Source organism: Mustela erminea, chromosome 10 (assembly GCF_009829155.1).
Source record: "Mustela erminea isolate mMusErm1 chromosome 10, mMusErm1.Pri, whole genome shotgun sequence".
NCBI lineage: Eukaryota > Metazoa > Chordata > Mammalia > Carnivora > Mustelidae > Mustela > Mustela erminea.
Genome location: NC_045623.1, coordinates 96000356 through 96227741, shown reverse-complemented (window position 1 = coordinate 96227741; position 227386 = coordinate 96000356). Strand labels below are relative to the sequence as shown.

The 227386-nt window shown below is 52.9% G+C and overlaps 6 protein-coding genes across 17 annotated transcripts; 2 read left to right on the top strand and 4 right to left on the bottom strand.

Annotated features, from left to right (window-relative positions):
• Positions 1-5271: 5271 nt before the first annotated feature.
• On the bottom strand, positions 5272-31025 carry EMC1 (ER membrane protein complex subunit 1). Of its 7 annotated transcripts, none has more exons than XM_032361753.1 (24): positions 30852-31024; positions 27335-27459; positions 26587-26652; positions 26263-26356; positions 25300-25428; positions 23892-24018; positions 22996-23145; positions 22513-22680; positions 21758-21829; positions 21337-21399; positions 20391-20513; positions 19551-19647; positions 19098-19217; positions 18493-18501; positions 17343-17542; positions 17033-17182; positions 15890-16051; positions 15425-15544; positions 13049-13186; positions 9465-9638; positions 8476-8686; positions 8030-8114; positions 6850-6979; positions 5272-6691 (listed from the first exon to the last, which is right to left on the bottom strand). In XM_032361753.1, the coding sequence occupies exons 1-24, from the start codon at positions 30947-30949 to the stop codon at positions 6512-6514; spliced, it is 2991 nt and encodes a 996-aa protein (XP_032217644.1). In that variant the 5' UTR covers positions 30950-31024; the 3' UTR covers positions 5272-6511. The 7 variants fall into 7 exon arrangements, with proteins under 7 accessions (XP_032217644.1, XP_032217642.1, XP_032217643.1 ...); XM_032361751.1 differs by having other exon boundaries at positions 19098-19220; positions 30852-31022; XM_032361752.1 differs by having other exon boundaries at positions 19098-19220; positions 21337-21396; positions 30852-31020.
• Positions 31026-31168: 143 nt separating this feature from the next.
• On the top strand, positions 31169-37715 carry MRTO4 (MRT4 homolog, ribosome maturation factor). 2 transcript variants are annotated; one of them, XM_032361765.1, is made up of 8 exons: positions 31169-31273; positions 34170-34228; positions 35460-35563; positions 36197-36278; positions 36457-36524; positions 36772-36923; positions 37319-37395; positions 37511-37715. In XM_032361765.1, the coding sequence occupies exons 1-8, from the start codon at positions 31246-31248 to the stop codon at positions 37658-37660; spliced, it is 720 nt and encodes a 239-aa protein (XP_032217656.1). In that variant the 5' UTR covers positions 31169-31245; the 3' UTR covers positions 37661-37715. The 2 variants fall into 2 exon arrangements, with proteins under 2 accessions (XP_032217656.1, XP_032217657.1); XM_032361766.1 differs by lacking the exon at positions 31169-31273 and having other exon boundaries at positions 34196-34228; positions 35437-35563.
• Positions 37716-38559: 844 nt separating this feature from the next.
• On the bottom strand, positions 38560-45463 carry LOC116601096 (aflatoxin B1 aldehyde reductase member 2-like; the record flags this gene model as incomplete). The annotated part of the gene is given in 8 exon segments (XM_032361767.1): positions 38560-38825; positions 39590-39723; positions 41277-41375; positions 41612-41708; positions 42413-42517; positions 42672-42719; positions 42722-42867; positions 45325-45463. Coding segments are annotated over 8 exon segments (930 nt in total), but the record flags the coding sequence as incomplete, so codon positions are not given.
• A 13416-nt stretch (positions 45464-58879) lies between these two features.
• On the bottom strand, positions 58880-68950 carry AKR7A2 (aldo-keto reductase family 7 member A2). Its single transcript, XM_032361761.1, has 7 exons — positions 68578-68950; positions 65433-65620; positions 65172-65276; positions 61557-61653; positions 61218-61317; positions 60470-60599; positions 58880-59312 (listed from the first exon to the last, which is right to left on the bottom strand). The coding sequence occupies exons 1-7, from the start codon at positions 68918-68920 to the stop codon at positions 59151-59153; spliced, it is 1125 nt and encodes a 374-aa protein (XP_032217652.1). The 5' UTR covers positions 68921-68950; the 3' UTR covers positions 58880-59150.
• Positions 68951-69152: 202 nt separating this feature from the next.
• SLC66A1 (solute carrier family 66 member 1) lies at positions 69153-84056 on the top strand. 3 transcript variants are annotated; one of them, XM_032361758.1, is made up of 9 exons: positions 69175-69233; positions 70490-70607; positions 73112-73299; positions 80497-80626; positions 80894-80981; positions 81553-81695; positions 81822-81914; positions 82400-82585; positions 83192-84056. In XM_032361758.1, exons 3-9 carry the CDS (start codon positions 73136-73138, stop codon positions 83261-83263), a joined length of 876 nt encoding a protein of 291 aa, XP_032217649.1. In that variant the 5' UTR covers positions 69175-69233; positions 70490-70607; positions 73112-73135; the 3' UTR covers positions 83264-84056. The 3 variants fall into 3 exon arrangements, with proteins under 3 accessions (XP_032217651.1, XP_032217649.1, XP_032217650.1); XM_032361760.1 differs by lacking the exon at positions 70490-70607 and having other exon boundaries at positions 69153-69233; XM_032361759.1 differs by lacking the exons at positions 70490-70607; positions 73112-73299 and having other exon boundaries at positions 69180-69233.
• Positions 84057-90098: 6042 nt separating this feature from the next.
• Positions 90099-215638, bottom strand: CAPZB (capping actin protein of muscle Z-line subunit beta). Of its 3 annotated transcripts, none has more exons than XM_032361764.1 (10): positions 215331-215638; positions 156664-156753; positions 128451-128572; positions 123170-123283; positions 106938-107079; positions 106541-106657; positions 95133-95198; positions 94375-94451; positions 93095-93207; positions 90099-90357 (listed from the first exon to the last, which is right to left on the bottom strand). In XM_032361764.1, the coding sequence occupies exons 1-9, from the start codon at positions 215331-215333 to the stop codon at positions 93105-93107; spliced, it is 834 nt and encodes a 277-aa protein (XP_032217655.1). In that variant the 5' UTR covers positions 215334-215638; the 3' UTR covers positions 90099-90357; positions 93095-93104. The 3 variants fall into 3 exon arrangements, with proteins under 3 accessions (XP_032217655.1, XP_032217653.1, XP_032217654.1); XM_032361762.1 differs by lacking the exon at positions 215331-215638 and adding an exon at positions 214055-214169; XM_032361763.1 differs by lacking the exons at positions 93095-93207; positions 215331-215638 and adding an exon at positions 214055-214167.
• Positions 215639-227386: the final 11748 nt, after the last annotated feature.

Below are 227386 nucleotides of genomic sequence, written 5' to 3'. Positions count from 1 at the left end.
CACAGGTATTAACTCCCAGGGGCAACAGAGATCAGTCTGTTCTCCAGCTTTTACAAAGTTACAAGAACCAACAGTGCATATTTTATGGAAACTCCTAATGCAAAACAGCTACAAACGGAGAGCTGCTCCTTTTTGGTAACTCATTCTGAAGGGAGATTTTCTTTTTTCTTTAACTTCAAGAATATAAGGAATTAGGGACACCCCAGTGGCTCAATCAGTAGGGTGTCTGCCTTCCACCTGGGTCATGATCCCAGAGTCCTGGGATCGAGCCCTGTGTCAGGCTCTGCAGTGAGCCTGCTTCTCCCTCTGCTTGTGCTCACACTCTCTCTCTCCCTCTCTGACAAATAAATAAATAAACAAAATCTTTTTTTTTTTTTAATAATATAAGGAGGGGCGCCTGGGCGGCTCAATGGGTTAAAGCCTCTGCCTTCAGCTCGGGTTATGATCCCAGCGTCCCGGGATCGAGCCCCACATCGGGCTCTCTGCTCAGCGGGGAGCCTCTTCCTCCTTTCTCTGCCTGCCTCTCTGCCTACTTGTGATCTCCATCTGTCAAATAAATAAAATCTTTAAAATATATATATATATATTTTAAAGATTTTATGATTTTATGATTTAAGATTTTATGATTTTAAAGATATATGGAAATAGATCAGAAGCCTAATTCAATTTAGTAATAGTATAGTCATCTGTAATCCACAAGTATTGATTATTTTTCTCATAATACTGCATCTTATATGGTATGAATTTAAAACAAAGAAGAAAATATGCCTTGCAACCTTCTTGCAATTCTGGCAATTGTACAAGGACTAGAATAGAATGTCAGTTTTACAGAATAGCAGCAAGCAAGACTTACAGGAAACTGAGGGAGAAAAGAGCACAATTGAAATTACTAAAAGTATAATAAGGTGAACATCCAAATTTGCAACGCTCTTCAGTACCAGCCAATGTGAATTAATTAATTAAAAGCTTGACTGGCAAACTTCTACCAAATGAAGCTTAGATAGATAACACTAATTCAGCTTAACCCAAATAATTTATATGAGGTCGCAAATGTATCAGATGAGTTTTGTTTTAGGGGCCCCTGGGAGTCTCAGTTGGTCAAGCTAGGTACTTTTGATTTCAGCTCAGGTCACGCTCTCAGGGTCCTGGGATGGAGCCCCATGTAGAGGTCTGCACTCAGCATGGAGTCAGCTTGTCTTCTGTCCCTCTGCTCCTCCCCCTGCTCACTCTCTTTCTAAAAGATTTTATTGATTGGGGCGCCTGGGTGGCTCACTGGGTTAAAGCCTCTGCGTTTGGCTCAGGTCATGATCCCAGGGTCCTGAAATCGAGCCTGGCATCGGACTCTCTGCTCAGCAGGGAGCCTGCTTCCCCATCTCTCTTTCTCTGCCTGCCTCTCTGCCTACTTGTGATCTCTGTCAAATAAATACATAAAATCTTAAAAAAATAAAATAAAAAGATTTTATGTATTTATTTATTTGAGAGCGAGAGCAAGAGCAGAGGGAGAGGCAGCAGGAAACGGAGAAGCAGACTCCCCACTGAGCAGGGAGCCAGCCTGGGGCTCCATTCTAGGACCCTGAGATCATGACCTGAGCCAGAGGCAGGTGCTTAACTGACTGAGCCACTCAGGCACCCCAATAAATAAAGTCTTAAAAGAAAAAGTTTTGTTTTGTAAAATGACTTTTGTTTTCCTCAGACCCTCTGTTGCCATTGTTTAGGAATTACAGTCAGCAAATTTTGGACCACCAGGTTTAGAGATAGGGAGAAGTATAAAGCAAATGTGGAAAAACATTTAACATTTGGAGAATCTGAGTGGAGGGTATCTGAGAATTCTTTGTACTACTCTTGCAACATACTCTAAGTCTGAAATTACATCAAATTAAAAAGTTTAAAAAACCAGTTTGTAATTACTTTGCTTTATGACTCAAACATGATTCAAACATGATTTGAATGGAATGACATCTGTGACAGGCACTTAGCAGAAGGAAAGTAGTGTACTTAAAAGTCTAGAAAAAGGGGTGCCTGGGTGGCCCAGTGGGTTGGGCCTCTACCTTCAGCTCAGGTCATGATCTCAGGGTCCTGGGATCGAGCCCCGAATCGGCTCTCTGCTCAGCAGAGAGCCTGCTTCCTCCTCTCTCTCTGCCTGCCTCTCTGCCTACTTGTGATCTCTGTCTGTCAAGTAAATAAATAAAAATCTTCAAAAAAATTCTAGAAAGTGGAGTCAAATGATAGTACTGTATCCTTTAGCACTGTTAGGAGACAGGATGGGAGCTGTCTTGGTCAGCAGACGTGAACGTTCTGGTCTCTTAGCAGAAGCATGCCTATCCTAAAAACCATGTGTTGCTATCAAATCTTCTATTCTAGTCCAGAATAACCAAACAAGCTTATAATGGCATCTTAATTTCTTATACAGGCTTTTTATAGGATGTGCATTCCAACTACCAGATGTAAGTGTTCTCCTTTTCAGAACTATCGTCTTCATTATCATCTGTAAACTGGCATTCTGGCGTGTCAGTCTTCTAATCTGGATTATTATATGACAGCACATGGAATATACATCACCAAAACTGTAAAGAACAGTGGCAATTACGAGTAAATGTGCCCTTGAAATGCTCATTTTTAGTTGGCTTTATTGACTTTCACTCATTCTGATTGTATGTGACATGATGGTAGATGAAGAATGCTTCTGTATAAATCTGTGACTATTTTGTAAAGACACCCTCCTACATGTCTTCAGTCTGCATACTGGGAAAGGTACTTTCTCAGTGTCATGGATCAGAAATTTACATAAGACTCAGTGCTGGGGAAAAAATGGTTTCTTGGTTGGAGGTCAGTCTCAAGGGCAGTAGTGCCTTAAGAGGAGGCGGGTGCGCACACATCCTTTACGTTATTATAAATCTTTACTGGAATGATGGTCTAAATAATACAAAAGAGACTTGCCTGAAAGAGCATTCGATTGATCTCATAAAAATCTCTAATGGAATAACACTTAAGAATTTCAACCTTGTGACCCTAAGAGAAAGTGTTTAGGAAATCCATATTGCTAATATGGAAAGCTCTCCGTAATACATTAAGTGATAAAATCAAGTTGCAGAATATTATGGGATCTGGAGAGATATATGACAGGTTGTTCAGTGGTAACCTCAGGGAAAGAGAATGGGGAAGGTTTTGAAGTAGAGTGTCATCTTACTGCTTTGGGCATAATTTTTTTTTTCTTAAATAGTCTTTTTAAATAAAGCACTTGGAAACCAAATTTTGATGAGGGAACAGAAGGCTAGCTGAGGACAAAGTACAAGTTGACCCCCTGCAACCTCCCCCACTACCCGCCCCCCGCTCCTGGGTGGGATTTGTGTGACCCTCCTCCAGGAAATTTCCAACTATCTTAATGCTTTGCTAGAGGGAAAAACAAATTTAGCTTGATAATAACAAGGCTCAGCCGGGAGCCTGATTCACCCCCTCCCCTCTCTCTGCCTGCCTGTCTGCCTACTTGTGATCTCTGTCTGTCAAATAAATCAATAAAATCTTAAAAAAAAAAAAAAAAATCTTAAAAAAAAATAAAAAATAAAAAGATGACCTAAATCCTTTCTGGAACAAAGTATGACAGAAAAAAATACTCAGTTCCTGAAGTATGTGTTTGAGACTATTTAAAGATTTTATTTATCTTTAATAAATAATATTATAAATAAAATAAATAATAATGAGCCACCCAGGTGTCCAGCTCCCCACACTCTTAATAGTGCTCCCACTGCTCCCAACAAATAGTTCCCCAAGTGGTTACACCTCCTTCATAGAAGAAGCCTTAGGGCATTTGTCCCTAGTTTTTAAAATTTCTACGGTGCCATTGGTGACTTAGAAATTGTATTTACAGGCGCCTGGGTGGCTCAGTGGGTTAAGCCTCTGCCTTTGGCTCAGGTCATGATCTCAGGGTCCTGGGATCGAGTCCCACGTCGGGCTCTCTGCTCAGTGGGGAGCCTGCTTCCCCCTCTCTCTCCACCTGCCTCTCTGCATACTTGTGATCTCTCTCTGTCAAATAAATAAATAGAATATTTAAAAAAAAAAATGGTAATGATTAAAGCCCAAACCTGGGGTTTTTTACGAAAAGGCAGGTAGCTTCCCTCTGCTCAGCTTGCTCTTCGGATTCTGGCGCATACGTAGGCAAATGAAAACCAGCAGCCAGCAGACTGGGGGGCTGCGCCAACGGGGCCCACAGCGGGTGGGCTGCCAATGACGTAGCCTGCTCGTACTTCTGTAGGGCGGTGGGGATTCCAGCTGGGCGTCCTCAAAACTAGGCCAGGATCTTTTCTTTTTTTTTTTTTAAAGATTTATTTATTTATTTATTTGACAGAGAGAAATCACAAGTAGATGGAGAGGCAGGCAGAGAGAGAGAGAGAGAGGGAAGCAGGCTCCCCGCTGAGCAGAGAGCCCGATGCGGGACTCGATCCCAGGACCCTGAGATCATGACCTGAGCCGAAGGCAGCGGCTTAACCCACTGAGCCACCCAGGCGCCCGGCCAGGATCTTTTCTAACTTGTACGTATTCCCTTCTCCCAGGACACTTTAGAGAAACCATGCTCTGAGTCAGGATGAATCGATGCCTGTTCTTTCTGGAGATACTTAAATGCTCATTCAGATCCACTTCACAATTTAATTACTCAAGTAAAATGACTCCCATTTTTCTTCCTCCCACTAGCATCATCTACCAGCAGCATATGACTACAAAAAGATCTCGAATTTTGTTTTTAAATAACTCAACTCTTGGGGTGCCTGGGTGGCTCAGTTGGTTAAGTGGCTGCCTTCCGCTCACGTCATGATCTCAAGGTCCTGGGATCAAGTCCCTCGCCAGGCTCCCCACTCAACAGGGAGTCTGCTTGTCCCTCCCCCAATGCCCCTCCCCTGCCTCAAATAAATAAAATCTTTTTTTTTTTTAAGATTTTATTTATTTATTTGACAGAGATCACGAGTAGGCAGAGAGGCAGGCAGAGAGACAGGTGGGGGAAGCAGGCTCCCCGCCGAGCAAAGAGTCCGATGCGGAACTCGATCCCAGGACCCTGAGATCATGACCTGAGCTGAAGGCAGAGGCTTTAACCCACTGAGTCACCCAGGCGCCCAAGTAAATAAAATCTTAACAATAATAATAATAAATAACATGACTCTTGTGTGATTAAATTGGAACGTTTCCCTATTAAAATACACTGTGTGTCTGCACAGCTTTCGGCCCCATCTAACGCAGAAATCACGTCCATATCCCACGCCAGAAAGAAGGACTGGCCATTCGTTCCATTCCTCATCCACTTTATTCAGACACCTGAGTGAAGCACTCCTCCCCACAACGCTAGAGACGGTCTCCTCCGCACACGTCATCCTTCACGGGAAAGAAAAACGCCATCGTTCCCGAGATCCAGGCACAAAGGAAACTTTTAGGACTTTTTCCATTTGTCAGAGACGACAGCTCAGCCGACAGGCAAGGCTTCATCCACCACATGCCAGTTTCCTATGCCCACCCCGCCCACCCCGCTTTTAAAGCTGCAAAGGTTGCAGCAGTAACATTTAAAATCTACCCACTTTAGGAGGAATGTGGTGACACACTCATGAATTTGTATCTAAAAATAAAAAATAAATAATGAGGTTCTCAAACAGGACGGCTGGCTCTGACTAGGTCAGCGAAGGACGAGGCCAGCCTGGGGGTGAACTGAGAGGTTAGGAGGTACCGTGAAACAGGTGGAGTCTCTCCTCCCTTGAAATCTCTTGCAGTTTCAGGCAATTCAGTAGTATTAAGGCGGCCTCGGCTCGGACACACCTTAGGCGCAAAGCATGGGCAATGACCGACAAAGTAGGACACTATGTCACACCTGACTTGTGATAAACAGCAACAAGGACTGCATGGCCCCACCGGATGACTGACAGCCTCCAAACCAGAGGCTTGAATTTTGATGCCATATCTAGATTCCTCAGCTCTTGGGAGAGAATCCCTGAGAGGCTGGATCCGTCTTTAAGCCTCAACTAAGCACAGATCTTCTTCCTCCCAACTTGAAAGAGTAAAAGCACCTATGAGGCGAAGTTACCAGTAAGAGCTCCCGCCTGACTGGGAAGCACGAGGCAGGGAAACGGTCAGAAGGATTTCTACGTAAGCCTGGGAAACACAAAAGGTGAACCAAAATCTACAGAAGCAGGCCTCCCGAAAGAGAAAAATCTGTCGGGGGGACTTGGCAAAGAAACAACATTCATGGACAGGAAATGGAGGGAAGCAGGGTGATGGCCTTCGGACTGTGAGGGCGAGTCCGCAGAGAGGCTTCGAGATCCCTGGCTGAGAGAGCTCAGCCTCCACCAGCCGCTGACGCTGCAGCAGACGCATCCCAAAAGGAGTCTCCATGAGAGTCCAGCTTCTTCCCCACGACTCAGCTGAGGAGAGCACCCGACCCGCGTCCCCGCCTGGGCCGCCGCACCGCAGCTGGAGCTCCCCGCCTGGCCCCTGCTGCCCCCGGCTCTCTGCTCTCTGGCGCTGGGGTCCTGCGCCCTTACCGCCAGGCCCGATTCAGGAGCTTCACCTGTGCCAGCCTCTTGGTGATCATGGTGGCAAACACCAGGCCGAAGAGGACGCTGCTGATCAGCACGTAGTCATAGTCGTCCTTCAGGACGTCAAACTGCTTGGATGGGTAGACTCGAGTTTGGTAAATGTCCAAACCATAGGCCACAACCTGGAAGGCAGAGGGAACGAGAAATACATGAGACAGGCGGCCAGTGGTCCACCAGGACCTCGAGCTCTGGACAGAAAGGATATGGAATTTCATCAGCTGCTTCCCGAGCATGAACTGAAGAGCCGCTGCTGCGCACGGTGGCGGGCGGCCCCACTCACCAGGCAAGTGGACTCCAGGCCTGAGGGAGCTGTGTAGATGCCTCGCATTCGAGAAACTGTCTGGTTGTAGTTAATGAATCGCTCTGCGTGTATCTGCACGTCTGGGGAATATGGGATCAGGTTCTCCTCCCTGCAAAACATCAGCCAGGACCGGCATTCAAGACCGCGGCAAGGGGACCTCTCGGCTGCCCTTTCTGAGCCCCAGGAGCTTTCCAGGCCACGTATCTAGCCTCGAATCTTCCTTCAAGGTCTACTTGCATCAAGTAGTTAAAAATGTGGCAGCTGAATGTCAGCAGGGGCTCCAAGAAAGAAACCTGGGTAGAGGGGAGACCCTGTTCTAAATCGAATGACAGCCAGTGCTTCACACCAGAGGAGGTCAGGGCCAGTCTAACCCACACGTGCAGCCTCTTGACTCAGAGAGCCTCGGTCCACGTTCCTCAGAAAAGCCTAGGCTCACCCCATGGGCTAACCACACTCCCCCTTTCCTCCTGTGCAAACACAGATCTGCTCTCTTCCCACACTGCTCAGTTCCCCACACCCCTAAGTGAACAGAATTCGGGATGAAGGCGAGAAAATATGCAAATGATGGCTGACAATACAGAACTGAATGCTAATGGTGACAAGCTATTCCCCACGTGACCCAGCCCTGTTAGCTCCCCAAACTCACCGCCTCCCATGCCCCCACCCCACTGGCTGCTGCAGCCAGCGTGGCCTCCTCCCTGCCTCTGGCTCGCCAGCCACGGTCTCAGGGCACGGGCACAGCCCTCCCCTGCCTGGGAAGCCCTCCCCCAGACAGCCACAGGCTGGCTTCTGACCACCTCCAAGTCTTCACTCTGCAGTCACCTTCCCAGCCAGGCACCCCAAGCCACACTCTCAAGTTACACCCCCTCATAATGCCCTACCCCACCCTTCCGTACATAGGCCTGGTCCCATCTTAATTTCTTCTCTGTAGCATATATAAACACGTGACACGGTATTATTTCTCTTGCTTATCTTACGTAACACCCATCCCATTCCCCCACCAGCATGTTATCTCCACGAAGGGAGAGGTCTTCATCAGACTTGCTCCTGCTCTGCCCCCAGCACAGCAAGACAGCACGCGGCAGGCTGAGGACCAGGCATCATCAACAGGTCACGTTCCTGAGGGTCGGAGGCTCCGGTACTCCTGCAAGCGTCTCACCTGCTTTGCTCTGTTGGGATCTCTGGACGCCGGGGATCCAGCAAGGCCTTAGGAAGGGAAAGAATGGCTCCGGAAGGCAGCCCAACTGCGGAGAAACAGGTGCGGTCATGGGAGCCGAGCCCATACGACGCTCTACACTCAAGGTGAGGCTGCTTAAGATTCGCTCTCCCTCCTCCCTTGCCCTCTCCCCACCGCCCTCCGTCTTATGCACATGCGCTCTCTCCCAAACAAACAGAAAGGAGAGAAATGAGAGTCCTGTCAATCTCTTATAGGTGGCCAAGCTAGACTAAGGAACTTTTCCTGCGACAATAAAGCCCTCCTCTCTAGCCTCCCCTAGTGGTCAAACAGGGCTGTGCCCGTGATGCGCGTCCAGCTGCGATTCTCCTCGGTGTGGTGCCCTACAGAAACCAAAACCGTCACCCTGAGACCCTCCCCTGGTCACTCACTAAGCAGGTGCCGGCTGGTGATGCCCCGCTCGGTGATGGTGGCTTCCATGGCGCTGATGGAGGAAGGGAAGATGTAGGACTGCTGGAGGACCTGGGGCAGCTGGGGGCGGTCCAGGGAACTGAAGGCAGTGGCGTTGTACTGCTCAGTGCCCTCGTAGAGCTCCAGCGCCGTAAACTCATTGCGCCGGGCCTTGGTGTTCCAGTACTGGTACTGGAGAGAGGAGGGGGACAGCTGGGGACTAAGCTGCCACTTGGGCTGGAAAGGGGGATGACGCAAGAAGGCACCTCTCTTTCCATGCATGAGCTACACGTCCAGGAAGGAAAGAAACCACCCAGCTACCAAGTTTACTAACTTTCAGGGTACTTTTATCTAGCTTTAGGCAAAGTTCACCATAAGACAAAGGAGTTCTCAAGAGACTCAGAAGTCAGAATAACAATAGCTAGGGTCTGAGTGCTACTCAGGTGGCAAGCGTTATTCCAACCCAGACCAGGAAACACTCTCCTAGCCCTCCTTCATGAGTGATGCGACACAGGGAGCTCAATAATCACTTCAAGGTCGCACAGTCAAGGGGCGCCTGTGTGGCTCAGTGGTTAAGCATCTGTCTTCAGCTCAGGTCATGATCCTCAGGTGCTGGGATCCAGCCCCGCAGCGGGCTCCCTGCTCAGTGGGGAGTCCCCTCCTCCCTCTCCCACTCCCCCTGCTTGCGTTCCCTCTCTCGCTGTCTCTCTCTCTGTCAAATAAAATATTTAAAAAAAAATTTTAAAAGGTCACACAGTCAAGAAAGGGAAGGGCTGCCATGAGCCCGAGGCCATCTAATTCCTGAGCCAAATTCCCTAAACAGCACCTCAGCTGCCATCCAGGGGTTTGGATTCTATAGAAACACAAAGAGGCCACCAGTTTCTGGAACAAGAGGCACTGAAAGGATTCGAGACATAGGTCTTGGCTGGGTCGTGAACCTGACTGACACCCACACGTCTGGCGCTCTTACCACCACCCAGTTCTCTGCGTGCACGATGTGGACAGGGCCCTTGGCCTTCCTCTGCACGGAGGAGTGGATGACGCGCCCAGTGACGCCATCGACGAGGAAGATGCCCACGAAGGTGCGCTCGTGGTGCGTGTCTGTGCTCTCCGTCACCACAGCCAGCAGGTTGGGGTTCAGGCTCTGGGGAGGAGAGAAGAGTTCCTCCAGAACCGTGATGGCCAATCACAAGCCCTGCCGTGCGGGAGCCCTGGGTGGAAAGGCCACCCAGAAGCCTGCTGGCGGGCAGAGCAATCGGGCTTCCTGGCCGGAGGAACTCACTACCAGAGCTTGTCATCATGGCCCCTGGTTAGGGTTCCCGGGTGCCCTGTGCCACATCAGGTGCTCCGCCCACATCACCCCCCCAGAATCCCACAAACCACCTCGAAATGGAGCTATTGTCACCTGTACGCAGTCGGTGAGAGAAGGCTGCAGGCCACAATGCAACTTGCTCAAGTCACAGACACAGCAAATGGTTAACTTGAGATACAGTCCAGCCTGTCCACTCCCTGACCTAAGCCACTGCTCCCCCAGTGCGGTTTCTCTACACCGGGGCCCGCCCTACGCCTGAACCAACAGACAAGTCTCAGTCCTCTTCTCACCCGACCTGCTAGAACAATGGGACACAGGTGATCGCCCCTTCTCAACACACTGTCTCAGGGTGCCTGGGTGGTTCAGCGGGTTAAGCATCTGCCTTCAGCTCAGGTCATGATCCCAGGGTCCTGGGATCAAGCCCCGCTTCGGGCTCCCTGCTCGGCGGGGAGCCTGCTTCCACCTCTCTCTGCCTGCCTCTCTGCCTGCCTGTGATCTCTGTCTGTCCAATAAATAAAAAAAATCTTGAAAAAAACCACTTTCTCCACTTGGCATTCAGGACGCACGGCCCCAGTTTTCCTCCACCCCGCTGGCTGCTCCTTGTCAGTCTACTCTGCAGGCTCCTCATCTCCCCGGTCTCCTGAACATTGTCTACACTCGCTCTTGTGGTCACGCCACCCAGGGGTGCTGGCAATGGCCAAGGTTACACACCCACACTACACTTTCCCTGAACCCCACACTCTAAAGGGCTGTCATCTCAGTATCTCTTCTTAAATGTCCCAACTCAAACCTGACATGCCCCAAAGAGTATCCCGTCCTGCCCCTGCCTAAAGCCTGTTCCCCGCAGGCCTCCCCACGTGTCAGGTTTGAGACCCAGGACCTCTGACTCTTTCTTGACTCCCTTCTCTCTCTCCGGCACAGACCAAACACCCCACCCACCAGCATATCCTCCTGGCTCTACCTTCAGAACGCCCTGGAATCTGGTCCCTCCTCCCCACCCCCAACCCCAATCAAGCCACCACCACGTCGCCAGGCTTACTGCAACAGCAGGTCTGCCTGCTGTCTCCCTTGGTCCTCTGGGCGAGCCCTTAACCTCGGTCGCTTAGGTCACACCCGTGCTCCCAACTTCCCACCGGCACTCCAGCTCACTCAACATCAAGGCCGGGGTGGTGGCCTCATGACATGTCCTGCCACCCTCTGACCTCAGCAGCCTGAACTCTCCCCGCTCACCGCACTCCAGTCATACTGTCCCCCTTGCTGTTTCTGGAACCCTCCAGGTCCACTCCAGCCTTCCTGTCCAGAAGGCTGTTCCCCTGATGTCACACACTATCCTTCTTCCTTGCTGAGGTGTCACTGTTACGGTGAGATCCTCCTTAACCTATTCTAACTTGCACACCCTTCCAATCCCAACTTCACCCCCCTTCTCGGCTTTGTTCTTCAATAGAACTAGCTGCCCTCTGATACGCTTTACATTTATCGGTGTACTTGCTTTCTGGTCTCTCCTAAATACAGTTAGAGCCTCAATTTTGTCTATTTTGTTCACGGATATATCTCAGAGTCTAAAAGAGTGTCTGACATCCTGCTAGCAACCCCACCACCTCTCCCCCAAAAAAGTACAGCTTCCCCTCTGTGGTGTTCCTTCTAAACGCGCAACCATGGTCTAACCACAAGAAAAACATCAGACAAACCAAAATTCTCTACAAAACACCTGCCTCGTACTCTTCAAATCTATCAAGGTAACGAAAAACTAAACAGGGGGCGCCTGGGTGGCTCAGTGGGTTAAAGCCTCTGCCTTCGGCTCAGGTCATGATCCCAGGGTTCTGGGATCGAGCCCCTCATCGGGCTCTCTGCTCAGCGGGAGCCTGCTTCCCTTCCTCTCTCTTTGCGTGCCTCTCTGCCTGCTTGTGATCTCTGACTGTCTAATAAATAAATAAAATCTTTAAAAAAACAAAAAACTAAACAGACCAGAGGAGACTTAGAGAAACGTGGCAAGTCTGTGGAGCGTGGGGCTCGGGGTTGGGCCTGCAGCAGAAAGGGACCTTAGCAGGACAACCGGTGAAACTCTGAGAAAGTCTGGAGTCAACAGTCTTATACCAATGCTGGTTTCTTAGTTCAGACAGATGCACCACAGACCCCAGGGGAAACCAGGTAAGGTGCACATGCGAATTCAATGTACCATCTTTGCAGCTTTCCTGTAAATCTAAAATTAGGCCAAAACAAAAAGAAGCTTATTGAAAAAAAAAAAAAAGAAAAGAAAAAACTAAAAAGCGTGTGTGATGAGTATAAATCCAAAAAAGCCCTACTTTAGAACTACTAATTAAGCCCTAGTTAGAACTACTTAGAAAAATACAAGTACTCTTCGTAAATTCTAACTCATAAATGTAAAATTACATAAAGAATACACTTTTTCTAGCACAATCAAGCGTACTCTAGAATTTGTATTATTTTGGCCGTTCTGACTGACTAAAGCAAATTGACTGCAGCCGAAGTCAGCCGTCCCTAAAGATTTCTAATCAGGAGCGGTAATAAGGTTAACCATGAGAGACTGGCACTGTTCTAACCATGTTACGTGTTGTTATGTGTTACCACTAATCTTCACGACAATCCTATAATGTAGGTGCTCTTAGCCCCATTATATTCTTAAAAATAGACATTTGGGAAGCCTCCGCAAACTACCCACGAAGAGCAGCCAGCGTGGGGCAGAGCCAGGTGTGAACCCGGACAGTCCAGCCCACACCCCGTGAAGCTGCTCCCCCGTCAGCTGCCTTGGCTGCACTCTGGGCTGCATCACGCCTCCTCCTCCAACTCAGCCCGCACTCTGCGGAGGGGGCCACTGATGACCACGCATCGCTACAAGGCTGCCTTCTCTCCCAACAGTTTGGCAGCCCACTAGCCACCTCTCTGTCTCTCTCCTTCACCACTAACTAGTGTGGATCACAGAGACGGAGTTTCTACTGGATCAATGAAGGCTTAAGCCCCCAGCATCCTACCAGCACTACCATGAACAGCAAGAGCTAGCATCTACCGGTAGCAGCCATAGGCCAGGTACTATGCTAGAAGTGAGTGTCACGCAATCATCATGACAGCCCTACAAAGGAGGCACTTGTCAGACTCATTTGACAGACAAGAAATGAAAGCTCAAAGGAATGAAACGACTCCCTCAAGATCAAGTAGCTATCAAACCCTAGAGCCAGAATCCAAACCCTTGCCCTTCTGCCCGGGAGCAGACCGCAGAACCGTACCTTATAGAGCACGCTGCGGTCCCCCATCACGCGGCCCTGGGAATGAACGTGCTCGCTGCTGCGCTTCCCCTTCACCTTGACGATGCGCTGCACTTCTGGGGGAATAGTCAGCTCCCAACTCGGCTCAGTGGTAAGATCCTAGGGCCGGGGCAAGAGAGCCAGCACTTATGATGTGGAGGATACACTGAGTCCTGTGACAGCTATAGGCAGAGACATCCCACATTCCTTTATTTGGGGCCTTTGTGCCCAAAGAAACAGAGATCAGAGCTCCTAGGGAAACAGCAGTAAGGATCTAGTTTGTGCAGATGTTTTGGATCTCTGTTTGATTAGGCAAGACAGTAAAGCCAGTAAGAAAGGAGAGGAATGTTCAGTGGTATCCCATTGTTTATCTGAGTAGGAAATATCCAAGGAAAGTTTACCACTTACTACTACTAACTATGGCTCCAATATCTGAGCTTAGCAGTAAATCACTAAACTGCCAGGGACCTTGAAACATTATAGGAGATGTTCTTCATAGTCAAAGAAAACCAATTCACAAAGTTTTACAGTTAAATATATTATGTTTTTAAAGATGTATTTGTTTAAGAGAGAGAGCATGGAAGCATGCATGAGCTGGAGGGGCAGAGGGAGAGAATCTCAAGCAGACTCCACACTGCATGGAGCCGGGTGCGGGGCTGGACCTCATGACCCTGAGATCATGACCTGAACCAAAACTGAGAGTCAGACACTTGATGGACAGAGCCACCCAGGCACCCCGCAGTTAAAGAAGTTATTATCCATCCACACTGTGTATACACAGAGCTTTGTGTCCTCTGTCTTCCCTTGGCCACTGTTTCTTCCCATGTCCTCAGGACTCGACCAATCGTGATACCCGAGAGCTTGCTCCCCCAACCATGAAGAGCCATCTCTTTCAAGGCCCCTTTATAATAACTTGAGGGGACAATTTTTTTCACCCACAGGGGTAATGAACATGTTTTCTGGGGAGACCATAGACAAGAAAACAGGGCGAGGGACGTCATGGGCCCAAGATCACGAAGTTAATAAATCATAGAGCCCGGCTTCCCATCCGGGCAGCTGGGTCCAAGCTCCTAAGCTCTATGTTGCACTGCAAAAGGCCCTGCGGGACAGGATGGAGGGCCGCTGGTGAGTACATGACCCAGATCCCTCCTGTCAGCAGGCCTGCTAATGAGGCCAAGGCCAGCCGCCCCCCCGTGAACCTCAGAGCTGGCCCTCGGGGCCGTTGTCTATCAGTCTTTGCTAGCACTGGACTCAAGTACGTCAGCAGAGGAGAAAATCAGCCCCATTTTTAAAAATCAGATTCAGGGGCACCTGGGTGGCTTAGTGGGTTAAGCCTCTGCCTTTGGCTCAGGTCATGATCTCAGGTCCTGGGATCAAGCCCCACATCGGGCTCTCTGCTCAGCGGGGAGCCTGCTTCCCCCATCTCTCTGCCTGTCTCTCTGCCTACTGTTGGTCTCTGTCAAATAAATAAAATCTTTAAAAAAAAAATCAGATTCAAAGCACACATTCTAACAAGAGTGGGTCAGTAACGGCATCTTCATACAGAAAGTACAACTCTACTCAACCTCCGTTCCACCTCCCACCCTCTCAAGAATGGACAACAACACTCCTTCTCTCTGCTAGAGAAAAGGAAAGTGGATTAAAAAATCCATGGGTTGCAGGGCGGTGAGGGCGGGTGGGCTGGGTGGGAGGGCGCCTGGGTGGCTCCGTTACTTAAACAGCTGGCTCTTGATTTCGGGATCGAGCCCCACATGGGGCTCCATGCTCAGCAAGGAGTCTGCTTAAGGATTCTCTCCTCCTCCTTCTCCCTCTGCCCCTCCCACTGCTCACATGCTCTCTCTTTCCCCCTCTCTGAAATAAATACATCTTTTATTTATTTATTTATTTATTTATTTATTTATTTATTTTAAAGATTTTATTTATTTATTTGACAGAGAGAAATCACAAGTAGATGGAGAGGCAGGCAGAGAGAGAGAGAGGGAAGCAGGCTCCCCGCCGAGCAGAGAGCCCGATGCGGGCCTCGATCCCAGGACCCTGAGATCATGACCTGAGCCGAAGGCAGCAGCTTAACCCACTGAGCCACCCAGGCGCCCTAAATACATCTTTTAAAAAAAGAAAAAAAAAACCCTCCATGGGGGCAAAAATTTTATCTCCTGGGCATTACTCTTTTCACAGTACCTAGAATCTTGTCTGCCATATAGCAGCTGATCAATATGAAAAGGCCTACGAATCAGACATTAGGACTGTGCTGAGCCACATTTTCAACAAAATGAATAGCATAATCCACTTCTTAGCCAAATAGCCAAGAAACACTTATACCCTCCCATGGAAGGTCCCACCAGGGGGTGCCCTCCCTACCTTTCGAAGTCGATATCCACACAGCCGTCCCTGTTCTGCATCCACCAAATAGAAAAAGATGGAAGGAGCGAGCTCATGTAGCTGTCGCAAGACATTCCGAGTGGCTGGGAACGCCGTGACCTTGAAAACCCCAGAGAGCCCAAAACAGTTAAAGGAAAAGGGTGCTCTGTACAGTTTCCCAAGATTCATTAAAGTTTGCCATCAAAAAGCCTTAAAAATAACACAATCAATTTTAAAAGAATTAAAGCCCACTGAACCCAAACAGAGCTTAAATCTTCTTTTGCTAAGAGCCTGAGTTTCCACAGGTGCAGGGAAGGAAAAGCCATTGGGTGGCTCAGAGATGCCCTTCTAGCCCACACTCGCGTTGACTGCCAAGTCCCAGCTCTGGCCGCAAGCTGCCACGGGGACCGCCCTCCCCACACCGGACCCCACCCGGTACTCGCCAGCCACGCTCAAGTCTCCTACCTTATACTCATCATCGATCAACAGCAGCACCTTGGCGTAGTCCTGATCCATGGTGGGGAGAAGCAGAGACTGCAGGATGGGGCGCTTCGGCACTGGGGGAGCCACCTGACTCCACTTGCCGAAGATGGGATTGAAGACGTACAGAGAACTCATCCCCGATTCCTGAGACGGACAAGCCAATGGTCAGACCAGCGGCAGGAAAAGGATGCAATGCTAAGGGCAGAACTGGAGAGCTAGGACTTCAGCTCAACTGTGACACATTCCCAGGACCGTTCTGTGTGGATGCCCTATTTGTGCAGAATAAAGTTTTGCGTGAAGGTAAACTGAGGCTAACGTGTCAGGAGGGAAACGGTCGAACTGCCCCCGTGGCCGAGCACGGGACATGCTGAGGAAGAAACAGAATGGTCAAGTACCAATTCACTAACCTCAGGCAGCCATTCCAGTGGTGCCTACCAAGCCTAGAAAGTGCCCTTTCTCCTTTTTAAAGATTTTACTTTTATTATCTGAGAGCGAGTGAGAGAGACAAAGACTAAGCAGGGGGAGAGGCAGAGGCACTGGGAGAAGCAAACTTCCTGCTGAGCAGGAAGCCCAATGTGGGGCTCGATCCCAGGACCCTGGGATTCATGACCTGAACCGAAGGCAGAGGCTTTAACCCACTGAGCCATGCAGACGACCCTAAGGTTTTATTTTTATTATTTATTTGAGAGAGAATGAGTGAGACAGCTCAAGCAGCGAAAGGGGCAGAGAGAGAAGGAGAGAAACTACTTCTTTCTAATGACACTAGAGTGAATCCACAAAAATCCAGCTAATTCTGGGAGGCAGAAATAAGTAGCTTTGTGTCCTGCTCTCCCTCATCTAAAGAGAAAGCAGCCGCTCAGCTGCTAACAGCGGCCTGTGTGTGGGAAGGAGGAGGGCTGGCTCGCTCTGGGTCTGCTGACATCACACCTCCTCCAGCGTCAACCCCCATCAGTCCTGGATGGGTCCTGGATGCGTCTTCCATTCCAACAGCTGGAACAAACAGAGCTCTAGCCCCTGACCACCTGTCCCTAGCCCTCCCAGAATTTCAAAGGCCCAGAAGAAATTCAACTTACAAAACACGGAAAAGCCACACCCCCTCTGGCTCAGAGCCGAGGACAGCCTCACCTTGTCCTTTACCAGCAGGGTGCACTGTGGGGGGTGGGGGAAATGGGCCGTCGTCCTCTGGACCATCAGTTTAAAGGAGGAATCTGGCTTGACGCTGGGGAGATACTGTTTCCACAGGATGGTGCCAGAGCTGCTCTCAATGCCAAAAAGCTGCAAGATAAACAAGCACCTAACTCACTACTAGGAAGACAAACCGAAGAGCTGACTCTCTCCTTGGAAATCAGCACCAGTACTAGCCCCTACCAAAGGCTTTTTGCTTCTCACACACGGAAAGTCAGAAGGTTTGGTACCTGGGGCTTAAAGCCCTCACCTTGCCCGAGGCCGTTACCATCACCATCATCTTCTGGAGGTTAAATTCATCTCTGGCCAGGGTGTCAATGTTGATCTCATTCTTAATCTGACTTCGGGGCTTCCTAGCGTCGTAAAACATCTTCCAGAGGTGGGAGGTCCACGCCTGCAGCAGGATGAGCTGGGACGACAGGCGTTTCAGGAACATCCCCAGCAGGCCGTCTGGTGTCAAGGAGAACGTACCAGAACTGAGGCTCACCCCTCATCAGACTAGGTGCTTCCAGCAAGGAGCTTTTTCTAACGAGGGGTCTCTCCTGCTCCTGCGGAGCACTCAAGTCACGACATGCCAGGCGGGGATCCCGAAGGGCGGTCCTTTAACTGAAGCTACCACTCTCGCCCTCGGGTATAGCCATGCAGGAACTCCAAAACCTATTTTCCTGGCTCCCAGTACGCCCACCTCCTGGCCTCTTGGAAGAGGAGACCAGGAGGTCAGGGATCAGCCATGCTGAGCATGTCTTCACCACAGCCTGCATCCAGAATGGCCAGAAGGAGGTTTCCAGGTGTCATGACAAAACCAGAAGGGGGGAGAGTGTGGGTGTGAAGAGGTAAGTGTGCCATGGACAGGCATTTCCCTTACCCATGGTTCGACTCCCACCCTGACTATTAAACCGACACCCGACAGTCCTACTTGCCTCCAACCCCCAAACCCTGTCAAGGAGGCCACCACCCTCAAGTCTCCCCCACGGGGTCAATGTGGCAGCACGAGTACAGAGCCTGGTCTCTGAGTCTGGCAGCCTGGACTCGAACACCGGCTCTACTGCTGACTAGCTGGGTGACCCAGCTCATGTACATAATCTCTGGCCTCCAGTTCCTCGTGCGTAAGATCGCGTGTAGTCCAAGGGCCACGTGACCTACACACGTGACTTCACACCATGCGGGGTCCACGGTGAGTGCTCACTTAAAAAAAAGTAGTGCCTTTGCGCATCCTACTTCCAAGCAACCTCAGCTAAAGGAATAGAAGTGAGGGGCAAACGGAACAAGCCACAGGCCCAGCGGTCCATGCACACACAGTATGTACTTCAAGGATGCGGGTCAGAAAAAACAAACAATTAACCAAAAGCTAGCCACGTGGACAGGCAACGGGCAACAAGGCAGCAGGAAGCAGATTTTACCTTGAATTGCTGGATCCGGGCAGCAGAAATAAACAGTAAAGTCAAATTAATCCTCGGCTCAGAAAACCCGCAATGCCTACCGGGGTGCGCGGCCCAGAGGAGGCCCTCAGTCAACGTGGCCGCGGAGCAAGGTGGAGGGATGGGAGCAAGAGGCCGAGGCAGGACCGACCAGAGCGCAGTGAACCGAGTCCATCCTGGGGCATGGGACTGGCGGGCTCCAGAGCGCACCGCGGGCCACCACAACCCCATCAACCCAGTCACGCCTCTCCAGAAAGATGCAGCTGGTGCCTGGCGGACAAGGCGTGACACAGTGCCTGGCAAATCTGAGGAACTGAGGCAATGGCAGCTATGACTATACTAAGTGAAGACCGAGAGGGGTTCCCAAGTGGCTCCTTTCAGAGAAAAGAACGGTTACGTAAGCCACACGGCCATGAGGGCCCCGGAAACTGGTCGCAGAGCAAGTTGCACGCACATGGGCAAAAATGACTGTGCCCAGGAAGCCGGGGGTGCCGTGAGCCAGCATCTCCTGCGGTCTAACTAGCAGACCCCTTCCCAGAGCAGTGCCCCCCAGCCACGGCGCTGTTCGCAGCGTGCTCCGTGCGTACCTGCCTTCTTGCCGAATTCTCCTTCCAGCTCGGCCTGGGCGCCCGTCAGGGGCAGATCCACCATCTCCAAGCACACCACCTCTGCCAGCGACTCCTCCCGGGCCCACAGCACCACCTTCCCTGCTACAGAAACCCCGGTTATGAAAGCCACGCCTGCCTCCCCCATCGCCTGAAGGCTCTTCTCCATGGTTCGGGGATTCCAGACGCTCTCGTGTCAGGCCGAGAGCAGCAGCGCACAGGGTGGCATGCAACAGTTCAGGTAAGGGAAGGTCCAGATTTCACCTTAGAATGCTAAGGGATTGTTCAAAAGCAGAGCAAAATATGGCTCTACAAACTATTCAGGCTACACTCCACTGGAATCTTTCTCAGAAGCCAGTCCACAGACCCCCAAATACAGTCTGACTAGAAATCTGGGCAGGCCTAACAAAAACGGGCTGACTGAGGTGCGCTCACCCAGCTGCTGCAGGAAGAGTAGCAGGTGGTCCTCTGTCTGCACCAGGGCCCGGTAGCCCACCGAGTCGTCCTTCTTCAAGAACACCTGGATGTAGAGCTGTAAGCAGAGCCCGGGCCCCCACAGTCAGCCAGAACCCAAATGTCTCTGCATGCTGGACCCCCCCAAACTCAAGGCATCAGAAGTGGAAAAAGGGCCAGGACTCGGGGTGATTCGCTGTCCAGGCAACACGGCGTCCCCCCCAGACCCTAAGGAGGGAACGTGAACGCATCAGAGCCAGCGCTGCGCCGCCAGGCCGCGGTTCAGACCTCTCCAAGGGGCGGCCTCAGAGTTTCCCGGGCACCGCGTCCGTCCCTCATGCTCCAGTCACTCCCCACGGAGCGAGCAGAAGGCCAAGGTGAGAGCTTCCGTTTTGGAGATACAGAAGCTCCAGCCCAGAGAGGCTGAGAACACCCTGAATGCACAGCGGCCACGCAGGCGCCAACCACGAGCACATGCTGGGGCACCAGCGACGTCTTATGGGCTCGTGACTCTGGACACGGCTCGGGATCTCACAAGGCCCAGTTTCGTCGGTAAAACGAGGGCAGTAATAAGCACTTCACAAGGTTGGTGAGACAGGTGAGTCAATTCGGGCGTAAATGCTGAGCACTGTGCCCGGCACGCTCACCACTTACCATAAACGCTACCTGCTTTGACTATTAGTCACGGGGCCTTATAACAAGGCAGCTCCTCAGGAAGAACTAGAGCCTGTGTCCAGAGAGCCCTAACCCCAACCCAAGGCTGTGGCCCGGCCTGTGCTGAGAAGCCCCCGGACGGAGCCTGATGCAAAGGCTCTGACTCACCCGCTCTGGCCGAGTGCCATTCTGTTCCAGACTGAAGGTGATGGTGGTGTCAAGCAGCCGCCGACCTGTCTCCACTAAGTAGAGGTTAATGGTGTAGGTCTGGTTGAAGCAGGTCAGCGAGTCCTACGGGGACAGATGACAGGGGTCAACAGAGAGATCCCCCAAAGCCAAGTCCCACAGAGGAAATCCAAGAATTGGGGTTAATGCCCTAGAGAAGGTCCAGGCCAAGAAAGGAAATATATGCAAAGGAAAATAAAAGGAAAAAAGAGGCACCCGGGTGGCTCAGTTCGTCAGCGACTGCCTTCAGCTCAGGTCATGATCCTGGAGTCCCGGGATCAAGTCCCATATCGGGCTCCCTGCTCAGCAGGGATTCTGTTTCTCCCTCTGACCCTCCCCTTCTCATCCTCTCTCTCTCTCTCTCTCATTTTCTCTCTCAAATAAATAAATTGAAAAGTCTAAAAAAAAAATTTTTTTTGAAGGAAATAGAAAGCTAAATTGCAAGGCAGAAATGAGGTATCCGAGTAAATACACAGAGTAACAACCATGATACTTGTTGCAGAAGGAAGTCAGTACGATGCAGCAGACTTCCCCAAGAGAGGGAAGACCCCCACGAGGAAATCACAAAGCTCTTCAGGAGAACTCAAGAGATGGAAGACACAGCAGAAGCCCCACCCCGGGGCCCATGCTCTGCTCCAGTGCAACCACACAGATCGCCATTCAGCAATACCAGCCGGAGGCCCAGAAGACACGGGGAACGGAGCCGGAAGAGAAAGTGGTTAAGAACAGATTCTAGAGATTCTACTTCCGAGTTCCCAACTACAAAGGATCCAGACAAGCACGATTTACAGCATGCGGCAAACCCTGCCAGGGTTGAACGCTCTAGGAGACCTGCTCCCAGCCTCTCTGGAGGCCTAGGTCTGGCACACTGCCCAATGCCACACCGTACCTGAGCCCTGGGCTTCTCTGGGAAGCTCCCCAGGGACCCGTCTTCAGAACTGCTCGGTTTCTGCTGGGGAAAAGAGAGGACAGATGAGAACATTTAACCCACAGGGTTATTCCCCAGTCACCGAACTGAAGGTCTCCCTTCTGTGTCATCTTAGCACCCAGGAGAAAACAAAGGTCCCTCCTCACTCCTGCTCACAGAGCCTACGGAGCTCTTAACAGCCACAGAAGGAAGTGGGGCTGTACTATTGGGCTCCCACTCCCGGGGACAGGGTCACACAAAGCACTACAGAGCAAGTGAGAACTTACTTCTCAATAGCTTCCTGCCCCCGGGTTCAAACTGCCCCGATGTTTGGCTCTCGGGGCTCCTGGGAGACATAAGGAAGGAGAACCCCCAAGTGCCGGCTGGTATCCTTGATACGCACCGTTTCACCGCGACAGGTCACGACTGCAGCCACCGTCTTCTCTCCAGTGGTGGCAAAGCTCACTAGGGCAGCCTGGGAAGAAAGCAAAGTGTCAGTTCCTAAATGGGGCCTATACCACTCATCAGCCTTACAGAGGAGCATCTCTCCAGGGACGTCCCTTGGCCTTGGAGCTGAAAGTGCTCCTGACTTTGAAGCACAGCAGCCAGGGCACCTGAGAACAGAGGGAGGCCTCAGAGGCATCCAGAGCTGAAAACAGGCCTTTCCCCTACCCCCAACACAGGCACCCGCCAGCCCTAAATTTCACAACGTTCTTAGTATCTATAGGGAAGCTCAAATGAGTGCCCCCACTCTCCTGTGGACTCAGAACAAGGTGCCAGTTTGACCCTAAATATCCTTTGGAACTCTCAGAAAAACAAAAAGATTCCATTTCTGCTCTAAAGTGAACCCATCTTGGGACGCTTGGGTGGCTCAGTGGGTTAAGCCTCTGCCTTCAGCTCAGGTCATGATCTTGGGGTCCTGGGACTGAGCCCCACGTCAGGCTCTCTGTTCAGCAGGGAGCCTGCTTCCCCCCTCTCTCTCTGCCTACTTGCAATCTCTCTCTCTCTCTCTGTCAGATAAATAAATAAAAAATCTTTTAAAAACAAATAAATAAATAAAGCAAACCCATCTCAAACCACACACAGAAGAGAAGCCTGGATCCAGAGCAAACACTGACAGATCCTCCTGACTCCTAGCACCGCGCTGCCTGCAGTCACCTGTGGGAAGTCTTTGAGCAGACTCAGGGCTCCATGATGGTAGTGCAGCAGAGCATAGTGGCTTGGGGACAACTGCAGGAAGAACTGGGCCCGAGAAGGATCCACTGGGTTAGGCTGCGTGGGCAGGACCCGGGGCTGGAAACCACTTGCAAATTCTAAGTCAAGGGACTGAAGGGCAAGAAAAAAAGAGGATTAGGGCTACAAGCAGGCAAGTCACTGGTCCACTGATCCATCCCAGGCCTCCTTCCTCTGCCCCACTTTGCCAGGGGAAGTAACCAGGCCATGGCATGTAGCTCCAGAAGCTCCCATTCAGGTTCTCTAAAGAGAAGAGTGGCCCATTGCTCCTTATACCAGTCCAGCCAGAAGCCTAACCTCCCAACAACTACCGAGGCTCAGGAAGAAAGCCGTGTCACTGGGAGAAAACCTTTTTCTAAGTAGCAAAGGCAAGGCCTCGGGCCAGGGAGCAGCAGTGCCACCTCTTACCTGCAGCGGGATCTGTCTCAACTCCCACTCTGTCTCCAGGGCCAGGGTCTGCAGGGACCGTGAGCTCGGGTCAGGGCACACCAAGACAGCCTCATCCACCACACCACAGGCTCCAGTGAGACTCTGAAGCCAGGGGGTTGACACCCTAACCTATAGGACAGACATTGTAGCGGGACGTTGGTGAGAATGTTTACATTTTCCTCTCCACTCATCAGCAAGGTCACAGGGGCTAAGATCGAAGGTTCTTCGTGGCTGGTTCCAAAGGACTTCTTCCGGGTGCCTGGGTGGCTCAGTTGGTTAAGCAGCTGCCTTCGGCTCAGGTCATGATCCCAGGGTCCTGGGATCAAGCCCAACATCGGGCTCCCTGCCCAGTGGAGAGCCTGCTTCTCCCTCCCCTTCTGCCTACTGCTCTGCCTACTTGTGCTCTCTATCTTTCTGTCAAATAGATAAATAAAATCTTGGAAAGAAAGAAAAAAGGACTTCTTCCCACCCCTTCCAACTTCCCAAGGGCTCCCAAACTGGAGAAAATCAGGATCTGGAAAAACATACCAGGTCATCTTTAAGACCCAATATTTCAGATAAGTGTTTCTTTCCCATATTTGTCATACGTGGTTTCCTATTAACAACTACACAGAAGTACCTCCTAAGAAACTTGCAGGCAATGAGAAAAAACTTATGTAACTTCCCATCCACCCCAGGAGAGCACCATGCATGAATGTGAGGGCTTTAAACAAACGCTCGATGGGAGAAAGCAGCCTCCAAGTAAGCAGAATCAGGGACCAGGAATGGCTTCTGCATCTGCCCAGCCAAGTTCCCTGGTCCCTGAGGCAAAGGCGGGCTCCATCTATTCCCCTTCACAATCCACACGGCGCCTCATGCCAGACGCCTGGCCATACCTGCTGAACAATCTCTCCATCTTCCACGTTAAACTTGACGATGTTCACGTGGCTGAAGGGAACAACTCCGAGGGCCCATACCACCCCAGACCCGTAGGAATACGTCATCTGGTAATGGATGCTGTCACTAAGAGAGGGAAGACAAAGCAAGGAGCAACAGCTTCAGCCACAGGTCAGGCCCGCCCTCAGGGGTCCTCTTGTCACAACCTAGCAGGCCCCAAGTAGGATTTGTTTGACTCCCAGTTTTTTTTGTTTTTTGTTTTTTTAATAGTCACCAACATTTAAAACTGAGACTTAACATGTAAAAATCAGATTTCTTTTTTTTTTTTTTTAAGATTTTATTAATTTATTTGACAGACAGAGATCACAAGTAGGCAGAGAGGCAGGCAGAGAGAGAGAGAGAGGAGGAAGCAGGCTCTCCGCTGAGCAGAGAGAGCCCGATGTGGGGCTCGATCCCAGGACCCTGGGATCATGACCCGAGCCGAAGGCAGAGGCTTTAACCCACTGAGCCACCCAGGCGCCCCTAAAAATCAGATCTCTAACTCTTCTTAAAAAGGAGGAGCAGCAAAGCTCGGCATGCCTAAAGGGTGCCAATCGGCTAAGTAAGGCTGCCCCCTGGAGGTAAGCCAGGCACACTGCAGCTGCCAGAAATCCCCACGGGGCCTGTTTTGCTCAGGGGTGCCGTGCACTTGGCCACATCTGAATTTGAGTTTTTACACCCTGAAAATGGCCACAAGTCTGAGCAAATCTTTCCCTTTCTTCCCTCTGTCCTGATCCTTCCCATATTCAATGCTTTCCATGACTAAGACCTCTGGAAACCATCTCAAACCCTGGGCTCTTTTTACTTTTTTTTTCCTTTAATTTATTATTATTATTTTTTATAAACATATAATGTATTATTAGCCCCAGGGGTACAGGTCTGTGAACCGCCAGGATTACACACTTCACAGCACTCACCATAGCACATACGCTCCCCAATGTCCATAACCCCACCCCCCTATACCAACCCCCGCTCCCCCCAGCAACCCTCAGTTTGTTTTGTGAGATTAAGAATCACTTATAGTTTGTCACCCTGGGCTCTTTTTGAGTTGTTCTGATTCATAACATGAACGAAAGGCTCAGTCTGACGTGAAGTGAAGTCAAAAAGCCCAGAGTGCTACAACTGTGAGTGAGGAGCCACTCCCCTTGTTGGGCTGTGTCTAATGCCCAGTTTAAGAATTTCCTCCGCACTATAAACGAAATGCCAGAAGGAGTACAGCCTGTGAGTACAGGCCTACACCCAGTGAGCCCAACATACGATGCCAACATTAAGGGGAGGCTGAGTCAGAACACTTCCAACCCTCGGAGAAAGAGGAGCTTGTAGAGAGCAGAACAAGGCGGCTGTCACCCCGTGGGCAGGTGGCCTTACCTTTCAGGGAGGTGTTCCACCCACTTTAGGTGCCCGCTGGAGAGATGATGCAGGGCAAGAGTGGTCTTCTTCAGGACCGCAATGTACCGCACTGAGTCCTGCAGGCCTACCAGCCCGAGTGCCTGGAAACTGAGCATGGGAACAGGGGTGAGAACAGCCTGACACCCCCAAGGTCTCAAACTAGAGCAGAGAATCTGGAACGCCACCACTATAGCTTGATAGGTAAGAAAACAGGCCTTGGGGTCAAATGCATCAGGGTCCTAATACCGGCTCTGCTTCTGGTGAGCTGGCTTGAGAGGCTGTGCTCTCAACCCCTTGGCTCTGCTGCTTCCCTCAAGCCCCGTGAATCTCCTCAGGGTTGTTCCCTCCCTCCGCTAGGACTTCCCAGCAAGCAGGCCAACCCTCCTCCATGGTATCCTTCACCCTGGACTGTCATCACAGGCTATGTGCCTGCCTCCCCCAGCTGACCATGAGTTTCTGGACAACAGAAACTTTCTCAGGGTCACGTATGTGTTCCCACGGCCTGGTGGGGGGGGCACCAGGTGTTAACCATGTAACCATCAGAAGCAGAGTCCACTACTGCAACCAGCTCTGTGATCGCAGCAACCCAGCAAAGATACAGCAACCTGAGCTGTTCTCTCAACATAAAATTAAAATGCTAAAAAGTTCATATCACATTCCTATACCTAGGACATTGCAGAGTTCTCACATCACGGTAAGATTAGGAGCGGCAATCAAGTGCAAGGATGCATACTGCACCTAACACGTGCTCAATAAACACTGGCAGAGTCACCACGTGTTCCGTGACCTCAACTCATCAAAACGCATGGCGTTTGACGTTTGGGCTCTTCGGTGGCCCCTGAGGAAAAACGTCAAAAGACCCTGCATTGCTGTCCATGCAGACCTGTGTTCCAGCAAAGCCTTGAGGCAAGCCTAGATGAAATAGAGCTTCTTGCCCTCTACCTGCCACTGTCCAAGGTAATCTCCCAGTTCAGGCCCCCAATGTTAGTCTCCCAGGAACGCATGATCCGGCCTCCATTGGACACAGTGATTGCATCTGGAAGAGAAAAGACCACGGTGAAGTCATCTCCCCAACTGGCACTCTGTGGCCTCCTCTGATGGTCAAGGAGCAATGGCCGCACCGCTGAGGTACAGATGTAAATAGAAGTTACTTGCAATACCTGTCCTTTCCTTTTGGGGACAACCCTCTCCTCTCCTTTCCCTAACAGACCCTGTATGGGGAGATGAAGCCAACACCATGATAAAGACCAAGTAGGACTCGCTTACCCTGTCCGTACAGCAGCATGGCGTCCACAGCCCCTTCTGCCGTGCCCTTGTCAACATGGCGCCACACTGAGAGACAGGAGAGTGAGACGTTACTATGAACTGGACAGAGGTATCCAAGAAGACAGGTAGGAGAGACTGGAAGAGGTCTTTGTTTGCACAGTGGTATCTAATTTTATTTCAAGGGAGAGAAGGATTACAGCTAACCAGCAATGATCCACTCACTCACTGGGTAATGAGGGGAGGAAGGTTTGAGAGGAGCCATTCCTGTCCCAGTCTGAACTCCTCACTTCCCATACTCCCTACCACCCCAAACATATAAATGAAGGACAAAATTAACAGAATCTCTATGATTCACAAGAAAAATGGTGATCGTAAATCTTATTTCCATAATTTTGGTCCCCAAAAACATCCACAAAAGCAGCATAAGTAACTTAAACGGGGCATCCAAATCTTTACAGCAGAATAGAAAACAGAAATAGAAAAATATTTCAAAATAACATCTTAACCTAAGAACTGTCAGGACTCAGCCTGAGGGTCTAAACTAAAAACACCAGTTATAGGAAAACAGTTCCTGTTCAAAGACAACACAACTGCAAAACAAGGATCAGAATTCAGTAAGAGACATCTTTCAGCCAACCTGCCCCGAACACGTAAGCAGCCAAGAAGACTACACAAGCCACAGTCCATTCTGGATTCACTATGGTCAGTCATTCCATCCCAAGATAAGCGCCCCACACAGGTCACTCACAGATCTCTCCGGTTCGAGAATTTAATGCTGCAATCACGTTCTTCTCTGTAGCCACAACCAGTTTCTTGGATCCAGGGGAAAATTCCAAGGAGGCAAACTTGAGCTTCCCGACATACTGCTGTCTCCTGAGGAAGAGAGGACAGGGAAATGTGAGAATGTGAGGGGCCCAAATCGTCACTGCACAAAACGTCGTGGGAAAAGACCACTGCACCAACACACAATGTTATCACCAAACTACCTATCTTAGGACATGTGAGGAATGTCTGTTAATGAGGAGATTTGACCAAAAGCAAGATTTCTATGCAACATAGTCAGAAGGCAAGGGAACAAGAAGAGAGAATACACCTAAGAGATAAGAAGCATAAGCCTTACTTTTCTTTTTTTTTTAAAGATTTTATGTATTTATTTATTTGCGAGAGAAAGAAAAAGTGAGCAGGGGGAGGGGTAGAGAGAGATGAACAAGCAGACTCCGGGCTGAGTGCAGAGCTCAACACGGGGCTCCACCCCAGGACCCAGAGATCATGACCTGAGCTGAAGACAGACGCTTAACTGACTGAGCCACCCGGGCGCCCCCACAAGTCTTACTTCTAAATGCAAGCACATATTATCTCAAATGCCACCCAAAAGAACACCTGGCCTAAATCCTACTGGAACAAACATTAGTCCTCTCTGTATTCATTAATAGTGGGACTGTTACGTGAGAGAAGAGACACAAAGCCTAATGTCCACAAACACACAATCCAACTGCCCTTCTGTTTTCATGGACCCCTGGAGAAAAAAAATCACGCAAATTTTCCAATAAAACTGGGTTAGGCTTCTGTTTTCTACAGTCTTTTCTTTTCTTTTCTTTTCTTTTCTTTTCTTTATTTGACAGAGAGAGAGAGATCACAAGTTGGCAGAGAGGTAGGCAGAGAGAAAGAGGGGGAAGCAGGTTCCCTGCCGAGCAGAGAGCCCAATGCGGGGCTCGATCCCAAGACCCTGAGATCATGACCTGAGCCGAAGGCAGAGGCTTAACCCACTGAGGCACCCAGGTGCCCCTCTACAGCCTTTTTGAGCCCACTGCATGTTCAGGATCCATTTGACTCATTACTCATACTTTCATTGGAATATATCCCATCACTTTCAGTGCCCTTCTCTAAGCATAAAGGGAATATAATTAGCTTTGCATGGCACACTACCAAGTACACAGGAGTTGCTTGCACATTGCTGTTAAGGAAAAAGTACTCTCAACTCCAGCAAACTAAACACATGTGGCATTTACACAAAATTTCTCTTGTGATATTGTTTGGTCTGATTAAAAAAGGGGGGGGCTCCTGGGTGGCTCAGTGGGTTAAAGCCTCTGCCTTCAGCTCAGGTTATGGTCCCAGGGTCCTGGGATCGAGCCCCGCATCGGGCTCTCTGCTTGGCAGGGAGCATGCTTCTCCCTCTCTCTCTGCCTGCCTCTCTGCCTACTTGTGATCTTTGACTGTCAAGTAAATAAATAAAATCTTTAAAAAAAAAAAAAAGGGAAAAAACTAAGCAGAGAGTAGAGAATAGGCTTATATGACATTCAACAGTTTCTATCTGTATTTTCGCACACTTAATTCATGCTATATCCACTGAACACTAAGAAATGCATAAGACGAATGTTATTACTTTATTTTACAAGGAAAAATTATCACTCTCGTTTTACAGGTAAGTAAACTAAGGTCTGGTGGAGTCAAGTAATTACGGTCAGAAATAGAAAACAAGACTAAGACCTTCTGACTCCAAGTCTCATACTCTCTTTTAAAATATTGTTATCTTTCATCGCGACTGTAAAAGTAATGCCTGCTTGGGGTGCTTGGGTGGCTCAGTAAATTAAGCAGCCGACTCCTGATTTGAGCTCAGGTCATGATCTCAGGGTTGTAAGATCAAGCCCTGTGTCACTTAGCATGGAACCTGCTTAGGATTCTCTCTCTCTCTGTCCCTCTCCCTTTGTCCCTTCCCTGCTTGCGTTCTCAAACAAAAAAAAAGGAATGGGGCGCCTGGGTGGCTCAGTGAGTGGGTTAAGCCTCTGCCTTCGGCTCGGGTCATGATCTCAGGGTCCTGGGATCAAGTCCTGCGTCAGGCTCTCTTCTTGATGGGGAGCCTGCTTCCTCTTCTCTCTCTCTCTGCCTGGCTCTCTGCCTACTTGTGATCTCTGTCAAATAAATAAATAAATTCTTTTAAAAAAAAAAAAGGGAAGAAGAATTAAAGTAGTCCCTACTCATTGTAGAAAATATGAAAAATACATAAAAGTATTTTTTAAAATTTAAAATGCCTAAAATACCACCACCATAAAAATTTTGTAATGATTCAGGATATTTCCTTGTTTGTTTTTCTATTTGTAAATTATATATACCTAGTATTCTGCTAAGTTGGAGTCATACCACATAGGCATATAGACTGTATATGTGTAATATGCATGTTACATTGTGAGCATTTGCCTAATTAAAAATATGGCTTATGCTGCATTTATCACACTGTCTATCACATACATATCCATCTGCCCCCACTAGACTGAGCTCCTTCTTATCTATCCACAACACCTAGAACAACTGCTGGCCTACTACAGGCAAGCAACAAATATGTGAATCAATGTATATGACACAGAAAACACTTCACAGAGGAGGAGGTACCTGAGCTAGGCTCTGAAGAATAAACTGTTCTCTGAAAAATAAAAACAATGGGTAACAGTAACTGTACTCAATGAGCCAGACATAGTGCGAACTTAAAAGAATGATCTCATTCATCCTTACAAGTGCTGTAGGGAATAATGAACCATTAATAAACCCACTTTACAGATAAAGAAACCATGGCACAGAGTGGTTAAGTCACCTTCCCAAGTCACACAAACCCTAAGTGCCAAAATTTAGCCTCCAACGAGAGTACACCTTAATTGCAGGGTCTTAAGGAAGGGGGCGGTAGAGAGGAAAAACTGAGTACGTGAATTAAATAACCGGCATCTCTATGAATGGCACCTCCCGGCAGATGTGAGACTTCCTGGCCTTGTTCTAGGCCCAGGGCCGAGCTGGGCTGAAAGAGGAGAAATGGTACAAGTTTTAGGACCCAGGGTAAGACCCAAACTCCTGTTCACATACCCAAGAGATGCCAATTCGAGGAAGAACGAGAGTTCACTGAGGGGCTGTCGACCCCGACACCCAGCAGATCAGAAACCTGACAGTCACAGAAACAGGCCCTGACGGAAAGAAGGAACAGTGACCTCTGGCCAGAACCCCAAGCATGCTTGAATGCCAGGGCCCGCTTCACGAACCCGCAACCTGTCACATAGAGACTGGCTTAGGAGCGCCCCTGACGCTTCATTTAATGCCCTGTTGTGGTACCTTAAAACTCTTTAACTTTTGAACCCGGGGTCCCACATTTTCATTTTGCAATGGGCCCCACAAGCTCTGCAGCCGGTTCTGCTGCCTGTCACCCCGTCCTCCCTGTAGCAGGCACAAGGCTGGTACTGAGAAAAAACCCACACATTTCCCGAACAGGCCCCACACGCACGCACCAATCGAACTTGCCCACTTGGTCTTCGTAGACTGCTGCCGCAAGGACAAGCAGCGCAGCCCAAAGCCAGAACCGAAGAGCCGCCACCGACGCCGCCATGTTGGGAGCCTGGGCCGGCCCACCGCCGGCCCGTCATGCACCCGGCCTCAAGCTCCGCCTCCGCAGACCATAGAGGTGGGATCTCACGAGAAGCCCTCGCCGGGGAGCTCTGGACTCGGAGGCCCCCCAGCGGGCTGGGAGTCGCCCTGGAGACGGCCGGGCGGGGAGAGGCGGGCTTCGGCGCGGATTGGATCAGGCACCCACGGGGGCAGCCTCGAAGGGCCGTCCCAGAAGCCCCCGCGCCGCCGGGGTCCTAGCAGTCAGCACCGCCTTTCGCCGCATGTGCCTGCAACGCGATGCCCAAATCCAAGCGCGACAAGAAAGGTGAGCGAAGGGGCTTCGAGACCCGGTGGGCAGCTCGGCCGGCAGGCTGCCCGCTTCGGTGGGGGCTTGTGGGATACCGAGTGAGATGCCGGGGCGTCCGCGAGAAGTCCGCGGGCTCTCTGCGAACTGCGAGACGGCTTCGCGGCCGCAGGCGCACCGGAGGGGGTTGGAGCCTGGTCCGGTCAGGGGAGCAGAGAGTTCCGGGCCTCGGTTGCCCTTCCAAAGCTTACTGGGCCGGAAAACAGCTTCTGAGCACCCAGGCTGTGCCCGATCTCGCCTTGGCCCATCTTTCCCACCTCAGCCCCTCTTTCTCAGCTGTCTGCGCTCCCTCCACTGTGGCCGCCTTTCCTTTAGGACAGGCTTAGTCCCGGCTCTGGTCCTTTCGCTTGCAGTGTTTCTGCCTGGCATGCTTATGCTTAGATCTTCCTGTGGTTGGGTCTGTCTCAGTTGCCAGTTCATAAGGCGCTTCGTAAGAGACCATTCCTGAATGCCTTTACTGTGTGGTAGTGTCTCTCTCGCCTAGACTCTTGCTAGTAGTCACTGAACAGATATTTAGGGACCTGGCACCGTAGGCGGTGGCGGTGGGGGGAGGATACAGCAGTTACAGCAAGGAAAGTCTAGAGCTTAATGTTTTAGTCATGGAGAAAATACCCGCCCCCAAACACCAGAAGTCGAATCAAGTCAGATCATAATGAGTTTCATGGACTAAAAGTGAGATAAAGAAGTGGTGTTATTGGGGCGCCTGGGTGGCTCAGTGGGTTAAAGCCTCTGCCTTCGGCTCAGCTCATGATCCCAGGGCCCTGGCATCTAGGCCCGCATGGGGCCCTCTGCTCAGCCGGGAGCCTGCTTCCCCTTCCCTCTCTGCCTGCCTCTCTGCCTACTTGTGACCTCTGTCTGTCAAACAAATAAATACAATCTTTTAAAAAAAAAAAGGAAGAAGAAGAAGAAGTGGTGTTATTTAGTTTAGTGCAACCAGAGAAGGTATCTGATGAGTTGACAAATAAGCAGAAACCTAAAGAAAGGAAGCGCACCATCCGTGGAGTTACCCCAGACCAAAGTGTTCCGAGGAGAGGGAAGATAAAGTGCAAAGGGGCTGTAATGAGAGCACCTTTGACGTGTTCTGGGACAAGAAGCCAGTGTGGCTGGAGCAGAGTATGCAAAGAAGGGGGAGTGGTCTGGGCTTTATAAACCTTCCCAAGGACTTGGCTTTCACACCCAGGTGCAATGGGTAGATATCCGAGAGTTTGAGCAGAGAGGTAACGTGGTTTAACTTTTCTTTTCTTTTCTTTTCTTTTTTTTTAAAGGTTTTATTTACCTGCAGGGCGCTTCATTGGCTCATTTATTAAGTGTCTGCCTTCAGCTCAGGTCATGATCCCAGGATCCTGGAATTGAGCCCTGAATCAGGCTCCTGCTTCTCCCTCGCCCATTCCCCCTGCTTGTGTAAGATACTACTTATTTGAGAGAGAGAGCACGAGCAGGGGGAGGAGCAGGGGTGAGAAGGACAAGCAGACTCCATGCTGGGCAGGGAGCCAGACACAGGGCTCAATCCCAGGACCCTGAGATCATGACCTGAGCCAAAGTCAGACGCTTACCTGACTGACCCCCAACATGGTTTAACTTTTAGGAGATCACCCTAGGGGCAGCTGGACAGCTCAGTCAGTTGAGTGTCAGACTCTTGGTAATGGCTCAGGTCATGATCTTAGGATCCTTGGATTGAGTCCCACTTCAGGATCTGTGCTGGGGGTGGAGCCTGCTTAAGAGTCTCTCTCCGTGGGGCGCCTGGGTGGCTCAGTGGGTTAAGCCTCTGCCTTTGGCTTGGGTCATGATCTCAGTGTCCTGGGATCGAGCCCCACATTGAGCTGTCTGCTCAGTAGGGAACCTGCCCGCCCCCCCACCCCCGCCTGCCTCTCTGCCTACTTGTGGTCTCTTTCTTTCTCTGTCAAATAAATTAAAAAGAAATATCTTCTTTAAAATTTTTAAAAAATAGTCTCTCTCCCTTTTATCTGTTCCTGCCCCCACCTCTCCCACTCTGAAAAATTTTTTTAAAAATCACCTTAGTTGTCTTGTTGATAATAGACTAGGGAAGGTGGGGAGAGAAGGCAGAGTTGGAAGGAAGGAGGCCCGCAGTAATCCGAGAGAGGGGACGCCCGCGTTGTCCACAGTTGTAGCAGTGGAAGTGGTGGGAAACGGACAAGGACATTTTGTTTCCCCTCCCGTGCTGCCCTTGCCCTGACTAGTGAGATTACCATTCCGTATATGTTCCTCGTGAGTGCCAGGCAGGATGAGTAAGAACAGACCCGTGACTGGGGGGCTACATGGCTTTGCATCCGAAGGTCTGTTAAATGTTTGTGGATTGATTGGGTTCTGTAGAGGAAGCTCTGGTGAGGTCTGGCAAATGGGTAAGAGGAAATTGAGTCCCAGCATTGGGTAGAGGTGCTTGCCCTCCTCAGAGGCACTGCTTTATCTGTGAATCCAAACTGTGAAACAGTTTGTGGCAGAGGATATAGACTCCCCAGATTCATTATTCCACAGCTGAGGCCACCAAAGGTTTTCTCTGTGCACTATGATGGAGAGCAGAAAGGGACCCGAGGGAGCCAGCCACTGAAAGCACTCCCAAGAACAGGAACGAGCCCTGCCCCCATACCTCAGTAGGGATTTTAGTTTAGCCTAAGAGGGGCGCAGGAACACCTGGTTTGTCTGAGTAATAGGAAATACGTCAGGGGAGCCCCAGGCTCAGGAACACTAGAGAAGGCGCTCTGAGGACCCTGGGAAGACACAGCCTTGCCTTGCCTCACACTGGCTTGGTCCAGCTGAGCTACCGAAGGGGAGGTAGAAACGAGCCTGCAAGGCCTCTGGCTTCGTCTCTCACCCCCTCTCTTTTTCTTCTTTGTATCAGTTTCCTTAACCAAAACTGCCAAGAAAGGCTTAGAACTGAAACAGAACCTGATAGAAGAGGTAAGAGCTCATTCTTTTTCTTGTTCCAGACTTTGTATTTGGTTTATAAAGGTGGCTAGAGAGCTGACAGGGAAACCGCTGTTTTTAAAAGAAAGAAAGAAAGAAAGGGAGAGAGAGAGAAAGAAAGAAAGAAAGAAAGAAAGAAAAAAAAAACCGCCACCATGAGGTGCTGGTTCCGTCCTTTTTCCTCCAGCGGCAGCACCAATAAAAACTCGCATAGTGGGGCGCCTGGGTGGCTCAGTGGGTTCAGCCTCTGCCTTCAGCTCGGGTCATGATCCCAGGGTCCTGGGATCGAGCCCTGCATCAGGCTCTCTGTTGGGCAGGGAGACTGCTTCCCTTCCTCTATCTGCCTGCCTCTCTGCCTACTTGTGATCTCTGTCAAATAAATAAATAAAATCTTAAAAAAAAAAAAGCCTCGCATAGTAACGGTTTCCAGCTTTGACAGAGCTGTGCACCCCACGAAGTACTCCATGTGCTGTCCCGCTCCATCATTTCAGGGTTCCTGGAAGGAGTTCGAGCTCTTTCGCAGCTAGGTCACGGCCGCTTAGAGAGCTTTGGTGGCCTGGCCAGTGTCAAAAAGCTGTGGAGTTATACGGGGCACCTGGCTGGCTCAGTTGGTAGAGCGTGGGGTTCTTGGTCTGGGGGTCCTAAGTTCAAGTCCCACATAAAGTAGAGCTTACTTTAAAAAAATAATAGTACGGGTTATCAGATGTGAGTGGGTACAGCAGCCCACTGTCCACACTGCTGCAGGCTGGGTGAGAGGGGAGCCTCCTCCAGCACAGTAATGCCTTTTCCTTGAGACCATGTCTTCATGGCTGCAGCCAGCAGTGTGGGCAGAGCAGGGCGGATGAGCCCCCTCCCCGTCAGTAAAGAATGAGGATTTATATATTTTCATTTGTCGAGCGTTCCAAGCATGGCTCTTCCTGGGTTGTCAGTTAATGGGGAAAGCAAAGAGATCCGTTCCACTACTGGCTGCAGATAAGTCAGAAACCTGAAGGCCAGGGGGGCGCAGCTTACCTGCACCTTGAGATCACACCTGCTTTGCCACAGGGGAGCCCTTGGAGTGCGTGATCTTGGCTTCAGTAACAGAAGTAAGGAGGAAACAACCAGATTAGATGCCTCCAGCTCTGAACTTCCACAGCCGTTAGGGACCTAGACCAGACTCTTCCCCATCTGAGGTCCAACCTGTGCTGCCCCTTGAACTCCAGAACCCCATTGAATTGTCCCATAGCTTCGGAAATGTGTGGACACGTACAAGTACCTTTTCCTCTTCTCCGTGGCCAACATGAGGAACAGCAAGCTGAAGGACATCCGGAGCGCCTGGAAGCACAGCCGGTGAGCAGGCCTTCCTGTGCAGAGGAGCCCGGGTGCTCTCAAGCACAGGGGTGGTTACTGACCCTTGGTACCGCGGTCACACAGATACCACCGTAATGAGGACAAAGCATCACACCTTCCAGAGGCATTTTTTAACTATTAAACTGTTCTTGCATTGAGCTCCTTGGGGGCAGGATTCGGTAGTTCTCAGGAAATGTTTGAGCAATAATCCCTCAGGAGAAGGGGCTCCCTTACCCCTGGAGTCTGGGCCCTTCAGGAACATCCCATCAGTTTTAGAGTGTCCGCGTGTACTCGAAATCCACACAGTGACCCTAGAGCAGGCTGTGTGAGCCGCCTGTCCTTGGGCTGCGCCTGTGATGGTACAAGTAAGGACTGTTGCGGACCGGTGAATGTGCCTCTTCCATACATCCAGATTGGGGGGCCTAGGGGGTCACGTAATGCTCACAGGGGGCCAGTAGATGAAATACTGTGAATGTTGGGGATCTGTAGGCACGGAAGATGTAGGAACCTCTGGCCAAGCCTCCTGCTGCAGAAGAGCCTGGGCCTGAGGTCAGGCTCCCAGGGACTGAGCAGGTCTGCACCTAATGGTGGGGAGGAGGGAGCACTTCCTTCACAGACCTCTTTTCTCTCTAGGATGTTCTTTGGCAAAAACAAGGTGATGATGGTGGCCTTGGGTCGAAGCCCAGCTGACGAGTACAAAGACAACCTACATCAGGTGAGTTTCTGGCCGTCTCACTGGTGGAGGGATCGGGGAGGGCGTAAAGCTTGGTTTATAGCTTAAAGCTCAGGCCTCCTTTAATCCCCAGACCCAGAGTAGTGACACCAACCAAAAATATTTGCAGGTTTTGCCAGATGTCTAATGGGACTGGGCCAACCCTCCTTTTGTTCTGTAGGTCAGCAAGAAGTTGAGGGGTGAGGTCGGTCTCCTTTTCACCAACCGCACCAAGGAGGAAGTGAACGAGTAAGTGTTTTTGAGGACTAGCAGGGAAGGAGTAATCTGGGTACATTGTACGATACGGAGGTATCGAGTAAAAACGGGTTCCCGGAACACCACTCCTGAGTCCTGGTTCTCTGCAGCACCGCGCTCCAGGCGGACTGCCGGTGAGCAGCCCACACGGGCGGGGAGGCGAGGCCAGGGGAGCCTGACTTCATGCTCCGCGGCTGGGCCAGTCAGGAACCTTCCCTCCTGCCACTTGTCTTTTTCTGAGGTGGTTTACGAAATACGCGGAAATGGACTTCGCTCGAGCCGGAAACAAAGCAACTTTCACTGTGACCCTGGACCCAGGGCCCCTGGAGCAGTTCCCCCACTCCATGGAGCCGCAGCTGAGGCAGCTGGGCCTGCCCACCGCCCTCAAGAGAGGTAGGGGGACATCCCTGGAGCTGAAGGTTCCCAGCTTAGCTGCCGGGAGCAGAAGCTCCCACACCCGACAGACCCACTCTGGCCTCTGTGGCTGAGCGGCTTCTTTCTGCCAGCCTCTGTTTTCTCACGTCCGAGCGAGAGTAGACAGTAACTCGCAGCCAGAACACAGCAGCTGAGGGACTTGAGGGAGGCTGTCATGTATGTCTCCCTCCCCAAAGGGAGAGGGAGGGTCCCCGCAGACCCTCCTGGGCAGCTGAGCACTTGCAGCTTTAGCCTGAGTCTGCTGGGGGGGACAGGGGGCCCTAACCAGCTCCCTCCCAGCTCTGGGCAGCAGGCAGAGAGCTGTGCACGAGCCTCTGTGCAGAAGTCACCGTGTGAGGTCCCTTTCTCTGTAGGTGTGGTGACCCTGCTGTCCGACCACGAGGTGTGCAAGGAGGGCGATGTGCTGACCCCAGAGCAGGCCCGCGTGCTGGTGAGTGCCCCCCACCCCTCCGCCCAGCCACAGTCTGTGCGCTGTAGCCCCGGGGACCCCCTCACGTCACCCTTGCTCCTCCTGACCATTGGTTCCTTTTATGTGTCCCTTACAGAAGCTTTTCGGGTATGCGATGGCTGAATTCAAGGTCACCATCAAATACATGTGGGATGCACAGTCCGGAAGTTTCCAGCAGATGGGAGATGACTTGCCCGAGAGTGCGTCCGAATCAGCAGAAGAATCAGAGGGGGAGGGCGACGGCTGACGGACGCTTGACCGGACTGTGGGACCGCCGTCCCGCCGGCCGAACGCAGGGAGGGCACGGGACCGCCGTCCCACCGGCCGAACAGCAGGGAGGGCACGAGGGATGGACTGCTTTTTTGTAAACAATAAAACTGTCTGCGGGGGGCTCCTGTGGACAGCAGAGAGGACTTTTTCTAGGAAAAAAGGCCTTCGCTTTGAGCTTTTGTTTGGATTCCCTGGGTGCCTTTCGTTAACTTGGAGCCAGCTTCCAGCATGGCCTCCCACATGATGGCTGGGGACCTCCTGCATGATGGCTGGGGACATGGGGGCCACTACCGGAGCTAGGGCTTCTCTATTCTGGCCCTTGTGCCCCTCCTGGAAACGGGTTTGTCAAGGAGTAGAGGAACCCTGGCTACTCTTCCTACCTCTTTCTTTCTCTCCCTCCATCCCCCACCCCATCCCGAACCAGGGCCAGGGGTCTAATGACAAGGCAGGACACTTTCGCTAAGAGTAAAGCCACTGCTGAAACCCAGAGCAGATATGAAAACTGTTCCACAGCATTCTGGGAACTTTTATTCTTGGGAGTGACTCAGTGGTAGTTTTTGCCCAAGTTGTTCTTTGTGAAAGGAGCTCAGAATGAGAGAAAACCTTCAGGGCACCCAGCTCTCCTTCTCTTAGTGAGGGCCACTGCCAGCTGCCACATCCGGAGGGAGGCCAGGAAGCCTGTGCTCCTGCCCCCTCCCCGCAAGCCCTTGGGAAGGATGAGCCCAAGGCTGCAGGCAGAGCTGGTGGGTGGTTGGGTCTAGCACCTTCTCTGTCCAGGCAGGACCCCCCTACATGGATCACAGCCCAGCCTTCTCACGTGAAGGCAGCTAGGAGCACTGCAGCCCTGGAGGAAATAAACAGCTCGTGAATGGGGACTGGAGAACAGCACAGGCCAAATAAAGCCGTTTAAGGCCCAGGGTGAGAAGGTCAAAGAGTGACAGAGGGAGGAGGCCCTCTGCCATCTCAAGTCAGGACTGGCCCTAGCGGAAGTAGTTGGGACATTCGTGGGCGACCAGGTGCCAGGCTCGGTCGAAGGCCTGCACCATGGCCGGCTCCAGGGGCCCTTCCTCGGTTGCAGCCAAGTTCTGTGCCAGCTGCTCCACGCTGGACATGCCCAGGATGACCACGTCCCCGTGGGCGCCCTGCAAGCAGAGACAGCCAGCTGTGACTCCTGCCACATGCCCTCCCTTCCCACCCTGCCCCTGCCGGGACCAGGCTCAGATGTCTACTTATACCCTACGTTATTCCAGAATTTATATGGCCTTCAAATAGCTTGAAAGCCCAGCCTCTACAGACTCCCCAGCGGGCAACGGTGAGTGCAGAGCCACTCCCCTGTGCCCTTCCGCAGCTGGGTGAACCTGGGGTAGTCACTTGACGGCCCCAAACTGCAAACATCCTTAATTTTACAGGAATTAAAATTTTGTGTAGTATTTGCATCAGGCCCGGCCCTGAACAGCTGTGGAAAAGGGAGCCCTCAGAAGTAGATCATGCTGGGGCCGGAGGAAGGTGTGGGTGAAGCATAGGACAGCAGAGAGGGGAGCCCTGCCGGGCACAGAGCCCAACTCAGCAAGTGTGCGGCCTGGTGCGGAACAAAGGCTAGTGGTTAAAAAAATGTAAGTTTTTCAGAGTCCACTTGGTGCTGGTGCCCTGTCAGGTGTAGCTGCGGGGCCCTAAGCGCCTCTGAAATTGCTTCCTTATCTGGGAAGTTGGAATAACCACGCTTCATAGGGCCAGGGCTGTTCCTAACGGGGCACTGAATGAAACTTCTGCAGGGAATTAGCATGGGGAAATACCAGAAGAAAAGGCGTCCTCTCAGACTATCGAGTAATTGTGTAGCCCTCTCCCTTCCATGTTCTCCTTGGCCCCACCACGGGGAAAAGCCGCTCCTCTGGGACGGCCGGCTCACCTGCAGCAGCCGGGAGTGGTGGTGCAGCCACCGGAGGGCGGCCGAGGTCATGCTGGGGGCGCTGCTGCCATACGCAGCCTGCAGGGGCTTCTCCACCAGGGCGATGGCCTCAAAGTGCTGCTTCTTCCAGAAGCTGGGCAGGGGGCACAGGAGGTACAGCAGTCAGTACTATGAGGTCTCTCCAGGGCAGATGTCCCACCCCGGTCCCTGAGGCCCCCCGGTGCCGGCGTCCTCTGAGAATGCAGGTGGATTTCAAGCCCCTCACCCGCATTTTGAGTCCAGTGAGGGGGGTCGAGGGGATGCAGTGGGCGAGATGCTTGCAATTCTCACGCTCACCACATGTGAACAACCAGGCCCCCGAGATCAGGACCCAGGAACAGCCAAAGCACCACACCAGCGTGCCTCCTGTTACTGGACCCGCAACAAATCCTGGCTGAAGCCACCTGCCTCCATCTCTCCTGCCGGCTCAGGGAGGACAGCGGATGCCCCAGGCTAGCCCCTTGCAGTGCAAAATGTAAAAGAGATAATGGACCTGATGGCACAAGCCTTGTAAACTATGAAGAATGGTCAAGGTCAAAACCATCAGACCTCCATTCTCCAGGGTGAAGGCAGGCCCCGGTGGTAAGAAATTGAGAATACTGCTTGGGGCAATGGTTCCCAAACCTGGACGCCTGGCCAGGAAGATCAGAAATTGTGGAAGGGATGGGGTGCCGGATTAGGACTGAAATCACAGCAGCGCACGCGAGGTGATCCAAACAGACACCCACAGACACTACCCTGCTTTAAAATGTCCTTGGCCATTTCAACAAGACTAACATTGGAGACTTGCACAAAACTTGCTTCTCGCCCTCCTCCCAGGGCAGGGCGTGGAACAAGGCAAATAAATTACACACAGAAATTAACTGTGGAGACTCGCCCTCTATAAACAGGTTAGAAGCTTGCCAGGGAGTGGAGGACATCTAAATCTGAAAAAGGAGGGGCGCCGGCTGGCTCAGCTGGAAGAGCCTGTGACTGCATCTCGGGGTTGTGAGTTCCAGCTCCACACTGGGTGGAGATAAGTACAACTTTTTAAAAAATAAAGTTGATAAATGAATAGTGATAAAGTGTGCACTTTGGAGAGCTCGCAGGAGAGCCCAGAGGGAAAGAGCCAGAAGAGTTTAAATCATCACCTCTGACTGTACAACTTGGCAAGAGGTTGCTTTGAGCCACGGGCCCGTATTGTTCTGATAGCATTTCTACATTTTAGAACGTGGAGAAGGAGAGAAGGCTGATTCCAACAGCTGTTCAGCTGTAACTGTAGACACTGAGAACAGTGTCCCCGCCAAGAGTTTACATAACTTAGATCCTTTGCCTGACGGGAAGGGTCAGCTTTCCAGAGTCCTGATCCAAGGGTACCCCCTCCCATGCCCCCAAGTGCCCAGGGGGTGAGCGCTTCCCCGGAAAGACTCGTGGAGCTCTGAGAAGGCCCAGGGATCCTCATTCCCAACCCAGGCCCCTAAACATTCTCCAGAGACACACAATACTCAGGGTGTGGGGATGTTGGTAAAGCCCTTGGGAAAGCAGGGACCTAAGTCTGAGCACCAAGAGGAGGCGCTGGCTCTCAGAAAACAGCCCCAGAAGCCCCCTATTTCAGACTAAGAGGACCTATACCACCTCTTGCCCCAAGGCAGCCCATCCCCGGCTCATCGATTCCTGTAGGTCTCAGCCCAGTTATTCCCGAAGAAGCGGCCCACGGGCTGATTCCCGTCCTTGTCCTCATACTTGTACTTGCCGGTCAGCAGGCCCCCTGCGGGGAGACCACCATCAGAGCCATGGGCCCACCCTGCTCCCAGAGGCTGTTCTGGACTGGTGGGGGTGTTGGGGAGAACCCAGGAGGGATGGAGGACACAGCCCAGCCTCTCTTCAAAGCCCTCCCTGCTTCCCAGACCCTGGGCCGGGCACCATCTGTGTCAGCAAGAGGCAGAGATGGGCCAGGAATGGCCTCCCACCCCAGGGGGAGCCTGCCCACCGAGCAGCCCCTACCAGCCAAAGGGCTGTAGGCGTAGAACCTCAGTCCGAAGTGCCTGAGGCAGAGGAAGAGCTCCGTTTCCACCTGCCGGGTGGTAGTGTTGTACATTCCCTGTGGGTAGAAGGGCCAGCTGCAGTGTGTACACATTTCAGAGGAAGGGACCCCAAATCTTCCCTTGCAGAGCCTGCAGTTCAGACCCTAACAATCCCAGGACTTGAACAATCAGCATATCCTTAGTGGAAAAGAACATTCATTCATTCAGCCAACATCTCTGAGCACCAGCCATGGGCTGGACATGAAATTTCCATCCACGCACCAACCGGACAAGTCCCCTGCCCTGAGAGCTTTAATAGCAAGGTAGAGCATCAACAGGTATCATCAAGAAAAGAGGCAATCAGAGTCCACTAGTAAGCTCTGGGAGCACTGTCTGGCACCAAGTAGGGGTATAAGCATTTGCTGAATGAATGAGGAGGGTAGAGCCTGAGATCGATCGATCTCAGGCTCCTCTGGGGCATCAGGAAAGGCTTCCAGGGGACGAGCCCACCAAGTGAGCTCTGAGCACTCACCCCTTCCTGGGAGAAGGGGAAGGCTGCTCCAGGCTCAGGCCCACAGCCAGGGAGCAGGAAGGAAGGGCCTGAGAAGCAAGTGTGGGCAGGAAGGAGAAGCCAGGCGAGGAGCTTGCACGTCATCCCCACGGCCCCTGGGAGCCATCCACAGGCTGCCATGGAGAGGGCACAGGAGGCAGTGGGAGGGGCCAGGAGAACCACGCATCAGCAGCAGCCCCGCAGACAGGCCCCCGCGGCCCGGGCCCTCACCTGGTACACAGTGGGCAGGATCCAGCCGTTGTTCCTGCAGAGGGTGCAGATCTCGGCCACCTCCCAGGAGGCATAGTTGGAGAGGCCAAGCTCCACGAACTTGCCCTGCAGGGGAGAGACCTCGGTCAGAACCCACTGCGGCCCAGGACACTGCAAAGGGGAGACGGGGGTGGGGACCCTGGGAGTGGGTTCTGTCCCTGGCTCTGCTCTGGGATGACCCTGGTGCCTCCACTCTCCTGAAGGCTGAGGCTGGCCTCACCTCCTGGTGCAGCTGGTGGCAGGCACACAGCGTCTCCTCCACGTGGGTGTCTGGGTGTCGTGGTCTGGCAGGTGCAGGTAAAAGAGGTCTACCTGGGGGCACTGCAGCCGCCTCAGGGATGTCTCCAGCTGGGCGCGGAGACTGTCAGGCTTCAGTGAATTCTCACCCAGTTGTTTGGCCTTGGTGGCGATTTTCACTTTGGTGGGGGGTGTGAAATGAGAGTGCAAGCCAGTTAACCAAACACTGAAAAAAGTCTAGAGTAATGACTTAGAGAAAGACCTGGGTTGGTATCCCAGCTCTGCCACTACTAGCTCTGTGACCTTGACCAAGTTACTCACCCTCTCTGAACCTCAGTCCTCTCAACTATAAATTGGTAGTGCTGTTGGTACCTATTTTGTGGGCTGGTCCCAAGGATTGCTCAGAACTTGAATGGACGTGTTCATTATCATCATTGCTAAGGTCATCACTATGATGGACTATTTACCCAGCACCAATGACTGGCAGACCCAACAGCCAATCACTGCCCTCGAGGACACACTGTCTTTGCTGCATTACAATAAGTGAGGCAGGGATATGCACCAGGTGCTGGCAGAGCCGGGGACATAGAGGCAGAAGGCCCCCCGCAAGCTCAGGAAAGGCTTTCTTTGGAATCCGAATCTTGGGCTCTGGGAGGAAGTCACAGGCTGCCAGTCCGGGAAGGGTGGGAAGTTCATCCCCGAGGGCGAGGACAAGGGCAAAAGACCATTGGAAAAGAACATGGTGCGAGATGAACCATGCCTGCAGTTCCAGGGATCCAGGGCACCAGGTTCAGGGGGTACACAAGGCAAGAGAAGGGCCACAGACCCAATGCGAAGGGCCTTGAGAGCACCCCGTGAAATCGGGCCCTCCCTGCACTCTTGGCCCTTGGCAAGTCACCTGGCTCCTTGAGACTTAGGAGCAGGCTGGAGGACGGCTCACTTGGAATTGTTCCCGTTCCTCCGTCTCTTCTTCACGTGAATCAAACTTCGGATCTGAGGTTTAAGGACTTTGACCCCACCAGCTCTGACCAGAAGGAGGGGAGCGAAGGAGGGAAAAAGACATTGAGAAATAAGACCCAGAGTGGTCAGAGAAGCAGCCGGTGATCTAGAAAGGGCAGGCACTGAGACGCAGGCATATATTGTCTTATTGTTCCAGACCCTGTGTGCTGTGAATCACAGAAGACAAGCAAGACTCTAGCAGAGGAGAGAGAAGAGCCCCGGGGGGGGGGGGGGGCGGACAGAGAGCCGGTGCTAGTGACACTAGGATTACTACTCCAGACTGTAACAGTAACAGCCAACATTGCTGACTCTAGGAACCTGCTAGGTACAACCGAAGCTTCTCAAATGGCATCAGACTCGTGGTGGAGGTTCGCCTGCCCTTATACAATCCCTCCACTTAGCTGCATCTGTCTGCTCCAACACCTGCGCCTTGCCAAATCTCTCTGCCTTGGCACACCCACTGCCCACGCCCACAGCGCTAACAGCCTGCCCTCCTGGCAAACTAACCAGTTCTTCAATGTCTAACATTCCCTCTTCTGAGGTTTCTTCACTGGCCCCTCCAGAAGTGCACCCTCTTCCCGGCTTCCCCAGCCTTCTCTAGAGTTAGAGCTCCGCGGAGTGGCTTCATGTCAATTTCCCTGCGGTGGACCTCAGAGGCCAGCCCAGAGGGCAGTTAGATACCCCACCGCCCCCACCCCCCGACCCCGCCCACTGAGCTCCTGCGGCACCCAGGCGCTGCCACCCTCGTGAAGCTTGAGGCCCTGCCCACCGAGCATGACACCCGGAGCCCCACAGAGCAAAGTCTAGGACCCAGAGCTAGGAGGAAGCAGATCCCCACACAGGTTCCGAAGTCTGATCCGGGGCTGTGCATGGTAACGCCAAGACAGTATGGGCACGGTTCCAGCACATCAGGTCCGCATGGGGCACTTGAGAGGGGCAGGAATGGAGGTAGGGGCTGCACAGCACCAGATTCCAACGCTTTCAGGGCCCCCTAGAAGACCTAACCAAGTCGTTCCAGACTGGACCTGGGGTGGCACGTTGCAGAGGGAGGGTCCTGGGCTACCTTCTGGGAAGGGAAAAGGAGAGGAAAGGAAGGTCAGGACAAATCATTGTCGGGCTGTCTGGAGTGACACGTGCACGGGGCCTGAGGAGCAGGGGGTCCACAGGGCTGCGGGGAGGCCGGTGGCCTGAAGGGGCCGAAGCCGTCAGTCCTGCCCGCGGCCGAGAGCCCAAGGGTCTCTGCGGTGAGCGGGAAGCACTAACCAGTGCGACCCCAGCGCCGCTTTAAGGAGGGGCTTCGGGCCCCGCCCACAGGGGCTGGGGGCGGAGCGCCGAGGGGCGGGGCAGTGTGCGCACCTCCCCCTTCGCCCTACTCTCCCTCCCCACCCGAACCCCGCTGCGCGCACGCCCCTCGCCGGACTTCGGGGACCCTGCGCTTGCCTGGCAGGTGAGCTGGGGCTCGGCCGCAGGTCAGGAGGGTGCTCCAGTGCGAGGGTTACGAGCGAGCCCCAAAGCTGAGTACTGGGACTCCAGGGGCCTCGCGGCCACGCCTCCCATCTCCCTCGGCCTCGCCCTGAACCGTCCCGGGGTCCCGGGATCGGATCGTCCCGGCGTCGTCCCAGGGACTGCTTTCCTACCTGAAATGAAGCCTTGGTTGGGACGGAGGCGGGGGCAGGGGGGCGGCGGTGCTCGGGCTGTCCCGCCGCCCTGCGGTCCCAGAGGCGACTCTGTGCTTCTCCGATAGAACTTGCCGAAGGCTCCAGCCCGCGTCCCAGTGGAATGCCAGGGTCAAGTTTGAAAACAAAGAACCGTCAACTTGGAACACGTATACCCACGCGAAAATACCGTTCAAGGGTCCTGGGATCAAGACTTGCATTGGGCTCCCTGCTCAGCAAGGGAGCCTGTTTCCCCCTCTCTCTCTGCCTCCCTCTCTGCCTACTTGTGATCTCTGTCAAATAAATAAATAAAATCTTTTTAAAAATTTTTTAAAAAAGAAAATACCGTTCAAACGTGAAGGCAAAATAAAGACTTTGCTCAGACAAGCGGAGGTGTAGAATTCAGAGTAGCAAACTTTCGTTCTGCTCCAAGTCTTTTTAGACGGAAGGAAATTTGAATTTACAAATTCAAAAAAGGGAAGCGCTGGGGTGGTCAAGGTGGAGAAATATAGAACACTTTCATTTTCAACCATTGTTTTTAGTCTATTTATTTAAGTAATTTCTACACCGAAGGCGGGGCTGAATTCACAACTCAGACATCCGGAGTCACACGCTCTTCCGACTGAGCCAGGGAGGTGCCCCCATCTTTGACCTTTTAAAAAGATCATTGCGTTTTTATAAAGTTAAACGTAAATTTACCAGGGTGACTGAGTGGTTCAGTGGGTTAAACCTCTGCCTTCAACTCAGGTCATGATCCCAGGGTCCTGGGATGGAGCCCCGCATCGGGCTCTCTGCTCAGCGGGGAGCCTGCTTTCCCCCCTCTCTTCTGCCTGCCTCTCTGCCTACTTGTGATCTCTATCAAATAAATAAAATTAAAAAAAAAAAACATAAGTTTACTATCGGTCTCAGCAAAAACCTATGTTCACAGGAAAACCTGTTCTTTGTAATAGACAAAATTATTTGTAATAGACAAAAATTGAAAACACCCGAAATGTCCCTCAATGGCAGAATGGATACTGTGCTATATTCATACAGTGGAATGAAGAGATCAGCGGAGTCACAAGGATGAATCTCATCTGCCGAGCTGCATACTGTAGGATTCTACATTCCTGCAGTGTAGACATTGCCGGACATTCCTGCAAAGACAGTACTAGAGAGACGGAAATCTAAGCAGTCATTACCAGGGGTTGCTGGTAGGAGGAGAGAAGGACCACTTAGAGTCTGGGGGAGTGAGGGAGCTGTCCGACATCTTAATTGTGCTGGTGCTTCCATAACTGTATGCCTTTGTCAAAACTTTCAGAATTGTATCCTTGGGCCACCTGGCTGCCTCAGTCTGGAGAGCATGTGACTGTTGATCAGGGTCCTGAGTTTGAATCTCACATTGGGGGTAGAGATTACTTAAATAAATAAATAAATAAATAAATAAAACTTTAAAAAGAAGAAAGAACTGTACCCTTAAAAGGGTGAACTAGTGGGCGCCTGGGTGGCTCAGTGGGTTAAGCCGCTGCCTTCGGCTCAGGTCATGATCTCAGGGTCCTGGGATCGAGTCCCGCATCGGGCTCTCTGCTCAGCAGGGAGCCTGCTTCCCTCTCTCTCTCTCTCTGCCTGCCTCTCCATCTACTTGTGATCTCTCTCTGTCAAATAAATAAATAAAATCTTTAAAAAAAAAAAAGGGTGAACTAGCATATAAATTATATATTAGTAGGAACATAAAAAAAGATACTGTTCAAAGAAAAAAAATAACAATGTATTATTTATAATGCAAAGGAAGAAGTTTACTACAAAGTTAGAAGTAAAATACATGAAAACAATAGCACACTGGGCACCTGGGTGGCTTAGTAGGAGCATCTCCCTTTGGCTTAGGTCAGGATCCCAGGGTCCTGGGATCGAGCCCTATATCAGGCTCCTTGCTCAGCTCTGCCCTCTGCTTCACCTGATTGTGCACTCACACTCTCTCTCTTTCTCTGTGACAAATAAATAAAATCTTAAAAAAAAAAAAAAAAGAAAACAATAGCACAGGAAATGGAATGAAAGGCAGTATACTGTTTTAAGTACAAGTGACCTGGTGTACTATGATTAGAAGGCAGATTGTGATAAGTTAAAAATGTAAATCATAAACCTTAGAACACCACTGAAACAATAAAACGAAGAGGAGTGGCTAAGAGGGCAATAGTAGAGGTAAACCCAAATCATAAAAACATACTGAATTAAGCCAAAAGAAGGCCAATAAATATGAAGAAAAGGAAAAGGAACCGATGAAACAAACAGAAAACAAATAGCAAGGTAGGTTTAAGCCCGATCACATCAATAATTACATTAAATACAAATGATATAAATGTTTTCATGAAATAAGCCAGAGATCGTCAGATTGGCTCAAAAAGCAAAACCCAACTATATAGGAAGTAATGAAAAACTGACTGAAATATACAAATAGAAATAGGTTAAAAGTAAAAAGATGGAAAAAGACATACCTTGGGGCGCCTGGGTGGCTCAGTGGGTTAAAGCCTCTGCCTTCAGCTCAGGTCATGATCCCAGGGGGTCCTTGCTCAGTGGGGAGCCTGCTTTTCCCTCCCCTTACTTGTGTTCTCTCTCAGTCTCTCTCTTTCTGACAAATTAAACAAATAATAATCTTTTTAAAAAAATAAAATAATAAAATAAATAAGGGCAAAGAAGTCAGTTAATTAAAGGGACCTAACAATCCTAAGTGTGTATGCATTTAATATTAGAACATCAAAATACATGAAACGAATTGTTATAATTAAAGAAGAAATAGATAAATATGCAATTACAGTTGGAGATTTCCATACTCCTCTCAGTAACTGTAAGCAGTAATTAATCATAATTGACAGAAATTCAGGAAAGAGGGGCACCTGGCTGGGTCAGTGGGTTAAGTCTCTGCCTTCAGCTCAGGTCATGATCTCAGGGTCCTGGAATCGAGCCCCACATCGGGATCTCTGCTTGGTAGGGAGCCTGCTTCCCCCTTCTCTTCGCCTGCCTCTCTGCCTACTTCTTATCTCTGTCTGTCAAATAAATAAATAAATAAAATCTTTAAAAGATAAAAAAAAAAAATTCAGTAAAGACATAAAAGACTTGAACAACACTATTAACTGACTTAAAATAATTAATAGTGAACCCAAAAAGAGAATATTTATTCTCTTCAAGTCCCCATTCACCAAGATATGCCCTTTTGGGGTTCATAAAACAAGTCTTAATAAAAGGATTCAAGCCATAAAAGTATCTCTCTGACTATAATGAAAGTAAACTAGAAGTCAATAACAGAATGATTTGTTTCGGGGGAAAAAAATCTCTAAGTCTTTAGCACTTAAATACCACTTCTAAACAATCCATGGACCAACGAAGTAATTGCCAGGGCAATTAGAATATATTTTGAACCAAATGAAAGTAGAAATATGATGTATCAAATTTTCTGAGATATAAAGTAAAACTAAGAGGGAAATTTATAGTAACATAAGGACATATTATAAAAGAAGAAATTTCTCAAATCAATGATCTAAGCTTCCACTTTAAGAGGGCACCTGGGTGGCTCAGATGGTTAAGCATCTGCCTTCAGCTCGGGTCGTGATCTTGGGGCACTGGAATCGAGCCCACATTGAGAATCCTTGCTCATTGGGGAGTCTAATTCTCCCTCTCCTTCTCCTACTATCTCTGTTTGTGCTCTCTCACTGTCTCTGTCAAATAAATAAATAAAATCTTTAAAAAAAGAAAAAGAAAAAGAAAAGAAACCAGAGAAACAAGAACCAATTAAACCTAAAGTTAGGACAGAAATAATATAGCTAAAAGCCAAAATAAATGGCATGTGAAACAAAATAAAAAAACAAAAACAAAACCTGAAGAAAGTTCTTTGACAAGATTAATAATATTAGTAAACTTCTAGCTAGACTGATCAGGAATAAAAGATACATATTACCTTCATCAGAAACAGAAGAAGAGACGTTGGGGCATCTGGGTGGCTCAGTGGGTTAAAGCCTTTGCCTTAGGCTTAGGTCATGATCCCGGGATTCTGGGATCGAGCCCCGTGTTGGGCTCTCTGTTCAGTGGGGAGCCTGCTTCTCCCTCTCTTTGCCTGCCTCTCTGCCTACTTGTGATCTCTGTCTGTCAAATAAATAAATAAAATCTTTAAAAAAAAAAAAAAGAAGAAGAGACATCACTACAAATTTTACAATGAGATTGTAACACACAAAGAAAGCTGCACAGTCATGCTAGGTCACACATAAATGACCAATTGAATTACAATTTACCCTATAGTAGACATTTGAACTAGCCTATCACCTTGGTCAGAATTGGTGCCCAAAAGGCAGGGCCCACACTCCTTGGTAGCTAGGGAGACAGTATGTGCGCTCTACTGATTGGATGTCTCCACCTGACCCAACTCATCCCTGTATTTAGGCTGTTATTTCCACCTGACCTGACCCACCCTTGTGTTTGGGCTTTGTTACCTGGGACTGGTTTCCCGGACTTGCTTTTAAGTAAGTTCCCGGGGGGGGGGGGGGGGGGGGGGGGGGGGGGCGGGGGGCAGCATCAATTTAAGTTTTACTGCATAAACAACAAAATGGCTGTTCAACCAAGGTGGGGCCACTCTGGCTAAATTGGCCCTTACAATAGCCATTAACCTGAGCAATGAGTGAGGGTTTCTCTTGCATCTATTAGGAAGAACAGTCAGATAGAGTCAAGAGTCCCCTTCATCTGGGAGGGCCTGTTTCCTCCAGCAACCTGGGTTTCCTTGGAGGAGGCCTTTTTAGAGAATGAGCATCTGTATGTCAGGAGGTAGTTTTACGAGCCAAACATGTTCTGCAAGAGGCCCTTAGGTTTGGGTCCTGATTTAGAGCCCTGAAAGGCTGGATGGACCTAGGGTACTAATATTTACCCTGTTTCCTGCAGAGAGATCTGACAGATCCCACGGAGGCCGGCAGTGTTACAGGAGATCAGTCCTTTCCTATGTTTTGCAAACTGAATTGTTTCCACTGGGTTAAAAAAGCATCCCAAGTCCCTGGGGAGTGAAGAAGCCTACAGAGGCCACGTTCCCAGAAAAGTAAAGAAGGTCCATTACCAAAATCCCCTGACTCTGGGATGGGGTCCCAAGCAGCCTTTGTCAGTGTTTCTGTGTGTCAAAAGCGACCAGAGGTGTCCCTCAAACAAAAAAATCGCCATCCTGCCTCACCACAAAGACATTCCTGCCATAAAAGTCCCCATAGGAGGGATGCTGGTGGCCCTCCGTTTCCCCATCGCATCCTAGGCTACAGATGGGTGCCTGATGAAGGGACAGAAACATGTGCCATGCTGTCTTATGCCCTGGAAACCAGGTTACCCCCTACCATTTTTAACTCATGGAGAACATTAAGAGAGTTTTACAAGGGAAATTACCCAATTTTGTAATTCAACTAGTTACTAGAGAACAGTGATGGAAAGCAGTAAAGATAGAAATCCACCATGGTTCTAAGCAACATTCCAACACACGTGGTCCTTACAGCCAACTTCCCTAGAAAATGGTTCCCAGCTCGGCTTTAGTTCAATTGGGTCCTGGTTTTGGCCAGCTCCCAGTGGAGGTCCTGTGGCCAGAAGTGGCTAGACCAGGGATGTAAAGGGTTGACATTAGATCAATCAGGAGGAAACCTCACATGTTGTCTTAAGATTGGAACCATCCTGGTGACTTAGTTGGCTGTCCTGTGCCCAAGGCTGATGACTCTGTATAAGGACAGGAGTAAAGAGAGAGCATCGAGTTTCATTCGAGTTTACATCCCAGCCAGGGTACTAACTTCCAGCCGAAAGGCAGGCTTTCTCCTCCCCGCAGAGTAGCCACAGGCTAGAGGGTTGTGGCCTGAGCAGTCGGCATGAAAGTGTCCCAATAAGACCATACTCCTTGAAGAGCTCCCGAAATGAGAGAAAAGGATGAGGAGAGAAAGTACCCACCAAGTTCGCATTGAAGTTCAGAGTCCGGATGAAAAGACTCAAAGCCTCACATTTGGGCACCATGTGGTGTGGTTTTGGAATATAGGTGAGGTTCGGTGCAGTGAGGTCCAGAACTGATGACCAAGGAAGAATTCTTGAGACGTCTTTGGTGCAAAATGGTGGTTTTATTAAAGCACGGGGACAGGACCCGGGGGGGGGGGCAGAAAGAGCTGTTGTCCCAGAGTTGTGAGGGGTGGCTGACTATATACTGTGGGGTTGGGGAAGGTAAGGGAAAAGGGAAGTTTTCAAAAGAATTCTCGTAGGCTAGGGAGGATCTACAAGATACTGGAGGCCTTGCCATTGTCAAGTCAAGGTTGGTTTCCCCTCCAGGAAAGCCATAATGCTAAGGGAGTTGGGAGCTTTGGAGCACCTGGGTGGTTTAGTCAGTTAAGTGTCTGCCTTCAGCTTGGCTCATGATCCCAGGGTTCTGGGATCGAGCCCCGTGTCGGGCTCCCTACTCAGTGGAGAGTCTGTTTCTCCCTCTTTCCTTCCCCCTGCTTGTGCTCTCTTACTCTCTCTCTCTCTCTCTCTCTCTCTCAAATAAATAAATAAATAAATAAAAGACAGTTGGGAGATTCCTGGAAGAATGTCACACACATCCCACCTGTGGGGTTGGGGGGAGTGGTGGTTGAAGGCTTAGTCTGTGCATTGTCCTGAGCTAGCCTTCTGTTTCCTCATCAAAGCAACGAGGGTCGAGCCCCCTGATGTGAACTAATGTCCTAATAAAAAGTGCGGGAGACTAGCGCTCTCTCTCCGCCGGGTGAGGGTGGACAGCAAACAGGCAGCTGCCTCTACAACACGAAGAGAGTGCTCACAGACACTGAATACACCGCTGGCTCTTGATCTTGGATACTTCAGCCTCCAAAAACTGTGAGAAACAAATATTTGTTGTTTTAAGCCCCCCAGTCTGTGGTGTTTTGTTACAGCAGCCAGGAGAGACTAAGACAGTCGGCATGAGCGTCTTGAAATGATCGCCATTGTCTGGAGATGATGACTGACCTTGGGCAAAGTAGAAAGTCCAGCTGATTATTTTTTTTTTAAAGATTTATTTATTTATGAGAGAGAGAGAGGGACAGAGAGAGAACACAAATGACAGGAGGGGCAGAAGGAGAGAATCTTCAAGTAGATTCCCCACCAAACATGGGCCCAATCTCAGGACTCATGAGACCATGACCAAAGCTGAAACCAAGAGTCGGACACTTACCTGACTGAGCCACCTGGGTGACCCCAAAAGGTCCATTTTCTTAGCACTATGACACTTCACTTTTTAAAATTTTTTAAAAGGATTATATTTATTTATATGTCAGAGAGAGAGGTCACAAGTAGGCGGGGGGGGGGCAGGCTTCCCGCCGAGCAGAGAGCCAGATTCGGGGCTCGATCCCAGGACCCTGAGATCATGACCTGAGCCAAAGGCAGAGGCTTAACCCACTGAGCCACCCAGGCACCCCGACACAGAACTTTTGATCTAGATTAAATAACTGTCCTTCTCAATTACATGTGCTCAGTTGTCATTCCAAGTTTCCTTAGGCATGTCAGGAGTCAAGCAGTAGCTGTTGGTGTGTTGGTATCAATAACAGAAACACTTCACAAATAGAAACTAATGCCAGTTTTCTATCAGTGCCAGACACTTCGAATAGAAAATCAGTTAATTCCAATAATCATTCAACTTTTCTTCTGTCCACTTCATGCAATCAAAGTAAAGCTCTTGGAAGTTCATCTTTTAGTTTTATTTTATCTTATTGATTTGAGAAAGTGCACAAGCAGGGGAAGCAGCAGGCAGAGAGAGAGGGAGAAACAGGCTCCCTCCGAGCAGGGAACCTGATGAAGACCTTGATCCCAGGACCCTGGGATGATGACCTGAGCTTAACTGACTGAGCCACCCAGGTGCCCCTCTTGGAAGTTCATCTTGTCAAAGATAAAACATGTGGGACTCTTGTGAATTAAATTAATTAATTAATTAAGTAGGCTCCACGCCCAACGTGGGACTTGAGCTCACAACCCTGAGATCAAGATCTGAGCAGAGATCATGAATCAGACATATATTTATTTATTTATTTATTTATTTATTTTAATATTTTACTTATTTGTCAGAGAGAGGGAGAGAGAGTGAGCACAGGCAGACAGAATGGCAGGCAGAGGCAGAGGGAGAAGCAGGCTCCCTGCCGAGCAAGGAGCCCGATGTGGGACTCGATCCCAGGACGCTGGGATCATGACCTGAGCTAAAGTCAGCTGCTTAACCAACTGAGCCACCCAGGCGTCCCTATTTATTTATTTATAAAATATTTTATTTACTTATTTGACAGAGAGAACAAGCTGCAGGAGCATCAGGCAGAAGGAGAGGGAGAAGCAAGCTCTCTGCTGAGCAGGGAGCCTGATGTCGGGCTCCATCCCAGCCTCTGGCATCATGACTTGAGTCGAAGGCAGACACTTAACCCACTGAGCCACCCAGGCGCCCCAAGAGTTGGACGTTTGACTGAGCTACCCAAGTGCCCTGTAAAGGCTATGTTAAATTCAATTACTAAGTTCAGCATCAAAGATGGAAGTGTTTTTGCAATGAGCACACACAAATTCTTTTTTTTTTTTTAAAGATTTTATTTATTTATTCGACAGAGAGAGATCACAAGCAGGCAGAGAGAGAGGAGGAAGCAGGCTCGCGGCTGAGCAGAGAGCCCGATGCGGGGCTCGATCCCAGGACCCTGGGATCATGACCTGAGCCGAAGGCAGCGGCTTAACCCACTGAGCCACCCAGGCGCCCCGAGCACACACAAATTCTAATGCACCATGGTGTCACGTTAAAAATAGTCCTGGGGCACCTGGGTGGTTCCGTTGGTTAAGCATCTGCCTTGGCTCAGGTCATGATCCCAGGGCCCCGGGATGGAGCACCACATAGGGCTCCTCATTCAGCAGGGAGTCTGTTTGTCCCTCTGTCCCTCTTCCTGTTCATGCTCCCTCTCTCTCAAATACATGAAAAATAAAATCTTTTTAAAAAAATTGTCCTGTTAAATTAAAAATCAATGGAATACGAATGTACTTTATCATATGTAGTATGGAGCCTTGCATTCCCCCCTTCCTCATGGTTTCTGAAAGGTATTCAGAATGCAAATTTGAGCCACTGATAATATTCACCCCCACATTCGACACTGGTGATGCTGACAAGCAGACCAGAATGGGACGTGAGCAAGTATGTCAGCACAGATGCCCCCCGTCCAGCCTCTAGCTTCAGTAGATGCCTTTCTGCCATGTTAATTCGAGTACACAAAATCTGTTCCACGTCATTCTCCAGTCTTTCATACACCACAGACCAGTTTCCTTAGTTTGAAGTTTTTTTTTTAAAAAGATTTTATTTATTTGACAGAGAGAGATCACAAGTAGGCGAAGGCAGGCAGAGAGAGTGGGAAGCAGGCTCCCTGCTGAGCGGAGAGCCCGATGTGGGACTCGATCCCAGGACCCTGAGATCATGACCTGAGCTGAAGGTAGAGACTTAACACACTGAGCCACCCAGGCACCCTGAAGTTAAGTTTGTGCTGTTTTCCAGAATTCTCTTCCTCTGTCTTTTAAAAAAGCTCATTAGATACGAAATGGCTGAATTCCAGTAACCATGAAACCTGTGTGAGATCCACTATCTCAGAGTTCTAACAGATGAAACATGACCTAGAGGACGCATCCCAAAAAGGGCTACTCGGGACTGAAGGTCTCCTGGCCAGTCCAAAGGCACATCTTCTTGACTTGACCACTCAGGACTATTGCTCCCCGTGACAGAGGTTGACTTCCAAAGACGACCATTTGTTCTCTCACATCCTCCTTTACAACATAACGTTGACGCTCACCCCATGAGCCAAGAGTGCTGCTGTGGATTTTCCAAAGATGGGACATATCGAGCGTTACGGCTTCCACCTGGTTTTCTTGGGATGCTTGCCCTCAGAAGCTAGCTCCACACTTTGAGGAAGTCCAGGCTACATAGAGGCATCACACATGAGTCTACGCTTGACCACAGCAGCTGGCATTCCTGCTGGAGATCACCTTCAATGCCAGACGTGTGGGTGCATTGGACTTCAGGTGATGCCATCTCTGGCTTTAAGGTCCCTTCTCAGACAATGGGGAGCAGATGAGCATTCCCCACTGAGACATAATTCGCACATTACATGAAGCATCCAAGTCAATGGTTTTTAGGGTATTTGGAGTTGTACAACCATCAGAGTTGTAGAGTTTTCCATCACTCCCCACGAGATTAGCCACCATTCGCAGCCACTCTCCATTTCCTCCAGTGCCCTTCCAGCCCTGGGCAACCGCTAATCCACTTTCTGTCTCTAGTCGATTTGCCTGTTCCAGACGTTTCATGTAAACCAAAGCATCAACTAGGTCTTCTATGACTGGTTTCTCCCACATAGCATTGTTTCCAAAGCTCGTCCAGACGGTAGATGCTTCTCTACTTCATTCTTTCTTATTGCTATTCCACCGTATGGATAGGCCACGTTTTACTTCTCTATTTGTCAGCAGATGGATTGGGCTGCTGCCACTTTTTGGCTATTGCTACGATGAACATCTGTGTACAAATTTTTGTGTGTTTTCCTTTCTCTTGGGTGTGTACCTGAGGATGGAATTGCTGGGTCATATGGTAACTCTAGGTCTTATCTTTTGAGGAACTGCCACACTGCTTTCCAGAGTGCCTGCACCATTTTACATTCCCACGAGCAGTGTGGGAGATTTCAAATTCTCCACATCCTTGTCAACACTTGTTACTGTCTTTTTCACTTTAACCATCCTGGTGGCATGTAAAGTGGTATCACTGTGGTTTTGATTTACTTTCTTTAGTGGATAATGATGTTGAACAGCTTTTCATGTGTTTATTGGCCCTGTGTCTATTTTCTTCAGAGAAAGGTTTATTCAGATACTCTTTGCCTGTTTCTTAAATTGGGTTTTCTTGAGATTATTTATTTATTTATTTGACAGAGATCACAAGTGGGTAGAAAGAGGGGGAAGCAGGCTCCCTGTTGAGCAGAGAGCCCAATGCAGGGCTTGATCCCAGGACCCTGAGATCATGCCCTGAGCTGAAGGCAGAAGCTTAACCCACTGAGCCACCCAGGTGCCCCTTAAATTGGGTTTTCTATCTTTCACCATTGAGTTGTAAGAGTTTTTAATATATTGTAGGTAGAAGTTTCTTATGAGATATGTGATTTGCAAAATATTTTCCCCATTCTGTAGATCACTTTTTCACTTTTTAAAAAAGATTTTATTTATTTGTCAGAGAGAGAGAGAGCACAAGCAGTGGGAGAAGCAAGCTCCCCACCAAACAAGGAGCCCAATGTGGGACTCAATCCTAGGACCCTGGCATCAGGACCTAAGCTGAAGGTAGATGCTTAACTGACTGAACCACCCAGGCACCCCCCACCTTTTCACTTTTTTTTTTTTTAAAGATTTTATTTATTTATTTGACAGACAGAAATCACAAGTAGGCAGAGAGGCAGATAGAGAGAGAGAGGGGGAAGCAGGCTCCCTACTGAGCAGAAAGCCCGATGTGGAACTCAATCCCAGGACCCTGAGATCATGACCTGAGCCGAAGGCAGAGGCTTTAAACCACTGAGCCACAGAGGCGCCCCGCCTTTTCACTTTCTTGATGGTATCCGTTAAAGCACACATATTTTATTTTATTTTATTTTATTTTAAAGATTTTATTTATTTATTTGACAGACAGAGATCACAAGTAGGCAGAGAGGCAGGCAGAGAGAGAGAGAGAGGGAAGCAGGCTTCCTGCGGAGCAAGGATCCCGATGCGGGGCTCGATCCCAGGACCCTGAGATCATGACCCGAGCCGAAGGCAGCAGCCCAAACCACTGAGCCACCCAGGCGCCCCAAAGCACACATATTTTAAAATTTGATAATGTCTAATTCTTTTTTGTCTTCTGTTGCTGGTGCTTTTGCTGTCATCAAAGAAATCATTGTCCAACCCAAGGTCATGAAGATTACTCCTGTATTTTCAGAGCTTTACAGTTTTAGCTTTTACATTAGGTCTACCATCCTCGAGTTCATCTTGTGTGAGTGTGGATGGTGTGAGGAAGGGGATCAACTTCATTCTCTTGCATGGGGATATCCAGTTGTCCCAGCTTTGCTTGTTGAAAACTGTTCTTTTCCTATTGAATTGTCTTGACACATTTCTCTAAAATCAACTGAAAGTACTATATGTACTTACTTCTGGACTCTGGGTTCTATTTCATTGATCTTTATGTCTACCCTCATGCCACTACCACACTGCCCTTATTACTGTAGCTTTTGGTAAGTTTTGAAATAAAAAATCAGAGAACTCAGTCCTCTTCTTCAAGATTATATCTATTCTGTGTCCCTTGAATTTCCATATGAATTTTAGGATTTGTTTATGAATTTGTTTAAAAAAAAAAGATAAAACAAAAAACCAGTTGGACTTTTGATAGGGATTGCACTGAATCTTTAATCTAAATTTGGGGATTCTGTCATTTTAAGCAATTTGGTTTTAGGAGAGCTAATTGTACAACGGTACCGATATCCCACCCTGCTGAGGGCATTTTATTGTGGATGAGGACAAGGGAGGGTGACTGTTTTGTAGAGAATACAATTTTGTCTGCAAGGTGTCTCCCTCTAGACAGCAAATGGGACATTTGCTAGAAGAAAAGAGTGCTGCTGATTGGTGCTTTGGTCTGGCATTTCCAAGCTGAACCCCCTTCCTCACTTCCAGATAAGCAAGCTCCAAGTACTGACTTCGGCAGCTTGGCCCACACCCCAGCCTCCCACCCAGGGCTAGACGGATTTTTCTGCACTGGGAAGCAACCATCAGATCTGGGATTTTTCTTCCCCAGTGTCGGGTGCCCCTGTTTGGAGTAGGGGGTTTGCCAAAGGAAATGGGGACCCTAGCTGCCCGTGCCACACTCCACCTCCAACAGCAGGTGACCCAGGGAAAGGCTGAGAGTCCAATGGACAAGAGGGAGACAGGAATCTCTCACCAGGACAAGAGTAAAGCCGCTGCTGAAATGGAGAGTCTGTTAAAAATGTCACGCTGCGGGGCTCCTGGGTGGCTCAGTGGGTTAAGCCGCTGCCTTCGGCTCAGGTCACGATCTCAGGGTCCTGGGATCGAGTCCCGCATCGGGCTCTCTGCTTGGCGGGGAGCCTGCTTCCCTCTCTCTCTCTCTGCCTGCCTCTCTCTCCATCTACTTGTGGTCTCTGTCAAATAAATAAATAAAATCTTTAAAAAAAAAAAAATGTCACGCTGTATCTCAGGAGGTGCCAGGAGAAGCTTAGGAGGTTTTGGCCCCAGGGATTCTAGTTCTAAGTGCCTCTATTTCCTGAGGTGATTCTGAATAAGAAAAAGTACACTTCAGGGTGCACAGCCTGCTTGTCTGCCCCTGTGCACAGCTGAGCGAGGGCCACCTCAGCCCTGCTGTTGACAGCTCAGGCTGGACTCAGGACAGAAGGTGGGAGAGAGCCTCCTGAGGGCAGCGTGTGCTCTACGCTGGCCCTCGGAGACTCCAGCTCATGGTTCTGCCCTGATGGCAGGAAGCCCCCAGGTAGCAGGAAAACAGGCGGCAGACAGTAAAGGAGACAGGTTTGTGGGGTTTCCTTGGGGCCTAGGCCACAGCCTGGGCAAATGCCTGCTTTATTCAGACAGGAACTGCCCAAGCGGACCACAGCCCCAGCCTTTAGACTGGGAAGCGAAGGCAACTGGGAGCCGGGAGAGGGATCTAGAAAAATACTGCATCAAGTCAGACAATCAAAAAAGACCATGTTAAATCAACTTAAGGCAGACTGGTCAGGATTGAGGATAGAAGAAGTGATGGAAAAGAGAGAAACCTTTGGCAGCTTGAGTCGGGACTGGCCCTAGCGGAAGTAGTTGGGACATTCGTGGGCGACCAGGTGCCAGGCTCGGTCGAAGGCCTGCACCACGGCCGGCTCCAGGGGCCCTTCCTCGGTCGCAGCCAAGTTCTGTGCCAGCTGCTCCACGCTGGACATGCCCAGGATGACCGCGTCCCCGTGGGCGCCCTGCAAGGGGAGACAGCCAGCTGTGACTCCACCCACATGCCCGCCCTCCCCGCCCTGCCCCTGCCGGCCCCGGGCGCAGATGTTTAGTCACACTGAATAGAGTTCCATAAGGAGCCTGACGCGCTCAGTGATATTTACGATGTGACCCCAAACCCCGCTGTCTCTCCGCTCATCCTCAGACAGACCTGGGCTCAGACCCCAGCTCGGCCACTCAGCTGGTACCCCGGGCTCAGTCATTCCGCCTCTCAGTGACTTGGTCTTTTCTATTCTATCCTCAGCGAGGTTATAGGGAAGAGAAAGGCCAGGCACTGAGCCCCGTTTTGTGGGAAACTACTCTAGGCACTACTCTAGGCACGTCAAACGCTGTACGTCAGGCTGATGCAGGAGAAGGGTTTTAGCCAAACAGAGACAGGGAGCTCCAACTCCCACCAAAGAGTGCGTGAGGATAATGAGGTTGGAGATGTTTTCTACCCCCTGCACAGCGGTGTGAACCCATTTTCTCATCTGTAACACTGAGGGAATGGCACTTCATAGGGCCAGAAGAGTAACTAAGTACACGCATGTGAAGCCCTCATCCGGGGCCTGGCGCTCAGATAGCAGCTCAGGACAGCGGAACAGCTGCTCCCCAGCGCTCTCACCGGGAAAAACTGCTTAGGTGGGGCTCCTGGCTGGCTCCTTCCAGGCAGCATATGACTCTCGGTCTCAGGGTTGTGAGTTCGAGCCCCACACTGGGGGTGATTACTTAAAAATAAAATCTTAAAACAAACAAACAAACAAACAAAACAAAAAACGGGCTCCATGCCCAACATGGGGCTTGACCTCACAACCCTGAGATCAAGAATCACATGCCGGGACACCTGGGTGGCTCAATCAAGTGTCTGCCTTTAGCTCAGGACATGATCCTGGGATCTAGTCCCGCATCGTGGGGTGGAGGGGGGGGTCCCCTGCTCAGCCTGCTTCTCCTTCTTCCCCTCCCTCCTGCTCGTGCTCATGCTCTCTCTCTGATAAATAACTAAATAAAGTCTTTTTACATGCTTCACTAACTGAACCAGCCAGGCGCCCCCAAATCAAATCCTGGGGGGCAAAAAAAAAAGAACACATGACTTAGAAATGACCTACAGGTAATTCTGGCTCTGCCACAGGCGCAGCTGGCTCACCTGCAGCCGGGAGTGGTGGTACAGCCACCGGAGGGCGGCCGAGGTCATGCTGGGGGCGCTGCTGCCGTACGCGGCCTGTAGGGCCTTCTCCACCAAGGCGATGGCCTCAAAATGATGCTCCTTCCAGAAGCTGGGCAGGTGAAGGGGGTGGCACAAGGGTTAATAACCTGAGGTCACACTAGATATAGCCACAAAGCCAAGCACAGCAGCCGTCTGTACCCAACACCACGGAGAGGGGGGCTCAGTGCTCTTCCAGCAGCGGGCTGGCTTGATGGGGCAGCAGAGCCACTGGGCACAGGAGGCAGCTACAGGGGCCTCACCAAACACCTCAAAGACATCTTTAGTCTCTTCATGAGTTCTTCAGAACTGCCTGCCCTTACTTTACCTGGTGAAGCAAAAATAACTAGTATGGGGGGGTGGAGGGGTGGGGGCAGGCCTCAGTCCCAGGCCTCCTAAGCATGGATCCAGGGCTCCCTCTTTCCTTCCTGGCAAGGGGTAAGCAGTCCTCAAGGAAGTGCTTGGCCTTGGAAGACCCAGTATAAGACCTAGGGGTCGACATTTGCTCACAGAGCTCCCAAGAAAACAAGAAACCCAGCAGAGTTTGGTAATTTCTGCAGAAATCAAGAGACATGGGTCCAGACAACAGGGAAGACTTGGAAGCCCCAGGAAAACCTCCTAGAATTTCTCCAAGTCAGATAAAGGGGACCCTGCACCCCACCCATCCTGATGTAGCCCATCCCCGGCTCACCGATTTCTGTAGGTCTCAGCCCAGTTATTCCCGAAGAAGCGGCCCACGGGCTGTTTCCCGTCCTTGTCCTCATACTTGTACTTGCCGGTCAGCAGGCCCCCTGCGGGGAGACCACCATCAGAGCCATGGGCCCACCCTGCTCCCAGAGGATGTTCTGGACTGGTAAGAGTGTTGGGGAGAACCCAGGAAGGATGGAGGCCACGGCCCAGCCTCTCTTCAAAGCCCTCCCTGCCTCCCAGACCCTGGGCCGGGCACCTCCCGTGTCAGCAAGAGGCAGAGACAGGCCAGGAATGGCCCCCCACCCCAGGGGGAGCCTGCCCCCCCCACAGCAGCCCCTACCAGCCAAAGGGTTGTAGGTGTAGAACCTCAGTCCGAAGTGCCTGAGGCAGGGGAAGAGCTCCGTTTCCACCTGCCGGGTGGTAGCGTTGTACATTCCCTGTGGGTAGGAGGTCACTAGTGTCAAGGGAAGGAACTCCGCAGCCTTTTTTTTTTTTTTAATTTAAATTCGATTAACTTCTAATGTATTACTCATTTCAGAGGTAGAGGTCAGTGACTCACCAGTCTTATATAACACCCAGTGCTCTCGACACCACAAGCCTTCCTTCATGCCCATCCCCCAGTTACCCTGCCCCCTGACCCCTATAACCCTGTTTATCTCCTGGGATTAAGAGTCTCTCATGGTTCTCCATCTCTGATTTTGTCCTGTTTTATTTTTTCCTATCTTTCCCTATGATCCTTGTTTTCTTAAATTCCACATGAGTGAGGTGATAGGAAATGTCTTTCTCTGATCTATTTCACTTAGCAAAATATCCTCTAGTCCATCCACTTTGTTGCAAATGGCAAGATTCCATTTTTTTTTCAATGGCTGCATAGTATTCCATTGTATATACATCACATCTTCCTTATCCATTCATCTGTTGATGGACATCTGGGCACGTGCCCCTTTGGATCACTACATTTGTATCTTTTTTTTAAAGATTTTATTTGACAGACAGAGATCACAAGTAGGCAGAGAGGCAGGCAGAGAGAGAGGGAGGCAGGCTCCCCGCTGAGCAGAGAGTCCGATGCAGGCCTCGATCCCAGGACTCTGGGATCATGACCTGAGCTGAAGGCAGAGGCTTTAACCCACTGAGCCACCCAGGTGCCCCACTACATTTGTATCTGTAGGGTAAATACCCAGTAGTGCTATTGCTGGGTCGTAGGGTAGCTCTATTTTCAACTTTTTTTTTTTAATTTTTAAATTTATTTGAAAGACAGAGATCACAGTAGGCAGAGAGGGAGGCAGGGACAAAGAGAGAGGAGGAAGCAGGCTCCCGGCTGAGCAGAGAGCCCGATGTGGGGGGCTCGATCCCAGGACCCTGGGATCATGACCCGAGCCGAAGGCAGAGGCTTAACCCACTGAGCCACCCAGGCACCCCTATTTTCAACTTTTTGAGGAAGCTCCATGTTGTTTTCCAGAGTGGCTGCACCAGCTTGCATTCCCATCAACAGTGTAGGAGGGTTCCCCTTTCTCCGCATCCTCACCTACACCTATCATTTCCTGACTTGTTAATTTTAGCCAATCTGACTGGTGTGAGGTGGTATCTCACTGTGGTTTTGATTTGTATTTCTCTGATGGCGAGTGATGGGGAACACGTTTTCATGTGCTGTTGGCCATCTGGATGTCTTCTTTGCAGAAATGTCTGCTCCTGTCTCCTGCCCATTTCTTTTTCTTTTTTTTTTTTTTTTAAAGATTTTATTTATTTACTTGAGAGAGAGAGACAGTGAGAGAGAGCATGAACGATGAGAAGGTCAGAGGGAGAAGCAAACTCCCCATGGAGCTGGGAGCCCGATGCGGGACTCGATCCCGAGACTCCAGGATCATGACCTGAGCCGAAGGCAGTCGTCCAACCAACTGAGCCACCCAGGCGTCCCGTCCTGCCCATTTCTTGATTGGATTATTTGTTCTTTGGGTGTTGAGTTTGATAAGCTCTTTATAGATTTTGGATATTAGCCCTTTATCTGCTAAGACATTTGCAAATATCTTCTCCTATTCTGTCAGTTGCCTTTTGGTTTTGCTGTTTCCTTTGCTGTGCTAAAGCTTTTTATCTTGACAAAGTCCCAATGGTTCATTTCTGCCTTTGTTTCCCTTGCCTTTGGAGACAGTGTCTACAAAGAAGTTGCTGTGGCCAGGGTCACAGAGGTTGCTGCCTGTGTTCTCCTCTAGGATTTGGATAGATTCCTATTTCACATTTGGGTCTTTTATCCATTTGGAGTCTATTTTTGTGTGTGGTGTAAAGAAACGGTCTAGTTTCATTCTTCTGCATGTGGCTATCCTTTTATTTATTTTTTTAAAGATTTATTTATTGGGGCACCTGGGTGGCTCAGTTGGTTAAGCAGCTGCCTTTGGCTCAGGTCATGATCGCAGGGTCCTGGGATCAAGTCCTGCATCGGGTTCCTTGCTCAGCAGGGAGCCTGCTTCTCCCAGTTTGTGCTCTCTCTCTGACAAATAAATAAATAAAATCTTAAAAAAAAAAGATTTATCTATTTATTAGAGAGAAAGAGAGCACATATGTGAGCAGGAGGGTGAAGGGCACAGGGAGAGGGAGAAACTCAAGCAGACTTCATGCTGAGCACGGACCTTAATGTCACAACCCCAAAATCAGACCTGAGTCAAAACCAGGAGTTAGGGTACCTGGGTGGCTCAGGGGGTTAAGCCTCTGCCTTCGGCTCAGTTCATGATCTCAGGGTCCTGGAATTGAGCCCTGCATCGGGCTCCCTGCTCAGTAGGGAGTCTGCTTCCCCCTCTCTCTCCCCCTGCCTCTCTGCCTACTTATGATCTCTCTCACTCTGTCAAATAAATAAATAAAATCTTAAATAAAAAAAATAGGGAGCACCTGGGTGGCTCAGTGGGTTAAAGCCTCTGCCTTCGGCTCAGGTCATGATCCCGGGGTCCTGGGATCGAGCCCCACATTGGGCTCTCTGCTTGGCGGGGAGCCTGCTCCCCCCGCCCCTGCCTGCCTCTCTGCCTACTTGTGATCTTGGTCTGTCAAATAAATAAAATCTTAAATAAAATAAAAAAAAAAGGAGGAGCTCTTGCCTTTTGTCACGATAGGGAAGGACCTAGAGTATGCTAAGAGAAATAAGCCAAAGAAAGAAAAATACTGCATGGTTTAACTTACACGTGGAATCTAAAAACAAAACAAATGAAAAAACAAAAAAGCAGAAACAGACCCATATACACAGAGAACAAACTGCCAGTTGCCGGGAGGAAGGAGTTGGGGGTTGGGCCAAAAGGGAGGACGGGCAGTGGGAGGTACAGGTTTCCAGTTACAGATGGAGTCAGGCGCAGGGATGAAAGGTGGAGCAGAGGGACCAGAGAAGACGGCATCGGCATCGGTATCGTAACAGCCTGCATGTTGACCTACGGTGGCCATGCTTGTGGGGAGCAGAGCATCGCACAGACTAATATGTCACACACCTGAAACTAATATAACACTGTGTCACTATACTTCAGTCACAGATAAACCCGCACGGAAAGAAGACAGCCGATCACGAGAGAGGAGGGTTCTGTGATCACAGCAGGGGCTCAAAAATCCTCGCTGGATGCATGACGTTTGGGTACTGGAGGCTCCTCTGGGGCATCGGGAAAGGCTTCCAGGGGACGAGCCCGCTAAGTGAGCCCTGAGCACTCACCCCTTCCCGGGAGAAGGGGAAGGCTGCTCCAGGCTCAGGCCCACAGCCAGGGAGCAGGAAGGAAGGGCCCGAGCAGCACCTGCGGGCAGGAAGGGGAGCCAGGCCCAGAGCCAGCAGCTGCCTGCTGGCCAAGCCGAGGAGCTCGCACGTCATGCCCACGGCCCCTGGGAGCCATCCACAGGCTGCCATGGAGAGGGCACAGGAGGCAGTGGGAGGGGCCAGGAGAACCACGCATCAGCAGCAGCCCCGCAGACAGGCCCCCGCGGCCCAGGCCCTCACCTGGTACACAGTGGGCAGGATCCAGCCGTTGTTCCTGCAGAGGGTGCAGATCTCGGCCACCTCCCAGGAGGCATAGTTGGAGAGGCCAAGCTCCACGAACTTGCCCTGCAGGGGAGAGACCTCGGTCAGAACCCACTGCGGCCCAGGACACTGCAAAGGGGAGACGGGGGTGGGGACCCTGGGAGTGGGTTCTGTCCCTGGCTCTGCTCTGGGATGACCCTGGTGCCTCCACTCTCCTGGAGGCTCGGGGGCTGGCCTCACCTCCTGGTGCAGCTGGTGGCAGGCACGCAGCGTCTCCTCCACGGGGGTGTCGTGGTCTGGGGCGTGTAGGTAGAAGAGGTCTACCCGGGGGCACTGCAGCCGTTTCAGGGACGTCTCCAGCTGGGCCCGGACACTGTCAGGCTTCAGCGACTTCCCTTCCCAGGGATTGGCCTTGGTAGCGATTTTCACTTTGAGGGGAGTGTGCAATGGTTAGGAGGCTTATTAGGTGACCCTGTCTAAATTATTTCAGTTCTCTGAGCCTCAGTTCTCTCATCTGTAAAATGGGGGTATAGCAACAGAACTGTCCTCACAGGGAGATCATGAGCATTAAATAGGTAAGTTCTCAATGTCCACTGCTGTTACAATCACTAGTAGTAGTCACTGAGCCAGGGCTTGCTGGGAGACACACCTGCTCCCTCCACTCAAGGAGCTCACAGACTAAAGGTGAAGTTGTAAGGTATGCACAACAGAGGAAGGCCCCCAGTGTTAAAGAAGCCCAGAACAGAGGGTGTGGCCATCTTGGGAAGACCAGGGAAGGCACCCTATGGGGATGACCTGGGAGTTGAGTCTCTAAGAATGAGACCCCGCCAACAGGGAAGGGTAGGAAGCATATTCCCGAGCCTGGGAAGATAGGCAGAGTCAGAAAGGCACACACACAGTACATGAGGCCCATCTCTGCAATTTGGAGTTTTAAGAGTGTCGACTCCAGGCCTGGGCTGGGAACAGGGGACAAGAGAAGGGTGGCAGACCTAACTGCTAAACGCTTTTCTCAAATCCCATCAACCAAAGTCAGCTATGTTTACTGTGTGTGTGTTCAGGAGGGAACTTGAGGGGGCAGGCCTGGGAACAGGGAGGCAAGAGGCCGCAGCGAGAATTCTGCTAAGAGGCAGCAGCCCCCGAGGGCGCCTCGGGCACACAGATCCACCTGAGAGACAGGTACAATGTCAAAGGAGCAGAAGCTGGGCTCCCTCCCCTGCCTCTTCTGACTCAGAGAAGCGTGTGCATGCGCACGACCCACCCACAGCCCCCATGAGAAGGAAACCGTGTTCTGCCAAGCAAGCGGCTCATTTTGTCAGGACTGTGCACTTTTCACAGGCCGCAAAGGCAACTCAGCAGGTCAGAGGGGAGGCACATGACCCCTTGGGATGCGGGAAAGAACCAGTCCCACGGCTTCTTGTGCACACTTTCTCCATGTCCCCACAGTTCTCAAATCCTCTGCACTCTGGGTGTGAACTTTGCCTCCAGTCCAACCTGTGGACTTTGGCTCAGTCCGCAGAGAGGGCTGGAGGAGAAAAACCGAGTCAGAAACAAAATCTCCATTATTCAGGAGGGGGCAGCTGGGTTCACTAGAAAGCATGGGTCTGACAGCTTCCTCCACATCTACCAAGCTCCAAATCTGAGGAGGACCCAGAAGTGGGTTCTGCACAAGAGCCGGGAGGGGCGGAAAGGAAGAAGCAGAGGATGGTAGTAACAGTGAACATTTACTGGGCCCACAGATGTGGGAGACAAAAGGCAAAAGAAAAAATTAAATTTCCTGACATGCCCTTAAAACAGGCAGAGGGACATGCCTCTAGGAACTCAGTTGCCTCGATGCTAATACTTTGCTAAAGGCAAGAGGTAATCTTAGTCTGACCACTTCCCTCCTTTCTCCAGGATCCTGTAAGCCTACTTTAACATATAAAAATTCCTTTAGAAACTTCTCCTTTATCTCTACCCCCGCAAGACATGTCGGTAATGATCCTTCAGGCATCTGACCGACCGATACACATCTGAAGGGCCTCGTGACTGAGTTTTTACTAACGGTAATAAATGAACTTTTCCTTTTTTTTTTTTTTTTTTTTAAGATTTATTTTATTTATTTTAGGGGGAAGAAACTGAGGGAGGAGAGAATCTTAAACAGAATCCGCACTGAGCACAGAGTCCAACATGAGAGCTCAAGGAACCAACCGACTTAACCAACTGTGCCACCCAGGTGCCCCATGACCTCTTCCCAGCAATAGCTATCCCCCTCAAGGTCCTGGAAACCTTGTTTCCAAAATACCCTGGGGGCTTGTGCTGTCCCAAACACCTTCCCAACTTGAAAGAATATAATCAGTCACCCATCACAGCCCCAGTGATATTCTTTCTGCGCACCAGGCCTGTCCCGGGCTTTGATAAAAGCATCGTTTTGCATGGAAGAAGTCTCAAGAATCACAAGAATTCTTTCCTTGCCGTTGGCTCCAAACCCCCTTTTCCTATATTGCTACCACGTGCCAGGCATTTCCAAGGGCATCAGGCTAATGAGGGACAGTCCCTGTCCTGCACTGATATCCTCCACTCAAGCTGCACCTGGGTACTGGCCGTCCCTGCACGTACCAGAGGCTGCATTTCCAAACCTGGTCTGCATAGCCCTGCCCTCAGCTTTGATGCAGCTGTCTCCCATTCTCTTCGCAGCGAACTACTGTTGGTTCTTTAAGGCCCAGCTCCAGTGTTCTCTGAACCTTCTCTCAGGCCTCTTCCTGATCCCTTAATCCCTCCAAAGTGTTTCCTCTTCCCGGCTTCAAGCTTCCTCCTTAAACTCTAAGCTCCCTGCGGGTGGGGTGGACCCACTCTCCCTCTTAGAGCCCCATAACAAACCTCCCCACTCCATACCACCCTGATCCCCTAGCTCGTTCGTGACCTAGTTGCAGGTCCCTCTGGGAGCCAGGTACTGCCAGCTGAACAGAGCAAAGTCTACGGACTGATGAAAGGCCAGGATGAGAAGAGGGTACTCAGGGAGCCATGGGGAGAGGGGCGATTTGGGGGCACCTGACAGGGTTGGAGGGGGTACTGCATAGCTCTGGGGACCGCTGCCGCAGAGAGGTGCCCCAAGAAGCAAGGCGGGGAGGAAACGAAGGACTAGACCAGCCTCGCGGTAAGACTAGGGGGCGGGGGGCGGTTCCTGACTGCAACTCCCAGAGGAAAGAGAAGGGGAGGGAAAGGAGGTCAGGACAAAGATCTGTCTGGCTGTCCGGGGCGACACGTGCATGGGGCCTGAGGAGCAGGTGGGAGGGGTCCGCGGGGCACTCAGCGCCCCGCAGGGGCCGAAACCGTTGGTCGTGACGGCGGCCAGGCCACGGCTGGGGTCGGGTGGGCGCCGCACCGTGCAGGGGGAGATAGGGGTTACCTCTGCAGTCGCCGCCGCCCAGCCCGAGGCCCAGGCCGCCCAGAATGCTCTCGGACTGGCCGTCGCAGTACATGAAGGCCGTGTCCAGCTCTGTGTGGCCGCGCTCCAAGAAGGCGCGCACGGCCGCGGCGCTGGCGGGCACGTCCATGCGGCGCCCCATCTCCATGGTGCCCAGCACGGTGGCGGGCCGGACCGGGGCCCCGGAAGCGGCTCGCGGCGGCGACAGCGGCCGGGACATGGTGGTGGCGGCCGTAGCTGCAGTGGCGCGAAGCTCGGGCGCCGGGGAACCACGGGTGCAGCGCACCGCTGCCCCGGCCACTGCTCGAGACAAGGCGCTTAGCATGAGGTCTGCGCATGCGCCCTGGGGCGCCTCAAGTCCCGCCCACCCGGCCGGGAGGGTGGAGCCGGGAGGCGAGGAGAGAGCAAGGACTGGCCGCTAGCCGCCCCACCGCGCACGCTCGGTTCGCTCCCGCCGCATTCACCGCCCCCAGGGACTGTCCGCCCTGCGCGCGGCGGAGGAGGCGGAGCCACGTGTCACAGGGACGGGGGCGGGACGGGGGCGGGACGGGGGCGGGACGGGGCGGGGCTTCGGGTCAGCTGACCCAGGCGGCGCAGGCAGAGCCCAGAAGCCGGGACCCGCGGCGGAACTTGACACGGTGAGTCGGAATTGAGGTTGGGGGCAAGCCTGAAGGCGCGGGTCGGGACTCTGGGGCGTCGCGGCCACATCTTTCCAACTACTTCTTACAGCCCCTGGACTGTTTTGGGGCTTCTGTCCCCTCCTTGCGGCGCGAGATCCGCAGACGAGGCTCTGGGCCGGGATTAGCTGGACCCTCAGAGGCATACGTCCCCCTCCTGAGCATGGTCTCGGACCAGCCTGGCCAGGGTTTGGGGGGTCTGGGTCCTCTTTTCACCTCCTGGTTCCGGCGGACGGGCCCCATCGTTTCCGACGGCTTTGTTTTCCCCAGGGCAGGCAGGGGAGGGGGCCTCGCGGCGTTTGAGCGCTGACCCCAGCAGCTGCCCTGTCATTATCCCTGCCAAACAGGTGGCCCGCGCTGGTCTTAGTCACCAGGTGGCCAAGGACTCGGAGGCCTGGAGGGGGTGGGCCGCCAGTGGGGACTCCCCTCCCCTCCACCTACGCGGTGGTTTTACAGGGATCCCAGATTGCTCTCCCCTGCTCAGGCCTGGGACGAGTTGGGAAGTGTGTACGTGGGGAGGCTGGGTTTGAAAGTGTTGGGACTGGCGCCCGTCTTGTCCCTGCAACCCTTAACCAAAGGCTGGTTTGCCCCATGGTCTCAGGGAAGGTGGTGGGGGGACATGGTACAACCAAAGCAGAGTAATACCCATCCCTGGCTATTCTTACTGAGTGTTTACTCTCTGCCAGGCTCCATTCTAATCCCTTGGCCTGGATCCTGTCATTTAATTCTGCGGTCGGCCTAGGAGGTGGGTACATAGGTTATCCCCCCATTGTATAGACTGGAATTCTGAGGCTGTCACTTGCCCTGGAATTCTATGCTGTGGGCATTAAGCAGGTCAGTTCCCTAGTGCTCTCTCCTCAAACTTCGGTCATCTGAGCTCACAGCTAGTTTGTTTGTTTCCTTCCTTCCTTCCCTCTCTGTCCCTCTTTCTCTGTCCCTCTCCTTCCTTTTCCTGTCTGTCTCCCTCTTTCTCTGTCTCCTCTCTCTTCCTCAGCACTGTCTGAACCTTTACTGTGCAGCTGGTCTTGCTGGCCCTGAGAGTCAGTCATGGCTAGGGTGAAGGGAGGGGTGTGGACTTGAGGAGCCGGAGTAGCTGAGGACTGTGATAAGCATTTTTCAGCTTTGTGAAGGGGGAGGGAAGAGGTGACAGGTGTCTTCCAGCCAGCCTTTGCAAGGCATCTTTGAGATGGCATGTTAGAACTGTGTCTCCTTACCAGGACTTCCAGGGGGAGGACACTCCTAAGGGAAAAGACCACATGTGCAGAAGCCTGGAGGCCTGCTGCTTCCCTGGGAAGCTATCACGGGAAGCATCTCCCTGACTCATCTTGGGATCCGGTAGGAGAGCTTAGGTATGGCCCGAGATGCCTTCTCCAGTGTAGGTTTTCCCAAAGCATGGCCAAGTGCATCAGAATCAGCTGGGGTTGCCTTTTTTTTTTTAAGGGTTTACTTTTAAGCAATCTCTGTACCCAACATGGGGCTTGAACTCACAACCCTGAGATCAAGAGTTGCACGGTCTACGAGATAAGCCAGTCAGGCGCCCCTGGGGTTGCTTCTTAAACCCAAAGGCTGTGATCTGAAGTCCAGAGGCACTGAGCCTGAATTCTGGGCACGGGCCCTCTGTGGTTCCAAGGCGCCCACCCCTGCTGTGGTCCTTGTCAAATCTCTGGATGCAGTCAAACTTTGTTGCAACCCTGTACATCCATCCTCACAGTGCTGTCTGACCAGGAGGTGGGCCCATTCCCAGAACCCAGGCCTGGGGCCAGGCTGACTCTCTAGCTGGGTCAGGACCTCCAGATGATGGGCCCTGTGTGCAGCTGCCCCCAGAGGGCAGCCCCTTCTGGTTGGGATTCAAGCGTGTCTCAGTGTCCGCAGCTGTGCTTATGCCCTGTGCGAGATCAGGGAGCACCTGCCCTGTGCTCTGGGCCCTGTGAGCCAAGCTACAATCATCTAGATACCCCCTTCCCTCACTGGGCAGGCGTTGCCTTCATTTCCTCCCTCACCTGGTGGAAAGGGAGTGAGAGCGTGGCCACAGGGTGTTCGAGCTCCTGGTCTCTCATCCTCACGACACCCCCCTGCATGGCTTGGTCAGGCCTGGGGCTGAGAGTCTTCCTTACCTGCATTTCATCTCTACCACCAACCCCAAGGAGCCAGTGTCATCACTCCCACTTCACAGACAGGCTCAAACAGGTTCCTCACTCGGGCAGGGCGACCCAACCGTACCTGGAAAATGGGGACAGTCTCCCCCAGCTCGCGGGAAAGTTAGGAGGGTGTCAGTGTATTACAGTGGGGAGAGGGAGCAGCACACTCAGAATCTGTAAAAAAGGGCGTTGGGGGGTGACCGGGGGACAAAAGAACTTGTTTTTTTTTTTTTTTTTTAAGATTTTAATTATTTATTGACAGAGAGCATGAGCACACAAGCAGGGGGAGCAGCAGGCAGAGGGAGAAACGGAAGGTAGCTGGAGAGGATCCCAGGCCGGCCAGTAAAGCCTCTGAGCATGGGACACACACACACACACACACACACACACACACACACACAGGGGAAGCCTGCCTTCTGGCTGCTGGGGCGCTTGGACAGTCAGCCAGACCACAGGCTGGGGAGGGGGGTCCTACCACATCCAGGTACAGAAGCGCCTGAGGCAGCATGGCACGGTGGCTAGGAGTCGGGGTTTGGGGCCCATCCTGGGTTTGGCTCCTGCCTCTGCCGCTTCCTGGCTGGGTGCAAGTCACTTCCCTGGTTCCTTGGATATATTTGGAGCTCCCCCGCCCCCTTCATGCCCCTTCAGGGCAAAATGAGTAAAATGCCCACAAGGTATTTAGCCCAGGGCTGGTGAAGAGCTTCGTAATCAGGAGCTGTGGTGAGTCTCGCCTGGTGGAGATGGCGCCGTCTGGCTCCGCTTTCTGTCCCTTCTCTGGGACTGTCACACAGACAGTGAGTGCTATAGTCACTGTGCAGGCTGCCAGGGCATCGGGAGGGGGACTTTCCTGCCTGCCCTGCAACCAGCCACTTTGGGCTTTGAACGGGGAAGTGGCCCTGGTCTCCTCGGCAGCAGGTACCCTATCCCGCCCACGCTGCTCCTGGAGAATTTTGCTTGAGTGCCAGCCACCTGTGCAAGCCCTGGACCCACCTGGCTCTTATTCTCCATCTGCCTTCTCTGACCCTCTGTAGGTGACAGTCCTACTTTCTTTTCTTTCTTTTTAAAATTTTTAAAAATTTATTTATTTATTTATTTGACAGAGAGACACAGTGAGAGAGGGAACACAAGTAAGGGAAAGTGGGAACTGAGCAGGGAGCCCGATGTGGGGCTTGATCCCAGGACCCTGGGGTCATGACCTGAGCCGAAGGCAGACACTAAATGACTGAGCCACCCAGGTACCCCAGTCCTACTTTCAGTGAGAAAATACTTAATGGGGGCTGGTCTCTATAGATGTAATTTACAGAACAAGAGATCAGAAACAATGTAAACATTGGAGAGTTGTAACAAAGTGATGCTGTGCGTTCATTGTCTGAATTCATATAAGGGGCAGGACTTGACAGAGACACTGTGAGGACCCCTTTTACAGATGAGGGAACTGAGGCACAGGGAGACTGAGGCATTTGCCCAGAGTCGCAGCACTGACCAGTGCTAAAACTGGCATTTGGACACCCTTGTCCCTGACCGCTGATCTAGCACTGTCCCCGCACAGGTGGTGTGTGTACTTGAAGCTGATTGTGCCCTCGGGTTCAGAGGCTCAGTCTGTGCCGGGCAATGAAACTGGGGGTGGGCGTTGCTGGAGGTGGCGCTGACAGGATCCAGACCTGCCGAGGCTAAAGGCCCCCCGTCTTTCTCCCTGTACAGTCCTCCCCACGTCCTGCAGCAGCCATGGTCTGGAAGAAACTGGGCCCCGGCAACTTCTCCGACTGCCCCAATGGCTCCCGCCGGTGGATATGGGACGTGTTCGGCGAATGCGCCCAGGACGGCTGGGATGAGGCCAGTGTGGGCCTGGGCTTGATCTCGATTGTCTGTTTTGCAGCATCCACCTTCCCGTGAGTGGTGGCAGGGGGGGCGGGAACAGGACAGGGGAGCGGGTTGGGGCCATGGCTTCAGGCACTGCCTGGAGGAGGGGTCTGTCCAACCTGCCTTGGGCCTCTCCAGACTCAAGGCCAAACGAGCTCCTTCCTCCACTCCCACTCACTGATTTCCAGCACACCCTGGAGGACCCTGCCCTGAAGCCCGGCCTAGGCCCCACCTTGTGCTGGCCAAGGCCAACACACAGGTGACAGTAACAGTATTAACCCTTGCTGTTTGTTCAGTGCACGCTACATACCTCAGTTCTGAGCACTTGTCATGTTTTTACCTCGTTTAAGCCTCATAACCGTGTAACTGTCTTTACTTAGGAGGGAACGGAAAGCCAGAGAGGCTAAGTCACTTGCTCTAGGTTGTACTGCTAAGAGAGGAAGCAGGGGGTGGGAGGGCTGCCATGCCTTGTCCTGTGACAGTCTGGTGATGGGTGGGCGAGCGTGATGACAAGAGAGTGTGACCACTTTTGTGACTGAGGAACAGGGACACGCTGTGACCTGGGGGAGTCACTTTGCTGCTCTGTACCTCAGCTTGCTCATCTGTAAAATGGGCACGGTGTTGCTGACCTCCCAGGCTTGCCGTGACGACGGCACGAAGGACCTGGGGCCTTTGCACCATGTGGGCACAGTCCTGTGGCTGGTTGGAGGGGGTGGGCATTAGGGGCCCGGGGAGAAGGCAGGTCGAAGAGGTCACCGAGGACACTGTGCTGTGAGGCTTCTCCACTGTTAGGAAATGGGCGCTTTATCCTGAGGGAGAAAGATAAGGCTTTAATCAGGAGCTCAGCATTTTCTAAAAATGGCTTTATGGAGAGATAGTCCACATACCATAGAATTAGTCCATTTACATGTATAATTCAGTGTTTTTAGTGTATCCGCAGAGTTGTATAACCAATGCCAAAATTCGTTTTAGAATACTTCCATCGCCCTAAAAAGAAACCCCCAAAGAAATGAGTCATCCCTGATTTCGCCCGGAGCTCCTAGCCCTGGGCAACTACCCCTCTTGCTGTAGATTTGCCGACTCTGGACATTTCCTGTAAATGGAATCAGAGAGCATGTGAAAGTCCAGCTTCTTCCCCTTAACAGAACCTCTTCAAGACTTTCCTGTGCAGTCGCTGTAATGTTCCCCGTGCGACAGGCCACCATTTACTCAGTCGGTCGCTGATAGATGTGGCTTTGTCTCTACTGTGAACATTCCTGTGCAAGTTTCTGTGGGCACATATGTTTTGACTTCTCTTGGGTATATGCTTACGTAGTGAAATTGCTGGGTCATGGGGTAATGCTATGTTTAATCTTTCAAAGATGTTTAAAAAAACGTTGTTAAGTCCGGTTTCATGACTTGGCCTAGCCCTAGTGATGTCATTTGGGGCCTCTGGTTTTCTTTTTTCCTTTTTCTTTTTTAATGTGTTCAAGGAGCACGTTTATTTATTTATTTTTTATTATGATCTTTTTAGATTTTATTTATTTATTTATTTGAGAGAGACAGGAGAAAGAGGGAGCATAAACACGGGGAGCTTCAGAAGGAAGAAGCAGACTCTCCCCTGAGCAGGGAGCCCCGTGCGGGACTTAATTCCAGGACCATGGGATCATGACCTGAGGTGAAGGCAGATGCTTCACCGACTGAGCCCCCCAGGCACCCCTGGTTTTCTATGTATGTGTGTGTGTGTGCATGCATATATATATATATTTTTTTTTAAGATTTTTTTTTTTGAGATTTTATTTATTTATTTGACAGAAATCACAAGTAGGCAGAGAGAGAGGAGGAAGCAGGCTCCCTGCAGAGCAGAGAGCCTGATGCGGGGCTCGATCCCAGGACGCTGGGATCATGACCCAACCAAAGGCAGAGGCTTTAACCCGCTGAGCCACCCAGGCGCCCCTTTATTTTATTTTTTTTAAGTAATCTTTACATCCAACGTGGGACTCGAACTCACAACTCCGAGATCAAGAGTCTCGTGCTCCACAGACTCTGCCAGCCAGCCTGGTGCCTTCTGTGGTTTTCTTTCTAACAGGGAACCGTCAGACCGGTTTTCAAAGCGGCTTCACCATTTCCATTCCCTTGCGTGTGAGGTTCCAGTGCGTCCATATCCTCATCGAGGTGTACTTTCTGTCTTTTTTTATTATACTTTATTTATTTATTTGACAGAGATCACAAGTAGGCAAAGAGGCAGGTGGGGGGGGGAGCAGGCTCCCCACTGAGCAGAGAGCCCCATGCTGGGCTTGATCCCAGGACCCTGAGACCATGACCTGAGCTAAAGGCAGAGGCTTAACCCATTGAGCCACCCAGGTGCCCTATTTTTTGTTTTTTTTAAGATTTTACTTATTTATTTGACAGCGAGAGAGCACAAGCAGGGGCAACAGTACAGGGAGAGGGAGAAGCAGGCTCCCAGTTGAGCCAGGAGCCCCATGTGGGGCTCGATCCTAGGACCCTAGGATCAGGACCTGAGCTGAAGGCAGAGCCTTAACCATCTGAGCCACCCAGGCGCCCCCATTTGTCTATTTTTCAATTGGATTATTTGCCCTTTTGTTGTTAAATTGTAAGAGTTCTTTTTTTTTTTTTTTAAGATTTTATTTATTTATTTACGAGAGAGAGCACACGAATGGTGGGGAAGGGCAGAGGGAGAGGGAGAAGCAGGCCCCCAGCTGAGCAAGGAGCCTGATGTGGGGCTCCATCCCAGGACCCCGAGATCATGACCTGAGCTGAAGGCAAACCCTGAACCGACTGAGCCACCCAGGTGTCCTCAGTTGCAAGCGTTCCTTATGTATTCTGGATACAACAGCGTCATGATTTGCAAGTATTTTCTCCCATTCTCTGGTTCTCTTTTCGCTTTCTTGATTGCGTCCTCGGAAGCACAGAAGTTCTGCATTTGGATGATGTCCCGCTTATCTCTTTTTATCTTTTTTGCTTGTGCTTTTGGTGTCATATCTAAAAAAACATCGTTGCCTTATCCAAGTGACAGAGATTTACCCTGATTGTAACCGGGGCACAGGGGCAGAAGAGCATCTGGCTCTGGCGGGGAGGCGGGTAGCCAGGTCCAGTTCAGCCACTCGCCGCCGACCAAATCCAACGGCAGAGACGCGAGTGGTAGTAGAGCGAGAAAGCGGTTTATCTCTGTGAGGCCAACACCAGGAGACCCACAAGCTGGCACAGACTGTCTCGCAAGTGCTGACAGTCCTTCCAGAATTATATAAGGATTATATAAGGAAAGTTGGGGACGATGGCCGGTCGGTAACATGTAGTGGGGCGGTGAAGTCTGGTCGGTCATGGTCATGGGCTCAGTCACTCCAGATCTCCCGGACACAGGACGGTCCTGGTTGCTTGAGCCGGTAGTTCCACTTCCCTTCCTGGGATCCTTTGCCCACGGGGTCTTCTGCCTGAGTTAAGGAATAAACTAGAAAGAAGAACTTTATCAATTAGAAAGTTCGAGGTCAAGGAGCAGCTGGGTGGTTCACTCAGGTAAGCCTCCGACTCTAGAATTTGACTCAAGTCTTGATGTCACGGTGGTGAGGTCAAGCCCTGTGCTGGGTGTGAAGTCTACTTAAAAATCAAGTATAGAAAGTTTGAGGTCAGAGTGGGGCTAGTCAAGCCCTCTTGCGTTATCTTTTCCTCGAACAGTTTTATAGATTGACCTGATTTTGATGCTAGTGCCCATATGTATTTTTTCCCACACCGCCACACAGTGAACGCCATTCAGACACTGTATGCCCTGGGTCAGCATCAGATCCCACAGGCAAAGGGCTCAGTCCCACAGGACTGCCCCTCCTCCTTCAGAGGTCAGTCACAAGTTCAGGTTGTCACCTCTGCTTCTGACAGGTGTGGACCGGCTATAGACTGGAGGTCCCAACAAAGCCCCTGCTTGGGTTTGATTAATTTGCTGGAGCAGCTCATGGAAGTCAGAGAAACTTGACTCAGTAGAGCACTGGTGTTTTACGAAGGGATACAAGGAAGAGCCAGATGGGAGAGATGCACGGGGCAGAGGATGCGGGGGGGGGGGGGCGCGCCAGGAGCTTCCGGTTCCTCTCCCGGGGCGCCACTCTCCCCGAGCACGTTCACTGACCCAGAAGCTCTCTGAACCTATCCATTCGAGTTCTTCTGGAGGCTTCGCTGCACAGGAATGATGGATGACATCATTGGCCAGTGGTGATTGAACTCCGTCTCCGGCCCCTCTCCGCTCCCCGGAGGTCAGGGGAATGGGACTGAAAGTTCCAAAGGTTTCATCACATCATGGCAGCCAGCCCGCATCTTTAGGGCACACTGAGGCTTTCCAAAAGTCACCTCATTAACTAACAAATGCACCTTTATTGCTCAAATCACTTAGGAAATTCCAAGAGTTTTAGGAACTCTCTGCCAGGGATGGAGTAAAAACCAAATATATTCTTTTCTTTCTTCTCTTTTCTCTTTTTTTTTTCTTTTTCCTTTTCTTTTCCCTTTTCTTTCTTTCCTTTTCCTTTCTTTCAGCAGAGCGAGAGGGAGAGAGAGAATCGTAAGCAGCTCCAAGCCCAGCATGGAGCCCAAAGTGGGGCTCCATCTCAGAACCCTGAGATCATGACCTGAGCCAAAATCAAGTCTCTGATACTTAACCGACAAAATCCCGCTGACTAAATTTGAAGATACAGTCTGTGTTATCAAGCCGTTAAGGAATTGGGCAGCATCCCGTCTAGCAAACAGAGATGTTCCCGAGAGTTTTATAAAATGGAAGGTTTTATAGGAAAGAGGCTGGGCACGAAATGACTGAGGGAGGAAGGATTATATCAGGCAAGTTCACTTTCCTGCAGGGGGTCTTAGTGGATGATCTCATCTTCCTTTGTGGGGGATGGAGAGGGCCCGTGTGATAGATGTCCCAGTACCCGGTGTTTCAAAGACGTTCTTTTCTCCATGGAGTTACCCTACTACCTCATTGTGGACTTGACATTTTCTTTGAATTAGCTTGTTCCCGGTGCCATAGTAGGTATGTTGCAAGTAAACAAAACAGACGCTTTCCTTGCCTTTGCAGAGTTTCCAATCCAGCCATCCTTAAAAGGCCGTGTGGGAGTCACAGGGAAGGACTGGAGGGCCAGGAAGCGAGATTTGAGGCAGGAAGGCCAAACCGCATGTCCGAGAAGGGGCTTTAAGGGCCACAGGCTACACCTTCATTAGGGGCCTCCCTGGTGCCAGACCTGAGCTGGACACTCTTCTTGCCCTCAGGAGGCTTGAGTCCAGGAGAGACTAGGATGTCCCGTGGTACCAAGGAGGAAGTAGGGGACACTGGCGAGCTTGTGTCAAGGCAGGCCTGGGGGAGGAAGTGAGATTTCCTGAGCCATGGAAGACAAAGGGGAAGAGGAGGGGGGAGACTGGCTGCTGGTGAGTCTGGAGAAAGGGAAATAGGTCCCCCTTGGGGGCGGCAGCAGGGGGACAGCTGGCCCTGGGGGCTCCCCGGAAGAGCAGCGGGAAGCTCGAAATGATTGCAGCCAGCCGGGGGCTTTAGAAAGATCCTTGAGAAGGATGACAGATTCAGGGGGAACCAAGCTTGGGTAGGACACAGAGGCACGCAGACTGGGTCGGGGCGGGGGGGAGTGGGGGCGGGAGGGTGTCCACGGGAGGAGGAGGAGGAAGAAGCTTGGCCATGGAAGGACCAGGGCCATACCCGGCATTCTCAGTTTCTGACTTGGGTCTTGGGGAAGATGAAGTGCCATTTAGTCCCCCTTTAATTAAATACACACAGACGAGGGATGCCTGGGTGGCTCTGTCGGGTAAACAGCTGACTCTTAGTTTCGGCTCAGGTCATGTCAGGCCTGGAGCTCAGCCCCTGCTTGGGATTCTCTCCCTCTGCCACGCCCTTCTTGTGCTCTAGCTCGCTCTCTCTCCAATAAATAAATACATCTTTTTTTTTTTTTAAGATTTTATTTATTTATTTGACAGAGAGAGATCACAAGCAGGCAGAGAGGTAAGCAGAGAGAGGAGGAAGCAGGCTCCCTGCTAGGCAGAGAGCCCGATGCGGGGCTCGATCCCAGGACCCTGAGATCATGACCTGAGCCGAAGGCAGTGACTTAACCCACTGAGCCACCCAGGTGCCCCAATAAATACATCTTTATAAAAAAATTTAAAAAGATTTCTTTCTCTCCCTCTGCCTTTCCCTGCTCTCTAATATATGTATATATGTGTGTGTGTGTGTGTATTATATATATATTATATATATATTATATATATTTATATATAATAAATACACACAGAGGGTTAAACAGAAAAAGAGTAAATGGCAGTTGCATAGAGGTGCAGAGTGACTGGAGAGGGAGGGCTCAGGGTCTGGCTGTAATCCTGGCTTCCAGCCTCTGTGTGCCCTGAGTCTCCCTGCCCCAGGAGGAGCATCGGGACTAGACCTGCCCTGGGTGGGGGGGGGTAGTCTGCAGGACTGAAGGAGTTCATAGTCAGACCTCTGCCTGAAACCCTTTAACACCTGTTGTCAGCCTGGAGCTCGTGCTGACACTTGGCCTTTGAGAAAAACCACCAGGGGTGCCTGGGTGGCTCAATGGGTTAAAACCTCTACCTTCAGCTCGGGTCATGATCCCAGGGTCCTGGGATCGAGCCCTGCATTGGGCTCTCTGCTTAGCAGGGAGCCTGCTTCCCCCTCTCTCTCTGCCTGCCTCTCTGCCTACTTGTGATCTTTGTCTGTCAAATAAATAAATACAATCTTAAAAAAACAACCAAAATACAAACTACCAGGTTATCCAAAGCCCTGAGGTAAAACTCAGGCCATCGCCCAGCCCGGCCACATTGTCCTTTGAAGGCCACAGGCTGTGGTTTGGCCCATCTTATCATCAGCCACTCCTGAAGATAGGGCAGCGCCAGGCCATGGGTCCCTGCCACAGCCACCCCCCTTCCCCTCCATGGAAGAAAGAATGCAGGGTCCCTGTGACGCGTCTCAGGGCCTGACACAAAACGCCAGGTCCCTGCTGGGAGACTCTAGGGTGCTCTGGAGGGGAGTCTCAGGAATGCTATGGATGCTTCTGGAAAGATGCGGCTGCCGCTGAGTTCCCTGGTTGGAAGAGAATCTGCGGGTGAGAATCCCCAAGGGGCACCGAGAGGCTCCCGCAGCTCCCCCTGCCAGCAGGATGGGCTCACAGGTGACGTCCCTGCCTCCCTGGCCCGGGCCCCCTCCTGCCCTGAGCCTGCGTTTCCTTCCTTGGCCGCAGCCAGTACATCAAAGCCTGCAGGACGGGCAACATGGACCAGGCACTGTCTCTGTGGTTCCTTTTGGGCTGGATTGGAGGGGATTCCTGCAACCTCATCGGCTCCTTCCTCGCTGACCAGCTGCCCCTGCAGGTGGGTCTGACGCGGGGCTGGGGCGGGGCAGGGCAGCCGCCTGGGACAACCATGGCAGAGGGAGGACCCCACCCGGGGCCAAACCAGAGCCCTCCCTTGAGCTCCGAGTCCCACTCTGCCCTGATGAGGAGCGCCGGCCACCTCTCCTCCCTCCGTCCAGGCCGGGCTCTCTGCTGCGGGCTAGACAGAGGAGGAGACAGAAGGTCCGAGAGGTGAAATAGGCCGGTTGGCCCCACAGCCGCTGACGGGCTCCCACTCCTCTTGCAGACCTACACGGCGGTGTACTACGTGCTGGCGGACCTGGTGATGCTGTCCCTCTACTTTCACTACAAGTTTAAGAAGCGTCCCTCTCTGCGTGCGTGTGGGGCGTGGGGCAATGGGAGGGGCCGGGGGCGCGGGAGGAAGTGGGCTTCCCATTGCGCAGTGATCAGCGCAGCAACAGGCCTTATCTGCAAGCCGGTGTCCCAGAGCGCAGAGAGCGAGGCTGGAGGATGGCTCGTGCATCCGGGCGCGACCACAGGGACCTCCCTCCTCTTGAGGCTCATTCCACAAATGGGGCTTCAACTGCTCCTCCGTACCTGGCCCTGGGCTTGGAGCTAAGGAGACGAGGACGAGGACACCGGTCTCAGCTGCCCTTGAGGATTGAGAGGGGGCGGGAGTGGAGGGCAGATGGAGGCGCTTGGGGGTGGGGCTGTCTCACGAGCATTTCTGCTCTGCGTGATCCTCTCCTGCCCTTGTGTCTCCTTTACGACTCGAGGAGAAGGGTGCTACTACACCCATCCTACAGAGGAGGCATTAAAGCTCAGAGAGGTTGGGTTACTTGCCCGGAGTCACACAGCCACGGAAGGGCAAGGCCAGGACTCAAGTCGTGCCCGGTTTGCTGCCTCTGCTACCTGACCTCGGCTTCCCCCACGTCTCCTGTCCAGTGTCTACCCCCATCAATTCTGCGCTGCTGTTCATCTTGGGGATGGCGTGTGCTGCCCCACTGCTGAGGACCACAGGCCCTGTGGCCGCCCGGAGGGAGGTCTTCCAGGGTCGGACGCTCCTGTCAGTGGAGCCGGGCAGTAAGGTGAGGTGTGGGTCAGTGACGGTGGAGTGCGGCCGGGGGGGGCCGGCGGGCTGGGGGGTACTGGCTCGTCCCCAGGGCACTGTCCTCTGGCCCCGCCCGGGCCCTGAGCGGCGCCTGCCCTCTCAGCCCTTCACTCAGCAGGAGATCATCGGCTTCGTCATCGGCTCAGTCTCCAGCGTGCTCTACCTGCTTTCCCGGCTGCCTCAGATCCGCACCAACGTGAGCCTGGGGCCGGGGCAGGGGGTCCTCCAGGTCAAGGGGTGGGGTCATGGTGCGGAAGGTCTGGGGTCAAACTCGCCGTTGGCTTGGGCAAGTGAATCCAGTTCTCCAGGCCTCAGTTTCGGCCTCTGTGAAGTGGGCACAGGTGAGGCCGGTCTCGAGGGGCACAGGTGCCCTGTGTGTGTCTCAGAGAATCAGGAGTCCGGTGAGGAGGCAGAGGCTCAGCCGACAGTCCTGAGAGGAGGGGAGAAAGGGGCGTGCTGGGGCCGGGGAGGCTGGCGGGGCAGTGAGGGGTGCTGGGGCAGGAGAGGCGGCCGTCGGCGGGGCCCTGGGCAGGGGGCGGCCGGTCTCCATGGACCCGGGACAGGTTGTGGGCATGCTCGCTGGGCACACGATGAGAAACGTGCCCAGACCCTGCTCAGTGGGACGGGGCAGCGTGGCAGGAGCCCCATCCCAGGCCTCTCGTCCTTGCCCCCCACCCCCAGTTCCTGAGGAAGTCCACGCAGGGTGTCTCCTACTCGCTGTTCGCCTTGGTGATGCTGGGGAACACGCTGTACGGGCTGAGTGTGCTGCTCAAAAACCCGGAGGTGGGCGAGAGTGAGGGCAGCTATGTGCTGCATCACCTGCCCTGGCTCGTGGGCAGCTTGGGCGTGCTGCTGCTCGACACTGTTGTATCCTTTGCGGTGGGGACGGAGGTTGCGGGGTGGGTGGGGTGGGGGCAGGGGAGGAGGCGGACATAGCATAGCTGCAGGCGGCTTCAGCACCCACCCACCCAGCACCCGTCCATCCGCCCGCCCATCCATCCAGAGTGAACCTCCACGGGCCCAGCACCCCGCTAGGCGCCAGATCCTGCAGTGAGCAAGAACCGAGTGGCCCAGGAAGCTCCCGGCTCGGGGCGGTGGTGGTCCGCACACACTTCACCGCGGTGGTGCTGGGCACTGCAGGGAAACCTGCCTGGTGTCACCCCAGGGGCTGTCTTAGTTTAGAAGCTCAGCCAGGGACCCTGCAGTGCCGTTTGAACCGCCTGGAGTCAGGCAAAGGCAAAGGGAGGGATGCTTCCGACTCGGCCTATGCCAAGGCCCTGAAGAATCTGGGGAAATCAGTCCCTCCAGGCCAGAGGAGTACAAGCTGGACCCTGGAGGAAGCTGTCCCGGAGCCTCAAGGGAGGGGGCTGTAGCTTGAGACCTTGGCCTCTCAGGGAGGGCTGGGGTGAGAGGGAGGGAAGAGCGTGGCCGTCTTAGCCTCTGCTCCGTTTGGCCTTGACGTTGGCCCCCCAGATCTCCATACAGTTCCTGATATACAGGGACACGGCCACCTCCTCGGAGCGCCAGCCCCTCCTCCCCAGTTGACCCGGACCCAGGCCAAGCCCAGGACAACGGGGATCTCCAGACGCTGCTCCCAAGAAGGGACAAGTGCGGGCAGACATGGTGCTGCTGACCCTGGAGTGGGCCGTGCAGGCAGCCGGGGGTGCCTTAAGGGCCCGGCCCAGGCACCTCCCCCACCTCCGGAACCTGCTGGGTGACTCTTCCAGGAACCCTGACTGATGGACTCTTCAGGGGGCAGGGAGTGGGGAACGAGGGCGGTGCCGGGGCTCGTCCCCCCCGAGACACACCCCTAGAATCTGAGACTGCTGTCCCTGGGAGCCCCCACGGGGGCTGCAGCTGAGACCTCGGCTCCTCCAAAGGCAGTGGGCGCCCCCCGACTCCCCTCCTTCCGTCTGCCCACGCACACACACACACACACACACACACACCCCTGGAGCGGGTGTGGTTGTCGCCAGTGTCCCCGGGACTGTCGTGTTGACCGCAGACAGCGCAGTAAACGGCCCCTCCCAGCGAGGCATCTTTCTGGTGCTCCTTCCCCGAGGTGCTGCGGTCTGGGCTGCGCTGGGCAGCCGCGGTGCACAGGGATCCGGGCCCCAGCTTCCAGGTCCCAGGTGGGGGTCTAGAGGCTGAGATATGGCAGAGCCAAACAGGAGCAGACTGTCCCGCCTCCAGGGGACCTCGGGTTCCGGGACCTGGTTCTCTTTAACAGAATCCACACCCGTGGCTGAGGATCCAGCAGCGAGAATGACGGGGTCCCAGCCCCTCAGTGCTCAGGAAGCAGCAGGGGAAAAAAAAAAAAGTTAAGGTTCAGATCTTGGTTCTGCCTCTTAGCTTCTCTGTGCCTCAGTTACCTCATCTGTGAAATGGGTATAATTAGCAGAAGTTAGTCCCAAAGTCTGGCATGTAGTAAGCGTACCATAAAGGTTAGCTTTGGTAATTTTCAGTTGGAGGACAGGCACTTGCAGATCTCCCTGCAGATCAGAGACCTTCCTGGAGGAGGGTGACATGCAGGAGATCACGTGTGTGTGTGCGCGCGCGCACGTGCACGCGTGCGTGATAGGCAGAAGGATGGAGGTGCAGCAGCAGTGGGAAGGGAGGAGAGGAGGACAGGGCTCAGGCCTGAGCTCTGGTCCTGGACCCCAACCTCACTCTGTCTCCCAGACCCCGTTCTGAGTCCACTTACTGGCCATGCGTCTTTGGGTGCCTAAAGGCTGGTCAGGGAGAGAAGCTGTGGCTCTTCTGCCCGAGGGACAGGAAGGAGCTCACGGGGGTGGGGGGTGGGGGAGGCCCGCAGGCCAGTTTGGTGCCACATAGATTGGCAGAGAGTATCCTCCACCAGGCCCGGCTGTGCTGGGCATCTGCGAGGGGGGCGACCGGGCTCTGGTCCTTGTCAGGGAGCGAAGATGGTCGCCCGAGCCTGGGGGTGAGGGCTTTGACCAGAAGATACAAAGTGCCATCAGAATGAGGAGACTCCGTGGAGAAGGCTTCTCGGAGGAGGGGCCCTGGGGTCAATCCTGAAGATGGAGGGGAGTCAGGAAGGGGGAAGGGTGTGCCCAGGTGTGGAGCTGGGGCCGCTGGAAAGCCAGGCTGGGTCGTGGAGCAGGGGCCGGGGCAGTGGCGTACAGCAGGTCGGGGAAAAGAAGGCAGGAATTGGGGTCTGGGGAGACCTCAGAGCTGCCTCTGAGGTTCAGGTGGGCAGTGAGGCCAAGTTGGGCCAGTCTGCCCTGTGCCTGTCCTGGGTCGTGCCTGCGGAGCCCTGTGTGTACCCCGGCACCGGGCCGGTCTTTGATGAGTGCTGCTTGTATGCTGGGCGGGGTGATATGGGGTCGGTGCAATTAGGATGGCCAGTTTCCAGATGGAAAACAGGCTTCGAGGGATCAAGCAGCTTGCTCACGGCGGAGCAGCTTTTCGAACCCCATTCTGTCCCTCATCCCACACCTGCCCGGGACTAGGGCTCTCGGAGTCCCCTCCCTGGCTAGGGGTCCAGAGGGCAGGGCTGTGGGCTACACAGCCTCTCCTTCTGGGCAGCCCAACTTTGGGGGCTTAGGCTCCCTTCCTCCTTCCTGGAGCCCCCAGGCCCTCCCAGGCGAAGCTGCCCCCAGGCGCCAGCTGGCTCTCGCTTGGGCCTTCTTGGGGCACCCTCGCCAGCCAGCTTCTGGCTCCCCCTGGGGCCAGGACCTTGCTTGGTGTGTTACCGGGGACTCCCTCACCATAGCGGTGAGCACCCCAAGTGCGGGCCTCAGTCAGAGCCGCCTGAGAGAGAGGACGGGCCACAGCCCTGCCTGGAGGACCTTGCCTCGTGCAGGTGGCCTCCTCACTTCCTCCCGGGAAGCCCCGGTCTGTGAGCCATAGCTCTTGCTTTTCTGCCATGCCCAGTCGGCGCTGAGCCACGGTTCTTCCTCCCAAAGGAGGCCCGGGTCTGATGGCTGTGGCCCAGGCAGTACCCTGTCCGACAGAGGAGGGAGTGCTGGTGGTGGAGTGTTTAGGCTCCAGCGCCTGCCGCCGCCACCATCACCACCAGGCAAGGGGCGGGTACAGGATGGCGACATGAGTGTCGCTGGTGCCCGGACCCCCCCAGCTTCCTCCGGCAGCTCCCCCACACGGACGGGGCCAGGTGGGCAGGCCTGGGTGGGGAGCCCCGGGAGACTTCCCTTCTCCCCCCGGGGTGCACACCTCTTAGCTCGCTGCAGGTAGGGGGTGGCCGGGAGGGGTGAGCGCTCCCACCTAACGCGCAGGCTTGGCGGCGTTCTGCTTCCGGGTTTCAGGCCAGACTCAGCCAGGAGGGGCACCACCCTTGTCACTTGTCGGTTGTCCTTGTCTGGGAGGGAGTCTCTCTCTGGACACTCAGGGGGAGCAGGAGGCTGGACCAGTCACCCCAAAAGAGCCCTCGCTTGGCTCTTGACTCTCCCTTGAATGAGATGCCGTGTGTGCAAAGGCCTCTCACAGCGCCTGGTCCCCGTGTCCCCCCGAATCCTGGCGGGGACAGGAAGAGCTGGCAGGCAGGTAGCAGTCTCCTAGGAAGCAGAAGGGCCCAGCGTGCCATGCTCAGCATGTGGCCCCAGGCCCTTCCAGCCCAGGGTTCTTCAGTGAAACTTAATAGGCTTTTTTAAGCCACAATTTGGACATGGCCTTGAGTCCCAAAGCTGAGAAAGGGGAGCAACCTGCAGCTCACTGCCCTGTTCACCTCTTCTGCTGTTGGACTTGGCTTTCACGGGGGGAGAAGGGAAGTCTCCCGGGGCTCCCTTTCACTGCTGAATGGAGGGACCGCAGAGGCCGCTAGGTAGACAGCCAGGTGCTGACTTCTGTGACCACCTGGCCCACCTGCCTCCCTTGAGCTCGCTGACCGGATCCAGAGGAGGGTTAGCCCCACGGTGGGGGGGAGGGGATTGCCCTCTGCTGTGGGTTAACTCCACACACCTGAGTACTACTGCTCAGTCCCCCAGCCCCGTGACAGCCCGAGGACACAGCCACCCAAGGGGATCTCTGCGCAGCACACGGAAGTGCTCTGGGAAGACCAGTTTTTTATCAGTACTTCCCCACACCCAACAGTGTGGGCAGACGTCTGTCCTGCTCACCCAGCCCACAGTAGGTGCTCAGTAAATGTCTGAGTGAATGCCCGAAACAACGTCCGTCAGGGAGCCTCCATCTGGTGAAGGTACCAGGCATGGAACCCACGATCGCGGAACTCCTGAGTGTGTGCCCTCGACGTGGGGCGAGAGCGTGCTGTAGGAGCTCTGTCTCAAGACCACTATTTGAGAAAGGATCAAGTCAGCGATGACTAAATTTGCATGGGAAGTTATGGGTATAGATATATTACATCTTGCAACATTTCTGCTCACTTGTAGTCATTGCAGATGACCCAGACGCCCAATATGCATGAGGAACTGTCAATGGTTTCATTCCCTGGGCGGGTCGAAGATCCGTTGTATGCGACAGGCTCTTCCTTCTAGGAAGCACTAACGGAGCATTTACTTTGAAAAGTTGCACAAAGTGGGCCGCTGGCTCGGTCGTGGAGCTTGTGACTCCATCTTGGGGTTGGGGGACCTGGGTGGCTGTCAGTGAAGCGTCTGCCTTTGGCTCAGGTCATGATCCCAGGGTCGTGGGATGGAGCCTTGAGACCCTTATGTTGGGCTCCCTGCTCAGAGGGGAGCCTGCTTCTCCTCTGCCTCCCCACTCTATCTCTGTTGCACTCTCTCTAATAAATGAAATCTTAAAAGAAAAAGTTGCATAAAAAGTAGAGAACAGTGGTAGGAGAGTCTATGAAGTGATTAAAAAAAATTATTTATTTGACAGAGTAGGGGGAGCAGGAGAGGGAGAAGCACACTCCCCACTGGGCAGGGAGCCCGATGCAGGACTCCATCCCAAGACCCTGGGATCATGACCTGAGCCGAAGGCAGATGCTTTAACCCACTGAGCCACCCAGGCGCCCCTGTGATAGGTAAATTTTAACATTTATTTAACTTACTGTTTGGAATGAGACATACTTTATTTTTAAAAAATTGGAAGCCAAATAAAATCTTTAAAAAAAAAAAAAGGGGCACCTGGGTGGCTCAGTGGGTTAAAGCCTCTGCCTTCGGCTCAGGTCATGATCTCAGAGTTCTGGCATCGAGCCCCGCATCAGGCTCTCTGCTCAGCGGGAAGCCTGCTTCCTCCTCTCTCTCTCTGCCTACTTGTGATCTTTGTCTGTCAAATAAATAAATAAAATCTTAAAAAAAAAAAAAAATTTGAAGCCTTGGGCGCCTGGGGGTGCTCAGCTGGTGAAGCAGCCAGCTCTGGGTTTCAGCTCCGGTCATGATCTTGGGGTCATGTGATCGAGCCCCCTGCGCCGGGCTCCTGGCTTAGCGTGGAGTCTGCTTGCCCCGCCCACCCTCTGCTCCTCCCTCTCCCCGGCTCACATTCTCTCTCTCAAATGAAATCAAATCTTTTTTTTTTTTTTTAAAAGATTTTGTTTATTTGACAGAGATCACAGTAGACAGAGAGGCAGGCAGAGAGGGAAGCAGGCTCCCTGCTGAGCAGAAAGCCCCATGTGGGACTCGATCCCAGGACCCTGAGATCATGACCTGAGCCGAAGGCAGAGGCTTTAACCCACTGAGCCACCCAGGCGCCCTGAAATCAAATCTTTAAAAAGTTTTGCAGCTTTTGCTGTAGATGCTTCATCACCAAGAGAACAGGAGGAAAAGCTGGTCTTCTCTTGGAATTCTAAAACAGGCAGGAGGGGCCAGTCAGGGATAGTGGGGCCAGCGGGGGTGGAGTGCACATCCCGCCCCCCTACCCCGCTTCCTGTGAAGTGGGGGTAGACGTGTCAGCCCCTTGGGCATGTGGTTGGGGGGGGTCAGCGCCCATGCCAGCCCCCAGGAGCCCTTTCTCCTTAGGGTTCGCTGGTGGCCAGGAGCAGAAGCCCACCTGTTGAGCGAGAACGCCTGCCGCAGAGGGTGCATGGGGCTCCCTGCGGAGAGGGAAAGGGAGCCCGTGGCATCTGGAAAGACAGAGGCCAAGTCTGCGCCAGGGATCCTGCGAGCAGGAAACCCTCCCTGTGGGAATGAAGCTCAGAGTCTGTCCGGCGAGAGCTCCCTGGTTTGGGCAGGGGTCACATCGCAGCAGGTAGCACCAGAGGCCCAGCGCACGGTGCCCGCTCCCCGCAGCGGTGGAGGTGCCACACAGTGTCTCCTTAGTCCAGGATGCGAATGAATGACAGTTTGGACACAGCGAATCTTGGAACAGGGTCCCAGAAGGCCCTCTGCGAGGGCTCCAAGGGGCTGACTTGTGGACACTGTGGGGAGGGGTGGAAGGGCCTTGGACAGCCCAGCTTGTCCCCTGAGGCCTCATGCTCTTGAGGCCACCACCCGTCCAGGGGTGCCAACTGGGTGCAGGCTTCACCCCAGAGCCAGGGTGTGAGCCCTCCGGACCGGCTGCACGGCCGCCTGCTGTCAGCGCGGAGAGCAGGGACAGTCCCTGCTGGCTGCAAGGACGGGTTGGGGCATGCAGGCGTCCCACACGCCCAGGGTGTTTGCAGAAATGAGGGGTCTGGGGAGTCCACACCCAGAGTGACAGAATGACGTGGGGATGCCCAGGTCTTCCGGGGCACGTGGCGCTGGAGCAGGACTTGGGGAGCTGAGCGGCAGCCCCGGGTTCCGGAAGGGGCCTTCTTGTCCCCGCTCACAGCGCAGGTCCCGCCGCCGTGGTGTGGGTCCCACCTGCATCTGCCCGGCTCCCGCCTGGGGCCACGGATGCTTGCAAAGGGAGGCGGGTGAGAAAGAACACGAGGCCAGTGCTAACTGCGTCCCAGTTTCTGTTTGTTTATTTTTTTGTTTTTTTTTTCTTTCTTTTTTTTTTTAAGTATGGAAGCTCAAGTATAAGATGTAGATTTTTTTTAAGCTTTACAAAAAAACAAAATAAAACAAAAAACTCCTTTTGCATTCCGTAAAAATTGAAAGAAAGCACCTGGCCAGAAGAGCGGACAGTCAGCAGGCCCCACCCCCGCACCCCCACCACGTGGTCTCCGTGGGACAGGGTTCAAGTCCGTGCAGGACAAAGCGGAGGGCCACCCCCTTTCTCCCGGAGCTGTCCCCTGTCCCCCAGCCCCAACCCCAAGCTACTCCCAAACACACGTGGAATCAGATTTCCAGTTTTTCTTCTCTCTTTCACACACCACAGTTAGTTCATAAAATTTTTTTGTTTTACATTTTTTACACCAATGTAACAAAAAGGTGGGAAGGAAGGGGAGGTGGACAGTATTTTATGCCTATAAATGGGTGGGGGGCAGGTGGGGGGGCTGGGGCGAACAAAAACACACGGTCTCTGCAGAAACACGGAGAGTTCTGACAGCAAAACGTGGTGGGAAGGAGGCCTCAGAGACGGAGGGTGTTGACTGGGCTTTATTCTCGGGGGGAGACGGCGCCGTGCGGTCGGTGAAGCCGGTGTTACATGACCTGGTGGGGAGGCGCGGGGCGAGGAAGGGAGCAGAAGACGAGTTCTCTAAGAAAGGAAACTAACGAGCGTGTGGCGCGTCCTGGTAGCCCGGAGCCGAGCTCTAACACTGCTGCTTTCTCTTCAAGGCCTCCACCAGGTCGTTCTTAAGAGCTTCTTGCTTTGATTTGTCTGCGAAAGTCTGCACAGACCTGCCAGGGAGGAAAGGAGTCCATCAGGTCGTGTACTGGGCAGGGGCGGCAGCGACGGCCAGGGCGCTGCAGTGCTGGGGCCGGGCTGGGCCCCACGGTGGGTGGTGCCGGAGAGGGGCTGAGGGCCACAGTGCCCCAGACACGCACCACCCCCCACCGGCCCCTCACCAGGCCCCGCAGGGGAGGTGCACAGCCCACCTGGACGGCTGCTCACCTCTGCAACAGGCTGGGGCGGGGGGCGCCCACTGGAGCCACCAGCACCCTATTCACTTCTCTGGGTGCAGGTCCCAAAGTCAGCCTGAAGCAGAAGGTGGCTCCTGGGCTTCCCCCTCATCACATCCCTGCCTGGTAGAGGCAGCCCTCTGCTCACCACCCCCACGTGCAGGGGGGCAGAGGTTCACCCACTGAACATTTGAGACCTTCTGGACAGCTGAGCAGACTGGGTTCACGTCCAGGGGGGCTCCTGTAGGGCAGGCACCATCAACTTGAACTCGGCCAAGAAACTCCCCTGGCCTGGATTTCCAGAGGCAGTATGGGACTGAGCTAAGGGGCCCTGGGTCACCGCCACCAAATCCAGGATTCGTGGGGACAGGCTGACGTGCGTGCACTCGACGTGGCTGCTCACACTCTTCCGCAAAGCGAGCAGCCGCCCAGCTCCGCGGGGCCGGACAGTCCGCGCAGCGCTTCCCACACAGCCTCCTTTTCCTCTTACGGCGTCCTGGGTGGGGGGGTCTTCCTGGTGTCCCCAGTTCACAGATGAGGACACGAAGGCTTCGGGAAACGCCCCCTGATGACGCCCTGAATGGTCACTCTGTCCAAATGACCCTTCATGTCGACAAACCAAGCACTGACTCGACTACTCATGAACTTTCCAACAGTTCCGCAGCAGCAGACAAGAGGGGTCTGGCGGGAAAAGTGCGGACATCAGGCCCCTCAGGAATCCCAGGCTCCGTGTGCGCTGGCCATGAGGAGGGGTGGGAAGGAGGGGCCAAAAAACAATCCTCAACGTCCCCGAATGGGTCAAGTAGTGCCGAGGAGAGGATCATCCCCAGCTCAGTCCTGGCTACTCCCTCCCGGACACGCACCGGAAGTGGCCTCCCCACGCTCCCAGGGGGCATAGGCAAGACCATCCCCGCGCCGCTAGAAACTCTCACGAGTGCTGTCATTTTTTAACATTTCTGAACACCTGTCCTGGTGGCCCCTGGCTCTACGGTGGCAAAGGAAGGGTCGGCACCAGCCCTGGCAGTCCACTTCGTGCTTCAGGAAAAGCCCCCCGCGGGAGGCCGTGGCAACTCGCTCAGCATCCTGGCTGGCGCAGGTGCTGCCTCTTCTGGAGGGAGAAGCCAAGCAGAGCTGTGCCCAGCCCTCAACCCCCACCAGGGAGAAAGTTCCAGAGTTAGAACCAGAGTGAGAATCAGGTAAGAGACGGGAGACCGGGCTTAGAATGGCTTGGAGGTGTAAGGACCGAGAACTCATTTAGGGGACAGAGCTTGGAAAGGTCACTGCTAAGCCACATCAAACCAGTGTGGGAAGTACACGTCCCGGACCCCTGGAGTGCCAGCTGCCCACTACTGCAGGGGCAGGTTTATGCCAGAAAGCCTCCAGTGGTGGCCACGGGACTGACCAAGGGCAGGGATCTAGAAGACTTTAGAAGCACCTCCCCGCCAACGCGGCAGGGCTGGGAAGAAAACTGCACTACCGTGGCGTGCCTCAAAAGGGAGGTTTTCTCTTGCTGTGACAGGAATGTCATGGTCCCGGTGTGAGGCCAGACGGACATGCGGAAGTCCCACGAATGCAGAGTAGCCTTGCCGCCCGGTTCCATAAATGGTGCTACCCCACCCCCTGACCCACTGGAAATCCTGCTGAGCCTCTTCTGGCTCAGGCCCCCAGGGGCCAGTCCCTGGGCAGAAATCCCCTAGCCCTGCGCTCTGCAGCCCTGCCCTACAGGCTTTCCAAGCCCCTCCTGGGACTCCGATGGCTTTCAGACACCTGTATCTGTCCAAGCTTAAGTTGTGGTTCTCGGCTGTCCTCAACAAGCAAGACTATTTCCCTTTCGTCAGTGTGAGGCGTTTATGAGGACGGCCGCAGCGTGTTAGGCACAGGTTACGCGGGTCCAAGCTCCAGCAGCAGCCGCTCTGGGGGTGGGGTGGAGGGTGGAGGGGTGCAGCAAGCCCAGCCGGGGGGTTTCAACCTCTGCTCTGTGCTCTCTCCTCAGGCTCAGGGCCATACGCCCCTTTCAAAAGTCGTGGCCGCCCACATTCCACTTCCCACCAAGAAGGCTTCTATGGCCTCTGGGACGCTGGGTGGGGAAGCCCGAGACCCTGGGCGCACAGACTGTGGGCTCGGGGAGACTGTCCTGGGGCAGTGGCCTCGCAGAAGGCTGGGCACACAGCCCTGCTCTGTGGCCAACCCAAGTGGTGTAGACAAGTAGCTTCTGCTGGAGAAGCAGGGTTAATCCCCAGACTGGGCTTCTTCCAGAGCCAGAGCCCAAACCCCCTCTCTGCCCCAAACCCAGCCCTGCCTAGAGTGCAAGACACACACAGCACACACGTGGCGCGGGTCTGTGTTACATGGGGCCGCATCGGCACATTAACGTGGCTGCCCACGGCCGGGAGCCAACACACAGGGTGTTAGTGGTGGTTTAAGGGACCGCGTGGCCACAGCTGGTCCGGGGGCGGCGGCGGGCTAGTGAGTCCTGTTTAGTGGGGCAGGTGCTCACGCCTCTCAGGCAGGGTACCTGTGACGGCTTAGTTATCAGGCTGGATGTGGATCTGGCGCTGGGTCAGCACTTGGGAAAGCTCCCTCTGCAGCTGCTGAAACTTGGGGTGGTCGGGGATTACGTCAACAGATCTACAGAGAGTGGTCAGAGGTGAGTGCGGTGGGGTGGCGGGACACACCGAGGAGCAGGTGGCTGCTGGAGACGCGGGGCCAGAGCGGTGTCGTCACAGCCCCCTGCGCACGGAGGGGAGCCGCAGAGCCCGATGCTGAAGGTACTCATGCCCACCCCCCACTGCGGGGAGTGGGCTCCTGGAGGATGGCGCGCTGGCCCCCACGTGACCACAGGACAGCGATGCCGCAAGAGCGGGGGAGGGAAACCTACCAGGGGCCAGACCGCATGTCCCCGCTGGCAGGTGGGAAACTGGAAAGATGCCAATGCAGAGGGGGCTCCTCGCTATTTTAAACTCTAATGAGAAGGAGACTAGAAATTTGTCTCCTGGGGGAATTTGCAAATCAAGGCAGCCCCCTGAACGGCTCCCTACCTCCGCTTTTGGCCCAAAAGGAGAGACTGACACAGGGAAACAGGCTCGGGCCGGGGCGGGGGGGGGTGCTGGATGCTGAGGGCAGCGCACCAGACCTTGGCCTCACACCGTGGTGGGGCAGACGCTATCCCATCTGACCCCTGCGGCAGGCCTGCCTCTCTGACTGCATGAGCGTCCTGGAGAGGAGACCTGTCTGAGCTCTTCGCTTTTCCACTCGGGCGAACGGCGCTCATCCCACCGCCACCAAACCTGTCTCCCCCCGCCCCTCGCCGGAAGGGGCTCTGGCCTTCTGCTCTGTCCACCCCGTGGACTCTGAAGACCCAGAAAGCCCTTCTCAGCCTTCACTTGGGCCAACGCTACAGAACCGAGGGCACAGGATGGGTGGGGAGGGGCAGCTGGGGACCAGGCTGCTCAGGGGGCTGCAATCCCTCACGCGTGGGGAGGTCCAGGCAGATGCCGCAGATGGGACTGGCCCGGCAGGGGACTGAGGGGTGACTCCAGGCACGAGGGCACCAGTGGCTGTCCAAGTGAGAGTCCCCAGAAAACAGAAACAGCAGGGTAGGAACCAGCGTCTACGTACGAGGTGTCTGACCTTTCCGAATCTGCATTAACGACCCCACGGGGTGGGGGCACCAATGAGGTGCCAGGGGCGCCAATGAGGAACCTGAGGCCCAGTGCCACGTGACTACCACATTGAACACCTGGAACTCTAATCCACCTTTTTTGGTTCCGAAGCTTATGCTTTGGGGTACGTTACCTCAGCCCATTGACGATGTCCTTTGTTTTTCCAAAGTAAATCTCATTCAGCGTACTTCTGATTTTATTTTCCATATCCTGGGAAGGGATGCCAGTCAGACAGGATGGCAAACAGCAGGCTGAGGCCCATTACCCTACCCCCCCCACCCCCACCGCCCACCCTTGCAGTCCCCACTGCGACCACAGGGGGGAGGCACAGGACCACGCCAAAGCCAGGTGAGCCAGCCCCCCAGAGGCCGAGGACCGCCCCCACCAATTTGCATGCTGAGTGCTTCCTAGGCTTCAGGCACCAGGAAGCCAATACTCAGGGGCTGGAGGCCAATGCTGACCGCGATGGGAGCCGGTCTAAACCACATCACCATGCCCCAAGTCCCCTCCCCAACCAATTTCGGGCACATTTCTGTGTGGCCCAAGCACACCACCCCTTCTTCCACAGAGCGTGGCCAAGGTAAGGCAAAGGCCACTGCAATCTGAGCCCATGGCCTTGGAGTGCAGACTTCCAGAAGCAGGAGGGGGTTCCTTGCGCGGGCAGGAGAGGGGGTGGCTAACGAGCAGAGCCCTGTTTGCGTGCCCATCAGAAGGCTCAGAGCATGAGCCCAGGGCAACAGCAAAACCCGAGAAGCACGACAAAGGTGACAGGCGCTGTGGGCTGCCACAGGGCTGGAAGCAGTCAGGCAGAAGGCCAGCAGGCCGCACCCAGGCCTCGGCGGCAGCACGGCCCACACTGCAGGAGTGACCCAAGCCCCGAGGCCCACTCACCTCTACCAGGCGTCCGATATTGGCTATGTGCGGGGAGCAGTCGCTCACGGTCTCATCTTTCTCCATCTGCCAAAGAGAAGAGCATTCCTCCACGTCAGAGGGCCGGGCACTCCCTGCAAAGGGCAGCCTCTGCCTCCAGCACCATGCGCTCTGGGGGTGTACCAAGAGCCAGCTGCTCCTGCTGCCAGCCGTAGTGCTGGCTGGGGGAGGTACAAGGCCACCTTTCCAGCTGGGCCCCAAGCACGCGGGACTGCCGCTTTAGGGCCTAAACAGCTCAGCCGGCAGAGACCCAGAGGTCCCACCCTGGCAGAGGGTCTTCTGCTGCTGCCCTGCTGGGAGCATGATGACCCTCCCAGTCCCAGGGCCGCTGCACGGAGGGCACAAGGGACCATGCTGGCAGGGGACTGGCTAGGGATGCAGGGGAGCTTTCACCACGCCTCCACTGCCCTGCGATGGCGGCTTCAAAGGGAGGGTCCAGCAGCCGGAGAGAGTGGGGGGGCGGGTTGGGGGGACTGAGGCTCAGCTAGGAGGTGCCGCAGGCAGTGAGGGCCGAACCGAGGCCAGAGTCTTCTTACTGCACAGTCTGCCGGGCTGGCTGTGGGCCCGGGAGCGGCTGGAAGAGAAGAATCTGAACCCAGATGCCTAGACTGGGACCGAGTGGGACCCAGCAAGCCGAGTCTCGGGCAGGGTTTGGTCTGACCCAATAATCGTAACTATTAAAGTTCTGGTAAAGTTTTACTGAAAGTACTAATAGGAGGCAGCAGGTGGGGCGGGGGGAGAGGGACAGGATCCCTGAACTGTGTCCTTATGCAGGAGGTGCGGGACCCCCCACCTCTCCCTCTGCATCAGCCTTATTTCCCTCACGGGACAGGTCGCTCCCTTAGGGACAGGTTCCCCTGTCGACACCTCGAGGGGCGCCCAGGAGAGCGGTGAGCACATGAATGCTCAGTTACAGAACGGAACTGTCGTTGAAATAAAACACTGACGCTGAAATAGGTCATCTCGAGACAGGACAAAGAGCTAGGAACAGTGGTGTCGGGATGGCCAGAGCTCGGAAGGGCTTCGGACACGTGGAGAGTGCATGGCCGAGCTGGGCCAGTGAACGGGCTTCAGAGGCTGGAGACCCTGGCGGCTGCTCGGGGAGTGTGGCCGAGGCTCAGAGCCTCAAGGCTTTGCTGCTGCGGCTCACCTGTCTTGACTTCTCTTCTCCATTAGGGAGAATGATCATCAGGCCAAAAATGGTAGAAAAGACCCAGTTAAGAGTAAGATGAGGCCCCAAATGGGCGAGCAGATGACAGGAGAGACCCAAGTCACTCTCACTAATGAGGTCCGCAGGGCTGGACACGTCCAATTCCACGGAGCCGTCAGCCATCCCTGAAAAAGGACCGCGCGCCCAGGAGGGGCCGAACGCCCGAGGAGGGCGGAGGCTGATCCCGCTTCCACGAAATGAGGAAGACGAGAGTCAGAACTTAACCCTGGGTCCGACGGTCTGACTCACACAAGTTCTGATGGGACTGTTCAGACTCATCTGTCAGCACATCTAAAATCGGCTATCGCTAATCTAGGAATCCACATGGGCTCATCGTGGACAAGTCCCACAAGAAGCCCCAATTTCCTATTCTGATGGGGATGCTGGGTGCAGAGAACTCCTCTAGGGGATCAGACCACTAGCAGGTTCCCACCTAGTCCCCCGTGGCCATGGCTGGGATACCAGGTCCCCAGGGCGGCCTCTTTGCTGTCCCTTTGCTGTCCTGCAGGCTTCCTTCCTGGCCCTGAGCCAGCCTGCCTGCGTGGGACCTGGAGAAGGCACAGCCGTGAGCCTTCTCAGCATCCTGGTGACTGCAGCGAGGGTCCAAGTCAGAGCCCAGGAATGTGGGCTACCATGGAGCATGGCCAAGCACAGAGTCGCCTGTTCTACTCAGTCTCTAGAAGAACTCTGTTCTCAACCCAAGGACATGGAAGCTCAAAGGGGTCATCTGCCCGGGTCACAGCACATTTGCTCTTCCTGCCTCAGCGGGCTGAGGGGAGTGTGAATCGCTCTCTTGGGCTCAGACATGACTCCCACCAAGTAAAAAATGGGAACCGAGTCCTGCGAAGACACTCATTGTTCTGAAGGGCTCGCAAGCGTGTAAACCACGTGCTGTGCGGCCACAATGTTGGGGAAAGGACTGGTGCCGGGGCCCGGTCGGGGGTGGCGTCCCACTACGATGCTGCAGCAGCGGGCTCCAGCCCTCAGGAAGTACCGGCCTGGCACAGCCACGCCTGCAGGGCCGGACTCAGTTTAGAGGCCGGGCTGGAAGAGACCCACGGGCAAAGCTTCAAAGGTCCGAACACCCTGACCTCAAGAAATGGGCAAGAATGGGCCATGTGCCCTGCCTCCGCGCCCCTGGACCAGTGATCCTGGGGAGTCTTGACCCTCAGAGACTACCTGAGTCCCTACCAAACAGCAGTGAGAGCTCCTGAACTCAGAAGCGACAGCTACTCCCCATCACTTCAGGTCTCCGAAATCCCCCACCCTGGGCCATCCCACGGGACCTGCCGGAACACATGCCCTTAGCCAAACCCTGCCGTTGAGACAGGCGCAGTGCGCACGCTGGACAAAGGCTGGCGCACGCTCGGGAGGAAGGATGGTGCTCCATCTACCCACTTTATTTATTTATTTATTTATTTATTTATTTATAAAAAAGATTCTATTTATTTATTTGACAGATAGAGATCACAAATAGGCAGAGAGGCAGGCAGAGTGGGGGGTGGGGGAAGCAGGCTCCCCGCCGAGCAGAGAACCCGATGTGGGGCCTGATCCCAGGACCCTGAGACCATGCCCCGAGCCGAAGGCAGAGGCTCAACCCACTGAGCCACCCAGGCGCCCCTTCATCTACCCACTTTTAAAAGGGATTTCTGGCCACCAGGAGTAGGAGTAGTTGGGAGTAGGTGCTTTTCCCCACTCCCGCCTTGGAAATGGTTCCTGTGCCCAGATTGAGGGCAGCTCAGAGAGCTGCTCCTCTGGGCAGGGAGAAGCCTGGGGGGTGGGACCCAGACAAATCATGTGCTCCCCCGATGAGACGTCCCGCACCTTCCCCAGCTCAGCGCGGGGGGCAGGATCTGGGCAATCTCAGGGAAGCGATGAGCCTCTGAGCTCACAGGGGCCCACTTTGTTTTTCATTCATTTTTTAAACATTTATTTGAAAAAGAGAAAGCGTGCACACACGTGAGTGGAAGGGGCAGAGGCAGAGGGAGTGAGAATCCTAAGCAGACCCTGCACTGAGTGCAGAGCCTGACATGGGGCTCAATCCCACGACCCCGAGATCACTGCCTGAACCGAGTCGGACACCTAACTGACTACGCCAACCAGGTCCCCACTGAGGGCCCCATTTTAAATGAGGATTCCACAGCCCAAAGGGAGGCCCAGGCTGCTGGCAAAGGGGCCCGGGCCATCAGGGTAGGTCAAGTCACATCAGCCATTCAACCTCTTGGCTATCGTCTCTGTGCTCCAGAATCAACCTTCCAATGAATTGACGTGGCGAAACCACTCATCGCCTGAAGGTAGAAAGGTCTGGGGTGGGTGTGGGGATGGATGGGGGAAAGGTAAGGACACCTGGTTTCCTCTGGGAGCAGATGGACTCTCTGGGAGGGAAGCAGGGGTCTCTAAACTCGAGGCAGGGGGTCTGAACCCAAGGCAAGACTTGGCAGGGACCAGGGAAGGGAAGGAAGACGTGGGCTGGGGTGCGGGCTGAGGCCTTGGCACACACTGACGTTTCCATGGCGCCCTCCCAGGCACCCCTGCTGACTCCCTCCACACCTGGTCAGGACCAGCCTGCTGGAAACGCTGACCCACCAAAAATAGGCCTATTTTTGCAATGCATATATTATTACATCCTTATAAAAGTGGCTGCCAGAGAAAAACATTTTTATGTGCTGTGGCTGCACAGATGTTCCACAAGGTGGTTCCAACCACGTCTGAAGTCAGAGCCCAGCCCGCCTGTCCCCATCAAGCACCTCCCTCTCCTTCTCTCTGTGGCCCGGAGACAGGAAGGACATGGCAAGTGTTTGGAAAGCAGGCCGTCTTCCTCAGAAGGGGGGCACGGTCCCTCCCCTGGCTCTGCAGAGCTTCCCAGCAGGCACGGCCCAGAGGGTGGGGGAAGCCAGCCCCGGCGCCATGGCTCCCACTCTGGAGCCCAAGGGCTGAGGGCCTCGGCCTGCCTAGGCCTCTGCTTTCTGCTGAAGGAGGAACTACTCGCACGACGCTGAGGACGGGGCCTGGCGGGACGGCAGCTCCATTCCTGGGGCTCCTCCTGTCCTGTCCTCTTGGTTACTGACCTGCGCTCTAGGAAGAGCTGGCCTGGGGGCCAGGACTTAGCCTGCTGTCAAGTTGAAGACAGTGGTCAGACAGCCTCTCAAGGAAGGTTCAGTTTGCCCAGTCCAGGGAAATTTTAACTGAGCCTAAAACTACATATATTCTAGAAGACGAGAAAGTCTCTGCTTGTGAGGCACGGGGAAGCAGCACAAGCAGCTCTGATTGAGCGCAGACCAGGAGTCCAAGCCGACCTTCTTCTCTGCGACTGTCTCCGAATAGGCATCATTAGCCTGACGGTGAAAATGCAGAGTTTCGGAGAAGGGAAGTGGACGGTCCAGGTCACACAGCTGGGAAGGGGCCGGCTAGCACTGAACCACGTCTCGGCAATTCTGAAACTTGTTTTCTTGCACAAGACCTCTCTGCTCACACCCATGTACATCCTTTACCGGAAAAATCAAAGACAAACCACAATCCAGGGCTTGGAAATTCCGAACAGTAACCATCCCTGCCTCAGCCCCCTGCCTCCCCCGCAGGGCCCCCCTCTTCGCATCTCCAGTGCCTTCCTCTCCGGCCTGGCTGTTCCTAGAAGGCTCTCGGCCTTCATCCCTGCGCAGGCCACCCCCTGGCACACAAGGAGCCGGCTGCAGCTGTGCCTCCCCCAGCAGGACTGCACTCCCTGGGCCTAGGCCCGGCTCCCCCACATCCGGAAGAGGGCCGTGGGCCTCCTCCCCACACCAGAACGTGCCGCCCGGGCTGGCCAAACCGAGCGCCAAGCTCGAGTCAAAGAGCATTTCCCGGCCATGACACACGGGCAGGTGGCCCTGCGGGAGTCTCTCTGTCACGGGGAGAGTACACTGGAGCAGGCAGAGAGAGCGTACAGCCGGCCAAGGACTGGCCTGATCCCTCAACTCGACAGAACATTCCACCTTCGTTTCTAAATATTTAGAATCTGAAAAAAATATCAAACGAACATCTGCAGGGCCCATCCCCAAATCGGAAGTCTCGGGTCTCCTTCCAGAGATCTACGGCCTTTGCCGCCTTCCCGCGTCTCCAGCTGTCACACAGGAGAAGTGACCTCTCAGCGCAACTTCCTTTTCAGCATGTTGGTACTTGGCCTGCAACATCTGTTACTTGCTCCACAGCCTTCCCACTGGGGCCGGCGGGGCATGGCGCCAACGGGCACCTTCCGCCCTCCTCCCGCGGAAGGACTGCAGGATTTGGCTGTGAGGCGCTCCCACAAAGACCGCTGCGCCCCCTTCCTCCCCAGCCGCCCCGGCCGCACAGATCTGCCCAAACACCTCAGTTACCTGCCTTCCAGCTGACATCCCTAAGGGAGACGTCGCTACGTAGGGGTGGAGGGAAGAAAGGGCCAAAGGGGTGGTGATGGGTGAGTGTGCTGAGGGTGCACAGGCCGGGATGCACCCGGTCGGAGCCCCCGGGGATGCCGCTGCAGCCTGGGGGTCACAACCAGAGGGGACATGTGGCTCAATTCCCAGGTCACTGTTAAATTTACGAGAATTTACTTAAAAGATTTGACAGAACACAAACAGGGGGCGCAGCAGGCAGAGGGAGAGGGAGAAACAGGCTCACTCACTGCTGGACAAGGAGCCCGATGCTGGGCTCGATCCCAGGACCCTGGGATCATGACGTAAGCTGAAGGCAGATGCTTAACTGAGCCGCCCAGGTGCCCTAAATTTACCAACAATTTAGAGAAAGCTCTCCGTGTCCGACCCTACACTCACAGCCACCTCATGAGATGGGAAAGGGCCAGGGACAAAGCCTCCGAAGCGGAAGTGGCAGAGGGACAGCTGGGGAGACTGGGGTGTGGGGAAGAGGGAAGTGGAGGGAACAGCCCAGGGGGCCTCTGCGGAGCAGTGCTCCTGACCATGGCCAGGCCGGCTCACAGGGTCGGTGCCTGCTGGCGTGGGTCCTTCCTTCCAGACACACGCGAGGCAGCTGTGTGCAGCTGTGCTGAGGCCTACCTGCCAGAGGGAGAGCCCGGGTCTGGTCGCTGCGAGCACTGCTCAATGGGACGAGCTCAAATGAGGAAGCCACCTCTGATCCCACCGCTCACACGGTGGAGGACCACCCACGCCATGCCCGCCCTACCTCAAAATGTCTCTTGCCCTGTCCCCTCCCCTCCTTGAGGCCAACACCAGCTCATGTATCGACCTCCTGGCTACAGGCTTGTCCCCTCCAGCCCTCCCGGGCCGCCTCCATCTGGCCCGAGTCACCTTGCTCCTGGAGGACTATAACAGTTCCCTCCCCCTGCCAACTTCCCCCCATGACACCCCAAAGAGCCATTTTCGGAAAACAGAAATCTAATCAGATTGTTCAACTGACTAAACATCTTTCTTTTTTAAAGATTTATTTATTTATTTGACACAGAGAGAGACAGCGAGAGAGGAACACAAGCAGAGGGAGAGGGAGAAGCAGGCTCCCCACTGAGCAGGGAGCCTGATGCAGGACTCAATCCCAGGATCCTGGGATCACGACCTGAGCTGAAGGCAGAGGCTTAACGACTGAGCCACCCAGGCGTCCCCTGACTAAACATCTTAGGAAGCCCCAGCACTACTGGTGGTGAGCGTGGTCTCATGTGGCCAACTTACCTCCAAAAGAAAAATCGACTTTACTGAAAGTGCAGTGGAGGAGGAACCCCGAGGCTGGGGTTGCTGTCCCCAGCGAGGCCGGTCCCTCCACAAGACCCCCCAACTCGGGGTATCTGTTCCCAGGGCCTGGCTGGCGACTGGAGGTGGAGAGGTGCCCGTGGGGGTGGGGCGTCCTGGCCCCACTGAGCGGACCGCCCCGCGCACTTCTGTGCAAACCTCCAGTCACCTACCAAATGCCAGGCATGGGACAAAGAGCAGAACAATGTAGTGTGGTGGGAAGAAGCCCAATTTTTTTTTCCTAGACAGACAAATCTGGGTTCAAATTGTGGCTCTGCCTCCAAGTGAATAAATCACCATGAGGAGATCACTTCAGGGCTCAAATGCTGGTCTCCTCACTGTCACAGGGGAAAGGCAATACTACTTTGCTTACGTCAAAGCACGGAGACCTCCCCCTGCCCCATGCATGTTCACACACTGCCACCGCTCTGCTCACTTGCCTGGAAGCCCTTTGTCTCCCATCCAAAGTAACCAGACATTTCCCCAAGGTGCACCTGGGACACATGGTTAATCCCACAACTCGCACTGCCCATCTGCCCCGAAGCCCTACATCATTAACCGAGACCGGCCTCCCCCGCCGCTGCCCTGCCTCTCCTCTCACAGCTACGGACCTTGGAAAGCAGCCCAGTACCAATGCACCTCAGATGAGTTACGGGACTGGTCGTCAGGATCATGAGACAAGCATGAATTTCCTCATCAAAGCCCAAGAGCACCAGGTGGTCCAAACAGGCCCACGGGGCTCGGCAGGAGGTGCTGCTCCCGGCGAGCCGGATGTGACCCTGGCCGTGGGCTGGTGGCTCTGACTGAAACTACCAGGAAGTATTTGTCCAGGTCTCCGTCAACTGATGGAACTGTAAATAGTTGGGAACACTAAGTGGGGCAGAAAGCCATCTCTGGATATGGATTTAGAATTTCCCACTGGGGCCCAGGTAGCAGGGTGTGGGGGAGGCGGGCGGTGGTAGAGCTCGTGGCCTGGGGGCTCGGCTGCCCTCCCCGGCCAGTGGTTCCTGGAAGCCAAGGGCCTGTGTCCACACAGAATGATGGGATCTGCCCCAGTGAGCACCAGCCTTGGATCCGGGAGGAGTGGGGACAGCCCTGCATGGGGGGCCAGTGACAGGGACCCCCGAGATCCCTGGTGGTTCCGGGCCACTCTGACTCAGCAGAAGCAGTGGAGGCTTCGCACAGAGAGTCCAAGGCTCCGACGGGCACCCCAGGCTCGTGGACAAAACACCTGCTCTGCGCTCGTTGAATGCATGCCACGTCCCAGGACTAGGCTACAGACCCGCAGAGTCACCAGATTCATCCTTTTCACCATCTACTCTATCAAATACAGGTGTTAAAAGTACTGAGTTTTTATCTCATTTAAACAGCTCATGGGGTGCCTAGGTGGCTCAGTGGGTTAAGCCTCTGCTTCTGCTCAGGTCATGATCTCAGGGTCCGGGGATCGAGCCCCGCATCGGGCTCTCTGCTCAGCAAGGAGCATGCTCTCTGTGCCTGCCTCTCTGCCTACTCGTGATCTCTGTCAAATAAATAACTCAAATCTTAAAAAAAGAAAAAGAGAAAAAAGGGATCTGCTCAGGGTGCCTGAGTGGCTCAGTCGGTTAGGTGTCTGCCTTCAGCTTGGGTCTTGATCCCGGGGTTCTGGGATGGAGCCCCTTGTTGGGCTTCCTGCTCAGCAGGGAGTCTGCTTCTCTCTCTGCCTCTGCCCCTCCCCCTGCTTGTGCTCTCTCTCTGTCAAATAAATAAGTATACTCTTAAAAATAAAAAGGTATCTGCTGTCCAAAGGAACCACAGTGAGGTCATACACTACTGGCCCGGGGAGCCTCCCCTGGAGGGTGCTCTCCAGGGCACGGTGCTGCGGCCACGACACCAGATGTTCCTGGGTCTGTGCCTTCTCCTCCCTTCCCACGGAGACACTACAACGTGCGGCATGAGCACCAGGCAAAGGCTACCCCTTGGGACCGGGCAGTCAGGGCTCCTACATGCAGACACGTAGGAGCATCTGAAAGGCACCTGAACCAGAAGGTAAGAGGAGTCTGCTCTGGGGGAACCAGCTCGTAGCTCACTTGAGACATACGTGGAGGGGACACCTTGGACACGGGGTAGTAAGGACACCGAAGCAGAAGACTGGTGAGAGGCACGTGGGAACGGGGACATCCCGACCCGTAAGAAATACACACATCCATTCAGATGAGCAAAACACACTCCTCACGTTTACTGGTCTCAGTCCACAGTTCCTGGCTCATGGCTCCCCAAATCTCTGGAATCTCCTGAGCTACCTTGGGACCATCTTCTGCCGGCCTCCTGGTTTCTGTTCCTGAAGTCACTCAAGAGCCACCCAGGTGCCCAGGGGATCTTGTTACTCACAATGAGCCCTTTCCCATGGGGTGCCTGGGTGGCTCAGTGGGTTAAGCCTCTGCCTTCAGCTCAGGTCACAATCCCAGGATCCTGAGATCGAGCCCTGCATCGGGCTCTCTGCTCAGCAGGGAGCCTGCTTCCCCCCTCTCTGCCTACTTGTAATTTCTGTCAAATTAAAAAAAAAAAAAAAAAATCCTCTTTCCCATAATGACTGGGCTTGTGTTAACGAGGTGATTTTGGAAAGCACCTCAAAATGGGGGCTGGAGGCCCAAGGAACTCTCAGTACCCCCAATTTCCAGGCAGGGGAGAAGAGGGCTTCAAAGAACATTTCCCAGTGCCACCATGCTGAGCCCCAAGCTCCACTCCGAGAGGACAGAAACTCCTTTAAGACCTCACCCGATGCATCCCCTCAAAGGCGGCTGATTTGTCTCCTCTGCTCCCTCTGTCAGGCCGCACCCATCTAACGAGTCCACGGGGTTCCCGAGTCGCTGTGGGCCACTCCAACAAAGTAATCGAACTCTGTCGGGGGGCATCTGTCGGGGGGCAGTCTTGTGGGGCTGAGCCCTTCCCCTGTGGGATCTGATGCCCACTTCAGGCGGACAGTGTTGGAGGAAGCCGAACTGCAGGCCACCCCGCCAGTGCACAGAGAACTGTGGGGGTGGGGACCCACGCTCCGCCCGCGGTGGGATGGGGTGCGGAGCCTGAAAGAGGTGTGTTGGTTGTCAATGTGCACAGAGATTACCTAGAAAATGTAACATTTAGATCCCAGGCTGGGGGGTCAGGGTAGGGCCCAAGATGCCTGCGTGTCCAACGAGCTATCTGGTGCTGCTGACGCTGGTCTGGGACCGGGCTGCAGGCGGACAGGCAGGCATCCTCAGGCTGCCAGGGAAGAAGGCTGGCAGACTCGGCTTGCCTGTCGGCAACTGGCACGCAGGGGGCGGGGGAGGGGGGTGGCCTGCGACTAAGGTAGCATCTTCTTGCGGGGAAGGAGCTCGAGGGGCCTGACAGCAACCTGCTCTCACCGACACACAAGTGCTCTGGGCAGTGTCGCTGGCCAGGCCGGGAGTGCAGCAGGTGGGGGCTGGCGCTCGGCTCTGCCGGGCGGGAGGCCAAGGTGCCCCCCAAGGCTTGCTGCGTCCCAGCCGCGACAGGGCACCTGTGGGAAGGCCTGCAGACCCGCTTACGTGGGTCCTCAGCTCGGACTTCAGCCCTTTGGCTCCTTTCTGGAGACACTGGCTACGATGCCCCTGCAGCCTGCCGCCCACCCCCACTGGCGAGAGAATGCCAGTCAGTTTTCTGTACAAAGCACCCCCACGGGTGCCCGGCGCCCGCTGCCGGCCCACAGCGTCCCCCTGCTGGCGAGAAGCAGCTGGATTTGACTACAGGCAACCGCCCCCTTTTCCATCGATACCAACCCTAGCAGCCACACAACCTGCCCTCTGGCTGGACGGCTTCGTGCCCCTCAGCCTCAGGAGCAGATTCTGTGGGGACGCCAGGGTCGCTCAGTCATGATCCCAGGGTCCTGGGTTGGAGGCCTGCTGGCTCCCTGCTCAGTGGGGAGCCTGCTTCTCTCTCTCCCGGCCACTCCCCCTGCTTGTGCACACGCACTCTCTCTCACAAATACGTAAAATATTAAAAAAAAAAAGGGGGGGGGGAATGATTCTTTGGTGGATACAAGTAACTGAAGCCAGGGAGACATTTCTGGGCTTAGGGCAGACCGAATTTTGAAAGAGAAGCTCTTTCCTCAGGGACAGCCCGGGGCTCACCGCAACGCTCCTGGCGTCCTGGCGTCCTAGGCCCAGTCACACCACAGAAACCCTGAATTCCTCAGTTGGCTGAACTGCCTTATTTCCATTTTTGCTTAATGGCAGGGTTTCACTTCTGTCACTTGCAACTAAGGGTCCGCACCGGAGGGATCTAAGTCACAGCAGTTCATTCATTCTACCTTATCAGGAGTCCATCCTAACTGTCCCAGGAACATTTTAATTTTAATTTTAAATACCTTGACCCAAAGGTAAAAGCCATCAGGACCGGATCTCTGACTCTGTGGAGATCTTGTCGGACACAGAGGCTGCCCCTGGCGCCCCTACCTGTCTGGTAAGGCTGCCTCCGAGGTTCATGGTGCCGGAGCCGGATTTGTTGGTCTGCAGCCAGAGCATCACGGTGGAGGTCAGCTTGTAATGGGCGGTGCGACCGCTGGATTTCTCCTGTGGGAGGAGACAGGTCAGAACCCCAGGGTTGAGCCTGAGCTGGGGTCATTCTCCCATGTCCTTTCCTTGGATGTGGGGTCACAGCACGACCTTATAAAACCGGGGCTGGTCTCTAAAGGGACCAATCTGCAACCACAGGGTCTTTATCGTTAGTGACCACTGCAATCCCGATTTATCTTAATTGAACTGGCTCTGGGGCATTCTAGGAGTGACCGGGGTTTACGTATCACAGCATCCTCCCACTGCTTCAAGAGACAGGTCCCGCCGGAGAGTGTACCTGCACTTCTACCACGTGGATGGAATCCCAGCAGCCCTTGATCTTCTTGGATCCGTCTCCAGCCTTCTTTATGAGAATCACTCCAGCAAAGCCGTGATCCAGATCCCAGAGGTAGACAGATGAGACGCCGCCTTCAAAATACCTGCGGGAAACAGGCCCACGTGCCCATGAGACGCCAAGCCAGTCAGATTACAGATCAGCCCAGGGGTTCATTCGGCAAAGCTTCTCCTGAATGTCTGGAAGGAAGGCCCCTCCTTCCCTCCCTGTGATGGTTCTGGGCCGGACTCTTGTGCATGTCCTGAGTACCTGCTGGTTGGGGGCAGGGGTACCGGAAAGACCAGGGGCTCAGGATGAACTCGAGTTCGAGCTCTGCTGCTAAATCGAGCTTTGCAGTCTTGGGCAAGCTTACAAAACTTCTCTGGCTTCACGTTCCTTCCAGAGGAAGGACCCAGCAACGTGTGTGACATGGGACAGACACTCGGGTCTGTTACTGTTACCTCCCGGGGGGTCACTGCTACCTCCCGGGATGGCTATTTCACAGGGGGATAAAGGGGAAAAAACCCAGAGTAGCACACTCCTCCCCACCCCGAACCCCCCCAACCCTCCCCACCTCCCTCCAAGCCCCCGCTGCCTGGGTTTTTGTTGGTCTTTTGGAGCTGGAAATGAAGAGCTGAGCTTAGGGCAGAGCTCCATACTCAGGTCTGAGTCGACACGGAAAAACTCCTAAGAACAAACACAAGAAAAGGCCAGAGGAGAAAGGAAATCAGGCCAGGGTCCCAAATCCAAGAGACTCCAGGCGACAGCATGGCAGGGCCGGGCTGCCGGGGGCGGAGGTGGGTCACCAGCTGCCGTATGGGGCCTCAAACTCCGCCGACGACCAACCGGAACGCTGGAAAACACGTGTCTCTGTGGCCTGGCATGTTTTTTACCAGCGCGTCTATGGCCTCTCTGACCCCAATTAACCTCAGCATCCACAGTGTGGCAGGCACGCTGGGCCCCGCCAGGAGGGCGCTATCGCGTGTGAGCGCAGGCTCAGACATGGAGGAGCCGGGCCGGCAGCACGCGTGTGACAGCAAGCAGGGGCTGTGTGTGGGGGGGTGCGGCACGGGCCCCCCACTACCAGCCACGGCCGCACCTTCCCCAGCCACCAACTCTTTATTAAGTGCTCCCAGGGACCAACCATCTGAACTGGGCCTTCATTTCATTATGAAATAAGAATGGTAATACCTACTTTATAGGACTCTTGAGATACAAAAAAAATAGGAAAGTAAATAATCTGACCAAAGACTGTTATTGATTTTAGTAACAAAAATAAGTACTAAAAATAAACAGGTCCGTGAATTCTCAATAAAGCTGTTCCATAATAAAAATATACATGATTAACGCTAACATTTCGAGAATGTGGGTGAAGAGTACACAAGAATTCTTTGTAACAATCAGAGCAAAGGAAGCGTCTTTCCCCGTGAGAACCACAGCCTCCTGCTGAGCCGTAAGGGGCCACGGGGCCAACCCACCGCAGGGCCCATGACGGCCCAAAGGCTGCACACGAGGTCTGCTCCCCTGCCCACTGGGATTCCAGCCCGCCGTGGCCACCACATCCTGTCCCTGCCTCTCTGTCCCCACAGGCTCCATGGTGATTAAGCTGTCCAATAAGATTCACCCCACTGCCTACCCTCACAGCCCCGGTCACCCTGGGAGGTGGGGCTGGCGCAGTGGATGCCCGGTGAGTGGGCCTGCTGGACAGACGCACAGAGGACCAGCCCCAGGCCAGTGCGACGCAGAGCACACACACAATGGGCGGGTGGACGTAACAGAACTCAGAGATCCAAGTTCCCTAGGAGTCACACCAGCACCACTGAGGGAAGAGCAGCCCAGCTAACATGATCCCAGTCCTGCCGGACACAGAGGGCTGCTCCAGCACTCGGATTCCTCCTTGGTGGGCTTGTAGGGAGAGCAGCCCCACATCAAAAGGGAAGCAACAGCTCTAAATCTGCAGCTTCTCTCATGCTGGTCTGAAGGAAGGGCCAATAATCCCTTCTTGCTGCTGGCCATCCAGGAGTAAAGGCGGACACCCAGTGGTCGTGCTCCCCCTTCGGCTCCCCACAGCGTGTGCCCTGATCCCCATGACCAGAGAGCGGCACTGGTCTTGTCTAAGGCCCCACGCCCTCTGTGTGCCAGGATACCAGGGAAAGCAGGCCAGGCTGCCCCAGAAGGGAGCCCAGAGAGACTCTGGGGGCCCAAGAGCCCCTGATGATGTCCCTGGAGAGCTGCTCCAAAGCGCTAGGCAGCTGCAGTCCATCCCCTCTGTCCTGTCCCTTAGATTTATTTTCTTCCGGAAAATGAACAACCGCATTATATTTTATAAGGTGGAACTGGCCGTTTCCACTCCAACGCCCCACCCAGTGGCCCGGCTCCCACTCCGGGCAGCTTCTCCCTGGCATCCTCAGCTTCCTCTGTGGGCCACAGTGACCGGACCCAAGGTGCCAAGATGCTGCAGACCAGGAGGGCAAAATGCAAACTTAACTCTGACCTCTGCTGCTCTTCTTTTCTCCAAAACTAAGCAATTCATGGCAAGGACATTCTAAAACAGGGAGACTGAAAAACTAGCCCAGAACACCATACACCAACTTATCCCATAAATCTCGTTTTCCCAAATCCCCTTCCAGTCTTTGTCCGGATGCCTCACTTCTACGAAACGACAAGCAGAGCCACGGTGCCGTGTTGAGTTCAGCCTCTGCGCTTGGCAGGGACTCGTTAGCGCTTCTCCGGGGAGCCACACGATCTCGGTAATTGTTTTTCGCAGCTGAGGTCGCATTCCACCAGCTAGTACCCTAATTTACAGTAGATCGGATCTGCCACAGAGGAATGGCAGCCGAGTCGGAGGCGATGCTGTCGTCCTGGCTTGGAATCTACTTCCTCTCCCGTCGTCAGGGTGTTCCTCAGCGGGGTGAGGCGGGCGTGCTGAGACCAGGGATCCGCAGGCAGGGCCCCAACACCGCAACAATTCAACAACGGACCTGCATTCCATTCACCAAAAGGCATCTCCAGAGACCAGGGCAGCAGCAAGTCTCAACCTGATGCTCCAAGACAAAGGGAGCACAGGACTGTGCCACGAGGAAGGGCCGGTTCGGGGTCTCCCAGAAACACCAGCCTCTCTGGCAAGTGCCATCAGGGCCGTGGTGAGGCTGGTGGCAGGGTGACTGCAGGGCATACAGACAGCCCCCCATTACATGGTTTACGGCTCTGCTCTGCGAGTGAAGCATTAATTAAAGAGGGACCTCAACAAGTTTTTGAAAATTTATTCTTACCTACTGTACTTTGATCATAATGACATGAAACAGGAAAAAAATAATTTTTATGTGGCTCACATTTATGAGTTTTTACATAAAGGCTTTTGTGGGTATTTTAAGAATGTGCTAAAATGTTGTCTGAAACCACATGAAGCCATCTGAGGAGTCGCCCGCCAGAACTAACAGCTCACACATGGAAGCACTTTAACTGGCCTTTGTATACTTAATGAGTCAAATAGTATTAATATTGTTTAAACGCTAACATGCCATTCCAATAAGGTGGCTCCACCACTGCCACTGCCCCGCGCCTGGGCCCTTGCACATCGACGTGAACCAATGACCAAATGGGGCCCGGGACCGAGAGAGGGCTACAGAGAAAGCCACCTGGCCCTACCCAGGGCTCTGCCAGCTCTGGATCACTTCATAGGCCCCAGCCATCCAGGGAGGGCGGGGGGACAGGCCCAGCACTGACGGCCACGGCACTGCTGTGTGAGGCAAGGCCCGGAGTTCCTGCGGTGAATGCGCCGGTCAGAGAACGTTAATGCACAGAGGCCCAAAGACAAAAGCACAGGCTCTTCTTAGGCCTGAAACCCACAGCCAGTGAAGAGGTGAATGACCCTGGAGGTGGACAACGCAGGGACAGAACGCAGGGACACTGGAGGAGCACCCCAGCCCCTGGGAGGGCTTGACCCATGAGGCAGCGGGGCCTTGGGAAGCGCCAGGAACACAGCTGGGGGAGAACGACAGACTGGAGTCCGACAGAGGAGCAAACCCACTCAACCACGCACAGTCTCGGCAGCTCCCAACACCCACTCAACCACGCACAGTCTCGGCAGCTCCCAACACCCACTCAACCACGCACAGTCTCGGCAGCTCCCAGCACCCACTCAACCACGCACAGTCTCGGCAGCTCCCAACACTTTCCCAGTAACGGAAAACACTAACTTTCTGGTTTTTTTTTCTCTCCACTTGCCCCCCCGCCCAATATTTTATTTGTTTAAATGATCTTTCTCAAAGAAAACTCTGCTCCCAACATGGGGCCCGAGCTCACGACCCAGAGCTCAAGGGTCGCAGGCTCCACTGCTGGGAGTCAGCCAGGCACCCCGAGGGTGAAGGTGCCCTAAGGCAAATGGAAGGGCAGGGAATTCAGACAGCGGGCACCAAGGAGCCCGGGTAGCTGCGCGCTGGCTCCTGAAGTCAGGCCGTCTGGAAACTGTACTCGATTTCAACACGCAGATACGGGCTCTGTAAGCTTAGGATCAGGGCCCCACCGACCCAAGCTGGTCAGGGAGCACATGGCAGGGCTAGCTCTGCAGCAGCAACAATGACAATGAAGCACCTGGTCACGTTTACACTCTATCATCAGATCCCTGAACGTGGACCAACTAAAAGGTCCTGTCCTCGGAGTTCAGCATCGTTTCTCCCAGAAAATGACTCCTGCTCCTGAATCATGTCACAATCACGGACACGGATTCTGTGTCCATAATTCTTCAACTATAGGACCCCCCCCACCAAGGGGGACAAGGAGAAAAGAGGGAAAACATAACACTTCCTGCGCAAAATGACCTACTTCACAAAAGAGAGGAGGAAAGAAAATACCCCGGCCCCTGAAGCTTTATGGAGTGTGCGAAGCCAGGCCGTGTGTGGAGCCCTAGCATGGACGCTTGTTCCGGGAGCGTGAGCTGTGAGCCTGCATCACCCAAGCCCCAGTCTCCGCCAACACCGAGATGCACACCCAACGGGGAAGATGGGACTGGAAAGGGCTGTGACGTCGTTGGCTTTCACTCCTTCCTTTCAAATCCCCTCCAGGGAGAAGAGCCAGACCTGTGCTCCCAAGATGGAGGCCCTCAGCAGGTGATGGGTCACCTGCCACCACCCTCCCGGTTCACCCCAGCCAGGACACACCCGCTGGGGGCCGGCCCCAGCTGGCTTCACTCAGATGTGACCTTTTTGCCACATGGGAGCGGGGCCAGGAGGCTGGAGCAGACGCAGAGGCCCATGCCATCACTCCCAAGCCTCTAAGACAAGTCTGGGGCATCATAAGGTGAGCAACCCCCTCCCCCGATGCTGGAGTGTGAGGGGGCGTCACTGAATATGCCAAGAGAAAGGTAAGGAATATTTATCTGGCACCAATGTGATGCCAAAGACTGTTTTCCCATTTGCAAAACGAAGGAGCTGGGTTGCAGGCTCAGGGGTCATGTCCAGTCTGTTGTGCTTCTGGGGTCTCGCCGAGGAGCAGCAGTGAGACTTGAGGGACACTCTTTACTGTGCCTGGCACTTGGTCATGACAGTGACAAGGAGGTCATGTGGGCCCTCGTTCCAACGGAAACCCCCATGCTCGCGGACTGCGTGTATGGCAGAGACAAGGAGAACAAAACCCCGAGGCAGAGCCACTGCCACTCCACCGGTGGCTGGGGCTTGGCCCCAGAACAACACCTCCTTGTGTCCTCCCAGCCTAAAACAGAGACTGAAGTTGCCAGCCACCAGCAGCAGTCTGTTTTTCTGGTCATCCTTAAAAACATCCTTACAACCTAAAAAGGCACCTGGTACCCACAGGTGGGAACAATTCAGTTCTACCCCGGGGAAAAAGAAAAACCTCCCATTTGCCTGGAGAGGCATCTAACACCTGGCCTCCTTCCTCGCAGCACAGACCAACATTCCTTCCTCACTGGCTCCAAACCAGTCACCACAAGAGGCTAAGCATCCTCCCTGCCTGACAGAGGGAGGTGGGTGCTGCCCGACAGATGCGGCTTCTGGAGAGCCCACAGAGAGCCAGAGGAGACAGGCCGATGGCCATGACTCTGAGGGTCTGGGGACTGTGGGCTTTCCCCGCCACGCCGGTGTCCCAGCTTCTGCTGAGGCGCATCCATGAACCTTGGTGGAGGCGGCAGGAAGCGCGCAGGAAACCGCAAGACGTTCATAGCCAACGGCGGCCTTCTGAGTCCCCAAGTCTCTCTCTCTGGGCCGAGAAGGGCACAACTCCTCCCTCCTCCTAATCTTAGCCAAGGTCTGGCCTGCCCTGTGAGCATGGTCCTAGCCGCACTTCCCTGGGGGCTGCCGTTGGCTCTGCCCAAAATGGAGAAAGGTGGGCACCTGGCTCTGGGCTGGCAGATGCGTGCTGAGACCCCAACTGTCCTCGTGTGTCTTCACCACGGTTTGCAGCACGTGTCCGAGCCCGTCCGTGGACACGGGACAGCTATTCTGCGGAAATGCCCTCCAGGACACACAGGTGTGCCCGTCCTGAGCAAGCACACCAACTGGCTCAGGCACGTGTGGCTTTCATGCCGCTTGCCTGTTGATGTGCCATCTGGATCCCAGCTGCAGCCCTTTATAGTCCATCACGGGGTTTTTACAGTTTTCTACTTGCAGACACACCACGAAGGCCTCTCTAGAAACAAGGGAGCTGCTGCAGGGGCTCCAGACCTGGCTCTGGGACCCCAGCGAGCTGTCCACGCTTGGCACCACTGCGACCATCTCCTGGCTGTCCGGGCCCCTGATGACAATCCTGCCGCCCCGCTTGGCCCACGACTCGAGAATGTCGACGACCCAGGCCTTCTGGAGGTGCAGACCCACCGCTCTCATCCAGGAGCTGCCACTGGTGGGAGCCCATTCTGTGTCAAGGGCTCTGAACACATTATTAAGTTAAGAAAACCAAAACCCAGAGAGTGAAAGAAAGGTGCCCCAGCCACGTGGCCAAGAAGAGGGCCGCTGGGACCAGCCCTGGGGTCTGGCTGGCCGCGTTGCGAGGGCTACCACAGCAGTGCAGGTGGGCAGCTGGGCTCGGGACCTTGGTTCAGACTGAGAGGTTGAATTTGGTAAAGATGAACACACACCCACAACCATGCTGCTGTGCGCGGTGCTAGTTCAAGGTCAGGGAGAAAGTCAGGGGAACAAAGGACACTATACTGAGCAGCTAGGAGGCGGGACCTCACCACTGAGCACCCCGCTCTGGGACGTTGGTGAAGGAAGGTCCCCCACCTCAATGAGGCCACGAGGGCCTACTGGCTGAATCTTCGTAAGACCACCCACCCTGGACCCCGCACAAAGCAGCCTCCTGACAAAGATGGGTCTACCAGGAGCCTGGGAGGCAGCTCAGCCAAGAGCACAGCTTGACCATGGATGGACCTGGGCACTCCTTCCACACGGCGTTGGCACTCCAGTAAGTGGATCGGCATAATCCAGAATGTGACCGTGTGCCATGTAGTTCCAAGAACCCATAAGTTCTAAAGGAATCAGAGTCCCTGATGCTGATGATCTGCAGGACCGTGTTTGTTAACAAAAAGGTGTTTTGCACACTCCTGCTTTTCGTTTAACTTTGTTTTAGCAGATGAAAGTCAGATGGTGCTTGCCACGCCACGGCCGCCAAACCCAGAGCTACAGCCTTAGGATGCCAGCCGGAGGGGTCCCATCCCTGGCCTGCAGGCTGGGGGCATCCTGCAGGCTCGTCCAGACCCTCTCTTTAGGGGCTTGAGAAACTGTGGCAGGCAACACCTCTGCTTCAGAGCGGTGGCATGGGAGAGCTAAAACTCAACACTGTCAGGGCAGGACACAGGCCAGCTCAGCACCTCCATCCCCTGGAAAGCCAACAGGACCCTCTCGACCTGTTTCCCTAGTCAGTTACAATAGCACAACCGAACGGGGTCCAGGTTTCCCCATTAAGTGCTTCCAGCACTTTCACACAAGCCTGAGGAGTGGCAAGCCAGAGCCCCGCAGCAGGCGGGGCAGTTCTCAGAGGCCCTCTGTACGCATGGCTGAAGATACAAATAATACATGCGAAAACCCAAGTACTAATTACGCTGCCGACAAGTGAAAAGCCAGACGCAGACCCCGCCCCGCCCGGCAGTCCCTAGAGCGCAGCACATGCGGCACGCGGGGCCCGTCACAGGGCCTGCCGGAGACCTTCCTATCTGGAAGAGGTCCCACACCTCTGGGCAGGAACAAAAAGTGTTCTGCATCATGAACCATCAGACCTCTGGGCAGGCGCAGGGACAGAGGGCAGAGGGGCCAAACCAAATGGCCCAGGCTCCATCTAGCAGAACCTTCCTGCACGATCCGCCACCCCTTCACGCCTGCCTGCTCAGTGCTTTCCCCCACCTCCTAGGGGGGCTGGAGTTGTGACTCTGGAGACCGAAGGTAATGGCTAGCTGTTTCTGGTCGTGGAGGCACTGGGTGACCTTAAGCTACAGATTTCACCCAGCCAGGCTGAGGGACGAGTAGTTAGGATCAAAGCCGTGCTCCCCCTGCTCCTGCCAGGCAGCACGGTGGAGCCTGGGCTCTTCATGACCACCCAAGGCTCAGTGATTCACCGAGAGGCTCACGGGGCTCAGCACGGAATCTTGCCACCACGAGTCATTCCAGCTGAAAGAGACTGGGCAGGAGCAGCCAAAGGAGAGGCAGGAGGGAAGAGTCCTGAGGAAACCGGACACGAGTCTGCGAGAGCATGTGGCTCCTCTTCCAGGGCTCGCACACAACATGCTTCGTTCCCCCAGCAAGTGTGCGACACTGTCTGCAGGGACGCCCACGGACTTGGCGACCAGGGTTTTTACTGCCAGAGTGCTGTCCGCCTAGCACACGGCAGAATTCCAGGCTCCCAGAAGGGAAGCAGGAGCTCGGCATAAACCACTATGTTTGCGTGAAGAGTTGAAGCACCGCGAGCCATTCTTATCAAGGAAAGGTAGGGACCCTCCAGAAAGCCAAGTTCCTGGACACCAGCCAAGGCCAGCGCTACAAGGGCAGGAGTCCCACGCCGACTACTCGAACTCTCTCCTGCACCAGGACAAATCCAGTGTCATCAGCGCACAGTTCCACCCCTTCCTAAAGTCAGGCTTCGCTGCCTCCCTGCCTGGGTGTGTGTCCTTCCCAGCGCCCGGGAACCGAGCAAGCACTTCGTCTGCTTTGCTCCCTTCCTCCTGTGTGCACCTGTACCTCTTCAAGCCCTGCGAAAATCTGCGCCCCGCGACTGCAGGGGCTGTCCCTGACGCACTCCCCACTGTGCCCTGTGCTCAGAGCACGATGGGTTCTCAGTGTCTGTACAATGAGGTCGTAAATACTCGCCTGTCACCACAGATGGGAACTACTTCACTCCGTTTTCGAGACAGGATTTACTTGAGGTCTCAGGGCGGGCCGGCAGCAGAGGCCCAGCCAGAACGCGCAGCCTTCCACTGGGGCCGGGGACGCGTTCCATGGCCTGCTCCCTCACTGCGTCTGCACCCAAACACCCTGTGTCCACAGAACATAAGACAGCCACAGGATAACGACCATAAAATGAAACAATCCTGTCCTCCTGACAGCTCAAAGGTCACCACGTGGACCTGACAGGTCAGTGCAAGAGAAGCCTTGTAGGCCCCCTCAGCCCCTAAGACGGCAGAACGACCTTGACCTCCTCAATAGATAAGGAAACGGAGGCTCAGAGAGTTCACTTACTGACCCAAAGTCAGCGAGCGAGTAGGACGGAAGACAGAATGAAGTCCAGGCCCTTTCGGGGCCCGGCTTCTCCCAACGGTGCAGCTGGCTGGACGGCGGTGGGCCTGAGACTTCTCCTAGGCCGTCTCCGCCTCCTGTCCGAGTTGGTCCTCCCGCCACTGCCTACCTGCTGCCCCTGCTTCTGCTGCTCCCTTCTCTTCAGAAAAGCTCCCAGTGCTTTCTGCAATTCCTACCAGGACAGACATGCTGAAATCCCCCAGGCCTGATGCTGACGTCCGATGAAAGTGGGGGGGTGGGGGTGAGGGGTGGGAGTGGGGATCTGAGGGGCCCAGAAACAAGGTCTGGGAAGGCAGCCGGGAATATGGGAGTTTCCAGGACTCCCAAAACCACAGCAACGAACTTTCTTCACACATGAATAAGGATGCCCTGCCCTTCCAGAGTCAGCGTTGCCCAAATGTCAAATGATAGAGGGCCAGAGAACAGGAGGAAGAGGCAGAAATAACCACGATTCCAGCATGGCCCCAGAGAGAGGAGACAAGGCAGGGAGCTGGGGTCAAGGCCATCCACCAGGCAGCCTGGCCTCTCCCAGGGGCTCATGGATTTCTGGACTGCCACAGGGACGCCAGCCTTGTTTCATTCTGTAAACTTCTTCCAGACAAGAAGGGTTGATTAGAAAAGCTAATTAAATCTTTTGAAGATTATCTCAGACCCGAAGCAAGGGAAGAACACAGAACGCCTTCCCGCCCTGCTCCACGCACCCCCCCCCCCAGACTCTGGCCTTCATTAAGCTTTGATTTCAATCAATTGCACACCCACTAAAATTAACTTATAAGGCCTATAAATTGCAACCGCATGTTTGAAGGTATTATCTGCTGCAAGCCAAGAGCCGAGGATTGCAGAGCACGGGGCAAGATGTCTGGCACAGATGGGAGTAATCATCTCTGGACGAAAGCAGTGCCAGCCCCTTCAGTCAGAACATCTGGTCTCAGCAGAATCCAGGCCTACAGAGGCAACAGTGAGACCCAACGTGAAAGCCAGAGCTGGGAAGCTTTCCCTGGGAACCCAAAAAAGTCAAAGTACTGATCCTGGGGTTCATGGCAGCCAACCGGTGGTTCACAGTGCAAGTGCGAGGTCTCCGGCAGCAGAAAGCGCCCACCCTGTGTTGAAGACCCCACTGCCGAGTCTCCCAAGAACGACGCGCAGACTAACTTGTGGGGTTTTGTGACTGATGAGCTACCCTCGCTTGGGCCTAAAAAAGCAGTCAACTTTGCCAAGAAAGAATGTGAAGCGATCTCATGAGCCAGCTGCCCAAGAGCCTGCCCCTTCTGCTACCTTCCCCGCTCCCTAGATGCCAGGCGTGTTCCGATGACATTCCCTGGACTGAGCTGGGTCCACGCTGAGAGGCAGAAAACTACACTGGGGCTTAGTAGAGAAGAATTGAGCAGGCTGGATGCTGGTGACCAGGATGGGAGGGCTCGGGGAAGGGCAGCGAGGAGTCAGCATGGCCCCAGAGCAGACCCCACCTGACCGGCCCGCAGAACAGGCTTGACATCCCTAAGCATGTGCAGCAGATGGACTACTTGAGCCGAAAACCAGGACTGCTTGGGTGGTGCAACCTACAGATGTTGGACAGTTACTCCCCAGGGAAAGCTGCCACCACAGGCCCTTTCTGCCACTGACGACGGCAAAAAACACCACCAATAAACATGGCAGGGACTCAGGGAAGAACACAGTGAGGGAGCTGTGGAGAGTCAGGCAAGCAGAGACTTTACTGGCTTCCAAGGGGCCCCGACGTGCCTCCTGCCCACACCCCGAAGGGAGGCACATTTCTTCCACAATGGGTAAAGGGGTGTGCAGGCAGGGGAGGGGGCACGACGCCTCCACGGGAGTTAGAAGTGGAGGGCGTCTAGGTCCACCCATCCCTGGCTCCAGCTCCCTCCCTGTGACCATTCTGACCAGCTCCTGGGGAGACAGCGAGCTCTCCCTCCCTCTCTCTAGAAAAGCCTGGGCAGCTCTAGGAGCCCGGCCTGGATCACACTTCAGTTCTAGTCTCTGGCGGTCATCCTCCGCAGGAGAACATCAGCAGCAGGAACAAGATTAACGGGTCCACAAGTAGGAGAAAGGTCAGGATGATAAAATCTCCCTACGAGGCCAGTCTTAGGGCATAAACCAGTGCGGTGGCAGAAAGAACACTTTAGGCATTTTTTTTTGGGGGGGGGGGTGTTCGTGTATGTCCAGTCTCCACACCTTCAGAGAATGAAGCAGACAATCTCTGAGCCAAATTCAGTGCCCTTCCCAGCACAGCGAGGGCCCTTCCCAGCAGCAGTACACACAACCAGAAGCTCTCCGAAGCATTCACCACAGGAGGATTCGAGCCCGAAGGCTGGAGCCTGGCAGCTTCAGTCACCTGAGAGGGTCAGAGTCAAGAAGTCGAGCACAGGGTAGGCCCAGTCCTAACTCTGTGACCCATCGGGACTGAAGGAATCTGAAACATCTAGGGTCATCCGGACTCAAAGACCCAGTTAGCACAGGGGTACGTCTGCTCTTCCCATTCCTCAACCCCCATGGGGTGCAGGCCAAGCTCCAGTTTGGAACCAGGTGCCCTGGAGAGGGCGGGCTTGCTCATCCCATCTTCCTGGACACAATGGTGTGCCTGTTCCACGCTCATGGTGGCAGCACTCCCTCTTCTTCCCGAGCCTCCTGGCACCTCCCAACAGGCCTGGGACACGGCCACCTTGCCGGCTCCTCCTGCCGCAGCTCAGAATGCCTCCCCGCTCAGAGCAACCTTTGCCAGTGACAGGAGAGGCGGAAGGAGAGCTCCGCGGCTTCATTCCCTGGGGGTGACAATGAATGAGCCTTCCCACAGGAAGGAACTGAATGTGTCTTTGTTGCTGTTCTTTTTGAATATTTTATTTTTAAGTAATCCCACACCCAACGTGGGGCTCAAACTCACAACCCGGAGATCCAGAGTCCTGCACTCTACCCACTGAGCCAGCCAGGCGCCCCTAGAATGCGTCTTTCTAATGGGAAGGGGTAGAGAGAAAGGATAGAGGGAAGGTGTGGCCTACTGCCCCTTCATCCTATGGAACAATCCAGTCCCTAGAACACCAGGTAACCACTGGCCTATGTTCAGTTCAAGGCAGAGACACGGCCTCTTAGCCCCTGGCTGACTTCCCTCTTCCCTTCCCCAAAACCACAGGAAAAAGAAGAGCTCACATTCTGGGCCCCATACCATGGTCATCAACGTGGCCACCAACAACTCAGGGCACTCTGAGAATGGCAACTTCTGGAGGTGAGCAATGCACCAAGACAGTTTTATTAAAAAAAGGAAAAATACAAGATTTATTTTCATAATTTTTAGCCTGAAATAGGTCTTATTTTAACTCATCATGTGTGGTCCAGCTGGGAAAATGTTCCCCACACATGGTCTCAGGAGAGAACGTCCTCATTACTCTGATAACAGTGGGTGGTTTGAAACAGGACTCTGGATCCCCAGTGATGGCTCTAACCACCACCCCTGTGGTGGCTGGCAGCTGCCTGTCACTTGGGGAGACATGGACCACCCCACACCCCAACACCCAGAGGTCCTGAACACTCTACCCCCTGACCAGCAGCAGCACACTGATGCTGGGGACAGTAGGGTGTCCTCTGGGCCATGTTCCACGCCTGCGGACGGCCACAGCACCGCTGGCTCTGGGCCTGTCCACTTTGATCTCCTACTTGGGTGTCAGCAGTGGTCCCGTCAGCCCCTCCCATGCCCCCAGCAGGTCACCTGCCCCTGGAGAGGTGAGCACAGGTTCACAGACATCTGCCACCTTCCAGATGGACATCTGCCCAGGAAGGGAAGTCTTCCCCGGAGGTGCCAAAAGGAGATACACCTGGAGCGGGGTGGGGGTGGGGGGTGGGGTCCCAAGCCTCAGTAGCCCCGAGCAGTGTGACCGCCCTGAGGAGAGGTGAACACCGTGGCCAGTCAAGGCCTCACAGAAGAGACAAGCCTAACAATGAGCACGCATCACTACACACGCAAACCAACAAGGCAAGAAGGAGAAAGAAAGTAAGATGTCAAAGACGAGAGCTGGGCTCTTCCCCAGGGCTGGCCCAAAGGCCAGTACAAAGGCCACACGTCCGAATCGCTTCATTCAGGAAGTCATAACTCAAACCCTAGTGTGTAAAAGAAACCACTCTCGCTTTGACTCCCGCGGAATCCAAGAGGAGCCCGCAGAAGCAGCCTTGACAGACCGCTCTTTCCTGGCCGCTGGCATGGCCAGGCCCCTCCCGGCATCTGACCTCACTCAGCTCCAAGGTCACGTCCTGGAGAGGCCGTCCCGGCCGCTCCTCTTACAGCAGCGAGTCACTCCCCATCCTGCCACCTGCTGTGACGCCTGTTCACACATGGTGTCTTCCCACAGTGGACAGCCCAGAAGGTGGGGACATGGTTCGCCACGTTTAAGGACGCACCCCCAGTACCTGGTGGGCACCTTCAGTGCAGGTCAAGTAAATGAAGATTCTGGACTTTGGAGCTGGATGAGGATGGCCTTCCATCCCAGGCTCACCACTCACCAGCTGTGTGAGCCCGGGCAAGGTACTGTGGCTCTGTGACTCTGTCCCCTCCTCTGGGACAGGGACGATCCTGGCACACGGGCTGTCCTGGAGACATGGGATAAGCAGAGCCGCAAGGCCATGAACACAGAGCCGACTGTGGACACACGGGGCTGGGACTGCTTATCATCGCTGCCCTCTTGTTGCCAATCGCACCACTACAACGCGAGCCGGACCCCACCCGGAAGCTCCTGTGTGAGAGCCAGACTGGCTTCCTGCCGAATGGCCGGGGAAAGCGACAGTAAAACCCACCACGAGCCAACGAAGGCACAGCGATTGTCCATGTCAGCCTCCCCGCATGAGCAACTGGTCTCCGACAGCGTCCTTCCGGACATGACGGCACGTTCAACACGACGACTTACTTTAACCATGAAGACTGGTAACCTGCGGGAACTTGAGGCAAACACAGACCCCATCCTAGCTCTTCGCCTCTGCACCCTACTGCGAGTCCTTTAGTGACCCGAGCCCATGGTCTCATCTGTAAGGGGCAACCCTCGTCCCCAAGGCTCCTCCAGGGATGAGACGTAAGGTCCAGACCTGCTGGCATGTGCCGGTTGCTCGAGCTCCAGCGGAGCCACACGGGGGTGCAGCCGGGGCCCGCAGACACGTGGGGGCCCGCCTGACCGTGCCTCCTCCAGGCCGGGCCCTGGTATTCCCTCTGTCTGCTTCGGCGTCATGGGTTTTTGGCCTGTGTGTCAGGCTGAGAAGCATCACTTCTCCTCATGAAGGGTGTTCCCCCGAATCTGCCATGAGAGGGAGGGCCAGCCAACTGCCGCAACACGGAGCCCGCGGTCCCCACGCCACAGGACTAGCTCCGGGACAATGGTCCCAGCAGCTCAGACGCTCCGCTCCTCCCACTTCCACTTTCCTGCCTAGATCCTAGGTCCGGGCGGGCAAATGACAGCCGCAGACCAAATCTCACCCACCTTAAGGGTTGAGAGAGGGCTTTTACATCTGTAGTTTTGGGGCTGTGTGGGGTTACATTTGTAGACGGTGACACACATAAAACAAGAAGACAAAAAGGGTAAATGACAGGGACTTCTAAGACCCACGAGGCCCAAACTTTTAGCTCGCCGTCTGGCCCTTCACAGGAACATCTGTGGGCCCCTCCCCGAGATGACCGAGTTTGTATGGTGGTGGTACCGGGTCTTTTACAGTCGCACTCTACTCTCAAGGCAAAACTTACTTTACCACGAGATTCTACTGGTTCAGGAAAAAGAGCTTCAGGGGCTAACCTTCGCCAGAGCCCTTCCTGCAAGGCGGGTGAATAAGTGGCCGCTCTTTTTGGTGGGACGGGGTGCAGCAGGACCAGACGAAAGCAGAGAAGAGAGGTGGGGATCTAAGCAGATCCAGCACAAATGCTTTCCAAGACAGGGCGAAGGCCCCCAAAACTTCAGGAGTCAGGGACAAAGTGGCTCGGAGAGGGCAAGGGCGCTGACGTGGGCCGGGGTCTCCAGGCCGCAGGTACGACTGGTCGGGGCGCGCAGGATGGTAACAACATGGGGCCTCCGGAGACAGACAGGCCTGACGGACTCCCGGCTCTGCTGCTCGCGTCAGACAAATGCCTCAATCTCTCTGAGCCTTCATCTGTCCATCTGTGCAACAGGGCTACCAGCTATGGTGTTTGTGAGGCTCTGGGACGACGCACACAGAGCACGCAGCACTGGGGGCACCTGCTGGTATCCGAGGCACCAGGCCGGGCCCGCACAGGCAGGCCTGCACACGGCAGCACCGGCACCGCCGAGGCCCCTGCCAGTGACCCGGGCGCCATCGATGTCCAGCATTCTCCCTCACAGCTCAGTTCTAATTCACTGGGTAAGCCACGTCACGGGTTCGAGGAAGGCTGCTGCGCCTGCACACGCTTTCCTTTGTGATGCACTAATCAGAACCACGGGCGCGGGAAGGGAGGAAGTCACTCACAGGTCTCGGTACTGGTCGAAGGCGTTGTTGGCTTCCACCTCCAGCTTCCTCAGCCGAGCGGAAGGCATGGCCCCGTCTTCCAAAGGAGGGTCGTACTTGTTACTCCACGGTGACCTGGAGGGGAGGAAGGAGAAGGAAATAACACCGGTCATGGCAGGGGTCACGGCCTGTGAGCTGTGAGCCAAGCCCCGGCTGTCCGACACTTCAGAGACAAAGCCACTACCCACAGCAAAGAGGTTTCCGGGGCCTGCAATAAACAACGGCTTCCTTGAGGTTTGCCCAGCCAGGGCTGGGGGCAGACAAAACTGGGCATGGACCTTGAGTGCCGCCGCTCACCAGTTGTGGACTTCCGGCAAGTGTCTTGACTTCTTTGAGCCTGCCTCCCCGAGCGTGTTCAATAAGGCTACCATTTGCTACCCACAGGGCCGCTGTCAGGAGCAAAAGAGAAAACGTCCTGGGTGCCCAGACCAGAGCTGGGTGTGTGCTGTCAACGATGGGACAGACAGCTTCCCTGATACCCCTGTCGCCTCCCTGACCTGTAGGCAGCGCTAGACGAATGCGGACTCCGGAGACCTCCCTGCGCAGGTAAGGACTAAGAGAGCGGCCGGTCGTAGAGGCAGGCAGGTCCTGCTGAGGACACGTGAGAAAGCCTAACGGGTCCTATTCTCCACGGGAACGGGAGAGCCTGCCCATCTGAAACCATGGACGAATAAATACACAGCCTGCTAAAAACTCAATCCATTGGGTGTCCGAGTCTTGGTTTTGGCTCAGGTCATGATCTCGGGTTCTGCACTCAGTAGAGTGTCTGCTCGACACGCTCTCTCTCCCTCTGCCCCTCCTCCCACTTGTGTGCCTGTGCACACACTCTCTATCAATAAACAAATGAAATCTTTTTTTTTTTTTTACACAAATGAAATCTTTTAAAAAGAAAGAAAAAAGAAAGACTGCTAAGTAATGAGAACCAGCCTCTCATTTTCCAGCCCCAAAACTTGCTGCATTAAAAAAAATATATTTTGCCACATCAGGAAAGCATTTAATGACAGAGGGTACTGGAAAGGCGGTTCTAGGGGAAGTACCTACTTGTTAATTCCAGCAGGTGGAGTTCAGAGAACGAACGAGAAGGAAAAGCTGAGAGGAATGGAGGGCGGTGGGAAAGCCATGAGCCATGGACAAAGTCCTTCCACTCCTCGGCATCAGGCCTTTCCCATCCCTCTGACAAGCAACCTCGACCTCATGGAAGGCTCAAACAATACCTTTCAATTTGGAATTGATGCTATGGAAAAAGGGGACCACCACCCTCAGAACCCCGTTTTAAATAATTCCACGCACAACCATCATTCTTCTCCCAAGTATGGAACCAGAGCAAGCTGGGTGGCCGCTCTCCAGGGCTGCCTCCACACAGAGGTCCCAGCTCTCTCGGCTGCTGGGAAAGAGTCACTGTGCCTGCTTCCCAAAAGGGGCTCCAGACAGCAGCAGCCCCAGCTACTGTGAGGCACAAGGAGCCTCTGGAAACCTTCTTTCCCAGCCGCCACTCCATCCCGCCATTCTCCTCACTTGGTACAGAGACTTGACAAGAACGAGGTACGATGCCCTTTCTGCCCCATGACCAGCGGCCAGTTCTGATCACCCGGGACTGGGCACATAGCATGGGGAAGGGAGGTCGGGTAAGCCAGGATCCATCCGGCTTAGGGGGCAGGTGTGAAGCCGACACTGGGCACGCTCACATCCTCACTGAGGGGCCTCTCGCTTCCAGAGCATGCCTGACGTGTCTCTTCTTGTTAGAACCCATCTTCCAGCAACCCCCTAAACTGTGCTGCCTTGGAGAACTTTCCTCCAGGACAGAAATGTTCTATATCAGCACGGTCCAAAATGGCAGTCACGAGCTTCAGAAGGCCACTGAGTAACTGGGATGTGTCTAGCGCAGCCAAGGAGCTAAATTTTTAACTCTACTGTATCCGAATTGATGCAGACAACCGATCCTGGAGCGGAGTTTCTCAGAGGGCCAGTCTTTCCTGTCCTGATGGCCAGTGCTCGCTCCGCACAACAGAGCCTGGCGCTTCACAACGCGCTCATTAGAGAAAGCTGTTAAAAGCGGGAAGATGCCCTCGCACCGTCCCCCCCACCCCACCCCAGAAGCCCCGCCAGCCCCAACTCTCGCATATGAACGTGGAATCTGACAGCCATCACAGCCCGCCCGCTCCCTAGGCTGTGAGGGCGCGTGGGGAAGGCGCCTGTGCTGTCCTCCCCCTCCGCCCCCCCCAGTGCCAACCGGAGAGCTCCTGGGCAGTGAGCAGCGGTGATGGGCCAAAGCCTCACAGCGCAGGTGGGAACGGGGACCCAAGGGGACTGTGCCAAGGGTCCTCCGAACCAGCAGAGAAGGAGCCACCTCCTGATTTTTCTGAGGGACACCGAAGCACTTAACAACAACAACAAACCCGAGACAAATCAGCGGCAGGGTGTGGTCCCCCACACTAGGGATTCGTACGCTAGGCTTGGGACCTGCACTTGCCAGAGGCCTCCCTCCCCCATGTGCCCCCCTCAGGACTTCTCGCCACACCCCCAGGTCTGACCTTCGTTCCCCCGGCTACACAGCCTTCGCCTTCCTGGGGGCCTAGAAGACCCTCTCCAACTGGCTTTCATTTAGAGGAGACCTGATTAGACACAAGAGCCCATCTCTCTTCTGCAGACCGGGGGCCTGGAATTTTCAAGAAGCCTGTAACTCACATTTCTCCCGGCTCACAGACGACAGCATTTGAAGCCGTTAGTCCTGGAGCCGGGGTAATTGTAGCTGGGGGAAAAAATCATAACATTACCCAGAATATTCTTAGTGGAAGGGGCACTCGGAACACATTTAAGAGCTTAAATGGAGGCCGTTTGAAAAAAGACAGATGGACAGGAACGGTTAGATTTCAAAAGTCAGGCCTTTCATTTCCCTCAGAGAATGCTTTTTGTTTGAGCTAACAGGTTTCAAACAGTGCTGCTGGCAATGGTCACGCCATACGGATCTTATTTAAGCAAACGATCAAGCACAGTTAGGATGGAAGTGTGTGGAGAGAATCAGAAGACCTTGAAGTTTTAGACTGAAAAGAGAAAAAGGAAAGAACAGTCCTGTGCCCTGACACCTGGGACCCCTCTTAGACTGAGGTTCCCCCAGACCCCTTGGCGGGGCCCCAGGAATGCGGGAGTCGGTGGGGCAACCCGCAGGGCTGCAGGCACCGAGTCCCGGGAAGCCTGGTGAGCCGTGGACGCCAGCTCTGGAAATGACTGCAGACGTCCACGGGCTGCTGGGGACAGCTGCCGTCCACAGCGAGCCGGAGTTTTCAGAACAAGCAAGCCAGAAATACAGTGATGATGTTGGGGGAGCAAGACTCAGATCAACGATCGCCCCCCCTGGGAAGCTGCCTCTGAACCCCAGGGCTGGACGGGCCAGCTGTCCCTCATTGCTATGTCGCCTGGTCTGTCAGATCACTTAGGGCCACCAGACTTCTGTCTAGCGGGGACTGGACCTGGCGCTATGCCCACGACCCACAGTGACTGGCCCTTCCGGGGGAACCCGATCTAGCCCAGGGCTGCCTCAGCACCTCTGGGACAGGTGGGGGACCCACGCGTCCACCTCATCCTGCCCCCACTCCTGGAGCTTGGGGCTCTCCGCAGCCCACTGGACATCTCAGGCTTACAATGTCCCCAGACCAGCTCCTCACAGAGTCTTCCTCACCTCAACCCACAGCGGGCCCTCTGTTCTAGCTGCTCAGGCCAGAAGCCTTGCAGTCGCCCCCCACCGTTCCCCCCATCCACGGGCGCCTGCCGCCGGCACTGCTCTCAGAACAGACCTCAAGTCCGATGAAGGCTCGCCACCGCCCCTCGGTCTCTGGTCTGCACTAGGCCTCAATCTACTCTTGATCTAACTTCCATTTGAAGCTGGCACAGGGACACGATCACAAAACATCTGTCTGGTCTCTCCGAGAAGTCAGCACTACTAAAATCTCTGTAATTCACACCAAGCTCTGTGCCCTTCGGCACGTGGAGTCTATCAACTAACTCTCGTAACCCTGGCGACTCCGTGCTGCGCCCTCTGGCCTCACCTCCTGCTCCGGCCTTCCTGCCACGCTCGAGCCCGACCGGGACTTTACACCTGGAGGCTCTCCTTCCATCCTGCACATGACCTGACTTCCTCATCTTCCAGGCCGTGTCACGCGTCCCCGCTAACAGGGGCGCCTCCCTGACTTCCCACCCCGCCTCTCCTTCCCCTTGTCCTTTTTTATTTTCCTGACTCACTTTCCCCACGCTCTACCACTTCCGCTTTTGCTGGCGAGCTGGCCTCCTCACTGGGATTGCAGCTCCACAGAAGAGGGACTGAGACTAGAGCCCGCACACACGGTACAGGCTGACAGAGGGTACCGCACGTTCTGCTGGAGGAACAAATGCTCTCGTTTCTGGATGATACGGGAGGAAGCCAAAGACCAGAGACAACAAGGAACTTGTCAAAGGCCTCAATGCCTCAGGGAGGGGGAAGTGCTGGTTTGGAGCTGACATCGGCTGACTCTGCCTGCTCCCCCAGAAGAACGTTAAGCTGGACCTTTAAGACCCAGCCTGGGTTCTATGGCCTCTAAATTAGAAACCTAAAGCAGACTGCATTCCTCTGCCATTCTCCAAGGCACTGACCTCAACCATCCATCACAGAAATGCTGGAGGGTTTAAGGATTCCTGATCTTTTTTAACAGGAAGAATGCCTAGATACCCTTAAACACCTAGCTCGCACACCACCTCCTTCAGCAAACTTTCCAGGAGTTTCCCCAGCCTCTTCCATGCTCTCCTCCAGTTCCAAACAAGCCTGGCCCTGGAGGCCTCAAACAAAACACATGGCCAGCGGCCGCGAGGAGCATGTCCTGGTCTAGCGCAGGGACCGCCCAGTGTGGGGACGAATGGCAGCCTTGTCATCTACAGCCCTCGGCACGGCGACAGGAAGAGAACGGAGTCGCGCATTTGTTGGACAAAGCTTCATTGAACGTCCCTCGCCCACACAGGTCATCCTCGTGCTCCAGATCCCCTCACCGGGTACCCCTGTACCTCGCGACCTCAACACGACTTCGTGCAACTTCTGTGCCGTGACAAGGGCCTTCTCCTGTCAGTCCAGAAGCTCTGCCAGGGCTGGGGCCCTCTGTTCCTTGCTGAGTCTCCAATGTTGACAGGAGGCCCTCCACAGACAGAGGTTGCCTGGATGGAAGGACGGACGGGAGGAAGGGCGGAAAGCCAGAGAGGACAAGGGCTGATGGGTGCTCACCTGTAGGAGTCCCCATCTCTGTTGTAGTCACACAAAAGGTAATCCTTTCCCACCACCTTGTCTCTGGCGATTTTCAGGGGCTGGTCAACAGAAGACAGGAGATCTTCGCACAGACTGGGGACCTGGCGGAAAGAAAGGAAAAGGCAGAACCGGGGTTAGAACAACACGTCCAACCCAGGTTGGCTAATGGCAACTGTGACCACATCACGGTCAGCACATTGAACATCTGGCCCCTGGTCCTCTGCCAGAGTCTCATGGGCCTGTTCTGTTCTTTTCCACATGTGTCTGACACCAACTGTGTCCTTCCATAAAGAAATCTGTTCTTGAATTACAGTGGAGCAGGATTCCCAACACAGCCTGCCTTCCAAACCTGCGTGCAGCTCTAATTACCTGGTCGCCAGGGTGGTCTGGTACGGTTAAGTGTGTATGTGCCTGGTATTGGTCTCTGGTGGGCAAAGTGCAAGCTCAAGTCCTGAGAAGAAGGTAAACATATGAAATACCAGGAATCCAAAGAACTCGGAGAATAACCCGTCCGTGCTCGAGAACTCCCAAGGGCTCCCATGCTGGGTGGAGTTTCCAACACTTTCCAGGCCCCTGGCCAAGCACTACCAGGCCGGCTCGCACAGTTGCCCCTACCTGCCTCAAAGGTAGCTGCACACTGGCCTGGCCCCGCGCCGAGCTCCGGCTGGCTTGTCTCAGGTGGACCCACGTGGAGCCACGTCACCGAGGAGGAGGGTGGCCCCGGGGCCTGGGCCAGGCAGGGCTGACTCCCAGGGCAAATCCTGCCCAACGGGACCCAGGGCTCCACCAGTAACCAGGCTGCCGGCCTCTTCCTCCCAATTCAAACATCCATTTCCACCAAAATATTCCAGGAAGGGACGGCAGCACTTTCAGAAACGGATTCCTTTGGGCTTGAGTCACTTCCACGCTGTATTTTCAATGTGCTGACTTACTCGTTTCACGGCCCCAGGTTTACGGAGGCCCCACCATATCGTTTACCAGGCCAGTGGCTGCCAACTGCACCAACAGCCCTTCCGAATGGAAAAGTTAGATCATATGGCAAAGATACCCAGAAGAGCCTGGCAGCAGGCGGCGGACTGCTACAGCAGTTCCAGAAAGGCAGGGCAGGGGACAGCCACGTCCTAGACCACCTGGTGTCTGTGGGCTTCCCCAGGACCCTCTGCTGAGCCCCAGGATACTTCAGAACAGCTCGCCAGGCCCCAACCAACACGACTGGAGGATGGAGACCTTGGCTCACATGAGCTCTGGCCTCCGTGAGACAACCGGTTCCCTCTACACGGGCGGGTGCGGGTCCTCCAGCCCTGCAAGGAATGCGCACCCACTAAATCCCGCACACAACCTGCGATGCCCGCCTGCATCTCCTCGCCTTGAACACACACACACACACACACACACACACACACACACACACACGGCTATTTTTTCCTTTTGAGATTTTATTTTTAAATCATCTCTACAGCAAACATGGGGCTCGAACCTACCCAGCATCAAGAACTGCGTGCACCACTGACGGAGCCAGCCGGGCGCCCCCAAACAGGGCGATTTCAAAGTGAGTTTTGGTGATGAGCACATCAACCCCCACACCCCCACCACTATTTTCCAAGTGTCTGCTGTGTACCATGCACTAAGCTGGGCCAGAGAGTTCACTCTCACTGTGTGAAGTGCGCGTGTATTATGCCCATTTTGCAGACCGTAGACAGTGGAGGCCCAGAGTTATTGAGCTGCCCCAGGCCCACACAAGAAGCAAGCAGTAGACACTCGAACTCTGATTTAACACAGTCACGAAGAGGAAGGATAGTGACTGCCGAAGGCACACTGTGGCAGCAAAGACTCTCCCCACTCAGCAACTGATAGCCACAGAGCCTGGAAGAAAGTCCCGGCCAAGACGAGGACTCAAACAGCTCCAGGCCCAGGGGGGCTGGGATTTGGAAGCAGGCCTGCTTTCCTGTGCAGGCCCCAGTGAAATGGCCCCAGCCCCTCAATGCCAGCCCGCCAGACCAGCCCTCTCCGGAAGCACCATTTGTTCTCTTGGGCTGCTGCCTTAGCTTACCTGCTGGGCCCTGACTCCTGCCTAGAACCCTGCTCTAACCAGCTGGGGCCCTGGCACTATCGGCTTAATTTCCCTATCTGTCAAGTAGGGAGAACAAACCCCACTCACTGTGATTTGGGGCAATCAAATGAGACCACGCATCCGGCATTCAGTTCGGCGCCTAGCCCAGGGTGTGGTGGGGGCGGGGTGGGGGGGGATATACACACAAGCTAGTAACAGACACCGAGGGGCCCACTCTCCCTCCTCTGTACTCCGTGTCATGCGCTGTCTGTGATTCTCCGATGGCAACATCAGTCTGGGTCCCATCTGAGTTCACCACACCGCTCCAGGCCTTGGATACAAATGGACCTTTTAGAATCCAGTTCTGAAATGCTCTGCTTGGGCCCAGCTGTCCGTCCTGATGCTCTGCAGCTCCACCGCCTGACCCAGGAAAGCTTGTGAGCTAATGGGATTTTGGTACAAAGCAGGCTAGCCCGTGCCACTGCCCAAAAGGTTAACCCACGAATTAGAAGTATTTCAATAATTTCTTTCTGGCACTTATATGGACTGAAGGGGGTTTTAAATTTATTTGCTATCTCACATCCCCTTCCCCAGAACGGAGATTTTGCTGGAGGTGGGGGCGGGGCTTGGCAGCATCGCTGGGGCCCACGTTCCAGGGAGCTCGCCACACAGAGTGTGCCGCGTCCGGGCACGGGACCGAGCCTTCCAAACACCAGTCTGCTTTGTTTTCAAGTCCGTGAGCTGGTGTACAGTAAGGACATTTATCAGAAGAACTGGTCGTCAAAAACTGAACTTAGAAGGATACCAGCGACCAACTTCACTTGTGGTTTCTCATGTATGTGTTGTGACGTAGTGCAGAAGCCCTAAGACGAGAGCGCTGGCATTGTAACTCAAGCCCCGTGCTTTTATCACTACCCGGGCAGCACAGCAACGGTGGCGAGACTGGGAACTGAGCGACTGGGCTCCAGCCTCCGCGCTGGTGGCTCGCGTGCCCAACACAGTGAGTGAGCGTCGCTGGAGACCGGCTGCTGTTGGTCTGTGACACGGACGTCACTGCTTTGTGAAAATACCGCAGGTAAAGAAAGATTATAAACAAAATGATATAAAATCCTTCATACAGTTAAATGTATTCATCCTTTATTTGGAGAATACCTTTTGGGGGGCAGGGTATTAAGATGCCTTTAATGTTATGAAATGAGAGGTTTTGATTTTTGTTTTAAAAGTTGGCAACCCGATGCCCTACTCTTCTTCTGTTTTCTTTCTCCACTCCCCCCCACCCCGCCTTAAAAAAAGAAAAAAGAAAAAAGTTTCTGGCCTGTGAAATAAAAAAATGTGGCAGCCACTGGTCTAGAAAATGGGATCCAGCCCTCCCCGCCGTCCAAGCAGATCAGGGTAACTTTCAAGGTCAGTGTAAAGCACCGGAAGAGACTCCACTCCTCCCACACTGTACCTCAAAGTCTTCAAAGTACAGAGCTAAGGCAGGGGTGCAGTGGGTGGGTCTGCGGTGCCAGGTGTCCCCAGCGGCCGCTCCTGCTCCCTGCCCAGCCTACCTTTCCTGTTCAGTCACGAAACTTCTCGATCCCACGAGGTCTGGGCAAAGCTGACCTCTACCCCACCGCTGCCCGGTTTGGGGCAACAGCAGCAGGCACGAGGAGAGCATCCGCGTGAGCTTCTGAGCTCCCCTATCCCACCACCCCTGAAGATCTGTGACTGGGCTTTCAACGTCCACGGCCAGGTACTAACCAACCCCAGAAGAACACGCATCTGCACTGTCACCACAAAATTACAGCAGCGCACAGACAACCACGGGGAACTCCTGGGGCGCGGGGGGACGTGTCCTTCTGTGAGGAGCATCTGCGACATGCTACGGCCGGCCGGTTCTTCACGCAAGCAAGTACAATTTTTGGCTTTTGGATAAACTTTCAAGTTGGACCATATTTTTGTATGCCACTCCCTTCCAGCAGTCCCGTGTCTTTGATCAGAGATCAAGTGTTCTGGAAGAATCCTCTTGCTGTCGTCACGGGGACCGAGAAGTGGAGATGACACGGCGTGCCCAGATTTGTACCAGAGCAGCTGCCCGAGCGTGCGTCAGTCACGATCTGGCACGCCACCCGCCAACCTGACTTACTCCCACACCATCCCCCCCACCGCCCCCCGCAGCCTCCCACCCCCACCCTGCCCTGTTCGCAGCTCTCTGCACATGCCAGTAAGCACATGTGTTCTTCTGCCTAAAAATATCCTCCCTTATAGGTTTGCGGGAGAAAATACACCACTGGGCAGTTCAATTTTAACTTCAGATACACAATGACTCTGAACTACGTGCGATATGTTTTCATTTGCTAAATCCGGCAACCCAAACCCATTCTTCTCTCAAATCGAGGACCCTTCAGAACCCAGCCCAAACTCTGACTTCTTGACCAAGATGCCAAATTCTTCGGAACTCCTGTAGTAACGCAGATGTCAACGGAAGCCCAAACGCTTTGGGGAGGGCCGTTCTAATCCCGCCGTCAGCTATCACTTTCCTCCTCCCTGGCTACTCACTGTTCTTGGAGTCTGAGTGCTGACTCTGAGCCTAGAGAGGCAGAGCCCCGTCCCTCGACCCAGCCCAGCGACACGCAGGGGGTGGTGGGGGCTCCAGCGGGTCTGCTGACTGCTTGGAGGTCCTACCGTGAACTCCGAAGAAAGGCCGTTTATCTCTGCCGTCCATTAGTTACCAACACTTTCCAGACTCAAGCCCCAAGGCTACCCCCCACTCAGTTCTGTCAAGTGCTTAGGACAGTGGAAGAAATCCCATGAAGTCTCCAGGATCAGGAGTTTGCAGGGCAATTTAAATGAAAGGATGGGTCCAAACAAAGCCAAGAGTTCACCGCGGGGAGCTCGTGTCATCGGCTCCGCTGCCTCGGAGTGAGAACATGTGGTTGGTGCCGACACCCGAGGGCCGGATGGATTCTGTCCAAACTGCCCATGTGAACCGCTTAGCAGCCTTTGTGAGGAACGTTCGGGTAACACCAAAGCTGTCAGATCAGTCCAGGCTGTTGGGGGAACTTGAACTTAATTCTAAGTGACTTGGAACTGTAAACAACACTTCACTGGTCCGAGCACCATCCTGGTGGGGTGGGGTTCAGGGCTCCACGGGTTCATTTCTCCACTGCCCGGAACTCCCCTGAGGCCACACCCCAGGGAGCAGGGAGCGCCATGCCCCCTACACCACCACCTGGCTCCCTGGTGTGTGGGGGGGCGGGGGGGGGCGGGGCACGCGGAGCCGAAGGGGAACAAAGTGAACTGGGACAGGGAGGGAAAAACCCCAGGAGGGATGTCCTGAGCCCCAGCCACGGGTGATCCTCTAATAATAATGAGCACAAGGATGAGCAGGACGCCACAGCCCGCCCCTGGGAGTGCACGCCAGGCACCGTACCACAGCCTTTCCTGTAACACCTCCTTTAATCTTCAAAATACCCCTTGATGTCGAACAGTTAGAGAATCCTTATTTTTTTTTATTTTTTGAACATTTTATCATTTGAGAGAGAGAGAGAGAGAGAAAGAAGTGCGCGCACGCACGCGAGAGCACAAGCAGGGCCGGGGCAGAGGGAGAAGCAGATTTCCCACTGAGCCGGAAGCCTGATGCAGGGCTCGATCCTAGCACTCTGGAATCCTGACGTGGGCCAAAGGCAGCAGCTTAACCGCTGAGCCACCCAGGAGCCCCGAGAACCCTTATTTTAAAGAAGGGTAAGCTGGGCCTTGGAGAAAGAACGTGCCCGAAGTCATAGAACTACCTGCCAGAGAGCTGAGACAGGACATGTGAGATACAGAACAGTTCGGTTATGAAAAAAATCACATCCACTCTTGCTGCTGCCCCAAACTGAAGGCTTTTTCTACTATCTAACCCAACAGCAGATCACATGAAAAGAGATACAAATCAGAAGTTTCCGGCCGCAAGCGAGGTTCGTGCCTGTGCCGCCACGTGGTTCTACTTTGCCTCTTCCCCTTCTCCATTAGTTATTAATGTTGAAAACAACTGTTCAACCAGAAAAAGAAACTTGAGATGAACCCCTTAAAAAAGCACAAAAGCCAGACCAGTTCAACTGCATGGATAATCCAATCCACGGCACCCCTATCCTTAAGAAGTGCACCCTTGTGCCTCGATTTCTTAAAAAAAAAAAAAAAAAAAATGGCCAAATGAACACATTTCGTCGTTTGATCTGCCCGCTGGCTGGGAGCCCGCCACCAGAGAGATAAGAATCAAAACCAGACCCTGCTCGCTGGGTCGCACACTTGGCTGAGTAATGCTGGTGAAATCACGGCTGGGGGAGGCCTTGCTGGCCCCGCACCCTCTTCCCAGCCCTGGAAGCACGGGCTCCCTGGTGGCTAAGTGTCAGGACACCGGAGCTCCCGGCGGCCAGCAGAGGTCTCTGCTTACAGGTGGCTTTATTTTATTTTTTCTAAGGCTACAAACTTTCCCCTTTTTTCCTTAATGAAAATAAACAAACATAAAAATGAAATGTAAGACCAGAGAGGGCGTTTGTAGCGACACACATTCTGGTGTAAGAAACAATCTAGAGTGTGGCATTCTGGAAAACACCAACCTTGAAATCAAACACAAGTTCAAATCCCTGGTTTGCCACTTCCTGGCTGAGTGTACCCTTCCTTAACCTCGGAAATGCCGCGACGGTACCCGCCTCCAAGAGATTCATTTTGCTTGGTGCATGCCAGGTACCCACGCCAGGGAGATGCTAGGGGCCAAGGACAGTGGTGGGCAAGGCAGGCACACACAGCCGAAAGCATGCTCCGGCCACTGGACACCGACAGGGCACAGAACCAGCAATGGTTCTGTGCTGTGGGGCTCTCTGCCCACCCAGAGCCCTCCAGCCACGCCTGGACCTCAGCAGGGACTCTGTGCCCGCAGCCCAGCGCCAAGCACAAGGAGAGACAGGCGCTGTGTACTTCGGTCCTCCACTCCCAACCACACACACACACAGGTGGGGGCGCCGTCCCGCCCGCTCCTTTCAGATCCAGCCCTCTTCCAATTAAGCTAGCCCTTGACTCTAAGAATGCTATTCTTCAAATGAAAGCACAGACTGTATCCTTCGTTAGATATCTGTAAATTGTTAAGATGCGGGATTAACGAGAATAGCATTCGAAGGACGTGTGAATGGAAGCAGCAATTTCCCTATTTGGGAAACATGACAACGCAATGACCCAGGTGCACCTCAGGGCCAGGAGGCTGGTGCAGCAGACCAAGCGCCTGCTCACAACAGGCACACAACTGGTCGCTGGTGGCACAGTCCTCAGGGCCTAAATGAAGCTGCCCAGCAGGGCAAACACCAGGAAATCATTTTTTTTTTTTTTAAATTTGACAGACAGAGATCACAAGTAGGCAGAGAGGCAGGCAGAGAGAGAGGAGGAAGCAGGTTCCCCGCTGAGCAGAGGCCCCGATGCGGGGCTCGATCCCAGGACCCTGGGATCATGACCTGAGCCGAAGGCAGCGGCCTTAACCCACTGAGCCACCCAGGCGCCCCAGGAAATCATTTTTGATCAACAAATATTTTATTCTACTTAGAAACAAATTTTTCACATGCCACTAACAACAAAGAACTTTCTCAAGAAACAAGTCCCTGCCAGCTTCCTTTTCTCAGGCAGGTGCCCCAAACCACCCCACAGATAAATAATAAAGGCGAATTTCCTGGGCTGGGTTTCAGCCATTCATGCTCCAGCCTCCAAAGCTCTGCCTTCTAGAAGCTCACAGCCTGGAATAAGAGGCCAGAAGTTTTCTAAAGCAAGGTCAGGAAGGGGCAAAACAAAGAGAAGGCAAATTGAAAGGAAAAATTAAAATCGCTATCTGTGAGTCAACCACAGGCAGGCACACAAGGCTCCTTTTGTCCGCTTGTAACCCTACGCTTCCCTGAAGAGGATGAACCAGCACTTGGAGCCTAATTAAAGTAACTGTTCCCTGGCCGGGGGCACGACTCCTCCCCTGGTGGAGGAAGTCAAGAGAAGTCAGGGTCCTTCTAACCCGCCTGCTCCTCTTAATTAAGGCCCCGTCCCTGAGGAACAGAGCACAATCCACAAACACCTTCATGAAGCCAGAGGCCACAAAGTCACCAGATAGAAGTCTCAGTAGCCTCGGTGTGGAGAAGTGCCTGCAGCCTGGGCCCCCACGTCCTACACGGTCCATCGCGACCCAGGCTGCTGCTCTTCCCCCCAGGGACCTAATGACCCCTGCCGCCTCCAGGTAGCCAAGCCTCAGAGAGGAGATGGTTCCCCAGCCTATGCTCTTCCAGGCCACAAGGCCTTGGTAGCGGGCCTTGCAAGGGTCCTTCTCCTCCAGACAGGGGTGGGGCCCAGAACCGGTGGGGCTCCCAGCGCTGCCGACATGGTCCCTCGTGCAGAGTTCTGATCTTCGGAAGTCCGTGGGAAGCAGGCTCCCAAAGTGTTCCACGCCTCTCCTGGAGGTGGGACCGGGGGCTGGCCGGCTGGGGCTGAGGGTGAGTGTGCCCAAGAGGGGTGGTGAGGACCGGGGATGGCACTGCAGCCCCCCAGTTAGACGGAGACTCAAGTTCTCAGCCGTGGGGGAGTGGGCGACCACCGTGCAGAGACGGTGGGGCTGGTGCCGGCCTGCGCCCCACAGGTTAGCACAGACACAGAGCCATGGCTGTCCTGCGGGACCTCTTCACTGCTAAGGGATCACTGCATTGGCTGCGTTCTTTCAAATCACTTCAGATCTTTCGGGGGAAATGACCAGGTGAAAACTACATTAAACAACCTGTTCAGAATACAATCTTTTCACGAAGGCCCTGTGATTTCAGGGGCGGGACAGGGGACCTCCAGCCTCATTTCTGGCTGCATCGGCTGGGACCCTGGCAGTGGCAGTCGTTCTCCGAAGGCTCACCGCGCACCAGGCACCCCTCTGCGCTCCCTGCACGTGTGCTTACTTGCCCATCACGGTGGCCCCGCAGGACGCGGTGGCCCTCCTGTGATCCCAGGGAAGACCCTGAGCCCTCGGCCTGGAGAGCGAGCATGGTGCGAAAACATCTCTGCCAAAAGAATCACCAGCTGGACAGTGGCAGATAGCAAGTGCCTGGCAAAGGGGGGTTTTTGCATGACTGGGTCCCCGTGAACCTCCCTCCTCACGGCCGCCTGAGGGTAAGGCAGCAAGGTGTCCCAGCGGAAGGCAAACGAAGGATCAGCCCGCTCCCTCGTCCCTGGGCATTCAGGTTGGGGCCAGGCCTCAGGCTTTGGAAAATACACGTCTCAAAGCCTCCAGGCTCAAGCCTTCCTGAAAGCTAAGAAGGGGCTAGCGCGGAAATCCAGGAAATGAGATTTTGCTGCGGAACCCTGACAAAGGGCATGTGCCCCCTGAACGAGAAGGGAGCTGCGAGATGGGCCGCACTGGTGAGATGTAGGAAGGGGCTCCGATGCCAATCGGGGACAAACAGCTGGAGAGTCATCTGTGTGTCCTGGCCAAGGGACAGGTCTCCAGAGTGCGTGCGGCAGGTGAACCAAAAAGCAAGTCCACCCCAACCTGCCGAGCCCCCCCGCCCCCGCCCGCCCCACGAGCCAGGCCCTGTACAGCACCCCCGCCCCCGGGAGGAGCCACCCGCCGCTGTTCCAAACCCCAGGAGGCCGATGACCCTGTGAAGCAGCAGCAGAGGCTCAGAGCCACTGAGTCACAGACCACCATTCTGGCTCTTTCCACCACACATTCTCCCCCAAACGCTCAGGATCACAAACTTATCAACAGCCCTAACAGTCCACCAAAGTTCCAGTGAGGCCGCTGGTTCCTTCCGAGTGGAACTGTTCGTGCTGTTTTGTTTGCGTGTGTGTGTGCCTGAGCAGGGCTGGAGGCCGGCACGGATGGGCCACGTTCTGGGAGGCATATGCACAAGTCAGGGCGTTTTTTCCCCTTCTCTTAGCATAAAACCATTTTGGCTGGCTGGCCACAACGTTTCCCACTGGATTCCTTCCACTGGATGGATGTCTCATCAGGTTTTGTTTTAATTTCACTGAGTCATCCAAAGAAAATGACTACCATGGAATAAAAAATATAAAATCTGTAATTCTTTCTCCTGGGGAGAAATCAGCTCTGCTTTGGAGCCACCGATGGTGTCTTCCTTGGCGGGGGTCTTCAGGACCAAGAGCTCCTCTCCACTTTGGCTCTTAAGAGGTAAGACCCACCTAACTGTACGGGGGGTTAGAACAGTTCCTACCCTCCAGGAGCTCCAAGTCCAGGAGGAGAGAGGGCACAAACAATGCACCCACATACTATATGCCATGGAGACGAAGAGGAGGGCCCAGAGCCCCCCAGGAGAGAAAGAGCTGGGGGTCCAGGCAAGACATGTGAGGAGCTAACACAGAGCTGAGTTATAGAAGGTGAAGCCCGAGTGTGGTGCCAAATCACGGTGAAGCCTGTGGGACCGAGGTGCAGATGGGGTGCCCCCCAGGTCACGGGAGCATGGCCCAGGGTACAGACAGCTGCACAACTCTGAACATGCTAAAAACCACTGAAACGCACTCCTTCAAAGGGTGAGTGTTACACTATGTGTAAAAACGTCCACAAAGACGTTTTTAAAAAAAAGAAAAAGAAGTGAATCAAGAGAGAATGTCCCACGTGGAGAGCACAGGTACATCCAAGGAACTCCAACTTCAGTGCGAATGCAAAAATATCAGTTTGGGTTTTCAGGAGAGAATACAAGTTTGGGTTCGTCAGCTGAGGCTCTGGGCATCAGGCTCCCGACGGCAGTGTTGCCTTTCACTTCGTGTTCAGTAGCTCCTGGACTAGTGACCCTCGCAACCCAGAGCTTCCCATGTCGGAATAAATAAATTAACATAACACATTGTAGGGACGCACTGTTGGCCTGAAGTCAGAGCTGGGTCTAAAACGAAATGGGGATAGATCACTCGATGGTCCTGTTTCCTCATCTCTAAAATGGGCCAACTGACTCAGATGTGTCTCTCAGTTCTCGGAGGCAGAGAGGAGACACCTGGTAGGATGCTGGTGGGGGTGGGGGGCTCAGGGTGGCAGGGATAAGGGGAGGCCCACCCACCACTCTCTACTTCGTTGAAGTTTTGTGTAAGACTTAGCTTGAAAGAGGGCTCTCCCAATTTAAGAAATGTCTGAAAGCCACTGGACCAAACGACCAGCAAGGTTCATTTCAGCCTTAAGTTCCTGCAAAGTCTCAGAGCTGAAGACAGTCTATGTACTTAGCTCTCTGCCTCTCCAGCAGACGGTTCTGAGAGCTCATCAGAAGTTTGTGACGTTCCTTCTGAAACTAAACACAGCATCTACTGAGCGAGGCGCTACGGGCGATCCGAGAGGGACTAAGAGCTAAGCCCGCCACCCGCGATGCCGGGCATCGGGACCCAGACACAGCCCGAGGGAGAAGGAACTTAAGGAACGGCTTCTGAGCACAAGGGTTCTGCCCCTCAATTCCAACTCCAGGTCCTTCAGAAATTTCTCTCTTTGCACACAGAACCTACATTACCCCTCTGCTCTCTTTCAGGAGTGATCTCCCACCCACCCAGCCTCCCACTAAAAGGAAGTCCAGGCTTTCCCACGGCCCATGATACAGATACCAACATTGGTGAGCCCTTCAATCATCGGAGACCTGGTCACTGAGAGCATGCCACTGGCTTTTAAGGGACTGGCAACAGACACGCGTCAGAATCCCCAGCCCCTGAAGGACAGACAAGCTGCTCCACGTCCCCGTCCAGACTCCAGACCTACTTAAAACGCCAGGGAAAGCAGGCTGGGCCCTGTTCTCAAGTGCTCTGAATCTGTTCCCCGAACCCGACGTGTGCTCCAGGGTGACCCAGGCACGCCTCGCCCAGGGCCAGTGCCTGCCAAGCTCTCAGGAAGGAAATGCCTTCTGACTCTCCGGGTCCTGGGGAAACAGACTCTCTTTCCAACTCACTTTCCTGTCTTGTGTTTCTCACCCACCAGGAGGCAGGACCTAACCTACAGAGATACTGTTCAAACCTCCTCCGTGAAAGCTCCCCAAACGTGACCTAAACACTGCTCCCCGGGGTCTGGTAAGAATAGGATGCCACAGGGATCCCAAAACACAGAAGCCAGACAGACCCTCCCCGCTTTGGGCAAGGTAAGGCCAAGGAAGGGATCTTCGTGTGTTTCTGATGAATTATACCTCCCGACTCCAGCGGATAAGAACCCCGTTTCTTCTTCACCTTGGGACGCCCAGCTTCCTGCAGCTGGACCTGATCCTGACCTAAGTTGGATTCTTCTGGAATGACTTCTCTGATCTTGCAGTAGTACTGCCCCCTCACCAGAACCACGGGAGGACTAAGCTCTTGTTCATTTTTGCCCAAAAGGAAACCAAAGCAACACTCTAGTCCCTCAGGCATCCAGGAGTGTGACATCCGGGAGGCCCGGAGCTCCTAGTGCCACCTCCCAGGGCCTACATCAACGCTAACACAGACAATGACAGCGCACCTGCCTGAGTGACCCCGAAGAGACCTGGACTTTCCGTACACAGGCAGAACAGAAACTGGAGGAAAAGACTTCGTCAAACAAACATGGGGGCTTGCAAGGAGACTTGCTGAGTGGCAAGCTTTTTGGGAAAGATGGAATTTTAAACACAAACACAGGAGGGCAGAGATGTGAAGCAGAGGAGCTGTGCACACAGCTGGGCGGCCCTTTAATTAGGGAAAGGTTTGCAAAGCCTGTGGAGCGTTGGCCGATTTTCCCTGGGTCTCCGGAATGGAAAGAATGTGGAAGCCAATGGGGTGACCAACAAGTTCGCAGTGAGCTTGACACTCTCATTGAGAATGAACACCCCCCTCCTCCCCCACCGTCTGGTCCCCTGCCACCTTTCCAGCAGTTCTGGTGATCCGTGCCTTAGAGCAACAGAGGACGACGCCCTGGTCTGGGAGGAGGCAGGCCGGACCTGCCCCATCCTAAGGGTGCCTCTCACCGCACACAGGAAAGCTCTTCTTCAAGGTGTTTTAAGGCAGAAACCTAACTCCGGGGAAAACTAGCGAGGCCCTCCGCTCTAGGAACTGCATTTCTTGTTTGCAGATTAGTATATGGCACCTTCATAAGCATTTCCGTGGACTTGAATATCTTGTCTACGGAGAAAAGATGTGCAATAAAACAGAAAAACGTTACTCCCCACCTCCACCCAGGGGGAGCGCTCGCCTTTCTGACTCCCAGGTGGCAGAGGAGGAGCCGACGTCTTCCGCACACAGCCCGCACCCACGTCGCGGCTCTTCTCTATGGGACATCGCGTGTCCGATGCAGCCCTGGGGTCCGTCTTCTTAAACAGGGGCTTCAGCTCTGCTTTGAAGGACACCCTGTGCTCCCTGGAAGTTATGAGAAGTTCCCAAATCTAAGAAAGGTAACAAGGATCAGAAACTAAGGCAGAGACCCTGCGGCCCTTTGCCAAAACCGAAGAGCTAAGAGCTCAGGAAAATCAGGAAGCCGGGAGCCTACTGCTGCTTCCTCTGGGAGCAGCAGCTGTTACCACCTGGAGCTGTGAGGGAGACAGCAGGTGCCAGAGCACCTGACCTGATTTGGAAAGCCCGAGGCCCCTGTGAGATCAGACAAGACAAAGGGGGTGGCAGTGACCGTTTCATGAAGCCCTCAGTGTCAACAAAGTCCACAGGGCCACTGCTTCTCAGGAAGGAACTGACGGGGGCTCTTCCGGTGGCAGGCAGGCTGGCTCGCAGAGCAGTTTAGGGAAGAGGCCCGTTTCCCAGCTCTAATCTTACAATCGCAAATAATCAGTCGCTGTCTCTTCCATTACACAACTAGAAAGTCTCCGTGGCAACAAACGGGATCCTCAGTGCAACCAGAGTGCACACCCATCACCTGCTTTTTGGCAAGAACCCTTGACTGTGGCTTTACAGACACAAGCACTACCTTCCTCACCACTGGGACCCAGCGCTTCAGCGCAGGCTCTAGTGCTCACAAGGGGCCGGGCACGCCTTCCCTGGGAGTCCATCTGTGCCCACTCTGTGGATACAGAGGTGAACAGAGCGGACAAGATCCCTGCCCTCAGAGAGCTTCGTGAGCAGCAGTGACCAAGGGACAAGGGTGGGGGAGTGAGGCCCAAACAGAGATCTGAGATCAGCAGGGCTGGGGTAGAGAGGTGTTCCCAGGAATGGGCAGCACGTACAAAGATCCAACAATACTGGGCACAGGACCTTAGGGAAGCCCTAGCACATCGGTATGGTTGGAGGGGAAGGGACTTGGAGGAGGGAGGAGGGATGGGCAGGGCTCCAGTTCAAGAGTCTGTTAAACCCAGAATGTTCTCTGGGTTTGATCCTGATGACTCTGTGGGGTCATGGTGAGAACTGCATTTTGGAAAGGTTACTCCGGCTGCTGAGAGGGAGATGGGGTGGGTGGGGGGCCAGAGGCAGGGAGATCCAGAGCCTCTTAGAATAATCCAGTAACCCATGGAAGGGTAGTAGCAATCAGTGTGCACCGAACGGCCCTAAATGATAAACATGCCTTCGGCCGACAAGCTAGATGGGCAGCACTCCTTAGAAGCTATGGCCTTGGGCACCTGAAACCATGTCCCCACCGGCCTCCGGCAGCCGAGTTGCATCCAGCGCTCCCAGGGCCTCCCTCTGTGCTGAACTCTCAGCCGAGGTTCTTCCACAAGCCGCATACCCTACTTCATGTGTTCTCAGCCAAGACCCGAGAGGTCAAGTACTCGAGGGGAGGGCATTAAAGTACACCGGTCACTGTGAATGGACCTGGCGCACCCCACTGCCCACTCCGCCCTGGAGGACAGCACCACCTCCCTCGCCCGCTGCCCGCTGCACAAGAAAACGTGGGGCACTCTGGCAAGGGACAGAGCCGTCCTCAGAAGGACAGCTGAACTGCAACAGGCCAGCTGCCCCAGTGCCCGTGTTTCTCCTGCACGAACTACTTGCTCTCACAGAAGCCCACGCTCTTCATGTGCCCTGTGATGCCCCAGCACAGCCCCCTGATCCTCCCACCAGCCCTCCGAGAACGAGGTGAATTCACAACTCCCTGCGCTGTACCCACGGGGAAACGAAGGCATTGAGAGTGGAAGTGGCTTCCTCAAGGTCACCTAGGTCTCCTGGGGGTACGAGACCCAGCGGACTTGGGGTCTGCTGCCTCCGTGCGCCCGTCCCCTGCCCGGGCCACCAGCGCCGACCCCAAAGAGCTGAGGCCTCTGAAGTCCTTCCAGCTTCTCGTGGCATCGCCGCCCTCTTTCTCCTCCCTCCTCAGAGTCCACGGCTCAGAAGGTACAGATGGAGAGTCCTCCCTCTCGGGTCTGGGACGGGCAGGTTTACTGGCTCACCGATCATGACTTATTTTGCATCAGCAATGTGGCCGGGCACCGTGTGGACCCCGGGGCTATGGGGCAGCAGTGCTTCGGCCCCAGAGGGCACCCCCCCCCCCCCCCGTGCTAGGAGTGCGGCACCATGAGGCAGCGCTTTCACCAGGCCCCGTGGACTGAGGCAGCCTGGATGTGGGGCTCCCCAGCAGGCAGAGTTCAAAGTGGGAAGGTGAACAAACGAGGCGTGAAAATGCTGGGGAAGGAGCAGGAGGCCACGTTCCAGGCCTGACGCACGCCCCTCACTCCCTTCTGACGTCTGGCACGGTGAGAATGAGGGAAAATCCACTTGTAGGAAGAATAATCATTTCCAGCCTGGGGCAAATCTCCGAAAGGGTTTCGTTCTGAACCCAGACGGTTATTTTAGCTTCCAGTTAGTAGTAATTAAGTGTGCCTACACATTCCAGAAAGAGGAGAGAGGGAGATCAACGATAATTAAGCCTCTTCTCTGTTTGGCCTCGAATCTCTTCTCGAGTGGCCTGCTGTCAGACACTTATTCCAAAGCCTCCATCTCACACAGCTCCTACCAGCACCATCTGTAACATCAATTCTCGTCCTGGCGTGAAGGTTTCAATTACACACAAGGTACCAGGCCCCCCAGGACCCGGGAGTCTGGAGTTTTACAAGTGCGGTCCCTCCCCGTTCTCCCGCACACCACACATCCAGAATCCGGTCGGTGACCATTTGTGAAGGGGAGGGCGCAGGGACAGCCCTTCACAGGCCTCTCAAAGGCAGGCTCTGTGCCTGTTGTGATTGACAGGGTCTGTAATGAACCTTAATTGTGAGCGCAACAGGTCCAGGAAGGCAGCAGCAGATGTGGTAACGCAGCAACTGCAAACGGCCTGACTAATGAACAAAAAGTGTCCCGCCTGATGAAGGCCAGTGACCCGAAAGAGGAGGGTGGAATCAGTCTTCACCCCTGCACCTTCTTCTAGAGCGCTGACTCTTTAATGCAAGCAATGGGAAGCCTGGAGGGGGGGCGGGGGGAGGCTGGAAGGCACCTGCCTCCACCCTCTTAACAGAAAGAGGCCAGGCAACAGCACTACTTGGTGGCGGCATGCGGACCTGGGGGGCACGTGATCCCCACTACAGCCACCTCCACCAGCATTTCTCTCTAACGATGGAAGGCGAGAACAAGCCTTCCTCTCAACAAGGGAAGGGGAAAGCTCCATTCTGCAAAGACTGAATAACCTCTTGCAGGTGCTAATAACTGTGGTGGTATCTGCTGGGGACCTGCAGCGACAAGGCAGAAGCTAATCCTGGAGAAGTGCGGGGACAGACAGCATGGTGGGAGGAAACTGGGCACATGAGTCTGACGGACCTGGGGTTAATCCGACCCTGCTACTCAGTAACGAGCTGTGAGGCTCTGGCTGACTTACTGAGCCGCTCTGTTTCATCTGTAAGGGGGGTGTGCTTTCAAGAAACCAAGCACGCGAAGGGCCAAGAAAAGACTTGGCAGCTCACAGTTACCAGCCAACAACCAGGCAACCGGCAGAGCTTTCCTTCATCTGTTCAATGGCCACATCAGACTTGGGGCAAGAACCCTCCACGGACGGCTACCTCCTATAAGCCCTACCGTGCCAGGAGCTCTACACACACCAGGTCTAGTTTTCAAGGGCAGTGACATCAGGCCTGCCCCCAAGGTGAAGAAGCCACGACTGAGAAGTCACCCCGCTCAGACACGGGGAAGTCGAGGGCTCGGCTCAGCCAGGCCTTCTGGGCTCCAGGCGCTCACCCGTACCGGGTCTGGAGCTCCAGACATGGCAGACTCACAGGGGCCCTAACACTTCCCGGCCGAGAACTTGGCAGGCGCTCCATCTCTAAGCTTTCTGTAGCCTGACATAAAAGGGGTATATGGGGAGGGGGAGATCATTAAACAATCAGTCCGTGTCCAAGGAAATGTGTAGGATAAATACGCACCCTGCTGCAAGCCCAGCCGAACACCCACGCCGCGGCTCGTGGCCCCTCGCAGGCCTACGTCTACACCAGGGCAGGAACAGGTAGGAGCAGGCGAGGGGCTGAAGCAGCCTCTGCACCATGAGACGCCGATCGGGAGAGGCTGAAGGGGGACAGACGTGGGGCGGGGAGGCCCTCTGCCGGGTGACCCTGGAGGAGCCACAGATGTCGGCCTGGGGGCTGCTTCTCAAGCTGGGGAGAGGGTGCCTTGGTCACGCTGGCAGTGCAGAGGGGGAGACTAAAGAGATTGGGGTTCAGGCTGGGACCCCAGCAATCCTGATGGGATGGAAGGACCTGAAGGCACAGAGAACAGGAAACTGGACCCCAGAGGGGGGCTCCTGAGGGTGTCAGGTCCCAGGTGGCCCATCCTGGACGACGTCCACCTGCCTGTGCGGCGCCTGTGGATGGCTGAAGTGAAGGCGATGAGCTGGAGGGAGTGGGGAGGCTGCGGGATCTGCCACCCGCTCCTTGGACAGATCGCACTCCCCACCGGTCCCACACGCAGCCACTGTGTCTGGCTCCCCCGCCAGGGCTTCCAAAGAAGGACTCTGAGCGTTGCGAATCCAGGGAGCTGAGCAGGGAGCACCATGCCCACCAAAGCCCCCAGGGCAAGGAGGAGCAGAGAGGACTCACACAGGCCGGGAGCCCCCACTCTGCCAGGACGGGATGGGAGGCCGGACACGCCATCAGCCCACTCTGTGGAATGACAGCTGTCCTTCCTGGCCACAACACAGGTCTCTGACCTCCTCTGCTGGCCCAGGGGTCGAGGGCGATGGTACTGCCGTGCTTTCCATCCCGTCAGAGGCATGCCACTGTCCGCGTCCACAGACAGGGGAATGGTTGTCAGGAGCACCTCAAACACCTCAGTGGAGGGCCCTCTCACCTCCTCCCTGCCGGGTTAAATACACCAAGTCCCGGCCATGGCGCACTGGGTTCTAAACCCCATCCCCCCGACGCAGTCAGGATGGGGACCGTCTGCCTGTGCAAACAGGGAAGGCTGCCAGAGCCCAGGGGTTAGCAACAGGTCCTGGAAAGCCTGCGAAGGTAAGAAAGGAGCCAGCCAGCACTGATTAAGCACCTGTCTGCGACGCGCATCGGCGTGTGACATACATGCTCAAACCCTTACAAGGGCTCCAGGAACAGTGTTCTTACCCCCATCTCTTATGCTGGAGCAAACTCTGGGAGGTAAAGCGACCTGCCTGTGCTCTCGAAGCTGGAAGGTGACAGAACGGGATCCAGGTCCCAGTCAGCCTAACTCCACCCACACAGAAGGGTGCTGCAGAGGCCATGGAGCCCAGCCCCGGGGGGGGGGGGGGGGGGGGGGCGTGTGCCACAGGTCCTCATCGGCTTGGCTCTCTCCACATTTTTACCATACGCGGCAGGCTATTCGGTCACAGACCTGACAGCAATCAATGTCTCTTCTGCCAGCAAAAGTAGTGACCGCCACACAACAGGATCCACAGTGAGGATCTTTTAGTTCTAGGCAATGGGACTCAGGTTCTGAGACTGTGACCGTGTGGCCTTCACTTCAGAGAGGAGATTAAGAGACCCAGACAGACCTGGCCGCTGCTGATCACAAAGAAGTTAGGAGCAGACCCAATGCTGCAACCCAGGGTCCCTGACTTTTGATAAGATTTGCTCAATGTACACAATGCTTCCTTCCCACCTTCCTGGTTCCCCCACTGCCGAAGGAGCTGTGAGTTCTCTGCAGCAGTTCTCTATCTGAAGAAGCCACAAGGAGAGCCAAGTTCTTCCTATGCCACTTTACTGGTGGCATAGGCTTCACAAAAATTGTGAGCTTGGCTAACACCACACTTATGGCCATTGCCAAAAAGGGTCTAGAATCCAGGCCATTTGATTATGCAGGTTATAAACCTTTCTAGGAAACCAATGTTTTCCAAAGTAGATCCCATGAAAGTGAGTCAGAGAAGTGCTGGGATCGAGGCAATGTTGTTTGTAACTGCAGGACTCCTCAGAACCTTTAATAAGTCAACATGGATGGTTCCCAGACGGCAGAGCTGGCCATGTTTCCCCCATTGTTCACAGTCTTTGCTCCTCAAGAGGCTCAACCAAGGTGAGCTGCCCAATTTCATGACAGGCAGGCAACATGCAGGTTGCATCCAGGAAGAAATTCAATCCGTCCACTGAGCAGAAAGTCGGGTCATCCGTGAAGGCCACTTTTCCAGCCATCCTATCCTGTTTCATTTTGTACTCCTCAGGAGGACACAGAGGATGTGCACGAGACATCTGCATGGCTCCCTCTATGACCCACCAGTCTGGGCACCTGGCTCTCTGTCCTAACAAAGTATTCCCACTTTTCTTTTTAGTGGGAATGTCCGCACACAGCGGCCGGGAATCCTGGAGTCAGACTGCCTGGGTCCAAAGCTTGGCTCCAGCATGGCCACCTGGTGACCTTGCCTAAGACGCCCGGGCCCCTGCTGCTGCTTCTGTCTGGTGGGAACAACAGTGACAGCCTCAGAAGCTGCTTTCTTGAGATTTAGGGAGGAACGTTCTTTGTCGTAAGTGGCAAATACTTTTCAGAGCTTTTCTCAGCTCCCTCATTTAATTTTATCCCAACTTTTAAGTTAAAACTGTCTGTGGTCATAAGCCATCCTTTCGGTGTCAGTCTCAGGAACAAGGCCTCCCCGACCACAGCACCGGCCACCGTCGAGGCTTTCCCTCTGCTTCTGGCCTATGAGCTTCCTGTTAGTCCCCGAGCGGGATGAGCGCCTGCCGGACAAGAGATACTCTGCTTGTCTGCCTCCGACGTTTCTAGCTGTTTCAGCAATCTGATTTGCTTCTTCCCAGTGAAACATGAACGTCACTTGAAATGCTGAGTAGGCTGACCCCCTCGCTTCTGCCCTCGGGTCTGAGCTCCGCGGCGCTGTCACATACGGCCGCCTGCGCCATGGGGAGCCCACGCCCAGCTGCCCCTGCTGTCGTCCTGCTGCCACCAACGGGATCTTGTCCTCCCACCCCAGGTGCCTCCTATGTTCCAAGTGCCTTCTGTCGGGCTGTGCACTGGTTCTGGTACGTTTGATTTCAAGGCAGCCCCCTTTAGTTCTTGTGGTGCAAGAACTTGCTTTTCCTAAAATGTCTAGATTTGCTTTATTAACTGAAAAAATAAAGAGTGGCCAACAACCTGTGTTTGGACAGAATGCTTTTTTTTTTTTAAAGAGCACCCCTACCCATACACACACACAGGGCACAGTAGGAGTGTGTGCGTGTGTGCGGGTATGTGCTGGGGGACAGTTACTGACGGCTTCACCCCCGCACCACTAATCCCACTGAGTCCACTGCTCCCAGCAGCCAGGCCAAGCAGAAATCGGGTTGCTCTGATGGAGCTCTGAACCAGAAGAGGCAGGAAGAGAAGGTGAAGAGGCTTTTCTCCTGATGCACTTATAGGTTCTGTGGCCACTAGCCCGCCCTTATCACAGATTCCTCTTACAGTTTCACCTGAAGGGATCATTTTAGCAGGACACACAAGAAATGACATACTATCGCGTTTTCACCTTTAACACTGTAATCCAGTGGGCTACACGCTGAACCCACAGCTGGACCTGACTGGGTCCTAGGTCCCGCGTCCGGTATAGGACATCCTTGTTGTCCTCGGCTATGAAAGGGGACTTGCCCGTTCGCCTTACAGAGTGGCTGAGAGGCTTAAACCAGATGCCGATCAAATGTGTAATAACGTGGCCCGAATACATCAGTGCTCCACACTGGGTGGCTCTCCGTGAAAGCCATTTTTCTGTGTTATTCACTGAAAATGACTTTAGGACGAATGAAAAGAGGAGAGAGCCAAATTATAAATCCGAGGCCAAACACAACATCTCCATTGGAACTTTAGCATTTCCTCTGAAAAACAACAAAAGTGAACTAGGGGGTTGACATCAACAGTGACAGAAGACTGCTTTCCAATAACCTAGTTCTGGAGCATCTTGAGCCCCTGGCCATAATGAGTCATCTCCGTTACTGCCCCAGCGTTGCTCAGGACCAGCGGACACGTCATTCTGGTCTCCTGGAAACAGTCCTGGCTCCCCAACAGAACACATGCGCACAAAAGAAAGCAAATGGCCCCTGTACTTTTCTCCTTCATTCGCTTGGCTTCAAGTTTTAATGGTCTGGGCTGCTGGCACAGGAGGCAATCCATCTCATTCTTAATTGGATCAAATGAGGGGCCCGTTCTTCTGCAGAGAAGAGAGCTCATCAGAATTTCAAATAACTTCCCAGCAGCATCTATGAGGGAGCAGGTCAGGGGAAGGCACTCCAGGGAGCCCCACTTCCCCCTCCGAGCCAATCATGCCATCCTATCCCTGTTTACAAGGGCTGCCTAGCTGTCACCCTGACACAAATCAGAGGCCGTGCCATCAGATGGCAGGGTCCTCGCCTCTGCAACAGGCTGAGGTCATGGGAGGCCATCTCACTACAGAGAGGCAGCCCTGGGCAGGGATCAGGGGGCCAGTTCAGCACCTCGGTCCAGGGGCTGCTTTCCCCCCTCCCTTGCTTTTAGTCCCCACAGCTGCAGTCCATTCAAAGAGCAAAAACGCTTGCATGAGAAGTCTCACCACAACTTTCCAAGGAATGGAGTTCATTAAAATACTGCTGGGGGCCCTTGGCTAGAACGCTTTCCCCTTGTAAAACGGGAACCGCAGCTCAGTGTCGCCTGCAGGGAAGCGCAGGATAAGCTCAGAAACATCAGTGCAACAGAGACTGCACAGGGGCTTTTTGCATAATTACCAGAGACAATATCCGGCCTGGGAGAGAAAACTTCCCAGGAGACCCTGGGTGGACCCGAGGACAAACAGGAGAATGGAAGCTAGAAGCCGAGTCCCCCCACCCCTGACCTAAACCTGTAGGGAAACTTCCCTCGGCAGCAGCAAATGGGGTCTGGCAGATGGCTCCCGAACCACCACGCACGAGCCCCACATGCGTCCATGGTGTTGTCAGTGGGGGACCCCTGACCCACAGCTCAGCTGGTCGGTGCCCAGCAGGGGGAAGGCGACGCCCGGCTGGGAGGCCCCCTCACCAAGCCCCGGGCGGGAAAAGGCCAACTTCCCTGAGCCTCAACTCGACTTAAGGCTTCAGTGTAGAAAGCATTCTTCTTATATTAAAATGTCTTACATGTGGGCATGTTACGGACCAGAATGTTATTATTTAAAGAGAAGAAACATAAAATTCTCTACTCCAGGCAGCCACTTTGGGATTTGCCCCCCAAACTCCAAAGAAGCATTTTTGCTCAGCTGTCAGGAACGCTCTGGGGGAAGAACGTGAGGAAGAGAGGGAGAGGCCAGGTCCGAGGTGGCCAGCAGAGTCAGGGGGCAGGGCAGACACTCACTGCTGGCTGGGCACAGCCACTGAAGAGCCTGGGCCACCTTTAGTCAAAAGTAAAGACAAACCAACATGCCGGCTGGGCATCTGCTTGGGAGACACAGAGAGCCAAGCTGGCCGAAGCCAAGTCTTCCTTCTTCCGGAAGTCTTCCCTAAATTCTCCGCTAAAAGCCAGTTCTATGGAGCCAGACCTCCCATCCCACATCGCCAGCACCTGGAAGAGTATTCGACCAACAGTGGAGGTGAAGTTCTTGTAGAATAACCGTTGACAGCCCTCCTCGGAGCTGATGAACCGATGAAGGCCAGCGGGCTGAGAACCCAGCCAAGGTCATTCTCATCAGTTTCAGGATCCTGGCATTCTCTCCTGTGGAAGGAGAGCCAAGGAAGAAAGGATTTCTTCCCAGTGCTGAGCACAGTGGCTGACTCAGAGGGGGTGCTCAGGAAATGTGGGCATGAATCCACTAACTTTTCACCCACTTAAGCTAAAACCCCTTTAGAAAGGAGAAGACCTTTTAAAGGTCGCCTCTGAATAAAGGAGGAAAAAAAAACTGGCGTGAGACCACTCTTAAATGGTGAAGAGAAGAGGCAAGTTAGGCGGGAAGAAAACACAAGCCACCTCCTCGGTGCTGAGCACAGATAAACTGGGTCATCTTGGCCTGCAAGACCCTGGTCCCCACGCCCGGGACGTCTTCAGCACCTGGGAACAGAGCTGAGCTTGGTGCTCCATTCCACACAGCTACCAATGGGAGAGTAATTTCCAGAACTTGTTGGTTCCACCTTAAAGAATGAAAATTGAGTAACAACGCTTAGCAGGAATCAGACAGATAACAACATTAATGAACCATTAAATATTCGCCTTCAGCAATCACAAACGTGTGGAGTCTGGCTTCCCCTGCTGCTTCACAGAGCGTAGGTTCTTGGAGACTTAAAGCTCAACCGCCGGGCCCCCGGGGCCCAAGTACACCCCATGCACCCAACCTTCTGACAGGTCAGGCCTGAAGAATTGCAAAGGGGTGGGCGATTTCTGCATGCCAGTCAAAATACAGGTCCTACCGAGGCCGCCGGGGCCAAACCCTGCACCCAGCTGGCCCTTTCTATTTCTAGAGGGTGATTCTAGCTGTCACGAAGGATATGCTGCTGCCACGAAAACAATGCTCTCAGCCCCCAGGTCTCTTCCCCCTCTAACCCACAGGCTGCCCAGGACGGCTCAGAGGCTCTCCCAGCTGATGCCTTCCCCCGGGCCTGAGTAGGGTCTGGGGACACCCACAAGCTGGACCTCTGGGTGGCTACAGCACAGAAGAGAGAACAAATTAAAAATGAAATGACGAACGCTTGCAGGCAAAGACTCTCCTGCCTGGTTAAACAGATTTAGGGCTATTTTTGGACTGCTCTTAAAAAGGGCAAAGGACGGATGGATGGCCTGCTGGATGCCAATTTGCAGAAACAAACTCCTTCCTCAGCTCAGGGCTCAAAATATACCCCAGCCAAGTGTAGGCTATTCCTGCCAGTGTACGGAGTAAAGCCATAGAAGGTCAAAGTGTAGGAAGCCAAGTGAGCATCTAAACATCATATGATTCTTGGCCCACAGGACCAGTGGGTATTTTTGAAACGGCTTAACAACGGATCTCGGCTGGCTTCACTGTAGTACAATGGGATTAATATGTACTGAAATGATGTTCTGGCCATCTGCAAAGGAAGGTTATTTCCCACCAATCCCAGCATGCACCATAATCCCAAGGCAGCAAAAGCTCTGATGCTGGACAGAAAAGAGAAGGAGAGCTCATCTGGCATGATAAATTGGGCTGCCTTGGCCTGGCTACCAAGCACACACCGCACTTCTCTTTCATGCGACTTTGTACCCGGACCGCTGGTAAGCCAGATCAATTCCCCTACGGTTCTCTGGCTCCAACATCTAAGCGTGGCCATTCCCCTCATGGAGAATGCTGGCAAATCCCAACATTCTTGTCAGTCTTAAAATTGGAGACTTGCCTTGAAAACACCTCCCTCCCCTTCATTATTTTAGGCAGGTGGGCATGGGAGGAATGACTGCAATTTGCACCAAGCAGGGCACACGCTGCTATGAAAACATCTGACTGATCGCAGATTACGTGAAACAAAGGCCTGGACCCGCTGCTACTAGATGGACCCACAACGGTGTGAGTTTTCTGCAATCACAGCTCTGGGAAGAACTAAAACTGCAAGTGAACTTCAGAGACACAGCAGTACACTCAGCATGGACCAACTCTTAAAAGAATGACGGAATTCTGCAAACCCAGTTAAAAACAACCCCCCACCCCCACCCCGCCCGGGCATCATTCCCAGGGCAAAGAGAAGAAATATAGCAGCAGCGAAAGGAAAACATTCAAAGAAGTAATTTCTAGGACTGGTCCTAGGACCTTGTACAAAACCAGGCCAGATGCCCCTCACACACTATGGTGCAGAGCAGGGACCCTGAAGGAAGGCCATTAATCAAAAAGTGGCTTTTGAAGCATGTCAGTATAGTTTTAATGAGGTGTGCTTTACCAGATCCTAATTCGGCGAAAAGCCATGCTCCATTTCCATTCTGACATTCATCATACTTCAAATTAAAAAATTAAGGAGAACACCGATTCCCCAGCCCATTCTGGATGATGGGAAACTACCAGGGCCTCTACACAACCTGGCGAGGGGCAGTGGGGACCTCTCCCACCCCCCCCAAAGAGCGATGGACAAGGGTGACCTGCTAATCCCATTTGGGCCGCTCTACGGAGGGGCCGCCTTCCAGGTCTCCAGTGCCGCGGTGGTTGTTTTTAATTACAGGAACTCTAAATTATTCTCCATAAAACAGATGTTTTAATATTTTAGGTTACTAGTGAATTATTTAACACTGTGCTCCCTATCAGTTCGGATAGACACATCAGAAGACACCGCACTTCTTCTGTTGTCCCGGGGGTGAGGGACGCACGCAAAGGGGCCCAGCAGAAGGAACTACCCCCACAGAAGGAACTGGGACTCCCGGTGCCGCCGCTTTGCTTCTTGCTCACAGTCTCAATCAAAAAGGGGCGGAGTGGTCCAATGTGCATTCCAGGGGGACCATGCAAACCGGCCGGAGCACTAACACAGACCACTGTGTCCAGCTCAGTCCTGCACACCCGGCAGGGGTCAGCACTGCCAGCTGTTGTACCCGCAACCCAGGTCTGCCTCCATCCCTCCCACCAGCCACATTCCGCAGAGGACGAAGTCGCCAAGGGAAAGGCGGTGTGTCCTGACGGTAACCCGTGGGAGGCCCCACAGCATATCCCCTCAGGGACAGGAACACTGTGCCACCTCGTCCAGGATCCAAGGTGCCTCCTGCAAACTGCTTGCTGGGGCCGACCCAGGGAGCACCCGGTGTGTGGCTGAGGCGCGAGACAGCTCCCAAGAGTGTCCCTCACGCACCCTCAGTGCTGCAGTTTTCCCGCCAAGCCCAAGCACCCGGGCCAGGCCCAGCAGAGACAGCAGCTGCCCGGGTTCCCGCAGAAGCAGCGCCATGCCCGCCTCGGAGACAGGGGGCAACCAGGGGGACTGCAGAGAAAACACACTTCCACTGCCATGAGAACAAAACAGCCTGCTCAACACCAAGAAGGGTGGACTGAGAAAAGTTCGCTCATCGTTTCTTCTGTTTATTTGATTTCTAAAATATAGTAACTGCTCAACTGGCACACGGGGGTTAAACTCAGCCAAGGACACTGACTTGCTGAGTTTCAAGACAAAGAAAGCTCTGCTGCTGACCCGATTAGGGATCGGATCATGCCCTCCGCCTCTGCCCTCCTGTGCTCTCCTCTGCCCACCTCTGCCACATAGGATCCAGCAAACGTCTCCGACCGAGAGAAACAGAAGCAACACAGCACGCCCCAGGCTACTGCCTTGCAGGGTGGGGGGTCCCACCAGGCCCAGCGAGCAAACTACGCAGCTTGGTGCGGTGCGTACCAGACTTGGGGTCTGGGGGACAGTGACGATAACCTCTGTCTCAAGTTCAAGCCCTCCCTCTGACCTGCGAGGACCCCTCGCAATTGTCCAACTGTGACCTTCACCATTTCCCAGAAAAGAACGCTTCTGCTAAACACCCCCACCTAACCCGCGCTGGCCCCCACTCACACGCTACACAAAACCAGATCTAGCAATCCCACGTTTGGGCAGATGTGGAAAAACCAGGAGGTCTCATATCCAACTCCAAACATACGGCTTCCCCAGAAAAGTCTGAAGACAAGCCCCACAGGGTCGTCCTCCCACAGGGCCACGGTGAACAGCCAGAGGGAGGGGCCACTGCCGTTCCGGAGGGGGCCTGTCGCCACAGCCCTCACAGGCTGACCACCCCGCCCTGGCTCTGGGCTCTGACCCTGGTATGCGCACGTAGAGCCCTGTCTGCCTTGCACTTCTACCCTCTCTTCTTTCACACTCCCCTCACAAGTCTTTGTTAGCCGGGCCCCATCATGTCCATAAGGCCACCTTCCTCCCTTCCATCACAGGGCCTGCGGCTGCCTTTCTCATCAGGGCCACTGACCTCGAGAAACCTCCCCCTCCTCATTTGCAGGTGTCACCAGCACAGGCTAGCATTCACCCCCCATCCGGCAGCCTCCCAACGGGGACCGCAGGTGCCTGCAAGCACATGCACGGTCATGACGACAGGCTGCGGACTGCTGCAAAGTCCTCTCTGTGAATGACACAAGTCATTCTTCTCCTAGGTGCCATCGCTCTCAAGTCAGATGGTAGAACGAAGCATCACTAGAGCACACGGACATGTTTTAAAACCATTCCTGTAAAAGATGCCTCGTTGACGAGCCATGGCTAGTGGCGCATCAGCACATCCTAGGAGATGGGTGCAACAAGCACAACAGAGGACCTGGAGCCCAGGCCAGAGCCCGAACGCACTGGCCAGATAAGCTAGTGACTCAGCTGTCCTTTTGGGGCCTGGTTTTAGTTTATGTTACTGCTTTTCAATATTTTCCATAGCCTTCTGGATTTTACTTAAATATTTTGAGGCATTTCAAACAGTATCAGGTGCCAGTTAAACTGAGGCATCATTTGAGACCAATCACTCTAAATTAAATAACAGATAAATATTTTAAAAACAGATGTGATGAACTCTTTGACAGTCGACTTTTAGGTTTTGTACGGGCCAAAGTGGAATGGAGCCCCTGAAGTATTTAACAGGGTAAATTTTGTACTGTCTTGGCTGGAGGAGCTTCCACAACAGCAAAGAAATGAAGGAAGCCAGGCACCAGGCACTTCTGAATGCCCGCTGGGTGCGTGCGGCCTCCCCCCATCCCGTGCTGAAATGCAAGCTTCTAGAACCTGAAAACACGCAGCTGGGTCGAGGGGACACATAGTGATCAACTTCCGAGCCCCTGTCCCGGGCTTTACTAACCCAGCGGGCTCGGAGAGACAAGCACAGGGAGGACTCTCAGAACTCGGTGGTGGTGGGGAAGGCTTCTTCTGGGTTTGGAACTCCGCACGGAAAAAGCAACTGATTATGAGCCGCAGCCCAAACGAAACCATATGACCACAAAGCTCATACCAGGTCGATCAGGTCGCTGAGGTTCTTCTCGATTTGCTGTGGAGGCAGGCGCCTCATCAAGTCCAAGGCACAGTCCAGCTGCTGGTCACTCTGTGAAAAGAGAAAACAAAAGCGTCTATATCACTTTGAAAAAAGCAGACCTGGAATCTTTTTTTAAAAAGCACCCTTGGAGCACCTGGGTGGCTCAGAGGATTAAGCGTCTGCCTTGGGCTGAGGTCATAATCTCAGGGTTCTGGGATCAAGCCCCACATCGGGCTCCCTGATGAGTGGGGAACCTGCTCCCCTCCCTCCTTTTGTCCTCCCCATCCCCCAGCTCGTGCTTGCTCTCTCTCTCAGGTAAGTAAATAAAATCTGGGGGGAAAAAAACATCCTTGTAGTTTCAGCTTGCCCAAAGCATTCTAACAGCAAGCAGGCCCGAAGTGGGCTCTCCAACACATCTCCTGGGGCGGGGAGGGGGAACACAGGCTCTGTGACAGCTCGGTCTATCTCAAGTGGAGATGTCTGGAAGACACTCGAAGTGGGAAGTGGGCTGGAGTTCCACCCGCATCTCAAAGCCCCGCTCGGTGCTCGGTGCTCGTGTTCCAAGTCAATGGACCGCGGGAGATGCAAATGTGCTCCCAAACAGCCCAGCAAGGGAGCATGCTCGGGTAGCAAGTCAGGTTTTCTACTTTGCTGCAACCTGGACCTACGAGGCAGGTCATGTCACCAGGCCAGGGACAAAGCCAGGCAAAGAACAAGTGGCAAGATACATGCCAAGGCTAGAGTGCTTCGAGCATTCAGCTGAAGTCTGGGACACATCCCCAAGTGCCAGGCCCTTGCCAAGGCAACTGAGACCTGGAGCACCTCTGGTCAAGAGGCGTCTCCAGCTGCAGAGCAGACCAGTGCGGCAAACTGGGGTCACTGGTGCCACAGGGGCCCAGGACGATAAAGACCACACTGTGTGCTCCCAGGATTCACCTCATGGGACATTTAGGCTGCAAATATGCGCTCAGAGCCACCACGTGCCAGTCACTGGATGACGATCCATGTGATCAATAACAGAGGCAGGAAGGAGGTGGAGTGGAGCGGAGCGGGGGTAGAGTGCGAGTAAATTCAGCCCAGAGGGCTGCGGCTCAGAAGCAGACCTCAGGAGGTGTGACAAGAAAAGTGAGCCAGGTGGCCCAGGCAGAGCAGGGAAGACCACAGCATGTCCCCCAAGTAGAAGAGTTGAGGCCACCGGGGCAGCTGACACTGCCCAGCAGAGGCAGCATCTGTGCCCAGACCAATCTCAGGATTTTTAAAATACCTAAATCAGCACGCTAAAGAATCTTCATAAAATACATAAAGTAATCCTCGAAATGCCATAGCTGATTGTAACAAAACCGGACCTTCGAATACGACCCCCAACACTCCAGGGATATTAACCACAAATAGGCCATGGGAGAAGGACCCACTTTGTATTTCACCAAAGAACTAACACATCAAGTTAACTGGAGGCTATTTCATTCCCAGGCAACTGACTGGATGTACACAGCAGGCTGTTTTTAAAAAAGCAACAACAGGGGCACCTGGGTGGCTCAGTGGGTTAAGCCACTGCCTTTGGCTCAGGTCATGATCCCAGGGTCCTGGGACAGAGCCCCGCATCGGGCTCTCTGCTCAGCGGGGAGCCTGCTTCCCTCTCTCTATCTGCCTGCCTCTCTGCCTACTTGTGATCTCTCCTTGTCAAATAAGTAAATAAACTCTTTTGAAAAATAAATAAATAAAAAAGCAACAACAAACCTGCCCCCTGCTGAAGGTGGTTATCAGGGACCATTTACTTTGGGATTCACAACAAAGTGGCTACTATCCTACAAACGACCACACACTCACTCACTCACTCACCCCTGAACGGCGCAGTACTTGTTCTGTTCAGTGCAACATTCCAGCAACCGTGACTTCCCTGCCTGTGCCATGCCTTCTATGCCAGCCGAGGCCACGTGACGTGGGTCTGGCCTGCTGGCATGGGAAGCCATTTTCACACCACTGCAAGGGCTGAGAACGCAGGTACACTGAGTTGCCTCTGGACTTCTATTCAACTTCCAGTTCTGCCATTCATCAACTATAACCTTAGGCAAATTTCTTAACCTCTCCGAGCCTCTATTTATCCATAAAATGGGGACAGTATCTAGTTCCACAGGGTTGTTGCAATGATTAAATATCTGTAAAATTTTTATTATACAGTAGTTATGTGTTTGGGAGTATTTTCTATGTATGTGTATAAATACATACAGGTTTTAAGTCTTTTAAAAACTTTTTCCAAAAGAAAAAAATAAATATATCTATATAATTTATAACATTTGCCCCACTCAACCCCACCCTGAAGTCTTCCCTGTTGCTGTGAACTGGCGAGTGGCGCTCTGTGCTCAAACTCCGTGAACTTGGCTGTGGACACCCCCCCGCCCCCACGCCCGTGCCTGAAGAGAAAACCCTAAATGACTCCAAACAAGTTAAGAGATATAAACTAATGCGCCAAAGATGTAAACATCCACCTCACTAAAGAAGACTTACAGATGGTAAGGAATATGAAAAGAAGCTCCACGTCATTTGTCACCAGGGAAACTCAAATTAAAGCAACAATGAGATCCCATTACACACCTATTAGAATGGCCAAAATCCAGAACTCTGCTTGCTGACAAGGATGCGGAGCAACGGGAACTCGGACTTGCAGCGGGTGGGAATGCAAAACGGTACACAACCACCTCTGAAGAGAGCGTGTTGGTTTCTTACAAAAACTAGTCTCACCATCCGATGCAGCGATTGCACTCCCTGGTATTTACCCAAAGGAGCTGAACACGTATTTCCACACAAGAACTGGCACACAAAATGTTTCTAAGAGCTTTATTCACAACGCCAAGACTTGGAAGCAACCAAGATGTCCTTCGGCAGGTAAGTGCATAAACCACCTGGGGTCCACCCAGACTCGGGAATATTCCCCGGCACTGGGGAGAATGAAGCTACGGAGCACGAACAGGCACGGAGGGACCTTCAGTGCACAAGACTCAGCGGAAGGAGCCGGTCTGACAAGGCTCTGTACTGCAGGATTCCAACTGCGTGACATCTGGGAAAAGGTGAACTACGGAGATGGTCAGAAGATCGGCGGTCGCCGGGGGTTGAAGGGGAGGAGGGATCAACAGGCCCAGCACAGCACAGAGGATTGTTAGGACAGCGATGCCGCTCTGTGCACTCTGTGCCCTGCTCTAACGGCGGATACACCTAATTAGGAATCTGTCCAAACCCACGGTCTGTACGACACCAGGAGTGACACCTAATGGAGACTAAGGACTGAGTGATTACGAGGTGTCAGCGTGGGGAAGGCCATGCAGGGAAGGGAAGGGCAGGGCAGGGAAGAGAAGGGCACTCTGCACCTTCGGCTCGATTTTCCTGTGAACCAAAAACTACTCTAAAAAATCACATCTATTGAAAAAAGGATGCAAATTAGTGTTTCTCAACTGGGGCTGATTCTGCCTCCCCCACAAACCCCCAGGAGACACCTGGTAATGAATGGGGTATTTTCTGGGTGTCCTCACCCGGCGAGGAGGCGCTAACTGGCAGCCAATGGGTAGGGACTGGGATGCTTCTAACATTCTACAATGCAGAGGACAGACCCCGACAACCTGGACCAAATGCCACAGTCAAGTTTGAAAACCCTGATTTAAAACACTAACTTGGGGGGCGCCTGGGTGGCTCAGTGGGTTAAGCCGCTGCCTTCGGCTCAGGTCATGGTCCCAGGGTCCTGGGATCGAGCCCTGCATCGGCCTCCCTGCTCAGCAGGGGCCTGTCTCCCCCACCCCCACCTACCCCTCTGCCTACTTGTGATCGCTCTCTCTCTCTCAAATAACTAAATAAATAAAATCTTAAAAAAAAAATAAAATGAAACACTAACTTGGGGGCTGCCTGGGTGGCTCAGTGAAGCATCCAACTCCTGATTTTAGGTCACGATATCAAGGTCCTGAGATGGAGCCCCACAATGGGCTCCGTGCTCAGCAGGGAGTCACTTGGGATTCTCTCTCCCTCTCCCCTACTCACCCATGCTCTCGCTCTTTCTAAAATACATACTAAGTGTGTACATACATACGTAAAATCTAATAAGGGCACCTGGGTGGCTCAGTTGATTGAGTGACTGCCTTCAGCTCAGGTCATGATCCCAGACTCTCGGGATCGAGTTCCGCATCAAGCTTCCTGCTTAGCAGGGGGTCTGCTTCTCCCTCTGACCTTCGCCCCCCGCCCCATGCTCGCTCTCTCAAATGAATAAAATCTTAAAAAAAAAAAAAAAACTAATAAATAAAACACTCATTTTGGGGGTGCGGGGCTGGTCCAGTCTGTGGAGCATGCAGCTCTCAATCCCGGGGCTGTGGATCCAAGCCCCATGCTGGGTGTAGAGATTACTCAAAAAAAAAAAAAAAGATCTTTTTAAAAAATAAAAATAAAACAATCATTTTGGGGCACTGCAGACTCCCAGACTCTGATCAAAGCAAAAGCGCCGGAAAACCACACATGCACAGAAGCACCTTCTATATAATTCCAAGTCACAGACCACTCATAAGCCCTAAAAACCTGCGGTCTTCAGAAACATTCTCAACTAGATACTAACAATTTCCTGAGAACAAAAAACAAATTCGGATAGAAGTAAACTTAGCTACACTGAAATCTTCACCCAGAACGTAGTCAGAGGACAAACTAGAATCGAGCAGTGTGTTGTCTACGAAGAGCCCGTTGTAACCCGGCTGGGGAAGAGCGAAAGGAAAGAAATGGGGTCCGCCCTTGCACGGAGCCTTGCCCACAGCTCCAAACCGGTCCAACTGGATCTATTCAAGAGCGGTAAAAAAAACACTATTGAAAATGTTCTAACTCCTATTTTGCATTAATCCCAATGAATCCTAATCGGAAATGTTTCATTATAAATTCCTAGGGCGAAGGACAACTATCATTAAATTAGGCAATGACTAAACGCCTCCCAGAAGTGAAGCAGCATGGTGAAGCTTAATGAGAGCTCGTAGGAAGTTAGAGTGGCCCAGAGCCCTTCACCTGGGAGCGTCCCACACCCCGAAGGGTCCAGACAGGGTAGGGCGGTGGAGAGTGAAGAAAACACAGATCCTTCGAACTACGGGCAACAACCGGGGTGACCCCAGAGAGACAATGATGGAGGGGGTAGGAGTGGGTGGGGGCGGGTGGGGTTTCTGCCCCGGTTCCTGTCCCTAACTGCCTTTCTATTTATTGTGTGGGCAGTCGTCCTGTAACTAAGGACTCTCCCCGGGATGGTTCCTTCAAACCCCAAACTGCTCCTAGATCCTTCCTTTGGACAGTGTGCTACGCCAGATCTACCTCCCACGGGTGGTGGTTTCCAGGCTGAAAGGTAAATAGGAAAAGAATGGCCCATTTCACTTCCCTCTCCAGAGTTCGCTCCCCAATCAATTACTCAATCATTATCTGCGTGCTGCCTAGGTGACAAGCGCTGTTTTTGGTGCTGAATGGTGAACAGAACAAAGTAGGCCAGTCTTCAGGAACTTCAGCGGCGGTCAACATTCGTATGGGGGGAAATCGAGGAACAGTCTTTGTTATGGTATGAAAGAATAAGAAGGGGACGGTTACCCCACTTTAGGCTGGTGGGGCTCCAGGGATCAGGTTAGGAGTTCTGGGTGTGTGTGTGTGTTTAAGCATATAAACCAAGATAGGAAAAGCTCTACTTTGTGCTAGTTTTTCACATGACTTCTAGAAAAAGCACAAACAGCTCCAATCACCCTACAACAAATCAAACAACTGTTACTACAGACTAGAACAGAACAATTTTTCAGAATGATAAGTTGAATAAAACACTACCACTTCAAAAATCTCCTAGGGAACTCAGACATATGCCAGTGTTGTCCATCACGTGCAGGTACTAAAACCCGGTCCTATTAAATGAAGTAAAAGGGCACAGACCAATTTGGGAATCCTCATCAGACAATTATTCAGCCCCGAGGCTGAAAGGACAGGACTTGTCCCAACCTGTGAGAAACTCAAAGTCTCATACAGTGAACACACCTACCCACAAAAAACAAAGTTACAGTGAGGATACTAAGGGGTGTAGGAAACCTCAGAAGATTTCTCAGGAGAAGGGTGCCTGAGCCGGCTGTCACTGGCCATGTGCACCCAGGCGTCCACACACACACACGCTTCTGCGGCCACAGTGGGATAAACGTGCACAGTGAGGCCCACACAGGAGGAAGGTGCAGCACTAGGGCGGGGAGCAGGGCCTTGTCGCCAGGGACCCACGGTCAGGCTGGTTTCCTACTCAGATGGCTCAGAGGGCAGCAGGTTCCTCAGTGGGCACCAGGCCCAAGACCTCCTGTCTTCGGGCAGCTGGGTCTCCTTCGTAGGGAAGGCTTCCGTGCCATGTTCCCTGGCCTTGACAACTTTAAAATCTACCTTCTCAGAAAGATTGGGAGCCCCTAGAGATTCTTCCTTGGAGGAGGAACAGCGTTTGTCTCAGAAGGTTACACAGATTACATTGTCCCAAAACAGCCATAAGGCGAACTCTCACCCAGCATGCTCCTTTTTCAAGGAGGGACTCTGATACTCTTCCCACGGAGAGGTGGGGTCTACGTACCCCTCCCTGGATATGGTAGAGCTCTGGCAACTGTTTCTATCGACCGAGAATAGCAGAACTGATAATGTGTGATTTCTGAGGCCAAGCCATAAAAGACCATTCATTTCTCACCTTGTTGGCTGAACACTCGGGCTTGGGGCCCCAAGTGGCAGCCATGCTGTAAGGAAGCCCAACCCGGCCTGCACAGGAAAGCCACAGGAAGGGACCAGGAGACTCTCAGCCAACCCCCCAGATGCCCCTCTTCCAGCTTCAGCTGTCTGACTGCAACAGCTTGAGACCCCGAGCCAGAGCCACCACCCAAGCAAGGCCCTCCTCAATTTCTGACCCACAGAAAGCACCAGACAGAGGCACCTGGGTGGCTCAGTGTATTAGGGCCTCTGCCTTTGGCTCAGGTCATGATCCCAGGATCCTGGGATCGAGCCCCACACTGGACTCTCTGCTCAGCGGGGAGACTGCTTCCTCCTCCTCTCTCTCTCTCTGCCTCTCTGCCTACTTGTGGTATCTGCCAAATAAATAAATAAAATCTTTAAAAAACAAACAAAAAAAAGCCACCGGACATAATGATTACTGTTGTTTCAAGTCACTAAGTTCGGGGGTAGTTCTGTCAGTTGGCAATAATAACCAATACAGAAGGGTATCTCTGGTGACTGTCAGGGAACAGTGCGGCCAGAGGGAAGGAAGGGTCAGGGCCCTTAAGAGGCAGAACAGACAGGAGGAGAGTACTTACTGGAAAGGGGAGGAAGCACAAGAAGTTGGAGAGGGCTCCGTTTTCTAGCAGGGACCACCTGCTAGAAGACAGCTGAAGCCTCGTTAGCATGTGTGTAAGGTTTCCGTGTGCCCTTTTCAAAAGTTTGTAATTTCAAAGACAGCCAGTAACTGCCCTGCGTGGATTTCTGAGCGCAAGTCCTGCTTGGCCTGCTCCAGCAGCGGTCGAGGCAGATCCGCACTCGATATGTAAACCATGACCTAAAGCTTCAAGGCCTTTCCAGTCTGTTCTCAAGTTCATCAAGACCTTCACTCGTTTGCATTCCCGAGAGGCTTAGCAAGTTCTTACTTCACAGACAGCACAAAGGTAAACTGTGCTGGAGCCCAGGGTGATCTCCCACAAATTTACGGAGGCTGATATAACCCTGGCTCGTCTTGTCTAAACTGTGACCCGACAAGCGACTCTGGAAGAGCTGACTCTGTCTTCTGCCACGTGGCTCAGGAAAGAGTTGTGCTGGGGGCGATGCGGGGAGTCACCAGCCAGCGCAGCCCCCAAGCCATCTGCAAGTCGCTCTGGAAAACTGCCCATGTGGGTTAACAAAAAGAAAAATGTTTCTTCCGCTGCCTGACTGCCCCCCCCTACCCCACTGACTCTTTCAGGAGGGACATGGCGGCGAGGGCCCTGCACAGAGGGAGCCAGCTCGCAAGACACAGACACTAGCATTCCCTCTGGCTGACCTCTCCTTCCCACAGACAAGTCCAGTACCCTCTATCGAGCGAACCAAACTCACAGTGAAAGCCCACGTGGCAGATGAAGGCCCTTCCCCCGTCTGGACTCCTCCTCACAGCCGGATCCACGTCCTTTTCTAAAAACCGAGGGGGAAACCACACAACACGAAGTAACCACCTTACAGCCAATGACTCAGTGGCAGGGCCCAGGTGACCTTGATCACTCTGGAAACCTGGTGCCTTTACAAGTCTCTGCTCTCAAACAAATCTATTAGGGTCCCAGGACAGGCCTTCTGAGTTCACCAAAGTCCTGCCCTCTCACCTTACAGATGCTTCAGAGGAAGACTGGCAAGGTCACAGAGTCAGAACGTGAGCCGCTGTCTGCACACTTGACAGGTTTCCTACCTCACTCCATTCAGTCCCTGAGCAACTGTGTGAGTGACGGGCAGGCACTGGGGACACAGGGCTGGAATAGTCAGACATGGTCCCCGCCCTCAAGGAGCTTGAAGAAGGCCGCCAGGACAAAGCAGCAGAAAACAAGGACGCCGCCCCCCTGCTCAACACGAGAACTGCCACCATGCCGCCCCTCCTGCGATCACAGGGGAGTGGGGAGCCCCTCCAAGGATAGCCAGTACCAGCTCCGTTTTAATCCTGGAAGATGGGACACCTTCTAAAGTGTTCTACAGGGTCCGTGTGCTTACAAAGAGGACAAAGCAGAGGACACAGTTACACTGTTTCTCCCTGGTAGGGGGACACCATTAGCAACAATTACTCCTCTAACACGGCCCTGTGTCAGCTTTTACATTTCTCTGCACTACACCTCCCCGTCTAATACGCTGCTTCTATTATACTATGAATGTGGAAACTGGAAATCTATTCTTGTTTTAAAAAAAAACAAAATCAAAACCAAACCAACTTTGATGGAAGGAATAAATCACAGGTTCTTAACAGGGTACAGTCATTGCCCCACAGCTCGTGAGCACCTTGACAGTTTGTAGAGCTGTGTGTGTGTGTGTGTGTGTGTGTGAGAAGGTAGAGGTGTGTATATATGCATATGTGTGAAAGGGTTTGTGTGTGAAGGCAGGGGCATGTGTGTGTATGTAGGCAGAGGTGTACATACATGAAGGTGTGTGTGTGTGTGTACAAGTGTATGCACACAGTTTTCCTAGGTTAGGGGTCCACAGGTTTTCCAAAGAAGTCTAAGACTCTGAAGGCACAGAAGTGCTCTAATAACAATAAAAATTCCTATTCTTCCACTGCACCTGCAGGGTGGAGCTCCGTCAGTCACCGCTTAATCCCTCGGAGCCCTGGTGTTTGAGACTGAGGACAGGCCCCACGCCACCCTGGGACAGGGAGGGATGCAGCGCTGTGTCTGGTACCGCATTTGGGCCGTGGGCGCCCCGCAGCCCATCCTCCACTAAGGGTAGGGATCTTCCCCGAGGGCAAGGCATATGGCTTATCTGCTAGGACTTTTACATAACAGTTTGTGGGGGCTCAAGGGCCCTTTCCTCCCTGATTTGTTGCTCCTTTGACGCAGGTTTTCCATTTAGGCTGCCAGGAGTCTCGAGCAAGGCAGGCGGAGTGTTATTTCCGTTTCCAAGTCATGAAGCACCAACAAAGGAGGGCAGATACCCGCAACTCCCACCCCACACGTGCCCCCCGCCCTGTTCGGGAGGGAGCACGGGGGACCCTCAGCTCCCCTCACGCCAAATGACAGGAAGACTGGATCAAATTCCATATTCACCCCAAAAAGATCTTTCTTCTGTTATGTGCCGTCCTCTCCTGGTTCGGCTTTCTTCCTGAAGCCCCCTGGCCAGGACAGCCCCCAGGAGTATCTCCACCAATTCAGCTTCTTTACATTTACTGCTGTTCCCAGGCCCATCGAGGCCATTGAAAGCAAACAAGTGGGACAGCCCTCAGAGAGTCCCCAGATGACCTGGCCTCCCCACCCAGCAGCGACGATCTCTAAGTGCCTCTCTCCCTGGTAGGTTCATTCCAGAGCGAAACTGAGCAACCCTGACAGAGGCTCTGTGTCACGTAACCCAAGGGCCACCCGCTGACATCCCCCTTACACATCGCCCTTCAGGATAAGATCCCAAACCAATCAGCTCAGCAGGTGGAGCAGTAGCCTTGCCGGAGCGTGGGTCAAAAAAAAGGTTTTGGATACCGACTCAGTGTTTACGGTCCAAAACCCTGTAACCGCAGAACACAGAAAGGTTTCTCTGCAGGGATCGTAGTTCATCGGTAAATTTGGTGGGATGGCAAAAATTCTCAACAAGGCATCAGCCATCGAGTCCCCAAGGAGGCGCAAGTGTGGGAGCACCTTCTAAATGGCAGAGAGGATCCTGGCTCAGCCAGGGGAGGGAGTACAGGTGCAGCCTGCGTGCTGCCACCCCCCTGCAAGGCAGAAGCCTTTCTCCTCCTGCAGCCTGCCCCATGCCCATACTCCAGTAAGCTGTCCTAGGCACTGATCCCGGCCCCCGATCCACACTCCACTCAAAGGCAGTGGCAGCCGGCTCCTGAAGACTGCCCCAGACAGCGGAGGGGAGGAGTCTGCACAGGGAAACACCCCAGGTCAGATGACAACTGACAGGACCTTGGTCTGCCAGATTTCTTACGCACTGCTCTTGGCCCTGCTAACCAGCCAGCTGGGGGAAGTGGAGCATTTTATCTTGGGTGTGCCTCCCTCTACCTCTCCAGATTGTTTAAGATGCAGAATCCGAGGGAAATGTTTAGCTAGAGAGAGCCTTAGAAACCATCTAATCAGCAATTTCTTTTAAAAGTGATAAAGACTGAGGCCCAGACTTAAAAAACTAACTCAGATTTATCACAGAACTAAAAAGCAAATGAACCAAGACCTGAAAATAAGTCTCTTCATTATACAGTTTTGGGCTGTCTGCTTACAAATCAAAATTCAAGACTGGGAATAGATTCATACCCCCAAAACCACTATTTCTTTTTTCAAGATTTTATTTATTTATTTGACAGAGAGAGACACAGGGAGAGAGGGAACACAAGCAGGGGGGGTGGGAGAGGGAGAAGCAGGCTTCCCGCTGAGCAGGGAGCCCAGTGTGGGGCTTGATCCCAGGACCCTGGAATCATGATCTAAGCCGAAGGCAGACGCTTAACAACTGAGCCACCCAGGCGCCCCGAAAACCATTATTTTTAATACAATTCTGTGTTATTAGAACAATGGTGTTTTATTTATTTTTTAAAGATTTTATTTGAGAGAAAGAGAGCAAGCATTGTTGATCAAGCGGGAGAAGCAGACTCCCCGCTGAGCAGACAGGCCAATGCCGGGCTTGATCCCATGACCCTGAGACTGTGACCTGAGATGAAGGCAGCCACTTAAGCAACTGAGCCACCCAGGCGCCCTAGAAAGATGCTGTTTTAAAGAACACTTCTATATTGTCCATATAATTTTATTTTCCAGATTAGTCATTCTTTATCAAGAACGCTAAGAAGCCAAACTTAGGGGCATACTAGGAACCAGGCCCTTCACATGTGGGTTTGGGAAAGCCTCACCACAGCTCCATGAGATGGGTACTCTCATCCCAGTTTTGCAGATGGTAAACCAAGTCTCAGAAAAGTTAAGTGTCTGGTCCCAGATCCCAAGCACTGAATGACAGAGAAGGACACAGCACACACACACGTGTCTGCCTCCCAGGACAGAACACTCTCCAGCGAATATTAAAAAACCCAAACTAAAAAAAAAAAAAAAAAAAAAAAAAAAAAAAAAAAAAAAAATTACAAATGACTTCCGGAGATGGCTTACCAGCTTATAAAATCAGTTAGGGTGTGTCTCTTCTCCCAGGCTGGGCCAATCTCCTGTCACCCTGGATTACACTCGATTCTCACGAACACGTGTATCATCAATGGGTGGATTTCTTGAAAACACTAACACCTTTTTCAGGCAGTTCTCTGGCTGATGGTTTCCTGGACCCTTTTGGAAGATGTGCACCATTACCTACTGTCTGATCATTAATGCTTCGCAGATGTCTACAGCTGCTGCCTCTGCACGTTCCTGACTGCTGTCACGTAACGAGCTTCTAATCCTTCCACTTTGTCGGCTAATAGTTAGACACGTAATTAGGGGCAATCCTGGGACATCTTCCATGGAAGTCATACACGCCATCCATTCCTACCTCGACGGCACAAAACCTCAAGAAGCCTTTCGTGTAAGTGGAAGATGATTAAGGCAGAATGTCATGGTATTCCAAACAGGAATTAAAAAAAGAAAAGTTTGGGGAAAACATCACCCACACGTTCACTGATGGAAGCTAAGAAAAGTAGACTCCCTTTTTCACAGCAGAAGTAGCCAATTCAGGGATGCCTGGGTGGCTCAGTGGGTTAAAGCCTCTACCTTTGATTCAGGTCATGATCCCAGGAACCTTGGATCGAGCCCCACATCGGGCTCTCTGCTCAGCAGGGAGCCTGCCTCCCCACCACCCCATGCCTGCCTCTCTGCCTACTTGTGATCTCTATCTGTCAAGTGAATAAATAAATAAATAAATTTTAAAGGAGTAGCCAATTCACATAAACCTTCTCCCACACTGATTTATAAGATGGCCTGGATGAAACTGAACAATTCACCATGGGTTTACACCAATGACGCAAGTCTGTGGCTTCCAAAGGTGTGGGGGAGACCTTGGGTCTGACCTGTAATGTTGCAAACAGATAAATCTTGACGGCAAAGCAAGATTTAAAGGATCTGGAAAAAACAAAGGCTCCATCGATCCAAGAATTTCGACTAAAACGGGGCCGTGCAGCCTTCTGACTTATGGCCAAAGGGAGGCTTGAGGAAAAGACGAACACAACGCTTACCCATAAAGCAAAGCACTTGGCCCACTTCTTCCCTGGGTTCCTGACGCCCTGTTCCAGATATGAATAAACACAGAAGGCTCTCTAACCTCTGCTTGTCCTGTGCAACTCAAGGGCAGCTCCTTCTTAGGGCTATCAGCCTCTGCAGGTCCACCATAGCCATGACATAGTACAACAGAGTCCTGCACCAATGACCGGCCCCCTGGCACTCCCAACACATTGCCAAAGGTCTTGTGTGCTTTCATGACGACACCTTACCAACCTGTGACACATCTGCAAATCTAGCCTAGGACCAGTGTTAAAGCTCCTCCCCTCTGGCTGTCAGGACAAGCTAAGCAGAGAGATGCCTAAAAACGAGGAACTTCTGGCTTCAATATCTAAGACCTACAACAGACCACCTTGCCAGCCGGTGGCAGGCAAAGGACCTTGGAAGACAGACAGACAAGACTATCAATCTTTCACCCGCCTCTTCCAAGCAAAACGGAGCTGAGCCAAGTCCTTCCTCCCTGGGCTTCAAGTGCTTCACCTGCTAAATGGGCGTATCACTAGTACCTACCTTGCAGTACTGTTTTAAAGGGCCGCCTGCAGAAGTAGCTGAAAAGAAAGTAGCACGGCTCCTGAGATTTATATCAAGAAAGATACCATCCCCCGTCCTCTTCCACAGCATTTAGTTCCAGAGCGCACGCGAACCAAACGTTCCTATGTGGAATTAAAACGCGTGCTTCCAAGCGGGTCGCCTGGAACAAGAGCGTGAAAATCACATCAGGGCCAGGCCACTTCTTTCTGGTTCTTCTGGGCTAGAAGAAAATGATCTGTAGGAGTGAAAACTACTCCTCCATCAACATGTCTCCTTAGAGCTGCTGTCTCTCTCACCACCAGGACATTTTCATAAGCTCAAATCTTTCCCTTCTACCCTTAACTGAGTGATCGGGGCTCTCTCCTCAAGAACTCGGTGGGGAGGGGCGCCTGGGTGGCTCAGTGGGTTAAAGCCACTGCCTTCGGCTCAGGTCATGATCCCAGGGTCCTGGGACCGAGTCCCACGTCAGGCTCTCTGCTTGGCGGGGAGCCTGCTTCCTCCTCTGTCTCTGCCTGCCTCTCTGCCTACTTGTTATCTCAGTCTGTCAATAAATGAATAGATAAATCTTAAAAAAAAAAAATAAAAAAAGAAAGAAAGAAACTCGGTGGGCGAGTAAGGAGCTGACCATGCCTCAACGAGCAGAAAGAATGAAAGGAAGGGAAGCAGCAGCTTCCAGATCCAAGAATCTTGCAACCAGGAACTACTAAGCCCCAACAATGGGTGCGGTCATGCCAACCACCTCCAGCGCCCACAAACACAACCACTAGAGGCAACCATCAGTGTCCACTGAACAGTTACACCGCGGCGGGCTTGGACCGTGGACTTCAAATGCGTTCACAGTAAAGGCTAAAATGCATTAAGGTATTGTTCTAAGCGATTCTATGCCAAGATCTCACTGAATCTGAAAACACACTCCTGGAAGGTCACGACTAGCGTTCCTATCATACGTGGAGACCGTGCCCCAGAGAGTGTTACATGTATCAGTGTGCTTAAGCAGGGGTTCAAAGACAGGTCTCCCCGACGCCAAAGCTGGCATGCCCAAGCACCGGCAGTCACACACCTGCCGCCCCTGTGCTCTGTGTCCTAAGGACTCCTGCGACCTCCTGGTTCCCAAGTCTCCAAAGGAAGAGGAGTGGTCATTCCGCATCCCTTTGGCCAGCTGGGCGGCAAGGGAGGGTGGCGGTGAGGATACAGGTTTTGGGGGGGGGGTCTGCATTCAAATCCTGGGTGCATCAGATTCCAGCTGTGTGACCCTGGACAAGCTACCAAACTGTCCTGGACCTCAGGTTTCCCAAGCTATGACAGGAAGGGTAGTACCGGCACATCCTTTGTACTATTATCTGAAGGATCAAGTTTGGGGATTCTGTATACAGCACTTAGCACATACATGGGATGTAGTCACTGCTCCAGAAACTTTACAGGTTAATCAAGAGAGAAGAGGAAGGGGGAAAAAATAAAAGGATATCATCTACAATTTGAAAATCAAGGGCTCTCTGGTCTTCTGCCAACCTCTAGAGAACACAGTGCTAGAGTTTGGGCTTCTCGGGCATGGTGGTGACGGCGAGCACCGGGGAGGGCTCTGCCTGCACAGCCCCGTGGCCTCCCCATCCCTTCGAAGCAGGGCTGGCCCAGGCTTGATGCTAATTTAGCACAGAACTCCATGATGTGGCAACCCAAGGATGGCTTAGAGGACAGTTCTTTATGAACACAAAGGCTTGATTTCTCAGAACAGGGTCTTCCCATCCCATGGTAAAGCTGTTTCTCATCCAGATGTATAAATCCACTGCAAGCTTTCCTTAAAAGTAAAGAGTCTTGGGGCACCCCAAGACTCATGATCCCAGGGTCCTGGGATCGAGTCCCACATTGGGCTCTCTGCTCAGTGGGGAACCTGCTTCTCCCTCTGTCCCTGCTGCTGGTGTCTCTTTCACTATCTCTCTAATAAATAAATAAAATCTTTAAAAAAAAAAAAAGGTAAAGAGTCTTATCATAAGAGCCCTAAAGTAATAAAGTCAGTAAGGGCTTCATGAATACAAGAAACGTCACTGTGGGGGCACCTGGGTGGCTCCGTCGTTAAGTGTCTGCTTTCGGCTCAGGTCACGGTCCTGGGGTCCTGGGATCAAGCCCCACATCGGGCTTCCTGCTTGGCAGGAAGCCTGCTTCTCCCTCTCTCTCTGCCTGCTGCTCCCCCTGCTTGTGATCTGTCAAATAAATAAAATCTTAAAAATAAATAAATAAATAAAATCTTAAAAAAAAAAAAAAAAAAAAAAAAAGAAGGGAAGAAAAGAAATGGCACTGTGGCTCAGGCCAAAAGCCTTCACTTCACATCCTGCTTCCCAGAGCAGGGCAGGGAGCAAGCTGCGGACAGGGTGCTGACCAACTCGGGGGCCGGGGTGTAGCTCCCCTCCCCACCTCTAGTGGGTGCTGGCCTCTTCCTCACCTGCAGATAAAGATAACAGTCACAGACCAAGGCATGCCTCCGAGGCCCAGGAAGCACACCTACCTAAAGAAGGTTTCCACTGGGGTGCTCACTAATTCCAATAAAATAAACGGTAACATCAGTCACTGCCTGTCCCTTCGGCTTGGGCTTACGGAAACCTGACACAGATGGACGATCTCCACCACTGTAGAAGTGATTAGGAACTGAACCCAACGGGCAGGGGAACTCAGTCCAGGCATTGTCACAGCAAGACATCCTTCCCACCAGCTGAGGGAAACTGAGGAATGGTTCACCAGGGGCCCAACAAAGCAAGCTAAAAACGCACTGGTGCAAGAGCTTCATAACACAAACAGAAAGCATCTTCGCTTTAGTTGCTAATTTTTTCTTTTCAAGAAAGAGGAGCCCAATGCTGAGTTTGAACTCAAAACCCTGAGATGGAGACCTAAGCTGAGACCAAGAGCTGGATTCTGAACCGCCGGAGCCGCCCAGGCGCCCCTCGTTTGCCAACTGCCTTGCACTTAGCTCACGAGTTCTGCGCCCACAACCAAGGGGAGGCACCGAAGGAGAGCCTGGAAAAGCAGAGGGGGCTGTTCTGCGAGTTCTCTCCACTCTAACGTGAAGGTAGAAATCCATTCACTCTCCCCTCCTGACCCTGGAATCCCAGGAGAACAGCAGTGTTTGGATGGCCTACGAAGGCTCAGCTTCCTGGCTGTGGCCCAGACAGGGAGCACAGCCATCCGAGCCATCCCGGTATTGTTCTTACCTCCCGCCTTCTCCTCCGACGGGGGAGGGGAACGGGCACATGGTTCCGAGGTCACGCTCCTCACTTAAAGGATCGTGGGAATGCTTATGGAAACACTTGTTACAGCTCTGCCAGCTGGAATCCCTGCTTCCTAAGAGGTTTCTGGAAAGCTCTGGAGTGCAGGATCGGACACGGGAGGAAGGCAAGCGCGGGGAGGCAGATGTTCCGTGTTATCACAAAACAAACAGCAACGATCAAACTGTCCACTTTAACTACGTGCCAACTAGCGTACTTCAATTACTCCTCAATCAGGCTGGGAGAAAAGAATAAAAAATAGAGAGCCGGCCGTGTTTCTACCACCTCAAAAGTACCGTGGTGCCTGACAGCCGCGGGAAAGCAGGTTTGAATGAGAAAATTCAATTAGGAAGTAAGATTAAGGAAACCCAGAGCATGCTGAGTGAAGAGAGACCTTCCCAGGCGTCTCAGTGCCAAAGTGGCCCCCCAAGCCCTCTGGAAAAGTGACCATCAACGCTTCCCATGGCTCTCCGGGGAGCTGAAGGCCAGAGAGCGCACAGGACTCACCCAAGCTTATGTATGCAACAAGGACCCAGACCCAGAGCTGTGCTCCCTTTTCCACTTTCCTGTGTCCTTCGCTATTGAACTCAGCACAAGAAGGAGCCACATAAGATGTCAGCTCTCGAGCACAGTGTGTTGTTCAGAGAAAGTAATAACATGGATGTCTGCCCAACTCCCCACCAAAAGGTGACAGGCCCTCAGCGGCCTTCAAGGTCATTAGCAAGAACTGCCCACTCGCTTTCTCACCGTTTCCCTTTTAACCAACCGCAGGCCGTTGGTCAACGCTGGGGTCTCCCCCAACTGGGGAAAATGGCTTAGCTCATTCTCAGAGGAAGATTAAATTTAGAGCAAGGGGGCAGGGGTCGAAACCGCTTCTAATGAAGGACAGGAAACCAATGGATTCCGCAGCCAGGATGAATTCTCCAGGGACGTAAAAATCAGCAGGTTCTGCCCAAGACCACCAAAGTCCAAAGAGACAGGGGACACAGTGGCACATCCCAGGTAAGAAGGTCCTGTGGGAAAGAGGTCTTCTGGCCTCGAGGTAGGGCATCAGAGTTGGGAAACAACACGTCTCCTGGAAGGTATCCCCAAAACTCCCACATGGGAGAAGTGAGATAAAGCAAGAAACCGCCCTACTCCAAAAGAATAAAAGTTATGAAACTAACCTTAGACAATCTCTTTCCCATATGCTGAAACTACCCACATCTGTATTCATGTGGGAAAAGATGGCATCAATCAGTGAAGTCTTTGAGTTAAAGGTCTGCCGATCTTAAAGAATCCAGAAGGTCAGAGTTTTAGTGAGCCTAAAGTCCCCCCACCCTAGCCAAGCCCCCACGGTTCTGGGCCCTGCAGCCCCTGCCGGATCCTCCTACAGCAGCCTGTTTGCACACAGCAGCTCTTCCGCCTGCAACTTCTACCCACCCAGGGGCCTGCCCGCCACCCCCAGGACAAGCCCAAGTCATACCAGGTCCGGACCACACAATGTCCCTCCAAATGCCTGAAGCCGGCCCTCCCGGGCCTGTGTCCTTGCCCACAGAGCAGCCCGCCCCCTCCATCCAGCACCCCCAGGGTCAGCGGCACGGATGCGGAGTGCGTACTGTGCTCCCACTCGCTCCAGATCTTATTAGTCCCGTCAGACGCACCTGGCGCTGCGCTGCTGTACTGCGCTGCTGTACTGCGTTGCTCACTGGCTGGCTGAGGGGGTCAAGGTCTCACCAAGAATGCTTCAGGAGCTTCTCCAGTTGGGGCTTTATTATCTTTCTAAATTCCGTGATTTGCAATTATAAGGGGCATGCATTTTTTCATCACCAAAAAAGCTAGAGTTTATTTATTTATTTATTTTTAGATACTATTTATTAGTAAGAGAGCGAGAGTGAGAGAGAGAGAGAGAGCACGCACAAGCATGGGGAGCTGCATGCAGAGAGAGAAGCAGGCTCCCCGTTGAGCAAGGAGCCTGATCCCAGTTCCCTGGATCATGACCTGAGCCAAAGGCAGATGGTTAACCAACTGAGTCAGCCAGGCATCCCAAAAGGTAGAGTTTTTTAAATTAAAAAAAAGGGGGGTGGGGCTAAACTGACCAAAAAAAAAAAAAAAAAAAGCCAGCAATCATTCACTCTTTGCTCAGACTTCAGTACAGAGTGTAGGAAAATTCTGTTCTCAGAATGGTTGCCCAGATTGCTCATTAAACCAGAGGATCTGATTTGAACTAATTTAAGCTACGGGAGGGTGGAGTGGGTGGGCACGGAGGATACAATACTGGCCAGGGCGACAGGTAAGATGGAGGAGGTTCATTACATTACATGCTCGAAATTTTCCATAATAAAAAGTGTGTGTGTGTGTGTGTGTGTGTGTTTAAAAACAAATTTCTATCAGGCAACACCAATGTGCTTTAAGCTCCAGCTGCCAACTAAGTCAGGCTCTTGCAGGCTTCGAGGCCTGCTGACAGGGTATCAGGCAACTTTCTCCCACTTGCATTTAGGCCAGGGACGCGCCCCCTCCCCCGAGAAAGGAGCAAGAGGAGCCCAGGCGCCTGACGAACTGAAAAGGCACTAATAAGTGAGTCTTTTTATATGACGAGTACATCTTACTTTTATAAAAGGATTTTTTAAAAGTCGATTCCTTATTTTAAAATAAACAGGACACGGTGTAACAGAACCTCATCAACATCACCAGACTCAGGGTGGGAGAGAGAGAGAAGGTGGCCTGGGGCAATTTGGGGTCTGTGGCTCCTTTAAAAACTCTAGGAGCCCAAATTCAAACAAAAACTCTGATGTGAATGAGAGTGGTGGAGAGAGGCTGGGTCACCGGTGACCAAGATCACGCAGCCCAGATGCAGGGGCTGCAGTGTGGGTGTCCCTTGTTAAGGAAGACACCAGTCCCTCTGGGGCACTCATGGTGCCACGCCTCAAAGAGGACCCACTGCCCAGGGAATAAGATAGCTGGTGGGTTCACAGACCCCTCCCATCCCCAAACATCCCAGATTCTGCCTCTCTGGGAGTCTGCATGCTCCCAGAGGGGCCCTCACAGATTGTTTCCAAGCGCTGCCACCAACACCAGCCCTGGGCAACTCTGGCTTGAATAGGCCAAAAATCTCTTCGGACTGACCCCCTTAAAATAACTAAGATATTTTCTCACCCATATATACAAACAAACCTTTGCTGAAAACTAAAGATGAACAAAAGGGAATTATTTACAGAAAACACGAGGTGCCTCAGCCCTACCTGGATTAGAAACACAAGATTTTGTTAAGATAAACTACATCTGGCTCCCAAGGGCACTGCCATCTCCAGAGGCCCTGGTTTGGCTTTTCCATTCACACTCCCTACCCCCCACCCCTGCCACTGGCCACCTCGCACCCCAACCTGACGTAAAGGGGCCGTCTTCTGGAAATCTAAACCCACCCCTAGAGCCAAATAAATAATTACAAGGAGTAGGTGAAAAGCAGAGAAGAGATCTAGAAAGCAATTTTGCAAAAACAGCTGCAAACTGGGAGAAAAACAATTTGTTTTTTGGTGCGAACCCCCTTCCCAGGGATTTTGCAATGGTCTGACACAAAGCTTTTACACATTCATTCATTCCACATTATTTATAGTAGCAAAAAGGAAAACGGAGACCTTAGTGCTCACTGCATTTAAATTATGGCGAATCATAAAAAGAGCCATTACACGATCAAGAAGTTTGCAAGGGTGTTTTCAGTTAGGTGGGAAAAGGGATCCTGTGACGCCAGTGCGGACAACCACAACACAAAATTTAAAACATGAGAGCTCAATTTTAAAAATATGCTCAGAGAAGATTTGGGTGGGGGGGAACCCACACCAAAGTAAAAGCGGCTTTATCCCTAAGGGGAGAATTCTTACGACTGTTAGTTTTTCATTCTCTTTATACTTTTTTTGCATCTTCCACAATTGAAATATGTGCTTTTTGCCCCTTCCCCCTCCCCTTCTGAATGTAAATGGATACAGGCTCTCTCTAAAAAATTCAAGCATTACAGAAAGCGCAATGCCCCCCTATGATCCCATCACCCAGAGGACATCGCTCCCCAAAGATAACTAACACTAATCAAGGGGCTTCCATTTTTCCAGATGTTTTCCAACAAGCATTACTTCAACAATCCAGTAATTTCCCCAGAAAGCAATCCACATGATTCCATATATATGAAATGTCCAGAAAGGAGGAAAGATAAGTGGTTCGCCTGGGGCAGGAGGGGGGACCGGGAGTAACCACAAATGGGGGCAAGGGATCTTTCTGGGGGTGATAGAAATGTTGTTAAATTGGATTGTGGTGACAGCTCTGCAACTCTGTAAATTTGCTAAAAAATGTACAAGGTTGAGTCGTACACTCAGACACAGGGAGATTTAGGGTATGCATACTATACCTCCGTAAAGCAGCTGCAAAACCCTGAAACTCAACAGCGGCACATCTGGAGGCACCGACGGCGTTGCGGGGCTCACCACCCAACCCGGCCCACCTCTGCTGGAATAGGGCAGGAAAAGCCCACTGCTCTGCAACCTGCTCCTCTCAAGCGTCTGGCAAGACCCTATGGCAGGAGCAGAGGAGGCTGGCGGCCCTCTCAGGAATCACTGGACAAAGCTCTCGCACACAGAGGACCCCGCAGATGATGGGCGAGAGTTGGGGGGGCCCACTAGAGGTCATCCCCCTGTGCACAGGGTGCAGCCAAGAACCGGCCCCGAGAAGCCATTCAGGAGGCTTGGACCGCCCGGCTCACCCTTACCCACGAGTGGCAGCGGAGAAGGGAGCACAGGCCCACTAGAGGTTCAGGATGTGCTGTGCATAGAAAAACCGAGAAGACTGCTCACGTCCAACAGAGCCGTGAAAGCTGCCCTGATAAAGATGGGACTCCCTGGAAGTACTCGAAGGTGAAGAGAGTAACAGGACAAGCCGCCACGTGGAAGAGAAGGTGAGCGGAGGAGCAGACGTCACGGGAAAGGCACAAGGACTGCAGACCAGATCCGCGAGCTGGATGCCAGAGAGGGTGGAAATGGGAACAAGTCTCTTAGAAAGTACTTGGCAATGATGGGTCAAAAGCTTTTAAAGTGTTTGTTCCCTTCTAGGAAAATCTACCCTAAAGAAATCACTCAAATCACGCACAAAGATGCCCACTAGTTAGGGTGCAAAAAACTGGAAAGAGCCTCCCAACAATGGGAAAATGATCAAGTAGTCTGTAACCATTACAATGTTTGCAGAGAAAGTCCTTTAAAAAAACATGGGAAAATGATGTATTTTATGTTAAGTTAGTACAGCTGGATATAAATATTTAATCCCAACTAAGGAAAAAATGCCAAAATCCTGGAGAGAAACAATATATGAAAATGTTAGTAGTGTTTTTCTCTGGATAGGGAAATTAAGTATTCTTTTTCTCCTTCTACCTGTTCTTCTGAACTTTCTGGATCTTTTATAGAGGCATTCCTTCATCTCTAGAACATCCATGATCTACCCGCCGAGTGAATTTCATTACCTTTACAAGCGGGAGAGAAAAATACAACGAATTTAAACCTCAGGCTCCACAGGGTCACTCCAAAGGCCTCATCCTTGTGTATCGGGAGCCCGATAGCGCCTACAAGGAAGCTGGAGCCACAAGAGCTTCGTGCCTTCCCAACAGTGTTCTGCAGACACAGCAGTCTAGCGACATGATTTTAGCTGGCCGATTCCCTTAAGAGACATGGCCCGGGATGCCTCCCCAAGGTCAGCAGCAGAGCAGTCCGGACAAAGCTCAGCTGAGAACTGGCAACTAGTGGGGCAGGACACAGCTCAGGGGCCCAGGTCAACACAGCCCCAGGAGCTCACAGGCCCTCCACTCCTCTGCTCAGCGACCTCAAGCGGAGTGCTGTGCCACTCTGCAAGCTGGTGCCACCTAAGCCAAGTTCAGGTAACTGTGGTTAAGGCACGAAGTTCCTTTTACGGCTCAGACTCAGAACAGGTGTGATGTTCGTGCTCTGAACAGGCCTCGGTCACTTCCCACAAGCCTTCTCCAATGTGGGGAGGAAGGGGTGGAGACAGGGCTACCAGAGGCAGCCAGGCAGACTCCAGGACCTCCCAGTTTTTTGCACTTTTAGAAAAAGACAGCCAACCTACCAGCCAATCAAGTGTTGAGGGGCCTGGGGCTACAGACACAGGAAGCCGAAGAATCTCCAAGTAATGGAGCAGAAACCTAGGGCTGCGGCCCGTGGTCTCAGTGGCAAGCCGTGCGGCCGGCAGGGAATGGCGGCATGCTGGGGCAGCTCTAACGGTGAAAGCAAACATCCAGAATACCCTTCTCTCCCGGCACTTTCTATCTCCGATGGGACTTTTCCTTTGTGAGGCAGAAGTGCTACTCCTGGCTGTAAATCAGTCCGAACCAGATTACTGCCTCTCCTCCCTCCTCCTGTTAGAGTAGCTAATTAATATTTTCCTATTCTTTCTGCCCCCAAATACGAATGTTTAGACACTGAAATGAACACATCACTTTCCACTCTGGCCACCTCCTTAACCCACACGGCCCAGAGGTAACAACTCCCCCTTGTTTCCTCTCTCAACCACCAACTGAATCCTGGTGGCAACTGGGACCAAAGGACGATGCAAAGTGCTCGGCTGTCCCTTACCTCCATAAATGCTTTCTCCCTTCACTCAGCTGCAAAGGATTCGCGGGGACGTGGCCTGGAGGCCAGACCACCTTTACCCCATTGTCGGCAGCAAGTTGTCATTGGCCAACACATTTCCTGGGGGGACCGTCTGCAGTGTCTTTCAGCTTAATCACTGGCCTTGCTCTCATCCAAAAACCTCTCTTCCCGTGTGCCATGTGGAGTCCATTAACTTTGCAATTTACTTTCCCTGCCGCACCCCCCAAGGCTGACAGTTACAGTCTCCAGCCCGAAGGCCGCTTAGCCACCTGCTCCTCTTCTATCTGCTTTGACCCCGTGTCACCTCTCTCGGTTCGGGGTCACATCCTCCGGGCTGGCCATGGCCCGGGTGGGAGAACCCTGACCCCGGACAGATGCTGGGTTGCAAACAAGCCCCCAACGAGCCGAGATGCCAGGACACTCAAATGCTGCTCCAGGCCACCCGAGGGCCCCAGCTCACCTTCCCCATCTGGCTTCCATCTGACCCGAGCAGCTGGCCAGGTGGTTCTCATTTGCAGATGAAACCCCAGCAGCTCCCTCACCACACACACCTCCTGACCCTAGAGTTGAGGCACAGCCGACAGGCACAAAGTACGCTTGTGTGTCACTGAGCAGGACTAAAAGGCCACACTTTACAGGGCCGGAACCAGGGGTAAGAAAGCAAAGTGGGGTCTTGAGGCTTGGAAATTCTGATGACAGCCAAGAAAAAGAAATGCCCTGGTCTAACAGGATGTGAATCAGATCTGGCCCCGGAGCCAAGGAAACAGGGAGGTGACCCTTCAGTGTCCTGCATCTGGTCTCAGATTGGAGACACCGGGACATGGGACCTTGTTCCCCAGCACGAGCTCACTCAGGCACACTCGAGATAATGAAGGCAGCAGCAAGTCTTCAATGTGAGCCATGCTAGGTCTACGCAATGTCTTAGGAAACAGCTAAGGTCAGGTTTATAAAGGAAACCTAAGGATATATAAAAATGGTAATCATGATTTTAACCACAGTTCTACTGAAGGATTACAGTGTGCCAGACACCGTTCTAAGTGCTTAGTCTTAAGTCATTCGAGCCTCCTAAGAGGCCTCTAAAATAGCTTCCACTTCATGGGGTGCCTGGGAGGCTCAGTGGGTTAAGCCTCTGCCTTTGGCTCAGGTCATGATCTCAGGGTCCTGGGATCGAGCCCCACGTCGGGCTCTCTGCTCAGCGGAGAGCCTGCTTCCTCCTCTCTCTCTCTCTCTCTGCCTGCCTCTTTGCGTACTGTGATCTCTGTCTGCCAAACAAACAAATAAAATCTTAAAAAAAAAAAGTAAAATAGCTTCCACTTCTAATCCTACTTCATAGACGTGAGGACCAGGATGCAGAGAAGTTACGGAGCTCACCAAGGGTCACAAGGCTGGTACGTGGCCCGGCTCCAGGAGCCAGGGTTGGAACTGCCACCCAGAAGAGAACAGAATAGAAACATAACAGTACCTATTTACATATCCACCAGAACGTTAAGTAACAATCACAAATGGCCAGAGAGAAGTACTCCAAAACTATTTTTCTCTAAGTAGTGGGATTATTTGTTTTCAGGTAATATTTGTTTTTTTAAACTTTGCTATTGTTTCTAATTTTCTACAATTTACTAAATCAGGAGGAGACTATGACTTCTATCATTTTTGAGTCCTTAAAGAAAGATCTTGTGTATGCTAGCCAGCACTAGGGATCACCAGTAATTGTCCCCAGCAGTTCTTTAAATTTTATTTTTAAAGATTTTATTTATTTGTCAAGAGAATAAGCGTGTGCACGCACGCACACACAAACAGGGAGGGGGAGAGGGAGAAGACGCTTAACCGACTGAGCCACCCAAGCGGCCCAGTTCCCGGCAGTTACTTAAATCCCCCCTCCACACGCACAAGTCTCTTCACCTGTGCAACAGGAATGCCCCTACCCAACATCAGAGACTCGTCAGGATGAAATGAGAGCCACGTGGAGCTCCGGGCATCAAAGCGATCAACACCCTTTCCAGGAGGCCCGAAGCATTGTTCACAACAGCAGCTACTGCTTTTCGATGCCCACCCCACTAGGCACGTAACACACACGGAGTCCATGCTCTCTCTCCCCGGTAGGTGAAAGGGAGAAAATGAGGTTCGGGAGCTTCGCCCCGCCACCCTGAGCCGCAGTGCCTGGAAGAGGCCGACCTACAATTGGAACCAGGCTGCCCAACTCCGGGGCCCACGCTCTTTCTGTGATCCCCACTTCCCTTTCAGATCAAGTTCCAGGTGAAGACAGACAGGGTATCACCACGTCCCTCTCTCTCAGCTGCTCCCTTTCAACTATTTCAGCTTCCTTAAAGGTCCAGGGAGGAGGGCGCGTGCCTCACACTGAAATGATTACAAGGCACTTCTCAGTATCTTTGTTCACGCTTGAAACCTGATCCACCTGGTTCAACTACACCCCCCCACCTCCCCCACCCCCCCCCCGCTGTCCCCAACTCAGTCCAAGTTCATAGACGGATTGATGCTGACAGTCCTGGGAGCCAGCCTCTGCCCCCTCCTCCTGCACCCACACCTCGGAGCAATCTGTTCTTTGGAACTGACTTCAGAAGACCACGGTGCAGCACCCTAGATTCTGACAAGAGTGGCATGGTGGTTTCCCAGCACACGCTCTGCCACTAGTGCCCGTCCTCCCACATGGGCCAGAGCTCGACTTCAGGGGGCTCAGGTGGGTAAGGGATGGCTCTGCTGTGGGTTACAGTCGGCACCAGTGGAGAACAGGTGTACATTCACAACACTAGGCTGGAGCGCTTCCAAAGAGGTCAACAAGAAGGCATCTCGAAACAGGACCACGTTTGATGGTGCGTCCTGACTCACCAAACGGGAACATTCTAATGCTTCTCGACCTCCAAACAGATTTCCTGCCAACGTTTTAATCACACACACAAGGAATTCTTAGTTTTTAAAATTTTGGCAGGGGGCAGTGCTCCCCTGGTTGGTTGGGCAACTGCCTTCAGCTCCAGTCATGATCCCGGGGTCCTGGGATGGAGTCCCGCATCGGGCTCCCCTACTCTTCGGGGAGCCTGTTTCTCCTTTCCCTCTGCCTGCCACTCCCCCTGCTTGTGTTCACTCTCTGTCAAATAAAGAAATAAAATCTTTTTTAAAAAGTAAAAAATAAAAAAATTTCTAAAGTTCAGGATATGGTCCTTTAAAGCGTGGATCTGATATATAAAGTCCATTGTACTTACTATACACTTCAGGGGTGTCCCTACAGCCTCGACTGGGTGCATTCTGAAGCGGGAGGAAGATCACTTGGAGGTTTATCGAGGTTCAACTCGGTTGTTTCCACAAACAAAACAGAGTCCAGAAAAAGACAAGCTGGTGCAACTGTGGAAGCGAACACTCTTACAAACTATCCTTTTACATGTCTGCAATGCCGGCTGATACCGAGGCTGGTGCTGCAAACTCCTGCTTCTGAAGGATGAAGGGGCCAGGGAAGAGAAGGCTGTCAAACGCAGACACTCACCACGTTTGTTTTGGAAAGGACCAGCCAAGAGTGCACAAAAAGTTATGAAAAACCCCAGCGACACCACCTCTAATATTTACCTTTGGATACTAGAAAGGGATGTTTATTATGTGTAAGAACTCTCTCTGCTAGTACAGGGCTCGCTCCTGCATGCCAGGACCGCTCTCATCTGGTGCCAAGGAGATCTTGCTGAATCATCAAGCTTGCAAAGACGATCACTGCTCAGTGCTGCCCCGCGGGACGGGCTCCCATGCCCCAAAGCAGCTGTGCGGAGGGACTGTCAGTGTTCCTTTCATTACTGCCAGCGGTTCCTGTTTCACTTTAAGGCCTTATAGACATTTCAGTCCAAGAACTCATCAACCTCAGCGGCTGAGGTGCTCAGAAATGCCCACTGGGTCAGCACGAGTTCCTAGGGAGAAGCCACCACGAGATCCGGAGGCTGGACCATGACACAAAGAAGGGGAGCAGCGGGTGCAGAGGACAGGAAGAACAGGGAAGGGAACACCAAGGAACTTACTGGCGCAGACAGCAGACAGGAAGCTTTTAAGAATGCGAGGGGGCAATCCTGTAATCGGCAGAATGTGAGAACTTTTCTCCCCCTACTCCCAACTAACCTGCGGTGGAAGGTCGGAGAGGAGTACATAACACGGGATAAAATACTACTGAGCCCACCTGACATGTGCACAGCACCTAAGGGCATGCAAAGTGCTCCAACCTTAGTCACCAGACCCTCCGACAAAGCTGCAAGGCAGACGGCACCAGCCCCTCTCTCCAGGAGAGGACGTGGACGCTCTGGGAGGCAAGTGCTCACTCCCCGGGACACAGAGCCGCTCCGTGACAAGGCTGGGACCAAAGGTGTGAACACTTCTGCACATGACAGTTTGGGAAGATGAGCAAATGATGCATCCTTCCAACAGCCAGTTACTACTGCCTCCACTTCTTTAAAGGCCTCTACAGCTCTATAGTATGAGGCCTCCGCATACCCAAATCGAACTTCAGGGTTTCCCCCTACAAAGCCTATCCGTTACACAAATAGCGAACATTTACTGAGCATATACTATGTGCCAGTAATAAGGCTATGAAGCATTTATTATTGCAAGTATTTGTATTTCTCTGCATCCCCAATACGAACCATCCCCCTCTTGCCCAAGCCAGCATGTGTCACCTGGTCTCCACAGCTGTCTGACTGACCCCCACTTGCCCCAGTACCCTCCCTTCTCCACACCTAGGTCAGAGCAAACCTCTGATCAGCCCCATGGCCTACACCCTTCAAAGTCTCCTAGGAAGAAGACAACTTCCCTCCTGCAACTGGCAGCTAGAAGTAGAGTCCCACCCACCTCTCGATTCTTGTGTCCCACCCCAATCCTTGCCCCCAACTATCTTCCTTCTGTCCCTCTACACTCGCTAAGCTCCTTCCTGCCACTGGGCTTTCCCACTGTGGTTCCTTCCGCCTGGGCTGCTATTCCCTCAGCTTAAGCACGGCCCCTCCTGACTCTCTGGATGCCAAGCCCCCTACTTCATCTTGAGAAACTCTTTTCCACAAAATGTCACACAGATGACACTTGGAGGGGGTTTCCTATGGCTTTTACTTTGGAAAGTTACCTAAGATTACTAAGAACGACTACTGACGGTTTTGTCTACCTCACACATTCACGCCCCATCTCCGTTCCAGCCGCTGGCCCTGTGGGGTACACGGAATCATCCCGAGTGAGCAGGGCGGCTCAGTGACCACAGAGCAGCGGCCCCAGGCCACACAGCGGCAGGCCCAGGGATCCAGGTGGGCCAGCTGCAAATCTGCTCTCTTTACCACAACGCCAAAGCCTTCGACCAGGAAGGAAAACAGCCCCAATTTTCTCCAAATGACTTCAGAGCGATGGCTCAAGCATTGGAGCGTGGAGACTGCAAGGCAGAGGCAGGCCATTTTTGGTGAAGCACATCTTCTGAGTGGATGGCTGACACGCCCCCCCACCCCACCCCCGGCAGCTCCAGCTCAGCGGTGTGAACTGCGGGCGTCAGCAGGAGCCCCAGGAACAGACAGAGCCGCACTCCTGGAAGGCGGGCTGAGCGGCCGAGTTCACACTGTGAATCTATGGAACTGGCCCGAAGAAGAAGCCGAACTGCAGACCAAGCAGCCAGGAAGCCCAGGGCCCACAGGGGCCGCCCGGCCGAGATCCACAGGCCGGTGACCTGGGGCTCCAAGGGACGGAGCCACAGAGACGACCCCCACCTCCTGAGCGGCGAGCAGGCAGGGCTACCTGGGCAGAGGAAACAGGTGGCATCTAAGAAATGGCCGAAGCCAGAGCTGTGCTGAATCCCAGCTGAGGAGAGGGGAGTATGGCTAAAGCTCCCAAGAGCAGCCAGCAAGTGCCCACGATGGCACTGCATCGGAGACTTTGGTGACAGTCTGCTTCCCTTTCTAAGATCTAACTCAATGAACTTTGTTATCAAAAAGAGGCCGATTTTCAAGCACCTCTGCGTGCCTACCGACAGGTCTGCCCAGCAGATAATGGGAGTCCAGACCAGCAGGAAGCCCTCCCTGACCCTCACTGGCCATGTCAGGCTGGGACCACTGTTTGTTGATGTGTGGCTTAACCTGTGCTACGCCGGCTGGCTACTACAAGCAGGACACCCGCAGCATGTGCCCTCCTGTGTGTCATGGCCCTGCCATGTCCTCGGTCTCTTCGGTCTGGCCAGGACACTCCTATCACCCACTTGCCACGGTGGGCCTTTGGATTTGCAATCCTGCTCTGTATAAGTCGCCGAGGAGCTAGATAAAGAGAAAACAGCCCAGATGCCCGAATATGTTGCTCATCTTGAGGCCTTCCAAACGGGACGGCTGCCTCCAAAGTCCAGGGACATGGTCACGTCCAGCACGACAGAGGCTACCAGATTCTTTCTCTCCAAGTCCTGAAGAGAGCACAGTCTCAGAGCAGACTGCTCACATGAGAAAAATACAGATCAATTTCCTGCATTTTCTAGGGTTCGTAAATGAAAGGCTCATAACTTTAAGAGCTACCAAATGATCTGCTACCACGGGAAATGCACCAAGTTGGGAGAGAGAAGAGCTTCGAGAAATAAACAAATGAAAAAGCATCTCTGAATACTGATAAAACCTCTCAGAGGAGGGTCAGCTGCGAATCCAAAGCAGGATCAGGCATTCTGTAGGAGGCTTACACCATACATGTATGTACAAACACACACACACACACACACACGTTCCATGAAGAGGCTGTCCTAGGGCACTTCTTTCCAACAACACCAGCCTCAAGATCCCAGTCCTCAGTTCCTCTGAACGAAGGTGCCCTTAGTTGATATACAAATTGCCCTGGATATATATATATCCAGGGCAGACCCACACCCACTGCCGGCCACGACTGCACTGCACAGAAAGGCTGTGCCGGCTTCCAAACCTGGCCTGGCCAAGCATCAGCCCATCCAACCACCCGACGTCCTTAGAGCATCTCCCTCGGCTGCCCGCATGGCGACCTGGGAAGGGGCAGTCTACTGCAAACACAGAATTGCTCAGAGCACAAGAATCTAAAACACAACACAAAACCACCAACATCTCAAAGGGAAAAGGAATGGGGTGCTCAGTCTCAGACACAACTTGGGCAAGGGACACCACTGCACAGCTCATCTCTGCTCCCAGGTCACAGGAGGGTGGGAGGCACTAATGAGGGTCATTACACTCACCTTAACTGGGTGCTCGGAGGATTTCCATCGGGAGATGGAACAATGAGCAGCATTCCACACTATTACTTGGAGATTAGCTCAGTGGGTGTGGAGAGGGAACAGGGGAGGTTTAAAGGGTCCCATTTAACCCCAGAAAGGCAGGAAGTTCCAGCAGAAAGGCTGTCACTCTACCCAAGGCTTGTTGGAGCTAAAGCACAGCAGGAAAATCAAGCAAACCAAAGGGGAATTGGAGCCCTTCGCCAAAGCAGGGGCCTTGGGATTAATGGACTCTTTAATTTTCGAATTTCCTGAGGTTTCCGGCTAATTAGGTCCCTTAGCCATACTGTAATGTGATCAAATTTCAGCTGAGTTCACAGAACAGCTGAAGGTGGAAGATGCCACTGGAGTCGCCATCGGGCCCCAGGGACTGCAGACAAGGCCGGCAGTGCTTGCTTCCAGCTTGATCCGCACTAATTAGGCACCTCTAATTCCCCCAACAATGGCTCAGAGGCCGGCTCGGAGGGCACCGTGTAATCCACCGTGTGCACTCGGGGAGCTCTGGTCTGACACTACTGCTTACCGATAATTCTCTAATCCGGTAGGAGCATGTAGACGCGCACGCCTCACCGGTGCGGAGGGCACCCTGCGGCACCACGAGCAAACACAGTCAATCCCGCTAAGCAACAAATGGAAAATAAGGTACGAGTCATTGCTTATGAAATCAGAAATTTAGGGACAGGGGCGCCTGCGTGGCTCAGTGGGTTAAAGCCTCTGCCTTCGGCTCAGGTCGTGATCCCAGGGTTCTGGGATGGAGCCCCGCATCAGCTCTCTGCTCAGTGGGGAGCCTGCTTCCCCCGCCCCCCCACCCCGCTTTCTGTCTGCCTCTCTGCCTACTTGTGATCTCTGTCTGTCAAAGAAATAAATAAAATCTTTAAAAAAAAAAAAAAAGAAAACGAAAAAGAAGTTTAAGGACAAAAACACCCAAGGCTGGCAAGGATGCAACACAGGGACCCTCGTGCCGTTGGTGGTATCATGACTCGGCTGACCCCCTGGGAAGACAACCTGGCAGTATCTGTCAGGGGCTGGGAAAGTGTTCCCACTCGGGATGCATGAATATTACCCCTGGGGGGGGCCATCCTACACAAGAAATCCAAATCCCAGGAACACTGCAGAAGGGACCAGTCGCGGTAACACTGTTCAGAATGCAGAAAACGAAGCAACCTACAGATGGACATTGGGGAGATTAGGGACATGCCCATCTGCTCTGCTCTAAGGAGCCATTAAGGAAGGATAGCTGTGAAGACTTTGTGCTCTCAGCTGGGGGGTGGGGGTGTCTTTGGTGATCGAAGTTATTTTTAAAGCACTTTACTTTTAGAGCAGTTTTAGAGTCGCAGCGAAACTGAACAGAAGGCAGGATTTCCCACCTATCTCACGCACAGCCTCTCCCCTTACCAAGAGCCCCAGCAGAGCGGTGCGCTGGTTCTACGTGATGAACCTGCACCGAGACATCGTTCACCCCGAGTCTGCAGTTCACCACCAGGCATCCGCCACACAGCGCCGTTCCGCTGCCCTGCAAAGCCTCTGGGCTCCGCCTGCCTCCGCCCTTCCTCTCCCGCAACTCCTGACAACCACTGGCGTTTTTCCTGTCTCTACAGTGCACCTTTTCCAGAAGGCCCTACTGTTGGAACCACGCAGAACATGGCCTCTTCAGACTGGCTTCTCCCAAGAACAGGTGCTCCTGTGTCTGTAGGGCTCCTGTGTCTGTTCCTGGCTCGAAGGCTTCCTTCTCTTTAGTGCTGAATACTGTCCCGTTGGGATGGTCCACAGTCTGTGTACCCGCTCCCCTCCTGAGGGACAACTTGCGGCTTCTAAGTTTTAGCAATCATGAATAAAAGCTGCTCTGAACACCCACGCGCAGGTTTCTGTGTGGACCTAATTTTTCAACTCTTCTGGGTAAATACCAAGGAGAGGCGTTGCTGGAATGCACCTTTAATTTTGTAAAAACCCACTGAACGCCTTCAAAGGGCTGTACCATTTGCATTCGCACCAGCAAGCTCCTGCGGGTCCATGTCCTCGCCAGTGTTCGGTGGTGTCTGTGGTCTGGATTTGGGCTGCTCTAACCCATGGGAGGAGGGGAGAAGCTCACAGTCTGGTCATAATAATCTTTAAAAAAGGAAGACGAAAGATTACATGAGGCCTATGACCATCACTAGTCAAAACTGACATACATAAGAGAAACAAAAGGACTTGTTAATAATCACTTTTAAAGTCTGTTAACAAGTGATTATTCCTTCTATGATCCAAACTTCTCACAGTGAAACTTTCGGAGACTGAACCACATGAAACTGCCAATAGCCAATCACTGTCAGCCCACAAAAAAAGGCAATGTCATATGGTTCAGCTTAATAGCTTTATAATTAAGTTTTAATAACTCCAGGCATTCACAGCATCTGTCCTTATTCTATGCCACCACTCCGTCTTAATGTAAAGAAACACCCCAGTGTGTCAGGAAGCTGATGGGGCTGAGGGCCTAGCTGCACAGCGCTGTAATCCAAATACGTGGAGAGATCCTTCGAGGGGGACACACAACAGCCGATAGAGAAAACAGCCAATGGGGGCGCCTGGGTGGCTCAGTGGGTTCAGCCTCTGCCTTCGGCTCAGGTCATGGTCTCAGGGTTCTGGGATTGAGCCCTGCTTTCTGCTGGGATCAGGCTCTCTGCTCAGAAAGGAGCCTGCATCCCCCTCTCTCTCTGCCTGCCTCTCTGCTTACTTGTGATCTCTGTCAAATGAATAAATAAAATCTTTAAAAATGAATAAATAAAAGAAAAAAGAAAACAGCCAAAGAACAACAATTTCACCATGTTTAAGCCCAATTCTGAAAGATGAGGCTCTCCACCTGCCACGATGTGGAGATGGCACTTCTAAGCTCTAAGTTCAAAGGGCAGAAAGCCTCCACTGGGTCAGAAAAAGCCAGGACGCAAGGTCAAGTGCTGCGGCTTTCTGCACGAGGTGTGTGAGTGGGTGTGAGGGGAGGGGATGGGGTACCCCTGCTGGGCTCCCCTACTTCTGCCCAGCCTTCAGCAGGCCTCCCGCTGCACCCAGGATCCACATTTCAGGCCAGTGTCTCAGAGCATGCTTACTCCCCCTTCCTGGCCTCGGGACAAGACCAAGGCTATTCAGTGAAGTACCCGGATCCCTCGTGCCCAGAAAACAGGATCTGCCAGACAGGGACACTGAGGAGCCATCTGCAGAGGTGGAGCAATTTTTCGAAGAGCTTTAAGCGTGCGCACGCAGAAAATATTTGCACAGACACGTACACCAGGCTCCTGGCATCTTGGAGGGTGGAACTCAGGGACGGTTCCCTTCTCCTCGTCACATGCTTCTATGTTTAAATAGAGTATTACTTTCATAGTGAGAAAAATAGAAAATCAGTATTTTTTTAAAAAAAGACAATGAGAGATCCGCTTTGATTTACTTCTTTTTGAAACGGCCTACCACTCGTAGCTCAACCTCACAGCCTCTACTTCCGAGTTCCCACATGGGAGAATTTCTCCAAAAAAGGGAAAAGGTGTTAGAAGAAAGCCACAGCACATGCTGGAAGGCCACCCCGGGGCCCAGCACGGCGCTAGGGGTCTCCCCGATGTCATCCGCCCCCTCTGGCTAGCTGGACAGTGTCCTGGCCCTTCGGGACAGCTGCTAGGGCTGTCTGCAGGCAGCCAATGCGCCTCGAGGAAAGCCGGTCGTCTCCCGGGAAGGGCACCAGGAGCTGTCAGTCGGGTCTCACTTACTCTCTAAAACGCCGTGAGGCAGTTCACGGAGACCAGCGCTCCTGTTTCAAGGAAGCGTGGGAGAGCCCGCATTGCACAGAACACGAGCTTTATCCACCGCGGCCTCCTCCGCACCCAGGACAGTGGGGTTCCCAGGAGAGCCTCCAGAAGGACTGCTGGTGGGTGTGGGGGTGAAAGCTCACAGGCTTGGAGAAGCGGAGTGACTTGCAAAAGGCTGACCAGCCAGGAAGCAGATGGGTAGTCAACCTTTGAGTCCAAAACAGCAAGCCCTGCCATCCGCCATGGGTCTCTGTGACACACGACGGACATGGACAGCAGCAAGGGATGTTTCAGGACCAAGCTCCGCCTCTCCCCTCCCCACCCCACGCCCACTGCCACTCCTGGAGCTCCTGGTGGAGGGGGACACAGGCCTGCGCAGCAGGCCTCCGCCCACACCACCTGCTCACCTTTCTCCTAACCCTCACAGCCACCCACCCCACCTGCAGCACTGCTGTAAAAAGCCGAGCTCTTAAAAAACATGATTGAACTTTTACTTAAAACAAGCCTTAAAAAAAAAAGTTTTAAGTGTTTTAAGAAAACAGATCTATTTTTAACATAGCCATTGCATAAATAAAGCCTTCACTGAAAACGAGCTCAGAATGAGGCAGATCTGAGTGGGTATGTGAACTCTACAGTCAATGGACGTCCCAGCTCCAGGTAAACGACTTCGCGGAGCCTCTGCGCTCGTATCTGTGAAACCAGGAGAGCTTCACAGAACTAGCCTCCTTGGGACAAAGATTAAATCATCCATTTAAATGAGACAACGCATTTATTTAATGTCTCGAATCCCACGCCCGGCACACAGGGCTGTTCAGTAAATAAGCGCTATTGCCATCCAAGATAAAATCATACAGTCTGGTCCATCTGGTCCGACACCTTCAGTACAGAGGGACCCAGACCCCAGGAAGGTCAGCTGAGCCGAGTAACGTCGGACTGCCCAGCCCAGCACCCAGCTCAGTGCTGTAGCAACAGAGGGCGCCCACGAAGGTGCTATGCGCACAGACGGTAGTACTGAGAATGAAACAACATATTCACCCAATCTGCTCCAAAATCACTTAAATCATTTAATGGCATGCCCTTCGGCTACAATCTAGAATAATGTTTTAAGTTCAAGAGAATGTTTCAGGGGGCATCAACCTTCGCCTGGACCTGCACTGCCCAACACCACAGCCACTAGCAACACCTGGTTATTTAAGTTCATTAAAAAATTAAATAAAACTAAATATTCGGTTCCTCAATCACACTAGACACATGTGAAGTGCTCAAGAGCCACATGCATCTGGTGGCTGCTGGACTGCACAGATACAGAACAATTCCAGCATCACAGAAAGTTCCAGTGGACAGCACAGCTGCAGAGGACAGAAGACATCCTTAAACACTTTAATTTCTTTCACAGTGATCCGGTTTCCCAAATCCAACTGCCTGGTAACAGCGCTACCAGAAGATCAGAAAAAGACCTCATCAGCCTCTTTTTTTTTTTTTTTGATGCAAATTTGCATATTCTTAACAAGATTAATCTCCGTCCAGAAGTTGCAAACAATGTATTACTGGGGGAGTGACGGTGTTGGGATCTAGAAGGCCACCAGGACTAGGGACAGGTAAAAGTAAATAGCAGTGTAATTACCTGTGTTCTGAGCAAACACAAAAATTGCACCAGTGTCCTCCACCCACATCAGTAAACTGAACATGCTTCTAAACAGGCCAGTGGTCCACTCACCAAGGCTCACTTACATAGAAGGACCACCAGAAGCCCAGTAGTTTGCCTCTGCTAAGTTCCTATGGTCTTGCAACAAGATATATTCAGTGCACAAGCTGATTTCTTTCTTTTTTTTTTTTAGAGATATTTTAGAATTTATTATTTTTTTTTAGAATTTATTTATTTATTTGACAGAGAGAGATCACAAGTAGGCAGAGAGGCAGGCAGAGAGAGAGAGAGGAGGAAGCAGGCTCCCCGCTCAGGAGAGAGCCGGATGCGGTACTCGATCCCAGGACCCTGGGATCATGACCTGAGCCGAAGCAGTGGCTTAACCCACTGAGCCACCCAGGCGCCCCACAAGCTGATTTCTTTTACAATTTAATTCTAACGCCAAAATACACATGCGACCCCGCCTAAGCCCAGCACAGCCTCCCACTGGCCCCTCTGAATGGTCCACCGAGCAAGAGTGGAATAAGACCCAGAGGGCGACACGCAACACCGAGTAAGACCTAGAGAGCGACCCCCTCTGCAGCTTTGCCCGCCTCCACCACCTTGTCTGGGGTCCCAGCAGGCTGGCAGCCCCTCCAGGAGCCAGGAAGGCCACTTGGCACCCTTAGCTCCTGCGATGCTAGGACATATGACCAAATTAAAGATTCATCTAAGCCTTCCATGTGGGAGGGAGGCCCTTTTAAAACAAAAACAAACACAACCCAGAGTGTAGGAACATTTTAATAATACTCCACCCTTCATACTTACAAACAGGGAGGGGTAAAGAACTGACTTGTATTTGTGTGTTAACGCCTAAAGAAATGAGTTAAGAAACCCATCTACAAAAAAAAAAAAAAGGAAAAAAGAAACCCTTCTACACAAAAACTTACCCATGAAGAGTTACAGCAGAATCATTCACAACATCTAAAACCTGGAAGCAACTCCGATGTTCAGGGACTGGTAAAACGGACAAACAACGATACACCCACGCCGTGGAATGCGACAGAATCTCACCCAGCAAGAAAAAGGAATAAAATCTCAACACGCGCAACAACGCGGGCAGATCTCAAACAATCCTAAGTGAAAGAAGTCAAATACAAAAGACAACATACTGGGGCGCCTGGGTAGCCCAGTGGGTTAAGCGTCTGCCTTCAGCTCAGGTCATGATCTCAGGGTCCTGGGATTAAGTTCTGCATCAGGCTCCCTGCTCTGTGGGGAGCCTGCTTCTCCCTCTCCCTCTCCCTGCTGCTCCCCCTGCTTGTGCTTTCTCTGTCAAGTAAGTTAAATATTTTTAAGACCTTTAAAAAAAAGGGTTTTGAGAGAGAGAGAAGGCACACAAGGGTGAGTGGGGCAGAGGGAGACAGAGAAGCAGGCTCCCCACCCAGAAGGGAGCCTGACCTGGGGGCTCGATCCCAGGACCCTGAGATCATAACCTGAGCTGAAGGTAGACACTTAACCAACTGAGCCACCCAGGCGCCCCCAATAAATAAAATCTTTAAAAAAAAAAAAGACAATGTATGATGATTCTGTTTCTATGGATTTACAGAAAAGACAAAACCAGTGTAACAAAACGGACCAGTGGTTGTCCAGGGATAGGGTAGGGACAATAGGAGAGAGGCAAAGGGGCACAGGCGACTTTATAGGCAGAGGAAACTATCCTACAACTTGACTGTGGTGGTGGCTCCATTACTATTACCAAAACTCATTAAATTGTGTACTTCAAACTGGTGAGTTTCAGTGCATGGAAATAATGCCTTGATAAACACAACCAAACAGAGACTTGGAAATATTACCAGTGTGGGATCCTGGACTTGGGGAAGGAGAGGCAGGCTGGGGGAGATGGGCCCATGAGGGCAAGGACAGGAGGGAGACTGTTCATTACACAGTACCGTACACAAGGATTTTTATTTTTAATCTTGAGTTTGTATTGCCATTCCAAAGCTGAGTTACAACTCTTTCAACACTGGACTCAAAGGAGAGCTCTGGGCACTGGCTCTGCTGGGGCAGGGTGATCACCCCATGGCTGGTTCCAAGGCCGGGTTCCTGCTGGTGAGTTATAGGCACGAAACCTTAAAGGGGTGGGGGAGTGGAGAGTCAAATGTAGAAAATCATCATCTTCTCTCCCCACACAGGTCAGCAGTGCCTGTCCCAGCCCCCCAGCCACTGTGCTAGTAGAAAAACAATGATGACCCTTTACTGAGCGCTTACTGTACCCCAGGTGCTGCTACTCACCTGACATGTGTCACTCGTTAATAGCCCCAAGGCCAGCGACAGCATGCCTGGAGCCCTTACCGCATGCCAGGTGCAACAGGGGGATGTTACCTGTTTCAACTCGTGTATCCTCCAACAGACACTGTGATGGGGCACCAGCCCCATGGTTAAATGACACCCAAAGCTACACTGCTGAAAATGGAGGGGCAAGGACAGAAACCCAGGCTGTATGGCTCCAGGAACCGGTCTTGACATCCGTGTCCGAGAACAACTCTGTTCCTGGGCCAGAGGTGACAGTGACCACGCAGCACGTCACACACCACAGAGCTCTGTGCTCCTGGCCTCCTTCTCAGTGTGACAGGCCTGCCATGGGGGCCACCCACTCCCACGTTCGAGAAGGAGGCCAGAAGGATGGAAGGGGTTCAGGATGCCGCCAGGCCCCAAGGCCTTATTCTTTGCACCAGACCAAGCTGCTTCCTTGGTAAACAAACCATGAGGGCTGAAACCCAAATAAAAATGAGAAGCACGAGGGAAGACAAATGTTCCTGAGCTGCAGTAATCTTAAATCTCTACTTCTCTGAGTAAGTGAATGACAGGTCTAGGTCAGAATCCTGAACCCCGGTCTGAGGAGTTGGGAGATGAGAGGTACCACTAGAAGGCACAGCCTGGATTTCTCAAGCCTGGAGGGACCCTGGTGCTCATCGGTCCAATCTGGAGGAGGAGCAGGGAAGAAAATTCCTGCCAGAGATCACACAGCCCATCGGGGGCCGAGACGAGGCCTGTACTCAGGGCTCCACCGTCCTGGAACGGTGCCCTCTGCCCCTGCACCATTTCCCGTATGCTCTGCAGATCCCTGGGGTCTGAGAGAGGTTTTAGAAGGGTACAGAAAAATGGGGTCCTGTGCTCACCAATTTATAACACATACAGAAAAAATGTAAATAGCACCTCAAACATGATCTTACAGATGTTTCTGCTTAGAAAGAGGCGAAAGCAGACTGAGGTGTTAGGCTCGAGCCAATTTAAAAAAAATATTAAATAAATAATGATCAAGGTAGCATAGAAATATGGTACTGTGCGCTGGCAGATGGCCAAGTAGGGACACCCAACCTACGCGACCCTGGGCTCATCCTGGCAGCAGGCCAAAGCAAGAACCCAGAGGAGAACGTGAAAGAGTGAGAGGAACAGAGGTGTGGAGCCCCGGGGGTAGCTCAGCCCTTACAAAGGGAATGACTGCTGGCAGCCGAGGGCGTCCATGCCCCACACTCCCCACTCCCAAGCTCTGCTAGCCCAAGCCAATAGTCCTCCCACCCCAAAACTGCTGCCAAGGTAGCCTCACCCGGCCCCTGATACTTAAGCCGTGAGTGTTCAATCGCGGTCTCTTGCCTCAGAGATGCAGATGTCACAATCAGATTCTCCTTTCTTTTCTGCTGCCTGGTTCCATTAAATTCCTGGGGGCGGGCCGGAAGTCCCCCTCAGAGCCTCCCAGTTGCTAAGAGCCCAGGGCTGTTCTGGTTTAAAGTATAATTTGGGTTCACGAAATACCTCATTATGCTCCCCCCACCTTCCACACCAGTGCCGGAGGCTGGAGGCAGGATGTGTGGCTGGAAGACACCGGGGCAGCAAGGCTCTCCAGAGTCACACCCACCCACCCCTCAAGGACCTAGGAGTGGGCCGCTCATCTAAAATCCCCAAGGAGGGGTGCCTGGGTGGCTCAGTGGGTTAAGCCCCTGCCTTTGGCTCAGGTCATGATCTCAGAGTCCTGAGATCGAGCCCTGCATCGGGCTCTCTGCTCAGCGGGGAGCCTGCTTCCCCTTCTCTCTCTCTCTCTCTCTAGTTGTGATCTCTGTCAAATAAATAAATAAAATCTTTTAAAAAATAAACAAATAGATAGATAAATAAATAAAATCCCGGGACACAAAGGGTGTTATGATCACACTGGAGTCAGACTCGCTCTAAATGCCCAACCAGGCACTCAAGTGTCCTCAGACTCTGAGAGTCACTCACTACTAGGAAACCAGCTCTAATTCTTGCAGGGGGTATGCTTCCCCCACGACTCCCCTCCCAACAACAACAACAATTCAAAATTTGTGGAAGAATTCTATTACAATCTTCTATTTTATTTTTATCATTTTAGAGAGAGCGACAGTGCGTGCCTGAGTGCAGTGGGGAGGGCGGAGGCACAGGGAGAGAGACTGCCAGCGGACACCGCACTGAGCTCGGAGCCCAGCGCAGGGCTCCATCTCATGACCTGAGCCGAAACCCGAGTCGGACACTTACCCAACTGCACCACCCAGGCAACCCTAAAATCCTGTTTTTAAAACATCGTCACTTTATCCTATGGTCTCATGCATGTGGGATATAACAAACAGCACAGAAGCTCATAGCAGAAGGGAGGGAAAACTGAAGGGAAGAAATGAGAGAGGGAGACAAACCATGAGAAACTCTGGACTCCAGGAAACAATCTGAGGGTGGCTGGAGGGGAGGGGCGTGAGGGGACGGGTAACTGGGGGATGGGCAAGGAGGGCACGCGGTGTGACCAGCACTGGGTGTTACACGCAACTGATGAGTCACTGAACACTACATCTGAAACTAATCGTGTACTACAAGCTGGCTAAATGAATTTTAAAAAATTTAAAAAAAAAATCAGTAGCCATCACTGTGACTACCTCCATGTTGCCAGGCAGACACAAGGTGGCCACATAGTACACCCGTTTGGCACCTCGCGTGCACCGCTGGTTCTTGCGATCTGCAGATTCCACGTTTGCAAATTCACCTGCTCACTAAAATGTTATTTGTAACCCCCGAGTCGACACTGGCGGCCCCCCCAGTCACGTGCAGAAGGACGACTCTGAACTGCCCAATGCGCGCCATCGGAGGCAGAACAAGGCAGCGCTCTGCTCCTGGATTCAGCTGTTGCACCGTGGTCTCCTCAGCGCCCCCCTTTCCCACACACCTGCCTCTCTGCTGGGTCTGCAGTCGAAAAATGGCAACCAAGCCTGCTTCTGTCCAGCGTTCCTAAACACAAGGCCGAGTGTACTACAAGGCACATGCGTGTGCTAGAGGGGCCTTGTCCAGGCGGGGCAGGACTGCAACGTGAAAGAACCAACCCTATCAAAAGGTGCCCTTAACCAGAAACACACAGAAAACGAGGTTTCTTTTGTGTTTTACAGTAGATCCTCAGACCTCATTCCTCTCATGGCTGAAAGTTTGTGCCCTTTCGCCAAACTCTACTTCTGCTCTGACCCAGCCCCGGGCAACGACTGTTCAACTCTCTAAGTTTCACCCTGAGCTGTTTAGATTCCACATTTAAGTGATACCATTTGTCTTTCTGGTTAGGCAATAATCGGATGACAAAAATGTTGTGACCAGCGGATCCCAGGGACTGTAGCCTACATCTCTCCTAGGAGCAGTGGCTCAGGATTTGCTAATTCACTTATCGTGGTGACTGTACATATGTAAGTAGGAAGACAGCTCATACCTCAGGACACAAGCACATAGGTGGGGAGAGAGCTTATACTTCAGGACACAATCACATGTGAAGGGAGAGAGTTCATGCCTGAGGACACAATCACATGGGAAGGGAGAGTTCACACCTCAGGACACAATCACACGCAAAGAGAGAGAGTTCATACCTCAGGATACAATCACATGTGAAGGGAGAGTTCACACCTCAGGACACAATCACATGTAAAGAGAGAGAGTTCTTACCTCTGGATACAATCACATGTGAAGGGAGAGTTCACAACTCAGGACACAGTTACACGTGGAGGGAGGGAGTTCATACCTTAGGAAACAATCACAGGGGTGGGGAGAGAGCTCATACCTCAAGACACAATCACATGTGAAGGGAGAGAGTTCACACCTCAAGACACAATCACATGTGAAGGGTGAGCTCATACTCCCAAGGCAAGGAGTTCACATCGCAGACAAAGCTACAGGAACAAAGTCATCGCATGCAATAAACAGATAAGGAGGACCAAAAAAAGCCCTGTAGGAAGACCCTCCCTGCAGCTCAACATTAAGGAAAATTAACCCCTACTTATCCAACAACAGGGGGAGGGACAGTTAAGCAAATAACAGTCTGACCCAGTTGAAATATTCATCTAAAACATTCCTGACCTTTTTATAACAAGAAAATTTTTGTGAAAAGCAGCATGACATATAAAAAGCACAGAAGTATGAAGGCAATCCATGAGAACCCTTTAAAAACTGTGCAGAGACAAAGACACTGAAGCGAAACACCAAAGGCTAACCAGGGCTGCTGGCAGGCCACTTTCCCCCTTGTTTCTATATTTCCCAACTTTTCTATGATGAACACAGTACTTTTATAATAAAAGGGAAAACACTAAGAACTTTAAAAAATAATCCTTCACATTCCAAAGGGATCCCTGACCGGGGTCAGGAAGCTTCCCAAGGCCCCTGCCATTGGTGTTCACGCCCAACTAGATGGCCATGTGTCTCCCCACCCCAGGCTGTGAGCTCTTGAAAAACAGGGTCCCTCTCTCATTTGGCCAAGTGCCCCAGGACTCGGCACAGAGCACAGGGGGCACTCAGCAAATAATGATGGGGGAGGGGGATGGGCAATGAACCACCACTACTCAAGACGGGAAGACTACTGGTAAACCTCATGGGGCAAGGTCACGTTGTAGAGGTCAGGTCAGGGCAGGGGGAGGGCACAGAAATGGACATGGGTGAAATCAGAGGCCCCTTAACGAGTGACCCCTACCAGGTGGCATCAAACCCTCCCACCCCTACCATTTTGGCTCCAACAACTAAATCACTGCCAGTTCCTCTGACATGCCACGCTCTCCCGCACACACTGTACTCTCTGCCTACTGCATCCCCACCATTTGTCCTCCTGGCAAATCAGTCCTTTCATCTCAATTCCAGCAAAAGCCTCTCCCCGGGACCCCTGCAGTGCTCCCCTCCTCTGCCAGACACCCTCTTTGCTGCACCTGCACACACCCCCTTACACCGGGATTATCTTCCACCAAGAGGTTCTTCTGACAGATGGTGTCCCCTTCTCTGAATGGTCCCCACATAGATATGGAAGGGACCTTAACGACGCCCACCTCCAAGGAGAGCAGAGAGCGTTGTTAAGCTTCTGCACGGATGGATGGATACACAGACAGGATGTAGAGGGCTGGAGTAGTCAGAGAAGTCTTGGTGGCCACGGGCAGCAGAGCCAGTCCCCGAAGGGTAAGCTGGATGGACACCAGAAGGGAGGAAGGCAGGGGGCGGGGGGGATGCTGCAAGCTGAGGCCCAGAGGCGGAAGGCAGCCAGACTCTGGCCACCATCAATTTTAAGTGGTCCACAGATAAGCATCTCTTACATCAGAAGTTAGAGGAGTCTACTTCCACGTATACTTTCTACTCGAGGCATCAGGTACTGGTTTTCCACTTATGGTAATGACACAGTTTCCCTCCTAAATAACATCAGGTTAAAAAAAAAATAAGCAATTAAAGAAAAATGAATTAACAGATCTACTATGGAGACAGACGTGGCAAAATCCAGGGAGGCTAACCCTAGATAGGACACTTCTGTGGGAAGGCAAGCAGCTCTCTCCGCTTAGCCAGAACAGGAAGCCAGGCTGAGGAATGGAAGCTGGCGAGGCAGGGAGGCTGGGTGGGCTCTGAGGGCCGGGAGGGCAGCCTGGAGCCAGAGGCTGTCGGGACAGCACCTGGGAGGGTGAAGGGACTGGAAGGACGTGTGGGGAGAAAAATGCTTGTCCTCCTCACCCCACAACCCACTGCTGAACACAGTGTAAGGAAGTACATCTGCGTGTGTGTGTCCAGGTAAAGAGTCAATAACCACTGCAACGGACAGACACAGTAGTGTCTGCAAACCAGTCACTGACTGAACCCTCACAGCCCCAAGCAGGTAGGTAATTCTAACGTGAACGTTCTAGAGAGCTACGACAGAACAGACCGATTCGGTGCTTTGCTTTACTCAATACTATCACTTTTTCCTTTCCTTTTCTTTTTTTTTTAGGGAGGCTCCACACCCAGTATGGAGCCTGACATGGTGCCCGAACCCATGACCTAAGGAGCAAGACCTGACCTGAGATCCAGGGTCAGATGCCCAACCACTGAGCCCCCAGGTGTCCCGACAATCACACTGTAACGGCTGGTTTTAGGTTGATATTATATACCATAATGCTGCTCTACCTCCATTTCTCAACCGAATGGCGGGACAGCCACTTTCCCCAGAGCCTGGCTGCTATAATCATGGTCCCTTACGGACACGGCAACAAAGGAGGAGCTAAAATCAAAGGGACCCTGGTTTTAGTCCAGACCTGTCCCTCGATTTCTTCTTAACTAAGGGAGCGGGCTTTGTGGGCTGGTCGACCCTACTGCCACGAAGCTATGTCATGTCAGAAAGTGTGATCTTTGCACACATCACTGGAAAAGCATGTTCAAAGATGAGTTTCCAAATGCACTGAAGTTTTTGCAGCAGAAAACAGAGGACTCTCATCCCAACTGCACTAGTGATTTTCTGTAGGATCTGGACAAGCCTCAAGCCCTGTGTGTGCAGCAAAATTCCACGATGGCAGAGGTTATGTGCAACGGCTTTCAAGTTAAGACAGTCAGGTTCAAATCTGGCTCTGTCATTTACTAGCAATTTACATCAAGTCTCTAAATCTCCATAATTATGATTTACATAAAGTCCTAAATTCACAGGATACCATGCTTAGGAGAAATCTGGGCACTAAAGAGGATAATGCATGTTAAGTGCTAAGTAAAGTAGGTAGTGACAGATGCTAGTACCTTCCTTATTGACTCTGAGGGCCTGCAGAATGCTTCAGCTGACTTAGAATCTGCTTGTACTTGTTACAACACACGGCCCATGATCTGAGGCTTGGAAATTGTTTCTTCCCTTTCCTGAGAGATTCCAGCATGTTACAGAATTCAATTCCTGGGATTTTATTAGTTAACTCAATGGCTCACAAGGCACTCTGAGCTCATCATATGGAGGTCCAACACTCTATTTGTGTGTCCATGTTCTGCCAATTAGTCACATGATGGGAGGGCCTTTCCCTGGGGACCATGGCAACCATTTCTCACTTGTTATTTCAAGAAATGCCTCCCCAAAAATCAATATGTACCAAACAGATACTGTGGAATCAAAATAAAAGCAGGATCCTGGGGAAAATTCCCAGGATGCCCCTGCGTACCCTCCATCTGGAATTCAGCAAGCTCAGAAACCACATAGGCTGTGACCAAGAGAGGAAAAGCCTTACAGTTTTATTTATTTATTTATAAAGATTTTATTTATTTATTTGACAGACAGAGATCACAAGTAAGCAGAGAGAGTGAGAGGGAAGTAGGCTCCCTGCTGAGCAGACGGGACTCAATCCCAGGACCCTGAGAGCATGACCTGAGCTGAAGGCAGCAGCTTAACCCACTGAGACACCCAAGTGCCCCTACAGTTTTTATTGATACGCAAAAGGACAAGGGAATTCTACATAACAGCTGGGTAATCCATTCTGGAGGAAGTGATTTAAAGGAAGAACGAAGAAATCAAGATCGTTAAGAAAACATGAAGACGGGACCCATTTTCCAGGCATATCACCTCCTGCTAATAATAAGACAAAAAGGAACAGAGGCTTCCACCAGCGGAAACTACAGAGACCCTACCCACGCTGCAGACAGGTGCCAATACCCACAGCTTAGCACTGTCAGCTCTCTGCTTGTCAAGAATCTCTTCCAGAGGGGCGCCTGGGTGGCTCAGTGGGTTAAAGCCTCTGCCTTCAGCTCAGGTCATGATATCAGGGTCCTGGGATCAAGCCCCACATCGGGCTCGCTGCTGAGCAGGGAGCCTGCTTCCTCCTCCCCCACCTACCTGTGATCTCTGTCTGTCAAATAAATAAATAAAAACTTAAAAAAAAAAAAAAAAAAGAAAGAAAGAAAAAAAAGAATCTCTTCCAGTATCTTCGATTGGTTTTACCTCTTGGGGCTGGACTAATTCCACTGGTTCTGTAGGTAGGCAGACGACTACAGCGTCTCTGCTCGTCTCTGACCCTCGCAGCAGGTGTAACCCAGCGAGGGCATGAAGTACGTTGGTCCTGAATCCAAATGCTAGCATGGTCACATAGATGTAACAGCTATTATAACCCCACACTCCATTATTTCAGTCCACCTGGATGTGCACACGACAGAGGAGAAAGGGCAGGCAGAAAGAAAGACTACAGGGCGCTCAGGGTCTCAAGAGTGATTCCAAACTGTGACTACAGGTTAGCAGTTACATTGGGGGAGACAAGGCTCCCTTTTAAATGAAGAACTACAACGACTGCAAGTTCATTCCTTAGCAACTTTTTTTTTTTTAAGATTTTATTTATTTGAGAGAAAGAGAGCATGAGCAGCGGGAGGGGCAGAGGGAGAGGGAGAAGCAGACTCCCTATTGGGAGTCCAACACAGGGCTCCACCATAGGACCACAGGATCGTGACCTGAGCCGCAGGCAGACGCTCAGCTGACTGAGCCACCTGGGCGCCCCTCATTCTTGCAGCATCTTAAGATGTGCTTCAAGTCATCAAAACAGAACCAGGGGCAGCCATCTAACACACAGTCTGCTTTGAGCTGCAAAAGGTACAAAAGCACTGAACACTGGCTAGAAACATCAACATACTTTCCTCTGTACATAAAAACCTCATCCTCGGACCAGCCTTCCCTGAGTATTGACAAGTGGAACCTGGAATCAGAAGATGGAGGGTTTTTGGTTTTTGTTTTCTTTAAAAGATCCTTATTTATTTTTTGAGAGAGAGAGAGTGAATGAGTGCACGCACGCACGTACAGCAGAGGCAGAGGGAGAAGCAGACTCTGAAGCTGAGCAGGGAGCCCAATGTGGGACTCGATCCCAGGAATCTGGGATCATGACTGAGCCACCCAGGCACCCCAGAAGACAGTTTAAAGGCCACCTCTGCTCCTTACTAGCTGTGTGACCCTGTACAAGACACCTCTTAACTTCCTGGGCTCCCATTACCACATCTGCAAAACGTTTTGGGGGGCCATGATCAAAATGGGGCTATGGTATAGATTACATGATTAGATGACTACGGTATCCATAGTGCTCAGCACACAGACTGGCTCAGTTTAAGACCCCTGCGTGATAAATCCTCCAGGCTGATGTGCGGAGGGCGGCCCAGAGCACGGACCCTGGAAGCCAGAAGGTCAGGGCTTCCCCTCATTGTGATCATTACCTCTGCTTTTTATTTTTATTTTTTAAAATTTTTTTGAAGATTTTATTTATCTGACAGACAGAGATCACAAGTAGGCAGAGAGGCTGGCAGAGAGAGAGGAGGAAGTAGGCTCCCTGCTGAGAAGAGAGCCCGATGCAGGACTCAATTCCAGGACCCTGAGACCATGACCTGAGCCGAAGGCAGAGGCTTTAACCTACTTAGCCACCCAGGTGTCCCTACATCTGCTTTTTAGATGATGGTATTCCTCAATACACGGATTTTATTTTTAATTTTTTTTAAGATTTTATTTATTTGTCAGAGATCACACGTAGGCAGAGAGAGAGAGAGAGAGAGAAGCAGGCTCCCCGCCAAGCAGAGAGCCTGACGTGGGGCTTGATCCCAGGACTGCAGGATCATGACCCAAGCCGAAGGCAGAGGCCTTAACCCACTGAGTCACCCAGGCGCCCCAATACAGGGATTTTTAGATTCAACTCAATTCTCTTCCCCACGGTATGATGTAATTTACACGATGAATGATGAAGTTCCTACAGATAGTAATGAACCTGTATTAAATGCCCACATAGGAGGCCTGAGCCACAGCACTTCATGCACACTGTTCTTATTTAACCCTCTAGCTGCTGGTGAAAAGGCGGCTAGTGTGTCCATTTTTCAGATCAGGAAGCTGAGGCTCAGCGAGATGAAGTGACTAGTTCAAGCTCCCACAGTTCATGGGCACCCACGGAAGAAATCAGATCCAGGAGTCTCCTCCCACTATACCTTAACAGGCTGCCTTCCAACATGTGTCTTCTCTGCCCATTTTCTTTTATTTTGCCTCCTTTCTCCCTAAACCCCAACACTCTACCTTCAAACCCACACATGTCCTCAGAACACTCCCCATTGAGGCAGTGAAGTCGCGCCCGTCTGTGACAGCGAGCTCACAAATGCAGCTCTAGTTAGCAGAAGATGGGCGCACCTACGGACCCCTGCCGTCGCCAGCAGAGACGAAAATGGCTCAGGTAGAGGGGTACGGGGGGGTAGGAAGACAGGCATCACGATTAGCACCACGCCCTGCTCCCCTCAAGGCCTGGATACCAAATGTGACTGGCACTTCAGGGTTGGCCACTCGAGCCATTTTCCAGAAGAGCGACTCTTATTATAACCTGGAACCAAAGAGCCCTTTCAGACACCGTATCCGGGGATAGCCAGGTGCAGCAGGGCAAGGCCCACAACCGACAGGAGTTTCCCCTGAGCTACAGGAGAAGGACCACTTCCCTGCGAGATAAGCCAGGACACAAAGTCTAAATTCCTTCCAACACCAAGCAAAGGGAGTTTCCACCTCGAGGTCTCTTCCGGCTCCAACAGCATGTGAAGACTCTCATCTCTAATAACACCACCATCTCATTACTGACTTAATAACAATAACATCACTGCGTCCGGCTTCACATGTATTAATTTCACAACAAGGAAACTGAGGAAGGGAGAAGGCAGCCATCCAAACCTGCAGGCTTGAATCTGAACTCGGGCTTCCGGCCGGGCCCTTCACCACCCCTTCGCGGAACCCCGACTGCCTGCGATCACTCGGGAACTCCAGGCCAGTCCCGTGACTCTGCACCAAGTGCTGGGTGCGCACCACGTGCAGAGCCACCAGCGAAGGGCTGAGCCTCTAGGACTACCGCCACCACCAGCGCCTCCAGAAACCTTCAACGCCAGGGCGGCCTGAAGAGCTGAAGGGTGCACTGACCCCCTCCTGGAGGCAGGCCTTGCCCAGCTCCTTCCATTCTTGTCACCTCTACCTAAAGTGACCCTGACACCAACTCCGCCCAGCCAGAAAGTCTCCCACTTGGAAGCGGGAGGGGCACTCACATTTACTAAAAGCCTAACAGGCATTCACTCATGCAACAAACCCTACGGCGCAATGGCCCATGTGCCAGGAACAGCAGGACTCCGCGATGACATTCATACTCTGAGGGGGCACTTATCATCCATCTTCCTTCCTCAGGATAAGAAATACCTTTGTGAGGGTCACCAATTGACGCTGCTCAAGGTCAAATGGCCTTTGAAATGGGCGGCTATACTCTTTTCCCTCAGAGGCCCTGCAACCCGCCGCCGTGTGTGGCACCCTGGACTGGGCTGGAGCTTCACGGGAAAATGCCAAGGGGGTCCTGCAAGGTTCTGTTCAACCAACAGTTGTCAGTGGGAGGCTGTCACCATCACTAGGATATGTACAAAGATCCACTGCCCTACCCAAAATACCAAGACACGACCCTTCTGACGGCCGGCTAAGACATATCACCCTTTGCAAAAAACAGGCCACAACTCAGAAAGATCCAGCCACTTTCATTTTAACAGCCTGATCCAACAAAACCTTCTGAGGTCTAAACCCAGACTTCAGCCACCACGGCTGGACATGCAGGTGAACCTCTCAACCTCTGCTTCCTCATCTTTATTTTTTTTTTTTTAAAGATTTTATTTATTCATTAGACACAGAGAGATCACAAGTAGGCAGAGAGGCAGGCAGAGAGAGAGAGAGAGGAGGAAGCAGGCTCCCCGCGGAGCAGAGAACCCAATGCGGGACTCGATCCCAGGACCCTGAGATCATGACCTGAGCCGAAGGCAGCGGCTTAACCCACTGAGCCACCCAGGCGCCCTGCTTCCTCATCTTTAAAATAAGCATCCTGGCGAATCCGCGCAGGACAGGCGGGGTAGCAGAATTCGGGAAGCAGGCTCTTCTGAGAGGGTCCGGCTCGCAGGGGGATGCTAACTAGCTGGGGGCCTTTCCACAAGCTCCTCAACCTCTCCGAGCTTCAGTTCCCTCCTCTGTGTAATGAGGAAACCACCATCACAGGGTTGGGTTGAGGGAATTAAAGGTCGTGACTGCATTCAGCAGAAACAGTGGGAGAAGGAAGGCACCTTCCAGACCCATGAGAACCCAGGAGGAAACACTCAATAACCTAAGGGATGAAGACTGCTAACTCGGGCACCTGCAATTCCCGCTGCACAAGGGCACTCTTGAAGACCAAGTCAGAGGACTCAAATCTCAGGATGACCAGTGGTCCCCAGCTGGCAGGAGGGGGTAGGCAAGAAGCAAACACAGTCTGCCCTGGACGTTCTCCAAGAGCAAAGCAGGGAAAGGGGCCCAATGCGGGCCCGGCTGCAGAGGGGTGTGCGCCCCCCAGTGGTGCCATCCAGCCCCAGTGACTACAAGGTAGGGGCGGGGAGAGGGCCAGTAGGTGAGCAGACAAGGCTGTGTTCAGCAAAGAAAAGGACTGACAAAAACAAAGCCAGATCCATCCAGGGAGCATGCGACTCCAGATCTTGGGGTTGTAATTTCAAGCCCCACGTTGGGTACAGAGATTACATAAAAATCAAATAAAAAAAAAAAAAAATCAAAGCCAGAGAGATGAGACAGAGAGAAATTTAAGAGTAGCTCCTTCGGTGGCCACAGTGGCTAAAATCGGGTTTTTCACCAGGAGGTGTGGCGGATAAAAGCTCCCCCTTTCAGTTTCTTAGCAAAAAAACTTTTTATGTAGCCCATCCCTGTAAGATCAGACATACCCCTTCAGGGCCAAAGCTTACCACGGAGAACCCTGTGTAGCAACATCAGATACAGCGAGCCAACCCCAAATCCTCCACCCACTAATCATGGCTACGGATAAGGACGAGGGCATTTGGTACCACCAGAAAACACACAATTCCCCCAGGAGGCTGCTTGTTACTCAGCCCAGCAGAAAGTACATGCAAAAGCATCTTTTCACAACCTTAAATTTTAAATTAAAAATATTTAACTTGGGGGGCGCCTGGGTGGCTCAGTGGGTTAAAGCCTCTGCCTTCAGCTCGGATCATGATCCCAGAGTCCTGGGACCGAGCCCCACATCAGGCTCTCTGCTGGGCAGGGAGCCTGCTTCCCCCTCTCTCTCTCTCTGCCTGCCTCTCTGCCTACTTGTGATCTCTATCAAATAAATAAATAAAATCTTTAATATATTTAACTTGGTAAATGTTGAATGAATCCTCTGCCTGAATCTCAGAGAAACCTATGAAACAGTAAGCCCGGATAATATTAACATAACAAACTCTGAGCAGGAAGCCTTCAGTGGTGGGTGGGGATGTTCAGGGACTGAGCTGGGGCAACTGCGGGCCCTCATGGCCAGAAAACAACAGACTGCAAGCCCTCAAGACTTCCAGCCTTTAGCAGGGGACTTCTTGGGCTCTCAGCAGAATGGGAGAGCTACACTGCCTTCCAGGTTGGCTGGGAGGTTCGGTGGCCCATCACCTAGCAAGTGTCCATATTCGTAAAATACCAGGTCGCGGCCAACACTCCGGCTGCACTTACAGAGTGCCAGGCACCATCTACACTTGCCACACACAGGCTCACCCCACCCTGGGACAGGGTGATGGCTCTGGGAGCCACTGGGGCTGCTGTCTTGGAAGAAACAGGGCTACTGGACTGGAGACTTCTCACTAGGAAAGTTGCAGGGGAAAGCTCCCTTCCATAATTCTCCAGATGCTGCTGGGGTGTGACCAGGAGGGAGAAGGGAAAGCAAGTGGCTCCCTTAAGCTCAAGCCCTTCTGTTGTAGACTTCAACTTCACCCAGCTGGGTCTGCACCTGGGCCCCAGGCCGTTAGACTCTTAAGATTTCCCTGTGTCCATCCACCTCCTCCATGTAAGACTCATACTCTACTAGGTCTGTCTGATGGCTCCGTGAGCATCCATGGAATGAATGAACGGCTGGATAGGAAAAAAACCTAGATGCAGCAGCGCCAAAGGTCCAGAGCTCGGGCTCCAGGGTCAGACTGCGGAGGCTGGCCTGGGTTCTCGCTGGCCTGTGCCTGCGTAATGAGGGTGAGATGAGAACCCGCCTCACAGGGCTGCTTTGGGTATTAAAAAGCCGTCAATAAAAACCAGCTCCTGCTATTTATTCGGGCCATCATGCAGGGCCCTCACCGGGCCCTTGCCACCCTGGGCAGACTGGCTGTCTTGGGCGGTTGTTTGCCCTGAACCTAAGGCCAGCAAGCCCTGCAGAACTGGGAGCCACCCGCAGACACAGAAACGGCCGGGGCTAACCACTAAAATCCCTGCTCTGTTGTTAATAGGATATCAAGGCTTTGCAGACACTACTATCTAGGATTTCAACTGACCAGAAATAGCAGTTGGATCAATGATAAAGCCCCCTATCGGAAGAGGGTGGGTGGGGACGTTAGGAGTCACCTAACCAGAGAGCTGGGAGGAGGTGGCAGAAGCGTCCCCCTCAGCCCCAGAGGTGGTAAATCACAGCATTTCACTCTGCTTTCCTAACTTTATCTTTTTCAACCATGTGTTCCTTTTCACACCCATGGCCTCACAGGGCCTGGGACCCTCCTAATCCCGTAGGCTGGTACTGGCAGATGCCTCCAACCCATCGCTCACCTCCTGGGGCCTCTGTGCACACCACAGCCTAATGACGCTTCCTAAAATACCACAACTCTTCCAGCCTCCTCCAATTTCTACCTGCCCCGCCACATGCTTAGCTGGCTCCACACTGTCCCAGATCGAATGCAAACTCCTGAGCTTAGCAGCTCCAGCGCTCCCCAACACACTCCCGGGACTGAGGCACCCGCTCTGTCCACTCTGTGGCTGGTCTCCAAACGCACAAGGCTGACCGTACCCCTGAACTTTGTTTTGGTCCCAGGCAGTGCCTAGAATGGCTTCTCCTTGACTGCACCCCAGCCTTCTGCCTGGGCTTCACACCCAGCCCCCGCCCACTGCCTGTGAGCTTAAGTGGTCTGCAGGGCTTCCTGGAGGAAGTAGAACGCAGGCCAAGCAGACAAGTTCCCCATGCTATTTAAGCCTTTTCTATACTGTGTTCTTCTGCTGCACTCAACTTTTTGGATGTATCCTGTGTCCCTTTCTTGATTAGAGGACAGGGATTATGGCTTCTATTGGTGCCCCTTACTCTCCCATATGCAGAATAAGACAGAATAATCATAGCTACCAACCACTGTGTGCCAAGCATTGGGTTAAGTGCTTACAAATTTTCCCATCTTTCTCCTGGCAGCCCTATAAAATGTTATCCTCATGCTACAGATGAAGAAACTGAAGTCACAGAGGAGAAGACCCACTTCAGATCACATGCAGAGTGGCAGACACAGGACTCCAACCCACATGCGCCCAACGCCAAAGCCCACATTCCGCGGAGCAGGCAGCAAACAAAGCGCAACCGGTCTCAGCTCTCTCCACGCCTTCACTCGGCGATGATGAAGCACCTACAAGCCCAGGCGAAGTGTGGGGCGGTTAGTGGGAACCAGGCAGACAAGGGCCCTGCTGCCCGGAACTCACAAGCTCTGTCCCCAGTCCGGGAAAGAGGGCAAGGACTCACAAGGGCCTCCACCAGCACAGACAAGGCATCCAAACTGCAGACAGACAGCATCAGGCTGTGACAACACACCGTGTCCTGTGCACAGGAGCCTTTTCTGCAGGGGAAGTAGAGCCTCGGGCTCTATTAGAGAAGCTCTTCAAGACATAGCCCATAGCCAAGCGAACACCAGCAGGCAGTCAGGAGCGGTGGACAGGGGTCTATCTCTGGGCTCAGAAAACCCAGTTCCTTCACTTCACAGCCACGGAGGGCCTCACCACGTACCCTTTCGAACATCATCTGTCATACGGTGACGAGAATAGTAACAGTGAGCATGTATGTAATTACGTGCCCGATGCTGCTGGAAGGACTTGAGGCCTACTGTCTCATTTAATCCTCGAAACAAGCCTTATGAGGAGGTCCTGTTCTCATCCCAAGGCAGTTGGGCTCCCGGTCCTAACTGCTTATCCTGTGCTGCCTCCCTCCAAAGGCTGAGCTGTCCTGGTGGGGCTGAGGCCCGGATGCAGTGGGCTAAAGCCCCCAGCACAGCTCACGCACATTGCTGGTGCCCTAAAAACATACACCTCCACCTCCTCAAGCTGCAACATGACTCTCTGAAAGCTTAGGTTTAGAAATGGCATTGCTGTAGCTGGTCCTAACGTCTGCAGCCTCTGGCCTTGCACACCCCGCTCTCACTGCCGGGATCTGCTGCGAGAGCTACAGGCCCTTCTGCTCTCAGCTTCCAAGACACAGTGAGCTCCAGGCCCGGAGTCAGAGGGACCCAGCTCCGAGGCCCAGGCGCGCCACTCTCACGGGTCGCTCCACCTCTCAAGCTTTAGGTTCCATGTAAGTAAACTGGGGGAGGTATCATGTGAGCCATGTTTCTGGATCAGGAGCTCCCCCACCAATGGCCACTACGCAGGTCAGAAGGGCAGGACTTCCAGGGCGACACAAGGTCACACTTCCAGGCAGGAGGGCTGCTGGGGTGCAGAGGAACCAACAGGGGGGTGTGCCGGGCAATCTGCTTCCACAGTTACAGCAGCAGGAAGAACAGACACACTCCCAGACACACGCTCTGGGAGCGAAACCAGGCACAAGCCCCCACTTTCTCTTAAATCTCTGCCGGGTCTCACGCAAGTGGCTTGCCCTCATATCAAACAAGGATCTTCCCTCTTCAGTTTTAGGTAAAGTGACATTCCCCCACCCCCAGAATGTAAGCTGTGAGGAATGGACCCGTGTCTTGCTCATCAGTGCGTCCTCAACACATAAAGCTGTGCAGAAAAGGCACTTACTATACACAGAATTAACGCCGTCCTATAGCTTCAGGTGCCCCGAGGCACCTCTGTGTTTGCCTACTGGCAAGCATTTCCCAGCCGGGGACACGGGCGTCTCCAGTCTATGTACTTGCCCCGCTCCCATCTCCCTGAGCTGTTAGTCACCTGTCCTCTGGTCTCCCCCATGGGAGCAGCACTGGACTTCCGAGTTATAAATAGGAATATCTGCTTTCAAACTCTGATTTATCAACTCAATCTCAAGCTATTGACTATTGGCTACCCTCTGCACCCCTTCCACCAAGGAGGCCAGTTGCGTTTAAATGAACACGGCTGTATATAGTGTGGGGTCTGGGTCCATACCAGGAGCCCAGCCAAGACAAATTAGCGTCAACTATATTGTTTCACCTTGCAGCAATGTGACAGGCTTCTATCAGCTCCAGCCAGGCAAAACCATCTGTGAGCCGGAGGGACAACTCCTGAGGGGGCCTGCCTGTCCTTTCACTGCTGCAGCCCCACCAGCTGGCCCTGGAATCAAAACTGGTAAGTCAGAACAATCACTCCCGAGTTAGAAGCTACAGCTGTGTAAGGAAAAGTGCTCTGAAACTGTAAAGGGCTTACAGGGGTAAGATTGTTGCCTGCTAAGGGAATGCATGCAAATACATTTCATCTGCCTGTGCACTTAACTGATGCCAACAAAAATCATGGAATTCACTTCAAAGTCCAGTGCATTTTAGACTCTCAAACTGCTATTTCCCTCCATGGCTAATAGAGAGCTAGCTGTTTTCTCTATCATCAAATCTACTGAAAATAAAAAACACAGTGGCCTTAATTCATTTACCTATTACACAACACCACATCACCAGCCCAACTGTCTAGTCTGGATTATTAGAGCGTCCATGTAAGGGATCAATTTGACAATACACAGTCAGAAATTATTTCTAAGCCTGGAGGATACTAAGAACGAGTTACTGAGGAGAGGAGCATGAAAATCCAAGCGCCTGAGTTCATGGACTGAGACACAACCTAAAAGAGCACTCTATGCCACTTCCTTCAGAGCCAGGTGATGTTCCAGGCCCCAGCTGTGCAGGCATGGAAAGCACAAAAGAAAACCCCCTGCCCTGGAGAACTCACACCCTGGCCTGGGGCCAGATATGCCCGCACCACCATCGGACTACCACACTGTTAGGAGAGGTCTCTTATGTAAAGGACCCAGAACACAAGCACGAGTCAGTAAACGCTGGTCCTCCCTTGCCATTCCTGAGTATCCCATTATTCTGTTTTCTAAACAGCGTCCTTTCTATCTCCTGCCACAGTAGCAGCCTGGGGCAATGGGGAGGATGGAGGTTAGAGCCTGCCGGGCCTGCTCTCAGCGACGGAGCAACACCCTGAGTTAAGTCACTCCACTTACAGCTTCACCTGTAGAACAAGGACAGCCACTACCCTCCAAGGGCTCTGTGTGGGTTCAAGAGGCTCATACAGGTCGACTGCTCGGCACAGGACCAGGCACCCAGCAGTTCTCAAGAAATGTTAGCCCTTTTCCTCCATTCCTTCCACAGTTTTCAGACTGTCCAAATAAAACCCCAATACAGGACTCGTGAGAAATCATGTCGCTGTGCTCCTCCTGGATCATGATATGGGCATTTTCCACTACCTTGGGAGAATCAGAACTAAGGCAAGATGCCCCTCCCTGCCAGATACGCTGCCCTAAGTAGCCCCACCTGGCCGCTGGATCCACACTCCCCTGCTTCTGACCTGACAGCAAATTTATAAAACGTCACTCCAGGTTTTAAGAAAAAAAAAAAACAAAAAACAAACAAAAAAAAAAAAACGTCACTCCACTTTCACCGTCCTCACCCAAACCTGTCCTGGAGTACTTCCCCACCCACGCCTGGGGTGGGGCCACCTTTGGGCAACATAATCATTGGAGAAGTCCAATAGCATTAAAAATGGCTATTAAAATAGCATTCAATAAGCCACAATTTTAATCAATATACAGGAAGGCAGCAAGAAAAAACTTAGCCACTCTTTAATTAGTCATCCTGGTTCAGCAGCCACATCACTTCATTAAACAAGAAACTGAGATCCTCAAAACACTTTGGGGCCCAAAGTTCACATGCAAGCCCCGGCCAGCACTGGGCAGGAAGAGCAGGTGGATGGCCTGAGCTCTGTTTGCCCATCTCCAAAGGTTCCTTGACCATGTAAGGCAGATGCCCTCTGGCCCTTCCAATCCGGGTGGTGAGCCTGCCCCGCAGAAGGCTGCAAAGTGGAGGCAGGGCAGGCTCACTGGTGGAGGCCACGGTGAAATCTCAAGCCAGTCACAGAGCCCCAGAGCACCTTGCTCATTATCAAAACAAACACCACGAGTGGAAGTAGCCCGCTGGCTCTCTTTCCAGCTCTGTTCTCCAAGTCCCGCTCACCTGATCCGAGGTACCTCCATAATCAGCAGTTCCAACCCTCACGAGCTGACAGTTCAGGGGGAAAGGGAGGCTGCGTCTGCTGGGGTGCATCGTGTCCAGGCCATATGTTGGCCTCGCGGCCCAGCGGCCCCCCCAAGGGCTGCAGCCTCACAAGGGCGATTGTGCGTTCATTCCTGTCCTGTCGGCTCCCCCCCACTCATTCCTCGGCTGCGACTCAGGCTCGGGCAGGGCATCCCGCAGGCAGTGCACCCTTGGCAAGGAGGCAGTGGTCACGGAAAAGGGCCCGCAGAGCGCGGCGCTGCCTTCCTGCCTTCAGGGCACACAGGTGCCCGCCCTTCCCTCGCTCGCCCGCTCGCTGCCGGCGGCCTCCCCAGAAGGAGGCAACCCTCCACCTGCGAAGGCACAGCCCCGGGACCACCACCTGCCCCCCGAGGGCAGGAGAGCTCCCATCGCTGCCTAGAGGCGGTAAAGGTCCTCCAGGGGCAGAGGGGAGGAACTATCTGGGTCGGGGGCAGGGCAGGGACCAAGGCCCCGGAAGGAAGGTAAACCCCGGGACCTAGGATAGCGGGGCTGACGCAGGCTACGCTAAGAGCGGTGAGAAGTCCGGGGAAGGGATGGCGGGGGTTAACGTCCAGCGAGGGCCGCGGGCGGAGGAGGGGGAGGTTCAGACTAAGGCCAAGGAGGGAAGAGAAGATTTAAGCTGAAGCCACGGACGAGCGGGGCAAACAAATCGAGACTGAGGCCACTGGAGGAGGGGTTGACTGGGGTCCAGACAGAAACCATGGAGAAGAGACAGGCCCAACCCGAACCACAGGGAGGGGAGCCCAGTCTGGGCCACGGGAGGGAGAAACGACGGCCTACCCCGGCGGCGGGGACGGGCAAAGGGGACCAGCCCGGGCCGTGGCAAAGAGGAAGGGGGACCACCCTGGATCACCGGAGAGGGGTGCCCGGCCTGGATCACGGGTCCAGGAGGGTCTCGCCTGGGCTATGGGGGAGACCCGCCTGACCGAGAGGCGGAGAGTGGGACTCCAGCTTGAGCCAAAGGCGGGGGCTGGGAGAGGGAGGCAGGGTCGCTGCCCAGCCCAGGTGCTCGTGCAGGCAGCCCCCTCCTGAGCCGGCAGCGATGGTGTCCACCTGGGTCCGGGACCCCGCCCCTCCCCCACCCGGGGGACCCACCCTGTTCGGGCCAGGGGCTGTGGGGGGACGGCGGGGGCGGGGGCGACTTGAGCTCCAGCGGGGCCCCCGGGCCTGGGAGAGAGTGACGTCGGGCCTTTACCATGGTGGCGGCGGCGGCGGTCCCGGTCCCGGCGTCTGTGGCTCTCCCCCCCGCAGCAGGGCCCGGCGCTTCCACTTCCCCGGGTGCCCAGGAGTGAACATCCGGGTCAGCGCCCCCCTCCCCCCGCGCCGGGCCGCAGCCACCTTCCTTCCCCGCCCCGGCCGGGCCCGGGCCCGCCCCCACGCAGCCGGCTCTCGGCCAATGAGCGCGCAGGGCCGCGGCGATCGCCAAGTATGGAGCGCGGCGCGGGGGGAGGAGCGCCGAAGGGGGAAGTGCGGGGCGGGGCTTGTGAGCGGGGCGGGGCGGGGCGCGGCGGCTGGCGGGGTGGGCGGGCCGGCCGGGGACTCGAGGACTGGGCGGAGACGGGGGCTTCCGCCCGCACCCACGCCCCACCTCCGGCTGTGGGGCTGCAGAGGCGGGGGTGGCTGGGGGACCTTGCGCGCGATCTCCCGGGCGGGGACGCGGAAGGCGCTCGGGCTGGGAGGGGTCGGGCCCTGCCCGCCCTCCCCGCCCCGCCCGGTGCACGCGCTTTCCCGCGCGGATCCGGAACTAGAGCTGCCGCGGGGCGGACCCATCCCGGAGACCGAGGCCGCCCGAACCCGAGGTGGGGTCCCGGCGCTGCGACTTGCTAGGTGGGGGGCCCTGAAGCAAGTCGCTGCACCTGAACCCGATCTCTAAAGGAGTCTGGGGCCGCACCACCCACTGAGTACCCGCTCTATACAAGGCCTTGTTGGAGGCACCGAAGGAAAGCAGAGGTGCAGGAGACAGGAAGATGCCCCCAGAGCTACCTGCTGCAGGATAGCTGTGTGGACCACACAGGTAGAGATTAGAAAACTGCATCAATAAATCCTAGGCGTTTGCGAGATGTGTTACAGAGAACCAGCCCATTTGCCCAGTGGGGCTGCCTCACTCCACAGAGTGACTCAAAGTCTTTTTTTCCTCCCATTTCTCCTCTCTCACTCTCTCTCCATTCAACAAATAGCCCCTGAGCTTGGTCTAGAAGGCAGGAGAACCGGGATTCTAGCCTTGCTGGTAATAACTTGCCTTGCCTGGCTTGCTCACTCTCTTTTCTGAGAATCAAATCAGGACACCCGTGAGGGGATTGTAAACTGTAAAGGGTTGCACAAATGGTGGAATTACGACCACACACCAGGCTGTGTCCTAGGCCCCCATCCTCGGGGAGCTCGTAGTCAAAAGCTGCCAGTGTCATTAAAATGGATTCAAGTGAGTGTTTAAGGGTGGGTTATGGGAATTCAGAGAATGGAGTGCCACTTGGGAATTCTCGCACTTGGTAAGCATTTATTGAGCACCTGCTGTGTACTGAGCACTGTTCTGGGCTCTAAGGATAGAGCAGCAAACTTGACAGTCCCAGTGCATGCCTTTGCAGAGCTTGAACAGTTGAAGGGGATACCATCAGCTATGAAGTAAACATAGTGTCAGGTGGTGATTAGAGATGTGGAGGAGACTCAGGGTGGGGGAATTGCCAGGCGGATTAGGGAAGTGGGGCCCCAGGGAGGGCTAATTTAGAAAGTAACATCTGATCAGAGGGAGGCACAAGAACCAGCAAGAGCACAGACCCAATGGAGGCAGTCCCTGGTGTGTTTATGGACCGAGAAGTCCAAGGTGGCTGGCCCAGATTGAGCAGGAGAAAACCGGTGGAAGCTGTCAGAGAAGTGCCCAGCAGGGACAGGACGGGGCCTAGGCTGGAGAAGGATCGGGAGGCTGCTGTGTCCCGAATGGACTGTAGGGGGCTAGGGCCAGTAGAAAGCTATTTAAGGCATCTATTATTTATTTAAAAAGCACTTAAATGGGGCTTCCTATGCGATGAACACTGTTAAGCACTTTACAAATAGTAGTTCATTTAATCCTCAAAACAGAGGTAGAAAGAGGTACACTGAAAACCATACAGCAGATTGGACACTGCTTACACGAGGGTAGTAGCCACAGAGGTGGCAAGGGAAGATCCCATTCTGGATATTTGCTGTTAGCTTGATGGTGGGCATGAGAAGAAGGAAGGAGTCAGGGATGATGCTAAGAGGTTTGGCTTGATCAGCACCGGAAGGATTTGCCATTTACCGGTCTGTGGAAGATTGTAGGAGAAGCAGGGTTTGGTTTGGTTTGGTTTTGGTGGGGGAGTGTAAGAGTCAGTTCGGGGCAAGGTCTCTGTCTGGGATGCCTTTTGGAGATATCTGCGAATGGGGAAGTAATCAGAAGAGGTTGGAGTTGCTATGAGAACTGTCGGCTAATAAATGACATTTTAAGGTACTTAAGGGTGCAAGACATCTAGGTGAGTTCATGGAAAAGAGGTCGAGGTGGTAAAGAGGAACCAGCAAGGAGACAGAGAAGGCGTGACCTGGGAGGTCTCACCAAGAGAACGTGGTATCCCTCCTAGAAGACGGGGGGGATCAAGGCATGAGGGAAAGATTTGGGAAAGAAAGAACCCTTGAACTTTTTATTCGTAGAAAATAAGATTGACAGGGAACCTTGCTGTTCAAAATGCATTATCTGTATAGTCTCATCTGGTCCTCACTGCCACCTTGTGAGGTCAGTGCTATTAGTTCCATTTCACAGATGAGGGAACTGAGGCACACAGAGGTTAAGTCATTTGCTCGAGATCACTTAACTAATGAGTTCAAAGCCAGCCAAAGCCCATATTCATAACCCTAGGTCTGATCCCGTTGCTTCCCTACTCGAAAAGTTAAGTTCCCTGCTTTGAAAGTTAAGTTATATCATGGAAGAGGGTGCGGGGGCAGGCTACACCATCTCTCTCCCGCAGCCCCATTTCTGCTGCTTTGGATGCACCTGCTCCATTCCTTCTTTGCAGTCCTGCATCGTCAGCTTGTTCATAGCACTATGCCCCTCAACATTTCAGCCTGCTTTGGGTCCATCCTGCCCCCTCTTTTTCTGCATCAGCTCCCTCTATTAACTGGCAAATTATTTTTGTTTCCTACTTCAGATTATTGTGTCTCCTACTTCAAATTGCAACAGAATCCAATGGCCCCATCTCCTGTTTTAATGATGACAGCTCATTGGACAGGTCCCCGGCTGGTCCACAAATTGGGTCCCCACAGGTTGGACCCTACCTGTGACTAGTCAACCATGGCCATGCACATGGGGACTGTGGGCATTACACATAGCTGCCCACCAGGGGCTGTGGATAGGCAGACAAGGACCATAAATATTTTTAGTATTGTTTCTTCTCCCCTCCTTTTTCAAAATCCCAACCCCTCTTGAGGTTCATGCTGTCATATTTTCCATCTGGCACCACCCCTCCTTTTTCCTCTCATGACCTAACTTCCTCCCCTCCTGTACCTTTTTTTATGACTTCAGCATCCATATACATAATCCATCAAAAATAGTCTTGATTCCTCCCTGATTTCTTCCCTAAAAATGAGTTTTTCCTTCCTCCCACCCCGGGTCTTACCCTGGACTTGCTCTCACCCATAACTGCAATGTCTCAGAAAACACAGACTCATATCTCAAGTCTGACTTGAACCTCTTTACTATAGTGGCACACGCAAGCATTTCTTCAAACTTGTCAAGCCCCGCAAACCTTTGACCCTACCCGATCCTTATCTTTATTCTCCCTCTCAAGCTCACTTATCTCCTCACCCAGCTTAGCCATGATCACCACACCTGCCTCCTTGCAAAAACCACTAACCCGTTGTCTGTCTGTTTTCCTCTAACTTTCGCAAACCCAAGTAAATCCAGCTAGTCTCCGACACTCTGCTTTGGAACATCTGAACATTGCTGGGAAATGGAAAGTGACCAGCGTCCTTTAGTTTGATGCCCCCAGATTTCAAATGAGCCCTGGCTAGCAACCCTGCTCTACATCTCCATGGTCTTCAGTTCCCCTTGCTACTGTGCCAGGGTGATCTTTCAGTCTCCCACCCGTGCCCCTTCTCATGCTTCACTCTAAGCAGATGCACCTGCCTCTTACTTTACAGAACTCTCTGCTCTATCACCTGCTCCACACTCTTACCCACCTTCTCTGCTTTCCAACTTTTGCCCACCTATCAGAGCAGATGCCTCTGCTTGCACCCTGGATCTCTCTGTCCCTCGTCATCTGTTTTTCCTTCTATACTGGATCATTCCCATCTGTTTAACATAATACGCTCCAATATCTTGTATCTTAAACACAAGGATTTTTGTTGTTTCAGCAAAAAAAAGCTCCTTGATCCCACGTCTCCCTACAGCCACCTCCCCATTTGCTTACTCCCCTTCACATCAAAACCTTGTGAGAGTTCTCTGCAACTGCTGCTCCCACATTAGCTCCAGTTTCTCAGGTCAGTCTGGGTCCAGCTTCTGCCTCCACCCGCCGACCTGGAAACTCCATGTTGCGGAAGCCAGTGGTCGCTGTGGGGCCTCAGTTCACAGCTGACTCCTTGGTGTTTGCTGCATTGGCCAGTCTCCTTGATGCACCCCTCTTGGTTCTCTCGTTTCCCCGGAGTTTCCTTTGATGCCTCCTTTTCTGTATCTAAATGTTCCTTTGGTTACTATGGCTCTCCAGCACCTAGAACATAATAGGTGTTCAGTGGAGGTCTAAGAAATGAGATTGTCATATTGACATCATAGGACTGATTATTGTGTGTCTATGTGGACCAAGAACAACAAATAAAGTATGGTTACTTTTAAATGAGTGCTTACTATGTGCTAAGCTCTTTCCGTGTATTGCCTCATTGATCCCTCTCAACAATCCTTTGAGCTAGGAATTTCTATTATTACTATTTTATAGAAAAGGAAGCGGAGGCACAGAAATGACATGCCTAAGGTCACACAGAAAATGCCTGGATGAATCCATCCTCACTCTGGTCTTTCTGACTCAGAGTCTGTTCTGAGAATCCCTAAACTGAGGTCATATGTAGGAGAGTGCTTTGTCAATGCCAAAAGATGATGCTACTACATTCCAGCCCATAACAAGGCAACTTACACATAGTAGGTGTCCATAAGTGTTTGCTGAATTGAGGCAGGGTAGGAGGGAAGCCCTGAGCCAAATTGTACTATCAGCCAGGGAAAGAAGAAACAATCCCAAGGACCTCAGGGAGACCGCCTTCCCCTGTACACTGAATCTTTTGTGATGCTCACCAGCTAATACAGGACACCTTAAAAGCAGGCATTATCCAGAAGCTTCTCTCCTTCCTTCCTTTGATTAAATCTCCACAGCTGGAAATGTGGGTTCATAAAGGCACAGGGGACTGGGGCTCACTCAGCCCCAAATCACCTCTGATTTAACAAGCCTGAGCCTGCTTCCTGAGTTGGGGATCTTCTTGGATTACTAACAGTGGTTCTAGATGTTCTACCATGTCTTTGGGGACACAAGAGAACCCTAGAATTAGCTTCTAACCCCTCACCACACTGATCATGAGGGAGAACTATTTCCCTGGTGGTAGGGGAAATCGGGGTACTGTTACAAAATGAAAGAGAAGGGATGCTGTAGAATAGAAAAAAAAAAACAAACCCAAAAGAAGGTCATACGGCCATCCATTCTGGGTAAACTCATGCAAAGCAATGAAACAGGCTCCTTTTGGGGCTCAGAAATTTCTAGTCATTGGAACCCTAAGCAGGACTGGATACAGGCAAAACAAAATCCTGATTTCCTTTGAAGACAGAACACTGTGTGGTTTGTAGAGGAGGCAGTCTTGGCTAGACAGCTTACATCAACTTTTCCACCCCTTAGCATCTTGAAAGAACATGTAGCAAGAAGTGGGAAGGTAAACAGACCACTAGCAATCCAGTTCTTTTTAAACACATCCCCAAAGTCAGTGCCAAGAGGATATCTTGGTCTGAGGTTGGACAACATCCTCTTAGGGCTTTTGTTTTGGCTTTTCTAGAAGGTACCTGGGAGAACTCACAGCTGCCTTCTGTTGGACCTGAACTATTTGTATTCTGACCATCTGTGGGGTCTTGCTCAGAGTTACAGAAAGGCCTCTCACATGTGGGCCAGCTGTTGGAGTTTTTATATGCATATTTGGGAAAATTCATGTTTAGTTTATTAAACTGGCCAGCCAGCTGCCCACCAGGCTTGGGATAGGCCTCTACAATGTGTCTGAGGCTGACCCTTCCCCGTGTAGTTTTCCCTGACAGTCCCCTCAAAAGCTGAGTTTGGGGCCTCCTGCTCTGTGTTCCTCTGGAAACCCTGTACTCTGAACACCTTTATACTTGCAATTTGCCCCTACTACTTTCCGGGCTCCTTGAGGCAGGGGCTGTGAGTCCTTACTCACAACTAGCATCGTACCTGGGACGCAGAACTCTGTGAATGAAGCCTGGTGAGCCAGAAAACCTCCAAGCATAGTTGTCCAGGAGGATGCAAACCCCAACTCCTCCAGTGTGCTCATAGCTAATTCCAATCGGACACTGCACTGCTGGAAATGAAACTGAACCAGACGTGGAATTGGCATAGGATCATGTGACTCTTGATCTCAGGGTTGTGAGTTCGAGCCCCACACTGGGCATAGAGATTACTTACATATATAAACAAGCAAACAAACCATTTACTGGGGCCCCTGGGTGGTGCAGTTGGTTGAGCAACTGACTCGGTTTTGGCCCAGGTGGTGATCTCAGGGTCATGAGATCGAGCCCCATGTGGGGGGCTTTGTGCCCAGTGTGGAGTCTGCTTAGTTTAAGATTTTAAGATTTTCTTCTCCCTCTACCCCTCCCCTGGTGCTCGCTCTCTCTCACTCTCTCTCCCAAATAATTAAATCTTAAAACACACACACGCACACACACACACACACACACAGACACATACACACACAAAAAACATTTACCATAACATCAAAACACACAAAAAACTTAAGGATTCGTTTAATGAAAGATACACAAGTCCTGTGCACCCTGAAAACTAGAAAACTTGCTAAGAGAAATTAAGTTGCTAAATAAATAGATGTACCCTATTCATGGATTGGAAGACTCCGTATTGTTAAGATGTTCATTTTGATGATCTGTAGATTCAGTGCAATGTTTTCCATTTCTAACATTCATTGGTGCTGCTTATTTCACACCTTAAAAGGTCGGACAAGATCAGATGTCCTTGATCCCAGATTCTGTAAGGTCGGGCCCCATTTAAAGCCTATACGGATCAAGAAAACTCTGGTGGCCAGATTTCTCCATCAGGATTTGTCCCTCCCTGGACAGCTGGCATTACAGTGCCATTGGGCTCCACCTGGATGACTTTTTGCCCTCTGCTTTACAATACCGTGACTGCTGGAGGTGTGTGGCACACGCAGGCCACACGTTCACCTTTTCCACGTCTTCTTCCTGGGCTCAAATATAGTCTGTGTTTCCTAGCATCCCTTGAGGGAGGTCGTGGTCATATGGCGGGGTTTGTCCATTGGAATGTGGGAGGAAGTGAGAGGACCCACCTCCAGGTAGGACCCTTAAACCCCACTTGTGGCCTGTGCCGTACTCTCAATCTCTCTCTCTTTGATCGTCCACTAGTTGAATATGCACAAGGCGTGAGGGAGGACTCCAGGGTGGACGAAGCCTGAATCCCCTCCCAGCACAGTCCCCTGAAACATCCGATCAGACTGTCTCAGGGAGAAAATCAACCTGTGTGGTCCTAAGCTACTAAGAGTCCGGGACTGTTTGTTTCAGCAGCTAGCATGATCCTGACTAATACAGGTCGAAGGAGCTCCCGTGAGAGCTTCCAGTACAGCAGGAGATGTTTGGGACAACCGATTGAGGCAGGATTTCCCTAAACATGTGAAGATTCCATGGCTATCTCCAGGTAGATCCAGGGAGGCAAGACAAAGACCACACAGCTACACGAATGGTGAGTCAAGGTTTGAACAGGGAGGTCTGTCTGACCCCAAAGCCTATGCTTTTCCCACTCTTCCACACCACCCCAAAACAAAGAGGTAGTCTAGATGTTTTTAAGTGATGATCATAGTGAGGATAGACTCTAGGGTTCTGTATATTACCCTCTGGCACATTTGTGCTATATATTACCGCAAAGCTTCTGCTACTTGCCACGGGTAAGTGAGATTGATTATAAGAACACTCTAGAATCCTCATTTTGAAATCAACATCATCCCCAAGGGCTTGAAGGTGGGTAGTTAAAATTATTCTCCGTTTCTCTAGCTAGCAAACTAAATTTTTACCAGTCTGGTCAAACAACAAAACAAAACAAAAACCTCTTGGGACCGTGCCCTCTCCATCCACTTCTCCCTTCCTCCCTCCACTGTTCCAGTCATAAACTGGGCTTTCTGGTGAATAAGAGCATCTTCTTTCTCCCCGTGATGTTGAAAGGTCAGGTGGCTGAACCTCCCTATCCTGGTTTCCGCAGCTATAAAATGGGGGTATCGTGCCTACCACATACAGTTGTTGTGAGATTTAAAGAAAATAAGCAATCAACTCGTGGCATATGGCATGCTATCATAGTTCTGCTCTTCATACTTCTCCCCCACGCCCCAACAGTCTTCACTGTTCTCACCAAACATCAGACAAGTCTTGGTATTTTGTAAACACATTTGCCAATCTTATTATACTATCCACGCGTTTGACACCTAGTTAATGTCAGCCTTCAGTATCTGTGACCTTAAACTCCAAGTAGAAGGAAAACCCATGGTCATTAAATATTTATGGGTTCCACGACCCTACAGTGAATTCATTATTCCAACCACAGTAAGAGATCATTGAGGACCTCCTATCTCATGAGTTTTAGGCAAGGAGGCTCCGGGAATAAGACTCTGTTTCTGCCCTGTAAGACCATCAGAGAGATGATTTGAAAAGGCATGACAGGGATGCCTGGGTGGCTCAGTTGGTTGGACGACTGCCTTCGGCTCAGGTCATGATCCCGGAGTCCCGGGATCAAGTCCCGCATCGGGCTCCCAGCTCCACGGGGAGTCTGCTTCTCTCTCTGACCTTCTCCTCACTCATGTTCTCTCTCACTGTCTCTCTCTCAAATAAATAAATAAAATCTTTTAAAAAAAAAGAAAAGGCATGACAGCTTATTATTCTTCAAAATAGCATTTGAAGCATCCGGCTACAGAAATACCTGCCCGTTGTAGAAAAATTACAGAAACAAGCACCAGAAAAAAAAGAAAGAAAGAAAAAAACCATCACTACTGTCTTTTTATAGAACCTATCCTACCAATCTTTTTGTCTTTTGCACATATATAAATATTTTACAAAAATGGCATATTTTGGGGCGCCTGGATGGCTCAGTTGTTAAGCGTCTACCTTTGGCTCAGGTCATGATCTTGGGGTCCTAGGATCAAGCCCCACATCAGGCTCCCTGCTCGGCGGGAACCCTGCTTCTCCCTCTCCCACTCCGCCTACTTGTATTCCCTCTCTCACTGTCTCTCTCTCTCTGTCAAATAAATAAATAAAATTTTTTTTAAATGGCATATTTTTGTAACCTGCTTTTTCCCCACCTAATAACACATCATGAATATTTTACACATTATTAAAAATTCTCCAACAAATTTTTTTTTAAAGATTTTATTTATTTATTTGACAGACAAAGATCACAAGTAGGCAGAGAGGCAGGCAGAGAGAGAGACGGGGAAGCAGGCTCCCTGCTGAGCAAAGAGCCCAATGCGGGGCTCTACCCCAGCACCCTGAGACCATGACCTGAGCCAAAGGCAGAGGCTTAACCCATTGAGCCACCCAGGCGCCCCAATTTTTCACCATTATCAGCAACGAATGTCTTTGTGTGTACTCCTCTGGTCACATCCCTCATTATTTCTTTAGAACCCACAAGTAGATGTTAGCATCAAAGGAAGGGCGCATTGTCAAGGTCTTTCTTCCCTATTTCCAAATTCTCGATTAGCAAAGTCATACAAATTCACAACCCCACCGGCAGTGCACAAGAATTCTATAACAAAGGCTCTTGTCCAAGACGATGATTATTAAAGGAAAATAGTGAAGAAGATAAGCATTTGCTAAAGGCTCACCGCACGCCAGCTGTGTTTATTTGCGGAGCTCTGTAGCCATGTTCCTTGGACCGAACACCGAAGGTCCTTCAGATTTTTAGTTTATTTAGTGCCTCTTTCAATACCCTGAAACTCTGACACAAGTTTTATCTGAAGGAAAGGAGATTTCTGGTAAATACGATTTCCAGTTTGGAAACTGAATTGAAACACTTCTACCCCTCGTCCTGGTGGGGACCGCCTCTGTGATTTTCACTGCTGGGAATTAGAAGGAGCTGCTTCTGACTTGGAGCGGAGAACTTAAGTGCTTCTAAGAAATGAAAGAGCTAGTTTGGGGTGAAAAAGTCATGTTCCGAGGTACAAAGGAAAAACCAATAACAACCCAAGGGTTTGGAGTTTCATTTGACCTGCTCTGATAATATCGCTATGGTGATGGTCTCCACAAACAGTTGCAAAATAGAAAGATGAAAAGGAAGGAACCAGTTCCACCTAGGAGATCTGGAGTTATTTTAGGGATCAAGGCAATGTCATCTGGGGTAAAGATGAAATGCAAAATCTGTTCTTTTCATAATCATTCTCTTCTTTTGTGAGGCCGAACAAAGGCCCAGGCAGAATGGTCTCGTTTGTGCAGAAAGGAACACTGATCCAGCGTCTTCAGAGCTAAGGAGGAAGCGTGACCAAAAGAATGGAAATAATGGTGAATAACAGATGCCGGGATGATCCTTCTCACACCCTTGGCCTCTGAGACTCCGCTGAGCCTGGTGTGGAGTCCAAGGGTGGAACACGGGTGATGTTGTTGGGAAGGGCTGACCTGGTTGAGAGGCTGGGATCGGGACCCCTAGGGAACTGAGCTTGGTTGTCTGCCCCTGACCTTGATTTCTGAGCCAGAGGGGGTGGAGGGAAGCATCTTCAAGGCCACAGGCGGTCCCTGGGGCATCACCATCTGCCGCAAAGGACATCTGCCCCTCCCATCCTCATGCTGTTCTCTTTGAACCCCTGACTCAGCGAGTCCCAGTCCAAAAAGCAGAACTAGCTATTTTTTGCACCAAGAAAAAAAGTCAGGCAATACACTTGCTGAACCCCTTCCTGACCCTGAAACTCATTCTTTGCACTTAACCCCTCGCTCTTCCCTTATTCTCTTCGGTCCTTTCTCTCTCTCTCCTCTTTTAGACTGCTGGATTGGAAGCTCTAAGGGAAAAGTGTGCCTGGCACACGGAAGGTCTGTAAGTGCCGGCTGGTAGGAATGGAATCAGAAAGCCCAGGCCTGCCCTAAAGCGGACATTTCCCCAGCACATCTGACACCATGCTGCTCATTCACTCATTCACCAAATATTTATGGAGTACCTACCTACCAGGAGCCAGAACTTCTGCTGGGGACTGGAGCTTCGGGGATGAGCACAGATCGTATTCCTGGGGATAGACACTACTGCCTTGCTGCTGACCACAGCTGTTACCCCACCGCAGACCCCTCTATGACCTTTGGACATGAAAGCACACTCAACCCCCTTCTCTGTTTAATTTTCCTCCCCAGTGCTTAGCACAGGGCATATTCGTTTTGGGTTTATTTGTCGGTTTTCCCACTCAAAAGTGTATCCTCTTTGAGGGTGATTTGTCTGCTGGTGTTGCCTGCTGAATCCACAGCACCATGCCTTGCACACAGCAGGAGTACAACAAGGATAAGTCAAATCAATCTGTTCAATGTACTGTGCAGTCCTCTAGAACTTTATAACAGAAACCTCCAGAGAATGGGCTGAGAAGAGCTCCAGAGAACCATAACAACCAATTACGACAGTCCAGGGCTTTCGGTTTATAAAGCAGTGGGGAACCCGGGGGTAATCAAGGGCGTTCACACCCCGCCCCTGATTTCCTCCTTGTAAAGTGAAAATAACGATGCCCACTTTTGGGAGCTGTTGTGACATCCGGAGAGGGGCATGCGCACTAACAGCCCACCTTGGAACCTGGTATGTAACAGGTGCTCCCTGCCTGGGGAGGAAAGCTGTGGTTTCTTTTTCTTTTTTTTTTTTTTTAAGCTGTGGTTTCTTTATGACGTGAGCTTCATAATTCCGCGTGAACATTTAACCAACAAGGAAAACAGAGCTCACTGAGGTTTGATGATTTGCTCTCGGTAGCTCAGGTGGGACGAAACCCGCCCCCCAGGGGGGCAGAATTCCAAATGCCAATGCC

What these genes read in the sequence shown, in the direction of transcription:
- EMC1 (XM_032361751.1), bottom strand. Translation starts at nt 30,949, where the DNA reads ATGGCGGCGTCGGTGGCGGCTCTTCGGTTCTGGCTTTGGGCTGCGCTG. An exon ending in GTGGATATCGACTTCGAAAG is followed by an intron (nt 13,187 to 15,424) that starts GTAGGGAGGGCA and finishes CCCCGGCCCTAG; the next exon opens with GATCTTACCACTGAGCCGAG. An exon ending in ACGCAGAGAACTGGGTGGTG is followed by an intron (nt 8,687 to 9,464) that starts GTAAGAGCGCCA and finishes TCCTCTCTCCAG; the next exon opens with TACCAGTACTGGAACACCAA.
- MRTO4 (XM_032361765.1), top strand. Translation starts at nt 31,246, where the DNA reads ATGCCCAAATCCAAGCGCGACAAGAAAG. An exon ending in ATCCAAGCGCGACAAGAAAG is followed by an intron (nt 31,274 to 34,169) that starts GTGAGCGAAGGG and finishes TCTTTGTATCAG; the next exon opens with TTTCCTTAACCAAAACTGCC. An exon ending in AGCGCCTGGAAGCACAGCCG is followed by an intron (nt 35,564 to 36,196) that starts GTGAGCAGGCCT and finishes TTTTCTCTCTAG; the next exon opens with GATGTTCTTTGGCAAAAACA.
- AKR7A2 (XM_032361761.1), bottom strand. Translation starts at nt 68,920, where the DNA reads ATGCTAAGCGCCTTGTCTCGAGCAGTGGCCGGGGCAGCGGTGCGCTGC. An exon ending in GGGCGGCGGCGACTGCAGAG is followed by an intron (nt 65,621 to 68,577) that starts GTAACCCCTATC and finishes CTCCCCTCAAAG; the next exon opens with TGAAAATCGCTACCAAGGCC. An exon ending in CACCTACAACCCTTTGGCTG is followed by an intron (nt 61,318 to 61,556) that starts GTAGGGGCTGCT and finishes GTCTCCCCGCAG; the next exon opens with GGGGCCTGCTGACCGGCAAG.
- SLC66A1 (XM_032361760.1), top strand. Translation starts at nt 73,136, where the DNA reads ATGGTCTGGAAGAAACTGGGCCCCGGCAACTTCTCCGACTGCCCCAAT. An exon ending in TTTGCAGCATCCACCTTCCC is followed by an intron (nt 73,300 to 80,496) that starts GTGAGTGGTGGC and finishes CCTTGGCCGCAG; the next exon opens with CCAGTACATCAAAGCCTGCA. An exon ending in TAAGAAGCGTCCCTCTCTGC is followed by an intron (nt 80,982 to 81,552) that starts GTGCGTGTGGGG and finishes TCTCCTGTCCAG; the next exon opens with TGTCTACCCCCATCAATTCT.
- CAPZB (XM_032361762.1), bottom strand. Translation starts at nt 214,144, where the DNA reads ATGCACCCCAGCAGACGCAGCCTCCCTTTCCCCCTGAACTGTCAGCTC. An exon ending in AGAGATGGGGACTCCTACAG is followed by an intron (nt 123,284 to 128,450) that starts GTGAGCACCCAT and finishes CCTCCCCTCCAG; the next exon opens with GTCACCGTGGAGTAACAAGT. An exon ending in ATATCGGACGCCTGGTAGAG is followed by an intron (nt 94,452 to 95,132) that starts GTGAGTGGGCCT and finishes ATCCCTTCCCAG; the next exon opens with GATATGGAAAATAAAATCAG.